The sequence below is a fragment of the Phacochoerus africanus genome, chromosome 13, assembly GCF_016906955.1.
Source record: "Phacochoerus africanus isolate WHEZ1 chromosome 13, ROS_Pafr_v1, whole genome shotgun sequence".
In the NCBI taxonomy this organism is placed as follows: domain Eukaryota; kingdom Metazoa; phylum Chordata; class Mammalia; order Artiodactyla; family Suidae; genus Phacochoerus; species Phacochoerus africanus.
Genome location: NC_062556.1, coordinates 47,768,156 through 48,056,513, shown reverse-complemented (window position 1 = coordinate 48,056,513; position 288,358 = coordinate 47,768,156). Strand labels below are relative to the sequence as shown.

The following is a 288,358-nucleotide window of genomic DNA, read 5'->3' as shown; positions in this document are numbered from 1 at the left end:
TTTGGCTCAAGTGGAAGCTAATGCAAATACCTCTAAGGTGGGCCAAGCTAAGCTCACGTTCACTAGCCCAGGTGTATTAAATGCATTTTCGACCTACATTTTCAACTTACCTTGGTTTTATCTGGATGTAACCCCCATCTTAAGTGGAGGAAGATCTGTGCTATAAATTCACCATTTAACCCTCCTAACAACTGAAGGCAGGAAATAAATTATTCCTTATTTTACCAATGAGTAGAGTATCAGAGAGGCAAAGTAACTTTCTCAAGGTCACACATTGAGTAAATAGGAAAATCAAGATTCATAGTCAGGCCATCTGGCCCCAGAGCCTCTGCATGATTATAGGAAGGAGTTAAACATAGAGGCTTTGCTGGGAGAAATTGCCTCTTTCAACGCCTTTGCAGGAAAATCAATGAGAGTCATAATAATATTAATATATTCAAGAAGCAAAGCCAAAGGAGTCTTAATTTCTGGGAAAACTTAATTCCAAAGACCTATGGCTTCGCTTAGATCTCAGTATTTGCAATTATTCGTTGAAGAAGAGGTATGCAGACACACTAGTGGGAGATAAGTATTTCTTGAGATTTAGACATAAATATGTCAAACTTTTCAGTCTATGTATGTGTATAATTTATTTTCAGATGAGATGGAAGATAAACTCGCTATGATTTTTTTTTTTTCTTTTTAGGGCCACGAGTGCGGCATGTGGAAGTTCCCAGGCAAGGGGTCCAACTGGAGCTGCATCTGCCGACCTGTGCCACAGCCATAGCAGTGCCAGATCTAAGTCGCATCTATAACCTGCAGTACAGCTTGTGGCAGCACTGGATCCTTAACCCACTGAGCAAGGCCAGGGATCAAACCCACATCCTCATGGATACTAGTCATGTTCTTAACCCACTGAGCCAGAGCAGGAACTCCCTAGACTTACAGATATAGACAAATAGTGAAGACATCCACTTGCAGGGAAAATTCTATTTATTCCTGATTTCCTTACAATCTAAGGTGGCCATGTCCAGTTTGGAGAAGGAAGGAGACTGTTGTGTGTTTTACTGACCACTCAACACCAGCACGTCTTCCTGTGAAAGAAGAAGGCATTCCCTGATGACTTTGCCTGTGGCAATTCTAACATGGAGTTTCCCAACATAGTCTTATCTCCACATGTTATAAATAATCAAACTAATAAATTTTAATGAGTATTCTATATAAATATGAATTTATATTAATACTCATTTAAATATATTATATAATAATAATTACATATTGAGATCCATAATCAAAACTCACACATAGGAACTCTCAATGAGCACAAGAAAGTCAAAAGTTTTGAGAAATTTAAAATGAATCATGTTTGTTCCTAGTCCCCCAAATTATGCACAGCTTTCCATCTAAGTCAACAGCTAATTCACTGAATGACCTGCAGCTAATTCTAATTAATGACTCTTAATTACCAAGAAGCACTTTAAAAACATGAAGAGCTGTATAAATGTTAAGGATATTATCTTCAAAAGTCTCTCTAGTGCTTTCTTACAGGCAGGGCAAATAGCTTTTCGCTCCCATATGCCATTGAGTTTCTTTTTGCTCACCATGAACAATTCATTCTTGCCTGTAATCTTACTTTCCTATTTTTGCAACTCAGAACTAATTCCATCTAGAACTAATTCTCCAGAAGGGGTATCTCCACACTACAGGGGACTGTTTTGACAGCTTACCAAAACCATTGATTGTGCTTTGAAAAAGTCACAGAACACACAATTCATTAGAGAGAGCAAGAGATTATCCACAAACGGTATTATCTGCCAACAGGTTATCAACCAGCTTAGCCCTCTTTGGGGGAGCTGTATGAGATACCACACAGAAAGGAAAAGATAAAATCATAAGCAAGGCAAAATAAAATAAACACTCTAAATATAAACTGCAGTACTCTAAATTATAAAATATGGAGGTTATTATTTAATCTAAATTATTGTCACACTTATCACTCTAGAATGCAGATGCTTCCTGACCCAGTGTATCCCCACCTTCAACCCAACTTTGACCCAAACACAGAAAGACATCTTCTCAAATTTCCTCAAAAGAATCCATTTATAGTCCCTAGTACCTCTTCACACCAGTCAGAATGGCCATCGTTAATAAGACTACAAATAACAAATGTTGGAGAGGGTGTGGAGAAAAAGAAACCCTACTACACTGTTGGTAGGAATGTAAATTTGTACAACCACTATGGAAAACAGAATGGAGGTTCCTCAGAAAACTAAAGAACTACCATATGCTCTAGCAGTCCCATTCTTGGGCATATATCCAGACAAAACTATAATTCAAAAAGATACATGCACCCCTATGTTCATTGCAGCATTATTCACAGTAGCCAAGGCATGGAAGCAACCTAAATGACCATAGACAGATAAATGGATTAAGAAGATGTTATACATATATACAATGGAATATTACGTGGCCATAAAAAAGAATGAAATAATGCCACTTGCAGCAACATGGATGCAACTAGAGATTCTCATACTAAATGAAGTCAGAAGGACAAATACCATATGATATCACTTATAGGTGGAATCTAAAATATGGTACAAATGAACCTATCTGCAAAACAGAAACAGACTGATAGACATAGAGAACAGACTTGTGGTTGCCAAGGGAGTAGGGTGTACTGAGAGTTTGGGGTTAGCAGATGCAAACAATTACATTTAGAATGGATTTACAATAAGCTCCTACTGTATAGCACAGGGAACTCTATCCAATCTCCTGGGATAGATCATGATAAAAAACAATATTAGAAAAAAGAATGTGTACATATAGCAGAAATCGGCATAACATCGTAAATCAACTATACTTTAATTTTAAAAATCTACTTATGCTCCCTAAAAAAGAGCAGAAATGTCCATTTCACTGAAGATTATTGTTGAGAGTCGAAGGGAAAAAGCTGAGAGGAGAAAGTTGGCAGAGCACAACTGAAAACCATCTTAAATGAAAATCTATATATACTGGCAAATATATAGTAACTATTGCACGAAGTTGAAATAAAATTTGAGTAGATATAGTACTATTGATATTGTAAAATTGTGTAAACTTTTCAAAAACAAGGTAATATGTGATGATACTCATAAAGACCTCACTCCATGGAGTTTATTGTATGGTTGCAATTCAATGGAATCCAAAATATTTAATGCATGCAAATGTTCATCAATGTACAGTCTATTGTTAAAAGGGAAGAAAAAAGACCAGACTCACTGGAGTGTACAATATTAATAAAATGGTGCACTGTAACATCAAAAAAAAAAATCACGGACTACATTTTTTCCCAAAAATTGCCTCCAGCTGTGCTGCCCCAGGAGCTCCCAGTTCTAGCTCTCCCCACCCCTGACCCCCATTTTGCAGACAAATTCCCTTTCTCAGTTACATGATGTGGTGAAGGGATCATTGTCTTCCTGGACCTGCCCTTCGAGTCTCACTCTCCATCCACAGCAATTCACTAAAAGTCCCGCAGCACACAGAGTGCTCTCCCCAAAAGAAATTCTGGCAAATTAACTTTTCTTCATCTTGTCACACTTTTGTTGTTGTTAAACCGAGACTATCTTGGGTACACTTCGACCTGTTTCCACGAGGCTGAAAAGAAGTTGGACCCCTATAATATTATTTCTAAAACAGGGATTATGTCTGCCTTGTGCAGCCCTCACTGCGCTCCCTCCTTCCATTTCCCAATCAGTGAAATGTGGGGAAAGAACCGCTATGGAAGAAAACCTAGGCAGCTTGGGTAAAGAGCAAGGGAAGTGGGTCCACTTCTACCCCTTGTCCTTGACGTCAGAAGAGCCTTATTTTAAGGACATGCTTTCCCCATGCGGACTTAAAGGAAGATTGCTGCACTGCTGGTTTCAGAGAATCATTACGGCAGAGTGTTACTACGAAGCAAATATCAGATATTATCAGTTTGTGATCCCAGCATTCCAGTGGGCAGGACAAATCACTTTCATTTGACAGTTATCAAAGCAGATGGGAAATTACCCATGAGTCTTTACTTCCACTTGTGCATCACTCCATTTAGCCTTCACAGTGAATCCACAACTGGCTCAAATGCACTTCAAACTACAGCCAGGCATTACACACACACACACACACACACACACACGGTGTAGGAGAGCCTCTCTCTGACTAGCTATGGGCAAGTTACTTAATCTTGCTGCTCCTTTTCCCTTCCACCTAATAGACATATTACTATTAAATTCATAAGGTTGTACTAGAGATATAAAATGTGATGCTGTACAAAAAACACTTAACAGTTGTCCCCCAAATATAGTGGTGGCTACTCAGTGAATACCAGGTGTTTTATTTTATTACCATTGCTATCAATTGACTCCTTCCAGTCTCAATTACAGAGTAAAAAAGGCCGTGGGAGAATTGTTCCACCAACTCTCCCCCAAAATCCTATCCCCTGAGAAACAGCAATGGCCCATCTATCCCAACCTGTCTTCCTCCATCTCCTTCCAGAAATGATCGCTAAGGTCTTAGCTCTGAAGAACTGCTATCCCTGCTATCAGTCATAAAGAATTGCAGACAAATAACATCTGAGCATTACAGAAATGCCTTGACGTTCCCCCCACCCACCCAGTTGTAAACCAAAAGGACCCACACAAAGTCAGAAAGAACCTGTTTCAAGACAAAGTTCTCTGTGGAAACCAGCTTACCTAGTTTCGCACACTCAGAACCTTGTAGGCACCAATGCAACTCAGATGTCTTTATTTGTAACAAAACCCAGAGATGTTTCTTTAGCTCTCAGATGTTCTTAGAGTTGACTTGAGAATGAGTCCACATCCCTGATAATGTGTATTTTACTACGTGTCATTATGAGACATGATTTTCAATAAGGCATAGAAAATTTGATATTAGTTAATACTTTCTCCTTATGATGAATTGAGATAATGTTTTTATTTTAAATCTACTTTAGCTTGAATTCTTTTTTTTAATTGAAATATAGTTGATTTACCATGTTGTGTTTAGTTTCAGGTATATAGCACAGTGATTCAGTTTATACATATATATTCTTTTTTAGATTATTTTCCCTTTATATGTTATTACAAAACATTGAGTCGAGTTCCCTGTGCTATATAATAGGTCCTCGTTGGTTATCTTTTTTTTTTTTTTTTTTGTCTTTTTAGGGCTGAACTCGCAGCATATGGAAGTTCTCAGGCTGGGGTGGAACCAGAGCTTCAGCTTCCAGCCTACGTACACCACAGCCGCAGCAACGCCAGATCCTTAACCCACTGAGCAAGAACCGGAGATCTAACCCACACCCTCATGGATACTAGTCGGGTTCCTTACTACTGAGCCACAACAGGAACTCCTGGTTATCTATTTTAAATACACTAGTGTGTATCTGCTAATCCCAACCATTCTTAATTAGGTCTCAGATGGTTCTTGTCCCATGCATCCATATTGGGACATGTTGTATCCAGTTCTGCTTCTGAATCTCAGACCCTTATTACTAAATAGCATCTTCATATAAGCCTTGACTCAGAGTACTGAGCTTATGAATTAATTTCTGCGTATAAAGGTATGAACTGCTGCAGAGAAGTGGTTATAAACATAAGGGCATATAACATATAACATATAAACATAAGGGCATCACAGCTATTAACAGCTCATGCCAAAGGTGGCTCAAGCCTCTTCTTATCAGCAAAGCTGGTATCTTCTTGGCATTGTCCCCTCCACTTGAGTAGACAAAGAACTCTAGGCAGTCAAAAGTGAGAGGTCAGCCTGACTTCTGCACACATATATGGAGAGTCAGAACATCAATGGGTTACTGCCACTGCTTCTCCCTGACACAAAGAGCCTGGTCCCCTTCTGACTTGGAAATCCATGAGGGTCATCAGAGGGTAATTCCACTGACGAGTTCCTTCCACAAATATTCATCGAGTGCCTCTAGGTAGGGGGGAAATAGTGGTGAAAAGGACAGCATCATCCTTGCCTCCCTGGTACTGACAGATGACAAGCAGAGCACACCCATGAGGCCCTGGTATCCAGACCTCAGTCACCAGGGCCAATACTTCTAGAAAAAGCCATCTTCGATCTCATGTCATCTCTCTTGATAGTCCTCTGGCACTTTTCCTAGATTGATTTTTATCATATTTTATTTAATTTTATTTATTCTCTTCTATTCTATTGTGGTAAGAACACATGAAATGTGCCCTCTCAAAGTTATAAGTGTGTGATACAGTATTGTTGACACAGTGTGGTATGGCAGATTTCTGGAGTTTATTCTTTTTTTCTTTTTTCAGGGCGACATCTGTGGCATATAGATGTTCCCAGGCTAGGTGTCTCCTCGGAGCTACAGCTGCTGGCTACGCCACAGCCAAACAAGCCCAGCCAAAGAAGCATCCTCACAGATACTAGTCAGATTCTTAACCCGCTGAGCCACAGCAGGAACTCTGGCATTTATTCATCTTGTCAGTTGGAACTTCATATTCTTTGATTAGCAACTTCCCCTTTCTCCCTCCCCCACCAGCTCCCCTCCCCCGCTCCCCCCCCCCACATCTCTCCCCCACCATTTCACTCTTTAATTCTATGGATTTGACTATTTTAGATACGTCATAAGAGAGGAATCTTGCAGTATCCATGGCCCTGACCACACCCAATCTCATCTGGTTCTTTTTTTTTTTTTTTTTAATTTACTTAATCTAGTTTTTGCACACACACCTGAGGTTTGTTTTTTTGTGTGTGTGTGTGTTTTTTTAATCACGACTATTGAAAAACAGGACACATCTGCCTCACCCAAGTTTACAATGCATTTTGCTGTCACTAAGAAAAGAACTATTGCCCACTGCAGAGAAGCATTTGGAAGCATTCAAGCCTAGCAGGTCACCGCTGGCCTCAGCTTATGAAGGTTTTCAGTTTCAGCCACGTGGCCTTCCTCTTTGTGGCTTATTCTACCCAGACTCAGCAAGAACACAGGAAGATCAATAGAATCTTGGTGGGTAGGAGTGGGACAGGGGCTGAGCTTCAGAGGTGGCAGGGATTCTCTGCAATCCCATGCCCCACTTAGAACATGATTTCATGCCCGTGTGGCTTTAAACTCAGAATCTGATCTCATCCAAAGAGCCAATGCCTCTTGCTCAACAGCGCAGGTGTATGAAGGGTAATTATACTGAAAGGCAGCAGCTCCCCCGGGCTCTGGAAGCCATGGTGGTTTTTAACTCATCTCACACCCACTGTCCTGGGAAGAACAGAGCAGCAGAGCCGGGGGGTTGTGGGGTCGGGGGGGTGGTGGGAGTGGTAACCAGCCTGCCCTCCATGGACCCTGGGAGCAGCACTGCACACTGTCTGCCCGCACCATTTGGGAAGCCAGCTGGGGAAGGGACCCTGAGGCTTTGCCTTGGCTGCTCTGGCCTTGCCCTTCCGCCAGGTTAGGTTCTGTGGGAGGCAAAGAGCCTTCCCTTCCCGGTAGAGAGCCGGCCTCAGGGATGCATCTGTTTCACCAGCCAGCTCAGTAGGGCAGCAGGACCGGAGAGAAATATATTGGCAAACAGGGTAACAGCTGCTGTTTCCACGTAGGGACACAGCAGTGCTTGAGCAACGAGAATACATTACGGGGACTTGGAAAATCAAGAGTCGTAATTGCAGAGGCTGGTGGTGTGAAGAGGGAGGGCCAGCCTGAGAGAGGTGAGCTCAAGAGCTCCCCTTTTCCAGTATTGAATAAGGGTCCCAGGAAGCTTTGAAGAGGCAGAGCCACAGGAAGGCCCAGGTCTTTTCTCTCTGCCCACAGCCAGACAGGATAGGCTGCCAGCAGGTGCCAGGGCTGCGGGCAGGGGCAGAGGAAGGGAATGAAAGGCCCTTCTCTCTGAATCCCAAAATAAGCCTTTACATGCATGTAGCGCTTAGGCAAGTTCATTTCTTCTGAACGTTTGCTTTCCATTTCAAGTCAACTCCCACATCCCTGCAGAAATGTGCAATCTCTCTTCAAAAGGCAGCGTTCACTCAGAAGGAAGCTTCCACATGGACAGATCAATACAGTAGGGTTTTCACCTCTGAAGCCAATTAAATAGACTGATGGAGTTCAGGGTGTACAACCTAAAAAAAGAAGTTGTGGGGTGTGTGTGTACGTAGGTACGTGAGTGTGTGTGCACACAAGTGCCTACATGCGCGTGGGTTCGCGAGTATACCCCTTCTCTTTGTATTGAAGCCAAAGAAATACTTAGCTATTCAGATCACTGATAAAGTATTGACACTCTCTTGTTGAGAGGGATGGCTGTTAATTTCATTCATTATAGATCCTGAGTTTCCAGCCTAAGTTTCAGAATGGAAAGTTCCAGAAGCCCTTCAGTCTGTCCAGTGCCCCCACAGAATGGCTTCCAAGCTGTTCCCCAGGATATTACAGGCTCCTTCCTTGGAAAGCTTCTTTTTGGAGGCTGATGACTTTTCTTTGGGAATTATAGTACAGTGGCCAGGGGCCCCTCTTGCAAACCCTCTACTCCTTTTGAACCACTCCTCTGGAAGGTTCATCACCTCTTGTCCCTTCCTTCTTCCTGAAATTTCACCTCATCAACAATTTACCTGACCTCTCCCGGCCTTGACTTGAAACACCAGGGAGGCTGGTTTGTCTCAGAAGTAGTTTTATTCACTGACACCTACCAGTTACAGTGAGATCTGTCACCTCTGCCATCGCTAATTCTCAGAATCAGACAGACAATAAAGAGGTTAAAAACACAGGCCTTAGAATCACTTTTCCCGGGTTCATAATCCCAATTTCTCTGTTAGCTATATGTGCAAATTGGTATATGTAACTTCATTTTATATGCCTCTGTTTATCTGTAAAATGGGAATAAAAACAGTACCTTCCTCATTAAAGTTAGGTGAAGATGCAATAAATTAACACAATGCAAGATGATTAGAAAGAGCCAGGCCCATAGTAAGTGTTCAAGAAACGTTACCTTTTATTATCCACCTGACAACTTTGCAAGGTGCGCATTATCTCCCCCCCACCCCACCGCCTCCTCGTTCTAAATGAGGAAGCTGAGCCTGGAGAAGTAAGGCCACACAGAGAGTAAATGGCAAAGCTCCATTTTAAAATCAGAATTATCATTCTCCAGAGCCTATGTTCTTACACACTACTCAGAGACTATGCTCTTGGACCTCAGCTCTGTGCACTCACAGCGGGAATTTGTTCTAAACCTTTTTTTGTTGCTGTTGTTCTTTTGGCTGCCACCTGCGGCATATGGAAGTTCCCAGGCTAGGGGTCCAATCAGAGCTACAGCTGCCAGCCTACACCACAGCCACAGCAATGCCAGATCCAAGCCGCATCCACTACCTATACCACAGCTTGCAGCAATGCTGGATCCTTAACCCACTGAGCAAGGCCAGGGATTGAACCCACATCCTCACAGAGATAACCTGATGAGCCACAAAAGGAACTCCTGTTGTAAGCCTCAATCAACTCCCAGTCATAGTTAAAAATAGGCAAAGTGGGGAGTTCCTTGGTGAATCAGAGGACTATTAAGGACCTGATATCATCTCTGCGAGGATGCGGGTTCAACCCCTGGACTCACTCAGTGGGTTAAGCATCCGGCATTGCCACAAGCTGTGGCATAGGTCGCAGATGCAGGGGGATATGGTGTTGCCATGGCTGTGGCGTAGGCCGGAGCTGCTGCTCTAATTCAGCCCTGGCCTGGGAATTTCCATATGCCAAAGGTGCAGAGACAAAAAAAAGGGGGGAGAGCAAAGTAGGAGTTCCTTGGCAGTTTAGTCGTTAAGGATCTGACATTGTCATTGCTGTATCTCAGGATGCTGCTGCATGCTGTGAGTGCAGCCAAAAAAAGGGAGGCAAAGTGATAATCAACAGTGGTTGACAGTAGTTATAGTTATAAAAGCCTGTGCTTCTCTGCTCCAGAGCCAGCACAATCCCCACCTCCCACCTCCACCACAAGTCTTTCCAAAAGAGAAAGGCATATTTTTCATGGTTTCTACATGCAAGACATACAAGAAAAGAAACAACAACAGCAACAACAAAAATGGGTAAAGAGACCATAAGAGCTTGTGGAGAAAGAAACTTCTCATTTTCTTAAGAGAAAAAGGGTCTTATATTTTATTCTTTTAAAAAAAATTCTTTCCCTATGTAGTCTATTTCTTCCACTTTGTTTTGTATCTGATTTCTTTTCTGAAAATTTGGAAGAGTTTTTTTTCCCCTAGTGTTAGCATTCATATTTGTAACAATACATAATACATTTAATCCTGTTTCTTTTGAAGAATAGAAATTTTAGAATTCTTATAGGTTATACATCATTCTCTTATGGTTTGTGCTACAGGATCCTTATTTAATAAATTCTTGCCTACTCAAAGTCTTGGGGGCATTCCGATTAACTCCACACTTTGACCAAAGAGAAATTAGCATACATATTTTGCTTTCTCTTCCCTTCCTTCAACTCTGCTGTCCCATTTAACTGATGATATCCTTTTAGCATTTGTCTTTGTAATGATAAATATAATTGGACCTTTATCCAGTGGATTACTAAGGATGAGTCTCTGGGAGCAGTTCATGCCACGTGCTAGCAATAAGGATGTGCGTTATTCTTTAGAAAATTTTAAAGCAATAATAAACCAACCACAAGTCAGTCTCATCATTATTACTAGAAGGCTCCAGGAATAAAATATCAGTGACAAACTATTCTTTCTCCTAAGAAGAAACTGTCCCACTGCCACCTACCCCCTTTTTATTCTCTATCAGTTGTTTTAACAGCTTCACTTAATATCTTTTAATATTTCACTGTAAAAAATGAAAAAATCAGGCCAATAATAATAAATCACTCTTCTCTCTCATTATCTCTTTCCAGTTACTTGTCAGGGTTTATAACATTTGCATCTTCTTCTATAGCCATATTCCCCATATTTGTTTTTGTACAGTTATATAGATTCAGTATGTAACACTTTTTTTCCTATAATTTACCACTCCTATCCTGATTGGCTGAAGTTTATCCTCAAGTGATTTTTTGAAATGATACATGGAATCAAAATTCCCTGTATTCTAACATGTTCAAAATGTTTATTGTCTTAATATTGGAATAATATTTTAGCTGGGTATTAAATTCTTAAGTGCTGCCCACTCTTTTCCATGAATCAGTCTAAACCTGGACGGTTGCTTGGTGTTTTTTTTTTTTTTAACCGAAATTTTTCTTTCAATTGTAGTTTGTATTTATCATTCTATGTCAAATGTTCCTGGGAAATAGCATGCCCTTTCAAACTGTAGATTCTTCTTTTATCCATAAAATATTCTAAATATTTTTCTGAATAGTTATCTCTATTTTTCCTCCTGAGGTCACCATTATGCATGTCACATTTGTCTACTATTTTTTCTCTAACTTTTAAAAATTCTTTGCTTCCATTTCCATATGCCCACTTTTTATCAGGCCCCTTATTGAGTTTTCATCAACGTCTAGTCTCTGTTGGGCTGCTAATAGTTTTGCCTTTAGCTCTAGAGTAGTTTGGTTTATATTCTAGTTCTTTTTTGCTTTGACTTTTTCCTGAACTCTGATAACTCGCAGTTTATCTCCTCATACCCTCTAACCACCTCTCCCTGACCTCATATTTCTGCTTTGTCTCTTTTCTAACACTGGAGCAATTGCCTTGTTTTGTTTATTTATTTTTAAGATATGGTGAAATATCTGGTTACAATTCCCAACTGCAATGTATTCTAGTGAGTATTCTTTTTTTTTTTAATGAGTTTTATTTTTTCCATTATAGCTAGTTTACACTGTTCTGTCACTTTTCTACTGTGACCCAATCACACATACATATGTACATTCTTTTTCTCTAGTGAGTATTCTTTACAGCAATTTGCTTCTCATTTCCTTTTCTTCTTTTTTTTAGTAATAATTTTACATATATATGCTGATTTTTTAAAATTTTTCATCATTTGAATGAGGTTAATTTTTCATGAGCAGATGATATGAATGAGGGTCACATGGGGTAGGAGCCAGGACATGGCTGCTAGTGTGTCACAGTAGTATGCATGAGCTCTTGGAGCACTTACTTTTCCCTAATTGTAGAGTCTGTCAGTAGTAAATATATTCACAATATAAAGATCCCTGCAGCTCCATCCACTACCACAAGGATGCAATGCTCCTTGCAAATTGTATTACTTATATAATTCCTCCCTTGTCCCTGCCCTTCATTTCAGAAAACAAAACCAAGCAGAGGGAAAATTTCCATGCCAGCCAGTGAAACTTCTTCCCAGTTTTCTGGCAAAGATCTTAATTTTGCACCTCTTCCTAAGGCCCCTGAGAAAAGCACACTGACTTCTGGGATCTACCTAGAGGGACTTCTAATTCTCCCATCTCTCTGTTTGATCACCACCATCATTACACAACTTCACTTACTCTCTCATTCTAAATTTATGCTATCGCCCACTTTTATTGAAGATAATGATTATGTTCTCATTTCTCAATCTTTTCTTGTTGCTTTTGGGTAAGTCAAAAGGAGAAAAGGGAAATGCCAACTTTAAATGGAAGTCACTGGATTTTCTTACAAGAGAACCAATTCTGAAACTAAAAATGACATTTGGATTAAGATGGCAGAATAGAAGGACTGGAGCTCAACTTCTCTCCTAAAAAACAACAAAATACACAACTAAAGACTGAGCACTCTTCACCCAAATGGACTGGAAACCTTAAAAAAGATATACTACTCCAGAAGAAAAAGAGGAGGACACATCAAGAGGTAGGAGGGGTGATTTCATGATATAAACAACCCCATACCTCCTGGGTGGGAAGCTCCACAGACTGGAAACTAACTGGTTCACAGAGACTCACCTACAGGAGTGAGAGTTCTGAGCCCCACATCAAACTCTCATGTGTGGGGATCTGGCACGGGGAGAAAGAGCCCCAGAGCATCTGGCATTGAAGGCCAGTGGGGCTTGTGCACAGGAGCTCCACTGGGCTGGGGGAAACGGAGACCCCATTCTTAAAAGGCGCACACGGACATTCATGTGCACTGGGTCCCAGGGCAAAGCAAAGACTCCATGGGAATCTGGATCAAACCTGACTGCAGTTCTTGGACGACATCCTGGGAAAACAGGGGTGAACATGGCTTGTTGTGAGGGAAGGACATTGAAAGCAAAGTTCTTGGGCAGCTGCCTTTCTCTGGAGGTGGCCATTTTGGGAAAATCTGGCCCCACCCATCAGTCAGCTGCTGAGAAGCCCCAGGGCAAACAACAACCCAGTTGGGATCACAGCCCTGCCCCTCAGTAAACAGGCTACCTAAAGACCCCTCAGGCACACAGCTGCCTCTAATCCCATCCAGAGACTAAGCCACACCCACCAGAGGGATTAGAATCGGCTCCACCTACCAGTGGGCAGGCATCAGCCCCTCCCATCAGGAAGCCTACAGCAAGCCCCTCATACCGACTTCAGCCACAGGGGGGCAGACACCAGAAGTAAGAGAGGCTACAACTCTATTACCTGTAAAAAGGTCACCACACCAAAATCCTATAAAAATGAAAAGACAGAGAACTATAACTCAGATGAGGGAGAAAGGAAAAACCCCAGAAAATCAGCTAAGCATGGAGGAGATTCTTAGCCTCCAGGAAAAAGACTTTAGATTGTTGATGCTGAAGATGATGCAATACATTGGAAATAAACTGGAGGCGAAGATGGATAACTTATAGAAAACACTGACCAAAGAGATACAAGATATAAAACTTAAACAAGAAGAGATGCAAAATACAATAACTGAAATAAAAAATTCGCTAGAAACAGCCAACAGCAGAATGCAGGAGGCAGAAGAACGAATAAGCGAGGTGGAGGACAGATTAGTGGAAATTACAGATGTGGAACAGAAAAGAGAAAAAAAACTGAAAAGAAATGAAGAGAGTCTCAGAGAACTCTGGGACAATGTGAAATGCACAAACATCTGTATTATAAGGGTGCCAGAAGGAGAAGAGAGAGAGAAGGGGAAAGAAAAAATATTCCAAGAGATGATAGCCAAAAACTTCCCTATCATGGGGATGGAATCACTCACTCAAATCCAGGAAGCACAATGAGTACCATATAAAATAAACCCAAGGAGGAGTACACCAAGACACATATTAATCAAACTGACCAAAATTAAAGACAAAGAGAAAATCTTGAAAGCAGCTAGGGAAAAGAAAGAAGTAACATACAAGGGAACCCCAAAAAGGTTATCGGCAGATTTTTCAGCAGAAACTCTGCAGGCCAGAAGGGAGTGGCATGATATATTTAACGTGATGAAAGGAAAAAAATCTCCAACCAAGATTACTCTACCCAGCAAGGCTCTCATTCAGATTTGAAGGAGAAATCAAAACCTTCATAGATAAGCAAAAACTGACAGAATTCAGGAACACTAAACCAGCCTTACAACAAATACTAAAGGAACTTCTATAGGCAGAAAAGAATAAGAGAAGAAGGAAAGAAAAAAGAGCAGCAAAAACAAATCCAAAGCAATTAATAAAATGGTAATAAGAACATACATATCAATAATTACCTTAAATGTTAATGGACTAAATGCCCCAACCAAAAGACACAGACTCGCTGAATGGATACAAAAACAAGATCCATATATATGCTGTCTTCAAGGGACCCACTTCACTTCTAGAGACACATACAAATTGAAAGTGAGAGGATGGAAGAAAATATTTCATGCAAACGAGGATCAAAAGAAAGCCAGAGTAGCAATACTCATATCAGACAAAATAGACTTTAAAACGAAGAATATTTTAAGGGACAAAGAAGGACATTACATAATGATCAAAGGATCAATCCAAGAAGATGATATAACAATTTCAAATACTATGCACCCAACACAGGTTCACCACAATATATAAGGCAACTGCTAACAACCTAAAAAGGAGAAATCGGCAACACAATCATAGTGGGGGACTTTAACACCCCACTTACAGCAATGGACAGATCAACCAGACAGAAAATCAATAAGGAAACACAGGCACTGAATGAAGCATTAAACCAGATGGACTTAATAGATATTGATAGGACATTTCATCCAAAAGCAACAGAATACACATTCTTCTCAAGTGCACATGGAACATTCTCTAAGATTGATCACATCCTGGGCTACAAATCCAACCTCAGTAACTTTAAGAAAATTGAAATCATAGCAAGCATGTTTTCTGACCACAACACTATATGACTGGAAATCAACAACAAGAAAAAAACTGCAAAAAACACAAACACATGGAGACTAAACAACATGCTACTAAATAACCAATGGATCACTGAAAAAATCAAAGAGGAAATTTAAAAATACCTAGAAGCAAATGACAATGAAGATACGACCCTCCAAAACCTACGGGATGCAGCAAAAGCCATTCTAAGAGGAAAGTTTATAGCAATACAAGCCCACCTCAGGAAACAAAAAAAAGCTCAAATAAACAAGCTAACTTTACATCTAAAGCAGCTCGAGAGAGAAGAACAGACAAGACCTAACGTTAGTAGAAGGAAAGAAATCATAAAGATCAGAGCAGAAATCAATGAAATAGAAACGAAGAAAAAAACATAGAAAAGATCAATGAAACAAAAAGCTGGTTCTTTGAAAAGATCAACAAAATTGATAAACCCCTAGCCAGACTTATCAAGCAAAAAAGAGAGAGGACTCAAATCAATAGAATTAGAAATGAAAAAGGAGAAGTAACAATGGACATCACAGAAATACAAAGGATCATAAGAGACTACTATATGCAACTATATGCCAATAAAATGTCAAACCTAGAAGAAATGGACAAATTCTTAGAAAAGCACAATCTTCTAAGACTAAACCAAGATGAAATAGAAAAGATGAATGGACCAATCACAAGAACTGAAAAATTGAAACTGTGATTAAGAAACTTCCAACAAACAAAAGTCCAGGACCAGATGGCTTCACAGGCGAATCCTATCAAACATTTAGAGAAGAGCTAACACCTATCCTTCTGAAACTATTTCAAAAAATTGCAGAGGAAGGGATACTCCCAAACTCATTCTGGGAGGCCACCATCACCCTGATACCAAAACCAGACAAAGATACCACAAAAAAAGAAAACTACAGGCCAATTTCACTGATGAACATCGATGCAAAAATCTTCAACAAAATACTAGCAAACCACATCCAACAATACATTCAAAGGATTGTACATCATGATCAAGTGGGATTTATCCCAGGGATGCAAGGGTTCTTCAATATCTGCAAATTCATCAGTGTGATACACCACATTAACAAACTGAAGAATAAAAACCATATGATCCTCTCAATAAATGCAGAAAAAGCCTTTGACAAAATCCAACACCCATTTCTGATAAAAACTCTTCAGAAAGTGGGCATAAGGGGAATCTACCTCAACACAATAAAGGCCATATACCACAAACCCACAGCAGACATCATTCTCTATGGTGAAAAGATGAAAGAATTCCTGCTGAGATCAGGAACAAGACAAGGATGTCCGCTCTCACCACTACTATTCAACATAGTTTTGGAAGTCCTAGCCACAGCATTCAGAGAAGAAAAAGAAACAAAAGGAATCCAAATTGGAAAGGAAGAAGTAAAACTATCTCTATTTGCAGATGACATGATACTATACCTAGAGAATCCTAAAGACTCTACCAGAAAACTGTTAGAGCTCATCCACGAATATGGCACAGTCGCAGGATACAAAATGAATACACAGAAATTGATGCCATTTCTATACACTAACAATGAAAGAGCAGAAAAAAAATTAGGGGAGCAATCCCATTTACCATCACATCCAAAAGATAACATACCTAGGAGTAAACCTACCTAAAGAGACAAAAGACCTGTAGTCTATAAACTATAAGACACTGGATGAAAGAAATCAAAGACGACACAAATAGATGGAGAGACATACCATGCTCTTGGATTGGAAGAGTCAATATTATCAAAATGACTATACTACCTAAGGCAATCTACAGATTCAGTGCAATCCCTATCAAGTTACCAAGGACATTTTTCACAGAACTCGAACAAAATATTTTAAAGTTTGTTTGGAAGCACAAAAGACCCAGAATAGCCAAAAACATCCTGAAAAAGAAAAATGGAGCTGGAGGCATCAGGCTCCCGCACTTCAGGCTATAGTACAAAGCAACAATCATCAAAAACTGGCACAAAGACGGAAATAACCATCAGTGGAACAGGATAGAAAGCCCAGAATTCAACCCATGCACCTACGGCCAACTAATCTATGACAAAGGAGGCAAAGATATACAATGGAGAAAGGACAGCTTGTTCAGTAAGTAGTGCTGGGAAAACTGGACAGCCACATGGAAAAGAATGAAATTAGAACACTCCCTAACACCATACACAAAAATAAACTCCAAATGGATTAAAGGCCTAGCTCTAAGACCAGACACTATAAAACTCTTAGAGGAAAATATAGGCCAAACACTCTCTGACATAAACGACAGCAACATCTTCTCAGATCCACCCCTTAGAGTATTGACAGTAAAAACAAAAATGAACAAATGGGACTTAATCAAACTTCAAAGTTTCTGCACAGCAAAGGAAACCCTAAACAACATGAAAAGACAACCCACAGAATGGGAGAAAATCTTCGCAAATGAATCAACTGACAAGGGATTCATCTCCGAAATTTATAAACACCTCCTACTGCTCAATACCAAAAAAACAAACAACCCCATCCAAAAATGGGCAGAAGATCTAAACGGACAGTTCTCCAAAGAAGACATATGGATGGCCAAAAAAACACATGAAAAGATGTTCAACATCACTCATTATTAGAGAAATGCAAATCAAAACCACGATGAGGGTACCACCTTACACCAGCCAGAATGGCCATCATCAAAAAGTCTACAAACAATAAGTGCTGGAGAGGGTGTGGAGAAAAAGGAACCCTAGTACACTGTTGGTGGGATTGTAAATTGGTGCAACCACTGTGGAAAGCAGTATGGAGATGCCTCAGAAAACTAAAAATAGAACTACCATTTGATCCAGCAATCCCACTCCTGGGCATCTACCCAGAGAAAACCACAACTTGCAAAGACACATGTACTCCGATGTTCATTGCAGCGCTGTTTACAATAGCCAAGACATGGAAACAACCTAAATGTCCATGGACAGAGGAGTGGAGCAAGAAGAGGTGGTACATATACACAATGGACTATTACTCAGCCATTAAAAAGAACAAAATACCAGCATTCTTAGCAACATGGATGGACCTAGAAACTATCATGCTAAGTGAAGTCAGCCATACAATGAGATACGAACATCCAATGCTTTCACTGACATGTGGAATCTGAAAAAAGGACAGACCGAACTTCTTTGCAGAACAGATGCTGACTCACAGACATTGAAAAACTTATGGTCTCTGGAGGAGACAGTTTGGGGAGTTGGGGGATGTGCTTGGGCTGTGGGATGGAAATCCTGTGAAATCAGATTGTTATTATCATTATACAACTACAGATATGATTAATTCATTTGAGTAATAAAAATAAATAAATAAATAAAAATGACATTTGGAAATCAATCAAAAGAAAAGGAGAAGGAAATTCAGCTTCGCGGTAGAAAATCTATTCTTCATCAGGAAAACCATAGTAATCCCTACACACACTCGGGTTCTGGTTCATTTGTCACGTGGTTACTATTTCTGTCAGGGAAATCCATGACCATATCATCTTGTTTTAACTTAACTTGTTAACAAGGAGGTCATGTTTCTTCTGTCGCAGATATTTGTTATTGCAACAGACATGGCAGATCCTATAGCAACTGACATAAGTTTTAACTCAGAAGCAGAGAATACAATGGTGGTTGCAGGGGATGGGGGCAAGGGGAAATGAGGCATGATTAGTTAACATGTATAGTTTTAGTTATGCAAAGTGAATAAGTTCTAGAGATCTGCTGTGCAGCAGTAGCACCTATAGTTAATTATATGGTGTTACCCATTGTTAAATATGAGGACAGATTTCCTGTTCTTACCACAAAATACCACAAACACACACAAGAACACAAGGACAATTTTGGAGGTGCCATGTTTAGTACCTTGGTTGTAATGATGGCACCACAGAAATATGCATATGTCCAAAGTCATCAAGATGTATACATCAAATGTGTGGATTTTTTGTGTATCAATCGTTCCTCAATAAATCTAAAAAACATAAAAATAAAGCTTTTTTTAAATATCAATGAATCTATGACCTATCCCATCATAGTATTAAATATGTTGATTTTTATTTAAAAGTAAAATTATAAAGTGAGAACATAGAACTATTCAACAGGACCCAAGAACTAGCTTCCACCCATTGGCAGTCAGCTATTTTTATTTGCGGGTGGCAGAAACGGTAGTGAGACAAGAGAATTTTCACCGCTGAGAGCATCGCTGAAATAGCTGTCACACTTGACATTCATGTTAATTGTGGACAAACTGAATCTTCTGACAGATTTTCTGCAGCCAATAATTTAGTAAAAGTGCTCTGCTTTGGAAAGCCAAGAATGTCAGCTAAAGGTCAGCTCCTAAGGCACTGAAAAGCCCCTTTCTGTAACAAGATGTTAAAATTGGCCTATTTCTGCCTCAGTCTAGAATTGGAGAAAGCAGACAATAGGTACTAAGTACCCCTACATTACAAAGTGCAGGGCAAGACCACCTCCGAGGAACTTGCAAAGCAAATGATAAGAAATCAGTCTTGCCAATGATTCACACATCAATCCTCTTGAGGGTAAAAAAGGATTAAAGTTTAGAGGAATTGCAAAATATCTGCAGCCAGTTCTGGAGGACTTAGACATTTTCTCTTCCCATCATAGAGGAGGGGAAGAGGGCAAGGAAGAGAAGGGTCCAGTGAATGGCTAAGAGCATTTGACCTTGACTACCCGGCACACGTGGGGGCCAAGACATGTCAGAACCATCCCTGAAAATGTCTGAGGCAATAAACTGAAGCCCGTGGCTAAAGAGTAAAACCCTAAGTAGAGAACAAACTGCAACTCTTGGTGGGACAAGGATTTGTGAGCATTTTAGGTGGTGAGATGTGTCCATTGGGCATAAATTTCCCTGGAGCTGCCTTAAACTTTGCTCCGGAGACCCCACCCCCCCACCCCTAGTGTACAATGGAAACTTAAAAAAGCTCTGCAGATTTTGTTTTTACAGTTAAGTCTATCCTCCAAATTGAACTCTTTTTTGTCTGGTGAGAAGTATGAACTGAAGTTATTTTTTTCCCCTTATCTCTATCCAGTTGTTTTTGTAGCACTTCTTGAAAAAATTCTCATTTGCCCATTGAATTATACAATTGTTTTTGCTGCATAACAAATTACCGTAGGAATTACTGGCTTCGAACAAGGCTTTTTGTTCTTTGGGGTTCAGGGACCTGAGAAAGGGTCTGCTGGAGTTTTTCATGTGGATACACTTAGACAGTTTCATGGGGCTGCAGAAATGTGAAAGCTCAGTTAGGCTCCGTGTCAGATATGGCTCACTCATGTGACTGGTATGCTGGCTGGTGCCAGAAGCTCAGCTGAGAGTGTCAATCAAAATGTCTACAGGTGACCTCTCCAGCATGGCAACCTTAAGGTAGGCAAACTTCTTACATAATGAGTGGTTTCCCACAAAAGAAATGCCCCAAAAGAACCTGAAAGAAGGTGCACTTTCTTTTGTGATTTACTTTCAGAAATTATACAGTGTCACTTCCATCATATTTTTTTGGTCAAGGCAGTCCTAGTCCCATCTAGATGCAAGAGAACCCCACATCCTGATGGGAGTTGTATCTAGAAATGTGTAGCCATCCTTAAAAAAATAACATCATACATGTGTGGGTCTATTTATGGACTATTTTCTTCCATCCCATTGATCTGTTTGTCTATAATAAGTGTCAATAATAATATTGACTATAATAATTTAATCAAATAACTTTCAAGGTAAATCTTGAAATCAAGTTCCTTATTTTTAAAATTGTGTTGGCTATTCTAAGTTCTTTGCATTTCCATATAAATCACCTCGATGGGTTCTATTTTTAAAGACCACTTGAAGCTCAGTTGGCATTGCAGGACTCTATTCAACAATTTGGAAAGAATTAATTTCTTAATAATAGATCTTGTGATCCATAAGTGGTATAGTTCTCAGTGTATTTAGGTGTTTTACTCCTTTTTGCAATTTTTTGGGTGTTTGGTATAGAGGTGTTACACTTCTTTCATTAAATTTATTCCTATGTATTTTATATTTTTGATACCATTGACAGTGGAATTGACCTTTAATTTCATTTTCCAATTGTTTCTTGCTTATATAGAGAGATGCAATTGTTTTTATATATTGATCTTGAATCCTACAGCCTTTCTAAATTCACTTATTAGTTCTAATACATCCAGTACATTGTTGAAAAGAAATTTTAAGACTGAACATCCTTGCCCTGTTCTAAAATTTAAAGAACAAATTTAAATTTTTTTACTAATGTATTTCATGCTTGATCTCCCGCCTCAATCTCACTCTTCCTTCTTCCAGGAACTCCAATTTACGCGTAAATTAGACTGATTAATATTACCCCACAGAGCTTCTAGACTGTTCCTTTTTTCAGGCTGTTCCTTTCATTCATTTAGATCATTTACTGATATTTTCTTCTAAAATGTTTAACCTCCTGTTAAGCTAATCCAGCGAATTTTTTATTTCATATTTTTAAAATCCAAATGTTTCCATTTGGTTCCTCTTTTATGCTCCAATTTATCAGTGGAGATTACCCATCTGTTCACTAAATTGACAATATTTTCCTTTAAGTCACAGAATATGTGTGTGTGTGTGTGTGTGTGTGTGTGTGGTAGCTCTTCAAGTTTTTTTCTGCTAATTCCAACATCTCTATCATCTCTGGGTCTGTTTCCACTGATTATTTGTTTCTACCACCATAAGGAACATTTTCCTGTTTCTTTCTCTAAGGCCAGAGCAGCCCAGCATCTGAGTTGTGGCTCTTCTGGGATTTCAACTGAATACCTGAGTTTCAAGATCTCTCGGCTTTGGTTGGCCAGACTGCTAATGCTGCCCTGAATTCTGTAATCTCCAAATCTCAGGTCAGCTCACCGTTCCCTAAGTAGTTGCTTGCTGTCAAGCCTGTACATGTAGCTTAGTATTTGGCAAAGAGTAAAGGAGACCCCATGCAGGTTTCTGACCAGCTTCCTCCTTTCAAATATCCATCCTTACGCGTTCCGGCCTCAGCAACCCCAAACTCTGGCTCCTCAGTTCAGTGAGACTATCATACGTTGCTAGGGGTTCCCATCCCTGTGCCATGATCTGAAAGTGCCTCCAGTCAAAAACCTGGGGTAGTCATGAGGCTCGTGTGCTTTCCTTCTCTCAAGGATCACCGTCCATCGCTGCCTATTGTCCGTCATCTGCAGGCAATTTCCCCACATGTATTTGTCTAGCTTTAGAGTTGCTTGTGTTACTAGGCAAGTACCAGTTACCCTCACAGCTCAAAAGTCAGTTGGTATTTTATCATCCCAAGACTGCCTGGAGACATCAGCATCTGGCTGAGATTTTATCCTAATTACAGAGATGAAATATCCACAATGTTTGAGATAATGAGATAAATTGGTTTTCTCCTTGCACCCTATAGCATTCAACTAATTCAGTATACCGGTCACATTACCATTTCGAATTTACATGTATAGAATAAGACATAGAGTGGAGCACCAGTACTGCACTTTCATTTGGGAATGGAGGAAATGGTGAGTGGTAAAACATTGACTGTGAAGGGATAAATCTGCAGTGGTTCAGGGCAGGGGAACACCCAAGTTTGGACTCATTCCCAGCTCTATTCCTTATTAGCATTATTGAGCAAGTCATTTAACCACTCAAAGTCCATGCTTACTCTCACTGCTGGATTATAATACTGGCCCCTCCATTTAGTCATGAGTAGCAGATATAAAATTGTTTGCAAACTCTCCATAAATGCTAGTGTTCATTGATAGAAATTTAATTTAGGATCCATTTGAAGTAGAAAAACAAAAAAAGCTGAGTCCTAGAATATGAATATAGCTTCTATTCCCAAATCTGTCTTCTCTCAGCCTATGTAATAATACTAATACCCCTGCCTCCTGACACACACACCCCTTTGTTCAGAGCCTACCACAGGCATAGCACTGTTCTGGAGATTTTACCTTATTTATTTTCTCCAACAAACTTGAATGACAGAGATTAACATCTTCATTTTGTAAATCAGGAAACTAAGACAAAGCAAAGTCAAGAAATTTGCTAAGTCAAATGGCAAGTCGAGAAATCAAACTCGGACTCTTGTGTCCACAAAGCCTGAGTTTTTACCACTAGACCACTTTGCCCATGAGCCATCATCATTTCTCTAGGCCCCTGAACTCTCTGTAAAGTGAGGATTTTCAGCCACATGGTAAGGATTACCCTCTCTTCTTATCTAAACATGTAAAATTGTAACATGATTTTCTAATCACATTAAACCTACAGAGTCAAGAAGCCTAATCTAATTCTCAGTTCACGTACTTGGAAATGTTGAATTCTAGGGGTTTGTTTGTTTTGATTTTAATACTTAGCTTCTGATCTGCTATCAATAAAGACCTCAGCCTTAACGATGATTTCCTTATTCTGATCAGTCACACGGGCTTTGGTGCTCAACTTTTGTTTCTTCTCTATGCTGGCCTTATACCCAGGGCCTTTCTAGCCATATCATCTGCTGTGGCTTGTCACGGAGGAAAATGTCTCCAGGGTGGGTGTATTTGAACAAGAGTCCCCCAGTTTATTCCGATTTGCCCTCCGTCCACTGAGATAATTTGAAAAATATCAGTATGTGTTTGTGCACAGCTCAGGTCATATTGCAAACATATATTATTTTACCTTATGCCCATTATCATTTATTTCTTTGTTTTCGTATCTATACAATCCATGGCAATAACGGCACTAGTTTGCAGAGCTGGCCTGAGAAGGGAGAAAAGGGCAAACCTTCATCTCGATCTCTGCTTTGACAGGATTTGAAATGAGTGGGAGGAAGAACACACTTCTGCCTCCTATGCAGAAACAGAGAGGTCAGCCTTTGAGACAAGAGGTCATTCCACAAGCATCAGTGGACAGAAAGCATATTTGAATAAGCACATCAAAACGCCCATCAAAGAGACATTTCCCCCCACCACCTCCTTGACAGTCGCCATCCCCAGTGACAGATGGTATTGTTGGATCTGCACTGTGTATGCGAAGACATTGAAGGAAAGAAAGCACTGAGCAATAAGACCAGTGAGATTGGTTGTATGACGGGTTCAGGGAGCGGAGGCAGGTGTTTCCAATATTTCTGCTACATGTAGGGAGGTGCAGAAGTCTCGTCACAGCAGACATTCTCCTGGAATAACCTGGAGACGCAATGGGGACTTAACCTCCCAGGTTTTTCTGGTCCAAACATTCCTTGATATTCTCTAGCCTTAGTCTCTAAAGATGATGAGAAACTGACCAGTAGTGATGCACTATCTGGGCAGTCATCTCCAAAGCAGTCATTTTTTTCTTTGAATATCAGCCACAAGGGTCACACATAAATCAAATCATCTGGCTGAAATGCAGGCTTTTAAGGTGCTCTCCCTCCTACAGAAATTCGGTTGATCTCTAGCTCCAAGCTGACCTCTTTCCCAATCTCTTGAATTTAAAATTAATGCCATATCACTGTTAGTACGTGATCGAAGATTCCAAACTCTGAAATGTAAGCATATGCAAAATGTTAGCAGGGCAAAGGATCAAGGACATGTATAAGACAATTTGACACATGCAGGGGCCAAGTCAAAAAGGCCAAGTCACAAAATAAATTGCAACTAGCAAGGGCATGAAAGAGCAGCAGAGCCATGCTCTATAAATACATTAGCAGTGTGGGCAAGGTGTAGACTCCTTAATTACTGTGGTGGGAAGAAAAATAGAGCAATAGAGCAATAGACAGCAGCAAAATGGTGGAGATAAGACCATCATAAGATATATATCAAATGCTTGGAAAGAATTCATATAACTTCAGTTTTGAGACTTCCCCGCCCCCTCCAAAAAAAAGCCTCCAACCATCAGAAGCCTAGTTCTTACCATCTTTGAAAGAAAAAGTCAGTCTGATTAGAAAGTACTTTATCAACTGCTTACTAGACACTTCTGGAGGTGTCAATGTCATTGAAACTCTACATATATAAAACGAAAGTCACCACATTTCCATTAAAAATTATTCTTCTCTTGGGATCTGGAACAACATGGTGGAGTAAGAAAATGCTGAGCGGAGTTCCCATCGTGGCTCAGTGGTTAACGAACCCGACTAGGAACCATGAGGTTGCAGGTTCGATCCCTGGCCTTGCTCAGTGGGTTAAGGATCCGGCATTGCCATGAGCTGTGGTGTAGGTTGCAGACGCAGCTTGGATCCCGCGTTGTTGTGGCTCTGGCGTAGGCCGGTGGCTACAGCTCCAATTCGATCCCTAGCCTGGGAACCTCCATATGCCATGGGAGCGGTCCTAGAAAAGGCAAAAAGACAAAAAAGGAAAGAAAATTCTGAGCTCACCTCCTCCCACAGACACACCAAAACTGCAACTGCTTACAGAGCAATGATCTTGAACAGTGACCTGAAGACCAGAAGAAAAGATTTTCTACAACTACAAATATACAGAAGGTGCAACAAGAAAATGAGTAGGAGATCCAGAAACTCGTTCTCAGGACCCACAGCCCCAACAAGGTCACCCACAATTGGGAGAAAAATCCTAATTGCAGAATTTTCCCAAAGGAGCCAGGAATCTGACTCCCTCATCGAGCTATCCAGCCCAGGGGGTTCTGTGCAGGGAAGATAAGGCCACAAGATTTCTGGCTCTGAAAACAAGCAGAGTTTAAATTTAAAAATTAATTACAAAATCAGCAGAGGACCTGAATATACATTTTCTAAAGAAAATATATACCAATAGACACATGAAGGACACATCATCACTAATCTTCAGGGAAATGCAAGTCAAAAGCACAACGAGACATTATCTCATTAACATTAACAAAAGACATAACGTTAACAGAAACAAAAGACAACAAAAATATCAATGAGGATGTAAAGAAAGGGGAGCCCTTATGCATTGGTATTGGGACAGTAAATTGGTTAGCCACAATGGAAAACATAAGGAGTTTTAATTTTTAAAAAAATTAAAAATAGAACTACCATACAATCCAGCAATACCACTCCTGGGTATTTCCCTGAAGAACACAAAAATGCCAATTCAAAAAGACATATGCCCCCTTGGAGTTCCTGTTGTGGCTCAGCGGAAATGAATCTGACTAGCATCCATGAGGACACTGGTTCAATCCCTGGCCTCCCTCAGTGGGTTAAGGATCCGGTCTTGCCATGATATGTGGTGTAGGTTGCAGATGTGGCTCATATCCCGGATTGCTGTGGCTGTGGCGTAGACCGGCTGCTATCGTTTCAATTGGACTCCTAGCCTGGGAACCTCCATGTGCTGCAGGTGTGGACCTAAAAAGACAAGAGGAGAAAAAAGATATATGCACCCCATGTGTTCATCGCAGCATTATTTACAATAGCCAAGATATGGAAGCAACATAAGTGTCCAATGACATACCAGTGGATACAGGAGATATGGTAAAGAGATATGATGGAATATTGCTCAGTCTTATCGACAAGAATGAAATCTTGCCATTTGGAACAACATGGATGGATCTAGAAATTATTATGCTATGCGAAATAAGTCAGACAGAGAGAGACAAATGCCATATGGTTTTACTTAGATGTGGAATCTAAAAAACCAACCAAACCAAATAGAAAAAGGGTTATAGATACAGAGAACAAATTGGTGGGTGCCAGAGGGAGTGGGGGAATGGACAGAATAGGTGAAGAGGATTAAGAAGTACAAACTTTCATTCAGGCAATAAATAAATCACAACAATGTAATGCACAGCATAAGGAGTACAGTCAACAACATTGTAGTAACATTGTGTGGTGACCGTCTGTCACCACAGGTACTGTGCAGATAATTTCGTAATGTATGGAAATATTGAAATACCTGAAACAAATACTTGTATGTCAACTAAATGTCAATTAAAAAATTGTGTCTCTCCCAGCCATAAAAAAGAACAAAATAAGGCCATTTGCAGCAACAATGGATGCAACTAGAGCCTCTCCTACTAAGTGAGTCAGAAAGAGAAAGACAAATACCATATATCACTTTTACACTGGAATCTAATATATGGCACAAATGAACCTTTCCACAGAAAAGAAACTCATGGACTTGGAGAACAGACTTGTGGTTGCCAAGGGGGAGGGGGAAGGAGTGGGATGGACTGGGAATTTGAGGTTAATAGTTGCAAACTATTGCATTTGGAGTGGATAAGCAATGAGATCCTGTTGTGTAGCACTTGGAACTATTATCCAGTCCCTTGTGATGGAGCATTATGGAAGATAATGTGAGAAAAATGTGTGTGTGTGTGTGTGTGTGTGTGTGTGTGTGTGTGTGTGTGTGTGTGTGTGACTGGGTCACTTCGCTATATGGTAGAAAATTGACAGAACGCTATATACCAACTACCATGGAAAAAATAAAAATCATTAAAAAAATTATGTCTCTCCCAAATATTTGCTGTCACGGCCAATGGCACTACCATTTATTTTCCCAAATCTTCAAGCATTGAAACATTTTGACTTCTCTCTCTCTCATCTTCAATGGTTATCACCGCCAACTTTTACTTCCTTCAAAGCATCTCTTCATCTATTCCCTCCTCTGCATTCACTGCTGTCTTTTGATCTGTCATCTTACAATTTAATTCTTACATTATCTAGGCTTGACTCTCAGGGTCCACTAATTTCATACATTATATTTATTATGACAGTTCTTCTTCAAAGCCACAAAAGTCCCCTCCTTTTTTTTCTCATCAATCCTTCACCCACCAGCATAGTTCAACACACGATGTGAAATCTTCTATGATGTGATTTGCCAGCTCAGTTCTCTCCTCTGTTCTCCAATCAATACCAAACCTCTCAGAATTTACAATCCTCTTTCCCATCAAAGGCATGCTGATCTTTTTTTTCAAGCACCCAAATAGATGCAAATGCTCAATATGAGCAGCGGTGCTGTGCCCTAGACTCAGGGAGCCTGTGCTTTAACTCTTGCTTCCGGTATCCAAGGTCTGATTATTGTTAGACACTTGGACACCTTTGAATTGTGGCATTGAAAGTAAAAGGAGAGAACAGGCAGAAAACCCAGCAGCAGCAGCCCTGATCTTCAAGCAGAATTTAGCTTGAGCCATAGTGCCTGCTTTTCTCGCAGAATAAATAACATCGGCTTTTGTAACCACAAGCCCACGTTCTCAGTGATTTAACTCAACAAAGGTTTATTTCTCCCTCCTGCCACAGTCCAGAATTAAGTCAGGGAGGCAGGAGGAGGAGTGGAGAGCAAGGAGCAGTGAATAATATGGGGACCTGGACCCCTTTATTCTTAAAGTGGAATTACTTTTCATGTGACTTCTAAGGATGTTGCAACGCAGGAAGAGAGAAGAAATGAAGGTCGTGTCTAAGAGCTTTTTAGGAGTCTGCCCCGGAAGTGACAGGCTTCACTTCACCCATATTTTATTTGTCAAAACTTGCTCAAATGGCCCTAAATTAACTACAAACGATCTGAGAAATGCAGCTCAGCTCCATGCCTGGGAAACAGAGGCAAATAATCCATCGATATTATTGAAGCTGTGCTCTTTCTACCCTGTCCAAGACTCTACTCATTAACAGCTGCCTAGAACCTATTCTTAGATTTGCTGTCAAATCCAGCTTAAATCACTCTTTCCTGTCAGGGAGCCAATCCTTTGAACCATTTTTATTCACTTTATTTGCTCACACATGTTTTATTATTCCATCTTCTGGAATTTGCCACCTCTGTTTAGTCTTAACTACTTTGGCTTTAGAGCTATACAATGACTGGCAAGTTTTTTTTTAGTTTTCATTTTGCTTTTTAGGGCTGCACCAGCGGCTTATGAAGGTTCCCAGGCTAGGGGTCTAATTAGAGCTGTAGCTGCCAGCCTACACCACAGCCACAGCAAAGCGGGACATGTCTGCAACCTGCACCACAGTTCACAGCAAAGCCGGATCCCCGACCCACTGAATGAGGCCAGGGATCGAACCCAGGACCTCATGGATACTAATCAGATTCATTTCCATAGTGCCCACAATGGGAACTCCATGACTGGTAAGTTCTACTCTGCTCTTATCCTGCTTCACACCATAGAATACTAGACCCAGATACCGGTGGCTGATTCCTCCTTCTCAAAAGGATAACCGTGATTTTAATTAGTCCAACATTTATATTGTAGTTACCCACATAGAGAGTTTAATAGCACAGACTTCACAATCAGTGAGACCAGAGTTCAAATCCTGCCCGGCTCTGCTACTATGTGATCTCATTAGGGTATTAACCTCCCTAAGCCTTAGCTGCCTTATCTGTAAAATGAAGATAGTACCATCTACGTTCAGAGTTGTTATGAGGACTAAATGAAATATCTGGTAGTCACTTAGCACAAAAGTTGTCACATTAGTCAGTTGAATGAAATGAGAAGGTCATTCGGGCATTGTCAAATGGGTGACAAATTCATAATAACACCAAGGACAGAATCAATAATATTACTTTAAGAATAGCTACAGGCTGGTGGACGAGATACCAGAAATTAGGGAGATTCTGTTATAAATCACATATCTGAAACTACTGTACTGAGAATAAGGAAAAAAATATCTGCTTTCATAAAACAAATATATAGCGCAATATTAGGTACTATAGACACCATGATCGCTTTGTATTGTGTCCATTTGGCTGGGCTGAACTACATTTCCCAGAATTCCATTTCTTGTGTCTTTCTTGGTTAGAGCGCAGGAAGGGTTATGGGAGATGTAGAGAGCAGAGGGAAACAGCAGCCTTTTTGTAGCTCACCCTCATCATTGCTGATCTGCTGAGTTACACCCTGGGTGTAGAGCAGGAGCTGAGACTACCTTTCTCCATCCTGCTGCTGCTTCTCAGTACCTGAGCCATTGACTCCCAGGCCAGGTGTGTGTGTTTAGATCCCTGACAAAGCACATTGGATTCTGAGAGACCCTTGGCAGCAAGACCAGAGGTGAAACAATATGTATAGGTTTTAATCCAACCTCATGGGGTTCCAGCTCATGTTGGTGGGTTCCCCCAAGCCCTGATATCCCCACTTCACTGCCATCCTCCCCTCCAGACCACCATCATGAATGCTAAGTTCCAGCAAGAGATGCAGATACCATTCATACACACACACACACACACACACACACACACACACACACACACACACACATAATTTCTGTGCTTAAACAATGACTCATACAGGGACTCTGATTTTTATAGGAAGAGGTTATTTTAGGCAAGGTACTCAGGTAAGTTTCTCTGAGAAAGTACCACATGAGTAGGACCTGAATGAGTCAGCAAATGAGTCCTGAAAATATGTGAAGGGAAATTAGCAAGCAAGTGCAAAGGCCGTGGGTTAGGAATAAGAGTCAGCATGTTGGAGGAACAAGAAGGCCAATATGTCTGGATCGGAGATGGAAACCCTCTGGCTACTGGGCAGAGAATATACTGGAGAGCGTTAGATGAGCTAGGAAGTCTGGACAGGGGTTGGGACTTTGTGGTGTTGGTAGAAGTGATAAGAAGTGTGCAGAATCAGTACATGAAAGTGAAGCTGATATGGGAATTTTGATGAGATGGATGTGAGTGTGAAGAAGGAGAAAAATCAAGAATGAAACTTGCTGTTTTTCATTGAAAAAACATATGCCAAGCCTAAGAGGATCTAAAAATAAGATGTTCACCATCCACCAGGAAGCAGTCTGTCGGGTTCCTTTCCCCGCCCAGAGCCCGTTCTCAGCATCTCTCCATCTCCAAACACGCCTCCCAACTCCTCATTTGAATAACTGTCTGTCTTCCATCTTCACTTAACTGTGTGCCATAGGAGCAGGGATTATTCTTTGTCTTTTTTGCCCCAGTCCACTTGGTGCAGCGATTTGTGGATAATAGGGTTTATTTAAATTTCTTTGTTTGTGTTGATTCTTCTTGAAAAAGATTTGAAACATACAATTGGTCATAAGCTTCCCTAATTCCTTCAAATCACATCACAAAGTGGCTTTTAGGGTTCCTTTTTTAGAGAGCCAATATGAGGATTTGCTTGCATGCCCTGATTTTTTTTTTTTTGGCAGATTTCAGGGATTCAATAATAGACCAGGAATCAAAGATTACAAAAGAGTAAATCCTTTTACTCCTGCCATTTACTTCACAAAAGAATTAGAATTTTCTTCCACAAAAAACATTCATATATTAGACAGATTTTAGGCAACTAAATTCTAATCGAGCCAACCAAAGCCAATTCAATATCTTACACATGTTGGATATTAATTAACACAGTTAATTAAAGCAATTTAAAATCTCCCCTTTCCCGATTCCATTAGCACTGGCTTTTCCAACTAATAAAGAACCTTTCTTAAGTATTATGAATTGATATGGAAATCACAAATTGCAGAGGCCTTGTGAAGGAGAAATAATTTATTCATTAATTACTAAAATTCACTGACCATAAATTTGTCACTGAAATAAAACTGTGGCATTTATGCCCAGATGCACTCATAAATAACTAAATAATTAAACTCACAGCTTCAGAACAAAAGCCGCACAATGGGCACAGTGAAATTCAAATAAGGATCTCACAGGACAAAAATAGAACATGGAATAAAAATTATGCTAATCTGCATATGACCCCTTCAGAGCGTTTATGCCAGCAGTTTCCAGAAATTCCACTTGACTTTCCACAATTTACTTTGTATTCACTGTTCCTTAAGAGTGACCAAGTATTCGGAGGCTGCCAGGGCAGATATTTTCCCTGTCAACACCATACGGGGTGTGACAATGAGAACTGTGATCTTCCACCTCCCAAAGCACATCTTCTCCTGTCATTGCATTTTATCAGCATGGCCCTGAGCCTCCTCACCCACTGGGCATGCACACAGGGGAAAGGAAGGAGGAGAGAGGCGAGCCAGCATTTACTGCACACCTACTATTCGGTAGCAAGTGCCTAACTCCTGTTCTAAAAGTCATTCACTTCTGTAGCCCCCGCAATAATTGTTTCCTGCATTTTCCAACAGCAGAATTGATAGTGAAGGTGGAATTCAATTGCCCTCATCACCCAAGACAAGATGTTTTGTACCCAACTCTTTGTGACTCTGAAAAGAGTTCATATGTTGCCACCTGCATTTGGTGTAAGGAAAGCACTTCTGGTTTCTGATGTGTCCCCATGCTCTGAGGCATCCTATGTGGACAGCTCCCACCCCCCACTCCAAGATCTACAGCTCTGTGTTAGATTCGCCTTGGGGAGACCAGCCTGCTCAGAAGACAACAGCCTGCTTTTGCATCAGGCTGCTTTCCTTGGCAACTTCTTGTCATTGGAGAGTCAATCGATGCATTGAAAGCAGCGCAGAGACTTCTGACACATCGCAAGCATGTTGACTACAGGATATTACCCACACGTACTGTGTTCTTTAACATAGTTTGGAAATATAGGGAAAAGACAATTCAAATCAGTGGAGGAAGCCTGCGATGCTGTGTTAGATCTGAGGAAAGTGGGTAAAACCCCAAGAAACCGCAATTTCTGTCTCTTCCTACTCGACTTGTTTTTTACAAAAATAACTGTCCTACAAAATTGGATTGTGATGATCATTGTACAACTATAAATGTAATAAATTCATTGAGTAATAAAAAATACACATTAAAAAAAATAAATAATAACTGGGCTTGGGTCCACAGAATGTCAATGTCTTATTCTTGCTTTCCAGGTACTAGGTATGTTACTTTGCCCAAGACTTTTATCTCATAGAGCCTGTCTCCTCGTTTGCAAAATGGTGTCAATAAAGTCAACTTTGAACAGTTACTAGGCACTCAAATGAGATTGTACGTATCTGAAAAGAAGTTAACAGGGGAAATGGAGCTCACGTGTATGTTTCATTTAACTAGCAGAGCAGTGTTGTAAAATGTGAATGTGAACTTAAGAGAGGGATGCATCTCCCCCTTGGCTACAGTCCCCACTGCGCCCTACTGCCTTCCAACAAGTAGCACCACGCATGGACACTCTCTGCCTGGCCCCTGAAGCATTTACCTTTGCATCTTATACATCTATATGTCCTCTGTGAACTCTTAGGAATTATATGAATATTGTAAATATTATGTGTTTCTTTGAAGGCACGAAATCATATCTCAATAGCCTCGGTGACCTGATAACATACCATAGTATGCCAGGCAGATAGTGAACTCTCAATAGAAGCTTCTAGAAATGAAATCATATTCGTGGTTTCTGGAAATGAGATCACCTTAGCGGTGTCTGGATAGAAGTTGGGGCGCTCTCTATAGAGGATTCACCCTCACAAACCCACTTACACGGCAGAACCCTGGTTTCCAGGGCCCAAGACACCAACCAGCCTTCCTGTTTCCTTCCAGAGAACACTCAGATTCTTTTAAAGAAAGCATCTTAAAGTGAGGCTTGGATGGAGAACATATATTTGTATTCTGCAGCAGTGGTTCAGGTCATGGACGTTTTACAAGGAAATCAAATAAGGAAATCAATAGTACAGAAACCGTTTACCCCAGGGCCCATCTGCTACCCTGTGGTTCATTGTAGTACTTAATATTGCCATGATTAGTGTTTATCCCTTGTGAATTCAAGGCATACGCCGTATTTTGAATGTTTGAAAAGCTATTATGTATTCCTCTAAACAATTTCCAAAGAATCTTTACACTCCCTTGAGTATTAGGCATTGCATGGCCCCAGGAGGGCAGGGGGCGGGGGTTCTGCCAGAACCTGAAGCATGAATTACAAGTCAGGTTATTACAGGGGAGGGAAAACAAGAATCGCTATTTCAGCCCCACTATTCCCAACTTTCTCTCGCAGGCTGGGTGCCTTTATTTTTATCTTCCAGTGAAAGAATGAAATATACATAAGAAAATTGTATGTTCTAAACGTCTTACCATTAATTTACATAAATGGAAAAAAACCCACAAGTTCACATCAGTGCTACTTCCTTATCCATAATTTGACCGTTTTCTCCAGTGGCTTAAATAATACCTTTCAGGCAAAGCTTTCAGTTTGTTCCTTCTTATTAACTTTATTCCTCTCGGTCCCCTATGAGCTGGGTTAATAACAGAAGCAGTGGAGCCTTTATGTTGCACATAAAAAAGGGAGTCAAAATGATTAACCCCAAGTCCCTACCCAGCACTAGAAACTGGACGCTCTCCTCTGGCTCTCTTTTCTTAGTCCCACATCCCACTGTTGAGACACAGAAAAAATTGCCAAGGATCGGAGTGGGCAAGATGGGCACCACCAGATGGAAATCAACACAGACACAGGTAGGAAAGGATACATTTCAGGAAGAGACTTACAAGACAATGCATCTTGGGGAGCGTTTAATAAGCCACCTACTATTCTTGGTTTCACTCTGCAAAGTAGCAATCCCCAACATGTGGGCCGTGGATTACCTGGAGATTTGGAGAGTTAATACAAAGAAAGGGGAAGTTAGCCAGACAGTGAAAGACAAACATTGTATGATATCACTTATAGGTGGAATCCTAAAAAAAAATTTACGAATGAATTTATTTGCAGAACAGAAACAGACTCACAGATGTTGAAAGTAAATTTATGGTTTCCAAAGGGGACAGGTGGGGAGGAAGGGTGGACTGGGGGATTGGGATTAGCATATGCACACTGTGGTATATCGAATTTCGGGCCAATAGGGACCTGCTAGATAGCACAGGGAACTCGACCCAATATTCTGTGATAACCTATATGTGAAAAGAGTTTGAAAAAGAATGGATGTGTATATATGCACAACTGAATTGCTTTGTTGTAAAGCAGAAATTATTACAACCTTGTAAATCAACCATACTTCAGTAAAACAAACAAAAAAAGAGGTGGAAGAATCTCTATTTTCAAAGCGTATATCCTCAAATATTATCTGTAGATTACATAAATGTATTGCACATACAGCTGCTACTGTTTTTAGTCCTATATAGTTTTTATGTGCTGCTCTGACTTATGAAATACCACTTATTTGAAGGGCTCTTAATTTAAGTGTGGTCTTGTAATTATGCATCGCCAGAAAGACTATATGATAAATGTGTAAATAGTACGGTGTTGAGTGTATTAGGGGAAAAAAGCAGTGGGGACATTTAAAAAGCTGGGATCCACTATCCTCAATGATGTACTCAAGTCTGTGTTATAAATACAATTAGAATTTTGAATAATGAATACCTTGAAGCAAACTTTCCACTATTTTTATTCTTCCTACATTTATTATTTCCATTCATACCTTCATATTCCCATTCTTTAAAAGTTTTGTTTCCCAAGAAACACCCATTAACTAATTTATTACTTGGTCTTTTCATTGTAGACATCTTTTTATTAGAATTTTTTTTTTTCCCCAAGAAACACCCATTAACTAATTTATTATTTGGTCTTTTCATAGTAGCCATCTTTTTATTAGAATTTTTTTATCAGAACCCTCTTTCCCCATTCATTATTTAGGTTAGAGATAGCTGATTGGGAATTGCAACTATGAATTTTTTAAATTGATTTTGAGTTTCTTTTTATAGGGATCACAGACTCTCCACCACTGCTTTCTCTGATTTGAGGTCTCTGATAAACACCATGGGTATCTAATCACCATGTTTATTTTTAACACTTTCTGACAATTAAGAACATTCTGCATCACTTGGTTTAGAAACAGCACTATAGCCAGCAAGGCAGTCCTTGGGGTCCGAACTGGCTCCAAGCCAGATAAGTATGATTGACTCTTCTGCAGAAAGAGTTCATTCCTGGAGTTTACTGAAGTAATCCCCCAAGAAAATGTACAGCCACAGTGCTGATTTTGGTATAGACTTCCCACTGTCCAATCTATTGACTCAAAACCTGCTGCCCTACATTAGAAAGCCCAAGAAAAGGGCAATTGTCGTGAAGGGAATTGTACTGGTCTTTTTCTATCATTTGGGAAGTCTGTGAGAGACTAAAAGCTAGGGAAGAGAAGAAATCATAATTCTCTTAACCCAGGGGAAAAAAAAAAAAAAACCTGTGGCTGATTGCGGGATTAGGCAAAAGGCTACCTACAACAACCATGAACTTGGCAGCAATGCACCATTGATGCTATAGAGATGGTTTACATGGATCATCATTTTTATTATAAGCATTATGATCTTACACATAAGGAAACCAAGTCTTAAAATATCACATTTTCATTGGGCTTAATTATAGACAAAAAGTCATGTTTCAAATGCATTATATCCACGCATACATATACACATAAGGATGCCATAAATCCTTCTGAATGCCCTGTGCACACATCACCTTGCTTAGATAACTGACTTTTGTAACCAGGAAAAGAGTCCTGGGTCTCAACCAGGAAAGGCAGGAGAAGTGCCAATGAAAAATGAAGAACAATAACGGTTCCTCCCAATAAGTTATTTCTCGAACTGATTGCCAAAAATCACCTGGGGAATTTTTAATTTATGACTATAGCCCTGCGGCTAAAAGTTCATTAGGCCTTAGGCAAAGCCCGGGATCTGTAATTTCTTTAACCCACAAATCATCGCCAGGTTTGGGTATCACTTCCCCGACCTTCAGTCTTGGGATGGCCACACATAATTTTATCACCCCCTAGTATTTTCCTAAACACCCACCAGAGTGGCCAAGGGTGGCAGCCAATCCCCGTCTTCTCTGCCACCTGAAGTCCAGGCATGAGGGACCTTCACCGCCTCTTCCTTGTTTGCTAGCAATCAGAGAAACAGAAAAGCAAATGCTTGCTTTGTAGTACAGCAGAAATTATCACAACCTTGTAAATCAACTATTTTTCAATAAAACTTTAAAAAATGAAAAAAAAGCAAATGCTTGGACTAACCATATCTCATATTTGACACTGTCTGTATGAGTTGTTCTATTTCAAGATTTTTTTTTATTCTAGTAGATTTACAATGTTCTGCCAATTTCTTCTGTACAGCAAAGTGACCCAGTTATACATATACACACATTTTTTTTCACATTATCCTCCATCATGTTCCATCGCAAGTGATCTGGATATAGTTCCCTGTGCTATGCAGAAGGATCTCATTGCTTATCCACTCCAAATGCAATAGTTTGCATCTACTAACCCCAAACTCCCACTCCCTCCCACTCCCTCCCCCTCCTCTTGGCAACCCTAAGTCTGTTCTCCACGTCCATGAGTTCGTTAATTATCATCTGTTCTAAGGTCATTGCCTGGACCAGTCTGGCAATGTTTTCAGTGTTAACACCAATGAGGAAGGGACTTGGGGCCATTTTGAGAGATGGGCTTGCTTTTCTGCACTAACTATAACAGAGGCAAAGAAACAAAAGAAAGAGTAAGGGAGCCTTTGCTTCTCTCCCTTCCCACCCGCACTCACCAGGTTGTCCCCCAGTGACCACGAAGGAGTGATGGATCATGCAGGTACTGATCCTCAGCTGGGAACTCGCTTTTCTCCGACACAGACAGGTTGAGTCACTTTAGTTCCAGGTGATACATGATTTTTGCTGTTTGTTTTGTTTTTGTTTTAGAGACTAGCAGCCAAAACAGTAACTTCTGTTTAGCAAGGTGCCCACTCCCGTTAGCGATCAATATAAAATCTGCATTCTCACCATGATGTCTGAATCTTGTCAAGCAACTTGGCCTCTTCCCAGGGTTGCTGGGAGAACGCTGGTCTCAGACCATTCGGGAGTTTCAGTAGAATTTATTCAAGATGTCTGAGGTCACAGAGAGAGTCACACTGCGGAATAAGAAGACGTCCACCAGCTACCCTGTTCCACTTGCCCCATTCTTCCCATCATCATCTGTCCTCCCTCCCACACCCCAGCTCTGAAACCTCAAGGTCAAACCGTACCAAAGTCTGGATATAAGGCAGATAGAGTCCTGGTTAAAGGCAAGAGTCCTGGACTCAGGCTGCCTGGATTCAAATCTCACTCCGGTCAGCACTCTGCCTCTGGACGAGACTACTGACCATTAGAGATGTCATTTGTTAACAAGGAAGGATACTGGTGTCTACCTTACTGGGGTTTTGAGTGAATGATACCAGACCATGCCTTAAAGCACAAAATACAGAATTGGGAACATAACAGGTGCTCCTAAAAATCCCCCACTGGGTGTCTTGAGGATCCCCTGAGCTGCTGAAATGATGAGGCCTAATCTGATCCCTGCCTCATAAAGGAGGACCAGTGAATATTTATTATAATTAACACTTGAATCCCAGGAAAAGTCAAATTCCAGTGATTTCAAGAAATTTACAATCCAGTTAGAAATATATTAGAAACACATGAAAGGGGAGATCTAAGAAGCAATATACACGGCGACAAAATTAATAGCACAGAAACGAAAAGCTAAGCAAAGGCATTTCAGAGTTGAGTAAATATTCAAGGAAAGCCTTTTAAAGAAGAGATTTTGAATTTGATATTAAAATGACAAAAAAAAAAAAACCTCCATCAATCCCACTCCTGGGCATATATCCAGACAAAACTTTCCTTGAGAAAGACACATGCACACACATGTTCATTGCAGCACTGTTCACAATAGCCAAGACATAGAAACAACCTAAATGCCCATGACAGATGATTGGATGAAGAAGAGGTGGTATATATATACAATGGAACACTACTCAGCCATAAAATAGAACAAAATAATGCCATATGCAGCAACATGGATAGAACTAGAGACTCTCATACTGAGTGAAGTAAGTCAGAAAGAGAAAGACAAATACCATATGATATCACTTATATCTGGAATCTAATATATGGCACAAATGAAGCTTTCCAAGGAAAAGAAAATCATGGACTTGGAGAATAGACTTGTGGTTGCCAAAGGGGAAGGGGAGGGAGAGGGATGGATGGGGAGCTTGGGGTTTATAGATGCAGACTATTGCCTTTGGAATGGATTAGCAATGCGATCCTGCTGTGTAGCACTGGGAACTTATGATGGAGCAGGATAATGTGAGAAAAAAGAATGTGTACATGTATGTGTAACTGGGTCACCCTGCTGTACAGCAGAAAATTGATGGAACACTGTAAACCAGCTATAATGGAAAAAAATAAAAATCATTATATATTAAAAAAAAATAAACTTACTTTGCAAGTAAGAGACATGCTATTTGAAATACTGGAGATTGTTGGGAAACACACACTGGTGTTTGTAGCCGGAAGGAGCAGGTCTAAGGAAGGAGCAGGTCTAAGCTAAGGCGAAATGGGGAAGAGTGATGGTTGATGGGAGATTGTGTGAGGAGCCCCACCCATTGGCAGCTGTAGGCTCCCTGCAGAGAGCATAAGAGGACAAGCTGTCACCTGCCCTTGGGCAACTCAGAGAGAGAACAGGAGAGGATCTGGAAAAGAAAGGCCTCCAGGAAGCAGCAGGCTGAGTGGGAATGTAGCACGGGGGCCCCAGAGCTCTGTGGAGCCCATGGAAGCAGAACAGGTGAATCCAGTGATGTTCTAGAAACAATGTCATGACTAAATATTTTCTATGGCTTTATGAAATCAGAATCACTCATGCGAAGAGAGAAATGTCTCCATGACATCATCATGCTTCTGGATAACTTGAGGATTGTGTGGCATGGACCACGTGGACACCCTCATGGGAATAAAAGCGGGGTGGGGCTGAGGGGCAATCAGACCTACGTTTGAATCTCAGTTTTGCCTGTTGCAGCTGGGTGAGCTTGGGTGAGCTTGGGCAAGCTACCTAATCTTTCTGAGTTTCAGGGTCCTTCTGGGTACAGCATGAATAATGCCCACCTTGCAAAGTTCACTGTGCGGATTTCAGGCAGCATGTTCAATACAGCAAGAAATGCTAGCCATTATTGCAAGGCACAATACAGGCGCCTGAACCCAAACCGCGTGAACGGTGTAACAGCTGAGCCTTCTCAAAGATACTCTGGAAAACCTGTATATTTTATTTATTTTATTTATAAAACTTCTAAAAATGTATTTGTATTAAAGCTTTTCATTGTTTCCTCGTGTGTAAGATGTCAGCACCTCAGGGTTGTATTTGTCTGCCCCCTAGTGGTAAGATAAGTGCACTTCCCCTACGAGGCAAAATATTTCTTACTAGGGACTAGAAACCAGAGGCTGGAGAGGTAGCATGACCTCCCCAAGATCACTACCTATTAAAAGGCAGAATTGGAATCCCAGGTCTCATCACTCCTCTCCGTGTTTTTTTCTTTCTATACACCGCAGGCTGGAAAAGGCTGAGGGAATTTAAGCTGGACATTTAATGCATACAAAATACTGGCAGAGTTCCCTTGTGACACAGTGGGTTAAGAATCTGGCATTGTCACGGCAGCAGCTTGCGTTGCTGCTGTGGTGCAGGTTCGATTCCTGGCATGGAAACATCCACATGCCATGGGTGCAGCCAAATAATAATAATAATAACAACAACAAACAAAATACTGGTCTCCCTTTGCTTCACGTCTCTCACATAATAAAATTATTTTTCCTTAGCCAAGCCCTGTGGCCACCTGGCTAACCCCCCATGGAGTCAGACACAATGGTTGTTGGGAAAAAAAATAAAGCCCATGATGCTTCAGATGGGGCTGGGCTCCTATGGGAAGAAGGAGCTGAGTTAGGGCATACGAAGAAAATCCTGATTTAAGAACCAAAACTGTTTCCTACAAGTGAACTGGCCAGGGTCGGACAGAAAGGAGGAAAGCCCTCTCATGTGTCTGTAGTGTGTCAAGGATGAAATGCTGGGCTCGTAGCCAGATGAACTGGCATTTGGACTGTGTCTCTTCTTGCTCTGTGGTCTTGAAGCCTAGTTTGAAACCCATAATTGGGGGCGGGAGGGAATACTATATGTGAGCACCACATGCCAAAATTTTCAAAAGCCAAGGAATTTCGCATCATAGAGCTTCATATAAATGCAAGTTGTTGACATTTTCACACGGTGCTTGGAGGGGGTGTAATCTACAACTATGTATCTAAGTCATTAGGGTTCTGAGGGGAGCGAGGCTCTTAACCTCTCTAAGGCTCACTTTATTCATCTTTAACCATCACTTTAGAGGTTAATAATGACGATGTCTGAATGGTTAGTGTTGATTGAATCTAAAATGAGAAGCACCAACAGTTGATTTTCCTGCTGCCATTGCCCCTCCCCCCCAACACACACACAAAAATACACAGAGCAGGTACCAGAGACGACTCAGGTCAGTCTCCTGGACAATTTGGTAGGAAGCTGCTTGGCACACAGAGGACAACTGGGGGGCTCTAGGTGAATTAACAGCCCTCAAGAAGCCTGGCCCCATTAACACGAGGCGTCATGGCTGTATTTAGAAAAATATCTGCCTTTTCTTTTGAGATTTAGGAAAGAGAGTTTGCTGATGTTTAGGCTTGCCAAGCTGGGTTCTATGAAACAATCAGGTTTGGAGGGTTCCCAGGACGCCGGAAGAGAGGCATCGTAACGTCTGGCAAACAGGTGAGCTTCCGTGCCCGCATCTCTGGTTCAACCTGAACAGCCACATTTTCTGTGACTTTATTTGGAGGGGCACGTTTCTGCTATAGGACAATATTTAAAAATACAAGCTGGCCAGACCATGGCTCTGATGAGGCGCTCACGAGGCCTGATGGCAGGTCCCACCCTGATTAGTTGGGCCTTCTGCCATGTTCCAGAGGCATCACAGCGAATGCCACTGATGGGTCTGTGAGGGTCGAGAAGGCAAAGGGAAGAGGCTGAGCAGGAATCTCCTGGAAATCAGTCAGGCCCCTGACAGGTGCTGATTACTTCGTGCCAAGCAATGACTAATGCCCCAGATTAATTCAGCTAACGTGTGTAACCACTGCATACATTTGGCGCCAAAAATCTCCACGCTCGTCCTCTGCGCTGCATTGCTTATCTGCACAAACAGATCGGGGGAAGAACCAAAACAATAGAAAAAACCAAACAAACCATCAGTTACAGCGTTGTCAGGAGTGTCACACTGGTAGACAAAGAATCACAGCCCACTGCAGATGGAACCTTTAGACTAAATACACATCCCTGAATCTCCTGCTGAGAAATCCCAAACTGTGAGAGGTCTCTGGTGCTGTTCCTACGGCGGGCCACCAAGGAAGACGTTTTCCCAAGAGCGTGTTTTTGCCAAAAAAAAAAATTCACATGCGATCTGCACACTTACTTTATAAATGGGATTTACAGATTTAAAAATTTTTCAAAATCAAAATGACAAGTGACAGCAGTGAAACAACTAAACCCCACCTCCCCTTCACCCTCCACCACCTATATCCAGTAGGTACCATCCCAGAAGCTGCTGGGTTCATCCCACGGTTTCATGTCACCCCTGCTGGTGACACACAACTGTGCAAGGTGGGAAATCTGTCTGCCGTGCCCTGTTGGGTATGTTTTGGAACTTGGTTATATTAAATTATTCTTCCAAACAAATCCCACCCTGTGGGATTTCCTCTCCCTCAAAGACCTAATGGTAGGGCAAGAATACCTTCTCATTCTGGAAGACATAGGTTTTCCATGGGAGTTTATGAAGCTTAAGGTTCAAGCCCCTTCCTTGCACAGCCATGTGGCAACACAGTCACGGTATTTTGTAAAGCTTGCAAAAGAAAAATAGTTTATCTATCTACAGAACAGAAACAAATGCATGGACATAGAGAACCAGACTTGTGGTTACCAAGGGGCGAGGGAGAGGGAGTGGGATGGACTAGGAGCTTGGGGTTAGTAGAGGCAAACTATTGCCTTTGGAGTGGATAAGCAATGAGGTCCTGCTGTACAGCACAGGGAACTATAGGCAGTCACTGTGATGGAGCATGATGGAGGATAATGTGAGAAAAAAGAATATATATATATATATATATATATATATATATATATATATGTATGGGTTACCTTGCTGTAGAGCAGAAATTGACAGAACATTGTAAATCAACTATAATAAAAATTTTAAACAACTTCTTAAAAGAGAAAGAGTTTAACCACAGTTAAGGCCTCTACCTTTTTCCAATCCTGTTTTCCCTCTGATCTATCTCCCCTCCTGTCAGAAGGCAGTGGCGTGGCCGTGGGCATTTTGGGGTCTGGCTAAGGGGGAGTAGATTCAAGGGTATGCTGTTTGTCTAAAGTGTATTTCTGTGGCTTGCAGTTACTTCAGCATGTGGTAGCTGTCGTGGTTCAGGCAGGGCTTCCAGGAAATGCCTGTCCCTTCCATGCTGGCTCACCCTACGATGTCATGATGTGAAGACAGAGGGGCAAAAGTCAAATGAGATACGAATGTGGTTCCGTGGTACCCAGTTTTAAAAGTATTCGGTAGCAGGAGGATAACAAGGTTTGGAAATGGACAAAACCAGAATTTTCTCTGTCAAAACTTAGAGTTCATATTTGGAAGAAAGTTTGGAGATTTTCGAATTTTGAGAATCTTGGAAATACACATGGCATCACCAAAAAAGTGTAAAACTGAAATTTATAAACTGTCAATATTTTGTTCAACCACGCCAAAGGAAAGACCAAACGAACTATTAGCTCTATAAAAGTTATTACACCGTCAGAGTTATACAAAGACGTGATCAAAGAGTGTGTAGTCAAAACTATCGGAAAAACTACAGAAGTGTTGGGAAGTTAATGAGTATAAATGTCTTTAGTGGACTGATACTCACACAATTTGTCAGCTCTTACCATTTTGTAATTTGGGGGGATTTTTAAAATTTTACATATTCACTTTTGTACCTAATTGTATATTCTCCTAAAGAGGGGGACTAATTTTCATGAGCTTTCATGAGCTTTAGACCCCATCCATCTGCATCTGCCCAATTATCTCAGTGCCTTCTCACACAACTTCCTCAGAGAATTTGTATCCCCTTCTTTCTGGAATATTCTTACCCTGGAAAGTGGTCCATTTCATGCCCTCATTTCATCCATGTCTTTGTCGGCTCAAGCTACTATCACAAACTCCTATAGGCTAGTGACTTATATAAACAACAGAAATTTGTTGCTCATAATCCTGGAAGCTGGAAGTCCAAGATCAAGACACCAGTCGATTTGGTGTCTGGTGGACCCTCTTACTTGTTCTTAGATGACCATGTTTTCATTGTGTCCTCACGTGGTGAAAGAGACAAGGGATCTCTGTAGAGTCTCTTTTATAAGGGCACTAATCTCATTCGTGGGGGCTCCACTCTCATGACCTAATTACCTCCCAAAGGCCCCATCTCCAAATGTCATCACATGGGGTATTAGGATGCAACATATGAACCTTGGGGAGAAAGGAAAAATCGATAGTAATGCAGGTGTCTGTTCTGACATTTCCATGCTCAGGAATCCTTTCCTGGCCACCCTATCTAAAAAAGAATCCCTGCAGTTCCTGCTTTGGCACAGTGGGATGGCAGCATCTCTACGGGCTGAAACACAGATTCCATCCCCAGCCCAGCACAGGATCTGGCATTGCCACATCTGTAGCATATGTCAAAACAGCATCTTGGGTTTAATTAGGTCCCAATGGTTTATTTTTCTTTTTCTTTTCATTATTCTAGGAGGTGGATCAAACAACCACTATGGAAAACAGCAAGGAAGTTCCTCAGAAAACTGAATATAGAACTACCATGTGATCCAGCAATCCCACTCCCTGGGCATATATCCGGATAAAACTACAATTCAAAAAGGTACATGCACTTCTATGTTCATTGCAGCACTATTCACAATAGCCAAGACATGGAGAAAAACTTTATTGTCCATAGACAGATGAATGGATTAAGAAGATCTGGTATATATTTACAATGGAATACTACTCAGCCATAAAAAAGAATGATATAATGTCATTTGCAGCAACATGGATGCAACTCGAGATTCTCAAACTAAGTGAAGTAAGAGAAAGACAACTAACATGATATCACTTATATTTGGAATTAAAATATAGCACAAATGAACCAACCTACAAAACACAGAGAGACTCATGGATGTAGAGAACAGACTTGTGGTTGCCAAGGGGGAGAGGGAGGCAGTGGGATGGGCTGGGAGTTTGGGGTTGGTAGATGCAAAGTATCACATTTAGAATGGACAAGCAACGAGGTCCTACTGTTTAACACAGGGCCCTCTCCAGCCTCCCGGCAGAGACCATGATAGAAGGTAGTATGAGAAAAAGAATGTATATGCATACATACATACATACATATATATATACACACACATATGACTGGGTCACTTTGCTGCACAGCAGAAATTGACACAACACTGTAAATCAACTATACTCTAATAAAATAGTAAAATAAAATATCAACAATACTCTAATACATAAAAAATAAAAAACAAACTGCTGCTCCATCTTATCCCTGGCCCGGGAGCTCCATAGGCCATGGAGTGGCCAAAAAAGAAAAAAAGAATCCCCTTCATTTCCCTTTACACCAGTTATTTCACAGCACTTACACCACCTGCCACATTTACACATACTATATAATACAAGTGCCATAAGAGGGATGACTTATGTGTTTTGGTCCTGCTTTTTCTGCATTGTTGATATTAGTGCTGTGGATGAAAAATGTCAACTGCCATATAAGGAAACAAAGGATGCTCCAGCCCTCAAGTAGCCACCTTAGCCACACCCAACCGAGTATCCTGAAGGGATGCAGGATGGAGAAAAGCAGGATAGTGGCCCTAGATAGCTGAGGTGCATATCAAAAGGAATGATTTCAGTGAGCCCAGGCTCATGCATCTTCCCATATATAGAAAAGCACGAAACACCTGAATTTGAGGTGCCTGGTTTTTCTTTAATAGTAACCTTTTTTTATCTTTTGTCTTTTTAGGGCCGCACCCCTCGGCATATAGAGGTTCTCGAATGGGAGCTGTAGCCATGGGCCTATGCTACAGCCACCGCAACGCCAGATCTGAGCTGCATCTCCAACCTATACCACAGCTCACAGCAATGCCAGATCTTTAACCCACTGAGTGAGGCCAGGCATCAAACCTGCATCTTCACAATTGCTAGGCAGATATGTGTCTGCTGAGCCACAAGGAGAACTCAATAGTTAATAGTAATCTTTTGGTCTTCCAACTGCTTGGTTTTTGTTGTTAACAACTCCTTTGTATCCTGGTTTCTCCCTTACCTCCTGGGTAATAGTGGCTCAGAGCTGCCTGTCTTCCGGGTTTAAGTCCTCAACTTTGCCTGCCAAATAAAATGTTAATTCTCAACTTTTAGGTTGCGTTTTTTTTGTTTGTTTTTTTGTTTTTTCCCCTGGTAGATAGTGCCTAGGTCATAGTGGGCACTCCAAACATATTTGTGAGTTGAATGAATAAAAATGTGTTGTGTGTGTGTTGTGTGTGTGTGTGTGTAGACGTAAAGACAAAGATAGATATATGCCCAAATCCCTTCAAGAGTTCATCTGGCAGATGGGGAACTCAATTTACATGGTGAAAATGTAATTCAAAGGAGGAGCAGGGGGTATTGTCATCGTTTTCTGTGGCCCCAGGGCTTTGCCCAGTTGTGGCAGCTGCATTTTTTAACAGGTGATCATCTACCTTCAGAAAAGCTCCAGGTAAAAAAAAAAAAAAAAAAAATCTTAGAACAATAAAAAATGTTTTTAACAACCCGGTAGTTTTAAAATCACAATCTGTCCTTCCTGGCAATTACTGACCTTGCCCACAAAGGGAATGGATTGTGGCTGCAGCAACCCCAGTCCAGAGAGCGGAGGTGGCTCATTAACTGAGGAAACGTGGAGACTGCTGAGACAGGACCGCCTCTCCAAGCTGGCAGCGCTCCGGGACCGTCACGGACACTCCAGGGCCCTGAGTTGTGAGCTAAAGTGTTCCTAAGCCTGTTCCTACAAAGGGGAAGAAAAAAAAAAAAAGCGCAGTAACCCAGAGCTTCTCCGCTTCTAACAGCCTGGATTGGGATTTGTGCTCATGAAGCAATGATCATTTGAATTTCCTGTTAATCCTTCAGCCCCTCTCCTGCAGGATTCAGCACTGGGCTGTGCCCAGACTACTAATACTGGGCTGATCGTTGATTCCAAAACTAACTAGAAAGTTATCAAACAGGAAGGGGAAAGGAGGACGAAAAAAAAAAAAAAACTCTGGGTGTTTTTTTTCCCCCAATATTGTGCCAACACTGCCCCCTAGTGTGTTAGAAATACATAAAAAGAATGCTATGCTACGAATAAATCTTTAACAGAAATAGGAACATAGTTGCATTCTGCTCTTTTATTGCTGATTTTTTTTTACCTGTGTCAATCCTGTACTATCTCAAGAACTGAAATAAAGTTTTTAGAAGATAGTTTGTTTATTCTTCCAACACTCATCATAAGCTGTTCAGCTAAAAGTTAACATGCGTTGTTTGTTTCTATTTGCCAACCACTTTTCTAAGCATTTTACATGAATTGCCTTGGGACTGTTCTTGGTCATAGAAGGCTCATAAGATATAGGCTATTAGGAATCCTTGTATCATTTTTGTTTTACATATAAGAAAACTGAGGCACAGAGAAGGAAAGTAAGTCACTCAAGGTTACACATATGACTCAGCACTGTTGTCCCAACTGTCACACCATCTGCCCCTCATTCTAAGTGCTAATTGCCAAGAAGATACAAAAAATTTAGAAAACTTGGATCCAACTATCAAGAAGCTGGGCATGGGGTCAAGGAGTGGGTGGATGGACAAATACAGCTCTTCATGGAAAAATGCAGAATTCAGGGTGAGATCAATTTCTTGCTCTCAGCTAAAAGCTCATCAGCTTTTCACATGGAGATCCGAGTCCCTGAAAGTTCAAGTTTCTACCCCCGATATATTATAACCATGTAAACAATAGAATGGGTCCTACTGCCAATGCTCCAATTCTCCAATGGATGTATATGTGTTTTAGGGCAACCTCCTTCACTTAAAGTAATTTTAAAAAGACATTTAAAGGGTATAAGATGGGAAAACCCCAAACAGGGCAAGACCTAAGTTCCAGTTCTGGTCTGAGACGCATTCATCAATTCACATTACTTCTTTGGGTTTCAGATGCCAGAACTGTAAACATTTTTAATTCCAACTTTTAAAATCACCTTATTTTAGGAAAGGATTAAAAGTAGACCACATAGCTCCCAATATTAATATTTAATAATAGATCATATATAAGCACTGTAATAGGTTGGGTACATTAAAATATGCTGAAAATGGAAGGTAAAAAAGAGGTAAATATCAAAACAGTATATGAAACTATTTATTTATCAGTATTAAAAAAAAAATCTTTCCTCCCTTGGAGTTCCCAATGTGGCTCAAAAGGTTAAGGACCTGAAGTTGTCTCTGTGAGGATGTAGGTTCCATCGCTGGTCTTTTTCAGTGGGTCAAGGGTGCAGAATTGTGGCAAGCTGCAGTGTAGTTTGCAGATACAGCTGGGACTCAGTGTTGCCGAGGCTCTGGCATAGGCCAGCAGCTGCAGCTCTGATTCAACCCCTAGGCCAGGAACGTCCATATGCCACAAGTGCGGCCATTTAAAAAAAAAAAAAAATCAAAAAACCAAACAAAGCAAAAAAATCCCAACAACAACAAAAACTTTCCTCCCTCAAAATATTTATTTTTCTAGGTATTTTGTGAATCACAATATGATTAACTCTTTTTATTTTTCTTTTTGGCTGCACCTGCTGCATGCAGAAGTTCCTGGGCCAGGGATTGAACCCATGCCACAGCAGTGATCCAAGCCACAGCAGTAATAGCACCACATCCCTAATCCACTGTGCCACAAGAGAACTCCTGAATACTCTGATTTTACAAAATGTCTTCGTGATAAAAAGACTGGAAGATTTGGTTGTGGACAAGTGTACCAGCCTCCTGGGTGTGCAAGGCTGGCCCAAAAAGGCAGGTGGAAGGAGTTTGTCCCTGGCAGGTTTACTGAGTCACCCTTAGTAACTTACTAAGTGACTACTCATTCCTAAATGTCTGCTACCATTTTGTTAAAGATGTGCTAGTTAATTCTCCATCCTACTACCTATCACTCACTGACTCTGCCTTTTGTTTATATATAAATGAACTGGTTCAAATTCTGCTAAAAATGTATCAATTCATTTCTAATGAGAATTTTTTATGTGTAAAATATTTACAAGGTTTTTTTAATTCAACAAAACCGATAACAATGGAAACTTTTTACATATTAATTTCTCATAGTATGTTTCCTGCAAAGGGGGACACATTTTCTTATTTATTTTTAAAGTTACCTTTATCATACAAGATAATTAAGCTTGTTTTTGTATTTTAAATATCTACTAGGAAAACGACAGGGCGCCACTTATCGGAAAAGGTCAGCACATTTGAAATTTTTCTTTTTCTTTTTTTTTTTTGCAAAGGAAAAAATGCAGACTATCTTCAACTACTGCCAAACAAAGTAATGAAAACAAAGCCATCAAACATTGTTGCCATCAAGTGTAGCAAAGCAGTATTTTGTGGTCATTCCCCATCTCATTACAAAATGTTATTTTGATCCAGTGAAGCTTTGGTTTTTAAAGAGTAGAAGAGTAGTTGCCTAGGGCCAGAGCTGAAGAAAATGGGGAGAGGTTAGTAAAAGGGTTATAAACTTTCAGCAAGATGAATAAGATCTGAGGATCTAACGGATAATATGGAGACTCTCATTGCCAACACTGCATTGTGTAATGGAAATTTGCTAAGAGAAAAGAACTTTAATGTCCTTATCAAAAAAAAAAAAGGATAACTGTGGGTGATATGGAGGGAATCTTTTCACAATGTATAGATGTAAGAAACCATCCCATTGTATACTTTAAATATCTGGCAATTTTGTCAATTACACCTCAAAGCTGAAAAAAGACCCTGTTCATATAAAATTAACCACATGTGCTAACTTCTGACTATAATTTCTGTAAGACTAAAACTTGCCATAAATGATGTAGTAAAAATAGTATATTAATAATAAAAATAAAAGACTAAATATATTCTGAAATCTCTTTATTCTAAAATAGCCCTTCCATCAATACAGAAATGTGCCGTTTTACCGTAAATTGTTGTTTTAAATAAAGAAGTAATTTCCTGTGGAGTATCTGTCTTTTAAAATATTTTTAATGACTCATTCTTTTTATTTCACTGAAACAGAATTTAGCAAATACCACAAGCTGAGACATGATGGAAACACCTGTTATTACATAGCAAACCTCTCACAGAATTATTTGTTCTCATTCTTGTTTCCTCTTAACTTCAGCGATGTTTTCTGTGCCTTATCCAGCAATATTCGCTGGAAAAAAAATATACTTCTGTGTTTCTACATTAGTTTCAGTATATTTTTGCAGCCATTTTAACCTCAGTAGGAAGAGGAAGGGGATTTGCCTTGATATGCATCTGTTACTGCTACTTGTAAGCATTGATTATCATATGTAGTGTATAAAAGGTTGATTAAATCTTACTTAACTTTAAACATCAGTGAAAAAATTGTAGAGGTTCTTCTTCATGCTTCTCATGCTTAGTTTTTAGAAATCTTGCTTGCAAAGTGATGCCGCAAGTAAACTGTAATACATGACAACGTGCCAACTGAGAACACCATTGTCCTCATTCAGCCGCCAGGACGCCCACATGCCACACTACAGGTTTTCTGCGCTACCTGTGACTAATGCAGCCACAAAGACAGACGTGTGTGTGTCAACCCTTCTATGAAATATTAGAAATGCTTACAACTTTTTCTTTTCAAGCATAAAAGCACATATCAAGAAATGTTCTAATATGTTCTTCTTACGACACAATGGATCATCTTACCCATCATTTTGGAGATGGCTCCCAAAGAAAGGAAACAAAATGGGCAATGCAGAAGTCACTGGCACCACCACTGTCCCACTGAAAATTAAGTCTACGGAGATGACAAATGCCATTGTATTATGTCTTTTAGTGATGAGTACACATTATTATAAATATGATTTGAGAAAAAAAAAAAAAGACCTTAGCATTTTTAGTCAGAATCATCCTAAGGAATTCTCTTTAAATAAACAGAGGCACAAGGGGGGAATAGTAATTCCTGGTTTTAGTGGGTAAATATCAACGTGATTGTGGTATGCCAGCGATGGCCCCATCCTAATCTCTGCAAGCTGTATGTTACTTTATATGAAAATGGGCCTTTGGAGTTCCCATCGTGGCTCAGTGGTTAATGAATCCAACTAGGAACCACGAGGCTGCGGCTTCGAACCTGGCCTTGCTCAGCGGGTTAAGCATCCGGCGTTGCCATGAGCTGTGGTGTAGGTCGCAGACGCGGCTCGGATCCAGAGTTGCTGTGGCTCTGGCGTAGGCCAGTGGCTACAGCTCCAATGAGACCCATAGCCTGGGAACCTCCATATGCCGTGGGAGCGGCTCTAGAAAGGACAAAAAGGAAGGAAGGAAGGAAGGAAGGAAGGAAGGAAGGAAGGAAGGAAGGAAGGAAGGAAGGAAGGAAAAGAAAGAAAGAAAGAAAGAAAGAAAGAAAGAAAGAAAGAAAGAAAGAAAGAAAGAAAGAAAGAAAGAAAGAAAGAAAGAAAGAAAGAAAGAAAGAAAATGGGCCTCTGCCGATGTGATTCAGGATCTAGGGGTAGTAAGGAACTTTGGCTGACAGAGCAGCCCTGTGACCTGAAGGAGGTGCCTGTTTGAGATGAAGGCTGATGCTGAATGCAAGGTAGGCTGTGCTGCTGCATGGACCTTCCAGCCATCAACCCCATGGGAAAGTGGACACCCCAGTGGATGCCCTCATGAAGTAGAAAGTGCAGACAGGACAACAGATGCTGCAGTGACCACTGGCATAGAAACCAGGGAGAATAAGGTTCTTCCACAGGCCCAGCATGGAGACACACTTCTTCACCACAGAAGCAAAGCCAAAGTGAGATGCCAACCATGGAAGAGAAGAGGGGATAGGGAAAATCCTGCTTTGGTTGGACTGCAATCTGAAAAAGATGGAGAGAAGCAACAGACAAGACTGGGTTTGGGTCTTCTGCTTTCAGACGGAATGGGGCTCTAAGCAAATATTATTGGTAAATTACTTATAAATAATTTTCATTATAAAAATGCTAATTTTCATAGCTGAACAGTTATTTTAGAGTATGAAGATGTCATGCTTGCTACTATGTCCCTAATAAACCCGCATAGTGAATACGCGATGAACACTTGTTCACGTGATCTCAGGTCCTGGGAGGGACTCTTTCCTGTCTTCTCTCTCCGTGTTCATCTGGCTTCCTGACACTTGAACTTAAATGTATTCAGGATGAAGGCAACATGGACATCCTAAATCTCATTATGCATCTGAACTTGAGAGTGACGCAAAGTCAGCATTTTACGACTAAGGGATCCCAGGAAACTGGTCTGATTTGGAGGGAGAAATGGCTTTAAGAACACACGGGACTTGCAAACTTGACCTGGGAGTTCTCTCGGCCCTCTTTGATGGATGTTTTCCTGCTCCCTGGAGCAGGTTGAAAGGGCAAATGAGCTTCTGACAGTAAGAGGAACTCTATTTAGCCTGAAATGGAAACAGGCAGATCAATGCCTCCCATTCAAGTCTGTGACATTGAATTCATTATAGATCTAATAAAGCACCTAGCTACCAAAAATAAAAAGTTTAGAAGTAATGGCAAGCAGCACACAAAAATAGGCAAGTTCAAAGCCTGAGTGAAACCTAGAAAGCACTGCTACGTTCTTTTCTTGATTCTGCTAATTCTTTCCTATGGAATTTTAAATAAATTCTATTTTTTTTTCTGGTCTAATTTTAGCAGCAAGGAAGTTTGATAATCTTTCACAGGATTGTTCTAAACTTTGTGATGAAAACTACTCTCCCTGAAGCACTTTGAGGGTCTTTACAGTGTAGGCATTAAAGAGCGTCACACAGGATCATCCAACAGAATCAACAAGGGTATCGCTGGGTCAACTAGAGATATTAAACAATATTATGAGATTACGGCACATAAAAGCCACAATCTAAAGTTTACTCAGAAGATGAGCAAATAACTCATGTTTCCCTTTCATTAATTTTTATATAAGAAACCAGAAAAAGCATGAGACTATTTTTCACACTTTATATTTGCCAAGTATTCACAGATTATCTAGGTTATCAGCTTTCACTTCATCACCGCCGTGAGCTGATCTTTTATATTTGCTTGAACAGACCAAGTTTTCTCCTGCGAGTTCTCCCTCACTGAAGCCCTGGTGGGATTACACTTGTCCCCTCTCCTGTTTTCTCTCCATTATTCCTTCGGTTTTCTTTTCAGGGCCGCACCTGTGGCAAATGTAAATTTCCAGGCTAGGGGTCGAACCGGAGCTGCAGCTGCCCACCCACACCACAGCCACAGCAATGCCAAATCCAAGGTGCATCTGTGACCTACACCACAGCTTGCCAGAACCTTAACCCACTGAGTGAGGCCAGGGATCAAACTTGCATCCATAGATCCTATGTTGGGTTCTTAACCCACTGAGCCACAACGGGAACTCCTGTTATTCTTTAAGAAGCTCGCCGACTTGCACTGTTTTAATTTTGAAAGACAGGGTCTCACATCAAGCAAGGACTCCATTTTTAAGAGAATTCATGAAACCAACTTTGGTGCATATCTTTTTTAGCTCCCCAGCATCTATTCCACCAAATTCCCATTAGTCCTCCATAGCATAATGGGGAAGTTGGGCTCCAACATGGGCAAATAACCCAAGCCTGGCCAATGAGAAGTGAGGGGTTTACTAAAGGCCTGTGGGAATGTTCCCCTATACACTTAGGAGCAACGAGAGGTCTGCATCTCTTCCAGTGACCATCAACAAAGAAGTGCGGAGGCTGTCTTAGAGCCGTGGTAGTAACCAGTCTTAGGATCAGCCAGCCTTGTCATAGCCAAACAGCCTGACATGAGTGATATGGGCCTTTGATGACATTATTGAACTGCTGGATGAACTGACCTTCTTGACTTTCTCTCAGGTGAGGAAAAACTTTTTAAATCATTTTGTGCATGTAAATGAACACACTTTTACTATTTTTTAGGGCCTCAACTGCGGCATATGGAAGTTCCCAGGCCAGGGGTCGAATCGGAGGTGCAGTTGCTAACCCACACCACAGTCACAGCAATGTGGGATCTGAGCTGCATCTGCGACCTACACCATAGCTCATGGCAACCCCCTATCCTTAACCCACTGAGCGAGGTCAGGGATTGAACCCGCATCCTTATGGATACCAGTCAGGTTCTCAACCCACTGAGCCACAGCGGAAAAACTCCTGAACACACTTTAAAGGAGGTCATCTCTTGCTATTTAATCCCAAACCTCTACTTCCAGCTACCTTCACCTACTTCTCCTTGTATGTCAACCCTGCATTATGTCCAAAACAGAGCTTATCTCCTCCCTCCAACAAGATCAGTCTCTAAACTACCCGGGCTTGGAGGCCACAGTTCGTCTTGATTTTCTTTAGGCCCTGTCACATTTTTGAGTCACTGTCTCTCATCCATGGACATATTCCTTTTCGCAGCCTCACCACCGTAGGTCAGATCTCCAGCACTTCATGGAGATGTGATCCTAAGGAGTGAATCTAGGGGTCAACCCATCCTCTGCAAAACAGGCCAGCCGTGTATGGTTTTAATGAAAATGCAAAGTAAGGAGGCATCGCTGGGGGGGGTTGATCCCAACTCAGAAATGATATTCTGTCCCTTCAGCATGCTCAATCTGCTAAGATTATATCTGCTCTTAAGGAGGCAGTTCAAACAGCAACTCGGCTGTGAAGTTGTTTCAGTTCCCTGAGTACAGATGTCTCTTGGATTCTCACACACTGAATTTCTCTCATAGCCCTGGGCTTTGCCACCAGGCACTGGAACCCTTTGGGTATGTGCCTTTCCCCTCAGTGAGAATAAGGATTGCTTTTTTTTTTTTTTTTTTGCTTTTATTTTAGGGCCACGTCCATGGCATATGGAGGTTCCAGGCCAGGGGTCAAAACATAGCTGCAGCCACTGGCCTACACCACAGCCACAGCAACGTGGGATCCAAGACGCTTTTATGACCTACACCACAGCTCAAGCCAATGGTGGATCCTTAACCACTAACAAGGCCAAGGATCGAACCTGCATCCACATGGTTACGAGTCAGGTTTGTAACCCACTGAGCCACAATGAGAACTCCCTCCAATCTACGGTTTGGTTTTGTTTTTCTCTTTTTTGGCCGCACCCGAGGCTGATGGAAGTTCCCAAGCCACGGACAGAATCTGAGCGGGAGCTGTGACTGAACCCCACATCTGTAGCAGTGCTGGATCCCTAACTCACTGGGCGGGACCAGCACTTCCGCTGAGACAAGCCAGATCATAAACCCACCCCCCACTGCAACCTATTGTCTAGGAGGTGGTCTGTAGTCCTTTGAAAATGTAAGTTGGTTCATTTCAATCCTCAGCTCAACTCTGCAATGTCTCTGTCCTGCTCAGAGTAAGGCCCTGGGCCCACCCTCCACGCCTCCTCGCTCACCTCATTCTCACTTGATGCATCCCAACCTCATAGCTGCTTCTTGAACACACCACATGTTGTCCTGCCTCAGGACTCATGAATTTACCGTTCTCTTTATCTGGAATGATTTCCCCTCAAATATCTGTAAGGTTTGCTCCTCCCTCACTCCTTCAGGCTTTGGCTCAAATGTCAGAGAGGTTCTAACAACCGCTATAAAAAAGCACCATGAAGGAGCTCCCGTCATGGCTCAGCGGAAACGAATCTAAGATCCATGAGGTTGCGGGTTCGATCCCTGGCCTCGCTCAGCAGATTAAGGATCCGGTGTTGAGCTGTGGTGTAGGTCACAGATGTGGATCAGATCCCGTGTTGCTGTGGCTCTGGTGTAGGCCGGCGGCTACAGCTCCGATTCAACCCCCAGCCAGAACCTCCATATGCCACAAGTGTGGCCCTAAAAAGAAAAAAGACCAAAAAAAAAAGCATCATGGAACTTCCATTTCCACCCTTCATGGAGTCTCCGGATCCTGCTCATTTGTCTCTCTCTCTTTTTTTTTTTTTTTTAGGGCCACACCTGTGGCATATGGAGGTTCCCAGGGTAGGGTTCTAATTGGAGCTACAGCTGCCGGCCTACGCCACAGCCACTCCAGATCTGAGCCGCGTCTGCAACCTACATCACAGCTCACAGCAAGGCCCAGATCCTTAACCTGCTGAGAGAGGCCAGGGGTCGAACCTGCAACCTCATGGTTGCTAATAGGATTCGTTTCCACTGCACCACGATGGGAATTCCCTGCTCATTCACTCTTCACTGCCCTTATCGCTATATTCATGTTACATGTTCTTGCATTTCTCTATCATTGCTTCTCCCCAAACTTGAAATCCAAGCCCAATCAGAGATAAAACTTTGTATTTCCTCACTGCTCTATCTCCAGTGCCTAAAACTGTGCCTGGCACATAAAGTTTGATTAAAAAAAAGGTTGAATGACTCGGTCTTTCCTGCTTCCTAGATGAAATAAGAAAGCCTCCTGGGCATGTGCAAAGGTGCTGTAAAACCTGTGTCTTAGAAGAAAATCTCTGAAAGCTGTTCTAACAACTTGCAGTAACAAAATGATCACATAGCAAGATAATATGAGAAATGAGGAAAAAACAGTCATAAGAACATGTTGAGAAGGGATGAAAAACAGGGTAAGACGACAAGATAAAAAGACAAAGGACTTCCATGAAAAGGAGTAACGATCAGAAAAGATGTTGGACAAGAAAACTAATAGGATGTAAGAATTCAAGCTTGTACCAGAGGCAGGAACAAGCAGCATTAACAAGACAGAGATCGAAGCAGTGGTGTATTAATTGATTCAGCTATTGCACAGTGAGGGCTACTACATGTCAGGCAGAGAATAAGGCAAAGGAAACTCATTTTCGTGACTATGCAGTGACATGGACAAGCCTGTGTGCTGTTAGTGGGAGTGGGAGTCTGAGCTGGTAGCATCCTCCTCGAAACCACTGTGGCAATATGTATCATGACAGCGTTAAGATGTATTATCTCTGAGCTGACAATCTCATATATGAAAATAATATAAAGAAGTAGAGGAGTTCCCGGCGTAGCACATCAGAAATGAATCCAACTAGGAACCATGAGGTTTTGGGTTCGATCCCTGGCCTTGCTCAGCGGGTTAAGGATTCGGTGTTGCTGTGATCTGTGGTATAGGTCGCACAGATCTGGTGTTGCTGTGTTGCAGGCCGGCAGCTGTAGCTCCGATTAGACCCCTAGCTTGGGAACCTCCATATATTGTGAGTGTGGCCCTAAAAAGCAAAAAAAAAAAAAAACAAAAGTAGATATGGTCATGGAGAGTCCATCATGGAATTTACATTGGAAATATATGTTTAAATAGAACCTATAACCATATGTTTGTGTGTATATATATATATAGATAGATAGATAGATAGATAGATTTTTTTTTTTTTTGCCCTTTTGCCTTTTTCTAGGGCCACTCCCGCGGCATATGGAGGTTCCCAGGCTAGGGGTCCAATCGGAGCCGCAGCCACCGGCCTACACCAGAGCCACAGCAACACGGGATCAGAGCCGCATCTGCGACCTACACCACAGCTCAAGGCAACGCTGGATCCTTAACCCACTGAGCAAGGCCAGGGATCGAACCTGCAACCTCATGGTTCCTAGTCGGATTCGTTAACCACTGAGCCATGACGGGAACTCCTATATGTTACATTTTAAAATGCTAAATATCAGAAATAGTTAAGATGTACACAGCAGAGGAATTACCAACTAAGTATTCACAGCATGAAACAATGGAGCATTATGCAACCAGTAATAAAAATAGAAATGATTTTAAGAACATGGAAAAATTCGCAATCCAATGTTAACTAGGAACACAGGATAAATAACTGTGTGTGGAATGAGTTCAAACATAAGCTCTTGTCTTGGGAGTAAGGAGTTGAAAACTGTAGTCCTTACACTTTAGGCACTTGATAAGTTTTTACCAAAAACATACTTTAATATCAGAAATAAAGAACAACAAACAAAGATAAAGACCAAAACTAAATTTTTAATTTTCTCCCACATTAGAGCTGCTTCTATATTTCTAACCTATCCCAGTACGGTTCTCATATCCTAGAATTATCCACTCCAGTTTCATTATTATAAAGGATTCAAGCAAGTTTACATTTTTGCTCAAAAGATGCTAAGGTTTTATATTCTTGCATGCTCACTTCAGATTTCTAAAGCATTTGTAGGTATATTTTTTACTCTAAAGGTTTTCTAAGTGGATAAGCAATGAGATCCTGCTGTATAGCATGAAATAATGTGAGAAAAAGAATATATACTTGTATCTGTGACTGGGTCACCTTGCTGCACAGCAAAAAATTGACAGAACTCTGTAAATCAGCTATGATGGAAAAAATAAATACCATTTAAAAATTAAAAAAAAAAAAGATTTTCTACACTTACCGTTATACTCTCCTTTTATCACTGAGGAGGCAAAAAAATATGTAAGGATTTTATGCAAATCATCTAACAAGTGATCATTCACTTCACCTCTTACATAAAAATGTATTGCATTCAAAAACAACGTTCCATCAAAGATAAAATTCCTTGTTAAAATACTTCAGGAAAAAGAGTATCATGATTGCAGTGATTATTTCACAGGTATACACATATGTCAAAATATGTCCAGGTACAGTTTAAATACATACAGTTTATTGCATGTAGATTTATACCTCAGTAGAGATGCTAAATAACACATAATACCAAGAAAAGTCGCACCCTGAGATGTGAGTAAAAGGCTTGGAAGGTTGACAAACGCAGATGCACACAGAAGAAAAAGAGCCGTTCCTTAAATGCATCAGCAAGTTTATTTACAAATGCAGTGGAACAGAAAGCCTTACTTCTGGCATGAAGATTTTCCATGAATGAAAAGAAGCAGCTTTCTACTGGGAATTGCTTAGGACAATTCTGGTGAAGAAAACAGAGCTCCCCACATCAAGCAAATAAAATGTTAACATAAGCTAAAAAAAAATTAATCATAATGTTACATAGATGAAAAGAAGGATACAGAAAGCAAACTTGGAGGTGGAGCTTAGTGGAATTTTCCATATGGTTCTGCATTAATTTAGCATACATTCCAATAAAGAGAGCAAATGCAATTACATATTTATATTAACTATTTCAAATAATGTTTCAGAACCTTAAAAAAAAAACCAATAAAATAACCCTCTTCAAAACACCACTAGAAAGTCAAACAAGATCATTATCAGCCTCAAAAAAAATATGCTGTTCTTATCTTTCTCTTGTGCTTTAACGATGCTGAATTTGAAAACGAGTAAAATACGGCACTTTCCCCCACGCGTAATTACCTTCTTATAAATAAACAACAAAAATACGTGTTCTACCAAGATTAGAATGCTCTGGTGTAATCTAAAGAGGCCAGGAAAAAAAGTGTTATTCTTTTTTAAAAAAGAGAGCGAAAAAGACATACAACATATATTTATAGATCTACATCTGCAGCAACCACCTCCTCTTCTATCTGCAACAGCGCTTTCGTGTGCAGGCTTAGGTCACATGGCGGTTGGCCGTCCAGCTGATCAGGCAAGAAGAGAACAAAGAAAAGCACTTAGATTCAGGAACACTTGAATATCGCCCCCTGGGGTACATAGCAGGAATCACTCCGAGAAGGACCCCAATGAGGTAGAAAGAGTCACTTTGTTACTCAGGATAAAGCGAGGCAAATCACAGCCTCTGGGTTCTAGAAGTCTTTATTTGAGGGAAAAAAAAAAAAAAGGAGTAAAAATGAACTGCTGATATAGAAACAAGTTACACTCAACTCTCTATTATTTGTACTGGAGGCGAGAAAAGGCATGGGCAATTTTTCCATGATGATTCCGAAAATCAGTTACGTTTGGCTTTGGAATTCTAATTAAAGAGAGAAAGCTCACACACATACACACGTTTCCACCCCAATTCCATGCCCAGCCTTGACGATCTCCAACCTCAGTGCTGGCATCCAGCAAAGGGCTGGACCAGTGGGGTCAGAAGGCTCAAAACACGGAGACAGATAAAAGAGAGTTGACTGGGCTTAAGCCATGTGCAAAACACTCGTCACATGAAGGCCATATAAATACCTCAGAGCTCAAAAGCATAGGGTTTTGCTGATACCACTTGCAACAAACACCCTTTCGTGGTAAGGAAGAAACACATGTTACCAGCATCGAGGCTCAAAATATAAAAAGGAATAATGGCTGTCTTTATGGAGCTATAAACAATATGCAATCTAATTGTGCTAAGGAGCTATAAACAATATGCAATCTAATTACGCTATGCTGTGTTTTACAACACACTTACAGGGGAAAAAAAAGCATGCTTAGCCACAAGATAGCGTTTGAAGTTTTTGAAAAACGCAATTTTTTCAAAAATGACACGTAAATAGGACGTAATGGGAATCAATGCTCTCCTTTTGAACATCTTGTATTCATTGATAGTATATGATTATGTAGCAACAACGCATTAACTGAGTACTCTTTATTACCTTTCTAGACCACAGTTTTAAGTTTCTCATATTCTAAACTGCATAATTAAAGCCCATTGGTAAATAATAGAAATCAGCTAAAATGCTGAGGGGGCCCAGCCTTAGCCAAGAAACCGATAAGCGTCTATACAGAAGATGCATTTTAATGGTCTGCCTTGGTTTATTTGTATCCTTGAGTCACTAGAAGTTTCTCCAGACTCTGAGCAGACCGCACCGCACACCATCCAGACTCGGGCAGGTGACCCTCTCCAGTTCCTCAGCCGCTCGCCCACCCTCGTATGGCTGGAATCCTGGGCACTGACCCTCTCTCGGGACCATCTCTGCAGGGGACACATTGACATTCCTAGAGCCTGGAGTCTTGGGCCAGGGAGCTTGAGGGGGAGGGGGTTGCAGGTTCAGGGAAATGCATGGGAACCCGCGGTCTCCGTAAAAGACTAGAGATTTTCTCCCTGATTTGCTCTCTTACATTTGAATCTGAGATAGCAGTCGTTGCAGTACAGTTGGTTGTTTCGGATTCTGACTTCGGCTCCTGAGGAAGAGCCTCCGAGGTCACGCTCACAGGACACACACTGCAAGACACACGGCAACAAAAACATGAAACATCCACCCTTAGCTGCAGAAAGCTCAGGGCTTCCCCAGCAAAAGAAAAAATTGAGCAAGATGCAGCTTCTAAGCTCTTAGATGCATTTCGGGGGGGGGGGGGGAGGAATGGCCAAAAGATAGCTTAAGATGAAGCCTGACAGACGAGATATTAAAGAATTCATAAAGCCAATTTTAAGAGCCAAGATACCATTCCCAAGATACCAAAAGAATAGAAGTGATGCATTGACTGGCTTAAAGAAACTGAGCCTTCCTTTCTCCCAGGGAAAGGGAGGGGCTCGGATGCCACAGGAAGGAACTGGCAAGGGGCAGCCAACTGGGTTTCTGGCTCTGCTGGGGGTATGGGTGGGAGTGGGGATCAGAGAGTGGGGGTTGGGGGTGGGGAGGACCACACCCCACATCCCTGCACCACCAATCCAGTGAGTGTTCACATGTGGTGCTTTCTCTTCGAGGCTGCGGATTTCGGTTCCATGTGCTCAAACACTAAGAATTTTGACTCATGCTGCTAAGCCTAGGAACAACCAGAGCCAGAGACATGCAAGCTTAAACAAGCTGAGCTCTGCAGGACTCCAGGATTGGATTCTCTCTCTGGCCCAACTCAAGTTCAAGAATCAAACAGATGCATCTCTAAAGACAGATACTGCAAAATACAGTAGCAATACAGCCTTCCTTCTTTTCTATGTGCCAGAACCCCTCAGGTGCCAGCAGGCTACATGACTGTAAAAATATTTACACTGCTTTCCCTTTCAACGCTCCCTATTCAAAGCTAGAGTTTTGGACACTGTTCTATCTGCACATCTCCATGCTGTTAATAGCCTTGGTAAACTACATATTAAATATGCCTACGACAGCATGTTAGAGACAGCATTTGAGCCCTGCAAATGTGACTTATAGAATCTTTGGCTGGTGATAGGAAGTACACCGTGCGTCCAGGTTTAATTTTTGAAGCCAGGGTCCGAGTTTGAGAATGCAGGAGCAGGAGCAGGCAATTTGTGATTCAAAGTGCAGCACAGACCGACAAAGGCAGCTCCTAGCTTGTTAGTGGCACATCCATACCCAGCGCTGAAAGCAGCCATGCGCTCTCCCAGCAAAGCGGTGCGGGCCTGCAGGCTGCGTGGCTCAGTCTCACCTTGAAACAATGTAAATGATAACAAAGACCCAGGGACTCGATGATCATGGCAGCTCCTTTGCCCAGAATGTTATTACAGTAGGAGCACACGCGCTTCCCACTGACCGACCTAGACGCAGAACGAGAATGGAAGGGAGGCTTTGATCCACGTAGCTCAAGGTTCTTATTTAAAAATCATGCTGTGGTATTAACATGAATAAGAATTTACAGGAGTCTGTATGTATCTGTGGAGAAAGCTGTCATTGGGCAAAGTGTGCCCTGATTAGACTGTACCTGGAAGGATCTCCCCGAGGCTCTGAAACACTTGAAACCTAGTCACATAAAGGGTCGATGTCCATGTACTTAGTCCATCCAGCACTTGATGACGATATTCCCCTGACACCCCATCTGTGCTCAGCAACAGTCTCCTCCTCTCTAATCCAGCCAACATCTTCTGGCCAGATAAACCCTCGGAAGCACAACCTGAATCACGTCATTCTGCCCCGCAGAGCATGAAAAGAGCAGCCCCAACCTCTTCCGAGAGGCATGGCGAGTCTCTTCAGACTACCATCTCCGGCTTATTCTCCCTTCCTCCCAACAGCCCTCTTTCTCCCTCCCCCAGTATTCAAGTTCAATGGAAGCATCCGTGCTTCCCGGGCTGTGCCGCTGGCTGACTCTGGGGAGAAGGACATGAAAACCGCCCGACAGCTGCCATCGAGACAGGTACGGCGAGTTCTCCTTTCCTTTGTTTACAAGTCTTATCTCCTCTCCCAGGCGGGAAGGTGAAGGCTGGGTCTTATCTCTGGCTCCCTCGGGACCGGCGGAGCATGTCAGGGATGCTGGAGAGGGCAGAGCTGTGGAGTGTCTCAGGAGAGAGCATTGCATGCTCTAGACAGACCCTGAAGAGGGCAGGAAAGCCCCCTCCCCTTTCTGCCTTCTGAGGGCGGGGTTCTCAGTAAGGAGACAGGTACTCTCTCCTCCGCCTTCCCCCCACTCTGTGGCCCTCATCTTCCCCCCAGATTTACCATCCATCCTCCTCCCTTCTCCCAGTTCAAACTCCCTGATACAAACATTATGAATCCTGGTACAAGTACCATGGGAGCTGGATATAAAATATCTTCTCTTGGATGGAGTTCCCGACATGGCTCAGTGGTTAACGAATCTGACTAGGAACCATGAGGTGGCAGGTTCGGTCCCTGCCCTTGCTCAGTAGGTTGAGGATCCGGCGTTGCCGTGAGCTGTGGTGTAGGTTGTAGACGCGGCTCGGATCCTGCGTTGCTGTGGCTGTGCAGTAGGCCGGCGGCTAGAGCTCTGATTCGACCCCTAGCCTGGGAACCTCCATATGCCGCGGGAGCGGCCCAAGAAATGGCAAAAAGACAAAATAAATAAATAAATAAATAAATAAATAAATAAATAAATAAATTAAATAAAATATCTTCTCTTAACAAAATCCCTCAGTTGCGAGCTTTAACAACATTCCCAGGGAGTTCCAGTTGGGGTGCAATGGAAACAAATCCAACTAGCTTCCACGAGGATGCAGGTTGTATCCCTGGCCCCGCTCAGTGGGATAAGGACCTGGTGTTGCCATGAGTTGTGAGGTAGGTGGCAGACGTGGCTAGTATCCCGCGTTGCCGTGGCTGCGGCGTAGGCCAGCCGCCGTAGCTCCAGTTAGACCCCTAGCCAGGGAACGTCCATATGCCGCAGGTACAGCCCTAAAAAGAAAAAAGAAAAAAAATTCCCAGTATTAATCATTGTGTTTCTGCTCGTTGATAGCTTTAAAAAAAAAAAAAATCCCAATACCAATCACTATGTTTCTACTTTTCAGTATCTCATTGGCGATGAAAACTAGTAGAAGCCAGTAGAAGTCCCTTCTGGTCTCAACAGAAATCCTGCTGTTTGTGGCCTCCTGAAACCCCACTGATCTGTGCAGAAGCCACCCAGACCTAAAACCCAACAGCTGTTGATATCTGAGCTTCAGCCCATATCAAAAGGCAAGTCGTCGAAACCCACCATTACGACCCTCACACCGTCCCACAGCAGATGGCCTGCAGAATTCGGTTCATGTAATCTGAGCAAGATGCTGACAAACCAGACAAGAGACAAGCCATAGTTCTGGAAATCAAAAACCCAAAGAGCAGTATCCAACTTAAGGTTTTTTGGTTGTTTGTTTTTAAATCCAGCTTGTTCAGACCATGCGGGCTTGGTTATCATACTTTTCCTTTACACTCAATTCCTATAAAAGGAGTTTATATTATAGTCTCATTAACACAGTCAAACATTTTACAATACTGCTTTTGCTCCTCAATTTGTCATGCCTTCATGAGCTGCCGTGTATTTTCCTGATTCAGCACTATTCACGCCCCCACTGTGTCTAAGACCCTGACCACAAACCCCTGCAAATGAGACAGTGGCCACAAAGTGAACGTTTTAAAGGCCTCCAAAGGCTTCAGAAGACATCTGTAAATGGTCTTGGGTTGGCCTGGGAAGGTTTAAGGAAGCCTTCTAAATTGATTTGGTAAAGGAACACCGAATATGATACATTCGAAAAGGTTCTTCTTTTTCAGTGGAAAGCTTGGACACGATCTTGGGCAATTTTTGACGCAGAAACACCCCCTGAGACTAAGGAAAGAAGAGGGAAACCGCAAAGGGCCTGACCTGCTGCGTGGCTGGGAGCCTGGCTGCGGAGGCGCGGGGGGATGGCCGCGTGGTGTAGGGGAGGGCGAGGTGGTCTTCACAGAACCGGCTGAAGGCGGGGGGATGCTGGAGGATGGGCTTCGCATGTAGGCTCGGTTTGACGTGGACAGCAGCTGAGGAGGGGGGCGACTGAAGTCTTGGACAGAGGAGGAAGCATAGACCCCGGAAGGCTGATTGAGCCAAGGGGACTGTCGCCAAGAATTGGTTCTTGGGGAATCCAGGTTATCTAGAGATTCGCCTCTGAAACAGAGAGGAGCCATCAAGTTCCATCGCACATCCAGCTAGAAATCCACTGAACACTGTTACAGCCACTGAAGTATCCATGTGACATATTTCACTGAAGCAGGTGTGAATCCAAGTCCAGCTACACATCGAATGACCCTGAATGACTAAACTCCCTTTTCATATTCAGTTACCTTTCATTTATTTTCATTTACTTGCTGCTCAGACTACAAGAATACCAAAGTGGAAAGGAAAATATTATAAAAAAATATTTTAAAAATAGAATGCTAAGGCAAAGGACACATACAGGCATCCTTTAAATCTTCAACTGCTTGGACCTATCAATCTTCACGTTTAAAACCCACAGAAAAAAACACCTTTTCATAGGCACTTACATATGTCAGGTATTAAGAGGAAACACTGACACAAAAATTAAGTTTACTTCATCTTCACAACACAAACCACAATTTTTTTTTTAGATCTCACAGAAGTTAACTTGTCCGTAGTAAGAAGAGGCTGATCAGTGGGGGAAATGCCTGCAAACCAAAGTCTCCCTGATTCTAAAGTCACCGGGTCATTCCCACCATGCAGCCCTCGTTCACTCAGCACCCAAAACTCTGAAACCAAACAACGGTCTAATGTCCGCAGTGGAGAAGCGTGTGCCAGCCACTTCTCTTCAATGGAATATGCGTTTAAAATAGGATTGGGCTCACTAACTGATTTAAATAAAACACTTGGAAAACCTCTCTTAAATGAAGTTATGGGCGCTCCCCTTGTGGCTCAGTGGTAACGAACCCAACTGGTATCCATGAGGACACAGATTTGACCCCCGGTCTGGCTCGGTGGGCTAAGGATCCAGCATTGCCTTGAGCTGGAGTGTAGGTCGCAAACACGGCTCAGATCTGGTGTTGCTGTGGCTATGGTGTAGGCTGGCAGTTGCAGCTCTGATTCTGACCCCTAGCCTGGGAACTTCCATATGCTGCAGGTGAGGCCCCAAAAAGACAAAAAAATAATAATAATAATGTAGTTAACATTAATTCTGACCTACAAAGACAGACTCCAGATTAAGAGAGTTTTCTTTCTGACCTTGTCAATTTTGATGTTATTACTTTTAAAACTTTCTCTCTTATCCCAAGTTTGAAATGGGCGGGGTTTTTTCAAATTAGAAAAGTACCACATCACCATAATGGGACAGACCTACGTCACAGAGCAGGACATGAGGGAAGAGTAAGGCTTCCCCTTCTTTCACTTCTAATTTACCTGCCCTAATTCCCAGAGGGGACCACTGCTAACTTGTGCATCCTTCTAGACTTTTTCTCACATAGGCAAGCACTTATTGACATATATATGCAAATGTATATATGTACCTATAGCCATGTTTATATACAGCTATAACATATGTTCATGCGTTTAACATGTGTTTAACAAATGGGATTATTCTATAACACATGTTCTTCCTAACTTGCTTTATATTCCATGTAATACCTATTTTCTCAGAACTTTCTTCATGTCAGTTAAGGTGACAGATAGTATTTTGGTGGCCCCTAGTGGATCACCTTCCTGGTATCCATACCTTTGCGTGGTCCCCTCCTACTGATTCTGAGCTTGGCTATGTGACCTGTTGGTCGATGGAACATTAGCAAAAGTGATACAGCTGGAGGTTAGATGAGCCTTTGCCCATTAGGGCTTATGCCTCTTGCAAGGTTTCCTCTCTGGATCCAGGTGCCGTGGCATGAGGCAGCCCATGCAGCCCTGTGGTGAGGGCTCTTTGGAGAAGAAAGAGCAGCTCCCAACCAACAGCTCCAGCTCAGCTCTCAGTGGAGGATCTACATCGGGGTCAGCCAGTTCCAGCCCACTACCAGGATAGGAATACTGCATGAGCTAAGGGTATTTTACATTGTCAAACGGTCATGAAAAACAACAGCCAAAAAATTCGTGATAGGGGTGTATGTGGCTCACAAAGCCTAAAGTATTTACCATCTGGTCCTGCATACAAAAACATGTGCCCACCCTAGCTCTAAATGACTCTAGTGGCCCCAAGTGCCACAACCAATACCATGCAAAGAACTGCCTAGCCAACCCTCAGAATTGTGAGTGTAATGAATTCCTTTAACCCACTAATGGTTGCGACGGTAACAGCAATGTCTCTTTAACGCTTTAATAGTTGTAGAGCATGCTATTTATCAGAGTGCCGCCTTTATTTAATGAGCGCTAAGTACACTCTTCTTAGGAGATACTCCATTTCCCTCTTTTGCTATTGCCAATACCATTTAAGCGTACATCCTTTAAGACAGTCTTTGCATACGTATCCAAATATACCCAGGAGATAAAATGCCATAAATGAAACTGCTCACAGGGTATAGGCAAAAACTTTTGCTTAATAAATCCTAAAAAAACCTGCCCATGCAGTTGGGAATAAGAATTCCTGTTGCCTTATACAACAGTCACTACTAGTCAACACTAGATTTAATTAGCCATTTAACTGTCAACAACACCCCCACGCAAGGTATACCACTGTTGTTTTAGGGGTAGTGTTGATCTGTTATATGCTTACTGACTTTGTTTTTTTCTCTACAAACTATCTGTTCATATCTCTTTTTTCGCTAAAGTTGTCAGGATGTATTTAGTGATTTACAAGAGCTATTTTTACATTGAGATAATTCGCTCTTTGTCATACGTTGCCAATAATTTTCCTCAGTTTGTCAGCTGTGGACATACTCAATAAAAGTAGCTTCTGTATTCACTTACCCAAGATACATCTGTTTCATTCATCCTCTCATCTCCAATCAACTTTTATCTCTATTTTTTTCCTTAAAATTACAAAAAGTAGGTTTCCACCTTTGTGAAATTTTCATGATTCCAATCTAACCACTATCTTATTACAAACTGAGATTTAATTTTTTTTTTAAGCTCAGCATCTAAGGGAGCACTCCGCTGCATAAATTATTGAAGTGCCTGCATCTCACATCAGAGTTCCATGTGCAGTCTGGCAACCTAGTAGCCATGTGTTTTGTCCAAGTGCATTCCTTGCTGGAGCCACAGCTTCTTTGCATGGAAAAACAGAACTGCTATCCCTGCCTCAAGACATTCCTCCCAGGTTAAGTGAGATGATGTAGACAAAGCGCCTGGCAGGGGCTGGCCACTAATCAGTGCTCCACGCCATGGGCCTGATGACACGTGCTCCCTCACCCCACTAAATCATGAGTAAGAAATGATGACACCTCTTCTGTCCAAAACATCGGCATGTCTAGAAATTCAGTAACTGCCTCACAGTGCAGAAGAGGAAATTATTCCAAAGATGTCTCGTACCTTCTCATAATCCCAGGCAGACAAATGGGCTCTTTATTTATGCTGGAACTGCGCTGTCGGATCCAGCTGTTGTCATCGTAAAGGGATGTTCTCTTCCTCATTTCCTGAAGGATTTGCTGTCTCTCCAGCTCCGCTCCCGACGGGGCTTGTTCCTTCTTGGAGCTCTTCTGTGACGAGCTATTGCTCCCAATTCTCTCTAAATATCTACTGCTTCCTAAATTAAAAACATCAAAAACTCCAGGATTAGCAATAAAAAAAGGGGTAGTGGATAAATCTCCAAATACAGTGAAGCAAAAAAAATGTGACATTGGGGGAGTTCCCTTGTGGTGCAGGAGGTTAAGGATCTGGCATTGTCAATGCTGTGACACTGCTTGGGCTGCTGCTGTGGCAGAGGCTTGGTCCCCGGCCTGGGAACTTCCACATGCCACAGGCATGGTCAAAAATAAAAATAAAAATGTGACATTGGGCACATATGTCAAACATTATCAATTCTTAATCAGACCGCTGCCTAGGACACAAAATAATCATCTCCTGTTTCTGGAAATTCCAGATGCACACCCAGAGGCATACCAGGGGATGCACTCAGGAAAACTAAGGAGGCTGCCTAAAAAGGAAACAACCAGCCTTGATTTCAGGGATATTAAATTACAAAATGCTCATCTAGAAATAGTTTCTCTTCCACTATTTCTTTCCTTCCTAAATTAAAATCAATTAAGCCCCTGTTCATTGAATGCTTGCTGTGACAGCTCTGCAAGGGAACAGGAAGCTCTATTCTTTCAAAAAATGTACACGCCTCCTGGGGGGAGAGTGAAGACATAAATGCATGCTTCCCTAGCTGACACAGCTCGAGTTTTCATGGTGTAAATCATGGAATAAGTCATGACCAAATCGTAGGAATGACAGCACAGGCAACCACCAAGATGGCTTTTGTGAAACTGAAAAACAGCCAAGTAAGCAAAATGATAATCAAGGAATGTTATCAGATTTGTATCTCCTCTAAGGAACTGACAGAGCTATAATTTGAAGGCTGAATTTAGGAACGACAATTAAGTCAGGTTTTATCTTGAAGGATCTGTCTCCCTGGGTCTGCTGATTAATTTCTGACTTGGGTAAAACATCCAGAACTTGGAAGTATCCTCCCCATCTTAATTTGGATTAGGAACTTTCCTCTAAGAGTTTTCTTTTTTTCTTTTCTTTTCTTTTTTTTTTTTTTTTTGCTCTCTAGATACACTGCTATTGCCATTCTTTCCAAATTCATCCTGCCTTAGTTTATCTTCCAGTAAGCAACAAACAAGGCCATCAAAAGTTTCTTCTACATACCTATGTTTACAATGATGTATACACACGGCTTATCAATTTGGTCAGATTTTCAATAAAATGTTCCCTATTTTTTAGATGCCTCACTAGCATAATCAAGTTTTCAACAAAATATTTAATAATGTCCACTGTCTGCTATTCAGGGGCTTACAGTCAGTCAAGTGGAGAAAACAGACATACAAAAAATAACCAGATTAATAGCACAAGCCACAAATCGTAACAAGACTATTTCAGAGAGCCACACTTGCTATTATTAACAGGTCATGTGTTCAAGTTCAAGAAAGAAGATGATCACTGCAGGTTAAAAATGTTTCATGGCAGACCGAAGTACTTTAAATTTTTTTTTTTTTCTTTTTATGGCCGCAACTGTGGCATACAGACGTTACCAGGCTACGGGTCCAATTGGAGCTGCAGTTGCCAGCCTACACCACAGCCACAGCAATGCCAGATCCGAGCTCACTGAGCAAGGCCAGATTGAACACGCATCCTCATAGACACTATGTCAGGTTCTTAATCCACTGAGCCAGCCAAATTTTAACGCTGGCTTAGGGACAAGTTCAGGGGAGAAGACACTGGAAATCCAAACAGCTAAGACCAGCAGGGACTAGATCACAGAGCTTCTGATAAATTGGAAACAGAGAGAGAACAATTTGGTTACAGTGAAGGGTTCCTAATGGGGGAAACAGCAAAATAGGGCTGAAAAGTTAAACCAGGACCAGATAATGGAAGGTCTTCTGTGTTAAGAGAAAAGGAATGATCATAGAACTAATTAGAAACTAAATTCTACAAGCTTTACCCAGAGGTTATAAACTAGCTGCCATCAGACCACTGGGGCCTATGGATATTGTTCAGCTCACAGAGAAAGGGTTGCAAAATTTTAAAAATTTCTGGTCAAACACTTAAAAGAGAACATAAAAATCCAGACCTTTTTAACTTCTATCTCACAACAGAAAGAGGTGCCAATCGTAGATTTGCCTCTTCCCACAGGGCCGTGACAGGCTGGAGCTGGGGTTGGGGGGTGCTGGCCATCTGCCAAGTTCACCCAATCCTCACCTGGACCTTCGTTCATCTATATAACCAACCAGCACCCTGCTTCCTCAAAGCCTGGTGTGCAAACCCTGCCTAAAATGGTATTTCGATTATTTTTTTCTTAGTTATATAACTTTAGTTACTTACGCTCCTAGAAACAGACTTTATACTAAAAAAAAAAAAAAAAAACCTATGATATCACCTATATCTGAAATTTAATATATGGCACAAATGAATCTGTCCATAGAAAAGAAATTCATGAATTGAAGAGGTCATAAAATCACTCCCTACAAATAAAAGTCCAGGACCAGATGGCTTCACAGGTGAATTTTATCAAACATATAAAGAGGAATTGGTGCCCATCCTCCTTAAACTCTTTCAAAAGGTTGAAGAAGAAATACTCCCAAAGACATTCTATGATGCCACCATCACCCTCATTCCAAAACCAGAGATACCACCAAAAAAGAAAACTATCGCCCAATATCATTGATGAATATAGATGCAAAAATTCTCAACAAAATCTTAGCCAACCGAATCCAACAACATACCAAAAAAATTATACACCATGACCAGGTTGGGTTCATCCCAGGTTCACAAGGACAGTTCAACATACACAAATCAATCAGCATCATACACCACATTAACCAAAAAAAAGTCAAAAATCATATGATCATCTCAATAGACGCTGAAAAAGCATTTGACAAAGTCCAACATCCATTCATGATCAAGACCCTCGCCAAACTGGGTATAGAGGGAACATTCCTGAATATAATCAAAGCCATTTATGAGAAACCCACAGCAAATATAATACTCAATGGGGAAAAACTGAAAGCCTTCTCACTCCAATCTGGAACAAGACAGGGATGCCCACTCTCACCACTGCTCCCCAACATAGTTGTGGAAGTCCTAGCCACAGCAATTAGGCAAACAAAAGAAATAAAAGGCATCCATATACGAAGAGAAGAGATCAAACTGTCACTGTATGCAGATGACATGATACTATACATAGAAAACCCTAAGGACTCAACCTCAAAACTACTTGAACTGATTCATAAAATCAGCAAAGTAGCAGGATAGAAGATTAACATTCAGAAGTCAGTTGCATTTCTGTATACCAGCAATGAAATATTAGAAAAGGAATACAAAAATATAATACCTTTTAAAATTACACCTCACAAAATCAAATACCTCGGCATACACCTGACCAAGGAGGTAAAGGACCTATATGCCGAGAACTACAAAACTTTAATCAAAGAAATCAAAGAAGATGTAAAGAAATGGAAAGATATTCCATGTTCCTGGATTGGGAAAATCAATATTGTAAAAATGGCCATACTACCCAAAGCAATCTACAGATTCAATGCAATCCCTATCAAATTACCCAGGACATTTTTCACAGAACTAGAACAAACAATCCAAACATTTATATGGAACAACAAAAGACCCAGAATCGCCAAAGCAATCCTGAGAAACAAAAACCAAGCAGGAGGCATAACTCTCCCAGACTTCAAGAAATACTACAAAGCCACAGTCATCAAAACAGTGTGGTACTGGTATCAAAACAGACAGACAGACCAATGGAACAGAATAGAGAATCCGGAAATAAACCCTGACACCTATGGTCAATTAATCTTTGACAAGGGAGGCAAGAACATCAAATGGGAAAAAGAAAGTCTATTCAGCAAGCATTGCTGGGAAACCTGGACAGCTGCACGCAAAGCAATGAAACTAGAACACACCCTCACACCATGCACAAAAATAAACTCAAAATGGCTGAAAGACTTAAATATACGACAGGACACCATCAAACTCCTAGAAGAAAACATAGGCAAAACACTCTCTGACATCAACATCATGAATATGTTCTCAGGTCAGTCCCCCAAAGCAACAGAAATTAGAGCAAAAATAAACCCATGGGACCTCATCAAACTGAAAAGCCTTTGCACAGCAAAGGAAACCCAAAAGAAAACAAAAAGACAACTTTCAGAATGGGAGAAAATAGTTTCAAATGCTGCAACTGACAAGGGCTTAATCTCTAGAATATATAAACAACTTATACAACCCAACAGCAAAAAAGCCAATCAATCAATGGAAAAATGGGCAAAAGACCTGAATAGACATTTCTTCAAAGAAGATATACAGATGGCCAACAAACACATGAAAAAATGCTCAACATCGCTGGTTATAAGAGAAATGCAAATCAAAACTACCATGAGATACCACCTCTCACCAGTCAGAATGGCCATCATTAATAAATCCACAAATAACAAGTGCTGGAGGGGCTGTGGAGAAAAGGGAACCCTCCTGCACTGTTGCTGGGAATGTAAACTGGTACAGCCACTATGGAGAACAGTTTGGAGATACCTTAGAAATCTATCCATAGAACTTCCATATGACCCCACAATCCCACTCTTGGGCATCTATCCGGACAAAACTCTACCTAAAAGAGACACGTGCACCCACATGTTCATTGCAGCACTATTCACAATAGCCAAGACATGGAAACAACCCAAATGTCCATCGACAGAGGATTGGATTCGGAAGATGTGGTATATATACACAATGGAACACTACTCAGCCATAAAAAAGAATGACATCATGCCATTTGCAGCAACATGGATGGAACTAGAGAATCTCATACTGAGTGAAATGAGCCAGAAAGACAAAGACAAGTACCATATGATATCACTCATAACTGGAATCTAATATCCAGCACAAATGAACATCTCCTCAGAAAAGAAAATCATGGACTTGGAGAAGAGACTTGTGGCTGCCTGATGGGAGGGGGAGGGGGAGGGAGTGGGAGGGATCAGGAGCTTGGGCTTATCAGACACAACTTAGAATAGACTTACAAGGAGATCCTGCTGAGTAGCATTGAGAACTTTGTCTAGATACTCATGTTGCAACAGAAGAAAGGGTGGGGGAAAAATGTAATTGTAATGTATACATGTAAGGATAACCTGACCCCCTTGCTGTACAGTGGGACAATAAAAAAAAAAATTATAAAAATTTAAAAAAATTAAAAAAAAAAGAAAAGAAATTCATGGACATGGAAAACAGACTTGTGGTTGCCAAGGGGAAGGGGGAGGGGGAGGGGGAGGGAGTGGGGTGGACTGGGAATCTCGGCTTAACAGAAGCAAACTACCACATTTGGAGTGAATAAGTAAGGAGAGTCTGCAGTCTGGCACAGGGAACTATACCTAGTCACTTGTGATGGAACATGATGGAGGATAATGTGAGAAAAAGTACATATACACATGTATGTATGACAAGTCACTTTGCTGTGGAGTAGAAATTGACAGAACACCATCAACCAACTATAATGGAAAAAATAAAAGTCCTTCAAAAATTAAAAAAAGAAAAAAGAAAAATGCCAGGTTCCAAACTATTTTTGCCAAGTTAGTGAAATCACTGTCATTTTGAATTTGACAATCTGTCATTTAAATGTACAATTTCAGGTTTATATGCAATTTCAGGTTTATGTACCATGTCCCTGGTACAGGAAAATTTTCCATCCAGATTCATTGGTGGCAAGATGAGATCTGCTGTACAAAATGGTATCAGCACCACTTTGCAAAAGTTCCACATATTTCCTTAGCTATTTATAACCACTTTAATCTCTTAGTACTCCCTCCATCTAAAGTAAAGCCAAAATAAGCACAAGATAATTGTGCTCTTATACCCAAATGCTAAAAATCCCTAGTATTTTAATTATGCAATCTTAATGAACCTGAAATATCTTGACCTTAAAATACCGATCCTAGGGTGTGATAACATAACTAAGTAATCATGCTGAAGAATTTTGAAAAAAAAATCCAATTACCATTTTTATTTGCAGGGTAATCATCCAGCTCAGTGGTCGATCTGGACTTATTCCTAAAACACAGAACACATCACATACATCTCATTAAGAACGTCCTTTTCATATCTGTGAAGAACACCAAAAAGATTACTTTTGAAAGCAGTTGATTGATTTCCCATGTCTGCTGAGAGCCATATTTACTTTCATACCAAGGACTTCTTCATCTTGCACAAACCAGCAGAGAACAGTGGCGTCTCTAAAAAGTGAAGCGCTTGATGCTAGAAACAAAAGTATGTCAAAATCCTCTCCAGTTTGTTAATGGTTAAAGCCTAGGATTTCTCACCAACCTGCATACTTTAACTCCCTCCTCTTCCAGATCTCAGTCTTACCAGGCGGAACAAAGCATCTGTCATCAGAACCACCTAACATCAGTCTGTCAACACTTCCATCATGCTGTCGAGGGCCAAGAAGTCAACTTTGGGGGCATGAGGGTATGACTCTGAAACACCAAATGCCATCCTAGCACACCAGAGAAGGCCGGGAGCACACGGGCGTAGGCGACTGCTGAAAAGGCCTGACTGTGTAAGTAAACCTTAGGTCTAAATATCAACACATGCTGGTCTCATTCTCGCTTTACTAGGCACGATAACGTCAAATACTAGGGATGATCATGAATAATAATAATAATATACATTATCATGCAGACAACATATATAATACACCAATACAACCTATAATTATGTTTTATACATATGTCACAACTGTTAGCAACACTCATGAATGGTTTCACTTGTCTGAACACAGAAGAAAATACGTTTAATGCATGATGTCTAGCTACACTCCTTAATGCCTCTAGGGCATGCTTTATCACAACTGCCTCACAGTGTTTTTCCAGGATTCCTTAAGTTTCCTTTCCTCAGGCATTCCTGTCATGGTGCAGCGGAAATGAACCTGACTAGAAACCATGAGGTTGTGGGTTGGATCCCTGACCTCGCTCAGTGGGTCAAGGATCTGGTGTTGCCGTGAGCTGTGGTGTAGGTCGCAGACACGGCTCGGATCTGGCATTGCTGTGGCTGTGGCTGTGGCTGGCAGCTGGAGCTCCAATTCGACCCCTAACCTGGGAACCTCTGTATGCTGCACGTGCGGCCCTAAAAAGCAAAAAAAAAAAAAAAAAAAGGGTTCCTTTCCTGGCAATCTATTTTCTCAAAGTAATGAGTTACATAAATAAAGCTTTTTTAAATATATAAATAAATGCATATCTTTAAAAAAGAGAGATGCACATTTCGATGATCTACAGTTACCCGGAAGCATTCATTATAAATAGGGTCATCCACTACTAGACATTTTTTCTAGCTTCATGTCAGCCCATTACTACCTTTCTGTCCACTCCTTTTCTTCTCCCCTTCTACTCTGAGCCCTATTCCATCATCCTGATTGCCTGTAGAGATGAGTCTTTCCTTATGTCTAAGGCAAACGTCCAAAACAAGAAATTTTAGCTGTGGAAACAAAAATTAATGGTCAAACACTGGATAGATACAGACAGACTCTGTTCGGAAGTCCTCGGTGATTTCAAGTGCAACACATTTTTAAATTAAACATTAAATTTAATGTTTGGGGAAATTTTAAGACATCATAAATTTTCAGGTATCTGAATATCTAGGCAAGCCCCCACATATCCCCCAAATATCCATCGGAAGCCAGTTACTCCAACCAAATTACAATTAAAGTTCTACATACCTGTCACTAGGAAGCAAACCTGAAGATTCTTCTTCTCTCTTTGGTATATCATAGGAATCAACAGGCCTAAAAAAATGGGAAAAGTTTGTGGTCAAAATATTAGATTTTAATGTCTTCCTGGAGCTTTAAGAAATGGATATTAGAAATTCCCATTGTGGCGCAGCGGAAACGAATCCAACTGGTAACCATGAGTTTGCAGGTTTGAGACCTGGTCTCGCTCAGTGGGTTGAAGATCTGGCGTTGCCATGAGTTGTGGTGTAGGTCACAGACAAGGCTCGGATCCCGTGTTGCCATGGCTGTGACATAGGCCAACAGCTGTAGCTCTGATTCAACCCCTAGCCTGGGAGCTTCCATATGCCAAGGGTGCAGCCCTCAAAAGCCAAAAAAAAAAAAAAAAAGAAAGATATAAAGGATATTAAAACATTGTTATTCTAGCCTCTTTTATGAGAAGATCTCTGGGTTGACAACTAAACAAAACAGAAGAATTTCAATCTATCCCCGCAGAAGACAAAATCACGACCACCAAGAGACATCTGCCATTCATTCATTCCACAGACGTACACTGAGCGCCTGCTATGTTCTAGTACTATTCCAGGGCTGGGCTACTGAAGTAAACAAGACAAAATTATTGCCTCATAATACATTTTAGTGGAACAGGCAGGCTAACAGACAAGCAAATAAATGCCAAAGGTACAGCAGGGAAGTGCATCCTGGAGAGAAGAGGTAGGGAATAAGCATGTATTTCAATTCAGACATTCTGGAAGGTTTGAGAAGGTGACATTCGAGCAGAGACTTAAAGAAAATGAGTTAGCCTTACAAACATGTGAGGGAAGACTTCGCCAGGTATAAGGGATTAGAAAATGCAAGAGTTTCAGGGCAGATGGAGTTGGACATTTTCAAGAAAGACAAAGACGCCCAGTGTAATTGAGTGACCAGGTGAGGGGAAGGGTGGTAGGAAGCTGGGTAGACCAGAAGGCAGAGACTCAGCTCATCCACACCATCAGGGTCATGGTAAGAACTCTGGATGGTGTTCTAATGTGACACAGAGCCCCACGGGACCTTTGAGCAAGGAAGGAAGGGGATGGGACCAGATGACAATGGCAAGGGTTTCGGTCTGCCTGTGTTCCCCTGTGTAGAGGGGGACAGTGGGGCGCTGGAGGACCAATGAAGTGTCTCTGAGGTGGGGAATGGATACAGCTAAGCCAAGCCAAATGAAAAAAAAAAAAAAAATCACATGTGCCCTTTAGGCATGGGGACCAACCTTCTGTACTGGTATATCTTGATGGATGTTTCCCTCTCTCTCTCCGCCTGGCGCATTTGCTCCTCAGCCTCCGCCTGGCGCTTCTGCTTCTCAGCTTCTGCCTGACGCTGCTTCTGCTCCTGCTCTTCCTGATCCTGCTGCTCCTTCAGCTTCCTCTCCCTCTCAAGGGCAAGCTGTTCCTGCAGCGTCTTTCCCTGGTCCTCGTTCGCTCCTTCCTCCTGCTGCTGCTGCCCCGTCTCTTCGGCGCGGGTTCCTTCCCTATCGCGGGACTTGGACTCCTCACCCCGGGTGGCAATGGCAGGCTCCCGTGCGGCCAGAGAAATGCTGTTTGAGTTTAGGACCATCAGTTCCTATGGGACCAGGGAGAAAAGAAATCCATCCAAATCTGTGTGTGCATTTCTTACCATTTGGTAAAGAATGTCGACAGTCAGTGTAAAACGATACTGATCAAAGTCGGCCCAGAGTTCCACTTGAAAACATCTTAAGAGTTTTATCACTACCAACATCTCACATGGGTGGTGGAGCTGTAACAAGAAGAGGAAGATGCCCTTAGGGCCGAGGGATAGAATTATTTAGTGATACGGGAGAGGAACTAGGAGAAAGGCTGAATCATCAAAGCGAAATTCGGACAAACCAGCTCCTGGTATGTTCAAAGAGCTACGAAGGTGAATGTAGGTGAAAGTGTGACAAAAACCAAAAGAAATGCGGTGCTTCCATGGTACAGAGAATTTCAACAACAAGGTAGAGAAGGAAGAAGAGGGCGCGGTCCAACACTACCTCGTTCAAGTACTTGGAATTCTCTCTCTCAGCCTCCTGCTTAGCCCTCTGCCACTCTTCCCTTAGTTTCTCCTGCTCCCGTTGATATTTCTCCTATAAGACGAGATGGCATATTAGTTAATTAATAGGTTAATGATGTTAAACAATCTCTCGTTCGCAGGTCGGCTCGCTCTACCCTTTACTTCCGTTTTTAAAAACAAGGATATTGGTTTAACCCGTCAGATCTGCATCCCTAAAGTAGAAAACAGCGCATCTTAGGCTAAAGGGCAGGCTTGGGAACTGGCAGACACTCAGAACTGAATCCACGTCCACCCTTTACCACAGCTGTAATTCACTGAAGCCCCTTGCTAACAGGAAGGGCCACTGAATATCTCTGCAAGGGACCAAGCATACAGCTGTGGTGGGTGGAGGCCCTTGCACATCTCTACACCCCTCATGCATAAGAAAAACCACAAAACCACAGTGCTGCGAACTCCCCGAAACGATACACGGGGGGCTAATACATAATTTGAAAACATTCAAAATGGAAAAGTCACTATTTCATACAAAAAGTGCAACATATCAAGAGATTTGTTAATTAGGGGTTATTGGCCGTTTTAATTATTTTTGTTTAGGTTGCTTCTCAATCTACTGAGCAGGAAAAGCGGTTAAAGGGGACCTAGTCCCCGCCGAGGTGCACTCCCCTGCTCTACCTGCAGCAGGCGGTCCTGCTCCTTCTGCCACCGCTCCTGCCGCTTCCGCTCCTCCTCCGGATCCCATGCCCAGCGACTCGGGGCACTGATGGTCGGGACCGGAAGCTGCCCAGTTAGAAGAGAAGAGGTGCAAACAAAGAACATGTTACTTCATTAAGTCACCTACTGAAGTGCTTTGCATAATAAATTATTCAAACCACCCTTGGCCCATGCTGCACGGAAGAAGAGGTGGCCTTATGTTTCAAAATAGGTCTCCTACGCAAATGAACTTATCTACGAAACCCTAACAAACTCAGAGAAGAGACTTGTGGTTGCCAAGGGGGAGGGGGCTGGAGATGGTTGGATGGGGAGTTTGGGGTCAGCAGACGCAAACTTTTATATATAGGATGGATTAATAACAAGGTCCTACTACATAGCACAAGGGTGTATGTGATAAACCATAATTGAAAAAAGTATGAAAAAGAATACACATATGTACAACTAAACCGCTTTGCTGTACATCAGAAACTAACACAACATTGTAAATGAACCATACTTCAAGTTAAAAAAATAGGTCTCTTCATCTTGGAAAGACACTCCTGGATAAACTCTTATGCAGCTTAAAATACATAGTAAGTGATACTACTGAGTGCTGATTCAGTCCCACCAAGGCTTCCCTGTTTATTCCAAAACTCAGTGAATACTACTTACATCAGGCACCACAGAATCGGAGCTTCCTATGTTGCAGTCCGTGGATAAGGAAAGAAAAAAAAAAAAAAGTACAATATAAGTCTTCGTTTCTATGAGATAATTCCTTTCAGGAAGTTGGATCGCTAGCTGTTTCTATGCCAGTATACTAAGTGACATCAGTTGGGTTTTTTTTTTTTTCCAAATAACAGATTTCTCTCTTCATGTGTGTGTTAGTCATCTTCCAATCTGAGTCAGTAAAAAGAAGAGCAACAGTGGATGTCAAAGCTACATCGCAGCTCTAGATGCTAGAGCTGAGCTGAGTCACTGGAGTGTTTCTAAAGGGTTTCAGGGGTCTTTTATTAACAGGGTGGGTAGTATTCTCATAGTTTGGCCTAATAGAGAAGAAAACTGAATTTTGAATGTTACACCACCTACCAAAACCAAATTTTTCACTTGCTGCTTATTCAGTTACGCTGTGACAGCTGCAAGTCACATTTTTCAGGTCTTACTGCTAATGGGCCACTTTTCTGAAAAAAGCCACCAACAAACATGTTCAAGAAACATTTCCCTTCCCTCTCCTAGCATGTGAAACACAGTTGCTCAGACTTCATGAGTAAACTTAGGGGCAGAGAGCTATTCTTTTTCTTCTTGGGGGGAGCTACATAATTCTGTGTGTCTGATTCCACAATGATTATAAACATGTAAGCAAGTTTCATAAAATATACTATCTTACTATTTTTTTTTTATTTTCCTGAAACCTCAGCTTTCAAATGACTCAAGTATACAATCATATTTTTAAGAAAAATGCTTTGAGATTTAGGAAAATATTCTTCCCTAAAATAGCCTGCTGAAGAAAAGTAAGTGAAACTTAGAATGGAGAAAGAAAAGGGAGTTGTTTTATTTTAGCCAGTTTGAGCTAAAAGTTCCATATGGTTGTGAGTAAATTGCCATAAAAAAAACAGGAGTGTAACAAAAAGCATTAAAAACACTAAGGATACTGACACAAGTAGGCCCCTTGTACATGCATAGCTGCTAAGCTCTTTCTATTTATGGTCAAAAAGAGATCTTAATTCACCAAAGGAAGACCTCTAGGAGACTAACACAAATGCACCAATCCATGAAGTATCATGTCATAAGGCAAGTTTGTAAAGATTTTTGATAATCTTAAAAGTAAGAAATAATAACATTTTAGACAACAACGTCACTCTGCCCACTGACTGTGCCGTTGCATCTCAAATGTTGGGTATTACTTTTAAGTTCTTGACCGCAAAACACAGAGTTCAAACTGCATTCAGGAGACAGATCATTAAACAAACGTGAAAGTGGAGGAAATGCCACGTGCACAGAGCGTTGTAAAGCAGCGCTGCCCAACTACACCAACATAGAGCATCTCCGAATGCACGCACTCACAGGTGCAACCAAAATTTACCCTTAATTTACTTCAACGTCCAGAGAGCAGTCCTATCAAGACTGCAAAGCCATCATCCCACTGGCAATCAACAGCTCTGCTCTTTATTAAGAGCATTTTTTATAACCCTCAATTTGATTCTTTAAAAGTTGGCCAACTGTATGTTGGTGTAATCTCATATTTTGCAATTTTTAGGAAGCAGTAAGGCATAAATGAAATTCCTCATTTCTTACTGTCACCCAGTGGCAAGAAGTGTGTGTTTAAACAGCATCTCAATGTTTTTTAATTAACCAAAAAAAAAAAAAAACTTCAGAGGTATACAAGGGACACGAAAAGACCCATTACCACAGAGGTAGACCCATGAACTGTAAGAAAAGCTGGATGACCCTAGGGAAAGAATGGAAATGGGTTATGTTGCTTGATCATACTGACAGCTGAACTGAAGAGGCTCCGTGCCCAGCACCACAGACCATCAGGAAAGAATGGAAAGTGTGAACAATTCCATGAAAGTACATGAATTGTTAGCTTGGTAGTTTACCTTGTTCAAAAAATTGTGATCGCCTTTTTAAGTTTTTCAAAGAAATAGGTTCAGAAGCTAGTTGAAAATACAAAAAAAAATAAAAATAAATAAATACATCAATAGCCATGTCATTCATTTTAATCTCTTACCACTGGAAAACTAAATGATACTTGATACAGCTTTCCAATCTGTAGCAATATTATTTTTTAAGTGACAAAACTGACAGCCGATAGGGATTATTTCAAGGCACGAAGACGGACACAGTTTTAGTAGCCTATACGACATTCATATTAGTAAAAGGAACTAATATTTTGATTAATGAATTTTAGCAAATAGCATCCTAGGTTCACAGAAGCAGAAGTACCATCTTCTGTGCTAGATCATATAGCTTTTGGGAAATGGAAATTAATTTTTTTTTTTTTTGCTTAGGTTAATCAATTCAAAATCTCTTCTAGTACTAGGAGAACTGTTTATAACTAAGAATGCTAAGTAAAAAAGGAACTAAAAGTAATGGGGAGGAGGACAAAATAAATAAATAGCACCAGAGGATTATGAATAAATTCTAAAATTAAAATGTTTTTCTAACTAGACTATTTTGTCCTAGTCTCTAAGATCTTAGAGCCACAAACTTTAAATAGAGCAAATAGATCAGGAATTTGAGATCATATACATGCCACTACATATAAAAACATAACCAACAAGGACCTACTATACAGCAGAGGGAAATATATACAATATTTTGTATCTGAAAAAGTGTGTGTGTATAACCGAATGTGCTATGTACTTGTAACTAACACAACATTGTTAATCAACTATACATCACTAAGAAAAATAATGGAGTTCCCATCATGGTGTAGCAGAAACGAATCCGACCAGGAACCATGAAGTTGCGGGTTTGATTCCTGGCCTCACTCAGTGGGTTAAGGATCTGGTGTTGCTGTCATCTGTGGTGTAGGTCACAGACGTGGCTTGGATCTGGCATTGCTGTGGCTGTGGTGTCGGCCAGCAGCTGTAGCTCTGATTAGACCCCTAGCCTGGGAACCTCCATGTGTTGTGGGTGCAGCCCTCAAAAAGCAAAAAATAAATTAATTAATTAAATAAAGCAAATAGAGTTCAATCAGATAATAAAAATATTCAGACTTCTACAGATCTGTCACAAGATTACGGTGAATGATTATTATATGTAAGTTTATTCATAAAATGTAAATGCATTATTATTTGATACTAGTTGGTATTTATCTAAAGAAAAATGCTCAAATTTGACAGGGGCTGCATATCACCCCACGGTCACTACAAAGTGCTCTGCTTGAGTCACTGACAGAACAGGACTTGCACATCTTAGATTAAAGCATCGTAAAGAAAAAAATGTCATGTTCACTTAAAACAAACTCTTTTGATAAAGAAAAAATGCAATATCAAATGTATCTAAAAAATGTAGTCACTTCTAACTATCAGAAATTAAATACAAAAATAAATAATAAAGGAAGGAAAATTCATAAACTTGGTTTGACTTTGACATAAGGTATTAGGAACTGGCAGATGCAGATTCAAAGCCACCAAATCTACTGAAAAAACCCAGCCCTGTGCGGGACAGTCTAGTTAGGTTAATGCTAAGAGAAGTTTCCTCTTCTTTGTATCTCTTTCCCTGTTGTGTGGACCAGATTGTTCTTATTTATTTTGTATGACTGGGCAACAGCACAGAGCATGTGGTAGCTAAATTATTTATAGACAGGAGGAGGAAGGGAGTGATAACTCCATAACACAAAATTTCTCTAGATGCTATGTCTCGTTTTTCATTACAAATGGGTCCTTTTGCTGATGACTGTTACTGTCATTGGTATTTCCCTATTACTAGCGGCTTCCAAGCTTGTCCCTTTCACAGCAATGGAGGGGGAAAGGAAACCACATTCCTTATTTCACCTTTTTTTTTTTTCCTTTTGCTTTTGCTTGTTAAGTCCACACCGGCGGCCTATGGAAGTTTCTGGGCTAGGGGTCAGAAGCAGAGCTGCAGCCAACAGGTACACCATGGCAACACTGGGTGCAAGTCACATCCATGACCTACGCTGCAGCTTGCGGCCACACCAGATCCTTTACCCACTGCGCAAGGCCAGGGATTGAAGCCGCATCCTCAAGGATACTATGTCAGGTTCTTAATCCGCTGAGCCACAACAGGAGCTCCCACTATTTCACGTTTAACTAAGATTCCCTTTGCCTGCACACTATAGCAAGCACGTTGCTGGCCTCAGAAAAACCAGTCTTTCTTATTTGGTTTATACACATGGGCACTCACAGCTCCTGGACATGCTGCCAAAGCTTTGTTTGCAGTTCCTGGACTATTCAACACTGGAACTGAAGACCCTTCCACCTGGCTGCAACTGGATCTGTGTGCTAACCTTTGAGTTTCAACTTGCAGTGGATCAGTTTTGAGTTCACTCACAGATAGTAGTTTTTATAACAGCAGAACTTGAGTGATGTTTTTAAACTGATACTGACGTTTCCTATATTTTGAAATTAAATTTCCTATATTTAAATTATAACGGCAATGTTTACCTTTTGACTCAAAAGTATTGCTTTCATCACGAATTCCATTGATTTCCCTGGATTCAGTATTCTGGAAAGGATAAAAATGCCAGTTAACAACATTCTCTCCAATTAGACTTAGGGCTTATAAAATGTATGTCTCGTTAAATTTCTTCTAAATGATGAGGTTTTTTTAGGACATTAATGTATTCCCTGCAGCCTTTTACATATGATAGGAACTTAATTTTTTCATTATTCTTTACTATTTGCAGGAGGATTAAGGACCAACTACAAGCACAGACGGCTTTAAGTTCAATCAGTCAATTAATTTTCCAAAAAAACATGATGGACCAAATAATCATTAGTCCACTTGGGTTATATTTATGAGTAAGAAACATAGTCATATAGGGTTCTCTAAAATTAAAACTTTTCTTACACAGGTAGCAGGATCTCCTTATTGGATAAAAGGGAGCATCTTAGCATTACAGCAATTATATCTGAGAGTCAACATAAACATAGTTACTTGAAAATTTAAATTACTTTGATACTTAAAAAAGTTCTACATTATAATTATGTTTAATCAACTAATGTAACTGAGTATCTCTTAACCATAGATGCAGGTCTACCCATCAAATTCACCCACATGAGACCCAAGACTCTTTCATGAGGTTTTAAATTGCACACAAGTACTATACTTATTTTAGCAGCAAAGACTAAGGAAAGCATAGAAAATTTATAGTGTATAATTTTACCTAATTACTACTTCACATTCACAAAGATCTGAGAGATGGGTGTGATGATGAAAGATTGATAAGAAACATCTGCAAAACAACACTAGGGGATCTCTTGATTTTTACCCTTATATAGCTCACTATGACTCTAAATTACTAATGAGCAATGCCTTATGACTTTCAAAAATATATTTTATTCTCAATACTGTAAATCACTTTATTCAATTATCTATGTTTTTAAAGTAACATCAAAATTGTTCAAACAAAATAAGCTCTTTTTTCCCCTCCCACACTTTCTGCAATTGCTTTGATCTACTACGCCCACTTCTCAAAATACTTACAGAATTCTGAAGGCTTTCTGAAAAATCAGTTGTTATTGATAGATTTGAAGATTTTTCTGAGCTGTAAATTCCGGAAGTTGTATCGATCCACTTTGTTTCAGGTGAACCTATAATTTTGGTAGCCATACTGGTGAGATTGAGGGTTTTATGCCGTGTAAATGGCAGGGAAGTCTGGTCTTTGCCCCAGTCTGATTGGCACATGAAGATCAAGAAATGAGCACACATAAAATGTTGAAGTGGAAAGAACAAAGTTACTGGATGAACATATACAAAATACACATACACAAGACACACAAATCAGACAGTGTGTGAGAGAAACGAAGAGTGTAAGCCTTTTACCAATAGATCACCTTCAAAGACACGAGGTTAGAGCATGTTAATAATGAAAAGACTGGCAAATTTGCTGAAACTTTCTGTAAACCAGGACCGGATATTATATGTTGATATCATAAATTCAAAGGTCTGGGGAACCTTAATATCCTTCTCCATCTAACTACAACGGAGAAACACAAAAATGAAATACACATGGAAAGTTCCTTGAGAAGGAACAACTGGAATATTGACTCCCGTGTCCTTTCTTACAGCAGATATAGTCTGATGCTGTAGAGACAGTGAAACCACAGTATAATTCTTAATATTCAACACTATATTGTATGACTCCCCAAAGCAGATAAAATTACAAGAGTCTTCAGCTGATATTTGCATTCACAGCCAGTCCAAAATATAAATCGGGCAACCAATAATGCAGAATTCAGTAAATTTGCTAGTGAAAGGTTTTTAGACAGAACATCCAAAGACGCATCATTCAAGATTTGTCTCAACAAAACCACGAACAGCTCTAAGCCAAAAAAAAAAAAAAAGAAAAAGTAGAATGAAGCGGGGGAAAAAATGTTATTGCAGCAAACTGTTACAACCGCTTGCCAAAGACCAGTTCCCAATGTAGAAAGCCAAACAGTGGTGTAGCCAACTCACCAGACTTTCCATAGCGCCTGATATCCATCACCAGGTTTCCGGTTTCCTGAGCATTAGCCATGGCTTCCTCCCACCGTTTTGTGTCCTTATAGGAAAACTTGGTGTTGTTGACAGCAATAATTTCATCATCTACCTGTAGCTGAGAAAATTCTGCTGGGCTCCCTAAATAAAACAAAATAAATTGAACCACCAATTAAAAAATAAAAACATGTTCTACTAGTCGCTGCTTATTTAAATTAAGGCAAAAACGACTTAATCTCAACTAATCATTTCTCATATTTTTTTCAGGGGCAGAAGAGTCACAAAATTTATTACCATTATCAAATATTTGAGTAGCTTTGATACTACAAAGCAACTGAAGGCATTTTTAAAAAATTCTATAGTATGTGTCTTCCTTAACATTTAAAGGAGAAAGGATAAACCCATCTGTTCAATAAAATTTCTTTGTTAACCTCCTAAGGAGGAATTTTTAATTATTTTAAATTAAAAATGTGAAATATACATTGCACTTTAGCTTAGCTTCCAAATCTAAATGCACTGTGGAATGAAGAAGAAAACAGGGCCACATAAAATGGCTTAAAATTACTATTTACCCTTATCTAATTAAAGCAGCCTTGAAATTTCAAAGATACAACCAGAGTAAACATGCATTTTTATATAGCTAAAATATGTAAATGAGGAACTCCTCATAAACACAAGAGCCTTCATTTCAGTTTTAGGCCTTGTACTATTTTGCTAAGACTTCCTGGGCTTGATTTGGTATAACTCTGGCTGGGGGAGGGGCAATCCTTTTGTAAAAGTCCCAAAGCATCCTCAGGACTCCATGGACAATAGACACATTAAGATGCTCAGAAAACATCGATTATATAGCACCTATGGATCCAGCACAAACACAGATGATCAGGGAAAAGTTCTTTCTGAATCTTCAATTAAGTATTGTTTGTTAATATTTCCAAATAGTAAGCCTAGAATTTTGATGAATGAATTCTTTAAAAGCCACAGAATTAAGACTCTTCAAAACTAAAATTAATTAGGCAAGGAGAACAAACAACATGTAATCTGTCACCCCAACTCGATCTCCTGGAAGAGGACACGTCTCTTCACTTTACTGCTGCATTTTTCACATGTGTGTTCTCCTCCTCCCTCAAATAAACTCATTTCTGTGGGGGGTTTTGGAACAGCACAGGATAAGAAAGGAGAAGAAACTTCAGCAGAGCTAAATCTATGGTTTACCTGCTTCAACTGATGCTACGAAGATCCCGGAAAAAGCCCATTTTACGGTAAACCCAAAGTCAAGACTGTTTCCAGGCGTCTGGTTTATGCTGATTCTCATATCACTGAACTGATCCTGAAAACAAACATGAAACGGTGGGATCAAGTGTCCTTGGCATCCACAGGGAGGAAAGTCTATCCGCGAAAGAAGGGAGGCTGCATGCAAGGTACACCTAAATTATTTCATGACCAACCAGAAGCTTCATTCTTTTTTCCTTGAGTTTATTCATTGGCTGCTAAAATAAGGGAAACCTTCATAGCCATGGATATTTTTCTTCACATGAACACGCTACATCAGTTGATTTATATTGATGAAGCCTAGGCTTTTGCCCACCATATAACTGGGTTTTGCAGACCCATTTGTTATGACTCAGTAGTGAAGTGGAAGGAGAAGATGTGGTGTATACACATGTTCACACAGTGGAATATTAATCAGCCATGGGGAAAGGGGACATCCTGCCATTTGTGACAACATGGATGGACCTCGAGCACATTATGCTAAGTGAGATAAGTGACAAAGACAAGCATGTAAGATCTCACTTATAGGTGGAATCCAAAAGCCAAACTCATAAAACGGAATAAAGTGGTAGTTACCAGGGGATTGGGGGGGGGGGTGAGGGGACAAGGGACAAGGCAGATGTTGTTTATGGGTTCACACTTGCAATGAACAATAAACAAGCTCTAGAGATCTGGGAATAGAAATAATACTTTATTATAATAGAACTTAAGAGACCAGAACTTCCATCCACTAGAAAGAAAGGATAATTATGTCATGTGAGAGAATGTTAATTATCACTACGATGGCAACCACACTGCAACATATAAATGTATCAAAGTACCATACTGCACGTTTTAAATTTACAGGTTATATTGCAACAAAACGGTATTTTGGAAAATGCAAAAAAGGATTTAAATAATTGATTTTTAAAATGCCAGCATACTTTAAAAATCCACTTTCAATGTTTAACATATTTAGCTGACTAATTTTGAGGGGTTCACAGACACAAAATTCAGCTACTAGATCCCTCATCTGGGCCTGGTACCAGCCCTGAATGGGCATCTGAAATCTGGCAAGGTGGTTTTGCTTGCCTTACTGCTACCTGAAGACTTGGTGGTAAAGGCAGAGCTGCTACATATGCTACAAAATGCAGAACGAGGTCACCCCTGAGGAAGCACAAGGAAGATACCGAGAGGGACCCTAACTGAGACACCGGGAGCTCCAAGCCACAGCTCCGTCAGGGGACATCAGCCCACAAGCACAGGATTTCCACCTCCCTCATCACCTGACACGGCAATAAATTCTCCGTTTCACAGAATTTTTAAAGCCATTTTCCCCAACAAACATTTTAAGTTTTACAGCATACTTACTATCTTCGTGAAAAATTTAATTATCTCCCATCATTTACATTTTTCTATTCTGGGTAAAACTGCAGACATAAATTTCAGCCTGTGTGTCCCAGACTAGCAGTTCTTGATAATTACTGATCGAAGTGACTTCACTGTTTAAAAAGAAAAATTCCTCCTAAAGCCACTTTAGTTTCTAGAAAAAGGCCTACCACTTCTCCACTTGAACTTGGCAGTTAAACTCAAAATTAGGACCAACTGGGCAATTCCTAAAGCCTTATACTTGGGTTTTTCTACCTCTAAAACAAGTCTGAAATCCAAGTGACTGTAATAAGAAAAAGTGTGCTATTACATAAGAGTTTGAAGGAAGACAAAGAGGGCAATGAATAAAGGATCAAGAATCGACTATGTTATATGGACCCAGGCAATAAGAGCTGCAACAATATTCACTTACTGATTTTTTATCATACACTTATTGTGCATCTATTCTATATAAAACATTTGGGAAACAAAGGTGAATCAGGTATGGTCTCCTCTCTCAAGAAATCATTCCTGACTCTTCAAGAGTGGGTATGGAGTTTAAGAAAAAACATTCGTAGTTAATAATACAGAGGTGTTTTCATCAGAAAGCATGTAAAGCAGCTGAAATATGGGAAGCCAGATGTAAGCAGTGAGAACACGCATTCATAATCAGCTTGATGGATACCAGTCTCCAGAATATAATAAAACTCTGCTATGAATAGAAAAAATTACTGGTTAGTTCCACTCCTTACCCCAAACTACCACACACTTAAATTAGAGATGACTCAGTGAAAATAAGCAATCATTTTCACCACTCTTAGGCCCCCCCAAAAATTCTGACCTAAAGCCAGTAAGAGTGCACAATCTACTGCTATATAAGGGCACAGAGACAAATGATGGGTTAGAACCCAAGTCACCAAGTGAGTTTTTTTTGTTTTTGTTTTTGTTTTTATCTTGAAAAATAAAAGACAGGATGGAGTTTTAACAAATAGTTCCAAACCACAATAAAGAAAACTGTGGGAGACAGGAGTTCCCTTCGTGGCGCAGTGGAAACGAATCCAACTAGGAACTGTGGTTGCGGGTTGGATTCCTGGCCTTGCTCAGTGGCTTAAGGATCCGGCGTTGCAGTGAGCTGCGGTGTAGGTTGCAGATGCAGCCTGGCTCCCACATTGTTGTGGCTGTGGTGTAGGTCTGTAGCTATCGCTCCAATTAGACCCCTAGCCTGGGAACCTCCCTATGCCACGGGTATGGCCCTGAAAAGACCAAAAAAAAAAAAGAAAAAAAGAGAAAACTTTGTGGGAGACAGGAAGTAAACATATCCTTTTCCATCAAACACAGGATAAAAGAGAAGAAGCTTAAGCCTTAGATGGAAGAGTCTCGAAATTGTATTAGACCAGCAGAACTATCCCCAACGGACCGCTCTTACCTTGGAGATAAATCCCCAGTTGAACATAATAAAGGGGCGGATAACCACTTCTCTGAAATAGTTATGAGAGGAAGTCAGCCTTCCTGTGGTAGAGCCTGGCAGCCAGTTCCATGGGTCCTGGGGATGCACCCAGGCGAAGGAGAGAGAACCATGTGAGCATCACACGTTGTTTCTGTCAACAGCCAGGTGGCCTCAGGCATGTTAGAGTCTGGCAGAGAATGCTCTCTCACGATGACATAAATTTACTGCATTTATTAATAGCCGATTTACAATGTTTCTTCAATTTCTGTTGCCCAGCAAAGCCACCGATCACACACAGGTCCAATGACATTAATTTTAAAGCTTTGCGTTTTGCAAAACCCTGTTTTCTTTCTTTTTTTTTTTTTTTTTGGTCTTTTTGCTATTTCTTTGGGCCGCTCTTGCGGCATATGGAGGTTCCCAGGCTAGGGGTTGAATCGGAGCTGGAGCCACTGGCCTACGCCAGAGCCACAGCAACGCGGGATCCGAGCCGCGTCTGCAACCTACACCACAGCTCATGCAACGCCGGATCGTTAACCCACTGAGCAAGGGCAGGGACCGAACCCGCAACTTCATGGTTCCTAGTCGGATTCGTTAACCACTGTGCCATGATGGGAACTCCCAAAACCCTGTTTTCAAAGGAAAACCTTCTGCAGACCCTCCTTCCCGAACCAACACACAGGAAGTGTTAAGACAGGTGGTGGCAGTTTTAGGGAAAAGGCCCCAGAGGCCCCACTTGCATGTATGGCCGTCCCCTATGACAGCCCCTCAGGCATCTCTGTGGAATCCTGAGTTCTTGAATTAGATTATCCTTTAGACTTTCTGCAGGTGCATATATCTATAATTACAGTCAAGCATCAACTATTCAACGATGATTCCCGTCAGGATTTCAACTTCCTTCTTTTTCTCTGCCAGATACATGCTATATGAGTATTTTACTCATGGAAAAGAATCCATGCTTTGGAAGATGATACTGTGGGAATTTCTTTTTGAACTGGATGGAACCAGGAATATAAATCATGGGGCAAGTGCAGATCCATGGTTATAGTTGCCTATTCTGGGAAAGAAGGTTATTACCAACATACCAGCATCTCAAATAAAAGTAACTTTCCTCGGAGCTCCCATTATGGCTCAGCAGTTAATGAACCCAACTAGCATCCGGAGGACTCTGGTTCGATCCCTGGCCTTGCTCAATGGGTTAAGGATCCGGCATTGCTGTGCACTGCGGTGTAGGTCGCAGATGCAGCTGAGATCTGGCCGACTGGACCCTTAGCCTCCATATGCTGTGGGTGCGGCCCTAAAAAAAGACAAAAAAACTTCCCTCAATTTTGGTACAATTTAAACACAAATATACACTTAAAGAGCTGAGATTTTTTAAACAAAAAAACATGGTGAGCTGGCATAGCAATGATCAGATTTATTTTTCTAAGATCTGATGAATTAAGATTCTCCAATCACCACAGATGGGAATTAATGAACAACAGGGTTCATGGAGTTCCCGTAGTGGCTCAGCAGAAATGAATCCGACTAGTAACCATGAGGTTGCAGGTTCAATCCCTGGCCTTGCTCAGTGGGTTAAGGATCCAGCATTGCCATGAGCTGTGGTGTACGTCACAGACATGGCTTAGATCTTGCCTAGGCCAGTGGCTGCAGCTCCCACTCAACTCCTAGCCTGGGAACTTCCATTATATAGTAGCAAGTCAGACAGTCTCAAACTTTTTTGATTAGATGATCGTGTTCACTTAAGGAAAGCCTACTTAAAATAACATGAAACATAGCTTTGGGCCATAAAGTCATGAATTACAGAGTAAATATATAATATTTGATTTTTGCACCCATGGATTTTTTTTTTTTTTTTTTTTGGTCTTTTTAGGCCTGCACCTGCAGCCTATGAAAGTTCCCTGGTTAGGGGCTGAATCAGATTCCGGGCCTACACCACAGCCACAGCAACACAGGATCTGAGCCTCATCTGTGACCTACGCCACAGCTCACTGCAACACCAGATCCTTAACCTAGTGAGGGAGGCCAGGGATTGAACTTGCATCCTTATAGGTACCAGTCGAGTTCCTTACCACTGAGCCACAATAGGAACTCCCGTACCTGTGGATCTTTTGTGTCTTTTTTTTGGGGGGGGGTCCTTATTGGAATGAGAAGAGAGTGAGTAGCCCTGAAATCATGGCGCTGCTCTGGCCTGGAAGTTACTCTCCTTCACCAAAGAACTTATACTTACCCCCTCCCCTTCTCCAGTATCCATTCCAAAGAAGCAGGTAGTGTTTCCAGCTCTACCACTGGACTCGACACATTCCTCAGCTTCTCTCTTACCTACCAAATCCATTTTTGGCCCCCAATCATCAAGCACTACTAATCTCGCTTTTGGGAAACAGGCTTCCAAGTCATCCCTTATTCCACTTTCTTTGGCCTTCTTCCTTCATCTCTCCCGCCACCTCGCAGTGTCATTAGTGTGTTCCTCTTATTTCTCTTGCCCTTTTGCTGTTGTTCTTCCCTAGTCCGTCTCCCCACTTTTTGAACACATGCTTTCCTGAGTAAATTCATGCATGGTCATTGACTACTATCCAAGCCCAACATTATCAAAATTAAATTCATTATTTTTCCCCCACCCCAAGCCTGCTCTTCTAACTCTTATTTTTTTTTTTTTTTCATATATTGGTCACGATTTAACCAGATGCTCAAGTTAGAAATACCAGGGTTTTTTTCTAGGCTTCTTCCTCCATTCCTCACCTAACTGCCCCCCACCCCCACCTATGTGCACTTAATAAAGGGCTAGCAAGTCCACAACCCATAAGTCCATCTTGATCCACCCCATCCTTCCATTTTCCTTCGGGTTCTCATCTTAATTCAGGTCATGGTTTCCCCTCTGAAAAGCTGTGGGTCACCTTCTAATTGGCTCTCTTGCCTCCAGCCTTTCACCACCTCCACCCCCGCCCCCTCTTCCACGTGGCTGCCAGAACTTTTGTTACAGAAAATGCCAATTATTAATATCACGCTCTGTTTTAAAGCTTGTTGGCAGCTCCTTATTGCCTCCTGGGTAGATTTCAATGTCTGCATTTCAGAATTCGATTCAGTTCTGCTGAGTTTCAATAAACATCTACCTTTCCTCCAAACACTTTTAAGAATGATTTTCTCTTTATGAACCAGAAAATATTTCAGTCCACACTGGCTCTAAAATTCTAAAGACATGGCAAAGTTAAAATAAGTCAACATTGGGTGTTTTAATTAGGTACAGGACAGTTCTCAAAATTAAGCATGTCATATTTCAAAAACGATATGGGTCACAGAAACAGCAATAGTGGCCTAACTAAGCATTTAACTTGCCTGGGGCATGTTACTTAACTCTCAAATCTCAAGTATTTCACAGGTAGAAGTAGGGATGATACCACTTACTCTGCTAGGTTACTGAGAGGATTAAATGAAACATTTAAGGTGCCAAGGCCCATGGTTGATGCCCAGTAATTATCTTCTTTTTCCCACAGACGCAGTGTTACACATGGAAATATATGCTCATCAAGCAGTTTCCAGATCAACAAAATAAAGTCCTACTTAACTCTCATAGGCCTCGCTCTAAAGCTGTGCTTCCATGGGTTAAGAACCCGACATCGCCCATGAGGGTGTGGGTTCGATCCCTGGCCTTGCTCAGTGGGTTAAGGATCTGGCATTGCCACAAGCTGCAGCATAGGTCAAACATGCAGCTTGGATCTGGCATTGCTGTGGCTGTGGTGTAGGCCGGCAGCTGCAGCTCAGATTCGACCCCTAGCCTGGGAATTTTCATATATCGCAGAAGAAAAAAAAATAATAATAAAGCCGACAGAACTGTGATAAAGTAAACCCTGCTACCATTTAACGCGGTGCTATCCTAAGCTTGGACTTTAGGGCACAGACATGTGGAAAAGCGTCCTTCCCTCTACAGGGATTATCCTACTTCTGGGTGCTGCTTTGAAAACCTGGGGCAAAGGTCTTGAAGGGTGGAGTTGGATGGGATGGAGAGCAGAGGGCTCTGACAAAACAGAGACAAATCCAAAACCCTGTAGGCAAGACCCATTTGAGGGGAAAAAAACAAAATTCGTGAGGCAGTTGGATTGGGCTGGAGGACTCTGGGAGTCACGTGGTCTGTCCCCTCTTGCCCAGGGTCACTCCCAGAATGGCCCTGGCAACCCAGATGGGCAAGGGAGGCAGAGAGAAGCAATACCCACGAGGGAAAGTATGGGGGGAAGGAAAGCAAGAGAAATGAAACTCCGGATCGACAATGGAGATGAGAAAGAAATGTCTGGGCAGATTTTAAGTGAAGTCATTTCAGTTCCTCCAATAAAGCTTTGCTTCTCTATGCCATTAACTCCCTTCCAACCACAATTCTGTGACAGGCTCCCAGCCCATCTCTGCCCCCAGATTTTACTTCCTTAACACAATTCTATACACCACCATAGTGCTTACACTCCTAAAACACCCCTTTATCTTAAAATTCCCACATTAAAGAACCTATAAGGACCTAGATTACCTGCTGGATCAAGTTCCTTTTTCAGTCTAGTAACCAAGGCCTTGAATATAATTCAGGTCAGTAAATACTTAAGTGCCAACTCCAGGTAAAGGCTATGGCAGGGGTCGGGGGTATAAAAAATACCAGTGAGGAAGAGGACTTCCTGTCATGGCTCAGCAGAAACAAATCTGACTAGTATCCATAAGGACGCAGGTTCGATCCCTGGCCTCGCTCAGTAGGTTAAGGATCCGGCGTTACCATGAGCTGTGGTGTAGGTCGCAGAGGCAGCTCAGATCCTGCATTGCTGTGGCTCTGGCATAGGCCGGCAGCTGCAGCTCTGATTTCGATCCCTGGCCTGGGAACCTCCATATGCTGCAGATGCAGCCCCCCCCCCCCAAAAAAAAAACCAGTGAGGGAGAAATGAACATATGGAACAAGGAAGAATTCAGTGAATGAAATTTTCAAGGGTAAAAAATTGAATCCCAATAGGAGGGAGGAGAAACCTTGGTTCCCAAAGGAAGTGACCCTCCTGGGCTTTGAAAAGGAAGCCATCAAACTACAGAGGAGGGTGACATGAACGTTTTAAAAAGAGGGCAACAATAAGAGCAAATACATATATGAAGTGTTCATGAAAGTATATAATATGTTCCAGAAGGAGCAGGCAGTCTTGTGTGGCTAAACATCACCCACTTCCCCTCTCTCACAGCACCGAGTGGTGTAGACAACCTGGAGTCAGACTGCCCGAGTTCAAACCCTGACTTCACCAATCGGTACCCTGCGTGGCCTTGGACAGGCCACGTGAACACTCCCTGCCTCGATCCCACAGCTAGGAAACAGCAATAAAAGGGTCACTATGAGAATTAAATAAAATAATGCCTTGTGAGGCCTGGTTGGCCCGGCCAGCACTCAATAAACATTAGCTGTGGCGGCACCACAAAGCTGCTTGGGACCAGTCGTGAGGGACCTGAGTGTGTTGAACTTCACCGAATAGACCACCGTGTGCCCCTGGGGGTGTGGATGCAGAGAAATCGCCGAGTCCAGCCCGGCATCATTTCATTTCATGCAAATGAAACTGGTGTCTGCCTTGTGTAGAAAGCTCGGGACGGGGGCCGGGTGCTGAGGGTGCCAACTTACAAAGCGTTTGCATGGGGATGGGAACGGGCCGGAAGTAGGGGGGCGGAAGCAGGGATAGAAAAGGGGTAACCGCATCCAGGGAGGTTCTGCAGGAAGAAGTGAAAGGACATTCCCAGCACAAGGGTGAGGTAAAGAGGGGGCCTGAAGAACTCTCTTACAAAGCTACCAAGACACTACCTGAAGCTAATATAATATTGTAGGTCAACTAAGCCTCAATTATAAGAGAACGACATCTAGCTGTTGAGCTACACAGCGTTTTTCGTATTTCCGGTCTCTGAACCAATAGAATTTGAGAGTTTGGGGGAGTGTTGCACACGCCGTTGCCGTACTGATCATGGGCTGTTCTGTGCACGCTCAGCCTTTTCCCAGCCAGTAAGCTCCTGTTAAATGACAAGGGCAGGGTGATGCTGCTGCACGAGCAACCTTCCTTGACCTGCAGAAGTGGTCCCACCACGCATCTCAGGGACAGGCGCGTCGCTGGATGCTATCCACATCTGTTCAAGAATTCCACCTAGGAAGCCTAATTTCGCCTGGTCCCATTCCATTTCAAGTCGGGTGATTGGTGAGCATAAATCCATTAATGATGAGAGCTGAAACCACGCCTTGTTAACTCAGGATCCTCTGAATTGCTCTAACCTGGAACAAATCCCCACCCACCCTTAGCCTCTTTCTCTTAATCCACGGATGCAGCTAGCCAGCTGCCACCCTGAGGGAGTTACCACCACGGAGCACACAGTACATTAATCAGGCTGTTTCATGGGATGTGCTAGTTAAAAAGGTGAAGGCAAACAGGTAAGCCCATAAAACAAAAGAGGCCTTGCTTCTCTTTTAATTTTTCATCCGCTGGAACATCATGTTCCCCAAGTACAACAGAGGCTATTGTTCTCATCCACTGAGACTTATGATGCTAATCATATATTTCCAATTCTTTAAAGTTGAAGTTTAAAAAAAAAATAATTTACAACGAATGATTTCAGCAACCTGAAGAAATTGTTTTTAGGTATGTTTGTAAATATGCATGGGAAAGCTGAAAGAAATAAACCTAACTGTTAAAGAGTCTCTCTAAATGAGAGGGTCACCAAGTGATTTTTACTGTGTATGTTTTCCTGCATGTCCAAATTTTCTCAGGCACAGAGTATTTTATAATCACAAAGGAAAAAGCTTACTCTAAACTTGTAAAGCTTTCCTGTACTAATAAAAACCAATTACACTAAGATGTGTTATATCGTATTTCACATAAAGGTATTTCACTAACATAACCTAGGCCAAGTTACATACTTGATGTTGTGCCTTGGGAAAAAAAAAAAATACACTCTAATAGGGTACCAGAGAATGTTAAACTAAGTCACAGGATCACAAAAGCAACTTCATGCTAAGGGGTTCATACAGCTATCCAACTGCTTAATGAAGATTTTTTTCTAAAAGAAAAGCTTTCTTTCTAGTCTCTCAACAACAAAAAACCCTGTGGCCTACACATAAAACACAATAAATGGACTTTCATTACCTAATAATTCTCTGAAAGTCATCTATGGGATTTTAAGTAGGAAAAACTACAAATGCCCCCAGTCATCCTTCATGTGATAGGATATTTTGTTTGGACTCGAAATGTTAAGGAACACAATTGCCATACTGTAACCAAGCCTCAATATGCCCCTAAAAGGCAAGGAAAGCTACAAAATTCTAGGTTTTCCAAAGTACAAAGGAACATTAAAAGTCTCTAGAAGTCTTCACATGGTAGAGAAACAAATTTGTTGTCTCTAAAAGCCAGCCCTTCTCGTGTGTACCAGTTCTCTCTTCCCTAAGAAGCGGCTTTTATTACCCATTTACCTATTAGACCTGCATCTAAAACCTCCTGAGTGACACCTGAACCCCGACTGCTGAGCACTAGCAGCGCAAGGTAACAGCTGATGAAACGGGAAGTAGAGAGAAAACCCAGCCAGATCCCAAAAGAGGCTGGTCCCAAAAGTCTCCATACCCCCATATCAAACAGGGGTCAGAGGAGAACTACTTTCTCCAAGATCTCATGATGCTATCTATACAGCAGATATCAATGCAACACTGTAAATCAACTATATTCTTAATTAAAAAAAAAATTTTAATGAATAAAATCAAAGCAGTATCATTTTCTACATTATCAGCCCAGACTGTAATGCCTAGTGGTTAGAAATATGGTTTCCAGATTTAAATACTTAGGTTTCGGAGCAGCAAGTGATAAAAATTCTTCCCAGACTCACCTGCGATCTTGAGACCTCTGTCTGTGGTGAGTGTCTCCCTTCACCAAGCTCAGACGTTAAATCTGGGCTAGACATTGAAGATAGCGTGTCTTTGGAAGTGGTGGCCTGGTCCTGAGAAGGAGCTGAGAAGGGGGGTGTAGGGGAGGGCCAGCTCAGCCCACTCTCTAGGGATGTTGCTGCCTCTCTTTTGCTGGATGGGCTGGACTCAAGCTGGCTCTTGTCAGGTTTTTGCACAGAGGTGCTGACCGAACTGTTTTGGGTTCTCTTAACGCTGTCCCCGTCTCCATTATACTTCCAAGCGTCATCCATCTAAATAAGGAAACATCATTTTAAACTTGGTGTCCTGTTAGATTTCTGTTAAAAAAGTGTACACATTATAGGAATATTTTAAAGTTAATCAAGTAACATATACCTCCCACAGCAAAGTAGTTACTACTTACTTAGGGCTTGGAGGGTGCTTTTTTTCCCCACACTAACAGATAGGCACATATGAAGTGGGAGTAGTACTTGTTTTTACAAAAGTGTCTATATTATAAACAGACCTTTGAAACTTGCCACATCATGCCAGGTCAGTAGATCAAAATCTACACTAAATTTAGTTGCGTCCTTCACAGTATGGCTATCTACAATTTATTTATTCATTTGATATGCATTTGATGTTGTTTAAAGTTTGACAAAAATATTGTACATATCTTTACAACCAGAAAGTTGATTTCCTTTTTTTTTTTTTTTTTTGCCTTTTAGGTCCACACCTGAAGCATATGGAGGTTCCCAGCCTAGAGGTCTAATCGGAGCTATAGCTGCCAACCACAGCCACAGCAAAGCCAGATCCTAGCTGCATCTGAGAACTACACCGCAGCTCACAGCAACACCGGATCCTCAACCCACTCAGCAAGGCTAGGGATTGAACCTGTGACCCCATGGTTACTAGTCGGATGTGTTTCCACTGAGCCACAATGGAAACTCCCAGAAAATTGATTTTTATAGCACAGATTACCCAAAAGTAGACTTGCTGAACCAAAGAATATTTTATATATATATATACTTATACCTTTAAAAAAATGAAGCAATGCACTCCCTAAAGTAATATCTATGAATGTCTGTGTCTGTGCATCCTTGGCAACACTAGAAATTGTGAATGTTTTAAATCTTTGTCAATCTGATGGGTGAAAAGTTGGACACCTCATTCTTGCTCTAATAAGAAAGAACATGCTTCTATGTGCTTTATTTTACCAACCATTTAAATTCCCTCTCCCTTGAACTGGCTCTTTATTTCTATCCACTTTTCTATTGCTTATCTTTTCCTTACCAATTATAAATTAAGGAGCATTTTAAATCTTAGAGATATTAACCCTACAAATAAAATACATTTTACTAAGATTTTTCAGAGGCTATATAAATTGTTTTTTGACTACATTAATGGTGTCTTTCATATAAATTTAATTTTATGTTCTCAAATATGTCTGCATTTATTTAATACAATGGTCAGGAGGTTTTTCTGGCTAGTTTAGGGAAGCTTCCCTCACTTTGAATTTTTTTAACCAATTTTCTTCTCTTTTAGATTTTTAGGATTCTACATTGGCAGAGGTAAAAGGAATTTAAACACAGATGTTCTCAAGATAATATTCTTTCCTTTTATACAATTCAAATAGATACTCTCACTTTCAGGTATGTGGTACTGCCTCATTCTCAGCGCAAATGATTCTATATTCTTTAACATCCTAATATAAATATATATTTTTGAACCATGAGATATGCCATAATAACTACATTCAAATATATGAAGTTCTAATGATGTAGGAAATCAGAAAAAAAAATGCACATAATCACCTGAAAATATTTAGGTTAAACCACATGCAGCTGCTTTTTTTGTAGGTCAAAAAGAACTAGCCATGTAGTACAACTTCATGTAGTACAACCTAATACTTTATAAAAGATACATTTGAGAAAAATGACACAAAAAATAAATGTACTGCCTTTGAATGTAGCTTATTTTTTCACATGTAGCAGCTCCACTTTCACTGAATTTAAAGCTTCATCAGTTCCGCATCGGTGCTATATTTTCAGCATTAAATGTCTAGTGAATATAAACTGGAGAAAATAAACTGGTTGTATCTACGAGTTACGTACATTTTACACACCGAGTATCTACAATTCAAACCTCTGCCCAAGTTCAGGGGTATTTCGCTCTGGAGAACAGAGTAAGGGAACTGGGAACTCAGTTACCGTGTAGGATCTCGGGAGGGATGAGATTCCCCTTGACTGTGAGCCAAAAGGTCTTGGTGTGACCACAGATGTTAACCTGGTCGTATCAGTTTTCTGGTAACTTCTGGGGAGAGAAGCTGAAACTGCAACAGACTCCGTTTGTGTATTCAGTGAATGCTGAGAAGACAAAGAGGCTGGGCGTTGTTCCTCCACAGGGCTTTTAGAAGGAAGCTGAGTTTCATCTCTGAGAGGAGCTTTCCTGTTTGCAAAAGCTGTGGAATTCTGCTTAGGCATGTCGGAAGGGTAAGCTGTTCCCTGCTCCTCTGCTCCCTCACTCTGGGAACTTGCTTCTGACGTCATCAGTGTCGAGGGAAGCTTTTCTTCATTCAATCCATCATCAGAAGAATACAGCCTCCTCTTCAATGTAACCGTAGATGTCTGATTTGGGGATTCCCTGAGCAGAAAGAAACACCATATCCACAAAGTTACACATCTGACACACAGAGGTAGAGATGTATTCTCGTCATTAACATAAAAGAACGAATGGGAATAAAAAGACTTCTAAATAATAATGCAGTATTAACAGCATTTGAGAAGAAATACACGTCAGTTGTTTAATGCCACACTGAGAAAGATTAAGAGCTTGACTTTTTTCCTAAAGAAACTTAAAAAAAAAAATCCTGAAGTATTTGCAATTGTAAAGGGATTTTAATAAGAAAATGTTAATAGAGGATGAGTCAAAGTTTCATCCGAAAGTTTGTAACTCTTCCAAAATTATCACACCAGGAATATAACTAATTGACAACCAATTTTAACTATCCAAAGGTGTGGATTTCTTAACAGGGTTGAGAGTTTTTCTATAACAATTTATATTAGTTTAATAAAAACAGAAGACCACAAAAGACTCAGACTTGGTTGGTATATGATTTCGTACAGCTTGATGGAATTTGCATGTACAATGATTGCAGATTAAAAGTCACCATTCATATTCGTAGAGAGGTTGATGAAACAGTCTCTTGGCCACCATTTAGTAAGGAGTACCTTTTAAGCCAACTGCATTGCATTTAAGTGAATGAAACTGTCTTTACCATTGGCTTCTAGGGCACAAAGGAGCTTTGTTTAATTTCACCTGACAGCACATTTCCTTTTTGACATTATCCTTAAAGCATATTTGCCTTCTCCCTGACCTGTAAGTATCTCAAGGTTTCACACATCAACTGCTCTGCAGGCAACTTTAAATTGGACCTTTCTCTGCTTATGCTGCAATGCAAAAAATAAAACCTCACACTGATGTTTATAGAGTTTTCCTTTAAAAATATGATTTTAATTGTCCCATGAAAAATAATTTTTTAGACCTTAAACAATTCAGTTAAGAGTGGAAGCTGGTTTTATTCAACCTTTCTATTCCTATATCTATTTTAAAAGGAGAAGAAGTTGTTTATTGTCTGCAAAATACAGCCCAAGCCAGCCAATTCTGCACGTGAATGTACAATGTGAAATGAAGAAATAATGTACATCGAATTTTAAGTATTCATTTCTTTCCTTAATCCAAGTCACTACATACTACAGCAATACTTTGCTTTTTCACTGCAGAGCAAAATACTCAGTTTCGTATGTACTTGATGACAGTTTAAGACTGATACACACATATATCTCATACGCTTACACAAAATATGCTTCCAACACTGGTCTTTCCAACCGTGAGATGCATTCAGCCTCATTACCTGTCCTGCAGCATTTCATTAAATGTCTTAGACCTTCTCTCCGACTTCTCAAGAGCCTGCTTCTCAATCTCTTCCCTCTCTTCTTTTTTCTTTTGCAGATCTGAAGTGTAGCTTTTTCGACGATCTTTCCATTTTGCAAGGTCCTGTCAGAAGAAAATCACATCAGCACAGGCACACCTGAATTTCTACACACCCTCTCCAGCAGCGAGAGCGCGCCAGAGGATCCGATTACATCGCTGAAACTATTCCCTCCAACTTGATGCCAAGGTGCCCTAATTTTGCTTTTTATAGCCAGCGTTTCTGTACCAAGCCTTTATCTCACGCTTCTAAAAACCCTGACCTAGTAAGATAGACCCCATTTTTTGTTTTCCCAGAAAGTGCCTGCCTCGTTGCCCATTTCACAAAGAATGCTAAATGCTTGTAATTAGAAGCCAGGTCACAAAGAGCAGGAACTGTTTCAAATTCATTTCCATCTCACTCCAATAATCTGGCTCTTAGGTGAAATGACACGTCTCACTAGTCAAACTGGGACAGAAACACGGTTGTAAAATGGCTACGTGGAGAGGCACACATTTAACAAATACTGAGTTCAATCCCGGCTTTGAGGCAAAGGGACCACAAACACACAGATGAAGTAGATGGGCTTCCCTTTAATGAATGCTCAGGCTGGAGGGGAAAGCATGATGGGAAAATCAAAGTCAACAATGAGGAGTGCCCATCGTGGCTCAGTGGTTAACGAACCCAGTTAGCATCCATCCATGAGGTTGTGGGTTCGATCCCTGGCCTTGCTCAGTGGGTTAAGGATCTGGCGTTGCCATGAGCTCTGGTGTAGGTTGCAGACCTCAGCGTGCTCAGATCCCATGTTGCTGTGGCTGTGGTGTAGGCTGGCGGCCACAGCTCTGATTCGACCCCTGGCCTGGGAACCTCCATATGCTGTGGGTGTGGCCCTAAAAGAAAAAAAAAAAAAAGAGTCAACAATGAGTGTGAATGGAAGGCATGAGAGAATGGGGGTCCTACAGAGAGAGTGATTAATGCTACCCCAGGCAGGGGAGGCTCAGGTCAGGAAAGGCTTTAATGGGGAAGCAGCCTCAAGTGTGAGATTTTAAAGAGGGCCAACTCCCCCTAAGGACAGGGAAATAAGGAAGACCACATAGGAATACCTGGACAGCTGTTTCCCATACACCCAGGAACTTAAGTCTCACCTAGCTGAGTGACCCCAAGACATCCTAATTCTCCTTTAAAATCGGTCCTAGCACCCTGAGCTGGTTATGACACCCAGGGGATTAAGACAGTATGGATGGCACCAACTTTTCTGTATCAGCAAAACAAGAGAAATTTCATGCTAAGAATTGCCAGTGGTACCTCACTGTAGGTTTGCTTTGAATTTCTCTAATAATTAGTGATGTTGAACATTTTTTTCATGTGCCTCTTGGCCATTGGTATGTCTTCTTTGGAGAAATGTCTATTTTTCAATTGGGCTATTTGTTTTTTTGCTGTTGAGTTGTGTGAATTGTTTGTATATTTGGAATTTACACCCGTCAGAATGGCCATCATTAGTAAGTCTACAAATAACAAATGCCGCAGAGGGTGTGGAGAAAAGGGAACCCTCCTGCACTGCTGGTGGGAATGTAAATTGGTACAACCACTATGGAAAGCAGTATGGAGATACCTCAGAAAACTAAAAATAGAATTACCGTATGATCTAGCAATCCCATTCCTAGGCATATATCCAGACAAAATTTACATCGAAAAAGATACATCTACCTTTATGTTCACTGCAGCACTCTCCACAATAGCCGAGATATGGAAACAACCTAAATGTCCATTGACAGATGAATGGATTAAGAAGATGCGGTACATATGTACAATGGAATACTTCTCAGCCATTAAAAGAACAAAATAATGCCATTTGCAGGAACATGGATGGAACTAGAGACTCTCATACTAAATGAACTAAGTCAGAAAGAGAAAGACAAATACCATATGATATCACTCATATCTGGAATCCAGTATAAGGCACAAATGACCTTATCTACAGAAAAGAAACAAACTCATGGACTTGAAGAACAGACTTGTGGTTGCCAAGGGGTCGGAGGAGAGAGTGTTAGCAGATGGGAGTTTGGGGTTAGTAGATGCAAATGACAGTATTTGGAGGGGATAAGCAATGAGATCCTGCTGCATAGCACAGGGAACTATATCCAGTCACTTGTGATAGAACATGATGGAGGATAATGCGAGAAACAGAATGTATATATAACTGGGTCACTCCACCGTACAGCAGAAATTGACAGAACATTGTGAATCAACTATAATTGAAAAAAATAAATGAAGGAAGGGAAAAAAAAAAAAAGAACTGCTAGTGGCACTGCAGCCCAAACAGAAGCCATTTGAGGTCTCAGACTAAAGTAACCTCACCCCCAAGGCACATAAAGTAGGTTTGGTTTATACCCCTTGGGAGCAGATAGGGCCTTTTCTGCTTAAAAACAAACAAACGAACAAAACCTGCCTGAAACCAATGTGAACCATTTCCATAAAGAACAAAAGCAGTGCACATCAGTCCTATAGGATAAGCAGCATGAACTTTCATCTGACTTAACCTCATGGGTAACCCCACAATACCTCTTATTTTCATATCCAGGTAGCATGTATTTTGGCAAACTGACATTAAATTCCTGTTTCTTGACAATTACATTGAGTTCCCAAGTAAAAGAAGCCCTGGAATTCAGAATCATAACCCAGGTCGGGGGTCGGGGAATCATCTTCATTTCTTGGTCTTTAATTGCTTTGAAAATTAATTTTGTTCACGCTACCACTCAAGTCTCTTCCCATAAAGTAGTCCTCAGACTGCTTTGGGTCTACTCTGTACAGTGTGTCTATTGTATTTCTTTACACTCCCTTGGTTTATAACAATTAACCCTTTTTGTAAAAGGCAGCTATGCTTCCTTCCGCCAGGGACGAAAGATTAATTCTTTATCCAAATAAACATCTGGCCATATGTCAGCTCTGTGAAAACACCTAATGTTGATTCACACTAGATAGATAACTGCTTCAGTGTTTCAACCCAAATATTACTGAGTTATAGTTCACATTTCTCTCCAACCCTCCTCTATTGACTCTAAGAACCCTTTCATCTCCCCCTGCTCATGCCCACACTCTGTGCTGGACCTCTGCTCCCCTGTTCCCCCTAAACCTTGAGCAATGTCTTTCCTTTGACAAGCATAACATTCCTATCCCAAATTCAACCACCAAAGCGAGCAGACAACTCACTTAAACTGCAAGGAAGCAGTTTCTCATTTTTGAGAGCGCACAGAAAATATGAGAAAAGAAAACATCCTCTGTTTTTCACGTTGGCCTTGAAGATATGCAACAGTAATAGACCAAAAAGGTTTGCAAATCTTTTGCAAAGGAAGGTGATCCCATTTTCTACAGACCTGAAATCTGGAATAGCAAGGAAAATCATCCCTGGAGTATACCGACCTTCTTTTAAGAGAGGTAAGGAAGAGGAGTTCCTGTTGCGGCTCAGTGGTTAATGGTCCCAATTAGTATCCATGAGGATACGGGTTCGATCCCTGGCCTTGCTCAGTGGGTTAAGGATCGGGCGTTGCCATGAGCTGTTGTGTAGCCGCAGACATAGCTCGGATCCTGCGTTGCTGTGGCTGTGGTGTGGGCCAGCAGCTTTAGCTTCGATTTGACCCCTCGGCTGGGAACCTCCATAGGCTGTAGGTGTGGCCCTAAAAAAAAGACAAAAAAAAAAGAGAGAGAGAGAGAGGTAAGGAAGAGTCACACAAATACATCCTCCCTGCCTCCCCATCTCCCAGTACAGAGAATACTCACATCCTGCCATTTCTGATCTTGTTCTTTTAACTGTGACTTGATTTTCTGCATCTCCTCATAACGCAGGTGACGCAAGTTCTGAACATCCTCGGCGCTGACATCGCTCAGGGACTTGCTCCTGCGACAAAAATACCCATGGTAACCAAGGTTCATGTGACCAGATTTAAGGTTAAAACTGGAAGGTTGGGCTTATATTTGGAAATTCCATCTAAATTGCTGCGGTACGACCTCAATGCTTTCGTGATACACGTCACAGAAAAAGAGCACTCCCGAGATAAATGGGGTTTTTCCAACATGTGGAAACAAGAGCCTAGCACGCAAGACGGGCGTGAATTCTTTCACAGAATGGCTACATGAACCCTGAACAAGTCTGAAAAAATAATCCAGTGCTCATATTTAGAGTGAAACGCATGAAAAGATAACTTGAGTCCCTAGAAACGCCTGTCTTTGTTTTTCTGTCTCCCCCAGAGGTAATCTTTTAAGGTTTGGCCGCCTTTTCTGAGCACTTATTAAATAATTTAATGATCACCTGATATTTTCTCCTCAAGTTCAATACCTTGAATAAAAGTGCGGCTGCTTCTCAAGGATTCTGTAAGATCTGCCGGACCTCGACACAGGGCTTGGCTTCAGAGGACCACAGGCAGTTTCTAATAGTTATAATATAACCTCTATCCCAGTCCTCTCTTATTAAGGCAGCTTTCATCCATATGTGCCCCCTGCCATGACGATGTCCTGGTTAGGTCTCAAAGAGCTCCAGCTAGAGCAGTTTGAGCAGAGTAGGGTGCTGGACAGGAGGCGTGCATGCAGTCAACACGCACATACAAGGGCGAGGTGAGCTACACCGGCGAAGAGGAGACTGAGGGAAGCCTCCTGGAAAGCGAGGAGTCACATCTGAATACTGAGGCGCAGGCAGGGGTGCGAGAAGAGACGTGGAGCTTTCGAATGCGGGGTGTCCAAAACGCTCTTTCCTCCCAACTTCTGCTTTTAGGGATGCACTTCTGCTTTTATCGCATGGTAACTGAGGCCCCCTTTAGTTATTTCAGTAACTCCACATCTCCTTCCTGGGCCCCTAAATTTTGCCTTCCCCAAGATTTTGCCAAAACCACATTTTTTAATAACATACTTGCCCTTGGCTAGCTCAGGAATTCAATTACAGTCTTTATGCAAATGACACCCAAATCCACAGCCTAAGACCAGTCTGACTCAATTCTATGTGCTTGTTAAATAAACATCTCTGCACAGAGAAGCCCCTAGGCACCTCCGTTGTAAAAGGATCAATGGAAATCATATCCAGCAAGGATTCTGTAAATGGCAACTGGCTAATTGAGTGAGTTGATGTAGCCAAACTCAATTTGGTCTCCAAACCCGCTTTTTCTCTCGTGAATGACGGGACCTGCCCTCCCATCATCCACTTTTGAAACCAAAGAACCATTTTTCACCTCTGTCTGTCCCTTCTCCCTATGTTCAATTTGTTACCAAGGCCTCTTATTCAGTGTCTTTTTCTTTCCATTTCTGTTGCCAACACCCTAGATCAGGGCTCAGTCAACCCTCACGCAGGCTTTTTAAAAAGCTTCTTAAATTATCACCCAGCCTCTAGATCCAGCGAAAGTCTTTCCTGAACTCTTCCCTCCAACTTAAAAGCCCTCCACCAGAATATATGCCTCTTTAAATGCCACTCATTCCTCAGGGACCCCACTAGACCCCAGAAGGTTCTCCATGGAAGTCTAATGGGCAAGTCACACTGAACTTGTCAGACCAAAAACACGATCGTTCACCCCCACAACCTGCTCATCTCCCATCCTCCTCATCCCAGTGAAAGTCAACTCTATCCTCCCAAATTATGGGCCCCAAATCTTAGAGTCATCCCAGAGTCCTCATGCTCTCATACATCATAACCGATCCCATCAGGAAATCCTCTTCCTCTACCTGCTAAAGACATCCAGGTGGCAACCACTTCTCACCACTTCTACCTGGATCCAAGCCATCCTCTCCTACCTCCTGCCTGGATTATGACAATCATCAGTCCCCTGGCTTCCACCTCTTCCTGCCCAACAATGTGTTCTCAGCACAGCAGCCAGAAGGATCTTTCCGAAACAGCACTCAGGTCGAGGGCTGCCTCCACTCAGCACCCACCAGTTTCTTCCCATCTCACCTGAGTTAAAAGCAGGTTCTTCCAGAGTTCCCGTCATGGCTCAGTGGGTAACGAATCCGACTAGGAACCATGAAGTTGCGGGTTCGATCCCTGGCCTCACTCAATGGGTTAAGGATCCCGCATCGCCGTGAGCCGTGGTGTAGGCTGCAGACACGGCTCGGATCCCGCGATGCTGTGGCTCTGACCTAGGCCGGTGGCTACAGCTCTGATTCAACCCCTAGCCTGGGAGCCTCCATATGCTGCAGGAGTAGCCCAAGAAATGGTAAAAAAGACAAAAAAAAAAAAAAGCGGGTTCTTCCAAGACCTACAAGGTGCCATATTACCTGGCACCTTGCTCACCTCCGCACTTGTCCTCCACCGAGCTCCCCTTCACACACTCTGTTCCAGTCACCTGCTTTCCCTGCTCAGGCCCAGCCTCTTGCTTCTCTCCCTGCTCTGCAATCTGCCTGGAGTGCTCATCACCCAGATACCCAGAGGACTTCTCTCTCACCTCCCATCAGCTGCTTAAATGTTACCTCGGGGTTTCCCTCCCTGACCGCCCTACAAGAAGAGCTAACGACCTTCTCCCCCAACTCACATCGTCCCCTCTTTTGCTCCAAGTCATTTGTCACCATCTGAAGTGTATGTTTATTTACACATCACCTGCCTTGCCCTGGGAGATTATAAAGCAGGAATTCCATCTGATTCCTTTGCTGCTACCTCACTTGTGTCTAAAAGAGTGCCCAGTCCCTGGCAGGTGCTCGTAAATGTCCTAATGATCTAAATAATATCCTCTTGCTTTGATAAAGTCTTCCTGCAAAAAGTGACACTTTAGCTATTACCTTTCGCGTAGTTATAACACTCAGCGTTAGGTTGTATGTAACATGTACATGTTCAGCTTCCCTCCCTCAGAGAGGAAAACACATTAACACAGCACAAGGCAAGCAGGACACACTCACTTAAATCTGTGGTAAGAATGAGGTGTGTTGTGTGTGTGTGTATGTGTGTGCTCAGCTGCACACTGCAGCATGTGCAAGTTCCTGGGCCAGGGATCAAACCTGAGCCACAGCTGTAACCAGAGCCACAGCAGTTGCAACGCAGGATCCTTAATTCACTGGTTTGTGAAGGAACTCTCAGAATGAGATATATTTTTATCATATTTACTCATGCAAAATCAACTAGCCATGAAATGGCTCAAATTTTGTAAGAAATTGTGGCTTCTCCCCAAAGTTTTAGAGAGACAGCTTTATCAGTTTTACTAAAAAAATATTAGGCGTTCCCGTCGTAGCTCAGTGGTTAACGAATCCGACTAGGAACCATGAGGTTGTGGGTTCAATCCCTGGCCTCGCTCAGTGGGTTAAGGATCCGGCGTTGCTGTGACCTGTGGTTTAGGTCGAAGATGTGGCTCAGATTCTTCATTGCTGTGGCTGTGGTGTAGGCTGGCAGCAACAGCTCCGATTAGACCCCTAGCCTGGGAACCTCCATAGGCTGTGGGTGTGGCCCTAGAAAAGACAAAAAAAAATAAATAAGGAATTACACATATGAGTATATATATGAAATTATATATTGAGCTGTCAATGGCATAGATGCTTAACTAGGTCTGACTACATAAAAAATTGACTTAGGAATATAAATTCACTGAAGACATAACTGCAAAGAATAAGGCTATAGGAACTAATACAATAACAGACTCACTAAAAAGAACATTTTTTTTCAGGACCAAAGTATGAGGGGACTTGGGATGCCCAACACATGAGGTTATATACATTCCAGGACAAAACTGGAAATGTTGGAGTTCCCGTCATGGCTCAGTGGTTAATGAATCTGACTAGGAACCATGAGGTTGCGGGTTCGATCCCTGACCTTGCCTAGTGGGTTGAGGATCCGGAGTTGCCGTGAGCTCTGGTGTAGGTTGCAGACGCGGCTCGGATTCTGAGTTGCTGTGGCTCGGGTGTAGGCCGGTGGCTACAGCTCTGATTCAACCCCTAGCCTGGGAACCTCCATATGCCCCGGAAGCAGCCCATGAAATGGCAAAGAAAAAAGACACACACAAAAAAAAAACCCCAAAACCGGAAATGTAAGTATTTTAAATAATCTTGTGGTCAGGAGAAGGCTGGACAGTCTCAACTAGCCCGAACTGTTTAGCCTTCACCCTCTTGCACAATGAAACATCTTTTGAGAAAAACATGGTCATCACAGGCCTCTGCTGCATCACCCTCCAGGGACCCACAGCACAGAGCCTGACACACAGGATGTCCCCCAAAAGGAATGACACAAGCCAAACACTGGCCAGAGTAGTCAAGTCCCTGCGTGAGGTAGGAACATGAGCCCCTTGTGCTCCCTGGGCTCTATAGTTACATCCAGAACGCCTGGCACATTCCACAGAGGCTCAGCCAGGCACCAGCATGAGACAGGAGGTGGGACCTGGCAGCGGCACCAACCTTCACCCCCACTGAACATCACTTCGCTGTTCTCGGCCCCAGTTCCTTGTCTGCTAAGCAAGGGAAGGGGCTGTTAGAAGTGGGTCAGATCAAAAAAAAAAAAAAAAAAAAAAAGGAGTTCCCGTCGTGGCGCAGTGGTTAACGAATCCGACTAGGAACCATGAGGTTGCGGGTTCGGTCCCTGCCCTTGCTCAGTGGGTTAACGATCCGGCATTGCCGTGAGCTGTGGTGTAGATTACAGACGCGGCTCAGATCCCGAGTTGCTGTGGCTCTGGCGTAGGCTGGCAGCTACAGCTCCGATTAGACCCCTGGCCTGGGAACCTCCATATGCCGCGGGAGTGGCTCACGTAAAGGCAAAAAGACAAAAAAAAAAAAAAAAAAAGAAGAAGTGGGTCAGGTTATGTTGACAGCATTTCAGTAACCATCGGGTGCCAGGTGCCAAATATCCTTATGAAGGCAAATAGGATCGTGTGGGATCTCCTGCCAATGAACTCCCAAAGCAGTTTGAAATCAGAGAAGTCACCCCAGGCCACAGAGACAAAATGCAGAAATTTCTGAGTGTGGGAGTCTCTCAGCCAGATCATGAAGAATTCTTTCCTTCCTTATCATAGTTAACAGCATAATGTAAAACTTCTGAGGGCTTACTGTGCGTCAACAACACTGCCAAGCTGTCTGCATGGATTATCTCCTTGCAGGAAAATGCCCTAGTCTGGTCCTACCAACTCAGAGACTGTAGGTCCTGGGGAAAGCTGCAGCATCTCTTTCTCTTTTTCCACGTCTCTAAAATGCACATAACACCTACCTGTCTACCTCACTGAACTGAGATACACAGCAAAGATACCCCAGGAAGACTGCTTGGGAAAGCCATCAAGCATTACTTGGTGCTGGTATGTTTTGTAGAATGAACTACTGGCAAATCACAATTCTCTTACAATTCATTTACTCACTACCTTTGTGTTTCCTTAGTTGGAAAGGCTCCAAGTTAGAACTGCATTTGGATGTTTTCCAAAAGATACAGGTCTATCGTGTTGCATTTTCAGTTGACTAGAATTTTTTTTAAAATAGTATTTAGGGTGAAGAGAGAAAGAAGAGGGAGTTTAGAAAAAAGGAATGGATTATAAAACAAAACCAATAAATATCTTATTCTCTTTTCCCACAGGGCTAGAGCTAGTATTATGATGAATATTTCTTTAGAACTCATCTGAGGAAATTTATAGGGGAATATCTAAGTTAGGGCCAACAGGTAGCAAAATGTCCTAAATACAAAATGACTGATAACCTTATATGGCAAATAGAAATTCCCTGATACTAAGTTTGGGGTCCCCAACTTTCGAGGGAGGATATGAATGTATCTACTTATGCACCTCAACCTATATTTCACAGTTAGGCGTTGTAGAAATTCTCTGAGGAATAATCAACACGAAAGCCTAGGTAAGAGGCTTTAGGATTACTATAAATTATAATGGTAAGACAACACCAGAGAATTTTCCTTTATAGGTTTACAGCCTGAATAAGGGTCATTTTGGGGCCAGAAAAGTATTTTTTGTAGGGGGAAGTCTTGCATATTATAGGACATTTAGCAGTCTCTGGCTATGAAATCACTAAATAGCAGTAGCTACGTCCCCCTCAACCCACCCAGGGTGACAATCAAAAAGGCCTATAGACACTGCTGACTGTCCCCTGGGGACAACATTCCTCAAAAAGCAACTCAGATCAACTTTGCTTTTCCTTCTCTTTTGTTGCCTTAGACGTCCTAATAGTTCTACAGAATTTGGGGGAGGGGGCCAAACTCACAAGTGAAATATACGTGTCTCCATTGTCTTTGATTACAACTTCGTCTTTAATAATGTTCATTTCCTGTTGATACTGGCAGTAGACTCATGGCTTAATGATATTACAAAATCAGAGCTACATACCATTACAAATTTCTGTCACTAACAGCTTCTGCCAAGAGGCATCATAACCAAATTTTCAAATGTCATGGAACCGTTACGACAATCCATGCAACACAAAAGCACACGTGAGAAAATGACTGCCACATACAAAGCATCTTACGAAAAATAAAGAGACACGTGTTAAATGCCAAATAAAAAGCAAGCCAGAAATTAACAATCTAAGGCTGCCAAAGGTAATGCACATGTGGTTCTTACCAAAAAGAAAGCATTCACGTTATAGATGGCTATTTTTCGGCCACAAGATGTTAAGCAACAGTCATTTTTCCAGGTAAGCATTCCCAGTTTGACAATATACATGGTGTCCAGAAAAAAATCAGCCAGAAATATCACTCACTTCATGTTTATAATCATTTTAAAACATGTTTATAAACATGAAACAAGTTCTAGACTAAAAGTCTCTACTCAATCCAACTTAAATTTATTTTTTGTTTTCATTGCAGATCAATCTCAGAAAAATGTTGGTAACTGACAGAATATTTTTTTTAATCTCAAATAATAGATTTTGATTGTAAGTGGCCTAAAACACACTTGAGTTTCCTGAAGACACATCTGTACTGCTTTTCATTATTTGACCAGTCATGCATTACAGTCTCAATTTACAGACACCCTCGCTTTATTTGGGTTACCTTGGCAGTGAACTGCATAGGGAACAGCCTTTAAGACAAAGAGGGTACTGGGCAAGCAGCAATCTTGAAACAGTCTACAAAAGCCATTTGCTGCTGCTGGCTCTAGCCCAGAAAAATCCTTAGCTCGCCAAGCTTTGGCATCTGGGTTTCTCTCTTCTTTTCTTAAGCCAGTCATACAACACGTCCCTACGGGGGAACATGTCCAGTCACTGAAACAGCTGTACAGGCTTACCTCTCCGTCAAGTACCTGTACTCAGCAGCATCTGTACCCCCCTTAAGAAAAACAACCTGCTTACATTAGGAAACCTTATTTCCCAATGAAAGTTCCTCTGACAGTTATTATTCAAAATGTGTGAAGCTGCAAAGATTTTTCATCAAGTTCAAACCGCTTTCCCATGATGAACTGAGATTAGCAGATGCTTCAGCGTCATGCTAAAAATTGCCTGGTTCACTCTCCCTGATGGAAACACTTTAAGCCCACATAAGGAACTGCACAGGAGATAACGCGCCTTTGCAAGGCACAAGGAAAGTATGTGAGGCGCCTGATTTTTAGAATCAGGGGCTGAGAAATATTTGCAATTAGTTGCCTGTTGCTCAGTGACATCTTTGACATCTAGAATGGCTATATTGCTCGAACAAATAGTTTTAGCAACTTCCAAGATCTCCCCACTACCACCAGGATCCAAAGCTATCAAATTAGAGAACCTTAGAGATGAACTAAATGCCCGTAGGGGGAAGATGCTTAGCTACTAAGCTTAGGCAGATTGAAATATTTGACATACTTAAATTTTCTTCGTGATAAAAAAATATTAGCAGTTAGATTGACAAAGTGACAGAAAGTTTGATATAAATATTGAGATATAGCCATCTGATTATTTTGCGCTAAGAATGAATGAGCGTACACAGTGTGTACTAAAATTAAAGATGCGTTTATCTGAACTATTATTCTAAGAAATGGAAAATATTTCCAGCAAGTTATTTTTATAATATTTTAGGTCTACCAGGTAACTAGAGTTAAACAACAGTACAGTCACCCCTCCCTATCCAAGGGGGATTGGTTCCTAGATCTGTATTCTGGGATACAGAGGAGCAACTGTAGATAAAAACTGGGAATTAGTCATAAATATAGTTCCTGAAGGACTCTTACAAACTATCAATATTTTCATTTTTTTGGAAGTCTGATTTGACTTTATAACATAGCCATGTTATAAATCTGAACCCTAATCATGAGTCTTAAAAATGTTTCCAAATCCTAAGTGACAATTAACGCCATTTACCAAAGCTCCCCTTGAGCCAAGAGTTTGCAGGTAATGCCAACTGCATGCATTGCAGTTATGCAGTGTTAATACTCTTCTAAAACACAGATCTTCTCAAACATAGTTGTTTGGGCTTCAACATCTAGAAACGAGAGGTTTGGTCTATGTAGCAATCAGATGCCAAAATAAATATACCTAATCTCAGGCAAGTGATTCTGTTGCTTTTAATCAACTTAAAAAAAAAAAAAAAGACCTGAATTTTCAACTTCTAATGAAATGAACTATTGCTATCATATAGTACTTCATGCACTGAGCACTCAAACAGAAATATGACCATTAGGTTGCAAATTAAGAAAAATTTCCCATTTTTAAAGTCTCATGCACAGCACAGAGCACCCCCCATTTAGTGACATGCCAAGACAGAAGTGCAGTGACATATTGCACAAAGGACAAACAATATGCAGATTTTTTTTAACTGTGAACCACAAAACTTACCCGTTCTCACCATAAATCTTTTGAAAGAGTCTAAGAAATCAGAAAACCAAAAATTAAGTCATTCTTTCTAGTTGTGTTAATTTCTAAATATTCAGCATCATTAAGTGTCTCATTAGAGATGGACAAATCTCAAAAGGTTGATTCTTCGGTCACATTCTTGATCATGTCTCATATTTTCATTGCTCTCATATCTCAAGGAATTCAGATTAAGATAAAGGATTTCCTGATTTCCCTTGAACCAACAAAACCGTTTTGTTGTTTTTTTTTTAAGTTTCCCGTTGCCAGGAACTAATAAGTTAGATTTAGATCTACTAATTTTATTTAACCTCTTATTTGTCCATCCCAAAGTTCAACAAACTGAACATTCATCAAAACGGCAAGCTGCATAACACATAAATGCAGATTCGCTGTCAAGATGAAATACATACATGTAAAGGGTAGCAGACAGCAAATGACATTCATGCATTTTAATAAGGTTTGCGCTGAAATTTAAACCATAAATTTAAACAGCCACACATCAATAGTCTAAGAAACCTGGGTCAAAAGCAAAAATCAAAATCAAGTTAAGTGAATCTTGCAATGCCATATTTTAAGGGAAATTTTTACACAAAAATCATAGACTGCGAACTATGAGAAACACAGAAAACCAAAGTACAACCGGACTGTTTTAGAAATGCCTGGACGTGAGACTAAAAGTCTGCAAACAGAATTGGAAACCCTTTTCAAGAAACTTCATACAGCAGAATGGTCATCATAGTCTTGCTTAAGGACAAAGGCAGAGAGTTTGGGCAAACACCTTCTTAAGCAGCTCTCGGAAAGGTGACTTAGACACGCGCAAATATGGAATTGCACTTTTTCCACACAATGACGAAAGGGTTCTCAAAGCAAAATAAATGTTTTTACAGGCTGCTTCAAAACGGCTCACGACATGCAGAGCTGGACGGCCAACGCTCTCACACCTACAAAGTCACACAAGACCATCCAGGACAAAGCACAATCCTTGCAGAAACACACTCTGACCTCTCGACCATCAGCCGCTTCTTGTGCCTAAGCCTGCTGGCCTCGCGGATGGCCTCCCACTTCTGTAAGTCTGCCTCACTGCAGGGACCGGGGGTGAAGCTGGGGGGAGGCAGCACGGGGGTCCCCAGCTGCCAAGACTGGATCTTACGAGCCAGCATGTCGTCTTTCTTCTGCCGGTTTGAAGGAACGAGCACTCTACAGCTACTGCTTTGTTCTTTGGGTGGGCACGTCCTTTCAAGAACACACAGAAATTTTGCTTGAATTTCCGGAGGCAGCGTCCAGGGTTCTGGGAAAGGGACTGGCTGGTATCTGTCTGGGGCTCCCGAGAGAGGCACCTCTTTCTTCTGTGCCGGAATGCGGCGAATGATCATGTCATCTTTTTCTAGGTCTGGAAGGACAAGTTCGCCTTCCCGACACTGCAGAATGATGTCGCGCTCCACGGGATCCTCATGCCCGGCAAGCCTTCTCAGGTCCTCGAAAGCCCGGAGGACCCCAGGGTTGGCATGGAAGGCCCCCGTCTTTCTGACAAAGAAGTCATCGTTCTCTAAGTCAGGATCCAGGGCTGCCGTCTCAAGGTCCTCTGGTCTATACCCTGGTGCGGAAGAGAGCTTCTTTCTGCGTGTTATGAGCCTGGGGCCGGCAGTGGGATCAATTTTGATACTGGTTTCAGAGGACAGGATGTCATCAGAATACGTCTGGAGGGCCTGAAGTAATAAGAACTGACTGAAGCATAGAAAAGAAAAAGGAAGGGAGAGTCTTGTTAAGTTTGGGGAGAAAGGGTAGTTAGGTAGCAGACTAACTGGCCGGTCACTGTGGGTGAATTCTCTTAGGGGGCCAAGGGAGGAACTCTTGCTGGGAAGAAAGACTAGCACTTAATGCCATCACCCCTGACTTCCCTGGGTACCATTTAAAGAAATAAGAGCAGAGGGTACTGCTCAGGCCAGGTGGCACCCTGGAGGCTAAGTGATGGGGCTGGAAAGGGAAGCGAGGAGACCTCTCTGACACACAGAGAGTTCCCTTTCACCCCTTCCCCATTCCATTGGCCCCAGGGACCTAACTCCCCTCCTGGAGAAGCAGCAATGATCGTGGCAAGTTGCAAGAGCGAATACTAAGCCCTCTATGTAATAGGCACATGTAGTCAGCAGACATTAAATAAAATGCTCCAACGCTTTCTAAAAACCTCTGATCGTCTCTTTGCTTCTTCCCACCAGGCCTGCCTGTCCCAGAGTCTGTCTGTAAGTTAGTTCCTTTCCCCCTAACTCCACACATAGCACAGCAGTAGAATTAGTCTCAACTTTCTAAAAAGCCTTTGCAAAATGGTTTTCCAAGAGAACTGACTGTGCCACATGGAACTATGCACTCTCTTGAACATGGCTGTGCTAAAGCGTACTTCATCATATGGATCTCCAAGCTCATGTGCTTACACAGAAAGCATGATGTTACACGTTATGCTCTTAAAACTAAACGTTAAGTAGAATAAGGGTTCATGATTCAGCGCATCATGGTAGGAGGTTAATGTCGCAGCAGAAGTGGGCACAGGTGCCACAGGCCAGACTCCAAGCAGGCGGGCTCATGCAGACAGGTCCACCTGGGCTCATCCGAAGCACCACTGGTTCTCCTGGCTGCATGGGTGTCCTGGGAGTTTCTGGCCCACTTGGTAGCCAGTTCCAGCAAGAGTGAATGCCTTTGGCGGCTGCTGTCTAGCCTATGATCTGCTTTTTGTCTTTTACTAAAAAGGGCAGAGCTTCTGTCAAAGCCTGAATCCTCATCGTCAGAGTCTGAATCCCTTCTACTGTGGAGTGACGCAGAGAAAGGAAAGAGAAAGAAGACAAAGAATTGGAGAACAATGTCACTAAAAATAATGTCAAGCTGTGGCTCTGTGGAGAAGAGGCTGTTTAAAGATCCAGATCCTAAAGCTTACATTTCAACAGCCTTTTTTTTTTTTTTTTTTTTTTTTTCAGTTACCGGTTCTATAGATGTTTGAGGGAAATGAGCCTCTCTCATAAAGAGCACAAAGAGAGTGCACCCAGCCAGGGCACTGAATGGACACTGGAATAAAAGAAGCATGCACGAAGACAAACCTGAATCCCTGAAATTCTTTATACCACGGTTTGTAAGTTTCCCTTTTTATTCGTTTCCAGTTCACATCTCCTGGGATCCAGCATTTGGGAAGAAACTGATCAAAAGCATTCCCTGGGCTTGGCATGATTGGGCTTAGCTTTCGCACGTAAAGATCATCCTTTACCGTGTTGGGTATGCTTGTCTTTTCTTCTTCCTCTTCCAAGTAACAAGAGGAGTCTGAGGTTTCTTGTGCTCTTGGCCAATGCTCCACATTGGTGCCCCAAGTTCTCCTCTCGTTACTGTGCAAAACATCCAACCGGTTAAGATACGGCGTGAGCAATTTGTGACACAGAACACAAGAGGCATGCTTTCTGTCTCACAAAGTTTACACCCCTGTGAACGCAGCCAATTAGTCCCCATTCTCATCATTCTCATCATTCCGGGTCCTACGACAAAGTTAGGGCATTAAGACATCATCTCATTTTAATTAGAGAAGAGCTTGATACAGAAGGGCCACAGACAACTACAAAATGTGTTAAAGAGAGAGACACACACATGGAAAACCATCTGGGGCTGTTACTTTATGTGTTAAACATCAACGGCACAGCAGACATTCCGATCCAGGAGGAGCTTTTCTGACCTCGTCAGTTTGTACAGCCCAGCGGCTAATGGGTCAGTGGGAGAAAAAAAACATGAACCAGACTTAGGAGAGGTGGTTTGCGAGATGACACCCTCGAGCCTCTTTTTCTTGTGGAATCTACGGTTGGCTAAGTCGTCCAAAACCACATCAGGCAACCTCCGGTCCTCCTCCGAGTCCGATCCACTTCCAGAACTGTACACCTCCTTCTGATAGGATGCTGGATTCGAAAAATCACACTCTGCTCTGCTGCTTTGATGGGAAAGGAAGGAATTCTTTTTGCATCCACTGAGCTCAATCAACCCGGGGTGGGGGGGGGGAAGGAGGGAGAAAATGGGAAGAAAGCAACACAGCAGAGCTCACAACAAACAATGTAAGTCATCCCAGAAGCTGAAAGACAACCAGTGAGCTAAAAAGCATGTGTCTAAAAAAAGAACCGGCAAATCATACGGTGACATTCTAAAATGGCAGAAATCTCGTCGAGATACGGAATACCGAAAGCACAGGTAAGACAAAGAACTCTTTCAGTAACGAAGTTTTCTGTTATCTACAAAATACATTTGAAGAACCATTCCTTTTCCCATATTTAACTCTCCCAGTAAACCCGCAAAGCATACTGAATTTAAATCTCAATCATCAGCTCACATCCCAGTACCTTGGAAATGTTCCATCTGCTTCCGTGTAGACCGGGCTTGCCCAGCTTCTTCTGTTATCTTCATTTTTGTCCAGCTTTTTCTTCCTCAAGGGTGCCGGTACATAGGATGGCTGCCTACTCTTGTTGGGTAAAAAGCGATTGAAGGGTAACGCAGACTTTGGTTCAATAGCCGAAATCCTTCGGTAGGACATATCATCTCTATTATGATCCTGCATCTTGAATGTAAATTCAGAATCTGTGTCACTTTCACAACCTATATAAAAATTAAAAAAAAAAAAAAGAGGCACAAGAATTTGCTTTACTCTCCCGATCACTCGTCTAACTGAAACCCACACAGCATGCCTGCTTTGTTTTTCCCTTGGAAACCCAGTGCTCGACTGCAAACTGCGGGGAATATTTTTAGAAATTTGTCATGAAGTTGTGATAAGATCCATTAGGAGGAACTGGCTTTGCCTATGGGAGGCTCAGGCAGTACATTCTTTCACTGGTGCACCTTCTCAGCAGAAAACGTCCAGGGTATGGCTGAACCCCTTTTCTTCCCCATCTTCTTGGCCCTCACGATCTTTCACAAAATGTGTTGAGAGAAGACAAATGAATGAAATCCAGCAGTCGAAGCAAAAATGCCTACAGTGCGATTGAAGTAATCTGAGGAAAACTCGGTCGTTGCACATAAAAACATGCAAGTCATCTAAAATTTCTGAGGCGAGAGATATGGAAAGAAAGAAGGAGAGGCAAAAAGCACAAGCTCACAAAGACATCTGAGTGATCCTCAAGGTCAGAGAGTTACAAACCCTAATCTGTTCTCAAAACTTAAAAAAAAAAAAGAGGGGCGGAGGGGGCATAAGTCAGTCTGTTCTTTTGAAGACAGGGGAAGAAATAAGGGCACAAAACATTACTACAGACACAAGCCAAGTCGTCTCCCTTTTCTGCCCTCACCACCCCCACCTTGTATTTGGGAAGAAAGTTTGCAAATGCAGCGTGCTTGCCACCAGAGCCCTCAGAGGCTGCCTGTGCACAGTACCTGAGTACCTGCGAGCGGTGCGCTCTCAGCAGAACACCTGCAGGGCTAACCTGAGTCAAAGGCAGTCTGGTCCCCTTCCTGCTGCTGCTGCAGCCTGGCAAGAATCTAGTGAATAACACTGAGTAGCCTACAGGAGGTAGTGGAAAGCACGGCTAGGAGACCTTGACACCTGAACAGGGAAAGGAGAGTCATGGCAAAAAGGGAGGACATATAAGCATCTATGAGTGGGAGGATTAAGAGTCAATAATCTGGTGCTTCGGTTTTACTGCCTCTTAAGTACATTTTTTGGAAGTAAGAGAGAAATGTCAACGATTCTTGCTAAAATTTTGTACATGTGAAGATCATCCTACTTTGGAATTTCTTTAGGTTAATTAAAGAAAAATGTTGGCATCTAGTACAGTATCACAGATATTCTTTTTTTTTTTTTTTTAAAGGGTGTCTGCAGCATATGGAAGTTCCAAGGCTAATCATTCACATTTTTTTTTTTTTTGCTTTTTAGGGCTGCACCCACAGCATACAGAGGTTCCCAGGCTAGGGGTCTAATTGGAGTTATAGCTGCTGGCCTACACCACAGCCACAGAAATGCAGGATTCTTAACCCACTGAGTGAGGCCAGGGATCAAACCCGCAACCTCATGGTTCCTAGTCAGGTTCATTTCCACTGCGCCGTAACAGGAATCCAGTCATTCACTTTTAGATGTTTAAATGCCTCTACTACTCGAAGAAAAGGTAAAAGAATTTGGGGTTTTGTTGTAATAATTTGTTGATTAATTTTACTTTTGAATTACAATTTCCTTGCTTTCATGTAAATTTACATTAAAAAACAGCAAATAGTGGCTCTGGCGTAGGCCGGTGGCTACAGCTCCAATTCAACCCCTAGCCTGGGAACCTCCATATGCCGTGGGAGCAGCCCAAGAAAGAGCAACAACAACAGCAACAAAAAAGACAAAAAGACAAAAAGACAAAAAAAAAAAAACAGCAAATAAAGGTTGAATCTTGGCTAATGATTGCATGCCAAAGCATTTCGGACAAGTGTAATATACTCTGAATGCCTCAAAAAATAAGATGGGTAATTAATACATAGGGTATGTGATAAAGCAAGCGATAATAAAATATAATGCTAGAACTAGGTGGCAGGTACATGGGTTTCACCTAAAATTCTTCCAACCTTGCTGATGTTTGAAATTTTTTATAACAAAAAAATTAGGAAAAACATTTAAAATGAAAAAACAATCAAAAGAAACAAAAAAGTAAAATCTCTAACACTACAGCACAAACTCACAACTTTTTCGTGGAAGGTGTTAGCACAGAAATAAGTTCATGACACTTCACTTGTGGTTTCAATCTAGTCAAATTTGAATTATGAGAAATAGACAGTGAGAAATTGCTGACACCACCCAATAGTCATGGGAAAAAAGACTTCCAGTTAAATAACGGATTTGACCACAATATTGAGATTTTAAGTTCCTTTTCATAACAGAATGACTTTCATTATCATGTTTCTTTCACACTTGTCTTGGGTTTACTTGAACCCTGAGAGAAGCAAAGATGCTTTCTATCACAATGCTCATGTTATTACTTAATCAAAGTTTAGCATGATATTCTATCATGACAGATATCAATCATTTCTTCTCTTGCGTAGAGATAATTATAAAAATAATTTTCCTGTTTTTTTCTTAGAAGTGTTCTATCTTTGGCAGAAAAGAAAAAGAAGGGAAGAAAGAAACTTAGGAACTAAAACAGACTTTTATCAAATCTTATTTACTTTCTTATGTTTAGATATATCAGTTATTAGGCCTCAGAGACAGAGATTATTAAACCTGAATCTGGAAAGAAAAGAATTAGGATAGATTATCACTGATGAAACAGGTCATAGTTGGAGTTCCCATTGTGGCCAGTGGATTAGGAACCTGACTAGGAACCATGAGGTTTCGAGTCTGATCCCTGGCCTCGCTCAGTGGGTTAAGGATCCGGCATTGCCACAAGATGTGGCATAGGTTGCAGATGTGGCTTGGATCTGGCATTGCTGTGGCTGTGGTATAGGCCTGCAGCTGCAAGTCTGATTCAATCCATAGCCTGGGAACTTCCGTGTGCCACGGGTGCAGCCCTAAAAAGAAAAAACAAAAAGACAAACAAAACACAGGTTATACTTAACTGTCTCCTCCCCAGACTTCCCTGAAAACTGAAGATTAAAAAAATGAAACAATCACCCCTCTAGTGGCAATATAGAGGGGAAGAAACAAGAGAGAAAGAGAGACAGAGAGACAGAGGGAGAGGGAGGGAAAGAGGGTGGGAGGTAGGAAGGGGGAAGGGGGAGGGAGGGAGGAAAGGAGCAAAGGAAGAAAGAAAAGACATTCCCGATTATATTCCAGTATCTATGAAAATCTACCTCTTGATGAAATTTTTGCCTCAAGAGTTTTCATCCTATTTTTCTACTCCCTCACTTTTTTTTTTTTTGGATTTTAGGGCTGACCCGGAGGCATACGGAGGTTCCCAGGCTAGCAATCTAATCAGAGCTACAGCTGCCAGCCTACGCCCCAGCCACAGCAACGCCAGGTCCAAGCCGTGTCTTTGACCTACACCGCAGCTCAAAGGCAACACCGGATCCTTAACCCACTGAGCAAGGCCAGGGATCAAACCTACAACCTCATGGTTCCTAGTTGGATTCATTTCCGCTGCGCCATGATGGGAACTCCTCTCCCTCGCATTCTTAATTTTCTCTCAATGTGCAAAGAAATAAAAATAAACTGACAATCCAAAATGCAACTCACCTTCACGTGCCCCCCTCAATGTGATATCAGAGGAGCAGCTTGTGAATGACCTGGACCCCAAAGAGTCCAAGCTTTCGAATGAATCTTCTCTATTATAGTTGCCTGGAGGAGCAGGAAATTCTCCTCGCTCAGCACACCAGATATCGCTGTAACCACTGTCCCTGCCACTCCTTTTCAGGCAGCTAGACTCTTCAAGTGCCTAAAGAAAAAATTTTGAAGCATAGTAAGTTAACATAAACTTCCAAAAATGTAATCAGTTACTGCTTGTTGGTTTGCACTGCTCAAGTTGTACTACATTTGACAGGTGAGGTAATGGGATTTCCCTGTTAAACATCAGAAAAAAGTCTTATCAAAATCAGAACACAAATCCATAAATGCTTTTCCCACAGCCACTACTTGGCACTTATGTGACAATGTGGAGGTGTTCAATATGATGTGATAAAGTAATATAGTCTATTTAATGATAAGGGGGAACATTTTAATAAAAGAAAAGCTGATAATTAGAATAACATTTCAATGCTAAATGCAATTACTATTTACAGTTTTCGGGCAATAAACATGCAAGGAGTCAAAGAGAAAAGCCAACCTTAATTCTGATATCCAAAAGGAGATAATAATATTATATTCAGACTACCCTCAAGAAATATTGGGGGGGGGTCATTGCTATTACACAAACAAAAAAGCTGTAACAAAGTTCTTTAACCCCCCACCAAAAAAAGTTTTAAAACAGAGAGGGGCAAGGATAACAGGTATAACTTCACAAATTAATTTATTTTCACTGATTGTGAAACCTAGATCTGGACCAAGGAAAGCAGACTTGTTTGTTGATATATAAAACATTTTCTCTGGGTCTAAATAAAATATTTGTTTGGTTCATCTAAGAGTTATATAGAAATATAGGAAATGCTATTAACCGTAAATTTGTAAATGATAGAAAACTTACTAAAGTATTTTTACCTAACACACCTCTAGGAAAATCAAAAGCAAAAAAACAACTGGACTTTTTAAAATCAGCATTTCATTTGGGAATGGCATATGCACACGATTGCATATGGAACGGATGGTCCACGGGGACCTGATACACAGCAGAAAATGCTGCTTAACAGTCTACAGTAAGCCATGCAGAAGAGCAATCTGAAGAAGAACGGATACATGCACATGTATAACTGAAACACTTTGGTCTACAGCAGAAATTAACACAACATTGTAAATCAACTATACTTCAATAAAAATTTTTAATGAAAAATAAATAAATAAGCACTTAAGTAAAATTTATAAAGTAAAATTTATAAAGCCTTTAGCATAATCCTAATACATGGTAATCAACGAACAGCTCTAATTTTACAATTTTTGTAATATGATGATGGTAATTTTGTATCTAGAGTAAAAATCAGAAATGTTACTTTCAGGTGATGATATTAATACAGAGGTAGGAACCCCTAGTTTTCTTTAACAACCAAATGTAACATGTGAACCTCCATTAAACCATTATTCTGATAAAAAGCTGTGAAAGTTGGAAGACAATTGGGAAGTTTTGAATATGGAGTGGATATTAGATAATGGGGAACCATCATGAATTGTCTTTCGTAGACTTTATAGCTACATGGAGGAATATTCGTACTGTTAAAAAAGGTATGCTGAGTATTTAGGGGTGGATTAGCTACAATTTACCTTGAAATGATTATGCAAAATCATAGATGGAGGGACACATAAATAAAGCCAATATGGGACAGGTTTAATAATTAAATTCAATGGAATACAGCTGGGTATTCATTGTACTATTCTTTCAACTTTTAATTATCAACATAGGAAAAAGCTGAAGGAAGAACATTTACAATGAATAATTTGCAGCTTCTCAGGCATACTTTTGACAAGTATTTTTCTCCCTTTTTTTTTTTTTTTTTTTGCTTTTTAGAGCTGCACCCACAGCATGCGGAAGTTCCCAGGCTAGGGGTCCAATCGGAGCTACAGCTGCCAGCCTACACCACAGCCACAGCAACACGGGATCTGAGTCTCGTCTTCAGCCTACACCACAGCTCACGGCAACGCCAGATCTCCAACTCACTGAATGAAGCCAGGGATCGAACCCACAACCTCATGGACACTAGTCAGATTCACATCTGCTGTGTCACAATGGGAACTCCCTGTTCAACAAATATTTAAGTGCCAATAAGGTCTAGTAGATTTATCTGAAATTTCATCTATTTTAGAGGTAACATGCACTCCAGAATTAGAGTTGACATCCTGTCATGAACATGCAAGTGTCTACCTTGCACTTGCAGATGGAAAAGTGGGACCTAGTGCTGGTACTGCCAAAATATTCCTCAAAAAATATAAAGATTTAAAATTCTAAGTAGGAGTTCCTGTCATGGTGCAGTGGAAACAAATTCGACTAGGAACCATGAGGTTGCGGGTTCAACCCTCGGCTTCACTCAATGGGTAGGGGATCTGGCGTTGCCGTGAGCTATGGTGTAGGTCGAAGACAAGGCTCAGATCCCGCGTTGCTGTGGCTGTGGTGTAGGCCAGCAGCTGTAGCTCTGATTTGACCCCTAGCCTGGGAACTTTCACATGCCACAGGTGTGGCTCTAAAAAGCAAAAATAAATAAATAAATAAATATTTTTAAAAAAATACTAAGTAAATCTTGAGCTTGATCAGGTCTCTAGACATATTTGTTGAAGCCTTAAAGTTCAACTCACAGGAGATGAGGTCTGACCTCATAAATGTGAAAGTTAATGATGATGTGTCACCAGTTATAAAAGACACTGAGCTTGGCCCTGTTGTCTGGTTCCTCCCCGCTCCCCTCACCACGGACTTCACTCCGCCAAGTTATCTGTCATGAAATCACCTACGACTTACAGGATGACTCAGGTTCAATGGCGTAACAGCAAGTATTTCTTAAATTCCTATTTTGGATTGGCCATTAAGCATTATCCAGTTATGGGAGAAAATTTCAATGAGCACAATGATTTTTATCTTAACAGAACAGATATAAAACAGACATTCACACACCTCTTATGGCCCTCCACACTCCATAATAATGGAATGGGACCACTGCTATCATTTTACCTGTCAGAAATTCTTTTCAGCCTACTCTGGTTTTCACGCTGGTGACGGGAAAGAGCTTTCAATAAAGCATTCCCATCAGAGACACTCTACTAGAATTCTTCGACCTGAGTCAGACTGCCATAAAAAGAACGAGAGGCTGTACAGAGAACACCAATGAAGGAGCCAAAGTCCCATGTTATTTTTAACTGGATGTTTTCTTAGCTGAAATAACTATAAGGCAAGGCTCTGCACCTGCTCAAGGCTCCACCACTTTCATCCTCGCCCTCTGCACTGACCTACCTGTTCATCTATCTCCATCAGACAATTGTTCTAGAAGAATGGGTCCTTTGCCTTGAGTGAATGTTTTCTCAACACCTAATACAACGCGTGTGCATGATATTATCTCAACTATTAACTGTTTTAAGGAATCTGACTACGACACTATTGTGAAGACAATTCAAAAATAAAAATTTAGAAGGGTATTCAAAAATAACCTTCTAGACTCTGTAATCCCATCTCTCTACATGTTATGTGGCTGGGCTCAGGCAAAACTATTTAAAAAGTAGGGTAGTTATAAGACAAAGTGATCATTTTCATCCTGGCCTAAAAGTTCTATCTTCCAATCATAATAACTAACATTTATCACATCTTTTTACAATGTGCAAAGACAAATGCTGAATGCCTGATTGGTACAGTAGCATTTAATCATCATAAAAACCTCTAAAGCAACTACTATTAATGAGATGGTGATATATTATCTTGATGATATATTTTCTTCTGAGCATCACAAATTCCCCTGCATAAATACCCCCATGGAGAAGTGAATTTTCCCATGTGAAATTTATGAATGAAGATTTGGCCAACTATGGTCAGCCCTGGCTCTTAGCTCTCATCAGCCTTTAAGCACTCAAAAGTTTCAACACTGATTCCAAGATATGAAGGATTAGAAATGTGGGTAACACAAAGGATTCTAACTTAAAAATCTTATCATGTTCCATATAACAGCAGTTACTACTCTTTAGGAAACAGAAATAGTGCAGTAGAATTGTGAGGATATTGGAGTACGAGCATTAGATGTAACGACCCACAACAAAACATTAAGACAAAGAAATGAAGTGGAGTTCCCGTTGTGGCCCAGTGGTAACGAACCTGATTGGTATCCATGAAGATGCCGGTTCGATCCCTGGCCTTGCTCAGTGGGTTAAGGATCTGATGTTGCCATGAGCAGTGGTGTAGGTCACAGATGTGGCTTGGATCTGGTGCCACTGTGGCTGTGTGTGGTGTGGGCTAGCAGCTATGGCTCCAATTTGACCACCAGCCTAATAACTTCCATATGCCGTACCTGCAGCCCTAAAAAGAGAAAGGAAGGAAGGAAAGAAGGAAGGAAGGAAGGAAGGAGGGAGGGAGGGAGGGAAGGAAGGAAGGAAGAAAGGAAAGAAGGAAGGAAGGAAGGAAGGAAGGAAGGAAGGAAGGAAGAAAGGAAGGAAGGAAGGAAGGAAGGAAAGGAAGGAAGGAAGGAAGGAAGGAAGGGGAGTTCCCGTCGTGGCACAGTGGTTAACGAATCCGAGTAGGAACCATGAGGTTGCGGGTTCGGTCCTTGCCCTTGCTCAGTGGGTTAACGATCCGGCGTTGCCGTGAGCTGTGGTATAGGTTGCAGACGCGGCTCGGATCCCGTGTTGCTGTGGCTCTGGCGTAGGCCGGTGGCTACAGCTCCGATTGGACCCCTAGCCTGGGAACCTCCATATGCCATGGGAGCGGCCCAAAGAAATAGCAAAAAAAGACAAAAAAAAAATTAAAAAAAAAAGAAACCAAGTGTGTCAAAAAAAAAAAAGAAAGAAAGAAAGAAAGAGAAAAATGGAATAACTTCCAAACATTTTAATAGCCCTGAAGCAGCTCTCTGCTACAGGTTGAGTTCATAATGACTCCAGAAACAAATCATATAAAGTGCCTGAGAAAGAAAATAAATGAGTATTTTGTTGTTACCTAAAATTAAGACATAAACACCTATACCTCTATCTCATATCCTGGCAACTGCTCAGAATTAGAGTCCCTCATTCCTTGGTGGTGGCTTACAAAGCCAGCAAACGAGTCAACAATCATCTCTGTTCTTCACAATTAGAGCCATGATATTTGGTATAGAGAGAAGAAAGCAGAGAACACGGGGGAAGGAGAGAAGAACAGGGAAGAGGAGAGGGGAAGCTAAGAAATATTAGTAGAGGGGCCATCTCGTGCAGATGAAGAGTTTCCTTACCTTAGTCAGAGCTTGTCCTAAAAGATTCTCAAAGGCTTTCAAATTAAGATGGGGACCATTATAGTAGGGGTTACTTTGTGCTTTTCTTCCCAGCCAGTACAAAGTTATCAAAACCTTAAAAAAAAAAAATTCCATGAAGCAAGATCAGTCTATTTATTAACTAATGGCAAGCTCAAATGCAAGTGAGCACTCTAGATCAAGGATAGGATATCTATCTATGGTTGAAAAGTAGATTTCCCTTTAAGTTGTGTGAAGAAGAAGGGTCATTAAAAATGTTATTCTTCTTAGATTTCTATCTCTGAGCACATTCTCAGACCAAAAGCCGAGACTCCCAACAGGTATTTGTCCCCTCTACTATACCAGTACCCACGAAGAAGGAAAAAATTGACCAGAGGAAAATGTAACAAACGTTTAAAGCAATGTGTTGACAACAAACCTACAGACTGTACACTTAAAAATCAATTATTCTCATCTTCCTTAATAAAGATACTGAGCTCTATGTTTTTTAATAAAACCATCACGTTTAGAAACTCTTCTAATACACAGAATATTACAGATGTAAGTCTATATTGGGCAATTAGCCAGAGTTCTTAAACATTTAGTGTTTTTCCTTAATGTCTGATTTGGTGGTTTCTGACTAACTCTCCTAAAAATCCTATGCCATGTTCATTTGCCTTCACCACATTACTAACATATAAAGACCCACCCCCTAGATTTAACCTACCTTTCTTATAGGTCAGAGGATATATGTTTCAACCATACTTAAACATACTTAGAGTTTGTTTCTGGCAAAAACTCCATTAGAAAAAGGACAGAGAATTTATCAGATAGTTAGTTCCCACTACCTTATTACAGAAAATGTAAGTAAAAAGCCATTTACAGTGAGCCGTTAAATATCTTACATTTTTCGCTCTCCTATCAGTCTCTTCTTGCCTGTAAAGAAAAAAGAAAATATCTATTAAGCATTATTATGAACTTTAAATTGTTAATTATTAATGAGAAAAAACTCATTTTTACTCTAAAGTTCTATGAATATTAATACCACCTGGAAGTTCAGAAACCTTAGATGGCACATTATCCATTATAAAGACTTCTCCATATTCATTGAGTTCATGAAATATAATGGTCAGTTTTCTATAAAAAGCAAGACCGTCTGTCTTTCATTATTTTTTAATTACAGATTGATTTTCAAAATGTTCTTTGCACTTTTTATTTTCATGTTAAACAATGTTTAGACTCAATCAAAAGGGGGGAAATAGCAATGCATGCTCACGGCAGAAAAAAAAGATCAGGAAACAGAAAAGGGAAAAAAAAGAAAAACTTAAAGAGAGAAAAGTAATTTTGCACTGAGTTTTCTTTTCCATTGTGCACAAGAGTTCTTCACTTAAGTTCCCCAGAGACCAAAATCCTGTAGATGTTGAAAGTGCAGCTTAAAAAATAGCCATAAATCTCTGCCTTAAGAGATTTTACTCTATCTCAAGAATCATGAGTCTTCTCCCCATGCCCCCATCTGTAAAAGGGCACGACATTTGTGGGAAAAGTTAGAGGTAGACATTATCACAAGGTTGAAGATGAGAAGGCATGAGTTAATTAACAAAGGGATGGGCCACCCTAAACGTCTGGTGCTTTCCATCAGAGACTTAAGCAAGATCTCTGCTAATTTAGAGATGCAAGAGCCTGGGCTAAAGGACCTCTAAGGTCACTTTCCAGACTAAGAGTCATGAGCAGTAAATTTATAAGAAAATATACAAATATGCATGCATCGTGTGTAAGGCATATAAACACACGCATGTAACATACATACATAGGGAGACAAAAGGGGGAGAGAATGAGCATAGAGAGACTTAGTTTGCAAAGAATCCATGAAGACAGCCATGACCATTTATTCCCATAAAACACACATGAATTGAAATGAATCAAAGAACAACATGCACCTTCTCCCAAAACAGCCTAACACAAATAAAACCCACAAGCTCTCCCACTACTGTGGAAATGTAAATTGGTACAATTACTATAATAAATGTGGTGGCATCTAGTCAAGCTGAATGTATATGCATATTCTATGACCTGGTAATTCCACTCTTAGATACATACCCAAGAGAAATGGTTCCAGACATTCACCAAAAGTCATATATGAGAATCTTTACAGAGGCACCATTCATAACACAATAAGCTGGAGCTACATACACCTGGGTCTTTTAACAGCAGAATGGATAAACTATGGAATATCTGCACAAGAAATATTCCACAGCAATGAGAACAAAAAACTTGCAACTATATGTTCAATCCCACAAACAATGGGAAGCAAAAGAAGCCTGATAGAGCACAGGCTGTATTATAAATTCAGGTCAAGTACAAAAACAGGGATAACAAAGATACGATGTTAGGAACCAGGAGAGTATTCACCCTTTGGGGGGAGGATGGAAATGATGAGAAAAAGGTGAGGGGCATCTAAGGTGCTGAAAATTTCTTATATTTTGATCTGGAAGCTGGCTACCTAAGTGTGTCCCATCTCTGAAGTTTATGAATTATACACTTATAACACACACATATAAAAAAGACACATGCTTTGAAAAAGTAAATAAATTTCTCAGCCCAAGTACTTAAAGCATAGCTTATTTCTTGAGTGAAAAGAAAATCATCATGTTAAAAAATAAAATCAACATTCTAGAAGGAGGGGGATTACTAGAAACTGATGATAAAAATAACAGTTATAGGAGTTCCCATTGTGGCACAGTGGTTAACGAATCCGACTAGGAACCGTGAGGTTTTGGGTTCGATCCCTGGCCTTGCTCAGTGGGTTAAGGATCTGGAGTTGCCGTGAGCTGTGGTGTAGGTTGCAGATGCGGCTCAGATCCTGCGTTGCTGTGGCTGTGGTGTAGGCCGGTGGCTACGGCTCCGATTAGACCCCTAGCCTGGGAATCTCCATATGCCGCGGGAGCAGCCCAGGAAATGGCAAAAAGACAAAAAAAAAAAAAGTTATAAAATACATAGCCTCCTTTTATATTAATGACCAATATACACACCTAGATATTAACCAAGACACAACGAACCATTAATACTCAATGCAAAGGATATACTAAGCTCAGTGAAAATCACCACACTATTAACATGCAATGCAAAGTATCCCACTTTTCCCATAAGCGCACTGAGGGCAGAGTGCCCTTGAACCCCTGACCTCCTTTCCATGGCCTTCTCTAAAGGTTTCTAGTCCAACACACTCATTTACTTTTTATTGCAATGAGGTAGGGACTATTCTGTATTAAACACTCGCAATAAGCGGTGACCTTGGCACTCTAACCTTTCCCTCATTTCACATTCCCTTCTGAGTGTGAGCCTTTATAACATGCTCTTGAACCCAGGGATACACAGGCCAGCCAAATTGCTGTTCTATCACAGCAATGCAATGCCAGGAATTCAAGTAGTCAATGATTTGCCGGAGTCAAAAGAGGCCAACTCCTGACACACAACAAACACAGCCCGATGCATGGAAGTCAGTCGCCAGGCAACGTTTCTGCCTGCTGTGGCCACAGGGCACAACCCCAAGGCCTTCAAAGACAAGCATGAGGGCGGAGCAAAAGCTCAGAATATCAGACTCCATGATACCGCCCAACCTATCAGAGCCAAAAATGAGACAGTCCTACCTACAAATAGGCAAATTCCCTTCTAACAAAAATTTCAAGAGCTGACGTGGTATATAATTCCATGCTCAACAGCATGGTCTTTGGGTCAGATGTAGGTCCCACAAGCTCTGCTCATCTCAACAATTTACTTAACTCTCAGCTTCAGGTTTGATTTCCTTTTGAAGAAATTGGAAATAATGGCCCCTATATGGGTACATCATGACAAAAGTACACAGGTACCTCGAGTCCTTAGTCTCATGGTGAGTGCCCATCAAGAAGCAGTTATCAGAGTTCCCGCTGTGGTGCAGTGGATTAAGAATAGGAGTGCAGTGGCTGAGGTGGCTGCAGAGGCACTGGTTTGATCCCCAGCCCAGTGCAGTGGGTTAAAGGATCCAGTGTTGCTGCAGTGATATTAGAAGTTGCACCTGCAGCTCGGATTCAATCCCTGGCCCAGAGAACTTCCATATGCATGGGTGTGGCCATTAAAAAGAAGAAGAAAAAGAAGCTGCTATCACTAGACTGTAAGCTATGATGAGGGCAGGGCCCATCATACTTACCAAGCTACCCACAAAGCCTTCCTATTGAAATCATGCTGGACCCCAGTACTTAAAACTGTAACCAGCCTGCCCAAAATCCCCATCTCTCATCCCTACTTTATTTTTGTATTTATAACCATCAAATGCATGCATTCATTATTTATCTCTTGATAATCCAAAAGGAATTTTTGTGACTTTGATTACTGCCATATCCCAAGTGTCTTAAGACAGGGTCTACTATCTGGTAAGCACATAAAAATATTTTATTAAACGTGCTTAAAACTAAGCATGGCACTCAGATGCTCTCCAATATCGGTGTGAATACATCTATTTTGCATACAGAAATATAAGTTAGCAAGAGAAAGCCTGAAACGATAAAAGCTCAGGAGATTCCTAATAAATATTTACAGGATATTTATATGATGTCAAAGAAAAGGTGAATTGCACTAGCTTACTTAAAACACACCCGATTTTGACTCAGATTGTATTGACAGTCACACTTGCACTTCTTTTTTAAGTTATTTCCTTTAAAACTGGAATAAAAAGGGATTCTTTATAATCATAGGTCAATAATCCCAAAAAGGCACAGATTCAAAAAACAAAGGCCAGCTTCAAAGTGCTGAGTGCACAGATTAAGGGCTGGTCCCTGTGATGAAAAAGCTTCCCAGCAGAGCTGGGAAAGAGAAACGTCAAAGAATCTAAACTTTCCCTGGAACCCAAATTTACCACAAAAAGGGACAGACATGAAACATTAACGGTTTGCAAAAAATGCCTGTGTTGAATATGCTGCCAGCCTTCTCTGTGTAGTCTACACTGATTTCGAAATTGTGTATAATATCCAGGAAACAGCAAATATGATATAGATATCATCTTCCTCTCTGTTAATGGAGTAGTTCTGGCAATTTCTTCACGAACTGACGAAGGGCCAGAAGATAGGTGCTCATCACAGAGCTCTGGCCTTTCTGCCAGAGGCCAGGAAGACGAGCGCCACCAACCCTCAAGTCAGCCCATCCATGAAAAAGACCCCTCTGTAATCACCTTATCCTAACTGCTGCCTGGTATACTCAGCACCAGGAAGCTCTGGGTCTGAACGTTTCTTTGGTCAAAGCGTTTTTAAAATACCAGTCCAAATAATCAGTCAAGAATTAGCAGCACAGGAGTTCCCACTGTGGCTCAGCGGTAACAAACCCAGCTAGTACCCATGAGGACAGAGGTTCGACCTCTGGCCTCATTCAGTGGGTTAAGGATTCGGTGTCGCCGTGAGCTGTGGTGCAGATCGCAGACGTGGCTCAGATCTGGCATTGCTGTGGCTCTGGTGTAGGCTGGCGGCTACAGCTCCAATTCAACCCCTAGCCTGGGAACTTTCATATGCTGCAGGTGTGGCCCTAGAAAAGAAAAAAGAAAAAAAAAAGCAAAAGCAAAAAAAAAAAAAAAAGCACCATCTCTAACCAAAGGACGAAGGAAATAAAATCTACATGGAGGCTCTGGCTCTCATTGGGAGATCCCAAGCCAGCTTCTTCCATGAGGCAGCAGCTGGGTGAAGAAGGTATAAACTTTAACTAGCTCCACTTTAACTAGCTGTCAGACACGGTCATGGTACTTCACTCGGTCTCCACAGTCTTGCTGAGAAACCACATACCCACCTCGTTGGGCTGAAAGCAAACATCCGCAAAGTACTAAACCCAAGCATATGCGTAAAGGAGACACGTCAAGACTGTCTCCAGCTCTCCATCCCAACCACGCGGTTGGGTGGAAGGGAAACGCCCAGAGGGCTCTCACGTTTCCCCACACGCAACGTCTTCCCCCTACAAGAGACATGTCTAGGAAGTAGAATTCAAGACACTCTTTCATATTCTGCTTTCCTTTCCCTCGTTCTCTGGGAGGCTCTGAATAAGAAATTATGCCAAGAGTAAGGTCAACCCAAGGATAAGGCAAACTATCACGGTATCTCTGCTGCTCGCCAAACATTCACAATGGCCTCCAGCCAGCCCTCCTCACCCCGCCTTCACCCACTAGGGACTGCCCTGGCCAATGCCCTTCAATTTTCCAAAATCTCAAAATCTGAGGGGAAAAAAAAAAAAAATGTGCCTACATGGACAAAATCTACCACCCTCATATCCGATAGCACAGTTTGGGAACAGAGTATTAAAGAATGAGATTCTAGTTTTACTACAGTTTGGGGCAGCCAGCTATGTCACAGGGCTCCATCAAAAAAAAATGCCTTCTGTTTATCCAAAGAGCTAACCCCGGGCCCACGTGTAAACATCCACCTCAGCTTTTCCTAGATTCTCTTCTGGAGGACTGCAACCACACCTGACTCACAACTGTACCCCTGAGGTCAACCAGAGGCCTGGCCAAGAGCCACTGAGCCTTCAAATGTTCATAGGTGCTACTCTGAGCCACTCACTGGGCCAGATCAAGGACAAAGAGATGGAGGAAATTTTCCCCCAAATCAGATACAACCTCATGGGAATGCCCTCTGGCTAATGGGTTGGGATCGGTGTTGTCACTGCTATGGGTTGGGTCTGATCCCTGGCCCAGGAACTTCCTTCCACATGCCACAGGTGAAGCCAAAAAGAAAATAAATAAATGACTGAATAAATAAATAAAATTTAAAAAAGAAAATAAATGCTAATCACAGAAAAAGATAAAGCTTCACAGAGTTTAAAATTGAATTCCAGGAGTTCCCGTCATGGCTCAGTAGAAATAAATCGGACTAGCATCCATGAAGACGCAGGTTCGATCCCTGGCCTCGCTCACTGGGGTTAAAGATCCAGCATTGCCGTGGGCTAGGTCACAGATGCGGCTCACATCTGGTGTTGCTGTGGCTGTGGTGTAGGCCAGCAGCAGCTGTAGCTATTCAGTTCAATCCCTAGCCTGGGAACCTCCACGTGGCACAGGTGTGGCCCTAAAAAAGACCAAAAAATAAAAAATGAAAATAATACCGAATCCCCACTTCTCTTTGAATGTTCTTCCTCCATATCTTGATGTCCCTTCTCTTCAAGGTGCCAACTTGGGCACTGGCAGCCCCGCACAACGAAGACTTCGCACGTTCTGCCCCGATATCACAATCCCCTAAGCACTGAATTTGCCCTGCTCCAAAATCATTTTCTCTCCCCAAATCCGAGCCCCCATGCTGCCCACGCCAACTTTGGGGAAGATCAAATACAGCTATCTTAGTGAAGCATCATACAAGGAAATGTGTGATTAAAAACTTAGGCTGGGATTTCTGATAGAACGGGAGTAGCTTTGCCCCAGGTCCCCCGGGGAAGACTTCCCTACATCCTAACAGGAAAGAGGAGAGGTCTGGCACCCCTGCCACCATCCCAAGCTTCTCCGGCTACAAGGAACCTAGAATTCAGTAAAAGTCTCCAATGGAACTTCCTCGCCCACGTGGTCTCCTCCCTGCTGCCACACACTCATCCTGCTTTTTGTCCGTAATCCTGCAGTCTCCGTCATCTCCTTTTCTTGGCCCCAAGTAAGCGTCCACCTTTGCTCCTCAGAACAACAGCGACTCACTGGGTGACTATGTCCCCAGGCATGCACTTCCTGAGGCTGCTTCCCAGAGGAAGGCGTGGACCCACCCCTCCCAGAGTCAGTTCTAGCCATGCCCTGCCCTGCCCTGCAAGGCACCAGCTGACCGGACACTGCGCTGCCGCTTGGGAAATGGGGTTGATGTTAGAGACGCTGGGCTCGCAAGACACTTGGTCTCTCTCCAAGCCACTAAGTAATCCCTGCCCTCCAGTTGCTGCTTATGAAGTCTAGCCACCTGTTCACAACTTTAAAAAAAAAAAAAAAAAAAAAGGCAAGAAATGAGGTCCTGAATCATGATTTCATAAGGCGTCACAAGCAGAAAAAGCATGTGGACTTTATCTGCCTTCAATCTGTCAGATGTATCTGGGGTTAGGGAGGACATATGTGTGTGGCCGGGGGAGGGGGGAACGACTGAGACAATTCAGAGCAGATGCTCTCCTCATGACAGCAGGGGCATCGTTTTTATTATAAGAAACAAGATGATCTGCCTCCAAATGGGAGGAAAGGAGGAACTATTGGGTTTGCTCAGGATACTGAGTAAAAAAAAATTTTTTTGGTTTTTTTTTGGGGGGGGCTGTACCCAAGGCATATGGAAGTTCCCAGGCTAGGGGTCTAAATGGAGCTGTTGCTGCCACAGCCACAGCAACACAGGATCCACGCCGCGTCTGCGACCTACACCACAGCTCAAGGCAACGCCAGATCCTTAACCCACTGAGCGAGGCCAGGGATTGAACCTGCATCCTCATGAATACTACTCGGGTTCCTTTCCACTGGCCACAATGGGAACTTCCTGAAATTTTAAGAAGCATAGTGAGAAAATTAATTTCTCACACTACTGCCTCTAAGGGAAGGCCCTGTTGTTATGCCAAATGCAGGAAGCAAAGAAGGAAGTTAGGAATCAGGCAGTGGCTCCTTTTGCTATTAACAGCCATTTTTATTCATGGAAGCTCATCCCGGCATTGCTTAAAATAGAGCGAATCTTTCTCTAATGACTGTGGAACAGAAAGCGGGAGAGATGTGTGGATGAAAGTTGAAGATGAATTCTCGGAATACTGCACTATTCTTGCCTTCTCTCCAAAACTTAGCTGCAGTTTAGAAAATGAAGTTGAAATTCTTCCTTTCCTCCCACTTCCATCCCTAAAAACGAAACTGTATTCCATTTGACAATCTGCCAGTAATGTCAGGCACATGTGACGCAGAGCTTTTAATCTGCCATTGCTACAAAATACAGCTCTACCTGCCTGTGGAAACTGTAAAAACGGCACTTGAGACAACAGCACTCTCTGGAGATAATTAGCAAGCACAAAGAGATAAGCCTGGTGATGCCTGTCCTTACCTAGGTGAGAAAAAACTTCGAAATTCAACAGTTTCTGCCCTGGCAACATAATGCTTATTCCAAACATGACAAATGAGTAAGGACCTCCTCATGAAAAATAATTTGTGATTAAATTTCACACCCCTCCCACACACTTCTAAGAATAGCTAAGTTTCACTTAAAGAGAAAGGGAAAAAAAAACCACAGGCATTCGAAGACACTGGCGCACAGTTCCACTTAAATAATGAAATTGAAGAGTGTTGCTACAGGAGCTGAAAGGTGGGTTTTGTTTCTAACTCATTCAGTGACAGACTCTTTATGTAATTCTTCTATTTCATGGAATATGTTTGCTGGTTTCACAACTGAGACTCCAGCATGCATGTGCCCCTGTTAGATTGGAACCCAGAAACAGACAATTCTTGATTTAGTAAAGAATTCAGCATCCATTATGTATGTTCTCTGTCCCGAATGGAGTTATGACCTTCAATTATATCAAATGAACTGAGAAGAGACCGGAGGGGGTGTCAATTACAGGCCTACCCTGTAGGTAACGATGCCAGGTGGCTTTGGATTTACTTATCTCCTTTTTAGGGTCACATGGGTGGCACATTTAACTTCCGTGGCTAGGGGGCAAATTGGAGCTGCAGCCAAGTCCTACGCCACAGCCATGGCACCATCAGATCCTAACTGCATCTGCAATCTACGCTGCAGCTTGCAGCAATACCAGATCCTTAACCCACTGAGAGAGGTCAGGGATGGAACCCACCTCCTCATTGATATTAGTCAGCTTCTTATTAACCCACTGAGCCACAACGGGAACTCCAGGGTTTTGGTTTTAGATGTAGGAAGTTTGAGACACTCAAGAGACAAAATAGAAATGTGAAGTAACTGGTAATTAAGACATACAGGTTGGATGACCAAGCTAAAAATCTAGGTTGGAGAGAGAATCTGGGGAGTCGTCAGCACAGAGATGAAGCGTAAAGTCATAAGACTACAATGAGATAGTAGCTGGAAAATTAGTGTAGCTAGAGAAGAGGTCTGGGGATTGAGGCCTGGAAAACCCAGAACATAAGGGCAAAGAAGTAGAGGAGAAACCAGCCAAGCAGACAGAAGGACCAGCCAGTGTGATGGGAGCAGCATGCCAGAGGCAAGGAGATCGAGGCAGAGGGAGCAGTCAAAATGCTGTTGGGTGGGGGAGGAGGAGGAGCGCTGAGGAATGACCATTCTTCTCTTTTCTTTTCTATTTTTTGTCTTTTGCCTTTTTTTTTTTTTTTTAGGGCCACACTCACGGCATATGGAGGTTCCCAGGCTAGGGGTCTAATCAAAACTGTAGCCAAACCGGCCTACACCACAGCCACAACAACGCCAGATCCAAGCCACATCTGTGACCTACACCGCAACTCACAGCAACATCAGATCCTTAACCCCCTAAGAGAGGCCAGGGATCAAACCTGGAACCTCATGGTTCTTAGTGGGATTTGTTTCCGCTTACTGCGACAGGAACTCATGACTATTATTTTCTTAACCCTTATAATATCTTATACACATACAGACAATGACTAAATGACTAACTACTCCTCCTCAAAGGAAGAAAAAAGAATCAACAAAAATTTCATCAAAACCACCAACGTTGCAAAAGAACACAATTTAGGAGAAGGCTGAGCTAGATGTCCCAGTGCCCTTCCAGACTTTGAGCCCACATTCAGCAAAGCTAATATGAAATTTGACTACAAGCATCAATCTTCTCGTCTTCAGCATCATGAGAGTGGAACAATAATGTGCCACGTGAAGAACTGTCCAAGTCAGGGTTTCTCAAACTACAACATGAAGCATGAGAAGCTGGCAGTTTGTCTCGAGATATTTTTAATTTCCCTTTTGATTTCCTCGTTGACCCATTGGTTTTTTGTTTTGTTTTGTTTTTTGTCTTTTTGCCTTTTCTGGGGCCACTCCCACGGCATATGGCCGTTCCCAGGCTAGGGGTCGAATTGGAGCTGTAGCCACCAGCCTACGCCAGAGCCACAGCAACGCGGGATCCGAGCCACATCTGCAACCTATGCCTCAGCTCACGGCAACACTGGATCCTTAACCCACTGAGCAAGGCCAGGGACTGAACCCACAACCTCATGGTTCCTAGTCAGATTCGTTAACCAGTGCGCCACAACAGGAACTCCTGACCCATCGGTTTTTTGGTAGCATGCTGTTTAGTCTCCATGTAGTCAGTTTTTTTAATCATTTTTTTTCCCTTGTTTGATTTCTAGTTTCATGCCATTGTGGTCAGAGAAGATACATGAAATAATTTCTATACTCTCAAATTTGTTGAGGCTAGCTTTGTGCCCCTGTTTGTGGTCAATCCTTGAGAATGTTCCATGTGCACTTGAAAAGAATATATGTTCTGATTTTTTTTGGATGTAATGTCCTGAAAATACCAATAAAGACTAACTTTTCTATTGTGTCATTTAGGATTTCTGTTGCCTTAATGATTTTCTGTCAAGAGGATCTGCCCATTGATGTGCGCGAAACTGGCAGTTTGAATGAGGCTTCAGGTCTAAACTTTTTGCAAATTGTTGTATATTTTCATCTTAAGTAAGTCCTGTAACAAGGGATCCATTTCACTTACACTTTGAAAAAGTCACTTTCTCATATTTTTTGGCACAACCATTACTGAAATCTTAAGGGGCGCTAGTGTTCAAGTGTGTACTGTGTTATGCTTAATTGTATCATGTATAGTAATAATAATTGCCTTTATTAAGTACTTTACATTAATCATTATGTTGACCATACTGCATTATTATCTCCTTTAATCCACACAACAATCTAATGATTTATACATCAGGGAATTGGGACTTCAAAGGCTTAAAATTTTTCCCAAGGTCACAAAACTATTAAGACTCATTGTGATCCATACTTTCCAAAGATTAAGAGCCATGGACTAAGACCCTGTTTTAGTATTAGTCACCTTTCTTACCTTAATATATTTTAATAGGTTACTTCTTTCTTAATCATGGAAAGCAACACTCTCTGTTATATTGTGAAATGTAAATCTCTCTCAATAGTCTCTCAAAGTGTTGGCTCAAAACCTCCCTATGGCAGCAATAATGTCCTGCCTATATCTGTCTCTCAGACAATGGCAGATCCCACTGTCTCCACTGCCACCTTTTCTAGCACAACTTAGAGATGTATTCTATCAACTTGAACACACAATCCATTATGGGAGTCCACAGATGGAAAATTGCCAGCGTACATTAGACTTATGTACTAAGTAAATAAGTACTTAGACTTTCTTCTAAGTAAATGAATATCACAATAATTCTCATCAGGAGAGAATTACAAAGCAGGGATTACCTGTACTTATCACTGCTGAACCTTTATGAGTATGGTTTCTATAAGACAAGTACCTATCAAATACAAATAATAACATTATAAATCAACCACAATCATGATTAAATGAGAAAATCTTCTGGTTAGTTTCCTGAAGGTATATTTTCTTATCTTAAATAAAGTTTTATCTACCTTTAGGTTTATGAAAATCAAACAAAATATATTTAAAGTGCCTAGCGTGTAAATACTCATTTTCTTTCTGATGAACATGAAAGTTCTCTGCAGGACGTAAGGTATAAATTATTAGTATAAGTGATCATATCATTACACCAATTCTTTAGCTGTAGTTTATATTAAGTGTGCTATGTGTGTCTAGTACCAATTCCATATTGACAAGGTAGTGAATACCAAATTATCAATTCATGCTACACATTCAAAAGTGTCCATATTGCTAATAAGTGCATTGTTCCCCCTTGCCTGTGAGACTTGTTTCAAAATTTTAATTTAGACCATGGGAAAAATCAGTACCACTTTTCCCTCAAAAATTCCCTATCCCAAGTTTATCATGAATCTCTCTTTTTTTTTTAAATGGCCACACCCATGGCACATGGAAGCTCCTGGGCCAGGGACTGAATCCGAGCTGCAGCTGTGATCTACACCACAGCTGTGACAACACCAGATCCTGAACCCACTGAGCCAGTCCAGGGATCGAACCCACACCTCCTCAGCAACCCAAGCTACTGCAGGCAGGTTCTTAATCCACTGCCCCAAAGTAGGACCTCCTAGCATAAATCATTTTAGTTCTAAACTTTGCCTGTTTAGATAAGCCTCTCTTATCTAGTATTTACGGAAGTGCTTCTGAGGTTTAATAAAAAATAAATATAAATTTTTCAGGATTTTATTTAACCCAAAGGATGGTAGATGCAATATAAATCTAGAACAGAGTTTCTTAATAATATTACCCTTTTGAACCTTAGAATTCTTTGTTGAGGGGGATTTTCCTGTGCACTATAGGAGGTGAAGGAGCATTCCTGGCCTTCTTCACCAGATGCCACTCTCCTCTACTTCATCAGAATCATCAGAAACATCCCCAGGCATTACCAAAGAGCCCCTTTGCGACCAACTTCCCACAGTTGAGAACTACTGCTTTGGAAGATCTGCAAATTTAGGTAATTCCTCTTCAAAAAGTATACTTGAGGTTCCATGGGCCTAAAATTAGCTGAAACCAAAACCGTTCTATCTCATGAGTAGACGTATATGAAATCTGAGGAACTAAATGTCCAAGAAAGCTAAAACACTAAATCAAAAACATAGTATGATTTAAGTAAGTGAAGTCAATCAGAAAGCGAAAGACAAATACCATATGATATCACTTATATCTGGAATCTTATATATGGCCCAAATGAACCTTTCCACAGAAAAGGAATTCACAGACTTGGAGAATAGATTTGTGGTTGCCAAGGGGAAGGGGGAGTGAGAGGGAAGGACTGGGAATTTGGGGTTAACAGATGCAAACTATTGCCTTTGGAATATATAAGCAATGAGATCCTGCTGTATAACTGGGAACTATATCTAGTCACTTATGATGGAGCATGATAATGTGAGAAAAAGCAATATATACATGTATGTGTGACTGGGTCACCTTGCTGTACAGTAGAAAACTGACGGAACACTGTAAACCAGCTATAATGGAAAAAATAAAAATCATTATAAAAAGAAAATATGGTATGATTTATATTCCTTGCAATTTGGATAAAGCTACCTGACTTTCACTAGAAAGTTAACGCCATGTATTATTTTAAATTTCCCATTTACAGATACTACCTTCAGTAGATGTGCCATTGCCTACTTAGCCTTCCACAGAATACTTCAAATTCAGAATATTATCAAAGTATCACCAATCACCCTGTATAAGTCATTGAGAAAGAGCGGACATGCTTCCATGGACTTTCAAATTCAGATTAATGTGAGCCTGCCTCCTTTGATTAACTTTCAAGTTCAGTACTTGTTCAATCCAGATGTCCTTTCAGAGTAGTTTACAGTTATTGCAATCAATTTCAATCTTCTTTATTTGCGAATACCTTTTGGAAACTTCAAGACTAATGAATCTAATGAGTTTCTTCTTCTCTCTCTCCTTCACCACATTTAGTCCAAACCAAATTCAACTAATACCTTCTAGGCAACTCTTCTCAGATATGCCCTTTATATTCCCCTCTATCATTATCCCAGCTCGGAATTTAATAAGCCTTCTTAAGTGCCTGCATCATCTAACCCCCAAGCCTCTTCATCCTTCCTTCCACATGCTCCACCCTAGTGAAAGGCCCCAAATTTCAGAGCCGGGAAGCTGAGGACTAAACTACGTCTCCCTCAAACTCTCACTTCCCAACCAACCAAGTCCAATCAATTCTAGCTCCTAAATCTCTCTGGAGTTCATCTGTTTTTTTCTCAGTTATATTGCCTACCTCCGGTCTTTCCCCACTGCTCCCCCTCCTCCCCAGGGACTCTAGAAAAATCTTTCTAAAAGAGAGTCCTCTTCATGTCACCTACCTTAAAATTCTTATTTCTTATGGTTCATTTCCCCCGAGTAAACTTCAAAACACAGCACTGACCTTCAGGATCTAGCCCCTCTCGGTGACCTTGTGTCTTGACCTTGCCCAGCATAAACCCAACACTCTTTCTCGAAACAGCCCCAGAATGCTGTTAACACCTCTGATCTCTCCCACTTCCACCTAAGAGACAACACAAGGCTTTCTCTTCCTAGAAGGCTCTTGACTGTTCTCCTCCTTCTTTTGAATAGTTCATCCTTTCAGATGAAACTCAAATGTCACCAGCCTCTGAAGCTTTCCTATCTTCTAGAAGGGGCCTCTCTCATGTGAGCCCATGAATACTCCACACAGAGTATGTTTCAAGCATCCCACTATATTATGATGTATCATGGACCTCCTCTCAGTCTCTCCCAACAAATTGTGAACTCCATGAATTCAGAGACAGAATGCTGTTCATCTCTGGCTAAGGACTTAAAATACAGGCACTAAAATATTACTAAATAGAAGAAATTAATCTTGAGTCTCTTCTAAAAAGCTATCCTACCAATCATCTACAATCATGCTGAAGGGGCCATTTTGACCACACCATTTACTCTCTCTCATTCCCACTAAATTTTAATGGGCTCCCCAGACATTAATCTTGAACATAATTTTAGTTACATCCCCACTTCCGTCTTTCAGCTATTTCCTGTTGTATCCCATTCTGTTCTGACTTTCGTCAAATAAGTCTAACACAACGGGACATTTTTCACGTACAGTTGACTCTTGAACAAAGCTGAACATGTAGAACTGTGGTATGTATTTAATGAAAAAAGTCCACATGTCAGTGGACCCTCACTGTTCAAACCTAGGTTATTCAAGGGTCAACATTGCTGGGAGGTTTTGTCGAAAAACGTATGTAAGATGAAGGAAAAAATATTCTTAGGATAATGTCACATACCTTCTCATTGAATAGTTCTTTTTGATTTATCCCCTAGAACAGAGGTTCTCCAACCATGGTCTCCAGACCACCAGTACCCACACACCACAGAACTTGTCAGAGAGAAAAATCCTCAGACCTACTCCACAGCTACTGAATCAGCAACCCTGGGGTTAAGAGTCCAGTCATCTGGGTCTTAGTGACTCCTCTAGGTGATTCTGACACATGCAAGCAATGAAGAGTCACTGCCCTAGAAATACACCAAAGTTAAAACTACAGCTTAACTGAAACGACAGCTTCAACTAGTTCAGCTACTTCTCTGGAAAAGGAAGTTAAGTTGAAACATAATTCCTCTAGCCTTACCCAACTAGCATTTAAAACAAACAATCAAAAGCACAAAGAAACTCACAGTTAAGTAAGAAGCCTGAAACTACTGCCAATGGTTTTCAAGTGTTGACTGAAAAACCTCAGTGTGCTCCACTGGGCTTAGGTGGGCTCAAGAGGGCACCACAGAAATGCACTTGATTTGTCACTGTCACTGCACGAAGCTGGCTCTTAGGACGTCTTGGTCCAGGATCTAAAGGATGGGGAAGGTCACTGAGTTCACTAATTATCACTCCATAAGCACCAACACTCACGGAATCCAGAAGAAAACACCTAAGCCAAAAATCACGCACCTGGTTCACAGAACAGCATGATTCAAGAAGCACAGAAGTGATTTCTTCTGTAAGGTTTCTGAAAAGTCACCTTGAAAGCCAGCTTTAAAGGCATGGATGCTCGTCCAAAGGTTAAAATAAGTTAACTTTGTTGCAGTCATCTTTAAATTTCATCATAATATCATGCATTCCTATTGTCTGAGTCTTGAAGAGGGATAACTGGGGAGAAACCCGCCTAGACTTATTTTTGTATTACCTAATCTCTAACTTGTTTTCCCCAGAGAAGAAGAAAGTCTGGACTAAGTAACAGTGGAATAATTCATCTAAAATGTGGTGAAAGATTAAATGAGCGTGAATCTAAGGCCATCTAATTAGAAAATCCTACCTACAAAATTGTAGTACTGACATAAAACAGTTGGATGTAAACAAAGTTGTAAGATACCAGTGAGAAACACCAGCACAGACTAACTTGGTGAAAACAGGTACAAAACATGAATAAAGACAAGTGGACAGTGGCTGCACAGATCAATTCAATTGCCATTGATAAACTTCCTTCTTTGTATTTAAAAAATGTGCATAATGTGAACATATTCTGGTCTGCTGATTAAAGCAGATGGTTGCCTTTGAAATTTAAGCCCAGCCCTTATTTCACTGAAGTTACTAAATCTGAAATAGAATAATACACTAAAGTGTAGATACAGTACCAACATGATAGACAGCCACTCATTGAAATAAGAAAAGGTTAAAGGTACGAAAAATTAAAGATTACTCTTGTTCAAGTCTTTTGCTGCTCTGGTTCAACTGGAGGGTGAGACAGAGGGAAAGTAACTACACCCAAATCAGGAGGTAGAGCTTAAGTCAGGATACCTGTCATGGCTCACCGAGTGGCCTTGGAATAGCACCCCCACCCCACCCTCGACCTCTTCTGGGCCACATTTCCCCTCTTCTGAGAAAGGACTGCATTGGATGAAATGGTCTCCTTAGTACCTTCTAGCTTTGACAGCCTGAATTTCACCTCTTATAAAAGAATATTCCCTCAAAGTATGTTTCTCAAATTAAATATTCCTACTAAAAATTTTAAGTTGATAAGAAAGGCAGCAGAGAGTCACCCTAGAGAGCTTTTCTTGTAAGTTCAAATGAACCAGTGACTACTCACAGCAACTGTATGACATGACTAAGCATTTCGAGCTCATATCAATAAATGCGCCACATGTTACCTGGATTACAATCTGGGACTTATGTGCTCCAGAGTTGAAAGCTGACAACTCTTTGAACACAGACTTTATCTCCTTATAACCATATGTCAATTTTTAAAAGACTTATGAAATTAAAAACTTTACTTTTTTTATTTTTACTTTTTTTTTGGTCTTTCCTAGGGCCGCACCCATGGCATATGGAGGTTCCCAGGCTAGGGGTCTAATCAGAGTTGTAGCTACCAGCCTACACCAGAGCCACAGCAACTCAGGATCGGAGCCACGTCTGTGACCTACACCTCAGCTCACAGCAACGCCAGATCCTTAACTCACTGAGCGAGGCCAGGGATCAAACACGCAACCTCGTGGTTCCTAGTCGGATTCATTAACCACTGAGCCAAGACGGGAACTGCTACTACAAACTTCTTGGTGAGATAATACCCTTCATGCTTCTATAGTTTTCTTTAATACAACTGTTACTAAAATTAAGAGGACCATCTGCCTATTTATAAGTCTTTAAGGAAATAGTAAAAACAATGACTCCTAATAATAAAAGATTAAGGCAAGAATAAGTTGTTTGTGGGCTATTCGATTGTTTTTGCTTTCATCTCTTTCATGCTGAGAACACTGCTGAATATCATCCCTTTATTTTAAAAAATCCAAATGCTTATGGTTGTTATCATTAGTAATCACAAATATCCAAGGATTATGGAGAGATCATTAGTTACCTTCCATGTCTTAAGATTAAGTTGGTGGATAGATACTTCTCCATTTACTCCAAACATCAAGGAACAACAACAACAACAACAAAAAAAAAAAAAAAAAAAAAAAAAAAAAACTACCCTTATGAAGACACACAAGGGTAAGAATATTTACAGGTCCTTCCTTTCCTATCACTGTATGTTGCATAGACTTGAGTCTATAGGGATGTCACCTGGTCACACCATTCTCTCCTGGCAAGGAAGTCACTCTGCGCCCTCTGCCACACCTTTCCTTCCTCCACACGTGCTGCTCTTTCTCCTTCCTCTACTTCCTCATATAGACAAACCCTTTATTCTCCCTTCAGCCTTATCATCCCAAGGATAAAATTATATTGCTTAGTTCATTCAAGCAACACACCCTTACAATCCTTTCTTAAGACCCACCTACAAATTTTAAACACAAAGGCATTGCTACCTGCATCTTTGTAAGTAAGATACTCCCAGGACTTGGAAACTAAGGTTTTAAACTAAGGAAAACATACAAAATTAATATGACTATGAGACTGAATGATATTGTACATGGTACATATATATCGCATTTTATTTTTTTTAAAGGAGGATTTTTTTTTTATTAAAGTCTAGTTGATTTACAATGCTGTGCCAATTTCTGCTATACAGCAAAGTGACCCAGTCATACATACATATACATTCCCTTTCTTATATTATCATCTATCATGGTCTATTCCCAAGAGACTGGATATAGTTCCCAATTCTATACGGTAGGACCTCATTGCTTATGCGTTCTAAAGGTAATAGTGTTCTTTTACTAACCCCAAATTCCCAGGCCATCTCACTCCCTTTCCCTTTCCCCTTGGCAACCACAAGTCTGTTCTCCATGTCTTGTGTGACATTTTCTTTATTTATTCACCCACCAGTGGACATTGAGGTTGTTGCCCTATCTTGGCTATTGTGAATAGTACTGCTGTGAACATATGATTGCAGAGCGCTCTCCAAGATCCTGATTTTAACTCTCGTGGATATATACCCAGAAGTGGAAATACTGCCATCTGCAACAACGTGGACTGAAATGGGCAAACACCATACTCAGTGAAATAAGCCAGTCACAGAAGGACAGATACTGCATGATTCTTCTTAAATGAGGAATCTAAACTAGTTGACAGAGAAACAGACATTAGAATGGTGGTTTCCAGGGACTAGGGGAAGGGAAGATGCGGAACTACTGTGCAGTAGGTATTCAGTGGCAGTTATAAAAGATGGGTATGTCTAGGGCATTCCCTTCGTGGTTCAGCGGTTAATGAACCCAACTAGGATCCATGAGGATGTGGGTTTGATCCCTGGCCTCACTCAGTGGGTTAAGGATCTGGTGTTGCCATGAGCTGTGGTATAGGTCACAGATGAGGCTCGGCTCCTACATTGCTGTGGCTGTGGTGTAGGCTGTAGCTGTAGCTCCAGTTTGACCCCTAGCCTGGGAAGCTGCCTGTGCCTTGGGTGCCACCCTAAAAAGCAAAAAAAAAAAAAAAAAAGATGGATATGTCTAGAGATCTGCTGGTACAATGTTATGTCTATAGTTAACACTGTATCGTGTGCTTAATGATTTGTCAAGAGGGTAGAGCTTATGTCAAGGGCTCCTACCACAATAAACAAGAGATTCATATAAGAAAAATCCCTAAGTTAACTCATATCTAAGAGAGTCAAGAAAAAGGCAGTAACTCAGCAGCACTTTCTCTCAGCACCTTGGGTCCATGCCCTCTCCTTCTGCATTTCCTGGGAGTAGACAAAAACCATCCCTAAGTGTTCTTTGCTCCCTCCACAGGGTTCCTGCCCTTATCCCATCACCAATCACCACATATTTTATAATTCAATCTAGCTCTGCACATACTAAGAGGTAGGAGTTTAAAAATCTACCATAAAGGTGAAGAAAAGGAAGTGGGAAATAAGAAAAAGGCTATCTTGTAGATGAGACAGACCACGATGTTCATAAAACAGACAATTGGCTACAATTTAAACGTCAAGTATCAACAGTCATTAACAGCTAACACACAAGGGGTATGTGCTAGGAGACGGGCGTCTAAGCTCTTTACGGGCCACAATTCATTGAATCCTCCCGAGGGGACTATAGGTACTGTCCCCCACTTTGCAGGTAAATAAATGGAAGGACTGAGAGTCTCTAAGGGGACTGGCCAAAGACCACAGTCAGCACTGGCTGACCTGAGACTAATAACCAGGCATCAGGCTTCTTCTCCTCATGAGGGTAGTCTTCCTGGATGAGGCAAGATGGAGCCTGGCCAGCAAGAATGCCTGTCTCGGGGAGAAAGCTGGCCTTACTGGCTGACAAAGCTTATAAAGAAGGGAAATTCAAATGCAGGTAAATAAGCAACATGTGATCAGACAACAGAACTTCATGAGAGTCTCAAGCATGCTTGGACCTGACCTGTGGGTAAGTGGGAGCCATGATGGGCTCAGGAGTGGGAATACATGGTTCAAGTATACACACGAAATCTGAGGCGAGTCATAGACAAAATATGAAATCTCTTTATGAAAATCAAGTCGAAATACCATAAACATGTAATCCTCTGATCAAAGCTAGTTCCTCGAATTCAAACCATATAAAATGTTAAAAACAATAACCGAACCTCAATTCATTTGTGAGGGTGAAATCTAGATCCAAAGACAGCTCTGGCAGCCAGCAGCCTTGCCAGGTGGGGGACAGGTGCAGGGGACAGGCAGTCTCATGGGTACATATTCAGACACACCCCAATCTTCAGACATGAATGGGCCTCCGTTCTGATGCTTCACCTTAAAATACATGGAAGCATCAAATCGGTGAACTTGTTTCAGGAGGTACGTCTGACAAAACTCTTTATGACTGTAATAGAATGTAACATTAATCCCAACAGCTAGTTTTATTAGGACCTTTAAAATCTCCTGAACATAGAATTTTATTTAAAAATATGCTTAAAATACCATATCAGAAAGAACCTTCCTTGAGCTCCCGCTGTGGTGCAGTAGATTAAGAGTCTGACAGCAGCAGCTCGGGACGGTGCAGAAGCATAGGTTCAATTCCAGCCTGGCACAGTGGGTTAAAGGGTCTGTCACTGCCAAGAGCTCAGATGCAATACCTGGTCTGTGAACTTTCATATGCTGCAGGTGCAGCCGTTAAAAACAAAACAAAACAAAAAAACTTTCCTAACATGCTCTCTCCACACCCTGATGTATTTTGTTCCATATACCTATCACCACCTCCCACTACCTTACATTATTATTCATTATTGTCCTCCCTATTGTAATCATGTCTAGAAATGGCAAGACTTGTCTTTTTCACCATGAAACTGGATCCCCAATCCCTAGAACGACGCCATGCACACAGGAAGAATTCCATAAATACTTGTTAAACTCATTCATTTACCCATCCATCCATTTATTGAAGCAAATTCCCTAGTGTTACCCATGCCCTAAAATACTGTTATTTTTTCAACCTTGATGAACAGAAGTGGAAGCAGTTCGAGGTTATAGAATTCGGTCAGGCTGAATCAGATGTTTTGCAGACTCCGTGGGTTTGTTTTTCAATGCTGTTGCTTGGAAGTAGGGTGCATGGGTGGGGGAAGAAACAGGAAATAAGTGCATTTTGTTGTATGAATCTGTATGCGATGTGCCTGAAATGGTCTATTCTATGGGGGGATTGTAGGCATTCTTGTCTGGAATAGCTGCTTACAAGAGATCCTGAGTTTAGATTTAAAAGATGTTGACAAGGAGATCCCATCATGGCGCAATGGAAACGAATCCGACTGGGAACCATGAGGTTGCGGGTTCAATCCCTGGCCTTGCTCAGTGGGTTAAGGATCCGGCGTTGCCGTGAGCTGTGGTGGAGGTTGCAGACACGGCTCAGATCTGGCATTGCTGTGGCTCTGGTGTAGGCCGGCAGCAACAGCTCCGATTAGACCCCTAGCCTGGGAACCTCCATATGCTGTGGGTGCAGCCCTCAAAAAAAGACAAAAAAAAAAACTAAAAATAAAAGATGTTGACAAGAAAGAAAAGCAAGGGACAATTTTTTGCTCATGTAGGAGAATGTACAAAGCAAGTGAGTGGGGTTAGGTATGGCCATTGCTGGCCTGGTTCACAGATCCCACACAGACAGAAGTATTCATGATTTAAGGACCCAAGGCTAGGACATCCAGGGATGCTGGACCGCTAAGCTGATGTGATCTCCAACTGGGTCCAGAGGCCAAGCCCGCAGCGTTTGCCATGAGGGCCTAACATTCTCACTGCCACTTTCTACTCCAAAGCCAAGAAGTTCCCAGGACAAGAAATCTGGCCTAACGTTTCCAGAAGGCCCTACAAAAAAAAAGATTTGGGACTTTAATAAAAATTTCCTTTTTGTTGGGATTTAAAAGGGGGAAAGACCACGATTTCTGATTAAATGCACTGATAGCTCCTACATTTCCCTTTCAAGGCTCTACTGTCATGTCCAATGCAATGCATTAAAACCTCATTTCCATCTTGCCCCCGAAGTAGCTGCCGTTTCTGCTTCTGCTAATAGTTGCACAAGCTCCAAAGCGAGTCCTTGCTCTTTCACTCTAATCAATCCCCATTACGTCTGCTTCAAATGCCTTGTCCTCATTTATATGTTCACTGCTTTCAGCAGTTGGCATCCTTCTCAAAATACCAGTGAACTGCAACAATTTCCTAACATCTCTCCCAGCCTCTAAGCTAGTTAGTTCTCGAGTCAATCTATTTTACAGACTACTTCATGACCCCACCTTTCTAAATCTCTGCTTTTACCATTGCAACCGTCTGTGCCAAGCATTGGGAAATAATCCCACTACCTAAGCGATAGTTCAAACTCCTCCAGCGAGGTACCACTTGAGCTGGTCCCAAGTTACCCATGAGCCTGCCTCCAATCTGCCAATCTAGACTAGAAATTGCACGCCTTTTGCTCCCCTCAAACATGTATAGGCCTCCAAACATGGAGTGGAGATCTTATTGAACTTTGCACTAAATGACTGATTAGAACGTCTTATCTCTGTGCCTTTGGATGTTCCAGTCTTCCTGCAGTATTCTCCCACCTCACTCCTCCAAATCCACACACACCTTGCATCTCCCCTAATAGTTTACTAAATCTTCACACACATCAGTATGTGAGCATTAGCATTAATTGCCTAAATCCTTGTTCTGCAGAGTGTAGGCCTCTTCGGGATGGCCCGGGAGCTTGCTAGAAATAGAGAATCCCAGCCCTGACCAGATCTAATGAATCAGAATCTGCCCTTGGGAGTTCTCATCGTGGCTCAGGGGTAACAAACCCAACTAGACTACATGAGGATGTGGGTTTGATCCCTGGCCTTGCTCAGTGGGTTAAGGATCCGGCATTGCCAAGAGCTGTGGTGTGGGTCACAGATGCAGCTCAGATCCTGCGTTGCTGTGGCTCTGGTCGGCAGATGCAGCTCCAATTCAACCCTTAGCCTGGGAACTTCCATATGCTGCAAGTACAGCCCTAAAAAGTGAAAAAAACAAAAAAACAAACAAAAAAAAGACTTTGCCTTCGAACCAGACGCCAAGGTGTTTTATATGCACACTGGAGTGTGAGAAGCGTTTGTTTAAAGCACTATAATTCTCAGTAAAGTCTGGGTATTTTTCTCACCCAGAACTTCGAAAAATTACAAATTCCTCTGCATCTCCAGAACTTCCTTCTAATCCAACCAACTAATCCGACAGTCTAATCCAGTGGAGCCCCTATCTGACAGATACACATTAACAGGTCAAAATATCCTTTGTTTGGTCTTCCTGTCTTTTGTTAGGACACACTTAGAGCCAGGATTGGTGTAATGGAAAGAGCTGGGTTTAGAGTCATCATGAGGGTTCCCACTTGTGCTAATAAGCCTGTGACCTTGAGCGAGCCACCCAACTTCTCAGTTTCTATATCTGTAAACTCAGGCAACCACCCTTTCTTATAGAGGTTAAAAGATTTTATACAAGGCATCAAGCAAAGCATTCAAGTATTTTCTTTCCACTGTCCTCCACTCCCTCTCTCGAAAGCAGTATTTTACCTCCTTTTGCTATTTAATAGCCTTAAAACAGGGGTTTTCTACTATTGCACCTAAACTCATCCTACTAGTTATTTAAAAGGCAATTTTTCCTTTGTTTATGTTCTTCTCCTATATCCATATCTTGGGCTACTATTGGGTTCATCTATCCTTGGCTCTCTAAAACGTCACATTCACAACATAAAAAAGTAATAAATATTTCTTCCTACAAATGAAAGATTTACATTTAACAACTAGCAACAAATGGCTGGGTAGAAGAAGTGATCACTCCATTTGTTGTAAGTCTTCATAAACTTTGAATTCTTGAAGTGTCTCTGTGCTTGGGTCACTTCTTGGACATTGCTTTTCTAAGTCACTATCTGATCCCCAAGGAGTTTCATCTTACTGGAATTAGACAGTGCTATTTATTTTTACACTTGGTAATCTGTGTTTACCACCTGTTTCAAACCCTCCAATAGCTATACTGATGGCAGGACTTTGGGTGATGTACTCAAGTAATTTTTCTTCTTTAATTCAATAGGCTGGTAATACGATTATACGTTATCCTTTTGCTTATAGTTTGGGCTTCTAAACAGGACTTCAAATTATCAATCATTAAGGTTTTTGTATAAGATTCAGCAAACAATGACCTAACTGAAAATTAAAATATTATATATATAATATGTAACATTTATATATAAATATTATATTTATTTTGTAATATATATTTGAAGTATATCATATATTATATAATTATATGTTATATTGTACCACATATATATTAAATATATATTTATATTATATTTATGTATTAAATATATATTTATTCTGTAATAAATATATTATATATTTAATATATTAAATTATCTATTTTATGTATAATATTTATATTATATACTATTTATATATATTATATAATACAGTTATTTTGTAACAAATATTTACATTGCATAAATATATAAATAATTTGTAAGCACTTACTCCCAGTCAAGGATGTTTGGAGGAGGTAGTCATAATTCAGTGTGATTTTTAACAAGTCAAATAAAGTATCAAAAACTGGTAAATAAATAATTAGAATAGTTAACTTCCTACCAGCTCTATTTCAAAGCTAGGTTCCATGCCAGTGCTATAAAGGGCAAAGTGTGGCAGCATGATCCAGAGCAATTGAGATTAGTAAAGTTTTACAATCCACGGCCTTTAACAGGAATGTTCCATTATCATGGAAAATACAATCGAACATTCATAAATATCTGTGTGGCAATCATAAAACCCATAAGGGCATTCATGTGAGCCATCAATAAAATCCAATTACTCTATAATAGCTCCACCAGCCAGGGTGAAAAGACCACCCATGCAGCACATTTCTTCTATCCTAAGGCACACGTGTCCATTTAACATTCCTAAAATTAGAAGATCTTATAATCACTGATCTTAGATTTGATGGCATATTGTAATATGACATCGATTTGAAGTTACTTAGCTCACAAACTACGAACAAAATTAATTACAACAGAAAGCTATTTGCATGTATCAAGTGAGGTAATATCAACCACACAATACAGATCCACTTTGGGTATAGCTGCCCTGGTTAAAGTGTAACTCATACAAAGATTTTAGTCCCATAGCACTAGCCTAGGGCTGTTGAGAACATCACGTTTTTAAAGGCTGTTCGAGTCTGTTTAGACAATACAATGGAAGCAGCCCCGGCTTTGTAGGTTAAGACATCCCCTGAATTTAAATCCAAGCTCTGTTATTTGCCCAAGGTCATACAGCTAAGCAAGTTACTCTTCTCTCTGACTCCCTTCACTTCATGTGTCAGAAACAAAATGAGAATAACTGGCCGGACTGTTACCAGGTTAGAAATAACTAATGTAAAACAGCTGACAGAGAGGGCTTATCTTCCAGTTTGTCTAAATTTGTTTGAGTATTTCCGAAATACGCTGGACACTCTACTACTATGATGTCCTTGCCTTGTGCCATTCATCCCTCCAAATCCATTATTCCCTTGGAGTTGTAAACTAAAAAAATCTTTGCAATGCTGCTTAAGACCCAAAAGCAAACATTAAGACTGAAGAATGCTTTTTCATCTACACTTAGGGTTTTAAGATCAAGGTAGACAAGGAGTAGGTCTTATTTCTCTGCCACCCACCCAAGAGTCAGGGTCTCTACACAGTGCATTAACTATCCAATAGAGGCAGGTGACAAGTCTCAAGATAAAAGGTCTACAGATGAGAGAACTCAACAAGCCCTAGGCTACACCTCACATACCTGTCCACCCACCCTCTGCAGTCCATCCAAACTGTGCTGCCTCCAGCCGCCCGAGCAGCAGTCAGCTCTGGCCTGGGCAGCTCAAGGCTTACATTAATTGATGTCAACCTTTAAGGGATTTTTTTCCCCTGCCTTTTTCTTGTACGCAGAATGAACAAAGAGAATGGAAATATGAGAAAGGACAGAGAGCTCTATTTCTTAATCTGGGGTCAGCATGCTCTGACCACCTGTATTTAATCATTACAGTATTCCTATTTCTCTTCCAAGATAGGGACTAAGCCCCTCTGGTAAAGTGAATTCTTTACCAAAATAAACAAGGATCTAGGGAGATTCTCAGAATCTCATGCCTCACCCCTTGAAGCCTTTTATAAATTTTCACATCTGTTCTTAGTGTGCATGCATATGTATGATTTATTGGAATTTTTTTTAGAGCCGCATTTGGTGGCATATGGTGCCAGGGATCAAATCAGAGCTGCAGCTGCAGCCTACGCCACAGCTGCAGCCACAGCAATGCAGCTCCGAGACACATCTGTGATCTACGCCATAGCTTGCAGCAATGCTGGATCTTTGACCCGCTGAGCAAGGCCAGGAATCAAACCCTCATCCTCATGGATACTAGTCAGGTTCTTAACCTACTGAGCCACAACAGGAACTCCTATTGCAAAACATTTTTGAGGTGAATACACATTATAAAATGAAATAAAACTTGAGTTACCTACCTAGTACAGAATTTTCCTTCTCACTATTAAGTCAGAGGAATTCTAGTAACATGTCAGCCAAATTGTCTACCCAGACATAGATTCTTCTGAAGATTATTTCCATGTCTCAGTAAATGTAAAAGAAAAAATACAGAACAAAAACATTTCAACAAGTCTAGCAGCCATCAATGTTATTAAAATGAAATGAAACAGTGAAATGTAATAACAGTGATACTTGATATTCAGGGATTTCTTCCCAAATTGCTCAAAATACACAGAGCAAACCCTCGTTAAATTGATAGTGGTTAATGCAAACAGAGCTTAATTCAAAGCAGATACTTCTCTCAGGCCGCCAAGATCCTCCACTTTTTCCTTTTTTAACTTAAGAAAAAGTGGCTTACCTGAAATGTGTTCATTCAAGACATATTTGCCATCTACTTCTTTTTGAATGGAATTTCATTACACTATCACATACATTTAATGTGGCCAGTGTACTTAAATGTATGGGGCAAGTGTACTCTGTTTGCTTAAAATTTTCTCAATAACAGTTTTGGAACATGTTTTCTTAAGTTTACTGTGGATATTTGGTCAGCAGTGTCTGAAGCAATGGTATCAAGTTCTTAAGAAAAAGTGATGACCCATCACCCTGCCTCCCAGGTCAGGAAGGATGCTCAGAAGGTGCGTCTCTGAAGAATGGAGATGGAGTCCATCAGCAGCCAAACCCAGCTGGGGCAGCTGCTCAGCATGACCAGCGCAGTGACCCCTAAACTACAACTACTCCATCAACCTAAACTCTTAAAGATAACCAATAAATGGTCAATATCCAACTTTTATGCCTTTTCAACACTGGATAGCAAGGCTCTACATTTTTAAAAAAACATCGAGTCAGAACATTAACATGAAAGTATACCTAAGTTTTTTGACTTTTTTCACTGTGTACAATTAGAAGTAAATAATAAGCAGGGCTTATGTCCTCACAAACAGTGCCCATTGCTATTTATGATTTTTAGTGTTCAAGGTTAAAACCACAAATATTTTAGCTAATATGATCAAGACTTTTGATGCTATTAGCATCGTAGCCTTTTGATGGACAACACAGATGGGAGACGTCCAGAGGAGCAGCTGTTTTCTGTCCAATGGAAAACAGGGCTGCAGTGTGTTTTTTTGTTCTGTAAAGATTATGAACAACTATTCCCCCCAAAAAAAATCCATAGACCCTACAAAAAAGCCTTTTGGAGGACAGTGTCTGATCTTGCCTATCCAAAGGATAACCACCTCTCCTCATGACCAAAATGACAAGAATTTTCACAGAAATGAAGGAAAAAAAATGGGTTGACAGAAAGAAACCAATAAACACAGTAAAGTTTTGGATTTGGATTTGTGTTGTAGACTGCTTGGGCCCATATGGAATTTCTTTCTTTTTTTTTTTTTTTTGCTTTTTTAAATATGGAAACAAAAACTTTTTAAGGAAACAAATCCAAATCAAACTAAAATATTTATATTATTTCATAAAATTGAGGACTCAAAAATTTCATAAAATTATACTGGTCCCACATATAAAGGGGCAAGAGCAGGTGAATTAGCTATTTGTTTTCTGGTTTCTAGCCTTGCTAGTCGAACAAAATAGATAAACTGCAAAATGTCGACTAAACATAAATTTCAGAACGACATCTGTTTTAATATCTGCTCCTAACTGAAAGAAGAGATAAGTCTAAAATGGCCAAAATGCTCATTAAAAAACAAAGAGCCTCTAGCTAATCATCACAATTTAAGTAGCCAAGGGGCCAGATTTTGTTCCTCCAGGTTCTTCTTTAAGGCACATGCATCTTCAGAGGGTCAAGAATTAGGAAAATGATCATAATTAATCACTGAATACCATTTTGAGCACTACTATACGGCAAGCATTATACACCTTACATACATGATTTTATGTAAATTATTACAATGTCCTTTGGGGGTATTACAATACCCCCAAATGGTATTGTTTGCTAGGCTCTAAGACAGCAGCAATTCCACCTGTCTTATTTGCTGATCACAGAGAGGAAAAGTAACATGTCTACAATCATTCAGCCACTAAGTGACTGAATGGGATAGGATTAAACCCACATCAGGGAACGCCTAAATCTCTGCTCTCGTCTAAAAGGATCACCTCTTCATGACAACTGATGCACACTAACTGAACTCCTGTTCCATCTGGGGTGAAGATGACCAAGAAATTCAGCCTGGGGTGCACTAGAAGCAGTTCAAATGAACATTTCTATATGCCCTTATTCTTCAAATGATTCTTTGTTGTTGTTTTGTCTTTTTAGAGCCACACACTTGGCATATGGAGGTTCCCAGGCTAGGGGTCAAAACAGAGCTGCACCTCCTGGCCTACACCACAGCCACAATGCCAGATCCGAGCCCCATCTGCGACCTATACCACAGCTCATGGCAACGTCAGGTCCTTAACCCACTGAGCAAGGCCAGGGATGGAACCTTCGTCCTCATGGATGCTAGTCAGATTCGTTTCCACTGAGCCACGACAGAAACTCCTTCAAATGGTTTTTTACCATGTCAAACTCAATCTACAATTTTTTAAAAATTGGTTTGGTGTTTAATGCTGGGCAAAGCTAAGAAGTGCCAAGGCAGATGGCTTGACTTTGGAAGAAGCAAGGCTTACTGTAAACTCGCTGGTAATACTTCTTACTAAAGTAACTTTAATGACTTCTCATAAGCTACCTCCACTACCGGTTCCTGCTTTTAAAAACTTCTATTCCTTGCTCTTGAACTTCTACAAGATATTTCATCTATCTATATTACTACTACATTTTTCCACTCAGCATTTATTTAGATTGATGATGATAAGAAAACATTAAAATGTTTCTAAAACTTCTTATCAACATAAGCATAGACATCCCTCGAATGTCAGCTAAAACAATAGTAACATGTATTATTTGCATATCAGCATAAGGACTTAAACTCTCCCCTACTACCTTGAAACGCACATGGTCCCAAATTCCAATTTTAATTTTACTCACAGAACTGAGAGGAAACACAGATCCTCCTTTTAAACTATATAAATTTTAGATTGTGTTTTAATATTCCAGAATGGTAAGTAAAAAACCAATTCAAACCAAAAGAGTGTCTGCTCTGCTAGATCTGTTTTTCAATTTTTAAAAAAATTTTATTGGAGTATAGTTGACTTGACAATGCTGTGTTGTTAGTTTTAAGTGTACAGAAAAGTGAATCAGTCATACATATAAATACATCCATTCTTTTTCCCACATAGGTTATGACAAACTATTGAGTAGATTTTCCTGTGCTATAGAGTAGGTTCTCCATAATCATCTTTTTTATACAGTAGTATGTATGTGTTATTCCCACCCTCCCAATTCTTCCCTCTCCCCAATGGCTTCACCTACGGTAACCCTAAGATTGGTTCTCAAATCTGTGAGTTTGTTTCTGTTTTCAAAATAAGTTTTTTGGAATCTTTTTTTTTTATTAGATGCTTTTCAATTTTGAAAGATGAGGAAGAAAAAGAGGAAGATGTGGCAAAGAAAAATCTGTTCCCACCTTCAAAGCCTCATTTTAAGATTACCTGGAGGTCTGCATCATTAAAATCTAACTTTCAAATAAGCACTTAATACCTAAGGTGTGAGGAACTAAGGAGAGAAAAGGAGTAAGAAATACATTAGCCCTGCCCTCAAACAGTTTCAAGTCTAAGCAAGAATTAGATACAAGTGAAAACAAGAAATGCTTTGAAAGCCTAGAGGAGAAACCAAGGTCACCTCCAATGAGAAGTGTTTTCCTGACTAAAGAGCTGAAATGACTATTCGTCTCTATGCTCCCAGAGAACCCTGTGCATTTAACACAATGGATTCTAACTGAACTCATGAGGACATTTCCTCAGTTATAATGTGGACCCCACTAAGGGCAGAACCCCATCTTATTTCTATGTGTATAAGTACCAGCCACAGAGAAGATGCTCAATCAATGCTTTTTGCGTGACTGGCAAGTGAATGCAGCCCAAACGTCCCCTTACTGGATTAAATGCCACTTGCTACCCTGTTGTTCTAGAAATAAATGTAAGCACACACACCTCACAAGTATACCCTTCACTCAAACACTCAGTTAAATCCAAGCAGAAGAGAGCCTGAAACTCCAAGAAAAACAATGCTTAACACCTCGAGTTACTGCTGAAGCTCTCATTTTCAAAAATCACTGACAGGACTACAATAAGATATTAAAGGGCATATAATTGTAAATGTTTGATCAATTCAACATAGGCAGCCCTGCAGCTAATTATGGGAAAGAAGAATGTCTTCAACAAAAATCTCTCTCTTTAATTTAACCTTTCGAAGGGCTTTGCTATAAAACAAATGCTAGCTGATCAGGGAAGCAAATTCTACCACCCTCCCAGGAACTGACTCAGGACAACTGTTTATCAGATGAGCCACCCAGTAAGATGCTTTGGAGTAATGAATTTCAGATGGGTTACTTGTGGAAAATAAAGATCCTGGCCATAAAAATCTATAACGTGAATTTGGAGCGGATAAGCAATGAGATCCTGTTGTACAGCACAGGGAACTCTATCTAGTCCCTGGTGATGGAACATGAGGGAGGATAATGTGAGAAAAAGAATGTTCTGTATAGCAGAAATTGACAGAACATTGTAAAGCAACTAAAATAGAAAAAATAAAAAGCTTTAAAAAAAAAAAAGTCTGTAACATGAAGTCTCACCCAGGAAGCCACGATAGAATCAGGCCCCATGGTTCTTTGAGTTTGAGGAAGTAGGGAGCTGAGGAAGGAGGGATGGTACTTAGAAACTTGTCGCTCTGTCAAAGAAAGAAATTAAGAACTGGAAATGGAGAGAGAGAAAGAGTAGAGAAAACTTCAGTTATCCTCTTTGTGTGTACCGGCAAACTCACATTCCACCACTTTTCTCTGCAGCTAAGAAGGCTCTTAGGTATTCAACCTTGGCCATTAAAGGACATTTGAAAATGTGACCAAATCTTTGCTGCTGGCCTTAAACAGGGCTTTGGCGAAATAATTAAGGTTCCCCTTTCAGTAACTATCCAACACCAGAGAATGAATGAACGGGACAGAGGTGTGTGTGGCATAGTAAGCTTCCTTTCTACTTGATTCTCTTCTAATTACTTGGAAGGAAGAGAGGGGACATTTTTAAATAGTAACATGAATTGACAGGTGGAAGTCCCCATGTTCAAGTTACAGATCCAAGTTTAGATACCATTAAGTTTGCTTGCTTGTTTTTTTTTTTTTTTTAACAGATTCAGCTATTGAGAAACGCATTATCTGAAAAAAGAAGTAGTAAAACCAGGTTTAACTCAGAAATAACTGAAAATTATATAACTCAAAGTAGGCATATTTTTACCTCCATGAATAAAAACCTTAAATAAATACACATACACATTCATATCCCCAGTCCAATGTGGCAGAGCGTGAAAGAGTGCCATCTGGAAACTTGACTCCTAAGACGTGACGTTACAGTACTGCAGCAAAATCAAGCACCCTTTTGAAGTTTTAGAGAACAGTTAAATCCTTGAAATATCCTTTCGAGCTTCCTTTATTTTCAGGAGGGAAACATGTTAACGCTAATTTTGCCTCCAGCTACTGTTCCTTTGGCAACCAGCACGTGTAAAATGGATTCTTGATTTCTCTACCCTCCCCTTGATAAATAGAGCTTTTCTAAAAGCCTCAGTTTTAAAACTTTTTAAGAAACATTTTGAGTCCATTTTAGACCTAAAATAGTACTATCTCAAATAACCAAAGGGTAAGTGTGTACAATAAAAATAGTTTTTCGTTGCATGACTGAAATGTTGTGTTCAGAGGCACCGCCGTCCTGTAACTGTAGCATGAACAGAATGTACCTTAGGAAGTGCGAAAAAACTGGATTGAGATGGGAAGGGGGCGGAAAGAAAAAAACATGTTTATAATCTGTTCAAGTTCTCAGCTTCAAAATTTCAATATATCATGTGGGGAGAGCAGTGGTTCCAATGTGGGACTTAGTCAAACTGCTCAACATAGAATTAAAACCATTCGTGTTCAACCCTACCTTTCTGCCAAGGTCAGTTCCTCCAAGACAGGACGTCTGGGCTACTCTGTTGAGTTGCTTTCAATGAGTGATGGTTCTGCGCCTCTTAGTGACCAGATGCCACCACAAAGACCAGGACACTTGCTCTAGGAGTGCTCCAGCGTGCTGTGACACGGCCTTGCCGTCACCACACTTGCTCTCCTACAGGCCTTTTATAGTAAGTATGCAGAGACGGCTCGGTGGAGTCACACCCTCTCTTCTCTGCAGACTGTGGGTGTTTCTAAGTCCAGGATGGGTATCTGGCAAAGGGTTAATAACCATACGATGCAGGTCATCTCCGGCACAGAAGCTAAATTTCATGGCCTCGGTAAACATCTCAGGGAGGACTGGCTCCACCCCAATCTACCATTCATGGAGGCTAAGTCACCAATTTGCTTACTACCCATTGGGGAAGAAAAGGAGTCAAGATATACCCTCTTCATTAAAGTCAGGCATGTCAACGTGAAAAGTATCAACTGACTTCTGCATATACATAGTCCCAAAATAAGTGGTGTAATTCAAGCATATCTGGAAAAATTCAAGCTATCACTTCCTGCAAATAAAAGAATTCAGCTACAAAATTCATGTATAATTACAGAAACATCAAGGGTGCCCTAGCTCTGTGTGACTGGTGAAAGTTATTAGAAAGTAAATGGTCCATCGCAGAGTATGGGAAAACAAAGCTTGTAGTTCGGGTCTGGCTTATTGAAGCAATTCAACAGCCATGGCTTTAAATGCTTCTGTTCATGCTGTTCATTCTCACCACACACAACTCTCCTAGGCTCTGTGTGCCATCCGTGCTTTTAATCACGGCTGTGCCCTTACCAAAAAACAAACAAACAAAACAAAAAACCTCACATTTGTCAACATACAGGGTATGGCCCATCCTTTCCTATTTGTTCTCAATAAGTCCTGCAAGCATGTATCTTACAGCACATTTGCAGCAAGACCAACAACAGGTCTGTGAACCGTTGATGTGGTCTTAGGGAGTGAGTTTTGACAGGGCATTTGAAATAAGAAATACTGGGCAACATTTTTGCTAATTTTACTGTACATGGATGGGAAAATAAGGTCAAAGTAGTCACACCTTACTGAACACTCCAATTACAATGGGTCTTTCCATTAAATGAACAAATAACTTAACAGAGAAATACATAAGTTATTATACTAATAAGTAAAAAGTTGCATTTTAGCCAGCAGAATATGAAAGTTTACGTGTTGGTCAGTATCCTCCCAAGCACGTGACTCTCTTGCTGGCAGAGTGGAAAATCTAAAAATTCTGAGTCCGGGCCTCTCAGTCTCAGTACTATTGATATTTGGGGTCAGGAATGCTTTGTTATAGAGGCGGCCCTGATATTTAAAGGATACTTAGCAGCATCCCTGACCCCCTAGATGGCAGTAGCAAATCCGCACCCCCACACACACACCAGCTAGAGCAACCAAAATATCTCCAGACATTGCCAAATGCCCTCTGGTTAAGGATCCCCAGTCTAATCAACATCAAGTCCTTTCAGCTATGAAAAAGGAGAGGACAAGTTCTTGGACCTGTAGGAGCCTCCGCATTACAGAAGAACAGAAACTAAAGAGAAATGTATTACTATTTCTTAAGCAATCATTTGCTTTCCTTCACACCTACTTCTTTTTACAAAAATGCTCTCTCAGGGCATAAGAGCTTGGACCAACAGGTTTCAATGAGCCGTTGGCCAGCTTCCGTTGCAGCAGCCCAGGGTCCACCCCTGTGCTTTCTGGTCCACCAAGACGGAACTGGCAGGGGCGATGCTTTGAAGAGAGTCAAGGTTCTCACGGAGGCATTCTTGCTACTACTACTTGGACTCCTCTGGCTTTTACAGACTTGTGGTTTCCACTGAAACGAGTTGTTCTGCATACTTCCTACTCCGGCTGTAACTACGTGACCTCCCAGTTTCAGTTTGTTGGTAATTTCATTTCATTGAAGGCTGAGCCCAGATACGGATTTTTCCTAAACACTTTAGACTCCATGTCTCACGAAACAAGCTCCAGGCAAGTTTTGCTTAAGACACCCTTGGAATTAGAAGCCAACAGACACGTTCTACTTAGCCTGTAGCCTACTCGGACATCAGAGTTTCAAAACAGAACGATGTGGGGCGGGGAAAGGACTTTTCTTCTTGAGAGACAGCAACAACTTAAGAAAAACATGTTCAACCTCAAAAATTTCTTTGCCCATCAGATAGGTCTTATGAGAGAATGCTGATGAGGAAAAAAATGAAACAAATTCATCTATAAAGTTATTTTTCATGGAAATTAAACATGACCTCAAACACTGCACAAGTAAACATGCCATTTTGGTGATGAAACCTAGGATCTCTCAAATATCATCTAATTCATCAGAAATGCTGACAGACCCAGCCCTGCTATGCACATATCACTGCTGTGTAGTTTAGAAATGCTTATTCAATAGGACTAGAAGCAAAGAGGTTCAAAATGGCTTGTTCATTAAAAAATATGGAGTTGCTTTTAAAAGAATTCTACCCAGGCTTTTAGGTTGTACTGCTAAAAGACAATGTATACTAGCAAAGATATTTATAAACAGACAGGGTTATTCTTAGAAAAAAAAAAGATTAGCCATATTTAAGACTTACAGTCATTTTTTATTAACTACAACATTCACCGTGCAGACTTAGTCTTCAAATTGGTAAAAGTTCATTTTTCTACTTCTATCATTTCTATAGATAGACAGCATAAGGTGTTTATTTTTTTCCCCTTGGAAAAATGCTCATTAGCTTTAAGAGCCACAATAAGGAGGAAGTCATTATGACAAAATTAAAACATTTTCCTGTCCCATTTACCTGGTAGCATGAGTTTATTCTGATCCACTGAAAGCAAATTAGATTTATAAGAAAAAACAAATTCTCACAAGACTTAAAAACCAGATTTCCTCTGAAACCTCACTCACGAACACCATTTTCCATCTAAAACACAAACACCTGTGCACATGTTGGTGCCCCCCCCCCCAACACACACACACACACTTTCACTTTCTCATTCATTACTATTAAAAGAGTAAAAAACAGTTCCTTTTGAGAAATCAGCCACAACCGACAAAAATCATTAGTGTTACGTGTTGGTCTCAGGCACTGCTGCCTTCCCAATGTTACATCTCTTCGGTCACTGTCCCGATCTCATTTTTATGCTAGCAATTATGACTTAATCTCAAATAATTCCTTTTACTCAAGCTAGAACCTCTCCATTAGCTTCATGAATACAATGAGCCTGGTCACCATGAGCAACCCAACACTGCCCTGCCGGACAAGCATTAAAATATAAGCAACCATTTCAGTTAGTAGAGAGATTTAAAATACTATCATGGTCTCGATTAGACAGCTTCACACTCCTGAGCCATTTCTTAAATGGTCTGTTCTGGAATGTGAACAGAGGAAGACAGAGGGACAATTTTTCCAGGAACCATGAGTGCTCCGGAATTCTTTACGCTTAAGCCACAAGCCCGAAGTTTAAAAAATAAAATAAAATAACAAACCAGTGAGACTTACTTGACAGTGACTCGATTCGATAAATCCTGTAGATCCCCAGGATGGAAAAGCTGGGCTTCTTTCAATCCAATCTGTTCACAAGCTTTCAAAAAAACATTTATATTATCCTGTGAAAAGAAGTGGAAAGTGATTGCTTAGCCGAGCTGTCTCTCAGACAAAGGTTACCAATTTTTTATGATAGAACTTCCAAGCTTCAAAGTCCAATTACAGCCAGTGAAAAAAGGAGGCAGCAAGACCAATGCATTCACATATTTAAAAATAAAAAAAAAAAAAACAATAATACATGGGCATGGAGAGCCTTGCGATCTTCCTCCGGAGCATAAATGGCAGTGCTCTCTTATGCCAGGCATATGCTGTTTCTGTGATCTTTGTGACTGGCACGTTAAACATTACCTGTTATAGGACAAGTGCCTGGCCACTGAGCAGTAATCTACACTTTGATGTCAGCTCTGCTCTGCAAACAAACGCCCTCTTCCCAGCTTTGCACGACAAGCCTCACCTCTCCTCTTTAAAAATAACTCCAGCTACTGACAGTCACCCACCCAGAAACTGTTGGCAGGGAAGAAATAAGAGGAGGAACATTCTGTTTCTATGATTACAAATTACAGGACGACGGTGGAATACCACACCTGGAATCTGGGTTTGGTTGCTGAGCCGGCTCTTGACAGACGGGGTGACCGCGCTGGAGGACCCAGGAGGAGCCCGAGCTGCCTGGCTGACTCGCGGAGCTGAGGTGTGGCATGTTACCCACACCCTGCACCTGCCTCGGGAACTGCCTCTGCGGCGTGAAAATCCAGGCTGCCCTCCTATCTAATTTCAAACCAAAATCCTCCCTTCACGAGCCAATGCTTCTCATTCACGTAAACGGCTATACAAACGCTGACCACAATAGAGACACACATTGGGTGAGCAGAGTTAGCTGGAGCGCCTATCTTTACTCTGCGTCAAAGAAAAAAGAAAACCCTCCATGGGGTTGGGCTTGGGCAGAGCCATGCCACCCTTCACCTTCACTTTGTGAGGTTCTCGGGCAAGCAAGGGAAAGGTCTCCTTGTGTGCCAGCACCTTGTGTGCTCACATCTGCTGGCACCGCCCCCTCTGTGGGGGGAGTCTCTGGGACCCCCTGAAACCTCACCTCCCTCCCTAACAGCCGGCTGTGAGGGTCCAGGAGACGAATGGCCACTTGGAGAGAGGCAGCTACTCTTGTCCCATATTGGGAAGCCCATCCCCACGGGAAGAAAAAGCGGAGTGGGATGGCAGGGGTGGGAGGGGACGACAGGAAGGGAAACAGAGGAAGGGGAAGAGGCTGAATTCAGCAGCTTGGACCCTTGGTGGGGGCGGTTAGGGAAAGGGGAAAGCAAATGCATGGCAGAGAAAAGCAATACTGCTAGGGAATGCAGGGACATTAAAAAAAGAAACCCATTTGTAATGGCAGGAAGTTATTCTAGTGTACTATCAGTAAAAGGCAGCGTGAACTACCTAGCTGAAAAGTGCAATCCATGATTCATTTTAAATAAGAGGTCAAAGATTAAAGGAACTTAAGTCAAAAGTTGAACAGCTCAATGGAAGGCATGCAATCTGACTTTGTGGAGGAAAAAAAGGGAAGTAGAATTGTACTGGCAAGCTTCCAGGCAGGGCAAAAGTGATCATCTTGTTAGGCTCACATACTTCCTTTTTTTTGGGGGGGGGGTCTTTTTGCCATTTCTTGGGCTGCTCCCACGGCATATGGAGGTCGAATGGAGCTGTAGCCGCTGGCCTATGCTAGAGCCACAGCAACTCGGGATCCGAACCACGTCTGTAACCTACACCACAGCTCACGGCAACGCTGGATCCTTAACCCACTGAGCAAGGGCAGGGATCGAACCCACGACTTCATGATTCCTAGTCGGATTCATTAACCACTGCGCCACGACAGGAACTCCTCACATACTTTCTTAATACCTGTACTATTTACCAAATGATTCACATTAATGGTTCTAAAACTGCCCCTCAGAGAAGCAGACAAGAACAAATGATTCAGCCTATCAGTACCCCAAATCCTCCGGGAAGTAAATCTCATTTCAAAAAAGGAAAAATAATTGATTAGGCGTCTTCCCACAGATTCAATTTGGTTCTGAATGTTTAGAATGTTATAAAACATAAGTTAAATTAAAAGTAAACCTACTGAGTTGACAGCCAAAATAATTCTTCACATGCTTTGTAAAAACATAACAGCATTCATCCAGTTGACAAATATGTACAGATTGATAAGGAAAAAGCCACACACACCTCAAAACCCATTCGCATATTTAGAAAGAAGCCACTTAAAATCTGGAGTATAGTTCATTGGAGACAAAGAAAAACACAGAATAAATATGATTAAATTCTAGTTTCGAATAAAGCCTTTTCATTACAACGCAGAATCTTTATAAAGAATTCAGTGCTACTCCACTTTAAAAATGGACCAACTTGGAGTTCCCGTCGTGGTGCAGTGGTTAATGAATCCGACTAGGAACCATGAGGTTGCAGGTTCAATCCCTGCCCTTGCTCAGTGGGTTAAGGATCCAGCGTTGCCGTGAGCTGTGGTGTAGGTCGCAGACGTGGCTCGGATCCCACGTTGCTGTGGCTGTGGCAAAGGCCAGCGGCTACAGCTCCAATTTGACCCCTAGCCTGGGAACCTCCATATGCCGTGGGAGCGGCCCAAAAAATGGCAAAAAGACAAAAAAAAAAGGACCAACTTTATGAACAAAGTCACACATGGCCTACACCACAGGAACAGGTTGTACTAAGACCAGAATTGTAACCTACATCATGCTTGCTGGACTTGAGCCCACTGGTAGTTTATTTTCTGTAATTTCAAAGGACAGAGGCAGAGAATTACCTAAGGGGATAGACAAAATTATTAAATAAAATTTTCATGTCTGCTGAAACATCAAGAAGCCACACCCAGCTCCAAGTATTAAAAGGGGAGCATTTAGTCCTCATTGAGTGGAGTCATTTTCACTTGAAACTAGTAAACATAAATTAAAGTGAAAACAAAAGGCAAACCTAAAACAAATCTCATCTCATTGGTCTGGTAGCCAGGACTCCACGTAAGCTGTGCCAATTAAGTGGCTTTGGAAACATTAGTCAACCTTTCTGGTCCCATCTGCCTCATGTGTGAAATGAGGGGTTTGTGGACCTGTAACCCATTACCAAGGACAAACACCTCTCTGTAAGGGGAGGAAGGCCCAGCCCTCCCAGGCCCAAACCTGCATAAAAATATTTCACAGCCCAACTTACATCAAGATCTTCAGATCAAAAACCTGCACTGAACAACTGCGATCCCTACACTCTGAGAACCCAAAGTAAAACAAAAACAAAAACAAAAACAAAAAACAAAAAACAGATACTTGAAGAACTGCAACAGCTCCTTTTAGTTTCGAATTTTTCTGTAACATGAATAAAACCAGACACTATAGAAACAGAAAAGCTTGTTTTCTGAAGACATTCATACTCTCCAATCCCCTCTCCATCTGAGTCAACTCTAAGGGCAGTCACAACAGGTGTGGGGTGGAGGCGGCCAGGGTATATGAGAGATGAGTGCCTCTGGAACTGTGCTTGCTAACTAAGGAGGAAGCCACAAACATTTACCAAGATTCCCAGGTCTCTATTAGTCCCCGGAGTAACCTCTATTGGTTCTCTACAGCTTCGCAGCAAGTGATCCCCAAACTTAGCAGCTTGAAGCAATAGACATTGACGATGTCCCACCAGCTGTGAAGATCAGGAATTTGGGAAGGGCCCAAGGAGGAGGGCTCTGCCTTAGAGGCCTCTCAGCAGGGGGTAGATGAGATGGTCAAATGGGGCATCCGTCCTCTCAAGATATTCAGGAGTTTGCAGGAGCCTCTTCCACGGTGGCTCACTCACAGCTGGCCAGTCAGGGCTGGCTGTTAGCAGCAAGTCTCAGTTCTTCACCAAATGAACATCTCCCCCGGGTTGGTTGACAGAACAGGTGATTCAAGAGAAAGCAAGATGGAGGCTGCGGTGTCTCATGACCTAGCTTTTCAAGTTACAGTTCATTCTCTCCTCAGTCTCCTGGGGTTTCATAGGTCAGCCCTATCGACGTAGGAAAGACCACACAAGGGCATAAACCGCAGATGGTGAGGCTCTTTGCAGACCGTGTTGCGGATGTGCCAACATGGTTCACTCTCTGGCCAAAAGGATTCATGACCATCCCCCATGTGAATACACCAACCCCCCCGCTCAAGGCCCTGAAAACCCTCATCTCTTTGCAAGGTGAGCTCCAAGCCCAGAATCTCTTCATCTATATCAGATCCAGGTATGCAGGAGGCGCCTCAGGTGTAATTCCTTAAGGACAGCCCTTGATGAGAGGCACTCTCAACTTGAATGCCAGTGAACTAAAGCAACAAGTTACCTGCCCCCGGCGAACCCAACACATAGCGTGAACAGGTGCAGGGCAACCACTAGACACAGTTCAGTTCAATGAAGGGAGAAATGAAAGGCACACTGTTTCAGAGACATTCTGAAACCCTGCAAAGCAAAGATGGGCAGGCCCTTTGTTAGGATTCAAGACCAGGGGATACTTCCTTCATGGGTTTTTGCTTCATGCCCTGAACACTTGGTCCCACCTTAAAAATCATCTTTCTCTAGTTCCCATTATGGCACAGTGGAAACAAACCCGACTGGTATTCATGAGGATGTAGGTTCAATCCCTGGCCCCACTCAGTGGGTCAAGGATCAAGCATTGCTGTTGAGCTATGGTATAGGTCACCAACAGGGCTCAGACTACACATGGCTATGGCTGTGGCACAGGCTGTCAGCTCCAATTCAACCTCTAGCCTAGGAACTTCCATAGGGCAGGTGCGGCCCTAAAAAACAACAACAACAAAAAATCACCCTTCCATTTCCTTGAAAAGTAGCTTGTGTCAGGAAGTGTCTGGTGCTTGCAACACACTGTGGATGTACTAAATGCCACTGAACTGTTCACCTTAAAATGGCTAATTTTCAGTTATGTGAATTTCACCTTCGTAAGTCACTTCTAAAAGGTGTTTCCTCTAACATGCTTTAAAATGGGCCTATTAAAGTGTTGATTTATTTATATCATCTAATTTACACAAGTGGCATTACTGTCCACCTTTTTTTCTCTCACACACTGAACCATTCTGTTCCACAAAAGTCCAAAGCTTCATGAAAGCATATACCCCATCTCCCTAGGCTCTCACCCTGCCCAAAGCCACTTCTCATTTTTACTTGAAGGATTTTTTTTTTTTAAGTATCTTTAATGATAAAATTTCACAAGTGGTGACTTTCAGCATGTGGAGAGAACACGCTGTATCCGGGAACCTTAATGCCACACCAGATGGGCAATGGTCCGCTCCCAAGATCAAACCAGTTAGACCCACTTCTGCAGAAACTTCCCGAGTGTACAAGGGTCCAGGGCTGTCATGAACTAAAGTGGGCTCTTGAACTAAAGACAAGACAATAAAGAGTGTTATTACAGAAGCTCTGAATAAGATCAAAATCCTAATTAACTCTGAATGAGAGTGGAGCTGTACTCAGGGCTGTGACCTCAGAGACACGCAGGCAACACCTTAAACAAAAGCTCCCACAGCAGCATGATTTGGAAGCGCTTCCCATCAATGAGCCAAGCACTCTTCCCATGCTCATTTTAACCCCTTCTTCCCAGTATGGTTCTATGCCTACTTTAAGCAAGATTTTTCGATTCAAAAAAAAAAGCCCGTTATCCATTTCCCCCAAAACTGCACACATCATTGTGCAGATCAATTTATCCTAAGGTCAAAAGACTTGGAGACCTCAAGTCTTAAGTTGTGTTTTTGGTTTCTTTTTCTTTCTTTTTTTTTTTTTCTTTTTAGAGCCACTCCTGCGGCACATGGAGAGGTTCCCAGGCTAGGGGTCCAATCAGAGCTACAGCTGCCAGACCACACCAGAGCCACAGCCACGCAGGATCCAGGCCACATCTGTGGCCTACACCACATCTCACGGCAACACCAGATCCTTAACCCACTGAGCAAGGCCAGGGATCAAACCCGCAACCTCATGGTTTCTAGTTGGATTTGTTTCTGCTGCGCCACGACGGGAACGCCACGCCTGTAATTTATGACTGTAATCTGCTGGCAAACACAGAGAGCTCCAACTTCCACAGTTATTTGTGAATAAAATAAGCAGCTACTCTTTACACTGTCCTTGGGTCCTTATTTCTCTACCAAGAAAAAGACTCTCGGTCACTTCCTGATAAGAAAGGAATTGAGGACAAGGAGAGCAGTAGCGTTCTGTCAAGTGCGAAAATAGGAACAGGAATCAACCAGAAATGCTTAAGAGGAATCGCCAAGTGACACTCAGGGCCTGGGGGATTATACATGATAACTACGCCAGCCGCTTGGTGATTTGATTTTTCTCCAGCACTGCTTGGCAGAGCAGGAACCAAACTAGACGAAGACACAGAGAATGGAGACTTGGCAAGTGAGGGCAGCAGGTCAGAGGAATGAGGGGCTGAGTGCTCGGGTAAAAGGTTAGTTATTGAAATGCTTAATCAATCAAAAAAAAAAAAAAGGAGTTCCCATCGTGGCTCAGTGATTAACAAATCCAACTAGGAACCATGAGATTGTGGGTTCGATCCCTGGCCTTGCTCAGTGGGTTAAGGATCTGACGTTGCTGTGAGCTGTGGTGTAGGTTGAAGACGCAACTCGGATCCCGAGTTGCTGTGGCTCTGGCGTAGGCCGGCAGCTAGAGCTCCGATTCAACCCTTAGCCTGGGAACCTCCATTTGCTGCAGGAGCGGCCCAAGAAATGGCAAAAAGACAAAAAAAAAGAAAGAAAGAAATGCTTTATCAACTCCAGTTACAATTAACTACACAAGAGCAGTAACAGGCTTTGTCTAACTGTAGCATGAATTAAGGTACAGGCACGCATATTATTCCAATTAAACTTTACATCAAAAAGGAATTAATTCTAGGGGTTCCCTTGGGGTGCAGTAGACTAAGGACCTGGCACAACTGCAGTGGCTCAGGTCACAGCTATGGCCCAGGTTCAATCCCTGCCTGGCCCGGGAACTTCCATATGCTGTGGGCGGGCCAAAGATAAATGAAGTAATTGTAATACTTACGGGTTGGTTGGCTGCCAGAGGTGGAAGCTGGGGGCACAAAATGGGAATAAAAGAAAACAAAGTTCTGGGAGTTCCCAGTGAGGCGCAGCAGAAACGAACCCAACAAGAGGATGTAGGTTCCATCCCTGGTCTCACTCAGTGGGTTAAGGAGCCGGCGTTGCCATGAGCTGTGATGTAAGTCACAGATGCAGCTCAGATCTGGTGTTGCTGTGGCTGTGGTGTAGGCTGGCAGCTGTGGCTCCAATTTGACCCTTAGCCTGGGAATTTCCACATGCCACAGGCTCGGTCCTAAAAAAAAAAAAAGTTCTGACCTCAAATTACCCATATTACATGTTCCAAAACAAGTAACTGCTTAAAGAAATACCATAATGATGCTAAAAATGCATATTTCATGAATTGAGAAAGCATGTTTAATGAAGGAAAACTACCTACTATCTAGGAAAACTCTAGAGGTTGCTGAGAATTTGCGTTCCTTCAGTGTAGCCACTCCACACCTCACAGAGACTCATTTACACGGGATGTGCATGGACCATTAGCCTTTGTTTAAGCCTATCCAGCCCCAGAGACGCCCTGCTTTATGAGGCTGGCTCACTTTTAGTCATTTCAACATCAAAAATGTCCAACGACTCACTCACGGTAATCTTAAAATATTGATCCTCTCTCTGCTTAATGTGAAATAAACCTCACCTTTCTCCCAGATAAAAGCCCCTGAGCTCTCCTGCCTCCTACGCTCCATGTGTCCCCCAGCCTCACATCTTCTCGTTAAATATCCCTGGTTTTCTCAGCATCCTTGGTCCCTCATGTGACATGTTTCAGTTCTCATGTTATCCCAACTGGCCCTTCACAGAAGAGCCAATTTTCCTAAGAACTTCAACTTCTCATGAAAAGAAGCTTATAAAGTCTTATCATGCCCATCTCGTGCCTACAAAAACTGAGACTTTAGAGGTGTGTGACTTGCCCTAAGGTCATCAACCAAGCAGTTCAACTCAAGTCCATGCTCTTATCCACTGTATTAATTTCCCACTGCTGCTCTAACAAATTACCATGACTTAGTGGCTTCAAATAAGCTAAGTTTATGATTTTACAGTTCTGGAGGTTAAAAGTTCAAAATCGGTCTCGCTAGGCTAAAATCAAGGTGTTGGCAGGGCTGCGCTCCTCCTGGAGGCTCTGAGAGAAAAATCCATTTCCTTTTCCTCTCCAAGGCCCCCCCTTCCTCCATCTTCAAAACCAGCAGCATCCGACAAGTCTCTCTCTGACTCTCATTTATCTGCTCTCGCTCCCTCTCCCACTTATCAGGAGCCTTGGGGTTATACTGGCTCCCCTGGCTAATCCAGGCTCCTCTCCTGCAACCCTAATTCCACCTGCACCCTCATCCTGCCTCGCCTTGGCACACAGTCACAGGTTCAATGGATGAAAGTGCAAACATCTTTGGGAGCCCTCTGCCTCCAAGTACCATCCCGCCTTAAAGACAGGTTCCTGAGGGCTGTGTCCTCCCCTCTCACGGTGAAGCATCTGTAACCCAAACAGGACTCCAGGGGGGTTTAACTATCACAAACAGCCATCACTTCAGTGATGACTAACAACAGTCATCTTATAAAATGAGGCTAACGCGACATGGATGCAGCTGGAGAGACTCATACTAAGTGAGGTCAGAAAGACAAACACATATGATATCACTTATTTCTGCTATATAATATATGGCACAAAGGAACCTTTCCACAGAAAAGAAAACTCATGGACTTGGAAAACAGACTTGTGGCTGCCAAGGGGGAGAGGAAGGGAGTGGGATGGACTGGGAATCTGAAGTTAACAGATGCAAACTATCGCATTTGGAGTGGATAAGCAATGAGATCCTGCTGTATAGCACTGGGAACTCTGTCTAGTCACTTATGATGGAGCATGAGAATGGGAGAAAAAGAATGTATATACATACATGTGACTGGGTCACTTTGCTGTATAGTAGAAAGTTGACAGAACACTGTAAACCAACTACAACATAAAAAATAAAAATTATAATAAGTAAATAAAAATTTAAAACGCATTTTAAAAAGATGAGGCTAACAGAGTGACTGTGAGGACTAAGGCACGAGATATGTGAGTGGCACCATTTCTAGCATAGAGTTAAGTGATCAGTAAATGGAGAGAATGTACCCAACTTCTCTTGTTACAGGCCAGGGGTACTTGACATTGTAGCATCTATGTTATACTGTCGGCTGAGATCACATACAGTGGCAAAAGCCAGTGGACAAAGCCATTACAGTTCACTGGAGGATGAAACAGACCAACAGGCTAGTCGATTTTAGAATTTTTTTAAAAAAGTTCAACATAAAGAGTCTGAATTGAAAATCATGTGATCCTATTAGTGAGCTGTCATGGATAAAGGCATAAAATGCATATTCCATTTGTGGGTAATATAAAATCAGTGGATTCATGTGTGATTGATTTTTTTCAACTAAAAAATACAGTTAAGATGTATTCCTGATAAATACCCTTTTGGACTGAGGCCTAATCAGACCATTTTTTAGTTTCAGATTTTGATATTCCATACATGAGCTATGCCTCATGTGTTAAGAGTACCAAGATTTATAAACTAAATAAATTTTGCATGTTTTCATCCCATCTTTTTTCTTTTAAATAAAAATAGGTCAAGTATAAGCCCTAAGGCAAAGTGCCAGAAACCTCTCTCCAAGTGTATGTGGATTTACATTCTGGTCCTTAATACTGAGCATATTTTTACAACTATTTAAGATTTCGTCTACATACATTGTTGTCTCCTCTTCCATCTCAACTATACCAAGGCCACAACAACAGACGTTTTACAGGAATGAAGAGAGGTGCCTAAAAGGAGATGGTTGGTAATATGAATAAATAAAATATGAATGAATAAAATGGGCAAAATGTCAAGTGGATGACAAAAGAGCCCAAGAAAAGCAGAGACTCCCATCCTGCCTAAGGGATGCCCCATATACTGGTTGCCTTGGGGGAATGCAGGCCTGTGGTTACCAGATTTATTGGAAACTCCAGAGATGAGGATTTTTATCTAAAATCTGAGGGTATGAGTTCCCGTCATGGCACAGCGGAAACAATCCGACTAGGAACCATGTGGTTGCGGACTGGATCCCTGGGTTAAGGGTCTGGTATTGGTGTGGCTGTGGTGTAGGCCGGCGGCTGCAGCTCCGATTCAACCCCTAGCCTGGGAACTTTCATATGCTGCAGGTGTGGCCCTAAAAAGACAAACGACAAAAAGAAAGAAAGAAAAGAAAAGAAAAGAAAAGAAAATCTGGGGGTATGTAAATGTTGGTTTAAAATTTTAAATAAGCAAAAATTGTCAGTCCAACAAAACCTATTGCGGGCCATTTTGTGACCTCTAGCCGACCTTCAGGGCCCTCCACGGGACCAGCCCAATGATCTGTTGCTTTAGAGTACTGTTTGTGGTGGACAGGGCTGGCTTCTAGTGATTATTTTCCTTCTTCTTAAATAATCGTAGACCCCCAAAAAAGGGAGTTCCTGTCGTGGCTCAGTGGTTAACCAACTCAACTGGGATCCATGAGGATGCGGGTTCGGTCCCTGGCCTAGCTCAGTGGGTTAAATAAAGATCAGGTCTTGCCATGAGCTGTGGTGTAGGTCACAGACACGGCTCAGATGTGGCATGGCTGTGGCTGTGGCGTAGGCTGGCAGCTACAGGTCTGATTGGACCCCTAGCCTGGGAACCTCCATATGCTGTGGGTGCCCCCCTTAATAAAAATCATCATCATCATCAGAGACCATCCCTTTAATTATCTTTTCCATGATAGGGAAACATCTAAAATGAACAGTGATCACTTTTTTGGACATTCACAAATGTGCCAACTTAGGCAAACTGCCTTTTCCTCCACAGGGTGTTTTTTTTTTTTTGTCCTTTTTGCCACTTCTTGGGCCACTCCTGTGGCATATGGAGGTTCCCAGGCTAGGGGTCGAATCAGAGCTGTAGCCGCCAGCCTATGCCAGAGCCACAGCAACTCGGGATCCCAGCCGCATCTGCGACCTACACCACAGCTCACGGCAACGCCGGATCCTTAACCCACTGAGCAAGGGCAGGGATCGAACCCACAACCTCATGGTTCCTAGTCGGATTCATTAACCACTGTGCCACGACGGGAACTCCCACAGGGTCTCTCTTGATTCTCTGCTTCCCTTCCGCCAACCCTCTATTCCACATGTATGACATCGATAAACTGCCAATAGGAAAACCCCTGCTTCTCTGCCAACCCATAAGTAAGTCCAATACAGTCTTTCCATCAAAATATTTGGAAACTCTGACCACTTCTCACTATTTCCAATACTGCCACCATCCTCTCTAGCCCAGACTACTGCATTCTTCAAAGCTCTCCAGAAAAACAGAACCAACAGGATACATATATAGAAAAAGAGATTTATGAGAAGGAATTGGCCCACATGATTGCGGAGGCCGAGAAGACCCATGATCTGCCCATCTACACACTAGGCACTCAGGAGAGCTGACCGGTGTAGTTCCAGTCCATGGACAGAGGCCTGAGAACCAGGAGGGCCAACAGGATGGAGTAACTGCCAGTTCAAAAGCCAGCAGGCTTGAAACCCAAGAAGAGCCGATGTTTCAACTCAAGTCCCTCTGAAGGCAGGGAAAGATCAAGGTCCTAGCGCATGCACTCAGGCAAGAGTAGCTTCCTGTTAGTCACAGGAGGATTGGGCTTTTAGTTGTAGGCGGGCCTTCGACTGATTAGGTGAGGCCCACCCACATTCGGGAGGACAATCTGCTTTACTCCGTCTACCAATTCAAATCTCAATCTCATCCAAAAAGATACACCCACAATGATGTAATAATGTATGGCCAAATATCTCGACATCCTATGGTCCAGTCAGGTTGACACACAAAATTAATCATCACAATTACGAGAATTGTTCTTTACCTGGCTTTTCTTCTTAATTTCCTTCAGCCTATTCTTCACCCACCAACCTGTGATCTTTTTAAAGTTGCATGGAGACATAACTCACATACTATACCATTCACCCTAAGTGTACAATTCAATGGGTTTTAGTGTATCAACAAATAAGTGCATCTTTATCACAGCCAGCCAAAGATGGTTAACAACAAATTAAAGAAGCCTCAGTGGCTTTTCACCCTGCTTAGGGTAAAATGCAGTCTACTCACCAAAGCCCACAAAGCCTTATACAACCTTGCTGGTCTACCTCTTCATCTCACTCAGTTCCAGACCAGCTGGAATGGTCCAGCTTGATTGATCCTGCCTTGATCCCCCTTCCTCATTTCCCAGAAAACTCCCTCCCATCCCCACGTCTTTCCACCCCCTCACTTTATTCAGCTCCCTAATCAAATGTCAGCCGCTGAAATAAGATGCCCCTGAGCATCTTCTCTGAAATACTCCTCACACATGCGCTCAATCATTCGCTACCCATTCACCTTATTTTTTTGCAATGTAATTATGGTAATTGACAAGGTATTACCGAGTCTTCATGGTAATTACTGGCACCTAACAGGTTATTATTGACTTATTAACCATGCTCCATTAGGGAGCAACTCTCTCTGCCTTATTTGTGCCTGTGTCCCAAGTTGCTAGAACAGTAGCTGACACAGGTTGGGTGTTCAGTCAGCAATTTTAGGCAAGGAGAGATAGTTGTGGGCCTAAACCCTTCAGTGACCAAGGCCCTGATCCCAGTCCTACACCTGGGTTCTATTTCTCATTAACCTCATTTGCTCTTCCCTTTCCAATTTCTACATTAAAAAGATGCCTAAAGCGAGCTGTTCCAAGTGTTTTTGTACCTGCATAAAACTGTCATGTATGACATAATCTTACTCTGAATCAATTTTTTTTTTTAACTCTACCAGCTAATTATAGTATGGCTTTAGGAATTCTAATTCATGGATGTTTTGAAAAAAAGTTGCCCTCCAGGCTGACAGTTGGCCTATAAATGTTCTTCTTAGATTTAAAAACAAGTAAGTTTTGGAACTCCAGGGAAGTGTTCTAAACTTGTGCCAACGCCATGACTAGGAGATTATGGCTAGAAATAAAACAGGAATTTCCAGATTTACAGCACTGCCTTATTATGAGGGCACTGGAAGCAACTTCAATGTTGACACCAAGTTTCTAAGTTTCTACTCATGGAGATACTTATCTTTAACTGGGAATTGGGGAGAGGAAGGGCGGCAAGGAGGAAATCTCCTAAAAATACTTTATGTTGTTAATATTTTTCTTTTTTTCATATTTTCATGAGGCAATTCCCTAAAAATTCATTCAGTCTATTTCCTCAGATTTGGTGATTGGATAACCCCCAAAACATTTCAAAATACAGATGGTGATCCTCAGAAATTCCCATAAAATATACATTAGAAAAAAGTTATTTAAATTAAAATCCAATCACGGACAATGCCATTTTCAATGCATAAAGTGATCTTAATCTTGGTTAATAATTTATTTTTTTCTTTTCTCTCTTTTTTTTTTTAGGGCTGCACCTAAGGCATATGGAAGTTTTCAGGCCAGGGGTCAAATCAGAGCTACAGCTGGTGGCCTACATCACAGCCACAGCCACAGGGAATCCGAGTACATCTGCAACCTACACCACAGTTCATGGCAGCGCCAGATCCTTAACCCACTGAGCAAGGCCAGGGATCGAACCGCATCCTCATGGTTCCTAGTCGGGTTAGTTAACCATTGAGCCACAAAGGGAACTCCCAATTAGTAACTAAATTTTATGCTCCAATTTCTTCCACTAGTGTGAATAATACATTAAAAATGGCAACACTGGAGTTCCTGCTATGGCAGAGTGGGTTACGAATCCTACTGCTCAGGTGGCTGCAGATGGCTGCAGAGGTGCAGGTTCAATCCCTATCTGGGCACATTAGGTTAAAGGATCCAGTACGGCCGCACACAGCTGTGGTATAGGTCACAGCTGTGGCTTGGATTCAAGCCCTGGACCAGAAACTTGCATATGACATAGGTGCAGCTGTGTTAAAAAAAAAAAAAAAAAAAATGGCAACACTATGGTATGCTCCTATGTCTTTATTAAGAAGTAAGAAAAAGTACTCCATGTTTTTGTTAGTTTTTTTTTTTTTTTCAGAGAAAATAACGGATTGGCAAAATAGTAAAATAAGAATAGTTTAAATTTTTGTGCCTGAGGTATAATTACACAGCTTGTAGCAGTGGCTCACACTTCCTTTGAAATAAAAACATTTCTTTAATGTAGTCTTAATCTTGAGAGCATAACTGAGAAGTTTTAATCAAGTTTATTGATATAATTTAACCTCAACTGTCTCTGTTAGGAAATGAAAGAAAAGAAAAAAATCTTTAACTCAATGAAACCCCAAGGCCTGATCCAACCTCTACGAAATGGTTCCAATAGAGTAATAGGTGAGCAATAGCAAGCTATAGAAATATCTATCTATCCTTCATTATTTATCAAGTATGAGGACATCAAGAATATGAAAACTAAGCATTGAGGCAAGAGGAGGGTAATGGGAGGAGACCTCAGTGTTGACCCCCATTCCTTGAAAGGTGGGGACAGCGGCAGCCAGAATCAGTGCAGTATGAAGGCTGCTCTTATTGGCTAAATCATCAAAATGGCCAGGATGAGTGAATCACAAAGAATTTGCTTGGCAGAAAATCTCCTTCAACACACCTACCAAATCAGCAATAAAATTCCAGACCAGAAAACAGACTCTATTGATCCTCCCACGAAAGGGTTACCTTAAAGGAGCTCTCCAATTCCATCTTCCCCCTCTTCCCATGCTGTCGCCAGTTATCTGTGCTTCGCCTATGTCAGCATCCAAATATGTCTATAAATCGATCTTGCTTATTATCAGTGGGAATGATATTCTCTGCGAGACACACATTGGGGTGACCCAGCACAGAGCAACTCTCAGTCAAGGCATGTGTTGATATTGGCTCCTCATCCAATATTGTTTATATTGGCTACTCATCCAACAGTCTAATAGTCCCTGAGTATTTTCTCTTCAACCATACCAAATTTATGGCTGCCTCCTACCCAGAAAAGGGCCATCTTTGAATGTAGTAATTACATTTGCTCTTGTTATATTACTTCAACGTGGATGAGAAAGGAAAGGCAACAGAAGTAGGCTTTTTTCCCCTGAAAACATTCTGTCCTGAGGTCTCATGTATTGTTTTTATTTGTAGAGAGCTCACAAACCTCCCCTCTTCTAATCCCTTTGTTCCCCTAACCCTGGGGTTTATTTTACTATAGTTTTTGTTTTGTTTTGTTTTTGGTCTTCTTGCCTTTTCTAGCACCGCACCCGCGGCATATGGGAGGTTCCCAGGCTAGGGGTCGAATCAGAGCTGTAACCACCAGCTTATGCCAGGGCCACAGCAACGCAGGATCCGAGCCGCGTCTGCGACCTACACCACAGCTCACGGCAACGCCAGATCCTTAACCCACTGAGCAAGGCCAGGGATCGAACCCGCAACCTCATGGTTCCTAGTTGGATTCATTACCCACTGCACCACGACGGGAACTCCACTAAAGATTTTTTTTTAATGGTATAAAGAAAGTCACTGCTTGAGATTGGTTTTTAGAAAAGTACATGATACAACCTGAATGAGAATATTTAAATTTTATAGCTGATTTCTCTAGGGAGTTTTCTATTACAATTAGAAGGAACAACTTTTTCAGCAGTGACCTTGGCATAGACTAGGCTGCACTCCTGTGTTGACATCCAAGTGTATAGGTGAGTGAGGATGAACCAGAAATAATTTTACATAGGTTATGAGAACATGGACCTCAATATCCTTCTGAAAAACAGCAGTAAAAACGGACCCATAGCTTTATTTCTTGAAATAACCATTATGAAGGCAGGGAACAATGACACATCTAACAGCTTTGGCTAGCCAGCATCTTTGCCCATTTCCTGCCTTCGGCAGCATTCCTAAATGAGAAAACAACCTTCCCAGCCTCTACAGTCACACCTTACACATTCTATTCTTGAAGAAATCTGAAAGAAGAACCCTTTAGAGAAAAGATGTTCAAATTCAGCCCATATTTTAAGCCAGTGTGGATAGGCTGAAGATTTCTCTACTGAGCTCACTGAAAGACACAAACATTCACACAAACGAATAACTCAAACTAAATTTTCTGAACTATCATTGCTTTCCAAAGGCAAATTGCCACTGAAATGGCAAAGCATGAGAAGATCAATCACATCTTTCGTCACTGAGCAAACGAGCCCATGGAAAAGGGTAGTGTTTACTTTCTTGATTCTTCAACTCAGTGTTCTTGGCCAGGTATGATTTAACCCCGTGGGGTCACTGGCAATGTCAGGGGACATTTTTAGTCGGCCCAAGTGGGGGATGGAGGGCATGGTGCTACTGGCAACTGGTGAGTAGATGCCAGGGAAGCTGCTTAACACTCTACAATGCACAGAACAGACTCTCACAAGAAAAAACAAGCCAGCACAAAATGTCAATTGTCAATAGTGCCAAGGTTGAGAAACCCTACTTTAGAAAATACAAATAAATCATTAGGCGTCCAAGATGACTATAAGTTTTAGCGTTAATGACTTCCTTAATGTTTTCTACACATATTGTATCTCATGCACGCTAATACATCGGACGGTAAATATTATTCTAGTTCGAGGGCTCTTTTCACCATCAGAATATCTTGCCTGTTTCTCAGGGTTTTGTTTTGAGGTTAAGTTTTTCCACTCCCAAATAAAGGTTGGGGTTTGATCATTTGAACATGCCCACGTTTAAGAGCACCTAATGTTTCAGATGACTCAAACTCTTGGGTTAGAATTTTTTTTTTTTTTTAAGCATGGCTTTGTAAGGAAAAAAGAGAATTTCTGAAAGACAGGGGAAAACGTATTTCTTTATAAAACTCAGTCAAGCGAGGAAAGCCGTATCTCTAGAAGATCTGGAAACATGATTATTAACTTCCTAAGGAAAAAATAATCAGATAAGCATATGAATGTTTCAAGCAAAATATTCAGCATATTTCTAAACCATCTAAATATGTCTCTCTGTGCTGTCACTGCTCAAGAGATATTCCATGTGTTTCACCCAGGGCCATCTGCCACGGGTAAATCCACTGCCTAGGTTTCAAAGCTAAATGCACATGGTAGCAGTAAGCGGACATGAAATGGACAAAAGTCACAGCTGACAGAAAGTAAGACAGAAGTAATGGAAGAGGAGCCTTGGAGCACTATACTCACATAGCCTTTTTTTTTTTTTTGTCTTTTTTGCCATTTCTTGGGCCGCTCCCACAGCATATGGAGGTTCCCAGGCTAGAGGTCGAATCACAGCTATAGCTGCCAGCCTACGCCAGAGCCACAGCAATGGGGGATCCGAGCCACGTCTGCAACCCGCACCACAGCTCACAGCAACGCTGGATCCTTAACCCACTAAGCAAGGCCAGGGATCGAACCGGCAACCTCATGGTTCCTAGTCGAATTCGTTAACCACTGAGCCACGACGGGAACTCCTATACTCACATAGCTTAACAAACCCTTACACAGAAATTGCACACTTATTCCTGTATTTGACTTAATTTGGTCTATCTACCCCACACAAACCTCATTCATGGAAACCACTTGAACCTACTAGACCCCTGAATTGAACAAGCCAAAGAGAATGAATACACCTGACCACAGCCTAATTTAGCCAAGACCACTCCCTCCCTCCAGGAACTCATCTACCAGCTCATCACTGACATATTATATCTGTAGCCTGGAAAGAAAAGGTAATCTGATCCATTCAGGTTCCTCTCTTGGGAAACTCAACTAAGGGACACCAGGTCCTGTTAGAAATGGCACAGAAAAAAAGCAATTATATGGAATGCTGCTGCCATGTTTATGCCTGAGCACAAGATTAATGAGAGTCCTCTGGGAAATCCTTACATTAAAACTCTCTTCATCTCACCTAGCTTGAAAGCCTCTTTGCTCTTTGTTACCAAAAAAAAAAGCATGAACTGCATATAAAACTGGTGAATCTGATGAGGCTTTGAATGTACCAAATGTGAATTCCTGTTTTTGTTTGTTTGTTTTGCTTTTTAGGGTGGCACCCACCACATATGGAAGTTCCCAGGCTAGGGGTCAAATCGGAGTTGCAGCTGCCGGCCACAGCCGCAGCAGCAGCAATGCGGGATCCAAGCCGGGTCAGCAACCTACACCACAGCTCACAGCAACACCGGATCTTTAACCCACTGAGTAAGGCCAGGGATCAAACCCACATCCTCATGGATCCAGGTACGGTTCATTAACTGCTGAGCCACGAAGGGAACCCCTGAATTCCTGGTTTTAATACTGTACCAGAGTTAGGCAAGACGTTACCATGGGGGAAACAACGAAAGGCACAGAGGACTTCCCTGTACTTTTTTTTTTTTTTTTTGCAACCTCCTCTTGAATTTACATTTCAAAATAAAAAGTTTTTTAAAAAGCAAGGGCTAACTAAAGCATTTACCTATCTGCACGGGTTCCCTACGACTGCCATAACAAAGTACCATAAACTGAATGGCTTCAAATAAGAGAGATCTATCGGTTCACAGTTCTGGAGACAAGAAATCTAAAATCAAAGTGCTCACCAAGCCATACTCCCATGAAACCCTAAAGGAATGCTCCCTTATCTCTCTAGCTTCCGGTGGCTTGCTGGCAACCTTTGGTCTTCCCTGGCCTGTAGATGTATCACTTCAAAGCTCAGCTGTTACGCGGCTTTCTTCCTGTGTATATCTGCCTTCGCATGCCCATCTTCATGTAAGGATGCCAGTCATATCAGATTAGGGTGCCTACCCTAACTCGATTATGACCTCCCTTCCCATACTCTGAGTGACAACCCTATTCCCAAATAAGGTCACATTCTGAGGGACTGCAGTTTAGGACCTCAATATGCAGGCACACCTTAGAGACACTGCAGGTGACTATCACAATAAAGCAAGTCATATGAATTTTTTTTGTTTGTTTCCCAGTGCATATAAAAGCTATGTTTAGCAAAGAAACTCATGGACTTGGAGAACTGACTTGTGGTTGCCAAGGGGGAGGGAGAGGGAGGGGGATGGACTGGGAGTCTGGGTTAATAGATGCAAAACTAGGCGTCCCCGTCGTGGCGCAGAGGAAACGAACCCAACTAGGAACCGTGAGGTTGTGGGTTCGATCTCTGGCCTCACTCAGTGGGTTGGGAATCCAGTGTCACCATAAGCTGTGGTGTAGGTCCCAGACGCAGCTCGGATCCTGCATTGCTGTGGCTGTGGCGTAGGCCGGTGGCTGTAGCTCTGATTCAGCCCCTGGCCTGTGAACCTCCATATGCCAGGAGTGCACCCGCCCACCCGCCCCCACCCCCCCACCCCCGCAAAAAAAAGATGCAACACTACTGCCTTTGGAATGGATAAGCAATGAGGTCCTGATGTATAGCACTTGGAACTATATCTAGTCACTTATGATGGAACATAATGGAAGATAATGTGAGAAAAAGAATGTATATATGTGTGTGTGACCGGGTCACTACGCTGTACAGTAGAAATTAACAGAACATTGTAAACCAACTAAAATGAAGAAAATAAAAATCCTTTAAAAATTTTAAGTTATGCTTACAATATCCTGTTGTCTATTAAATGTCCAACAGCATTATGTCTAATAAAACAAAATACATGCTTTAATTAACAAATGCTATATTGCCAAAACATACTAACCCTCATCTGAGCCTTCAGAGAGTCATAGGGTAACATCAGAGATCACTGATTACGGATCACCAGAATATAACAATAATGAAAAAGTGTGAAATTCTACAAGAATTACCCAAATATGACTGAGATGTGGGTGAACAAGTACTGTTTTTTTAAAAAAAAAAATGGAGCTGATAACATTTGTTCAAAGTAGGGTTACCATAAACCTTCAATTTGCTTTAAAAAAAAAAAAAAAAAAGCAGTATCTGCAAAGTGCAGTAAAGCCAAACACAATAAAATGTGATGTGTATATTGTATTTTGTGGGGGACACAATTCAACCTATAACACTATCCTATCAAAGACCTAATTTTCTAGAGCCTATTATTTCTCAGAATGGAAACCTTGTTCATTTTGGAGTTCCTGCTGTGCACAGTGGAAACAAATCTCACTAGTATCCATGAGGATTTGGGTTCAATTCCTAGCCCTGCTCAGTGGGTCGGGGATTCAGCCTTGCTGTGAGCTGTGGTGTAGGTCGCAGGCACAGCTCAGATCCCGAGTTGCTGCAGCTATGGTGTAGGCTGGCAGCTGTAGTAGCTCTGATTCAGCCCCTAGCCTGGGAACTTCCCTATGCTGCAGGTGTGGCCCTAAAAGGCAAAAAAAAAAAAAAAAAAAAGAAAGAAAGAAAAGAAATCTTGTTCATTTCATTCATTCAAAAGAACTGGCGACCTCCTGTATGTACCAGTCACTACGTTCAACTCTGTGAATGAAAAAAATGACTAGTAAGTAGAGTCTGGCTCAAATTTAATATCTCTCTTCTATAAGTATCCACAACTAAGGCTTCTGACACACTGCTTTTGTGAAATTCTTAGAGGTCAACCTTCATGGTCTAACTGCAACTGCTCACGGGTGTGCAACGAAAGTCAGTCTACAGTAATTCTCTGTAGCACATTCACCATCTGGTGCTTTCTTGTTCATTTGTTAATTTATTTGCCCAATCCCCCCCTGCCCCTCCCCCACCAGTAGAAGGTAAGCTTTTTGAGTGTAAAGCCCCTATCTGTCTTTGTCCTCTAATATATCGCTATAAACTCCAAACATTCTTGACCTAGTAGGCACTCAACTATGTGTTAAAAGAATGAATGTGTGGCATTCCCGTCGTGGCTCAGCGGAAACAAATCTGCCTAGGATCCATGAGGACGCAGGTTCGATCCCTGACTTCACTCAGTGGCTTAAGGACCTGGAGTTGCCATGAGCTGTGGTATAGGTCGCAGATGAGGCTCAGATCTGGCATTGCTGTGGCTGTGGTGCAGGCTGGCAGCTATAGCTTGGATTCAGCCCCTAGCCTGGGAACCTCCATATGCCTCAGGTGTGGCCCCAAAAAGCCAAAAAAAAAGATAAATAAAATTAAAAAGACACATGTGTGAAAAAATGTTAAAAAAAAAATGAATATGATACCAAAGGACATTCATAGAACATCCAGACTATGACTATATCATCTGTTCCCGTGCTCCTAACAGCACTACTAGGTAGATGCAGGAATTCTAATTTGCACTTGAAATTGAGGCTTTAAGAAGTTTTGATAGGAGTTCCCGTTGTGGCGCAGTGGTTAACGAATCCGACTAGGAACCATGAGGTTGCGGGTTCGGTCCCTGCCCTTGCTCAGTGGGTTAACGATCCGGCGTTGCCGTGAGCTGTGGTGTAGGTTGCAGACGCGGCTCAGATCCCGCATTGCTGTGGCTCTGGCGTAGGCTGGCAGCTACAGCTCCGATTCGACCCCTAGCCTGGGAACCTCCATATGCCGCGGGAGCGGCCCAAGAAATAGCAACAACAACAACAAAAAGGCAAAAAAAAAAAAAGTTTTGATAGAAAAACTCTCCTGACACACAAGCATGAGAAGGAAGAATCAAATGACACATAAAAACGACGTCAAACTAAATGCACATAGCCCAGTTCTGTGCCTCTGGTCACTTTGGCTCTTACGTCCAAGTGGAAGTCCTCCCTGTCTGTTATTTGGGAAATTATTCTATTTAATAGACCAGGAAGTACATTTCATTTTAGTTTCCAGAGATAAAATCCAAACTAGATGGAATTTTTTTAATGTTTTAATTGGCCACACCTGCAGCATACGCAAGTTCCCGGGCCAGGGATCAAATCCAAATCAGAGCTGCAACCCATACCACAGCTTTGGTAATACCAGACCCTTAACCCACGGCTCCAGGCCAGGGATCGAACCCGTGCCTCAGCAATGACCCAAACCTCTGCAGTCAGGTCCTTAACTCCCTACACCACAGCAGGATAGAATTTCTGATACTTGAAATAGAAACACTTGGAGAGACCTTTGGATTTAAATATAAAATACACTGGTGCTTTCATCTAATCATAGAATCAGAAGACGGAATAAAATCTGGAGTGGCCAACCATAATAAACCGCAACAGCTGAAGCGTCCCAAATATGCAGGGTGCTTGGAGTCAAAGGCTAATTTTATTTAAAAGGCATGTAATTGACCCAAGAAATGACAATTTAAAATCTGAACATTAAACTATCTGAGACTAACTCAAGCCATTTGAAAAGACAGAGTACTTGCAATACAATTTATACACTGAATTTTCACAGTAGTTATTTCATAAAAGTTATTTTCATATACAACATATTTTATTAAATGGAATGTTTCTTCCTAGAAAGACCTCAGAAACCAAACATCTTGCATTTTACTCCTTAAATAATACCTTCTGACTTGCTATATTACTAGAAGTAATTGATGTTTATGTATACACACACACACACACACACACACACACACACACACACACACACATGAAAGTTTTTACCTAACCAAATTTGAAACCAGTAAAAATATATCAGCTGCTTGGTCATAGAAATAGAAGTGATTTGGTAAGAAGGAAGGAATTAATATTTGAGCCCAACTGCTCTGGGAACTTTATATATAGACAGTTGATCCTTGAATAAAACAGGTTCAAACTGCACAGGTCCATTAACACATGGAGTTTTTTCAAGAAATACACTGGAAAAAAATTTTGGAGCTTTGTGAAAAAAACTCACAGATGAACCATGTAGCCTAGAAATATTTTTAAAAATTAAGGAAGAGTGTATATATCTGTCTGACTGGGTCACTTGGCTGTACAGCAGAAATTGACAGAACACTGTCAACCAACTATAAGAAAAAAATTTTTAAAGAAAAAAATTAAGGAAAAGGTATATCATGAATGCACAAAGTATATGTAGATAGTCTCCTTAGGTATAAAGTGAGGGATATTTAATATAAATTAATAATGTATTTGTTTTCTGTTTTATAACTTTGCTTTTAAGGAATTACATTAGAGTACACTAAGCCTCTTTCTCATAATTGGAGAAATGGCACATCAGCCTGTTATCGCAGGTAAGTGGGGGGTTTTTTTTATGTAATAATGTTTCTAATACTGTATTATGAGTGACTGTAATATTGTATGCCATAAAAATTGTATAATGATTCACTCATTAGTGTATCATAGTCTAGGCCATCATGAACTAATCATATTGCTGTTTGTCATCAACCCATGAATTATTATACCTGTACATAAATATGAATTTTTTTTCATATCTTTTCAATTTGATTTCTAGTGTTAGCAATATGTATAACATCTGTAGTGTTTGTATCATAAGACAATATTGACATAAGTACTGACAGACGGATGTATATCTGATAAACAGAGGATGCAAACTTATGGTATCCATACATACAGTATAGTGCTGTAAATGCATTTTTTTCTTCCTTATATTCTTAATATTTCTTTAAGTTATTTTATTGTAAGAATACAGTACATAATACATACGACATACAAAATATGTGTTAATTAACTATTTATGTTATCAATAAGGCTTCTGGTCAACAGTATTAGAGTTAAGTTTTGGGCAAGTCAAAGGTTAGACACAGATTTTTAACTCCTCAGGAGATCAGCACTCCTAACTCTTGCACTGCTTAAGGATCAATCGCATTCTATTTATTTTATTTTTTTATTAAAGTATAGTTAATTTACAATTTCTGTGCCAACTTCTGCTGTATAGCAATAGTGACCCAATCCTATCTACATACATCCCTTTTCTTATGCTACCTTCCAAAATGGTCTAACTCAAGAGATTGGACATAGTGCCCTATGCTATACAGTAGGACCTCACTGCTTATTCCTTCTAAATGCAATAGTTTGCACCTACTAATCCCAAATTCCCAGTCCATCCTATTCCTCCCACCTCCTTCTTGACAACCACAAGTCTGTTCTCCATGTTTGTTTCTGTTTTTTAGATACATTCATTTGCACCATATTTTCGACTCCACATATAAGTGATATTTGTCTTTCTCTTTCTGACTTACTTCACATAGTATGATAATCTCTCGTTGCATCCATATTGCCACAAATGTCATTATTTCATTCTCTTTTCCTTTTTTCTTAAGGCCACACCTGTAGCCTATGGAATTTCCCAGGATAGGGACTGAATCAGAGCCACAGCTGTGGTCTACAGCACAACCACAGCAACACCAGATCCACGCAGTATCTGAAACCTATGCTGCAGCTCGCAACAGTGATGGATCCTTGACCCACTGAGCAAGGCCAGGGATTGAACCTGCATCCTCAAAGACACCATGTCAGGTTCTTAACCTGCTGAGCCACAACAGGAACTTCCTATTTCATTCTTTTTCACGGCTAAGTAGTACTCCATCATGTATATGTACCACATTTCAAAAGAAAATGGCAATTTTCTGATATTTTAAAGAAAAATAAAAGGACAGAAACTGTAAAAACTCCTTCTTGCCTAAACAGATATTTTCTAATAATAAACACTCTGCCACCAGCTTATTCTTGTCAAAACTTTGATGAGATCTTAATTCCAAGTGCAAACTGAGAAATTTTAGTACCTACACCTTTAAGCCACCACACCTTTAACATCTGCAAACACACAGATGACCAAAGAGGGGGTTCATGAATGTATTACATGCAGCCTGACCATGTCAAAGATAACATACACTTTACTTACATTCCAGTTATAAGCTGTATTAAACGTGAGTGTTCTGTTTAAAAAAAAAAAATTCTTTTTGTCTTTTTAGGGCTGTATTTGTGGCATATTAAGTTCCCAGGCTAGTGGTCGAATCAAAGCTGTAGCTGCCAGCCTACCTCACATCCATAGCAAAGCAGGATCCAAACCACATCTTCGATCTACACTGCAACTCATGGCAATGCCGGATCCTTAACCCACTGAGCGAGGTCAGGGATCGAACCTGCATCCTCATGGATCCTAGCTGGGTTCATTAACCAATGAGCCACAATGGGAACTCCTGTAAAATAAATCTTTTAACTGATTCCTATCATCAGCCTTGATTCTTAGGGATTGCTAACATTTTTTAAATGATCCATCATTTGTACCCAACTATAAATTATTTATTTCCAAAGATATAGTCCCACATTATTATTGGTTTCTCAAGGGTCTGGACCCACCAGAGTACCTACATAAGGACAGTGGTGGGATATTTTTCATACACCAAAGTCAGAATTTAAAGCTAAAAGGAATCTAAAGACTCACCCATGGTCATCTTATGGATATTATTGTGGCAAAATGGAAGACAGTGACTTGCTCAGCATCACACAGGGTGTTGGTAGGAGACCAAAAAGGACTAACTGAGCTTAAGTATGTTGCAAATACATCCCAAGATCTGCATGGATAATGCAAAAACATGAAGCACCAGAAACAACTCGTAAACCTTGGGCAGTTTTTAAACTGTGGTCAACCAGCCATGTATGCAGAGCTGAGCTTCAGAAAGAACGTGATCCTAAATAAATGCAATCTGTGGCAGAAATAGGCAAGAAAGGTGATACACGAAGTTCAAGGGCACAAAAAGCAAAACAAACAAAAAATTTAAATCAATAGAATAAAAGCCTCCAGGCAGAAAGGAAACAGAAAGAGGAACTAAAGATATGAGGAGGAAATCACTAAAAATATTTTGCTTGAGCAGAAGATCCCAAACCGAATTCAATGATAATTCCAGATAAGAGAACCTATTTACGCCCAACTTTTCACATTTCATTAATGAAGAAATCTACTTTGGAAGATAATGTATTACTTACCAAACCTGCTATTGGTGTGGACAGTCTATTGATCTTCTTAATGATACCAGGTTTAAGCTTGTTAATCAAACTGAAAGTAAATAAAGAAATAACGTGTGCAGTTACAAAAATGCCAATATCAGTTTAGCATTCTTTTTAACATTCTCAAAAATCATATGTGTCCCTCATCCATCCCCAATATTTTCTTCAGGTCCAAGAGCCCAACAGAAAGCAAACAACCAAGAAAATAAGTCAAAAAAAAAAAGGAAAAAGAAAAGCACTACAAACAGTGGTGAATGGGCCTCTTAGAACATCCAGAAACATTTCTACATTCAAAGCCATGTCCTTAAAAATAGTTCCACAATAATATTTGATTCTGTTTCAACAGTCAGTTTAACAATCTCTTTCATGGACTTCCCGTTGTGACTCAGTGGTAATGAACCTAACTAGTACCCATGAGGATGCGGGTTTGATCCCTGACTTCACTGAATGGGTTAAGGATCTGGCGCTGTGGTGTAAATCACAGACATGGCTCAGATCTGGCATTGCTGTGGCTGTGGCATAGGCTGGCAGCTACAGCTCCGACTCTAGCCCGGGAACTTCTATACACCAGAGGTGTGCCCCCCTCCCAAAAAAAAAGACCCTCTTTCATCACAATTTAGTTATCTTGGACCTAGGAACACTTTTTTCTATTAATCATTTTCACTGATTTTCTCAAACGGATCCATGTTTTAAAAGGTAACCGTATTTTTTGCCAGCTTCCAAGGGTACAGTGGAACTCATCCACGTAATTAACTAGTCCCCATGGGTAACTCACTCAAGTCTGTGATCGACTGCTTTGTCATTACCCCAGAATGACTGGGTAAAAATTAAATGCACCCGAACTCCCCCAAAGGGGCCAGTAGTTACCTCAGAATCTAACACTGAACACATGTATGCTGCTGTTACAGAATCTGCAAAGATATCTGTAAGTCTCAAGACTCGAAAACACTTTTAGAACCCAGCTTTGACACGTGAAACTTAAGAGGACAATTTTTGGTTCTAAATCTAGATTACTGTGAATTCTATTCTTTTTGCTGTGGTGCTGGTTGCTGTGCCCGATAAGAGTACCCATCCAAGCGTAATACTAAACGCTTTTCTATTAATGCTGGCTTGGTGAATTCATCATGAATCACTGCCGGAAGACAATAATCTGAAACTGGTTTTCCTATTCAGGAAGGCTTCCACAAAAACAATTCTTCATTCTCTAGCAGAGCTCCAAATGGAAAGCAAACAGAGGAGGAAGAATCAAACATTCTTAATTTACTGGCCTCTCCTTCACAATGGACAACAGGAAGAAAAAAAAAAAAAAATATATATATATATATATATATATATATATCTGACACTTGTGGAATGTCACTCCTTCAACATTCCAGAGATTTATATATACACTTGAGTATGCTAAAAATAAAAAAGACAAAAGTCTCCATTTAATAACCTTCAGAATGTGGTTCAACGGGATTCAAAACTACAAAACAGTGGCTTATGAAGATTTAGTCTGGGGAACAAAAGCTGTTTTTCTGTTTTCAGAGTTTCTTCACACCAATATCTTCAGACAACTTCACACGGATGAGAGAACCGCCCCTGAACTTCACGTATTTCCCAGAACTGTTACTTCTTGACTCCTCATTTCTTAGTGGTGCATTGAAAAGCACCTACAAAAGAAGGCTTTCTCTTTTCATAGCCACAGTCCTGTTCTTTCATGACTAGCTGAGGAGCCAGAGAAGAACTGAGCAGGTTTATAGGAAATGACAGTTCAGAAATTCCCATTGTGGCGCAGCGGTTAACAAATCCGACTAGGGACCATGAGGTTGCGGTTCGTTACATCACTGGCCTTGCTCAGTGGGTTAAGGATCCGGCGTTGCCATGAGCTGTGGTGTAGGTCGCAGACACAGTTCGGATTCAGCGTTGCTGTGGCTCTGGCATAGGCTGGCAGCTGCAGCTCCGATTCGATCCCTAGCCTGGGAACCTCCATATGCCGCAGGAGCGGCCCAAGAAATAATAAAACAAAACAAACTCTTAAAAAAAAAAAAAGAAATGACAGTTCCAATTTAATTCCAGTGGTTCCCGATTAAAAGTATTTCTTGAATTCTGTTATCGGTGGCCTTCTTGCAGCACACAGTACGAATAACTGAAACATGACTTAACAGAAACCAAGTTCTAGCCTAGTGTAAAGCAAGAAACTCACAGCAGTTGGTAGCATCTTTCCTAAAGGAGTTTGGATCTTAAAATGTCATCTTTCTGTGACATAAAAAGTTGGACACCACTTAGCGCTGGGGCACCATATCAAACGTCAGAGAAGTCTGACATTAGTCGTCCTTGTTAAGGGAACGGTGTCGTAAATTCCTCCTCCACCCATTTGAGTCACTGGTGACTTGAGCCATGTCATTCAATTCACCTGTTTACTTCCCTTACAATTTTTGTATTACAGTGTTAGTAATGTCAAGAGAATTGCTTTTAAATACAGTTTCTGGAATGGCTAATAACAGAGACTACTCTCAATTAAGTCAGCTGAAGGAAGTCAGGGACAGAGGTAAAGGAAACAGCACAGATCAATGCTGCCTCCCAATAATGAGTTAATGGTCTCCTTTCTCATCAGAAAGTGCCAGAGCGATTACTGAGAAGCAACAGACACACAGTGGATCAGTGTCCTCCGCTCCTGAGCCTCCCCATCCATGTACAAACATGGAAACAAGCACAAGGAAAAACGGCACTCTGGGTAACATGCAAAGGACCCTCTAAAAAGCGGTGTCACTAGAGGGAAACACTGTTTCATTTTGGCAATTGTTAAAATGGTGTCATTTCCAAGCACCAGAATATGGACTCACAGTTTTGGCAAAGAGTGAACATCCAATGTGATTATGAATCACGAGTAAATTATTTTCATCCGAAATTAGAGGAAGAACTTTTAGGATATTTCTTCTAGGGAGAAAAATTAAGTTTTATAAAACTTTTACTTTAGTGAAATTTAAGTCTCCTAAAGGAATAGGCGCATAGGCTTAGATCAAATAAAATATAAGTGACACATGTAAAAGATACTACTCTCTTTTACAAATGGAACTTGTTTGCGTAGGAAGCATTCTTACATTTGTACAATTCCTAAAGGCAACACTGACTTCAGGTCACTGGCTCTATTCAAGAACTATCAGGGAGTTCCCGTCATGGCTCCACAGAAATGAATCTGACCAGCATCCATTAGGATGCAGGTTCGATCCCTGGCCTTGCTCAGTGGGTTAAGGATCCAGCGTTGTCATGAGCTATGGTGTAGGTTGCAGACGTGGCTTGGATCTGCCACTGCTGTGGCTGTGGTGTAGGCCAGCAGCTATAGCTCCAATTTGACCCCTAGCCTGGGAACCTCCATATGCCACAGATGCAGCCCTTAAAAGACAAAGAAAAAAAATATATCATATACCATGATAACTGTCCAGACTCCTCTGTGCACAGGGAACTAGAGGCAGCCCAGGGACCACTGTATCTGCCTGCATCCCATGCCCCACCCTTCTAATCCTATATAGGATTTACCCCAACTCCCCGAAGCTTTTCCTCAGGCCATGGTATAAACCTGGCTCTGTGCTCTCCTCGCACATCACATCGGAGGTTGCTCTCTTGGTAAGCTGAAAAGCAGAACAGGAAACACCTACCTAGTCTCTAGCTACCTCCCATGGTAGGGAACTCCCTCAACAAGGCCCGCTGCCCCTCTCCTTCAGCTCATCCTCCAGTTCCCTACTTACTTTTCGCTTTGTCCCCAACATGTATTGTCCCCTCCCTCCAAGGGAGCTGATTTATATAAATGCTAGAAAGCTGCCTCTGTTCAGAAAGCTCATCATGAGTGAATGTGACCTGACCTTAAACATAAGTCAGAGGGGATTCTCCAGGGAAACTGCCCACCAAACTCAATACGACATCTGGCTCAGGTATAGAAGGCTTTAATGAGAACTGGACCGTGATGCTCTCTCTTGGTCTCTGGGAACAAGTTCCAAATGCCAAAGCTCATTTCCCTTTTATCAGAAAGCTCTTCAGCAAAGGGAGAAAACGGAAAGAGATCTTTCGACTTTCTACTCCCGAAGATTTTTCCAAATATACCAGAAAGACTGACATCAAAGAGTAGATCAATGCAGTGAGAGTCAACTTTTTAAGCTACGAAGTATTTGGTTAGTTAGTCACACATATGTATTTCTAATATCTTTTGATTGACTCCATTTTTTTAAATATAGATGCCCACATTAGTCAAACTGTCCCTATCAGTAAATATTTACTTTAAAAAAAATAATAAAGATATGACACCTTTCTTTAAAAATGAAAGGGCAATGCCTTGTTTTATGTCATTTGACACGTAATCATTTGCCTAGGTTTCTTCTAGATGCAGACTCTGCATCTATTAAAGACAGAGCCCTGTGCTGGAATGAGCCACAGAGCAACCAGGCAGTAACAGTGCTAAGTGTAAGGAAGTCTCTCCTTCCAAACACATCTCCCAGCACTTACCGAAGGGCCTGGCATGTCAAATATTTCATAAAATCCACTAACTTTTTTTTTTTTTTCTTTTTAGGGCCACAGCCGCGGCATATGGAGGTTCCCAGGCTAGGGGTCTAATCGGACCTGTAACCGCCGGCCTACACCACAGCCACAGCAACTCGGGATCCAAGCCGTGTCTGCAACCTGCACCACAGCTCACAGCAACGCCAGATCCTTAACCCATGGAGCGAGGCCAGGGATCGAACCCACAACCTCATGGTTCCTAGTCAGGTTCGCTGACTGCTGAGCCACAACGGGAACTCCTCCACTATCTAACTTTGAATGTAGAAATTTTTCTGTAACTAATTCAAAACTTCAATCTTCTCTACAGAAATAAATTTAGAAATTTAGTTTCACTCAAATGCTAGAGATGATTTTGTGCTTCTCCCAAAGAGGACACCTCCCCTCTGTTATTTTTCGTTGCCAGACAAGTTTCACTTTAATGGTCTCTCCTCATGGGCAAATGCTGATCAAGAGGGTAAGCTTCCTATGAGATAGATTAATTTGGACTGGTTCTCTTAAGTAAATTCTTCCCTAAATTTTTAACTATCTCTAGCTACATTATAAGTTGTAATATTTTAAAACTAAAAATCACATGGAATAGTGATCACATGTCCATGGCTATAAAAGCATATGTCATTTAAAACTTCTGGACTGGAAGAACGGACCTGTGGTTGCCAGTGGGGAGGGGGAGGGCGTGGGATGGACTAGGAGTCTGGGGTTAATTGATGCAAACTATTGCTTCTGGAGTGGATAGAACACAGGGAACTATATCTAGTCACTTGTGATGGAACATGATGGAGGATTCATGTGAGAAAAAGAATATGTGTATGTGTGACTGGGTCATTTTGCTGTACAGTAGAAATTGACAGAACACTGTCCATCAACTATAATGGAAAAAATTAAAATCATTAAAAAAAATAAAGCTCCAAAGCATTCAGTACAAATATGACCACTTTAATCTTTTCAAACACTGGTAGTAAAATTAATATAAGCTTCATTTCCAGAATTCCTGTGGTAGTTATTTTGAATATTGCTGAATTAGGGTACACCACCACTATGGTTAACAATACACGCTAAGAAGGGCAAGTACATGGAATAGTAACAAGCCAGTACCAGCGCAACTGACAGTCATCCTTTCATGATGACCAGGACTTTCTTCTTCACCTCACTGTTACGCCTGAAGCATCCTGAACTGGATCGAGCAAAGTCTGAGCAGCCTGACTGCAGATGCCTCTTATTCTAGGCAACCTGAACAATTATAGCACTAATGGATCTTGCTGAGTAATAGGACATTCCCCAGTGCTACATCAAGAGCACAAGGTGTCTAGCAAACGGACTCTGGGTTCCTGTCCTGGTTCTCCTCTTCACTACTAAGTCACATCGCCAAATTCTGTCCCCATCCCTTTATGTGAATGAGAGGATTCTCATAACCCAATTTGGGTCTTTCCAACTTTTGCTACTGTAAAACTGTTTGGATACATGTCTATAGGTATATCTCTGTCCGTGTTCCTTACTGTTTCTTAAAATCTATTTCTAGAAATAAAATCATCAGCGTCAAGCTCTTGGGACCTGTCTGAAAAGGAATTTGATGATATGGATCAATCTACTTTTGCACCAGCAGACAGCATTCCTGTGCCCTACGACAGCGACACTGTTTCCCTCTGCATGTCAGCCACTCACTGCACGATTCCCCCACCCCTGTGCTGCTGCTGCCTTGATAAGCACCACTCTTAAGGGATGTAAAAATTTTACCAGGGTCTTATTATGTATCACATTTTAGACACGGAAATTGGTTTTTAATATTTTCTCCTAGGAAGAGGCTTCATGCACATCTCTTCCTAAATCAGTAGTCTTTTCTTAGATGCCAAAAAAAACCCACAATTATTGGGAAAGTCTTTCACTTTTTTTGATAAATTTGCTTCCATAGCTTGGCTATTGTAAGAAATGCTACAGTGAACATGGGAGTACATACATCTTTTTGAATTAGTGCTTTTGTTTTCTCGGAGAAAAAAAAAAAAAACAGAAGTGGAATTCCTAGATTATACTGTAGTCCTATTCTTAATTTTCTGAAGAATTGCCATACTGTGTTCCACAGCAGCTGTACCAATGTACATTCCCACCGCCTGTGCACAAGCGTCCCATTTTCTTTCTTTTTTTTTTTGTCTTTTGTCTTTTGTCTTTTTTGTTGTTGCTGTTGTTGTTGTTGTTGCTATTTCTTGGGCCGCTCCCGTGGCATATGGAGGTTCCCAGGCTAGGGGTTGAATCGGAGCTGTAGCCACCGGCCTACGCCAGAGCCACAGCAACGCAGGATCCGAGCTGCGTCTGCAACCTACACCACAGCTCACGGCAACGCCGGATCCTTAACCCACTGAGCAAGGGTAGGGACCGAACCCGCAACCTCATGGTTCCTAGTTGGATTCGTTAACCACTGCGCCACGACGGGAACTCCCCATTTTCTTTATATTCTCACGAGTACTTGTTACTTAAGGTCTTCTTGATGATCGCCATTCTGACAGGTGTGAGGTGGTAGCTCACCTGGGTTCTGATTTGCGTTGTCCTGACATTGAGTGATGTGGAACATCTTTTCATCGGTCTGTTGGTCATCTGCTATGTTGTCTTTGGAAAAATGTCGCTTAGGTCCTCTGTCTATTTTTTAATCGGGTGGCTTGTTTTTATGATGTTGAGTCGTGGTATATGGTGAGTTTGTAAATTAAGTCTTAGCCAATTATTTACCCTAAAACTATTCATCGAGTGACTCATCTCTTCTCCATTCTCTCATAGCTCCTTCATGCATAAGAATGTATTTTGGACCTTGCAATTACATTCATATGTACACTTATAAAGCAATCCACATTTTAAATTGCTGTGCTTTTTCAAGTTTGTCATTTGTTCTAACATTGGAAGAGGCTCAGGAATTTTTCCTTTTAGAACCTTTCCTTACCTGTTTATCTTCCATATGAATGTTAATATTCTATTTATTCTAAGAAAACTCTCACTAGATTTAACATGGTTATTGACTTAAAGTTATAAATTAATTGACATCTATTACCCTCTATGGAAATAGAGTTTACCATGCCTTTTTTTTTTTTTTTTTGGTCTTTTCAGAGCCACACCCACAGCATATGCATGTTCCCAGGCTAGGGGTCGAATAGGAGCTACGGCTGCTGGCATACACCACAGTCACAGCAACGCAGGGTCCAAGCCATGTCTGCAAACTACACCACAGCTCTCGGCAACGCCAGATCCTTAACTCACTGAGTGAGGCCAGGGATCAAACCTGCATCCCCATGGATACTAGCTGGGTTCATCACTGCTGATCCACAAAGGAAACTCCCCCATTTCTTAAATTATATTGTTTACCATTACATTTTTAACATACAAAATAAAAATACCACACACTCCTCTAAAGCAAAGAGTAGACAGTGTTCTAAGCTTTGTCACTATTGCTTTTTTCCCTTAGAGCTCACATGACTTTCTACAGTTGTTGGTCAGAATCTATAAAAATCTATAAAAATTCTAATGACTAAGTCTCTCAAATAAGGCAATTACTCTACTTTTAATTGCTGTTGATACCATTATATATTTGGTCTTTTTTTTATCTTTTTTTTTTTGTCCCTTTAGGGCTGCACCCACTAGAGATGGAGGTTCCCAGGCTAGGGGTCCAATTGGAGCTGTAGCTGCCAGCCTACGCCACAGCAACGCCAGATCAGATCCGTGTCTGCGACCTATACCACAGCTCACAGGTAACGCCAGATCCTTAACCCACTGAGTGAGGCCAGGGATCAAACCAAAACCTCATGGTTCCTAGTCGGGTTCATTTCTGCTGCGCCACGATAGGAACTCCCATATTTGGTCTTTTGCAATATGCATTTCCTTTTTAATGCTTCTCATTGCACAAACCATAATTTCTCTACATTCACCATTTCCTGACATACCAAAATATTGTTTTCATGTAACTACCTAAGAGCCTTCATTATTACATTAAAAGTCTACTTCAGGAGTTCCTGTCGTGGCTCAGTGGAAAAGAATCTCGCTAGCATCCATGAGGACACAGGTTCAATCCCCGGCTTCGCTCAGTAGGTTAAGGATGTGGCACTACAGTGGGAGCCATGGTGTAGGTCACAGATGCAGCTCCGATCCCCAGTTACTGTGGCTGTGGTGTCCACCGGCGGCTGCAGCTCTGATTCAACCCCTGGCCTAGGAACCTCCATATGCTCCAGGTGTGGCCTTAAAAAGACCAAAATAATAAAATGTTTCAATAATAACCTCTTTCTGATCAATTTTAATATGGACTATTTATATCACCTTCATTGGCACACAAGCACCCTCATTTATTTTTAGTAGATCATCATTCTCATTTATTTCTTAGAGAACCTATCACCGAAATATTGTGTGCCCGCCTCTTAAGTCATTTATATTTAGGATGAAAAAGCACTGTAGATGGTACCTGTAGGTTTATGAAACAAGACTGAAGCTTTCTACTTTCAAGTGTGAGGCACGATATTACAAATATCTGCAGAATTTGCAATGAGCATATACAACATGACCATCACTACAGAAGTGAAATTTTTAAACGGATGTTTGCCAAGCTGACCTTCACCTTGCTAATTTTTTTTTAAAAAAAGTGATATTTTGCTATATGTGGATATAAAATTAGAGGAAAAAATTGACTGTGAAGCTTAAAAAGAGAGCATACAGTTAGCAACCATAAAACACTGCCATGAAGAAAAAGCAGTTTAAGAAATTTTAATTATCTTGATGTTCCCTTCCTGCTTCAGTGGTTAATGAACCAATTAGCATCCATGAGAATGCAGGTTTGATCCCTGGCCTCGCTCAGTGGGTTAAGGATCCAGCGTTGCCCTGAGCTGTGGTGTAGACTGCAGACTCGGCTCGGATCCCATGTTGCTGTGGCTGTGGTGTAGGCCGGTGGCTACAGCTCCGATTTGACCTCTAGCCTGGGAACCTCCATGTGCGGTGAGTGCGGCCCTGAAAAGACAAAAAAAAAAAAATTGTCTTTATAAACTTAAACACTTGCAATCATTATTCACTTGCTACTGGGTTATCAAATAATATGTTTGAAGTTTATGTTAGTTTAAATGAAGAACACTGGAGTTCCCGTCATGGCGCAGTGGTTAACGAATCCGACTAGGAACCATGAGGTTGCAGGTTCAATCCCTGGCCTTGCTCAGTGGGTTAAAGATCTGGTGTTGCCATGAGCTGTGGTGTGGGTTGCAGATGCAGCTCAGATCCCGAGTAGCTGTGGCTCTGGCCTAGGCCAGTAGCTACAGCTCCGATTAGACCTCTAGCCTGGGAACCTCCATATGCCACAGGAGTAGCTCAAGAAATAAATAAATAAATAAATAAATAAATAAATAAATAAATAAATAAAAAGGAATAAATGAAGAACACTAATTATTATCACAAATTTCAAACGGCTATAATATGAACAGGGTTGATAGGGAGTGCTGGCAAGCTGGAGAGTTATATGAATGTCTTCCTCAAGAGACTGCAAACCAGAAAGAGCCCGAAGAAAAAGCCTTCACTATTAGAGAAGGGCCTCTGGGCTTTACATGGTGCCCCGGCTAGAAGTCCCAAGAACCCAGTGACGTCACTGTCCCCTATTGTGTGAGAATCCCCAGCTCTAACAAAGGACAGAGCCCTCTTGCATAAATGAGAAGTGGTGAGGTTCTCTATTCTGTCCCATGTCTTAAAACAATCACTGAATATCCCACTGTAAATTAACAAGAGGTTTTTTTTTGTTTGTTTGTTTTGGCCGCCCCAGGGCAGAGGGAGTTTCCAGGGCAGAGATCAGATCCAAGCTACACTTGCAATGACCTATGTTGCAGCTGCAGTAACACCAGATCCTTTAACCCACTGTGCCAGCCAGGCCAGGAATTGAACCTGCGTCCCAATGCTGCAGAGATGCCACCGATGCTGTTGCACCATGGCAGGAACTCCAACAGGAGTGGTGGTTTTTTAATAATTTTTTTCTTCTTTTGAATGCATCTTTAACAAAATATTGACATAAAGATATAAATAGAAACCGAATTTCTCAAACCAATAGGTGAACATTTATTTGCTACACTCTTTCTAAGCTGCAAGCCATGGAAAGGAAGGCCTGGTGACAGGGTGATAAGAGTTTCCTCAATAACATCAGCCATGAGTTCAAAATGACATAAGCTTCAGATGCATGGCTGACTAGAGGCAGACCAAAGACTCGGCATTACTCCAGGGATGAGAAGTAGAGACTGACTAATCAGAGACACAGCCAATAAGATTACCTTCAAATACATCTTCTTACCTCATAAGGGTAATAAAGAATGTTTTCACTTGCATATTTCCAAGATTGCTAACTTAAGATGAGTATCTGTGAAATTACTAACTCATATCACTAGCTAGATATGTCCCAACTAAATATGTTTAGAGAAATAATTTTGTAGAACCACAGAGCAAGAGAGGACTGTGGATATGTATATGGTGGCAAATTTCTAATTTTTTTAAAATAGTAAGGCAATACTCATGAAAACTAACAAATACTGAAGAGAGCCAGAGGAATGAATATATTAGTAAAATTCACAGAAAATTATAATGAGGAGCTGAAATCACCTTACAGACTTCTGTCAATTCTTTTACTAATTAGAAAACCCCGCAGATTTAAAAACAAAAAGACAATCTATGGAATCCTAGAAAATAGTTTCGAACAATGTAACTGACAAGGTTTAATTTCCAAAATATACAAACAACTCATACAACAGCAAAAAAATCAACAACCCAATTGAAAAATGGGCAGAAGACCTGAATATACATTTCCCCAAAGAAGACATACAGATGGCCAAGAGGCACATGAAAAAATGTTCAACATCACTAATTATCAGAGAAATGCAAATAAAAACTACCACTTCACACCCGTCAGAATGGCAACCATAACTTAGTCTACACTGGGAGTTCCCATCATGGCTTAGTGGTTAACGAATCCGATTAGGAACCATGAGGTTGCAGGCTCGATCCCTGGCCTTGCTCAGTGGGTTGAGGATCCAGCGTTGCCATGAGCTGTGGTGTAGGTCACAGACACCACTCGGATCTGGCGTTACTGTGGCTGTGGCATAGGCTGGCAGCTACAGCTCTGATTCAACCCCTAGCCTGGGAACCTCCATATGCCATGAGTGCAGCCCTAAAAAAGAGAAAAAGACAAAAATAAAAAATAAAAAAGTCTACAAACAACAAATGCTGGAGAGGGTGTGGAGAAAGGGAACCCTCCTACCCTATTGGTGGGAATGTAAATACAACCACTATGGAAAACAGCATGGAGGTACCTCAGAAAACCAAATATAGAACTAACATATGACCCAGCAATCCTATTCCTGGGCATCTATCGAGACAAAATTCTCCTTGAAAAAGGTACATGCACCCCTATGTTAACTGCAGCACTATTCACAATAACCAAGACAGGCAAACAACCTAAATGTCCATTGACAGGTGAGTAGATTAAGATGTGGTATATATACACACAATGAAATACTACTCAGCCATAAAAAAGAACAAAATAATGCCATTTGTAGCAGCATGGATGGAACTAGAGACTCATACTGAATGAAGTCAGTCGGAAAGATAGAGACAAATGCCATATAACATCACTTATATCTGGGATCTAATATACAGCACAAACGAACCTATTTACAGAAAAGAAACAAACTCACGGACATGGGGAACAGACTTGTGGTTGCCAAGGGAGAGAGGCAGGGAACGGGATGGACTGGGAGTTTGGAGTTAGTAGATGCAAACTATTGCATTTGAAGAAAAAGCAATGAGATCCTGCTGTATAGCACAGGGAACTGTATCTAATCACTTGTGATGGAACATGATGGAAGATAATGTGAGAAAAAGAATGTGTATATATATGTATAACTGGGTCACTCTGCTGGAGAGCAGAAATTGACGGAACACTGTCAGTCAACTATAATAAAAAAAAATTTTTTTTAAAAAAGCAAAACCTGCAGCTCCTGTTGTGGCACCGCAGAAACAATCCGACTAGGAACCATGAGGTTGCAGGTTCCATCTCTGGCCTCGCTCAGTGGGTTAAGGATCTGGCGCTGCCTTGAGCTGCGTCCAGCAGCTATAGCTCCAATTCAACCCCTAGCCTGGGAACCTCCGTGTGCTATGGGTGCAGCCCTAAAAAGAAAAAAAAAATAGGCAAAACCCCCAGATTAGATTTTGTTCATTTCACTGCTTAATAAAGTTAAGACAGATTACATGTCTAAGGTATACAGTAAAATAATTGTAACAATAGACTTTAACCAGGGGTGTATGCTTTAGCCTTCAATTCATTGGATCGCACACTCACTCAAACTAAATGATATGGAAATGATTTACAGAGGATACTAACTTCAACAGTCAATCAGATTAAAAGGCAATAAATGCATGTAACTACTCTCATTACTCAGGTGTGTATCTTGTCTGAAACCTCAGTGCAGATTTTATACCCAATTTAAATTACCCAAAATGTCAGTACACTGCCAGCTGGGAAAAGCTAAAATGACCCCTTTCCTCCAACTCTTGACTTTGATATTCCAAAATGCTGGTTCAAAAAGGATAAACTACTACTAATGCATAGAAGACTGCTGAAATTACTACATGAAATAATAACAAAATTCTTTATGGTGACAATGAACTAGGATGTCTAGAGGTTTTTAAAAGACAACAAACCAACCCTATTTCACAAGAATTGGTAATTTTTCTGTAAGAGAACAAAACAGAAGTTAGCTTTTTCCTATAAGAAAATGAATTGAGATTTTTTTTAAATCCTAATCATATTTCAGCTAAAACTTGAGATCTCAGAAGGATAAAATATTCTCAAAGACAGACAGCTTACTCTCTTTACATTTAATTTAAAAATCAGGACTCGGGGGTTCCCGTCGTGGCTCAGTGGTAAATGAATCTGACTAGTATCCATGAGGACGCAGGTTCAATCCCTGGCCTCACTCAGTGGGTTAAGGATCCGGCGTTGCTGTGAGCTGTGGTGTAGGTGGCAGACGCGGCTCGGATCCTGCATTGCCATGGCTGTGGTGAAGGCTGGCTGCTACAACTCCAGTTTGACCATAGCCTGGGAACCTCCAATATGCAGTGGGCGCAGCCCTAAAAGAAAAGCAAAAAATTAAAAAAAAAATTTACATAAATAAAAGTCAGGGCTTATAAAAAACAATAAATGAAAGTCCAGGCTTCTGAACAGCAGATTTTGCTTTCCTCTTAGACACTGTAACTATTCAAGCAGATGTGATTAAACAATGATATTTAATCATTCTGTAGACTAATCAGCTAGCTTTTCTTCAGTTATAAATTTATACAGGATAGAATTACCTGGACTTTTTTTGTTCCCAACACTGCATCTACTAGATTAAAATGCCTTCATTAACCAGCAGCTACGAACAATGTGATTCACCACTAAGAGAAAGATTTTTTTAATACAAACATCATGCAGTACTTGGGAAATCCCATCATAAACTGCAATTGTTGATTACCAGCTTAATATTTACTTATACTACTTTGGGAAACATTCATTTAAAGAATACTGGGTACTATATAGATTGATCAGACTTGCCTGATAATGCACAAAACCCCAAACTGGTGGCATTTCAATTAGGTAACAATCTAAGAATGAGCTTTTGGAAGTTGTGAAATTAAATTACTTTTTTCAAAAAGCCAACATATCTCTAAACGTGCATCCAAATGCTTCCTGTGATCACCAGAGTAGAACTTACATATTTAATCTAACAGTACTGCTTGTGATCAAAACAATTTTCTTTCTTTCTTTCTTTCTTTCTTTCTTTATTTTGGTCTTTTGTCTTTTTACGGCTGCACCCACAGCATCTGGAGGTTCCCAGGCTACGGGTCAAATTGGAGCTGCAGCTACAGGGCTGTACCACAGCCACTGCCACAGCCATGCCACATCTATGACCTATACCACACCTCAACACCGGATCCTTAACCCACTGAGTGAGGCCAGGGATCAAGCCCACATCCTCGTGGATACTAGTCGGATCTGTTAACCACTGAGCCACGACAGGAACTCCAATTTTCTATCAACTTTGACTATCCTCACTGGTAGCAATATGCTCATCCTTTCAGGTTGGATACAGTTTTTGGAAATCACTTCAAGTCATGCAAAGCCCAGGCTGCTTCATAAACCGCATTTTAAATAAAACACCAAGGGTCACTACCAAGTGTGTTTAATGACCTGGTTATGGAGGCAAATCCCCCCAAAAGGGGGAATCCCTAACCATGCTTTAAGTAGTAGTTCATCACTGGAACTATGTAACTACAAAGTGGCTTCTTTGAAAAGATTGCCTATTAGCATTGTACGTTCTCGTATGTCTAACAACACCCTGTCCCACAGTCCTGCTTCCTACATAAACACACCCAACTCCTACCCTGACTTATGGGGCTGACAACTGACATCAAAGTTATTTTGCAGCAAACCTCTAAATAGTCTATATTTATAGCTAAGGTCGTTTTCAGATCCCATGTGTTTAACACTTTTTTTCTTTTCTTTTTTTTTTGCAGCCACACCTGCGGCACATGGAAGTTCCCAGGCCAGGGGTCAAATCAGAGCCACAGCTGCTGGCCTACGCCACAGCCATACCAATACTGGATCTGAGTCACATCTGTGACCTTACACCACAGCCTGAGACAATGCCACATCCTTAACCCACTGAGCGAGGCCCGGGATCGAGCCCTCATCCTCATGGATACTATGTCGGGTTCTTAACTTGATGAGCCACAACAGAAACTCCATCTTCTGTATACCTTAGAATGTACAAAATTATACAGTTTATGAACCATGGTAGAGTAATTTCCTACCCGTGACCAACTCAACTGACCACACGGCCTACTAAGATTAGTTTAAACACCATCTGGCAACAACCACTCCAAATGTGGCATCAGAAAAAGACAAGAAACATTCCTTAAACTTTACTTGTGGCCCTTATTTATATGCCTGTCCTACCACATAACAGACAGAATCACATGAAACTAACATTTCTTCAGGTCATAGATGGCTGAATATCAATACTTCATATGGTTCAACATAGTAACACTGCTCTAAGACAAAGAAGTCTGAACGCCTCCCAAGAGAGCTAATGAAATAGACTATTAGCTTCATGGCCATCTTCCAGCAACAACTTCTATTTATACAATGTTTCATAGCTTACAGAAACTTTTAATATATGTATTACGGAACTTTGCAACTTTGTGAATTAGGCAGATTGGAAAACCTGTCTGATCCCCACTTTACAGATGAGAAAAGAAGGCTCAGATGTTAAGTCATTTGCTCAAATGTCCAAAAGTAATGGAGCAAGGATCAGACGTGGGCCCTCTGACTCTTGATCTTTGCTGCAAACACCCTTCCTTTCAAAGGATAACCAAAATCATCTAACCATGAGCACATACGCTCCCTGTGCCTGCCTGTGGGCAGATTCCTTAAATACTTACGTGATAAGTGTCTAGATTAGAATACTTAAATGCTTTCCCGAGTGTGGGTACATACTTAAGTACATTCTTAAAATGCATTTGCTCACGTATGCCAGCGGCACCCTCACCCGGGACTTCATCCTTCCATTCCTCAGCCTGTCTGCCCCTCACCCCAAAAGTCACCACCCGGCTAACTGTACTCTGCAGCCCCTGAGGAGCAAAACATACACTAAACATACACTGTGGACCTCACACCATCCGTCATGACCTCAGCCGATCTGACTTACGCTAACCCAAGGCTGGGGTGTGATTCCCAACAACATATTAGTTGAATAAACAGCTGGCCCATGACTCAAACTGATGGTAGTAATGTAAGGACGCCACTTAAATCTTAAAAGAAAAATGGGCTACAGCCAAATTTTGTCCTACAATCGTGACTACTTATTGATGAAGGGGAAAAAGGTTTATACTAACTTCTAAACCAGGTAATTCCACACAGGAGAATATTCACAGCAAGTGACAGCGGATGCAGTGTGGTAAGGCATCCTCGTCCGCCCACCCCTACTGGCCCATCAAGCAATAATGGAGTCTTTCCTGTTTACTAATTTAAAATAATACATACTCCACCAGTGCTATCTTTAGATATAGACATTGATAACCTTTTCCTCCTGTCAGGTCCTGTAGGGGTGTCAGTTTGCAGGGATCAAATCTCACTTGTTACCAAGAAAACCTGTCTGTGATTATGGTGGCCATGGAGAGGGGCATGAAGACACCTCATAACAGTTTACACACACACACACACACACACACACACACACACACACAAACACCCCTTTGCTTTTAAATTATTTTTAAATGTTTTAAATACTTACTCACACAACAGAACACCATTCTCTAGAGAGGCTCGAAAATCCTTTGTTTCAAAATTCTTCTCTGTTACTGCCTGAAAGACAGAATTGGGTATTAATTTTCTCCTAATCAAGGATAATACACAAGTCAAATTCAGTATTAGATTAATTAATAGGCATCTAATGCCGTACATGAAGAATGTGCATAGGTCACCAAAGTTGCTTCATATAAGGAATCTTAGGTGCAGTTCTATGTTATGAAGAGAGAAGTTTACCATTTTAGCGTGAATAAACAGAAACAAACAAACGCGATGAGTGTTTTCTACAATGTAACCATTTTACGGCTGATAAAAGTTATAAGCTTAATTTACAGCATATTTTCTATATTAAAAAAACTTATGGGCAATCTACTCTACTAAGAGTAAATAAAACCAGATTAAGACATAAACTTGAAATACCAACTATATACACACATCATTAATTTCAATTCCATCCTTAAATTCCTCAGGTTTCATTACAGAACTAAACAGCAGAGGCCATGACTCTTCTTGAATGTATTCATGAAACGGCTGTGATTTGTGTAAGAGCTTTCCTGAAACATCCTAGGGAGAAAACCATTCAATCCTGACATAGAGACAAAAGACAGAGACAGAAGATCGGACATACTTGAAAGAGACAATTCCCCACATAAGGTTCTTACATACAAACAGGCCACCTACGATTACCACGACCGGTGTTCTTCGTGAAACTGCTGGGAAAAAATCTACCAATTCTGCCTTTCTCTGCCTTTCAGGGGTAGAGTGATTGGAAGGAAAGGCAATTCCATGGGAAAAGAGTAGCAGAGAAACTGGAGGCCATGATAGGGAAAAGCTGTGCCAAGAACTTCCTTGGGAGTTTCCATGGTGGCTTAGCGGCAACAGACCCAACTAGTATCTATGAGGACTCAGGTTTGATCCCTGGCCTCAGTCAGTGGGTTAAGGATCCGGCATTGTCATGAGCTATAGTGCAGGTCACAGATGCCACTCGGATCTGGCATTGCTGTGGCTGTGTCTGTGGCCAGCAGCTGCAGCTCCGATTCAACCCCTAGCCTAGGAACTTCTACATGCTGCAGGTGCAGCCATAAAGAGACAAAAAAAAGAAAAAAAAGAACTTCCTGGGAAGGGGTCCAAGCCAAATATGTGAGCAGATGCAGAGAGACAGCGGCCACCCTAGAGATGGACCCAGCACCTGCAAGCAGGGTCCTTGTTTCACCTGCCACTTAGGGAGAAATCTGATCTCAGAAACCTGATTGAGAAGCCATGCATCTTAAATCCTAGGTAAGCTGCAGAGCTCCTGCTGTCTCTACTCACTGCTGTGAACTTTACAGTCCACCTAGGGTCCCTGTGTACCTTCTTTACCTTTTCTACAATGCCCAGCAGTGCCATAGCTACATATAAGAACAGGTAACTGACAAAACACTGTGGTTTTAGAACTAAAGGTAAGCTTCTCATAAGCTGGTCCTATAAATATGGGCAAGAGCCTGGGCTGGGAGGGGACACACTCAAATGCAGGAAGAAGTAGCAGCTCCTTCCCTACATAGGGCATTAATCTATAGAAGGGCGGACAGCTGCATGACCCAAACATCTCTGCTGAGTGTCTCTGTTACATGCACCTGCCGGATACTGGGTGGGGAATCTTAAAAAGATGTGAGTAGCTCACAACCACATAAGTAAACCACAAAGTTTAAAGGTGCAAGAAAACATATCCACATGGGATAGCACATTCCTTCAGGCATAACCTTGACTGGCTCATGGATTACCCCAGGTAAGCTTGAATTTTTCCCAAATAGATCCCAAAGTCAAGGTGCGCACTCATCTCAGCTGGTGAAAACAAAGAACATCTCATTTCTCTGGGAACGCCAACCCAAGCTAAAGCCATGAGGGAGGGAGGGGAACCCAGGAACATCCAAAAAAAAAAGTCCAAGTCCATTCTCTCGAGTCATAGGAAAGCCCCTCAGAGGACTCATTATTCCCAACTGAAACAGTCTAGAGATTACGCTCCTGCATCAAGGTGGAGCAGATGCAGACACACGGAGAGCAGTGAAGTGATGTCAGCAGCACTCGATGGGCCAGGCAAGAGGTCAGTGTAGCAAGTGACGAAATGGAAAGAGAAAGGGCTCAAGGCAGACTGAAGCACATTCAAATGCTGCTTTCATTATCTAAATAGCTGCATGATCTTAAGCAAGTTCAATAACCTTCGTGAACCGCAATCGGCCCATCTGAAACAGGGTAACTATCGTGTACTTATCCTTGCAACGGCCAAGATGCTGTGCAATCAAGTACCTGAGGGTGGCTCACAGGCATATATGCTTAACCTCATTACATGCATTGACCTTTCAGAGACACCCTGGCAGCACACTGCCATCATTACACACCACGCAGACAAAGCTTAGATTCAGAATATTAATTAATAAAGTAGAAACAGTAGAATATAGAGAGAGATTCAGGAAGCCCAACTATCCAGAATGGTTCATTTTTTCCCAAAGGACTACAGAAAGGCAAAATCATAGCATGTAGCGGATTTCAGACAACCTCTCTCCATATGTCAAAAGATGAATGTACATACACACTTAGCAAAACCTAAATAATGGTGACCTAAGACCAGAATCCATCCACACTGTGTTTACAAAGACAGAATGTAAAAATTAAACAGATTCTTAAATAATACCCTATTTTTTAAGGACATGGGATTCTGGCATGCTCTGCACACTACTTAAGATAATAAAAAATGACACCACCATTCCAGAAGGATGTATGTCTGAAGTTTTAAACACACATACCAGGGAGTTTCCATTGTGGCGCAGCAGAAACAAATCTGACTAGTATCCATGAGGATGTGTGTTCCACCCCTGGCCTTACTCAGCGGGTCGGGGATTCAGGGTTGCCCTGAGCTGTGGTGTAGGTCACAGATGGGGCTCAGATCCCATGTTGCTGTGGCTGTGGCCTAGGCCGGCAGGTGTAGCCCCAATTCAACCCCTAGCCTGGGAACTTCCATATGCCAAGGATGTGGCCCTAGAAAGGAAAAAAAAGAAAGGAAGGAAGGAAGAAAAAGAGAGTTCCCATAGTGGCTCAGCCGTAAGGAATCCAACTAGTACTCATGAGGATGTAGGTTGATCCCTGGCCTTGCTCAATGGGTTAGGGATCCGGCATTGCTGTGAGCTGTGGTGTAGGTCACAGATGCGGCTCAGATCCCATGTTGCTGTGGCTGTAGTGTAGGTGTGGTGTGGTGCAGCTCCAATTCGACCCCTAGCCTGGGAACTTTCATGCATGGCAGATGCAGCCTAAAAATAAATAAATAAAAGAAAAAGAAAAAAAACGCATACTCTTGGGCACACTACATGCAGATCCTGGAGTTTATACTAAGGCCACAGGACAATACACAGAGATATCAGTAGAAGAACCACTTCACAGCATTATGTATAATAGCAACAACTATCAGTATCTTGAATGCCCAACAAGAAAATGGATAAACTGTGATGTAACCATAAAACAGAAAAGTACACGAAATTTGGGAGTTCCCTGGTGGTGCCGTAGGTTAAGGATCTGGCATCTTCTCCACAGCGTTTCTGGTCTCTGCTGTAGCACAGGTTGAATCCATGGCCCAGGAATTTCCATACACCATGGGCACGGCCAAAACAAAAGTCTCTCCAAGAGTTTTATTTTTTTGTTTGTTTGTTTGTTTTGTCTTTTTGCTATTTCTTGGGCCACTCCCGCGGCATATGAAGGTTCCCAGGCTAGGGGTCGAATCGGAGCTGTAGCCACTGGCCTACGCCAGAGCCACAGCAACGCGGGATCCGAGCCGCGTCTGCGACCTACACCACAGCTCACGGCAACGCCGGATCGTTAACCCGCTGAGCAAGGGCAGGGATCGAACCCACAACCTCATGGTTCCTAGTCGTATTCGTTAACCACTGCGCCACGACGGGAACTCCCTCTCCAAGAGTTTTAAGCTAAAAAGAAAGCATACATTCATACCACAGCTTTTCCGTCTATAGCAGCAGCCTGGGCCACAGGTTTTAAGAAACACACAGCATGGCATCTATCACAGCCAGGTGGGGCTCAGGGGCCCGTGAGTCTATGGCCCATTTCCCACCTATAACCTTGGACAGGGGGCTTATCCTCTTCCTTTTCACACAGGTTCACTGGGGACAGAGAATTAATAAGGGTAAGGAATATGAAGCTCTGAGCACTTGCCTGATTCAGGAGGGACATTCCCAAACATTAGCTAGTACAATTCACTTTTTTGTTTCTCTTTTCTTTTTAGAGACGCACTTGCAGCATACAGAAGTTCCCTAGCCACAGCCAAGCCAGATCCAAGCCGCATCTGGAATTTACACCACAGCTTGTGGCAACACCAGATCCCTAACCCATGGAGTGAGGCCAGGGATCAAATCCACATCCTCACGGATACTAGTCAGGTTCTCAACCTGATGAGCCACAATGGGAACTCCCCAATTCACTATTACTACCCATCTGTAAAATGAAGATTAAAAGTTTCATCCTAGCAAAGAAAGAGAAAGTCCATGTTAGCAGAAGTAATGGCCTTTACTTAAAAGGAAGAAACTGAGTTACCATGTTACAAACCTCCATTAGACTACCTCCTCTATCTTGGAAATTACAAAACAAAAATTATGAAGATCTGAAAAGGACCTCAAAACCCAGGGAAGGCAACTTGTTCCAAAAAACGAAATCATACTTCAAAATGTGAACCCATCCACATCTGAAGCATTCAATACTCTACAAAAACCTCCAGAATTTGTGAAAGAACGTTTGTCTAGTAGTAGGTCTAGTCTAACAATTACTCATTGCATTTTTCCATCGTTTTGAACCACACTCATTAGCAAGCTATTTGAGGTGTGATACACTTTACGTAACGAGGTTGTGATTCACAGGAACTAAATGGGGAGACCACGTGTTTCCCAGTGAGTTATCAAAAGTCAACACAACCAGGAGTAATCGCCATGTCGTCAAATAGCCACACCTTGCCTTCTCTCAAAACTTGTTTTCTTCCCTCTTCCTTGTCCCTTTCCACATCTAATGAAGTAAAATAAAATCATTACCACCTGAAATAACTTAAGCCCTACGTCAGATTATACTGGGGGTTTAATCCTGGACCCAACTCACTCTACACACTTCTAGTAAGACACTGCTCAGTTCCCTGATTTTCTTTTTGGAGATTTTATTTTTTTAACTCAATGAATTGTATTATATGTATAATTGTACAACTGTCATCACAACCCAGTTTTACAGCACTTCCATCCCAAACCCCCAGCCCATCCCCCCCCACCCCAACCTGTCTCCTTTGGTAAATCACGAGCTCTTCAAAGTCTGTGAGTCAATTTCTGTTCTATAACTAAGATCATTGTATCCTTTTTTAAGATTCCACATATAAGTGATAGCATATGATGTTGTTATCTCACTCTCTGACTTCACTTAGCATGATAATTTCCAGGTCCACCCATGTTGCTGCAAATGCCACTATTTCATTCCTTTTTGTGGCTGAGTAATAGTCCATTGTGTATATATACATCATCTTTATCCACTCCTCTGTCCATGGGCATTTAGGTTGCCTCCATTCCTTGGCTATTGTATAAAGTGCTGCAAAGTCCCCTGATTTTTCAAAGGGAAAGGAGTATTTGCCATATCTAGTTCACGACACATAAAGGATGTGTGAAAACATTTGACTCCTCAAAAAAAAAAAAAAAAAAAAACCTACACATTATCATCAAGGCCAGTGCTTCCAGCTGTTGTGTCCCCATGTGCGGAGCAGCCATCCTGTTGAAGAGCAGCTAAGAGACTGGCCAAGTGTGGGGCTCTCAGGCAACATACTTCCTGGGAAGGTATTAGAATCACTCTCCCTGAGCATGTTCAAGGTGGAGCAGCGAGCCAGAAACGCTCTGCACAAACACGGCTGCCAAACCTGTCTTACCACCTGAAGCCTCCAAAGAAAGCCCTTGATAGGAAGTTTTTAAAGGGCATGTGTTGTGGAAGAAAATACCTACCAGCCTAACACACCCGCAGTAAGTGACAAGTTCACAGATTCCCCCCCCCCCAAAAAAAAAAAGCCATTGCTTTTGCTGTGAAATGTATTAATTTAATAAACCGATGGGAATTATCTTCACACATGTTACTGTTTTGCTTGCAGTTTTGTTTTCATCCTCTCGCTGGATGAGATTTCCTGCCAATATATGCAACAAATTTCTCTAAAACTTCACCTCTCGGTTCCAATTCTGACCACATAATCCACATGACTTAAATCCCAAACATTCTGGGAGCTTCTCAAAAAACTCTTCATATCAGACTGAGTATCAGCAAAACACTAATGCAAGCAGGCATCCACCTCATTTAAATTTCTCAAATCCCTTTGAGCAGCCATTTCAAAGAAACCCCAAAGCACGGTCTAACATATTTTTGTGTGAATCTCAATGCAAAAATGCAGTGTTCATTTGAGCTTGTTTAAAAGAGGGGAAAGGGAGTTCACATCATGGCTCAGTGGTTAACGAACCCAACTAGTATCCATGAGGATGCAGGTTCAATCCCTGGCCTCACTCAGTGGGTTAAGGATCTGGCGTTGCCATGAGCTGTGGTGTGCGTGGCAGACACGGCTCGAATCCTGTGTTGCTGTGGCTGTGGTGCGGGCCGGCAGCTACAGCTCCAATTCAACCCTTAGCCTGGGAACCTCCATGTGCCACAGGTGCGGCCCAAAAAAATATAAATAAATAAATAAATAAAGGAGGGGAAGGGATCTTTGCTGACAGAAACTAGGCGATGAGCTTCAATCGGGCTCATAGCTGATTCCAAATTAAGTTGCTTACCAATTGAGTGATGAGCTACTATCCCAGAATATTTAAGATACACAGTACGATCATCACCATGCCAATAACTTCAACGTAAGTCATGCCAAAAAGAAAATAATAACACAAGGTACACTGAACATCAGAAACCACTATGGAACATAGGAACCACATAATGAAACAATTCTTTAAATAACAGGTCTGCCTTAATTTTTCCATTCAGGAACATAACCTAGTGTCCACCTTCCTATGAGAGAGCCGTTGCAGGGTGTGGTTTCCACAGAGAGAAGCCCCACGCTGTCACACATCAAGAAGCTACCATGTTTTCAGTCAGCCTCTAAAAAGCTGTCAAAGGAGTTCCCTTGTGGCTCAGTGGGTTAAGGACCTGGTCTTGTCACTGCTCCATAGTCAATTTTTTTAATTACTTAATGAATTTTACTACATTTATAGGTGTACAACAATCATCACAACACCATCAAATGGTTACTGCAGTGGTGCAGGCTCAATCCCTGGCCAGGGAACTTTCAGATGCTATGGCCAAGAAAATAAATAAAAAAATAAATAAGCAAGTAAGCTGCCAAAGAATTTAAAAGACCCTTCTCTCTTCCATTAAACTTCATTTTTGAAGCAATCATTATACAATCCCCATGACGCCACAAAACAGGTCCAATTTTTATAATGAATTCCATGAAATGTACACATTATCTACGATTCAATCATTTTGACAGATCCCACTGGTCACACATGCTAAAATCCTAGAAATGCAACGATTTTGATACCCAGTCAAGACAATTAGGTAAAAACTAAATATAATTTACATAGAAGAAAATGTCGCCCTCCTAGCTCTTTCCAGATCAAAATTATTGAAAAGGTAATTCACAGTTTTAGAGAAGCCAGCTATCCTGATAAAAACTGGGGGTCAGAGAAGCTGAATGGGGGCCTGAGACACCTTTGCACAATGAGGGTTAAGTCTTCTAATTCCCCCAGGCTTCGGTCTCCTCAGCCATCAAAGAGGCCCCAGGATTATGACAACCAACACTCACGGTTTCCTTCGGGCACCATCTCCCTGCATCTCCACAGCATCCCTATGCGGTAGATGCTCTTACTCCATTCTGACGCGAGGAAACTGAGTTACAACACAGCCGCTTGCGTTAAGACTGAGGTCAGTCCCTACCTAACAGGCAGGGAACATCCAATGAGAAAGTCAATGAAAACACTGCGTGACCTTTACGACGTAATTCAGAACCTCCCCGCTCCATCCCAGCCTACTCTGCCTACTCTCCAGGGCAGGACTGCCTTACCCAACTTCTCATTGGCTGAGATACAGCATACACATACTCATCTTTTATGTTAAATCTAATTACTCTTCCTATGAATATCAGCACCACAAACATTTTAAGCAAGGAAGAACAAGACCAGAAAAATAAAACAAAATAAAAAGGCAAAACCGATGGCTAAATTTCATGGGTATGGGAGGAGTGGGGATTTGTTGTGTCTCCGAGGAAGAGCCTGCCTCTAATCCCCAAATCACCGACCCTAGTTTTGTCAACAGCCCAAGAACAAACACATACGGGGGAGTCCACGGAAACATGTCACTCCAGAGATGCAGCTCGTCAAGAGGGAATATTCTCAGATGAAAACCTCAGGGTGGAGAGCTTTTCATACTGATTTGTTATGTCGATTTCTTCCAGACTAAGGAATATATTAGAATTCAACTTTCCTTTTCAATTATCTTTCCTTGGTTACCAAAGGGGAAAGGGGCGGGGAGAGATACATTAGGAGGTTTGTATGAATAAACATACACTACTATACATAAAACAGCCAACAAAGACCTTCTGTATAGCATAAGAAACTCAGCTTAAGATTCTGTAATAGGAGTTCCCGTTGTGGCGCAGTGGTTAACAAATCTGATTAGGAACCATGAGGTTGCGGGTTCGATCTCTGGCCTCGCTCAGTGGGTTGAGGATCTGGCACTGCCATGAGCTGTGGTGTAGGTCGCAGATTTGGCTCAGATCTGGCATTACTGTGGCTCTGGCATAGGCCAGCAGCTACAGCTCCAATCAGACCCCTACCCTGGGAACCTCCATATGCCACAGGTGCAGCCCTGAAAAGACAAAAAAATAAAAAAATTTTTAAAATTAAATAAAATAAAAAAGATTCTGCAATAACCTATATGGGTAAAGAATGTGAATAAGAATGGATGTAAATACACGTATAACTGAAATTACTGTACACATGAAACTAACACAACCTTGTATATCAACTATACTCCAATAAAAAATATTTTTTTAAATAATGAATAAAATAAATTATCTTTATTACTCTTAACTAAGATACTAAGAAAGTATTAAGTTACTCATTCATTTAAGAAATCATGTGGGAGTTCCTGTAGTGGCTCAGCGGAAAAAAATCTGACTAGTATCCATGACGACGCAGGTTCGATCCTCAGCCTCACTAAGTGAGTTAAGGATCCAGCATTGCCGTGAGCTGTGGTATAGCTCACAAACATGGCTAGGATCCCGAGCTGCTGTGGTGTAGGCCAGCAGCTACAGCTCCAATTTGACCCCTAGTCTGGGAACCCCCATTTGCCGAGGTATTTCCCTAAAAAGACAAATAAATAAATAATTTAAAATTTTTTAATTTAAAAAAATAAAAAAATCATGTAATGACAACTGCTATGTGCGTACCTGACACGATGCCGGCACTAGGAATGTAAAAGTAAGATGAAGCAATTCTTGGAAATTCCACTTAAAAAGTCCAACCCTGTTTTGAAATTTGTGGTCAAAATGGCATTTTGAGCCTAGGCATCTCTCTAAAATGCGGCTCACCCTTTGAATTTCAGCATGTTCTTGTTTAACTTGTATATTCAGCAAAATAACACTGCCTCAAGCAGTGTAATTTCCAAGTCACCAGCCCCTCTTAAGATCTGGCTTTGGACTATATAATATCCCCAGCGTATACCAGGACAATTTTTGCCAATGCTAACATCATCTGATAGCAAAACCAAAGCCAACTCACAGTCTTCCAAGAGTGGTATCAGAATTGCACAGATCACTGAATTCTGAATGGAATCCAACATCTCATAGTGGTCAAAAATCTAAACATTTTCTGCCCTGCTGCCCACGACAAGCCCTGGGTCTCAGTGGCGAGTGCAAATTACTCCTCCCACCTCATCTCCTAGGAAGGGCCCCGTGGCTTCACACAGCCAGGAAGGAGAGACAGATAGAAAAGCACACAGCTCCTGGATAATTAAAAGCCAACTGTCTTCATAAACACTCCAAATTCTCACTCCATCATCATTAGGCCAAATGCCAGGTACACTTAGATGCGGGGGGCGGGGGGGGGGGGGGCAGTGGCTGCAAAAAAAAAAAATGAGTTTCAACATGATTTCTGGTCCAGGAGAAGCAGCCACATCCTGATACCATTACCAACTCTTAGCTTACAGTCTCCAGTTATTTTTGCTAAACCACAACCACTAATAAGCCACCAATGGAAAACAACTGGAAAGAACTAAATAAAACCAAGGGAAGAAAGGAAGATTTGCTCCAGGGCTGACAATTTTATGTGCCAGGTTTCATCCAGATACAAGATCTAAGACAACCTGAGCCCCATTAGCAGCTAGTTAAATTCACCAAAAACATCACACACAAAAATGCTCTCAGGTTTACAGCTATCCTTTGTTCTGCTAACAATCACAAAAATGACTTCGAAAGAATAAAGTATAAATACATTTTGTCCATAAATACTGGTTCACACTCCAAATTTGTGCTGTTGCAAACAATAAGGAAAATACTGCAAGGGGAAAAAAGTCCACCCAACACCTAGTCTAGTGCATACCTTTTTTTCTCCTAGATCAAGGAGCTTTTAAATAAACAAAACACAAGGCGCATGTAGCTGTGAATATCCATTATCAGGATATTTCAAATAGAGTTCAAATGCTTAATATAATCATGGGTTCTCAAGAGTCAGGAGACATCATTGTTTGGTGCAGAAATGTCTCCCACACACATTAGCAAGTCTCAACAATTACCTGCTTATCTCCCAGTGAATTACCATGAGAGTCATCACTGTGGGAAGCATTCATTTTGGGAAACTGTGTGTCTGTATCTCAGGTGAGAGTCACCACTTATTTTATAGGAACTTCAAATTGATAGTTTCACCCCTGGGACTTAGGGTATGCTTTACTCCCCAGTGTAAGTTCAGTATTAAGGGATGGAGTTGAAGCGACCCGTGATACTGGACTGCCTAAATGATTCTTGATGGATCCCTGCTGCAAGCTGACAATGTCATCCTTCTGGTACCCATTCATTCGTCAGCCTTCCTTCCACTTGACAACACATTTCTAGGAAACAAAGAGATAGTTACAGGAGTTCCCGCTGTGGCTCAGTGGTTAACGAATCCGACTAGGAACCATGAGGTTGCGGGTTCAGTCCCTGGCCTCGCTCAGTGGATTAAGGATCCGGTGTTGCCATGAGCTGTGGTGTGGGTCGCAGACATGCCTTGGATCCCGTGTTGCTGTGGCTCTGGCGTAGGCCGGTGGCTACAGCTTCGATTTGACCCCTAGCCTGGGAACCTCCATATGCCGCGGAAGCAGCCCAAGAAATGGCAAAAAAAGAAAAAAGAAAAAAAAACCAATGAGATAGTTACAGTTTATTCTAGGTATGTACCCAAGAGAAATAAAAACACATAGACATGAGTTCCCATTGTAGCTGAGCGGAAACAAATCTGACTAGTATCCATGAAGATGCAGGTTCAATCCCTGCCTTGCTCAGTGGGTTAAGGATCCGGCGTTGCAGTGAGCTGTGGTGTAGGTTGCAACTCAGCTTGGTTCTGGTGCTGCTGTGGCTGCGGTGAAGGCCAACGGCTACAGCTTCAATTCGACCCCTAGCCTGGGAATCTCCATGTACTTCGAGCGCAGCCCTAAAAAGCCAAAAAAAAAAAAAAAGATGACTTTTAAAAAGACCTTCAATACCATCTTATAATCTATATACAAAAGAAGTTCAATATAAATTAAGCTACTGGAGTTCCCTTGGTGGCGTAATGGTTAACCAATCCGACTAGGAACCATGATGTTGTGGGTTCGGTCCCTGGCCTCACTCAGTGGGTTAAGGATCCGGCGTTGCCATAAGCTGTGGTGTAGGTTGCAGATGTGGCTTGGATCCAACGTTACTGTGGCTCTGGTGTAGGGTGGCGGCTACAGCTCCGATTAGACCCCTAGGCTGGGAACCTCCATATGCCACGGGTGTGGCCCTAGAAAAGACAAAAAAATAAATGAATATGAATAAATAAATTAAGCTACTAACGTAATCTGCACGATCTCCCTAAATCCCTATCTCCCCTAAAGGTTACATATAATTTCATAGGCCTAAGTCTAAATTTGCGAAGTGAAATTTTTAGCCCACTACCTCACTTACAGAAATGTTCTAATTATGATACTTCCTTTTATGTATTTGCATCTATCTTTCTATTTTTAAATGTGTCATCTTTGCATTATAGCTAAACAATTCCATGACCCTAAGTTTTCTTAAGTGTACTTATGGCCTTTTTAAAATAAACTTTACTCACATGGTTTCAAAACAGAAAACGCATGTAAGGTGTGACAAAGAGAGCCATAGAAAACAGCTTATATACAGAGCCTCCACCTTAGCCTCTGCTGTCAATTAATTATCATCCCCACAACAGAAGGATTAAGAAATCGGTTTTCCTCCAACAACTTGTAAGAACAAAGTTTCTCCTAGGGCCTTAATAGATCAACAAAGTTCCAGATTATCTCAAAAGTAGATATTGCTGGAGTTCCCTTTATGGATCAGTGGTAATATGGGATATGGATTTGATCCCTGGCCTCGCTCAGTGGGTCAAGGATCCAGCGTTGCCATGAGCAGTGGTGTAGGTTGCAGACACACAGACACAGCTCGGATTCCGAGTTGCTGCAACTATGGCCAAGGCCAGCAGCTGTAGCTCTGATTAGACCCCTAGCCTGGGAACCTCTGTATGCTGCGGGTACGGCCCTAAAAAAGACAAAAAAAAAGTAGATATTGCTGAGGGCTTCATAACATGTCTAATCTTAGTTTAAAATATCCTTGGCTGGGTAATAATTTTACCTCTTCTTATTGGAATGATTTTTTTCAAGACTATAAAATTTGAAGCATTAATAATTTTTTTTTTTCTTTTTGTCTTTTTAGGGCCTCATATGGAAGTTCCCAGGCTAGGGGTCAAATTAGACCTGCAGCTGCCAGACTGCACCACAGCCGAAGCAACTGGGGATCTGAGCTGTGTCTGCAACCTACCCCACAGCTCACAGCAACGCTGGATCCTTAACCCACTGAGCAAGGCCAGGGCTTGAAACTGAGTCCTCATGGATTATCAGCTTCTCTTTTAAAAAGAAAGCGTCTGGCAGTGCTGGGCATGCATTCCCTCAGAGCCACGACTGGCTGCCCAGAGTTAAGGACAGGCGGCCCCGGAGAGAACACACTCTCCAGATGGCGACAGACCCTTCACTCGCATGTGCCACCCCCACCCTTCCCAGCTCCAGGTCACCACCGGGTTGGCCCCACAGGCATGTCACTTTGAAGCTACAAGAGATTTTTTTCACTCTATCCCCAAGGCCCTGTATGACTCCTGCCCCGTAGGAAGGACTCTCACTCGTTGACTCAGAATTCAGCACATTGTAGAATCACTTGTGGTGCTTGTGATACACGACAGCTCCCAGGCCCTTCTCTAAGTGATCCTGATTCAAACAGGACGCCTGGAAGTCCAACTTTCCCAGAAGTGCCCATACAGAGTCTGGCCAAGAACTGATAACTATTTATCAGAATGGTTTCTGATAAAGAGTGCTTTAGGTATCTTTAGGTATCTAGAGCTCTCATGAGTCTTGATTTCCTTCTAAGAAAAAAATTTGGACTAAATCATCACTAGAGCCGACAACTCTATATGCTTCCTTTGGTTCTTTATTGGAAATCAAAGGAAACCATGCAGGAAATCAGTTACTGTTCTCTGCTACCACCTGCTGGCAAGTTCCTGGTACTGCAGAAGTATAAACTGCAGCGGGAGATCACTGTCCTGTATTTTTATTTTTTTATTTGTCTTTCTAGGGCTGCACCCGCGGCATATGGAGGTTCCCAGGCTAGGGGTCAAATTGGAGCTGTAGTCACCAGCCTATACCACAGCCACAGCAACACCAGATCCGAGCTGTATCTGCGACCTACACCGAGCGAGGCCAGGGATCGAACCCTCAAACTCATAGCTCCTGGTCAGATTTGTTTCCGCTGCACCATGACGGAAACTCCTGTCCTCTATTTTTAATGGCTAGATCCAAGAACAATTTTTTTAAAATCCACAAAATAGCTTAAAAACACAACATCAAGCTACATTTGGTGAAAACAAAAAGATAAATATCTTACGATTTTATTTGTCAATTATACCTCAATACAGCTGAAGAAAAATTTTTTAAGTAACAGAACACCATTAATTTGTCTCCTTTATTAATTCTCTAAGAGCTTGATGTGTTTTCAAATTTGATTTGGGAACATACAATAGATTTTGAGACTTGCTGCAGAAAAATTTCCACATTAAAGTACACCATCTGTTTAACTGTATACTTGGGACCCACTACATGGAACAACTTTCCACCATAATAAATGGCCCCAAAATGGAATGACCTGCATTTTTGCAGAAAGTAAACTCCTGATGTAGAAAATGTACGGAGACCAAAATATGAGTGAGACTTTCTAAGATTCCTCTCAATACTGTGGATGATTTCTCTCTCCTCCATTAGAGCACCAGGGAGCTCACGGATTCGGATTCTGTGAGGCTCAGGTTATACATGGATCCTGCCTGCCAAGCCTAGAACTCCACTTCAAAAGGGAAATAATATGGGCAGACCACCAAGCATAACAAACTGAAGGCTTGCCTGAAGTTCTGGCAAAACCAGATGCCTGGATGTTTAGGCAAAACCGAGAAGGATCCACAGCAGAGGGCAGCTGGGTGGGACAGAAAGTGCCAAAGGGAGGAGGGTTTGGGTGCATCTAGAAAAAGTCTCCAGGGTGATGATTTCACCCTCCTCGAAACTGTGAAGCTTGACCCGCCAACCACTCCCTCCAAATTCTTCAGGTCGCCTGCTCCCTGCTCCTGCTGCACCTTCCAAACTGCTCATTCAAGGACCACCCCAAGCAGGAAGCCTGAGGCTGACGACCTGGTCCTTCCCCTGAGGCGCCCCTGCAGCCAGGCAAGCGTTTCCTCTTGAGTGACCTTACATGACCACAAAGTGCGCCCGGAAAACAGACCTCACCCTCTCACCCAAGACTGAATGGCCGCGCCTCGATTCTCCAGGAAAATCATGATACCAGCACTCGCCCTGCCACCCAGACCCAACATGAGCCTGAGCCTTCCGGTCCCTCCACATCCACGCCGTGCTCCCCACCCTGGTTCTCAGCTTCTCCTCTGGCAGATGCAACATCTCAACCACCTCCTCAGTGCCCTGCCTTCGCCCCTCCTCATCCACTCTGTACTCCGAGGGCTGCCTACCCGTCTTCAAAAATCAAAAAGGGCTTTGTCACTCACACTCACACACACACACACACACACAAGCTGCTTAAAATCTTCCAAAGGCCCATTTGGCCTAGAGACTACGGCCTTCCTACCCACCTTCATGTCTTTCACCCCTGGATTCTCACACATGAATCCTTGATTCCATATAAACGCCAGAACTCTGTGGCCTCCAGTACCTTCATCCCTCCACCTTACTCAGAGTTTACCTCCGCACTGTCTTCCCCAAACACCACTGCCCCCAAAAGCTTCCTTCACCCTCTGCATCTTCTGTGAGGCCCCACTGCTGAGCTAGAAATTTTGTAGTTACCCCTCCGGCGGTATGTCACCATCATGACGTGCTCTGCTCTTTTGTCCTAGACTGAGACATCGTGGAGGTCAGAAAGCCCCATCAAAGCCTCCTCCTGCCCTCTGCCACTGGGTTTCCTGCACAGCAAATATGTGTAAGAAAAGAAATGCCTGAAGTCACTCCTCCTAAGGGCGAAAAGGTGAAAAGACAAGAGAAAGGGAGGGATACAGAGATGGTTTAATTCAGATTTGGAGACTAAAAGAACACAGCTCAGGGAAAAGATTTGGGACCTCCCTAAAAACAACTACATGGAGTTCCCGTTGTGGCTCAGTGGTTAACGAACCCAACTAGCATCCATGAGGACGCAGGTTCAATCCCTGGCCTTGCTCAGTGGGTTAAGGATCCGGTGTTGCCGTGAGCTGTGGTGTAGGTCGCAGACGAGGCTCAGATCTGGTGTTGCTGTGGCTGTGGTGTAGGCCGGTAGCTACAGCTCCAATTCGACCCCTTGCCTGGGAACCTCCATATGCTGCGGGTGCGGCCCTAAAATGACAAAAAGGCAAAAACAAAAAACAAAAACAAAAACAAAAACCTGCAACATAGGCATGATGAGACAGAGAAAGATGAACAGCCACAGATAGCAGCCACACAAAGTGGGAAGAGATGGGAGACAAACCAGCCTCCCTGCCTCTCAGGCCACGGTCCAAAAACAAGAGTCCCGCATCATACAGGGGGCACCTATGCGGGGGAAAAAACACCTGAGAGCTTCTGGAAGCCGGTGAGAGCCCTGACTGAGGTCTTGAGGGCAGAAGGTGAAGCTGAACACCAGTATTAGCTGATTATTTTCCTCCCCAGACAGAGAGGAGTGAAAGCCATCCTACATCCTGGAAGAGAGAATGAAGTCAGAAGATGGAAAAGCTGCAGGAGAAGGAAAACAGATTCGGTCCTGGCAGGGGAGGGGGCCAGGAGTGTCACATGAAATAATTATCACCCCAGCCTCACGCAGAGCCAGATGGCAGCCACGGACAATGGAGACCCACGCAGGCAATATGAAATTTTGATGAATTCCTTAATGACCAGACCATGAAAGCCCATATTCCAGAAAGAGGCTAATAATAGAATAAATGTCAGTATGGAACAAAAAGGACACACCATCGCCTGTGTTATTTACTCATCTATGTGTGGACGTTTTTCACAGGGTGGTTGTTTAATGAGTACTCTCACTGATGAGAATGATCACAGTGGATGTTGCAAATACTGGGGGGGGTTTTTTAAACCCTAAGCTGGAGTTCCCGTGGTGGCGCAGTGGTTAACGAATCCGACTAGGAACCATGAGGTTGCGGGTTCGGTCCCTGGCCTTGCTCAGTGGGTTAAGGATCCGGCGTTGCCGTGAACTGTGGTGTAGGTTGCAGACGCAGCTCAGATCCCACATTGCTGTGACTCTGGTGTAGGCCGGTGGCTACAGCTCCAATTGGACCCCCAGCCTGGGAACCTCCATATGCCACGGGAGCAGCCCTAGAAAAGGCAAAAAGACAAAAAAAAAAAAAAAAAAACCCTAAACTGCTGCTCCTGGTCACTGTGTGAACTGTATTATCACAAAAAGAGGGGTCAGACAGCTCCCCACGTACTTGACTTGCCCCGCAATGACAGCAGCAGTCATGGCTCAGGGAGTCCCACACACTTCCATGCCACTTCCGGGCACCTCGAGGGAGAAATCAAGCAAAGTTGGAGCTTCTCTAATAACATACTCACAGCCCTCAAAAGGAGCAGACTAATTTACACAAGCGTGTGCAGAGTACCTCACAAACTCTGGCTTGTCTAAGCAAAGCAGGATGCTTCTGAATAGCATCCAAAGTCTGACGTCCACATAAGACTGAAGGTCACTGGTCTTACCTGCTTCCTAGAAAAGCTTTGATGAAATGAGTTAAAGCTCCTAGAGAGGTTACCCTCTGGAAAGACGTTGCCAGAAGAAGACAGCCATTTGATAACTGGTATGCAGTGAAGCTCCAGGTTCAAAGAGCTAAAACTTGACTGGGTAACTCAGAAGGAACATTAGGAGCCGGACGCGTGGGGGGCAAGAGCCTAAGGTAACAAAAAAAGAATGGAAAGAACTGCAGCCCTCCTGCAGGTCATAGGTAAATAACCCCTTCATTAAGACACTGAGTGGACTAATGATCCTGAGACGAGGCGAGTTCGTGCAGGTCACTACCAGACGGACCATCAACCATTGTGTTTTCCCCAGTAGATGTGAGAAGACATCTGAAGACACTGTCAAGAAAGTGGCTTAGAATTACACCAGCAGAGCATGGCAGTAGAGACAGGCAGCTGGTAGGATGGCAGAAAGTAAAGGGGTTTTGACCGAGCAGGTTTAATTGAAGCTGTGAGCTAAGAGGCTGGGATTTAATCAGGCCAAAGTGAAGCCCTCCCAGGAAATAACTAAACCCAAGATTAGGACGTCAAAGAAAAGTAGCTGGAGTAGAAATGGAAGTGGTGGGGTGGGAAGTGAGAGAACTTGCTGGGCGCTCCCAGTCTACACCGTGTTACCAGGACGAGAGCAGGGTTAAGGCCAGAGGAAAGGATGCGTCAGGTGCTCACATCGTCAGTGAAGAGAAAGGAGCAAAGTGAGAGGTCAGAGGTCAGCCAACAAGAGGGAGGAACACAGGACAGTCTGACCCACAGGTGGCAGGCACGGCTATTTCTGAGGGAGCATTTCAGGCTAACTCTCTGGAAGGGGCCACTTCGTCCAGCCCTGAGGCAGGCAGGGTGGGAGACCTAAGGCCACTGGGGCGGGGGGGGGGGGCTGCACGAGAAAAGGAAAACGGGGCTTCTCTTACAGCAAGGAGGTGAAGGGAAGGCTTAGGAAGAGGGCGATGTTGGGGTGTTCACCACAAAAGCGTTCTGAGAGGAGTAGGGCGCGGGGCCAAGACGCCAAGCGCCGGGCGCCATGTTGGAGAGCGCGAGGGCTGACGGGAAGGACGCGGGGCGGGAGCTGGCTGCAGGGGCAACCTCCGCGTGAAATTAAACATTTCTGTAGGACCTTGAACAGGAAGTCGCCTGGGACACTAAATCAGGCCAAGACCATACCAATCCTGCAATTTCTGTCTTATGATAAACCATCCTGCGTTTTGAAACTGCGCTGAACAAACATCCTCTCAACACACGCCCAGGAGATGGATGGGATGAATAATACTTCAAACAGGAAGACACTGGTCTATAAACAGAGAGATAGTCTGATGAGAGTCACGTTACCTGAAGCAAAACTAATTTTTTAAAGCTTTTTAAAAACATTCTTCTCAGTCGCAGTTTGGCTCAGAAAAACCTTCCAGTTTTACTTTAAGGGGACACTCCAAATGAGCTTAACAAAACTCTTCATTTACTAAAATGAACATCTCCAGGTTTTCACTCTAAATTAAATTGTAATTTACAAATACAACATATAGACAATCCCTTACATGGTCTCTGAAAACTTCAGTGAAGCATTAGCAGAAAAGGGAGTTATAACTATGATTCAGCCATTGGAAACTATCATTCATCATTAAACAAAGTGCATTCAAAATAAGTCAACAAAATCCATGTCTATTCTATTCTATCAAAACAACATGGGAGACAAAACAAATTATTAACCTAATTTATTGAAAGCCACGTTTTAAAACCAGGGGTGGGCAAACTAGGGCCTGCCAGGCAAACCAGGGCCCATCACCTGTTTTTATAAATGAAGTTTTATTGGAACACAGACTCCATTTGATTACAATGAGATTTCTCACTATGATGAGCAGAGAGTGTTGAGTAGTCCTCACAGAGAGCCATGGTCCATAAAGGCTAACACAAAAAAGCTTGGCTCCTGGTGACAGTTCCAAAGGGCCTGCCAGGAAGCCCAGCACGTGCACATTGGGCCAGAGAAGACCCCAGCCAGACACATACTTTCCTTAGAAAGGGCAGTTCAGGGCCTTCCTAGCTCTTTGGTGGGAAGGGGTTTCTCTGTCCTACGGAAATAAGGGGTGAAGATGCTCCAATAAACAAAATGGACTATGTTTATAATCACTAAATCCTGGAAGACACCTACAGTTCATGGAAATGCCACAAAGATAGAAATCCTACCTGGGACCTGACCACTGAGGGCTGTGCCCCGGGGGTGGGGGTGGGGGGGTCATTCCTCTCACAACTGGGATTAGACAGATGCTCTGCCCACCCTCCTGCCCCAGAGCCCAGAGACTTCTGGGTATGCAGCAGGCAGGAGGGATTCCTTTCTAGAGCTTTACCCCTAAAGACTTGAACTCTAAGAAAAGATGAGGAAGTGGCCCATCTGCTTCCTCCAAGCCTAAGGATGCCACACTGAACTCTGAAGATGAACCCTGAACTCAGAGAAAGATCAGATAATTAATCAGAAAAACAAAGCTCAAAGTTCTCTTCAGATGGACCCAAACTGAAAACAGAGGCACATGTAAATGCATGTCAGGCGTGCCCTTCTGGAATTTCCTTAAATATGTGGAATTAACTTCAAGAATTGCAGAAAACACATTCCCAACATAACACCCCGACCTCAAAATTGGGAAGGGCAAGGGGCATGGAGAGACATTCTCCAGAAAAAAAGAAAAACAGAAAAAAACTGAAGAATGAAGGGGCCTCTTGTAGGAAACAATCTTCAGATAAAGCCCAGTGGGAGGAACGTATTCAATATTTTGGAGTCAGTGACAGGTTTGAAAAAGAAGAAAAAAAAAGAATAAGTCAGGCTTCTAGGAACATAGATCAGGCTGTGGACAACTGGACTCTGGAGAATGGCTACCAAAGAGCTCCGTGTACAACTGTCTTAGCCGGTGCCAGCCATAACTTTGTAAAAGCTAAAAAGCAGGCTGAAAATTCACAGGCTGTTTGAGAAAAGAATAAACTTGTACGGAAGCTCCCATCATAGCTCAATGGTAGTGAACCAGACTAGAATCTATGAGGATACGGGTTCGATCCCAGGCCTCACTCAGTGGGTTAAGGATCCGACATAGCTGTGAGCTGTGGTGTAGGTCGCAGATGTAGCTCGCATCCCAAATTGCTGTGGCTGTGGTGTTGGCCGGCAGCTGCAGCTCTGGATTGGACTTCTAGCCTGGGAATTTCCATATGACACAGGTACAGCCCTAAAATAAAATAAAAATTAAATTAAAACAAGGGTAAACTTGTATGGAGATGGGAAGCAAAGAGTAGATGCGAACCCGAAACAATATGAGCTGTATGTCACTCGGCCAGTATCTTTACAACCTGTGTGAGCTCCACCTGCTCACTTTATTGAAAAGCTTTCCCTGCTTGCATTAAATGTGTCAGGAAACTGAAAGAAGTAGAAAAAAAATAAGCCTATAATTTGGGAGCTAATTATGGACGCTTTCCAGTCGTTTTCCTGAGGAGGGCATGATTGAAAAGAATGAAATGAAGCTTTCTGTTATTTGTATAAGAAGTTTAAGCAGACTTACGGAGGAAGCGATAGGACTTTAACACTTAGATTTTCCCATAGTGTAAAATCCATCTTAGTTTTCATCCATTTGGCCTAGCAGAGCCAGTGAGCTTCCTACACTTTAGTTCAGTTCAACAGTACTTATTCTGAAACTTTGTTTTTAGATTGCATTTGTGTACAATGGATTAGCCTAAACCCCTCTGCACATATTCCATTAGTCTGTCCTAATTAGATGAGTCTCAATTGACACTGTCTCTATAAAGGACTTTAATTACTTTAATGTTATAGGCATAATAATTAAATCTTTATTGGGAAGGTGGAGTTGATATGCCTAATAAATGCAATTCACTTTTAGGTTCCTTCAAATAAAATATTTCCATAAAAAAAGAAAAATATAAGAAGTGTGACAGAGATATGTACTGAATGCTGTGGACAAACTCTGCCTGGAGAGAAAGAAAAAGATGGAGAGATTTAAAAATGACATTTTAGTGGAGTTATCCAGGTTAGAGAAATGGTAAGTGGCACAGTGAGGGGGGGACCAAATATAAAATCAGTACAAAGCTTTTTTTTTTGGCCTTTTGCCTTTTCTAGGGCCACTCCTGCGGCAAATGGAGGTTTCCAGGCAGAGCTGTAGCCACCGGCCTATGCCACAGCCATGCCAGATCCAGGCCCCAGCAACTCGGGATCCAAGCCGCGCCTGTGGCCTACACCACAGCTCACAGCAACGCCGGATCCTTAACCCACTGAGCGACGTCAGGGATCAAACCCACAACCTCACGGTTCCTAGTTGGATTCGTTAACTACTGAGCCACAAAGGGAATTCCAGTACAAAACTGTCTTCACTCCTGAGGCTGCTCCCCTGTCCCACAGTTCTCATGTTTGTTGAATGAATACTGCCCTCTGGTGGCCCAGAAGTACTATCTTCTATCAGGGCTTTCTACCAAATGACTCAAATTGTATTGTGGTCTAGAACCTTCCCAAGGCCTTTCCTCTCAAAACGTACCCATCCTTTATCTTCCACTCACTTCAGACTTGGACCTCACATGACACTGAATATTTCTGACAAAACACATCCTAGTACAGCCAAGTTTTAGCACTCCCCTACAAACAGGAGTCACTTTATAGAAACATATCCTGGAAAGAAACTGCTAGTATGTCCAGAATGGGAAGAAGGGCCTTCGTGCAGGCAGAACCTGGAGTGTGTCCCTTATTCCACACAGGAAGACCAACTGCACTGGTGTTTCCCCAGACCATTCACCATAAGGATTCATTTTCCCATACGATTTCCACAAACTTCGCCTAAACCCCTCTGCACATATCCATTAGTCTGTCATATTTAAACCCCCTCCCGCCAAGTCAGATTCAACATATTTTATTCCTGACAGGGGTTAAAAAAAAAAAAAAAAAAAAAGGAAGAGGTTCTGGTTTGCCAGAACCTCCTTTCTCAGTGAACTGATAGACCTGGGGAGCTACTCTCGCCCTACTTATATAATTACAGCTAACACAGTTAATTCCTACATCAGGACCCACAAAACGGAGGCCACCCCGGTGGCCCAGTCCATGTTACAAACCTAAACTGAAATCACCCTGCACTTATAGGAAACCCTGCCAAGGACACCAAATATACACCCATCACAATCCTCCAACTCAGCTTGAGTGAGCTCACCTCCCCCTAGAAAACAGGACCCGCCAGGTTTCCCAGGAAATCCCTGGCCTCCTGGTCCATCAAGACATTTTCCATGTTGCTGCCTCGAAGGCTCTGGAAAGTTCAGCTTGGCCCAAATCCCTTGGGATCAGTGCTCCACTCCTCATAAGGCACTGGACTCACTCAACCCATGGATTATCTTCCCCTGGATAAACAACATCAAGCTCATGACTAAATTCTACTATTTTCTGTCATTTGACACGCCCCGCAGATACTTCCTCTATGTCCAGGTTATTGAACGCTTCCCAACTTCTCTCGTTCTTCAGTGTTTGGGCCTGTCAGTCACCACTCAGAGCCTCAGAGAGCTAGGTATTCAAAGGTGAGCCAGAAAGCAGGGCTGGAAAGCATGGCTTTCACATTCACATGTTCTTCATGAGCCCCCCCCCCTTTTTTTTTTTTTGCTTTTTAGGGCCACACGCACAGCATCTCAAGTTTCCCAGTCTAGGGGTTAAATTGGAGCTACAGCTGCCACCCTATGCCACACCCACAGCCATGCCAGATGGAAGCCGCATCTACAACCTATACTACAGCTCATGTCAATGCCGGATCCTTAACCCACTGAGCAAAGGCCAGGGATCGAACCTGAGTCCTCACAGATGCTAGTCAGATTAGTTCCCGCTGAGCCATGAGGGACACTCCACTCATGAGCCCTTTTGGTACAAACCATAAATGGCTGAGCAGGGAGTCAGTTTCCTGAGGACAAATCCATGCAAATACACCACAGGTTCTGCTGCTTCCTCTCCTGGATGGAGCCTTGGGGCCTAGAGGCCAACCGAACAGGCAGATAAGAAGATTTAAAATGCTTTGCCAGGCTTTTACCATTTAGCTGGTCTCGTTCTTTGGCATTCTTTTGGAAGACAATAGTGTGGGATGAGGCTTTTGTTTCCTTCCACTTTCCGCAAACAAGAGTCAACTCTGGCTGGAAGGGGGAAAGCACCCTCAAATCTGTGGCCTGGCAGCCTGGTTCCCAGTGGCCAGTAGGGCTCACAGAAACTCCAGACCCAGGTTACTCCAAGTTCAAGTCTGCCTCTTACAGGATGTTTACAAAGTCTATGCAAAATGAAATGGAGGCAGATTCCATGGAAAATCTAAACCTGAGAATAACTGGAGGCAAAACCTTTTCTCATAATCTAACAAGCTCCGGTAAAATTGGGGGGTAAAGGATTGGAAAATTACAGAAAACATGCTTAAAATTTCCAGTATCTCTGCTATTACACAATAATTTACAAAGAGCTGAAGACAGTTGGAATTTACCAGAATCAATCCAATAAATAAAACAAAATCAGGAGTTCCCGTCGTGGCTGAGTGGTTAACGAATCCGACTAGGAACCATGAGGTTGCAGGTTTGATCCCTGTCCTTGCTCAGTGGGTTAAGGATCCAGCATTGCCGGGAGCTGTGGTGTAGGTTGCAGATGAAGCTCGGATCCCGCGTTGCTGTGGCTGTGGCGTAGGCCGGCGGCTGCAGCTCCAATTGGACCCCTAGCCTGGGAACCTCCATATGCCACGGGAAGCAGCCCAAGAAATGGCAAAAAAGACAAAAAAATAAAATAAATAAAATAAAATAAAATCACAATGCCATAGATGATCAAACCTTGAAGAGGCCTCTAAGATTACCTAACAGGTAACAACCAAAGCTCTTTGTAAACTACAAATCACTATATATAAGATGAAAAAACTAGGGCTCTTCACTGAAAGAGACAAAGTAAAATGGTTAATGGCCAATGGACAGTATGCAGTAACAAGCACAAACTTTGGGTCAGACATCTGCCATCTATTTCAGGCTCTGCCACTCTCTAACTAGGTTATAGACTTGCTAAGCCTCTATCTCTTATGAACTAAACTTTCACCAGAAGGTTGTCCAACTCCCATGCCCTTCCCATAAGACTTTCTGCCTTCAGGAGTTCCTGTTGTGGCACAGCAGAAATGAATCCGACCAGGAACCATGAGGTTACAGGTTCGATCCCTGGCCTCACTCAGTGGGTTAAGGATCCAGCGTTGCCGTGAACTATGGTGTAGGTCCCATAGTTGGCTTGGATCCTCCATTGCTGTGGCTGTGGTGTAGGCTGGCAGCTGCAGCTCTGATTGGACCCTTAGCCTGGGAACCTCCATATGCTGTGGGTACAGCCCTAAAAAGCAAAGAAAAAATTTAGAAAAAAATAAAAAGACTTTCTGCCTTTCATGATAAAAATTTTAAAAAGAAAAGAAAAATGACTGAAATTTCCAAGTGACGAAATGTGGATACACAGAAAATACTCTTTCCCACTACTCCATACTGCCAATCCAGATATACTTGATACTGCTTGTGGGTTTAAAAGTGCTGGAGAAGAGTGCACAGCTGAACAGGAATCTTTTAAGAGAAACAGAAATATATGATTGCATTAGATAAGGATGACAATAATGAGTGCTGGGACATAAATTCTACTCTTTGAAAGATACTGAAAAAAATCACCAAACCACTGGAAGAATTTTTTCAAAACATAATGATAAAGGACTTGTATCTAGAATTACAGGACTCTAAAAAATAAATAATCCAGCTTAAAAGATGGGTAAGCAATCTGAACAAACATTTCATCAAAGAAGATATATGGATGGCAACTAAGCCCACCAAAAGTGCTCAATATCGTTAGTGTAATAAAGAGAAGGACTCAATGTGGGAAATACTTTGTCAATTTCTGATAAAGTTAAACATAAACGTATAGGAAGACCCATGAATCCCATTCCTCGGCATGTATTCAAATGAAATAAATGTTCACAGTGGCTGCATAATTGCCAAAAACTAGCCACAACTCCAATGTCCTTCAAATGGGAATCAGTAAACTGCAGTATTTCCATTCTAGGAATACTACTCAGATATGAAAAGGAATGAAGCTCTGATGCAAACACCACCAATGAGTCTCAAATGCATTATGCTAAGTGAGAAAAGCCAGACTCAGAAGGCTACAAATAGTATAATTCCATCTATATGACATTCTCAAAATGACAAAACCACAAAGACCTATAAGGATAGAAAACAGACCAGTGGTGGCCAGGGACAAGGAGTCAAGGGGGAAGGATCAGCTACGAAAGGTACATAAGGAGATGTGGAGGGTGATGAAACTGCTGTATTTTGATTGAGGTGGCAGTCACACAACTGTGTGTTTGTCCAAACTGAATTCACTAAAAAGAGTGAATTTCACTGTAAATTCTACCTCCATTAAAAAAAAAAAAAAAAAAAAAAAAGAGGAGTTCCTGTCATGGCTCAGTGGTTAACAAATCTGACTAGGAACCACAAGGTTTCGAGTTCGATCCCTGGCCTCGCTCATTGGGTTAAGGATCCGGCGTTGCCGTGAGTTGTGGTGTAGGTCACAGACACAGCTTGGATCCCTCATTGCTGTGGCTCTGGCGTAGGCTGGCAGCTGCAGCTCCAATTGGACCCCTAGCCTGGGAACCTCCATATGCCGTGGGAGCGGCCCTAGAAAAAGGCAAAAAAAACACCAACAAAAAACAACAAAAAAGAAGGTAAGAGGCAATGATGTAAAACAGCTATCAGAAATGTTGCATTTGTTCAGAAGGCCTAAATAGATACACAAATGACCAAGAAGCACGTGAAAAGATGCTCAAGATTGCTAACGATTAGACAAATTCAAATCAAAACTACTATGAGGTATCACTTCACACCAGTCAGAATAGCCATTATCAAAAAATCTACAAATAACAGATGCTAGAGAGGGTATGAAGGAAAGAGTAGCTTTCCGCACTGCTGGTGGGAATGCAAATTGTAAATTGGTGCAGCCTCTATGGAAAACAGTATAAAGGTTTCTTAAAAAACGAGAAATAGAGTTGCCATAATATTCTAGTCCTGGGTATATATCCAGAGAAAAATATAACTCAAAAAGATACATGCACCCCAATATTTATTGCAGCATTATTTACAATGGTCAAGACATGGAAGCAACACCTAAAAGTTCATTAACAGGTAAATGGATAAATAAGATGTGGATTACACACACTTACACAATTGGAATATTACTCTGCCATAAGAAGGAATGAAATAATGCCATTTGCAGCAACATGGATGGACCTAGAGATTATCATACCAAACCAGAAAGAGAAAGACAAGATACATGATATCACTCACATGTGGAATCCAAAATACTATACAAATTAACTTAGCTACAAAGCAGAAACAGGCTCACAGACACAGAAAACAAATTCATAGTTACCGAAGGGGAAAGGAGATGGGGGAGGGGTAAGATAGGAGTTTTGCGACTAGCATACACGAACTGCTATATATCTAATAAACAACAGGAGTTCTCGCTGTGGCTCAGCAGGTTTAGAAACCCAACAGAGCATCCATGAGAACGTAGGTTTGACCCCTGGCCTCACTCAGTGGGTTAAGGATCTGGTGTTGCTGCACACTGCAGCATAGGTTGCAGATGCAGCTTGCATCTGATGTTGCCATGGCTGTGGCATAGGCCTGCAGCTGCAGCTCTGATTCAACCCCTAGCCTGGGAACTTCCAGATGCCACAGGTGTGGCTGTAAAAAAATAAATAAACAACAAAATCCTACCTATAGCACAGGGAACTATATTCAATATCCTATGATAAACCATAATGGAAAAGAATATGAAGAAGAAAAGCTTTATAAATACATGTATAACTCAATCACTTTGCTGTAGACCAGAAACTAACACAACATTGTAAATCAACTATTCTTCAATTAAAGAAAGCAATGTTACCATTATCTCAGCTGCTATTAGAAGAGGTTTAAGACCGTGCTTCTTCAATTTGAGGCAGTGGGTCCAGGATGGAGGCTGGAAATCTGCAGCTTTTAAAGATTATTTTGATGCAGATGGTCTAAAAACTACACTTCGAGGTAGTTAGCTAGCATGATCATGGTTAAAACCTGATACAAATACCCTCCCACCATTTCTTCCTATGAAAACGTCTTGCTCCTTTACAGGGCTCAGCAACTCCAGCTGCTTTAGGCAAAACCAAGTTTGTGACAAAGGCAGAAACAGCTGTGAAGAGAGGGAAGCAAGGTTTTATCACGGGAGGGAGTGAGCAGAATAAACATGGTCAGATGCCAGATGCTCTAGAAGGTCTTTTCCAAACTTTCGTCTAAGAGAACTATGGATTTCAGTGTCCTCAACAGTTTTACCAAGTTGGAAAGACAAGAAAGAACTTAAATTCACAGATGCACAGACAGTAACACGATGACAAGGGTTAATTAGAACATCTACACCACCGTGTCTAAGGCAAATTTCAAACAGAAAATAATAATAATAATTCTCCATTTGCTAACACTCATCCTTGCCATCTATGACCTAAAGTAGAACATTTCTTTTGAAAGAAATACTACGCTGTGCTCCCACATGTAAACCTATAAGAGTGGAGTAGAGCTGGTGCATTTCAAAAGGGGCAGGGTGGGGGCAGAAGATTCTGAACATCACTGAAAATCCATATACTCTGTAAATCCCTTCCCCACCCCATCTTCCAAGGGTCATCACGGAGAACTCTGCTCCATGGGAGCCCCATTAGAAAATATTTAAAAAAAAAAAAAAAAGTAGTTCCCGTGGTGGCTCAGCAGTTAATGAACGTGACTAGGATCCATGAGGACGTGGGTTCAATCCCTGGCCTAGACCAGTGAGCTAAGGACCTGGCATATCCACGAGCTGTGGTGTAGGTGGCAGATGTAGCTGGGATCCCGCATTGCTTTGGCTGTGGCCAGCAGCTACAGCTCCGATATGACCCCTAGCCTGGGGATCTCCATATGCCGAGGGTGCGGTACTAAAAAGCAAAAAATTTAAAAATTTTAAAAATTAAATAAATAAATAAAGGTTGCAGGGGTAAATGCAGAGCCTTCTAGCAGGACACACAAGAAATCTAGCTAATTTCCACTCTAAGAATTTCAGCAAACTCAGTAAATTTGGCTGAATTGTGTAATCAACTGAACACTTCCCCACCCCATCTTCTTAGTTATTCTGTGTGTTTGTCTGGTTTCCTCACTAATATGTCCCAAACACCTACAAAAGTCATTGGCCCATGGTGGGTACTTATACTGATTGAATGTATGATATCTAAACTTAAAGTAGCTCACAAACATCAATACAAAATACATGCCCAGGGTAGTCAAAATCTGATTGCAAATACCGGTAAAACTGAATGAAAATGATTAATTCTTGGAGTTCCTGTTGTGGCTCAGTGGTTATTGAATCCAACTGGGAACCACGAGGTTGCGGGTTCGATCCCTGGCCTTGCTCAGTGGGTTGGGGAACCGGTGTTGCCATGAGCTGTGCTGTAGGTCACAGGTGCAGTTCAGATCCCTCGTTGCTGTGTCTCTGGCGTAGGCTGGCAGCTACAGCACCGATTAGACCCCTAGCCTGGGAACCTCCAAATACCGCAGGAGCAGCCCTAGAAAAGGCAAAGAGACAAAACAAAAAAGAAAAAAAAGAAAAAAAAAATGGTTGATTCTCCCAGAAAATAACTGCAATTTCAAAAAACCATTAGGCAAATGAATCTTTAATTAATCAAAAGTATTACAGTAGATTTTTGTAGAGAGGACCCACCCACCAGCAGCCATGCCATCAATCCAAATAGGCCAGGTCTTGATTATAGTTTAATGTATATATGATTAGCTATGTCACTGCTGAATTAAATGAAAAACCACTGGGGCGGGATGGGGGTTGATATTGGGCTCCCTCTGTACAATAAACAAGACCTTAAAGGCCATTTCTGAAACAGAAATATAAATTGCTCTAACCTTGGGCACAAAAATAAAAGCTGAACTACCAGGATTTGATTCAAAAGTAAAATTTCATAGATTTCATATTAAAAGCCTCAATTATAGACTTGAAGTCCAACTTACCATTTTAAACATTTAATAGGCAAAAGGCCCTTTTAAAAGGCCTTTGGGGAAATCATCAAAGAATTGCCACCTTATTACAAAAAAAGAATCACCCCCTGAATAGCTGTTTTTGTCTTAAAAACAATGGAGTGGGAGGGGTTGTCCTCGGCTTAGGTGCCTCACACCCTTCTTAATGGCTAAAAGCTTTGCTAATGCAATGTCTCCATCTTTGTGAGCTAGTGAAACAAGGTTTAAATTTCACATTCAACTGGTAGCTGCTGTGGAATGCATTAAATAAGGAATGTTTTATCCAGAGCAGAACAAACCTAATCTTCAGGTGCAGAATGATACAAAGAGAGGGACATTCACTGAATTCAAAAGAGAATCAACACCTCACAAATTCTTGCTCCCCGCCCCGGTGTTACCTTACCAGCTACGCGGCCTCCAAGATTCATTCCCTCCACTGCAGTCAAAGACACGGAGAAGGTATTCACAGCAATGTAAAGCAGCCGGCTTCCAGGGCTTGGCTTCTCTGGATAATTTAGACCCCGTAGGGCAAGCTCTGAAGAATCTGGTTCTGATAACTCTAATTTCATTAGCAATCACAGCAATCAATGAGTAGCGATGGTCACTGTGCCATCAAGTCAGTCAAATATTCAAAGGAAGTCACATACTTAAAATTAAGATACTGTACTCAACAACATAATTTTATTCATCCATTCCATTAACATTTATTTGATGGTCTACCCTGCGCTAGGTAGGATGCTAAGGATACCTATAACAAGAATGTGATCCATAATGGCGAAGTGTGTGTGTGTGTGTGTGTGTGTGTGTGTGTGTGTGTGTGTGTGTGTGTGTTCTTTTAGGGCTGTACCCTCAGCATAGGGAGGTTCCCAGGCTAGGGGCTGAAGCAGCGCTGCAGCCGCTGGCCTACACCACAGCTCACGGCAATGCCGGATCCTTAACCCACTGATCAAGGCCAGGGATTGAACCTTCATCCTCATGAATAGTCGTCAGATTCGTTTCTGCTGAGCCACGATGGGAACTCCTGGCAAAGAATATTTTTAAAAAAGAATCTGTGTGTGTGTGTGTGTGTATAACTGAATCACTTTGCTGTACAGCACAAATTAACACACAGTGTAACTCAACTATACATCAATAAAATTAAAAAAAAAACAAGATGTGAGCGTATCTAACAGTGCCTACATCTTTAATGCTAACTTGATTTTGTACCTGCAATCTATGAATCTTCTAACGTGCTGTTTTAGGGAAAACTTTCTAAATTTCCCCATGCATTTTAATTATTATTTTATTTCCTCCAAGAAGCACTGTTGTAAATGACATTCCAGTGTGTGTGTGTGTGTGTGTGTTTTATAGGGAGGATAAATTTACCAGTGGGGAGGGCAGTTTATAAAATGTTCTTCAATTTTCCATGTTATAAGCATCGTGTCTCACGGACCCTCTTCCTCGACTAAGTGAATAACTCATTCTTTGTTTAGAGAATAGCATTCCAGCAATGAATGGCTGGGTAACATTTAACTACAGAGCTCGCTCTCAGAAAGCTCACCCACCACCTCCGGAGCCTGCCTCCAGCAACAAAGATGTCTCTGGATTTGTTTCATTTCAGACACCCATCAACACCACCGTGGAGAGAATGGATTCTAAAAGAGTACGTGTAAATTTATTTTTGGAACTTAAAAAATGCTAAGATTAGGAGGGGGGGGAAGGGTATATCAACCAGAAAAAAAAAAAAATCAAGCCCAATTTCCTTAACAAGTGTATTTAAATATTGTTTCATGAAAATATTTGTTTTACAATCATGGGACATAACTTAAACCTGGTTTACAAAAGACTTTAACTGAAAGGAAATACAGGGTACAAATATGCTTAAACATTCTTCTGTTATAACCTAACGTGAAGATAAAATTAAAAATAGCGGAGATCAGGAGTTGAAATCGCCTCTGAATCAGACAGTCACCACAACTATTTGCTGTTACTGGCAGATTCAGTCCAGTAATTTCAATAAATTATTACTTGTACTTCCTTTATAATTCAATCTCTATTTTTTTTTAAGATTGGATACTATTTTATTCATTAATCAGGACAGTGTCTGTGAGCTAAAACCAAAAGGATTAGTTCCCTTGAGTAGGTTTTCTCTGCCTTTCAAAAATTAGGCTCGGCATTCCCATTGTGGATCAGCAGTTAATGACCCCAACTAGTATCCATGAGGACCTGGGTTCGAGCCCTGGCCTCGCTTAGAGGGTTAAGGATCAGGCGTTGCCATGAGCTGTGGTGTAGGTTGCAGATGTGGCTCGGATCTGGCGTTGCTGTGGCTACAGCTCCGATTGGACCCCTAGCCTGGGGACCTCCATATGCCAAGGGAGCAGCCCTAAAAAGACCAAAAAAATGAGGCTAAAGCCTAACCGACCTATTTGGTTTGAGAGGCCTTCATATTTCAGTCAAGTTTGGCTCACACCCCAACTCTCATGTGCAGTTTGGGGAAGGCTAACATATTAGGAATAAAACAGAATCAGTCCTGCTTAGCTGCCTTCTTCCATTGCATCTCACCCTCCACTTTGAGTTTGCCAACTTACACACGCACAGAAGCACTATGACCTCTGCTGCCAGAGATTGGGAATTTTTTTCCCCAAGTGTTTTATTTCAGTTACATTTTCCTGTCAAGTTCACAGTATCCATTGCAATGTTCCTCAAAGTACAGACCACAATAGTTCCCCTGATGGCCCACAAACGCCGGACAGCTGCCCTTAGACCCTCATCCAGGCAGGAGAGGGAAAGGATAAAACCAAAGGGTTATGCTATCAGTCTGCCCTCTGTGCCACCAAGGCAAAAGCCCTCCCAGACGCTCCTCCCCACAGTCGTCTGTGACACATGGCCACACGCAGCACACGGGTGCCCGAGAAGACAAATCTTTTCATCTGGATATATATACTAACATTCTCGTAAATGTCAGGGTTCAAAGAGTGATGAAAGAAGAATGGATACCAGATAGACAACTTCTGCCACAAGGAGATCACATTTAAAGAAAAAAAAAAAAAAAAAGAATTCACCTGGGTAGCCATTTGAGAGGAAAAGAAAGTTAGATCCATCACTCACGCCTTAGAGAAAGTTAATTCTGGCGTTGCCATGGCTGTGGTGTAGGCTGGCAGCTGCAGCTCCGATCTGACTCCTGGCCTGGAACTTCCATATGGCACAGATGCAGTCACATAAAGGAAAAAAAAAAATAGGCATAAAAGATGAATCTACAAAATAGCCTAAAGAAACAAGGAGTTATTTTGTACTCTAGGAATGAGAAGGGTCTCTAGAATACAAAACCCAGAAGCAAAAAAGTTGCATAAACTCAACTACATACAAATATAGTTTCATCACAGGAAAACAAACCTAGTCAAAATACCCATACACACAAAGACACTTGCAGGCCAATAACCAATTTCCTTAATAGATAAATAACTCTTCCAAAAAGGTAAGAATGAAACTCATTAACATAAAAGACACAAATTGCCCTTAACCATATTAAGACATGATCAATCTCGTTTATCAAATGAACACAAAATCAAAATTACAAGATACCATCTTCACCTTTCAGATAGACAAAGAATAAAAATAGGGCTACCAGATCCACTCCTACATTGTTGGTGGGAGTATACACTGGAGACCTTCTTAAAAGGAAAACCAATAATTCTGCTTCTGGGAATCATTCTGTAGTTATAACCAGACACATACAAAATGCTGTACCCCCAACGTAACTCACTGAAACACAGCTTCTAATCAGAAAAATCAGAAAACATTTAATTATCTGTCAAAAGGAGACAGGTTAAATAAATTCCAGTTTGTCTATTCAATGAAATACAATGATTACAAATATCAGAATGTGTGACTCTCAAAAAAATTTTAGAGGCCTTTATGTGCCAATAGGACCATCAAGCTATATTGTTAAGTACCAAAATCAAGGAACACAATAATGTGTAAACTATGTTTCCAAGTGTACTTTTAAAAAGGAATCAGAGTGTGAAATGGGCAGATTAGCAAAGCATTCAGGCTTCTCAGCAGCCGTGTGAATATTTCTCCCACTTACCATGTGCAGCTGACCTGCACTTTCCAACCAGGCACTGACAATTCAAGGGGATGCACAGCTTTCACAAGGTGAGGAAGGCAGTGAGCTGCTCTAGAACTGGGACTTCTAAGTTAATTTGACATATTTCACTCCTTGGCTAAGAGTCTGAGAAGGGTAGGCTCTCAAATGTTTTTACTGCAAGTTTACCCAACTATAGATTCTTTTTTTTTTTTTTTAAATTTCATTTTGTCTTTTTTAGGGCCACACCTGCAGCAATATGGAAGTTCCCAGGCTAGGGCTAGAACTGATTCTGTAGCTGCCGGCCTACACCACAGCACATTGCAATGCTGGATCCTTAACCCACTGAGCAGGGCCAGGGATCAAACCCAGATCCTTTGGATACTAGTCATTCATTTCCGCTGAGCCATGATGGGAACTCCTAGACTCATTTCTTATCAAGTTTCTAGGATAAGAATTGGATGTTGGTGGAGAATTAGCTTTCATTTAATCTTTTTTTTGTATGTGTGTGTTTTGTCTTTTTAGGGCCACACCCATGGCATATGGAGGTTCCAATCGGAGCTACAGTTGCTGGCCTATACCACAGCCACAGCAACGCCAGATCCGAGCTCCATCTGTGACCTACACCCACAGCTCATGGCAATGCCAGATCCTCAACTCACCGAGTAAGGCCAGGGATCAAACCCACAACCTCATGGTTCCTAGTTGGGTTCGCTTCCGCTGTGCCACAATGGGAACTCCCTCATTTAATCTTTGATCGAAGATTTTACCATTATCTGATATTAGAAGCACAGTGACACTTGACAGCTTCATTAGGACTGGAAGGAACAAGAAGAATTTGTGTTCAGGCAGCTGACTTGGGTGAGGAGGGAACATTGGGAGGCAGGAAAATATTCCACTTCTCAGTGACAGAAAATTAAAAAAGCAATAGGACTAGGCCAGGAGTTCCCGTTGCTATGGCTGTGGTGTAGGCCAGCGGCTACAGCTCCGACTGCACCTCTAGCCTGGGAACCTCCGTATGCTGCAGGTACAGCCCTAAAAGACAAAAAAAAAAAAAAAAAGAGAGAGAGAAAATTAGGACTGGGCCACAATAGCTATTCTTTCACTCTACTTCCTTTTACTTGAAGGACATCAGGATGGGTTCAGAAAGTTACAAAATCTCATTTCCATACTTGAGCCTACTTTTCTGATTCCCATAGTGGTTCAGCCTATTCACCTGGCTTCTCAGAGACCCAAATGTTTTCAGCCTCGTGTTTTTCCCTTCTAGTCACACATCTCTAGAGAGTTCCCATTGTGACTCAGTGGGTTAAGGACCCAACGTTGTCTCCATGAGGATGCCCATTCCATCCCTGGCCTTACTCAGTGGGTTAAGGATCCGGCATTGCCGTGAACTGTGGTGTTTGTCACAGACACAGCTCAGATCCTGTGTGGCTGTGGCGTGGACTGGCAGCTGCAGCTCCGATTAGACTCCTAGCCTGGGAACCTCCATGTGTCACAGGGGCAGCCCAGGAGAAGAGAGGAGAGCAAAGGAAAAAGAAAAGAAGTCCAAGGGTGGGGGAACGTGGGCAGAGGGTACACAGTCCATGACCACGTACTTACTTCTGGACCCCGTTTTGAAGACCTTTCCCTAAGGGCTTGCAAAGGGGAAACCCTAGACGACAAGCCTAGAGTGCTCAGCAACCTGCGATCCCCCCAGGGACCCAAGAGCCTCCGGAGAGAGCTGTAAGGGAAACCTCGCACCAGAGGTGTTCTCGACACCCTTGGCACTGGGACCGCTGTTTCCACCGGATCGTGGCACTATCCCATATCCTGAAACTGCCGCCGCCGGTGACATCGAGCCTTTACCAGACGCTGGGTATAATAAAAGGTGCTCTAGGGAACGAACAGCCAAACCAAAGACGAAAATGAATCCTCGCCGTCATGGAGCTCCTAACCTCTTTGGGATCAAAAGCGGTGACTGCCTGCATGCCAGCCCACATACGCAGCCTCCAGAGTTTGACAGAGAGCAGTTTTTACAAACTAAAACTCTCAGGACACGAGCACAACAGGGACAGTGTGGCCGGAGGCCAGTGACAGATGAGGACAGGCGGGACACTGCTCTGCCTTTCTTAATCTTACTGCCCTCTATCAGGTGATCTCGCCTCGCTTTATCACCCAGACCTCCTGCAGGAGAATTCTAGACTCCCTGTCCTTACCTCTGCATCTCCATCTCTGATCTGCTTCTCAGTGAACTCCAGTTTGTCTTCCACCTTCACTCTGAAATACCTCTAAGCAACATGCAGATTAAATAAATACCCTTCGGTCACTTCTCTGAACTTTAATTTGATATTGTTTATTTCAGTATTTAACTATCTGTAGGTTACAAACCTTCCTGGATCTGATGAATGCCCTGAGTCCTCTCTCCAGAAAAATCATATACATGCACACACTGCAGAGAGTTCAGAAACCCCCCTGAAACTTAACCTTGGACCAACTGGGTCAAGAGATCCTGGGTTATGAACAGCTGATCACTCACTTGAATTCTGCAACAAATTTTCCTTACAAATTCCAGTTGACTTTTGAACAACAGCAGGGGTCAGGGGTTGCCCTCCATGCAGGTGAAAATCTCTATATCCATGTTTTCACATCCATGGAGTCGACCAATAGCAGATCACACAGTACTGTAGTGCAAGTTTAATGGGGAAAAAAAAAATCCCTGTATAGTGGACCCATGCAATTCAAACCCATATTGTATAAGGGCCCACTGTATTCCAGTTACATTTTGAATCTCCTTCCTGGGTTCCTCTTCCTATTCCTACTTCTTAGACTGTTCTCCTGGGTTATGAATTCAGGTCAATTCTCTCATTCAAAAATTCCTCCCTTTGGAGTTCCCATCATGGCTCAGTGGTTAACAAATCCGACTAGGAACCATGAGGTTGTGGGTTCGATCCCTGGCCTCATTCACTGGGTTAAGGATCTGGCGTTGTCGTGAGTTGTGGTGTCGGTCGCAGAAATGGCTTGGATTCTGAGTTGCTGTGGCTCTGACGTAGGCCAGCGGCTACAGCTTCGATTAAACCCCTAGCCTGGGAACCTCCATATGCCATGGGTGTGGCCCTAGAAAAGACAAAAAGACAAAAAAAAAAATTCCGGAGTTCCCGTCGTGGCGCAGTGGTTAACGAATCCGACTAGGAACCATGAGGTTGCGGGTTCGGTCCCTGCCCTTGCTCAGTGGGTTAACTATCCGGGGTTGTCGTGAGCTGTGGTGTAGGTCGCAGACGCGGCTCGGATCCTGCGTTGCTGTGGCTCTGGCGTAGGCCGGTGGCTACAGCTCCGATTCGACCCCTAGCCTGGGAACCTCCATATGCCGCGGGAGCGGCCCAAAGAAATAGCAAAAAGACAAAAAAAAAAAATTCCTCCCTTCTTCACTCTCACAATCTCCATCATCTCTGGCATGTTTAGAAGTCCTGCATCTGTATCCCCAGTCCAAATCATACCACTAAAACTCACACTTCCATGACCACTTCTTGGTGGATTAACTCTGCTTTCGTGAACCTCATTCCCAACATGACCAGAATCAAAATTCATCCTCCTCCTCTCATCCGCCCCTGCTCCACCACCGCCTCCTATGTAATTAGGCTGTCTTTCTATAATCTCTTTTTCTCAGTTAGGAATACCAGTACAATATCAGAATTCTACTTGTGGGATGGCCAAGTAGCCTCTATCAGACCAACTCTCTCACATCTGAGAACTATAAACCTAGGACTAATATATTTTAAAAAAAAAATGTATGAAGTCTCTGGAGGAGAAATGAAAGCAGGTAATTACAGGAGGTGAGTTGACATGTGAAATATGAAGACAGGCCCCAGGCTGTGCTGTGCAAGTGGCTAACATTCTGGTAGAAAGCCCACAGTCTCACTGGGCTTCAAAACTTAAGAACAGAGTCCAAGACAACCACAGTCAGTAGAAGATGAAAAGGAAATCCCAGGATAAAGAAAACTGGAGAAAGGAAGCATAAAACTCCTCCTCAATCTCTGAAGGTCCCTGAACCCAGATGTGCAGGCAGACTCCAAGCATCCAGCCTAAGGGATAAAGAGATGAACTAAGCTATCACCACTATACAAAAAACAGAATTTGCCGTTTGAGTCCAGCCAAATGAAGTACTTACTTTAAGCAAAAAAAAGAAAAAAGAAAAATACCACTTTTTGGTAAAATATAACAGAATTTTAAGTTTCCACAACTTATTTATAATGTCCAGGATACTGCCCAAATTAGCTGACATAAAAGAACCAAGAAAGCGGATCTCATTTCCCAAAGCAAGAGACTGTGAAGGGACACTTTCAGATGTTCCAATTAGCAAGCAAGTATTTTAGGTACAATACTCAGGTATAGAGAGGAAAAATGCTAGTAATAATGATAGACAATCTTGTCAGAGAAATGTAAATTATAAAGCAGAATGACAATGACAACAAACGAACAAAATGCAAATTCAAGAGATGAAAAATAAAATTTCTGCAATAAAAATTTTACTGGACAGGATTAAGAGTAGAAAGAAGAAGACAAGTAAAGAGTCAGGGAACTTTCTGAAGATATTAAAGATATGCAGAAGAGGGAGTTCCCACCATGGCGCAGTGGTTAACGAATACCAACTAGGAACCACGAGGTTGCGGGTTCGATCCCTGGCCTTGATCAGCAGGTTAAGGATCCAGCATTGCCGTGGGCTGTGGTGTAGGTCTCAGACACAGCTCGGATCCCGAGTTGCTGTGCCTCTGGCGTAGGCCAGTGGCTACAGCTTCAATTCAACCCCTAGCCTGGGAACCTCCATATGCCACAAGAGAGGCCCAAGAAATCTCAAAAAGACAAAATAAATAAATAAATAAATAAAGATATGCAGAAGAGAGATCAATATAAACTATTCAATATGAAAAGCAGAAAGGTAAAAATTGGGGAGAAAAAGTGCATCTTAGGGATCCAAGGGACACTATTAAAATGTCCAACATAATTGCATAACAATTGTAACTAATGTTCCAGGGGGAAAAAAAGAGAGAGAAAGAATGGGGCAGAAAAAAATAAAATATTTGCTAAATTAATGGCCAAAATTTCCTCAAAAATTGGAAAATGCATTTAATGATTTTTAAGAGAAGCAAATACCAAGCAGGATTAAATATAAAGAAAACAATACCTTGGCACATCAGAATCAAACTGCTAAAAACTAAGTATAACCAGAAAATCCTGAAAGCAAGCTAAGTGATACTTTGCTTACAGAAGCACAATGATTTGAATTACAGCTGACTTCTTATCAGAGACAACAGAAGCTAGAAAACAGTGGAACATACCTATAGAGAGCTGTAAGAAAAAAACCTGTCCACTGGGTTTATAACACCACTGGCTGCCAGCATCCACATCAAAAAGCTGGGAGTGACTGGACTTCCTCCTCAGCCCAGGCCCTCCCAGGACCACTGATTCTACCTCCTTTAAAATCTCTCCATTTGCACCACCATTTCTATCATACCAAAAGTAGCTTGAGTCCTCGTGTCTAGCAGTCTCTCTGCCCTAGGCTGGCCCCTATGCACTTGGTGTTTCTATCAGCACCTATGCACTCCAAGAATACTGAACATGTCAGCTACTTGCACAAGTCACTCGTGACTCCCTGTTGCACTCCAGATACAATCCGAACTATTTAGAGGAGCATTCACAGACATTTGGGTCTCAGGACCCCTTTACCCCCTTAAAAATTATTGAAGGCCCCAAAGAACTTGGATTTATGTGGGCTTATCTATCAACATTTACTGTTTTAGAAATTTAAAGTGAGAAATTTTTAAAACACAAGAATCTACAAGCACACATCCTATTAAACATGAGAATAATACCATCATACACAGTGTAGCATCTAGAAAATTCTTAGCATGCTCTTGTAAGAATTACAGTAAAGGGGAAAAAATAAAATCTTAGTATTGTTTTATAAATAGGTTTTTTTTGCTTGTTTTTAATTTATTTTTAGGGCCGTACCTGCAACATATGGGAGTTCCCAAACTAGGGGTCAAATCAGAGCTACAGCTGCCAGCCTAGGGCTCAAACCTGCATCCTCATGGATACTAGTCAGATTTGTTTCCACTGTGCCACAACGGGAACTCCAGGAAGCATTCCCGATTGTGGAAAAACAACTTTCAAAATACCTTGTAACCATGTTGGGTCAGCAGGAAAAAAATTCTAAGATCATAGGTAAGAGATAAGATGGCTTAGCTCTCAAAGAGAAATGAAAAGGCACTCTGGGAGTCCTTGCTGTGGCACAGTGGGTTAAGGATCCGACATTGCCACAGCTGTGCCATAGGCTGTAGCTGTGGCTCAGATTCAATCCCTGGCCCGGGAAATTCCATGTGCTGTGGGTGCAGTCAAAAAAAAGAAAGAAAGAAAGAAAAAAAGGCATTCTGATTGTCTATGTTTTCCACACAAAGTTTACAAAATAAACAACAAGAAATGCTGAAGAAGGAAGAAAATGGGAGTGACTGACCAACAGCAGAGACACAGGTAGAGTCAGCCCTCCACCCACTGCTGTGGAACCAGCCGACCACACAAGGCCACTTTATACAAGGGACTTTGAGCATGTGAAGATTTGGGTATCCAGGGGCACCCTGAGACCAATCTGTATCACACACTTGCTTGTCAAGAAGGGCAGCTACAAACAGCTACATCCCCAGGTGTAAATTAAATGGCCTCCATCTAAGTGTTCTCGTAACAGCTTGGGACTGACTATTCAGGGATTCATATCCACTGCTGAATGGCTATGGCTATAAAGAGAGAATGAAAGGGCCGGTATTCTGCCTGTCCATCTCTGCAGGAAGGCTGGCATGGCCTTAGAAACACAGATCCCAGGATGGCAGCAACACTGCACCATTCTAGGTGATCAAGGATATTGAATGCCTCATCCTAGAACAAAAGGAGCAGAAATGAGAACGCTTTAGGAAGATCTCTAGTTTTTAAGGTTTCTAAATCGTGACGCATATAAAGAATTAAGACATTGAAGAGTTCCCCTTGTGAAGCAGCAGAAACGAATCCGACTAGGAACCATGAGGTTGCAGGTTCGATCCCTGGCCTTGCTGTGAGCTGTGCTGTAGGTCGAGACCTGGCTCAGATCTTGCGTTGCTGTGGCTGTGGTGTAGGCTGGCAGCTATAGCTCTGATTCGATCCCTAGCCTGGGAACCTCCATATGCTGAGGGTGCGTCCCTAAAAAGCTTAAAAAAAAAAAAAAGAGAGAGAGAGAGAAGAAGAAGAAGAATTAAGACACTGAGAAATCTCACTTTCAAAAAATGATTACAGTTTCAAATTTAAACAGTCACAGTAATATCCATCTTCCAAACAGAAGCTGGGTTATTGTCAATTTTTAAGATGCATTTCAGTTTAAGTTGTAAGCTTGGTTTGTAGCAATATAAATAACTAAAAATAATTACCAAATTTAAAAAATTAAGTTTTCTTTGACTCCAACTGAAATGAGAAATATATTAGAATATCCTTACACCAAAAATTATTGGGGAAAAAAATCCTAATACTTCACGATAGTTCATCTAACATCCTCTCATAATTTTTTTCCACAGTTTACTTTTCATAACTCAGAAAATAGAATCTTAAATAGAAAATATACATTGAGTTCAGTAACTACCAAGCCTTGTAGAAGTCTCTACCATATTACCTATATTAGCCTCAAACCCTGAATAGTTACAGAACATATAAAACATAGGACAAGTAGATACAAATTACCCCTGAATTAGAATACAGTTAATTACTCCACTCAGACTACAATTTCATTGATTTACAAAATAAGAACCCAAAAGTAACAATGCCAAGGGGTAGAGGGTCAGAGTGGGACAGACTGGAGTCTGGAGGTAATAGATGTAAACTATTGCATTTGGAGTGGATAAGCAATGAAGTTCTGCTGTACAGCACAGGGAACAATATCCAATCACTTGTGACAAAACATGATAAAATATGAGAAAAAGAATGTGTGTGTATATGTACACAAAGAATGTGTGGAGTTCCCATCATGGCGCAGTGGTTAACGAATCCGACTAGGAACCATGAGGTTGCGGGTTCGATCCCCAGCCTTGCTCAGTGGGTTAAGGATCCGGCGCTGCCCTGAACTGTGGTGTAGGTCGCAGACGCGGCTCGGGTCTGACGTTGCTGTGGCTCTGGCGTAGGCCAGTGGCTACAGCTCCGATTGGACCCCTAGCCTGGGAACCTCCATATGCCACAGGAGCGGCCCAAGAAATGGCAAAAAGACAAAAATAAACAAATAAATAAATAAGAATGTGTGTGTGTATATATATTTATATATATGAATGACTGGGTCACTTTGCTATACAGCAGAAATTGACACAACATTGTAAATCAACTATACTTTAATTAAAAAAAAATTTTTTTTTGTCTCTTGTCTTTTGTCCTTTTAGGGCCACACCCATGGCACATGGAGGTTCCCAGGCTAGAGGTCCAATCAGAGCTGTAGCTGCCAGCCTACACCACAGCCACAGCAACGCCAGATCCGAGCCGTGTCTGTGACGTAAACCACAGTTCACAGCAACACCAGATCCTAACCCACTGTGCGAGGCCAGGCATCAAACCTGCAACCTCAAGGTTCCTAGTTGGATTCATTTCCTCTGTGCCACGATGGGAACTCCCAATTAAAAAAAAAAAAATTAAGGAAAACTGATCTCTTCCCATAAAAAGTTTATAATATATCTAAATGATTACTTCTAAATATACAGAATATATAAATAACAATTACTATACTATGGGGAAAAGGAGACTATTAGAGCATACTTGTTTCTGAACACTTACTGCTTCTAAAATTTACCTCTATCAAAAAAATCTGAAAGTTTTCTGAAAGCTTGAAATTTCTAAAGAAATTACTAAAAAAATCTAATAGAGTATTCCACCTAAGGATAAAAGTATGAAAGAAAATTGTAAACTACTAGAAAGCATTTAGCATAATTCAGAGTAGCCATTTTATTTCCTTAAAAATAAATAATACTAAAAAAAATTTTTATTCCATACACATATCTGACCCTCCTGCCGTTGCTAATTTAAACTAGATAACCGAAAATGCATTTCTACCAACTTTAGAGCCCCAAGGAATGCTCCTGTAAATAAGACTTACCACACTGGCTACAAGAATACGATCTTATACTGAGTTAGCACTATGAATGCAGAATGTATAAAAAATGGGGATGGTAACATCAAGAAAAACATAATCTACGTAACATTTCTAAATGTTTGGATACACATAAAAGTGGAATTAAAGGGCTAGAAAACACTTTGTGTGTGTGTGTGTGTAGTGTGTGTATGGTTTTTAGGGCCGCACCTGCAACATATGGAGGTTCCCAGGCTAGGGATCAAATCAGAGCTACATCTGATGGCCTACAACAGAGCCACAGCAATGTGGGATCCGAGCCATGTCAGTGACCTACACCACACCTCACGACAATGCCTGATCCTTAACCCACTGAGCAAGGCCAGGGATCAAACCCGCAACCTCATGGTTCCTAGTTGGATTCGTTTCCGCTGCACCACGACAGGAACTCCGAAGAAAACATTTTTTCTAGCTCTACAGTGAGCAAGAAACCCAGCTTGAGAAGAGGTCACATTCCTATGTTCTCTTAGCCAACCTGAATAGTAAAATTTAAATCACAGCAACTTTTCAGATTAAAAGGCAGTATTTAAGAATTCGACAGATTTCTTACATTCAGCTTTTTCTATCCCAAAATTCCACTTATCAAATATAAAAACCAAAAATAGGAGTTCCCGTCGTGGCGCAGTGGTTAACGAATCCGACTAGGAACCATGAGGTTGCCGGTTCGGTCCCTGCCCTTGCTCAGTGGGTTAAGGATCCGGCGTTGCTGTGAGCTGTGGTGTAGGTTGCAGACGCGGCTCGGATCCCGCATTGCTGTGCTGTGGCTCTGGCGTAGGCCGGTGGCTACAGCTCCGATTCAACCCCTAGCCTGGGAACCTCCATATGCCCTGGGAGCGGCCCAAGAAATAGCAACAACAACAACAACAACAAAAACAAAAAAAAAATCAGAAGCACCTCTGGAGAGCAGAGAGAAAATATTACAGAAAAAAAAGCACTGAAAAAATAATCTTGGCACAGGGAAGAATAACAAGGGAATTTCTAGAACGAAGACTAGCTTTAAAAATGTTTAGGAAAGGGGAGTGCCTGTTGTGGCTCAGAGGAAATGAACCCAACTAGTATTCATGAGGACGTAGGTTCAATCCCTGGCCTCACTCAGTGGGTCAAAAATCCGCGTTGCCGTGAGCTGTGGTGTAGGTCACAGATGCAGCTTGGATCTCGCATTGCTTCAGCTGTAGCTCCAATTTGATCCCTAGCCTGGGAAATTCCATATGCTGCAGGTGCAGCCCTAAAAAAAGAGAGAAACATTTCCTATGTTTAGGAAATAGTCAACACTAAGGAATATATATTTTCAAAATAGATAAACCACATTTTATTCTATCAGTGTGACTAATTCAACAAGAATTAAGTCATAAACTACTTTTAGATTTTTTTTTTTTTTTTGTCTTTTCCGGAGCCGCTCCCGAGGCATGTGGAGGTTCCCAGGCTAGGGGTCAAATTGGAGCTGTAGCCACCAGCCTACGCCAGAGCCACAGCAACGCAGGATGTGAGCTGTGTCTGCAGTCTACACCACAGCTCATGGCAACATGGGATCCTTAGCCCACTGAGCAAGGCCAGGGATCAAACCCACAACCTCATCGTTCCTAGTCAGATTCATTAACCACTGCACCACAACGGGAACTTCTACTTTTAGATTTTTATACTTACTAAACACAAATGAGGGACATGAATGCTTTTTCTAATTGAAAACACTATTTTTCAGTGATCAGTGTCAACCATGAAACATACATTTTTTTCCCAAAAAAAACTATGAGCAGACACACATACATCAATTGGTGCCTTACAAAGATATTTAGAAATATCTTTCAAGGACCAGAAGTTATCTAAATTAAAATCAACTTTGTCATTGAATTGCACGTGTACCATGCAGAGCTTGCAAAAAGAACATCAAAGTTTCCACTTGGTAAACGTTAAGTTCTAGAAGGAACACATGAAGACAAAGATATTAACGTTTCCCTAATCATTAATACTTGATTTATTTTAAATTGTAAAAATCCTATGCATGTAAATGTTTCTAATTTTATGAGAGGTGACAGCAGTGTTTCCTATCTTAAACACCTAACACAAAGACCAGAAGCGGACCCCAAACTAAAACAAACCAGTGTTCACTGATGCGTCATTAGTACTGATGCTCCCCAAGATTTTGAAACTTAAAAAAAAGGTTTGTATTTAAACATTTGAAAGTCCTATTTTGATCCTTAAAAACAAAAGCAGTAATTAAAATTGTAGTACAATAAATTTTACATCACTTTTTTTTTTCATTACAACCCATTTTGCTGCTGTTGTTTTTACCTTTCTCTCTCTCTCTCTCTCTCTCTCTCTCTCTCTCTCTCTCTCTCTCTCTCTTTTTTTTAGGGCCTCACCTGCGGCATATGGAAGTTCCCAGGCTAGGGGGCAAATTGGAGCTGTAGCCACCGGCCACAGCCACGGCCACGCCAGATCTGAGCCACGTCTGCAACCTTCACCACAGCTCCTGGCAACGCCAGATCCTTAACCCACTGAGCGAGGCCAGGGATCGAACCCGCAACCCCATGGTTGCTAGTCGGATGCATTTCCACTACGCCACGATGGGAACTTCTATCTTTACCTTTCAAGAGAATGCAATGTATTTATCCTGTGTTTCTCAGCCTAACAATGTGTAAATGATTAGCTTAAAGACAATTAAAGGTAAATCTAAACCCATTTTACCTTACAGTTAGCCTTTGACCCCAACCATGCTAAAACTGGTAGGACTCACCCCATCAAAACATTAACCAAGGCAGATTAATAAAAATACCAGCACTTCATTTCGGTAACTTCAGTATTATTATGTACACTGCTTTAAATTCATTTCTCTTAAACTGACAGTTTTCAACATATTAAAGCTACAAATTTTTTTTGTCTTTTTAGGGCCGCACCCGCAGCATATGGAAATTCCCAGGCTAGGGGTCCAATCGGAGCTGCTGGCCTACACCACAGCTCACAGCAATGCTAGAGTGAGACCAGGGATTGAAGCCACATCCTCATGAATACTAGTCAAGTTCATTACAGTGCATGACCAGAGGACTTCCTAAAACTACAAAATGTTACTTCAAAACTCTATTTAAAATTATTTTGGACTAAAGAAGCATGTAATAAGAAAAGGAATAAAAACTACACCTGAACTTTGCGGGGGGAAAGTAGAACTACATATTTTACAAATCTGAATTTAAAATACAGATATCTCAGAGGAAACCCTTAGATATGGAAGTCTTAGCAATAAAAAGATTTATTCCATTTGCTATGATCACGAAAACTATATACACAGTCATGAGGGACATTTCAAAAGCTCATCAGTCATCATCAATATTCTTGTTCCTACATTAACAAGTCATCTTGGTTATCATCAGTATAAAACAAATGGAAAACTTGGTGTGTTGTTCCCTTGAAAGATATTATTTAGCTTAAGGATGCTGCAAGTGCTCCTTTAAACTCGCAGCATTAATCAAAGTCAGAAAATGTCCAAAAGGGGAAAAGAAAATGTTGGTGGGATAATTAAAGGGCATTAATAAGAGGTCGCCTCCCCCATGAACAGAGTCAGGGCTTAGATTTACTCCCCAAGGCCAGCTGGTTTCCTCACAGGAATCTATTTGTCTTCTTCTCTTAGGCACAGACCAGAAAATGCACAACATTCTCTGAGTTAAAATTGAATATTTAAAAACTTTACTACTCCTTTTAATGAACAGCTAGAATAACCCATAGGAAAATACATTCAATTCACAAACCACATTAGGATTAAAGGCAGAGGCCCTCAGCACCACCAGTTGGAAGCTGTGTATAAACTTTTTTTTTTGGGCGGGGGGGGGGGGGAGGGGGGTTGGCCTTTTAGGGCCACGCCGCGGCATATGGAGGTTCCCAGGCTAGGGGTCTAATCGGAGCTGTAGTCGCCGGGCCTACATCACAGCCACAGCAATGCCAGATCCGAGCTGTGTTTTCGACCTACACCCCAGCTCACAGCAGCACCAGATCCTTAACCCAATGAGCGAGGCCAGGGATTGAACCCGCAACCTCAGGGTTCCTAGTCAGATTCATTTCCATTGCGCCACGAAGGGAACGCCGCTGTGTATAAATTCTTAAGTGGGCTTCAGCTTCCTCATCTGTAAAGCAGAACTTCGTGTGCCATTCCAACAGAGATGGGTTCTGGAAGGATCAGATGAGAACGCACAGGAAAGTACCCTGTAAGCCTCAAAGCATCAGTATGAGAGACACTTCCTCCGGGACCTTCCGTCAACATCTTGGCTCACACAGCCCTCGTTCAAGGGTTAATCATTATCTCCTGGGGGTAATTGTTAAAAAACGGTCTAATACTTCAAGAATGTACAGGTAAATGAGAAAGCCAAAAAGCAGCTGAAAATTACAGTCCTTGTGAAATGATCAGTTTCTAAAAATTCCATGAGTACCACAGAGGAGAACTTTGGGGCATTAAGAAATTTACTTTAACGCATGATTAAGGGTGAGTCAAGGTCAGGCTTGAGTAACCATTCGGTCAAACTGCGTAGCTCTTTACTTAACATTACATTGGCAAGTGAAAAAGAATTTGAAAACCCAAAGAAGAAGATTTAAACTGGCAGGTAAACAAGAACCTGAAGTTAAAAGTTCCATGTACAAAACATTTGGAACTGACAATTCCTAGCAGCAGTAAAGCACACACATTTAAAAAGACAGAGGGAGAGATGGTTCAGCTATCACAGTACCCTCTGTAATGATGACAACGTCACGGGATGGGAAGATGCTTTGGAATGTCTCATAAAACACAGGGTTTTATGGGATGTAAGTTATACCTCCACAAAATTGCTACAATATAAATAAAATAAAAACAAAGCATAGAAGGAGACAGGGCACAGCTGCCCTGTGAATGTGACTGCACTGGCACAGGGACATCTTTCATGCCTCCTGTGATCTGCCAGCAAGCGGAGGAAGAGAAACTAGAAGCAGGTGGCAGTGGCTGCAAGTCCGTCTGGTTTCGAGTCACTGTTTATTCCTTTGTGCACTCCCAGTGTCTTAGTTACCTTTTCTGGAATTTGGCCCTTTTCCTTACTTCTGGTGTCCACATCTTCTGCATTCCTTCCTTGTTCCAGCTGAAACAGCTTTCTACTTGCGTCATCTCATCTTCCAAACGCCATGAAGCAGGTTTTACTACCATTTTGCAATAAGAAAATTAAAGTGCAGAGAAGTTCAGCCACTTGCTCCTGGAGTCTCCCTTAGAAGTTTGCAAAACACTTGTAAAATTCATAAATGTAAATTTTATTCTTGGCCATCCAATGTCAGGAAGCTACCTTTTCTACAAATACCATATGACATCACGTATATCTGGAATCTACTATACAGCACACATGAACCTTTCCACAGAAAAGAAACCCATGGACTTGGGAGAACAGGCTTGGGGTTGCCAAGGGGGAGGGAGTGGGACGGACTGGGAGTCTGGGGTTAATAGATGCCTTTGGAATGCATAAGCAATGAGATCCTGCTGTATAGCACTGGGAACTGTATGTAGTCACTTGTGATGGAACATGATGGAGGATAATGTGAGAAAAAGAATGTGTGTATATATATATACATATATATATATGTGTGTGTGTGACTGGGTCTCTTTGCCGTACTATAGAAAATTCACAGAACACTGTAAATCAGCCATAATGGACAAAATAAAACTCATTTTAAAAAGTAAACAAAAAAGAAGCTACCTTTTCTGTCTACAATGAGTGTGTGACAATTTAATTTCATACATCCCATCCTTTGGGGGGCATATACTATACATATATGTGTATAATATATGTATACACACACACACACACACACAGAGTACTAAGGAAAACAGAGAGATGAAAAAAAACAGGGTCTGGCCCTTCAAGTGTTCCCACATTAGGATAGGAGAGGAAGACAAGCAATAATCACTATTTTTTCGGACCATACCCCATGGCATGTGGAAGTTCCCAGGCCAAGGGATCAAAGCTGCACCATAGCAGTGACAACAAGAAATTAGGTGTCTCTTCTTACTACTCAGGAGGGGGACTCAAAATTCCAAAAACTCCAGGGAATGGGTTGCTAAGGGTAGAACCCATGTCAAACTAAGGGACCAACATTTAGGAAACAAAGGTACCCCAGGGCACAGCAGGTAACCAACTCTACAACCTCAGGGAAACCAGGATGCCCCTCCCCACTGGCAAGCAGAGGGCTCTGAACAAAAGCAAACGTTGTAAAGGCAAGACCCCAAGACTAGAGAAGGGTTAAGAGGCATTGGGTCTTCCAGGGCAGTGACTGTAGGTGCCCCAGGAGCTGGCAATTTCAGAAGCTGGAAAAAGCAAGAGCAAATGCCAAGAAACAAGAAGGAAGATTGATATTAAAGAGAAGGGCAGAGACAGTGATGTGGAAATCCCATTCCCTGCACGCATACCAAAAATGGAAGTAAATAAAATCAAAATGGGTTCTTTGAAATGATCAGTAAGATACACGTACGTCTGGATCGTGTTATGGGATTTAAATCTTTTTTCCAAAGGATAAACTACAATAAGCCAAACACAGACTGAAATGGAGCAATACACAAAAATCTAATATAATGTAGGTGGTTGTTATTTTTTATCTCCCCCACCAAAATGGAAGTAACCCCACGAGGCTAGAAACTCATACCTACTTGTTTGTTGCTGTGTCCCATTAATTACATCATCTGGAAGATAGTAAGTGCTCCATCAACATTTTTTTGTGAATATGCCAAATTTTTTTTATAAAAATGTTATAAACTATTAACTACAATTTGAAAAATCTAAAGAGAACGGATAGATTCCTGGGATCTTATGAAATGCCAAAAGAAAACGCAAGAAGAAATGGATTTTTAATCAGTCCCTCCCTTAAATGTGCCCATTTTTAAATGGTCCAAAATAAAAGGACAGGAAAATGTACTAAAGGAAAAAAATACAATGACCATGAAAAATTTAAGACAAACCTGAAGCTCACTAAAGCTTATTTTTAAATGACACAAGAATCAAGGTTGCTTGTGGGTGACAAAAACTTGAGCAATAATTTTGATCCCCAAACAATGATGAGCTCCTATGAACTGGATACTATTTTAACTTTTTTTTTTTTAATACAAAAGTATACCTGCTTACCAATTTTTTTTTTTTTTTTTGGCTTTATAGGGCCACACTCAGCATACACAAGTTCCCAGGCTAGGGGTCAAATCAGGGCTATAACTGCTGGCCTACAGCACAGCTCATGGCAACGCCGGATCCTTAACCCACTGAGCAAGGCCAGGGATCAAAACCCGCATCCTCACGGATCCTAGTCAGGTTCATTACCACTGAGCCACAACAGGAACTCCCATTTACCAATACTACTTGAAATCACTAGACGTCGAGTTTGTTTTTCTCTCGAAAGGTGATAGAACGATATCAAATCTCCCTCATACATTTCTTTGGTATAATAGGCATATCACCCACTCACATTTCCCCATCCTGATAACCCATATTAACCTGACCAGAAGAGCTGCTGGGTGATCAATAGTGAAATGGGTTTATACAAGAAGACTAATGGGTTTATACTAAGGAATCCAGCAAGATTCTAAAGGTGAGCCAGTGTCACTCTTTTTCTTTGACTCTTAGAGAATATTTCCAGATAATGATGATATTAAAAACTGTATTGTATGATTCAGATACATTGTATCACCTCATTTCCTTAATTAACCCTTTTTTGTCTGTTTTTCATTTTAGGGCCATACACATGGCATATGGAAGTTCCCAGGATAGGGGTCAAATCGGAGCTAGAGCTGCTGGCCTACACCACAGCCACAGCAAGGCCAGGTCCAAGTGGTGTCTGCAACCTACACCATAGCTCATGTTAACCCACTGAGCAGGACCAGGGATCAAACCCGCATCCTCTTGGATATTAGTTGGGTTCAGAACCCACTGAGCGCCACAAGGAGAACTTTCCCTTAATTAATCCTTTGAAGTAGGCTACCCCCTCTTCATTCCCCCAGTAGCTCCTTGATCATCAAGCTGCCCTCTGTATGCCTTACTCAATTTGTGATAATGCTATCACAACTCTAACTTTCAAACATACTCCTCTCTGCAGGAAAAGAAACAAGAAAAATCACAGCAAGTATAACTTTTCAAGAAGTAAGCGTAATTATAATTTTTAAAAATTACACTGTGCCAAAAAAAAAAAAAACCATTGGGGGAAAAGGCTAGACTCCAGAACCGGCTTTCTTAACTTCCACGCTGTCAGCATTTGGGGCCAGATAAATCTTTGGTAGGGGGCTGACTTGCGCGTAATAGGGTGGTTAGCTGCATCCCTAACCTCTACCGACCAGAAGTCAGTGGCACCACCTCAGTTGTGACAACTGAAACTGTCACCAGACATTCCCAAATATCACCTGGTGGGCAAAATCACCCCCGGTGGAAAACCAATACTCGGGGACACTAAGATTATCAACTTGGTCCAAAGTGTACAAAAAGCAGTGTAATATTAAACAGGTACCCGGCTCCTCTTTGACTCTTCACTCAAGAAGGGAAGAGAAAAGGGTTACCCTAAAGACTAATCTTCTTCACAGGGCAGTCTTTAGAGAGGCTGCCAATGTGCCAGTCCTGCACTCAGCTTTTTCATAGCCAAGAGAATTAATGTAGCCCTTCCAAGAGCCACACGCTCTACATCCAACTGAAACTTGTTGGCTACAATTTCTCTCCACTGGCTCTAACTATAAACGTTCTATAGTCTACTAACCACAGGCTAAACATGGCATCTCTGAAACCATAGCTATGACAACCGCTTAGTGTACAAAATCTGCCTTTTACTCCAAAGGCATAATTTAAGAGAAAATCTTACAGTCCAGCTTTTGAAATGCAAAAACATCTTTATGCACTCAAAAATGCTGAAGTTAAAAACCTTTTGAACATATTGCAAAGGTGAAGAACCACTCTGAATTGTTGAATAGATGGACACAAACATGATAAATATTAATAGTGCATCTACAAAAAGCCTAACTTTTTTAATATAATGGAGGTGATAGCATATTAAATGCAGCCTTTTTTCCTTCCCTACCTCTAAATCCAAGCCATAGATCTCCCCTGGTTCCACAGTTCCAGGCAAGATATCAGGCTCCCAAAGAGTAAGTAGGAGCTGTTACAAGACTATCGCCCCTTCAGCGGAAAGAAATGGGGAACCAACAGCGGAAGAGTCCCAGGATAAAGCTCTGATCAGAGTGGCCCTGAGGGAGAAGTGACCAACAGACAAACCTGGATGCCTAAGGGAACACCAGCAGTTTCCATGGGCCCCAGGATGAAAGCGGATAGGTGTGTTCCCATCAGACAAGGGCAGAAGAACATGAAGAAAGACACCTAAGAACACAGAAGTTTCCTACTGGTGTCTCAAGAAGGAACAAGTACCCACCAACAGATTCACTACCCACCGCATGGAGAGAAATCACCAAGCCTTCCATTCACAGGGTGGCCCAGAAGCTGGACCTGAACTGCAATGAGGAGACCAGGCAAAATAACTACATGTCTATGGGGGTGTAGCAGCCAAAGGAAGAACAGAGAAGAAAATTCTTCCCAACTCCTAATGAAAAAGAGCTCCTGGAGGACTCAGGTGACAACTTGAGCAAAAACAAGCACTTCAGGAAATTCAAGTCAACATCAAAAATCAATAAGCATCATTTTGTAACCTCAAAAATGTACAATCCATGAACTAAAAAGAATCAGCAGATGAATCGAAGCAATCAGCACTACCAAGATAAGCGGCTTCAAAGAGATATCAACCATGGTGCAAAACCACAAACAGAGATCATGAGAAGGTTTTGGGGGGAGCTATTAGAAACCTAAATACCAACAAAATGAAGTGCATAAAGATTGGAACAATAATTAAACAAAACAAAATTTCACTGAGTGCAATAAAACCTATTATTTTCTGATCAAAATATTACATGAAAAAATATAACAAGCTTCTGGAGAAAAGGAACTAGTGACAACAGACTTCTCACCAACAACACTGGACATGAGCAGACTGTGGAACATCTCTACAAACTTCTGAGGGGCAAAGTCTACAATCTAAAACTCTAGCCAGACAAGCAATCATTCATCAGGTAACAAAGATACTTCCAGATATGCAAAGATTCAGAAAGGTTTTTTTTTTTTTTTTACTGAAAATAAGATCTAAGGAAAATATCTGAAGAATAAGTATATCAAAGCATATATCAGAGATCTTGAGTCAAAAAGAAGGAACAATAGTAGACCAAGATCCTAAGTAATGAGACCAGGATACATAATAATGTTAAATAAGGACCCTTAGGTCAAAATCCTACAAAGAAAATCCTCAGTCCAGACTTAAAGTTGGGCTGCAAGAAAAGAGAGAGGGAGGAATGAATGCGTCTTCTGCTGGTCAGTTTGTTTGCTTGCACCCTCACCTCAGTATTTTCTCGGTTCCCCCTAGATCTAATTACATCCTCTTGCCTGTCCCCCTGCGAACTACATCATCTTGGCTATTTAGCCAATTAGCCTCTGGTAGGACTTGTCCAATGGGATGTGTCAGATGAAGGTGACAAAGAGTAACAGAAGGATCAGGATTTTTTTCTTTCTATTCCCGCTCACTGCCTCACCAGAAACTTCACAACTAAAACTCAAATCTGCCTGCCCTCTTCAATAACCTCAAATTTGTTCTGATTTTTGGCAACAGTATTTCCTTCTCTAACCTTCTCAGTCACTGGGAAGATGCCTTCCCACTACTGCTAGTGCCTTGACAGTTCTTGCTGGTTTCTCTTCCTACACACGTTAAGAGTTTGCCTTCTTCATTTGAATCCTTTGAGTTTCCTACTAGAATCCTGTTACACATTCTAAATTTCTTATTGGAGGAAAGGGTTGAGGAAAGCATAATAATGAAAATGAGAAGTGGGTATTTTTCATATGGAAAAAAACAGAGATCCAGTGTTGTCTTATGATTCCATCACATTCTCCATAGGGAGAGCCACCACAGTTGCAAAGAAAAGGTACAAAATGAATTTTAAGTATTTATTTGCTAACTTTAAGATCACTACACCTTATGTGATTAGCAAGATCTAACTTAAGTTCACATTTGAGTATTATATAAACATCGCTAATATTGCTAATGTCAAGTTGTGAGATATTTATTGACTACTGATGCCAAGATTACAGGTCTACATTCACTAGAATAACCAAAAACTATTTATTGGGCTCTGTCATCAGAGACTTGAGTATACTCCTTCTAACCACAAATACCAGCACCATTACACACTGTTTCCAGTTGTACTGATGGCTTTTGGTCTCTTACTCAGCATTTCTTTCCTCCAGAAGTTACATGTCTAAGTCATTAAGTCTCAGGTCCTGGTCAGTGAGAATTTATAGTACCAGTATGATGGACAAGGTACTAAATTCCAAATTTAGATTCACTAAATTCACTTATTTAGATGCTAGATTCACTAAAAAGTTCCACGCTTTTTCTTTCAAGAAAATTCTACTGAGCCATCATTTAGTGTCCAGACATTGTGCTTTCTCCCAGGTGGCTTGGTAACTCCTCTCACGAAGCTTAGAGCATAGCGCACAGCATCATGACTATAATTAATAGCACTGTATCATATATTTGAAAGTTGCTAAGACAGTAGATCTTCAAAATTCTCCTCACATGAAAAAAAAAAAAACCTGTGGAGTTCCCATCATGGCGCAGTGGTTAACGAATCTGACTAGGAACCATGAGGTTGCAAGTTCGATCCCTGGCCTTGCTCGGTGGGTTAAGGATCCCGCATTGCCATGAGCTGGGGTGTGGGTCACAGATGCAGCTCGGATCCCGAGTTGCTGTGGCTGTGGTGTAGGTTGGAGGCTACAGTTCCGATTAGGCCCCTTGCCTGGGAATCTCCTTATGCCACGGGTGCAGTCCTAAAAGAGACATAAAGACCAAAAGAAAAAAAAAAAAAACCATGTAACTATGGGAGATGATGGATGTTAATGAAACTTATTGTGGTGATGATTTCATAAAATATACATATACCAAAACATTTTGTTGTACACTTTAATACAAAGTTAGGTGTTAATTATATCTTAATAAACCTGAGAAGAAATAAATATTAAATCTTTTTTTTTATTAAAGTAAAACCAATGTTGTCAGTTTCTGCTGTATAACAAAGTGACCCAGTCAAACATATATATACATTCTTTTTCTCATATTATCTTCTATCATGTTCTATCCCAAGAGACTGGTTATAGTGTCCTGAGCTATACAGTAGGACCTCACTGCTGATCCTTTCTCAAAGTAATAGTTGGTGTCTACTAACCCCAAATTCCCAGTCCATCCTGCTCCCTCCCCCTCCTCCCTCAACAACCATAAGTCTGTTTTCCATGTCTTCGAGTCTATTTCTGCTCTGTAGATATGTTCGTTTGTGCCCCATTTTATTTATTTATTTATTTTATTTTATTTTTGTCTTTTGTCTTTTTTTAGGGCCATACCCGTGGCATAAGGAGGTTTTCTGGCCAGGGGTCTAATCGGAGCTGTAGCTTCCGGCCTACACCACAAGTCACACCAGATCCAAGTCACGTCTGCGACCTACACCACAGCTCAAGGCAACGCCAGATCCTCAACCCACTGAGCGAGGCCAAAAATCGAACCCGCAACCTCATGGTTCCTAGTCAGTTTCGTTTCCACTGTGCCACAACGGGAACTCCCTTTTTTTGTGTGTGTGCTCCATTTTAGATTCCACATATAAGTGATATCGTGTCGTATTTGGCTTTCTCTTTCTGACTTAAATCTTCATTAACAAAAAAGGAAGATTATAGCAAAGACAGACAACTAATTATAGCAGGTGAAGTGCCATCCTCAGCAAAAGAAACACTCACAGAACAGGTCTCACTAGAATCAACTGTGATGTCAAGAAAAGGACAGCAGGATGCAAGCAAGCATCTAGGAGACAGCTTGCTCTTCCTCGGGTGGGTTACCCAGGCTCTCTGACCTTCAGGTCTCTTACTTGTAGAATGCAGTTGTTTGAAGTGACTGGAACCTAGGTACTCAACCCATGTCAACTTCCCTTTTTCCCTTAAAGGGCCGAGTGTTTTCAGAGGTTTAAGAAAAGAAACTCTCACAATGGAGTAGTACTCAGCCATTAAAAGGAAAGAAATAACAGCATTTGCAGCAACACGGATGGACCAAGAAATTATTATGCTAAGTGAAGTTGGTCAGACAATGTGACACCAACATCAATGCTGTCACTTGCATGTGGAATCTGAAAAAAGGACACAACGAACTTCTTTGCAGAACAGATACTGACTCACAGCCTTTGAAAAACTTATGGCTTCCAAAGGAGAGAGGCTGGGGGTAGGGGGATGGGCTGGGGGTTTGGGATGGAAAAGCTACAAAATTGGGTTGTGGTGATCATTGCACAACTATACATGTAATAAAATTCATTGAGCAATAATAAAAAAAAAAAGAAACTCTCATTTACTATTACTATCTATTACTTGCTAGGCACTGTCCATTTTCTTCCCCTATATACTCCCTCCAGGTGAATGAAAGAGTGTGCCTAAAAGCCGGGCTGTGAAAGGCGTAGATGGGGCTGTGATTCGGCCTCTGAACTGACTGCTAGAAAGATAATAACCCATTACATATGGCAAAAGCTGCAGCTCATCTGTAGCTTTAGTTTATCTTTCTTATGCTCATTTTCTGCTTGTCCTGCATTAACCATCCCTTTATTTGTGATTTAAATTTTGGCTCATTACAGCATATGGTTTTAAGATTTATCCAAGCCTTCTCAATTCAATTTTACAAGAAGATGGGATTTTTTTTTAATTTAAATGAGATGGCACTTATTTTACTAGCATGAAATTCACCTAAGCAATAATTATAACCTTCACTCAATCCATGTTTTTCTACTCTTATTCTATGATACACACACACACACAAACATTCACACCCTGGACTTATGGTTGAACACAATGAACTGACTGCATAGTCCTCTCCGTTTCTCTCCACTGCCTCCCCAAATCTCACCAAAATGACAACATGGAAAATTAAGGCATTTACCCACAAAGATAGAATCCAGAAAGAGGTAAGTGTAGAAGAAAATTCTGAATAGACATTTGGGCATGGAAAGGAGATGGACAAGTAGTAACAGACCAAACAGAACAGAGAAATTTCAACTTTGGGAAATACAAGGGCTGCAGAACCAAAGCAGACAGGCTGCAAGACTTTTTGCCCCAAGAAAAAGACTCAGAGTCTGCGGGCAACAGGCCCTTCAAGTAGGGAGGGTGGTGAGGGACATGGCTCCATATACGGAAATTGACAGAAAGTCTAGAGTGCAATTGGACAATGACTACTGGAGGTTTAAGAGAAACTTCCCATTTAAAAGAGACCAAAGCCAAAAGGGAAAAAGCGTACTTGGAAGAAACAGACAATGCAAGGAGTAAAGGGCGGGGGGGGGGGGGGGGGGGGGGGGGAGAAGAGGCGCTACAATACCCTCAGAGAGCTAAGACACTAGATTGCAACCATATTAAGGCAAAATGTTACCAGAAAGGAAAAAAATCAGAAAATAAGTGTGGCAGAGACATCCTTGTCAACCCAATACTTGGTCAAAGAACCCCTGCATTGGTGGAAGCAGTGATGTGTCCAGCTAAAAACATTTTCACACTCTTGCAAATAAGGGTGACTGATAAAAAGTTAAGTAGAAATATTTAGGTGGGCTTCCAAGAAGGTACTCCTAGCAAAGAATTCCCGTGAGCCTTCAACTTGATCTCCTTAAGGCATATCATAAGCTTATGCCCCAAAATGACTCAGCCCAATGCAATGTTACCCCAAAATATTTCAGTCGTGCAAGAGATGTTTACAGCATGTTGGCCATTACAAGCACAGAGAGGGTGGCTGTAATTAAACTGAATAATGACACCTTAATTTTAAATGACTTAGTATTAATCAAGGAGCCAAAAACTCATCTGGCATATATTAAACCAAGAAGATTCATTTCCTTACCCAAGAAGGATTACTGTAATTTGCAGTGTGGCTGTCAACCACATTCTTTTAACCGAACTCAGGCCAACTTTCAAAAGTATCAGCTATTTGGCAAGTTGTACCTTTCAGAACTTACAAGCATTTTCCAAGTCTAAAAATGTTTGCAAATTGGCTTAAAAACAAGAAACTGTATAGTATTATCCTTTGAATAAAACACCTAAAAATGTATTTCCTTTCTTCATGGAAACTATAAAAGCTACTCTTTTCAAAAATAGCTCATTAGGTTCATTTTTTAGGAAGACACCATAAAACGTCCTTCTTGGAAAGATCTTAAAATTGTCTCTTCCAACTGAATACAGCAGAAAAGTGAAAATAATAATATGACTCAAAGACACACACACAAAAAACATGAAAAGTAACTTAAAGGATAAAAGAAATGCATAAAGAACAAAGAATAACTGAAATAACAGGACATAGAGTGACTTGAAAAAATAATTTATAAGAAGCTTAGTGCATAGAATAACTGAAATAACAGTAATATATAGAGACTTGAAATAACAAATTTATATGAAATGAAGCTTAAGGCAGTTAATCTGCATACCCTATTGTCTGATCTGAAACTTCAAATATTAGCTGAACAGAAGGCAGCAGTGAGGACAGAACATATGGTAAGTATTTCCAACAGTGCAATAAATACGGAATTCTCTTCCTCCAGCGTAAAAGGTCTCAGGAAAGTTGACTACCCTTAGATTTATATCGTAAGGGAGTTCCCACTGTGATACAGTGGGTTAAGGATCCGACTGCAGCAGCTCGGGTTGCTGCAGAGAAACGGGTTCATCCCCCGCCTGGAACTGTGGGTTAAAAATCCAGCATTGCTGGAGTTCCCGTCGTGGCTCAGTGGTTAACGAATCCAACTAGGAACCATGAGGAGGTGGGTTCGATCCCCGGCCTTGCTCAGTGGGTTAAGGATCCGGCGTTGCCGTGAGCTGTGGTGTAGGTCACAGACACAGCTCGGATCCCGAGTTGCTGTGGCTGTGGCGCAGGCCGGCGGCTACAGCTCCAATTCGACCCCTGGCCTGGGAACCTCCATATGCCACAGAAGTGGCCCAAGAAAATGGCAAAAAGACCAAAAAAAAAAAAAAGATCCAGCATTGCTGCAGCTGTGGCACAGGTCACAACTACAGCTCAGATTCAGTTCCTGGCCCAAGAACTTCCATGTGCCATGGATGTGGCCAACCAAGAAAAAAAAAAAAAAGATTCTTCCTTGTATGTCCACTAATAGGAAAGAATCAACAGCAAAGAAGTGCTAAAATGAACTTGAAGTCCCTAGAAAGAAGATGATACAAGTACCATCAAGAAACAGAATTCGTTACTCATAAGGATTTCATTCTAACGTCAAGTTCTTATAAATGAAAAGATTTTTATCACAGTCTAAGAACAACCTAGAAGGGACTTAATAAAGACCCATATTTGAAAATCAGAGGTTAGAATAAATAGCAAGTTATCTAAGTGCATTGTGGGATTCACACACAGGCACGCATGCTTGCGCGCGCACACACACACACACACACACACACACACACACACACACCTGCAAAAATCAGCCATTCTAGGAAAGACCAAAAAATTCATCAGTCATTTTCTGACTATATGCAGATGCAAGTAGAATAATAACATGGGCACTTACCATTTGGTAAGTACTACACATATTCTATCTTTTTTTTTTCTTTTTTCTCCCTAAATTTTATCACCACCTTGTAATCCTCATTTTAATTTAGGCTTAGCTACATTACATGTCTTGTCTATGGTCACACATTTTACTCTGGGACCTGCCACATACGAGCTATGCCTATGCAGTAGAACCCCAAACACTTGCCACTACACCATGCTAGAACACAGAAAAGAAACAGACGCGACACGCCAAAACTGCACACTTCCATGGCAACAATGTATATCTATATTTAAAAGTTAGAAAAGTTTCCTTTCCTTTATTACCATCTGTTTTCCGATAGGACATGAAGCTTCTTGAAGTCATTAAATCAAAACTATTAAGATATATTTATTCTAAATACTGTCAACAGCATCCTCACCAAATTATTATCAGCTAAAAAGCCTGGGGACAAGAGAGCCATTTCCCCTGCTTAGGAAAGAGGAAATAAATTCACAAGAAGATGAAAATGGCTTTCAGATGATCCTTAGCACATCAGGGCCACAAATTTCTAAGAGAGAAGACTGTCCTCCAACGTCAGTTCTATGTAGAGACCACAATGATGCCTTCAGACCTGTTCATCCTAGCGTGTATTTCCTTCTGTACGAAGGGTTTACACTCTAGCATGTTCAGGCTGCGGGTAGGAGATGGTTTTGTTAACGCAAAGAAAATGCAGATTTCTTGGGTACCTCTTCCCACCTCTTCTCTCCTGGCATGCCGGCCCCCACACTACGACTTTCCAGAAGATTTCATAAAGCTTCATTTGGCTCCCACATGAACCTGCCAAAGCTCTATTTTCAACAAGTGAGAGACTTCTCTTGCCAAATTCAATGGCCTAGTTCCATTTTATTTTTTTAATGGTTTTTATTTTTTCCTTTATAGTTGATTTACAGTGTCCTGTCGATATTCTACTGTACAGCAAAGTGACCCAGTCTCTCTCATACACACACACATTCTTTTTCTCACTTAATCCTCCATCGTGCTCCATCACAAGTGACTAGATATAGTTCCCAGTGCTATACAGCAGGATCTCATTGCTTATCCACTCCAAATGCCATTTTCTTTTCCCTTCATCACTTCTTTTAGTCCTGAATACTGTTGAGAATCCTTTTCTTTTCTATCTTTCATGGAATCCACACTTCCCTTAAGATTCCTAACACACTCCTGGTTTTCTGCCTAGATTTTTTTTTTTTTTTTTTTTAGTGGTGCCCACAGCCTGCAGAAATTCCAAAGCCAGGGATGAAACCCACACCACAGCAGTGACCAGTACCACAGCAGTGATAACATGGGATCCTTAACCACTAGGCATCCAGGGAACTCCAGCTGCCTGGCTTTTTGACCATAACTTCTCTTTCCTCTTCCCAGAAGACGTTTACGCCCAAGGCACAGGCTGTGACCTTCTGTGACATGGACTTTCCCCTCCGCTGTTCCATTCCATCCCATGGGTTCCAACATCACCTGATGTGACAGTTTCCAGAAAAAACAATTAAGGTCTTTATCCACAATTTGGGCTTGAAATTCTCACTACCTTCAAAAAAGCACCCTGCAGGCTAAGCAGACTCCTAGCTTCATTGTCCTGCAAAGAGAACAACCTCAGGGCCCTGGCACATGCCAGCACCGCCCCTACCTAACTCAAATGCCCTGCACATTGCATCCCAACTATTGTCTTTCTGGTCCAGCTCAAGGAGGACCTTCTCTAAGAGTTTCCAAATGCTGTTACCAGCTCCCTGGAGATACGCCGTCCGACATGCTCACACTTATCCCCATGTTCCCCTGGGACGGTCCCTCCTCTGTCGGGGAGGGCCCCCAGGAAGGAAGCCAGTGCTCCCACCCTCCCCTTCCTCAGCCTCCCCCCCCCAGTGCCCCCACCCTCCCCTTCCTCAGCCTCCCCCCCACCCCCGCAACATACACACACAGGCTGTTTCTAAGCCCATCACATCCCAACAGCAGGAAGTTATTCAACCATATCGACTTACATTTCAGTGAGTCTTTACACTACGTTCAAATTAAGCCTAAGCATTTTCTCATACTTTTTAATTGGGAAATGGGGAAAAAATGAGCGAGACGGAGGCAGACATATGAAACAGGAAGAGTGTGTCTGTGCCAAAATAGCAGGTACAACTTAGAAGAGGGAGAGAAACGGGAGAGTGAATGACATGGTCGAGAGCTTGAGCTTTTCTGTTAGAAATATCTCACTTCAAACACAGGTTCTATCGGTAAGAGCAGTGTTAGGAAAAGAAACTTAACTTCTCTGAGCCATTCTCTACTCATCTGCAAAAAAATTATATTTAATGGATAGCAACTAGATTTGTGATGATCACCTTGCAATATAAATAAATGTCAATTTTTTTTTTTGGTCTTTTTGTCTTTTCTAGGGCCACACCCACGGCATATGAAGGTTCCCAGTCTAGGGGTCTAATTGGAGCTATAGCCGCTGGCCTACACCAGAGCCACAGCAATGCGGGATCCAGCTGCATCTGCAACCTCCACCACAGCTCACGGCAACACCAGATCCTTAACCCACTGAGCAAGGCCAGGAATCGAACCCGAAACCTCATTAACCACTGAGCCACAACGGGAAATCCCCAGATGTCAAATTATAATGCTGTCCACCTAAAGGTCACATAATAAAAATTACATAATTCCTAAGACAGTGAACAGGAATAACTGCTTAGAAAACCCATGAAGAGAAAGTCAGTTTGCACTATATAGACAAAAAGTTTCAGCTTCTTCTTTTCCCTCATTTCCGAATGAAGCTCTTATGGAAGCCTGCACACCTCAGTTTTACGTGCCATTTCAGTACAGCACATAAAACTACAGAATGATTCCTGGTATAAAGTGCAGCACTTGGAAAGCATGAAGTAGATGCTGAGGTTTGAGATGGGGCAGAAAGGAGAAGTGTTCTTGGTGTCAAATTTTTAATTATTTCCTTTTGCTTCTATACAAGGTGAAGCTATTTTCTGCTTCTCTGTCTCTAGTTAGTTCTCAGGGACGGTCCATGCTCAAGCTGGCAGACACCTGTCAGGGGGCTCAAAGATCTTTTTCATGATGAATCCTCAGAATTTTGTGATGAGGCGTTGTCCCCAGTGCAGATATTCAGCTAAGGAGGCTCATTTTCAGATTTCCTGGGATGTTTATTACCTTCTGATACTTGCTTACCTTTGGACATCTTTACATGAGCAAAGTCAATCTCTCATGGTCTAAACTTGCTTTTTTAAAACCATGCTTTGAACTTGCTCAAGCCAGAAATGAAGTTGAAGAAGAAAAACAAAACACAACAAAACCCCATAAGAGAACCAACCTGTCTTGCTCAGTGAAACACAGCCAGAAAGTCAGTTATAGCAGTTAGAAAGATATCAAGCATAAAGAATTAAAAGTTGGGAGTTCCCGTAGTGGCGCAGTGGTTAACGAATCCAACTAGGAACCATGAGGTTGCGGGTTTGGTCCCTGCCCTTGCTCAGTGGGTTAACGATCTGGCGTTGCCGTGAGCTGTGGTGTAGGTTGCAGACGTGGCTCGGATCCCGCGTTGCCGTGGCTCTGGCGTAGGCCGGTGGCTGCAGCTCCGATTCGACCCCTAGCCTGGGAACCTCCATATGCCGCAGGAGCGGCCCAAGAAATAACAAAATAAATAAATAAATAAATAAATAAATAAATAAAAATAAAAGTCATTTGTACATTCATCCATTTATTTATCCAACGGATATTTATTGAGTACCTACTAAATACCTGGCACTATTCAAGGCTTGAAAAAAAATCAAGTGTTTTAAACCTGCACATGAAACACTCATATTCTTGGGGGAGTAACAGCCAAACCAAAAACATGTATCCTACAACAGCAAGTGATGACAAGTGCTATGAAGTATAAGGGCATGGATTCACCAGGGCGGTTACTTTACAGAGAGGGAGACAGGGAGGAGGAGCTTCACTTAAGCTGAGAGCTGGATAGGTGAGGGAAATGTAGTCATACAAAGGGACAGCAACACGAATGCCCTAAAATGAAAAGGGTCTTTGTGCATTTGAGGAATCGCAGGAAGCCAGTATGACAGAGCACAGCAAGCGAGATGAAGAGTGGGAGCAGAGATGAGATTGGCAAGCAGGGAATAGATTGTGTGGGGCCTTGTAGGCCATGGGTTAAAAATTCAGATTTTAGGGGTTCCCATCATGGCTCAGCGGTCAGCGAACCTGACTCACATCCATGAGGACTCAGGTTCGATCCCTGGCCTTGCTCAGTGGGTTAAGGATCCTGTGTGCTATGGCTGTGGTGTAGGCCAGCAGCTGTAGTTCTGATTGGAACCCTAGCCTGGGAACTTCCATATGCCACAGGTGCGGCCCTAAAAAGACAAAAAAAAAAAACCATAAAATTTAAAAATTCAGATTTTATTCTCAACGCAATGGTGGCCATCGTGCAGGGAGGAAAGGTGAATGACCATCTCTGGTTCACATTTTTAAAGAGGAACCTGGCTGTTACTTTGGAAGTAGAGAGGTGATGATAGATACAGCAGGAGGTAGTCAGATTCTGGATGTATTTCAAGATATGGCCACTTGGATTTCTGGACAGACTAGATGTGAGTGTGATTTTAAAAAATGAAAAAAACAAGGGTCAACGATGACTTCAAAGTTGGGAACCTGAGCAAGTGGATGAACAGTGGTGTCATTTTCTAAAATGAAAAACCTGGGGGGATCAGGAGGTAGGTGGTAGGAAGAGAGAGGAACTAAGAGTTTCATTCTGAACAAAGTGTGATGTGCCAATGTGACATACAATTGGAAATCTTGAACATGTGTGTGTGTGTATGCGTGTGTATACACATAAATATACAGAGGGGCGTTAAAGACAATGGCAGGGTCGGGTATATAAATATGGAAGTTATCAGCACACAAGAGGTGTACAAAGCTATGGATTTGAAGATACCTGATACCTGCAAGGAAGAGGCTGTGGACAAGCACTGATGATGTGGGGAGATGAATGAACCCTGGGACAGCTCATATTTACTCATCAATACAATTAGGATTCAGCACAGGAGAGTCAGAAATATTACGTAAAATGAGAGGAAAAATTCAGAGGGCAATTGAAGGAAATATTTCAAGAAGGAAAGTATGACCAACTATGCCCGATGCCACTGGGAGATGTACCATATTTTCTGTGAGCAATAAGATAAAATTCCAAATTGACTAGACACCACTGCAGAAGACCAAACACTTGTTTATTTTCTCCTTCCTTGGGTAGAATGAAAGACTTTCAACTCTAATGAAAAAGAATTCCAGAATCAAAGTTTATCATAAGGTTGGTAATGACAGCCCTTCCTTTGAATTTTTTTTTTTTGTCTTTTTTGCCATTTCTTGGGCCGCTCCCACAGCATATGGAGGTTCCCAGGCTAGGGGTCCAATCAGAGCTGTAGCCATCAGCCTACGCCAGAGCCACAGCAACTCGGGATCCGAGCGACCCACACCACAGCCCATGGCAACACCGGATCCTTAACCCACTGAGCAAGGCCGAACCCACAACCGAACCCACAACTGAACCCACAACCTCATGGTTCCTAGTCAGATTCGTTAACCACTGCGCCACGACGGGAACTCCCCTTCCTTTGAACATTATAATGGTGGTACATGAATCAGATCTTTCTTTCCCAGATCCATCTAGTCAAGAAGGCAAAATGCTTTTTTTTCTTTTTTTGCTTTTTTTTTTTTTTTGCTTTTTAGGGCCACGTTCAGGACGTATGGAAGAAAAAAAAAATCTGCCCACGTCCCCAGCCCTAGACGCGCTGTCTAGGACTAGGAACTATCATCTAAATGTACCGAAGCACCAAAGTGAGCATCCTGTGCTGCGCAATCAGAAGCAGTCTCTTGAGAATCCTACCAGGGAGGATTCTACCAACTTTGAAAGGGCTGTTTACAGTGCTGTGTGGCGATTTACCTGTAAAATGTGCTAAAGCCCATCTCCTTAGAGCAAAGTGGCAGAGTGAGTGTGTTAAATGCCTGTCCTCCAAGCCATGCGTCTATGACAGCTATTATCTGTATTAAGAGCTTTGAGAACATCAAACGCGCTTTTAAAGAAACATACCCAACAATTACCTTCAGAAAGAGTAAACACAGGTACACATAATTTATCATTTCCTCGGGCTCGAATACATTTTTGACGGGTAATGGGTTTAAGGAGATCTAGAGACAGCCATTAAATCAGCCAACTTTTTGATTGGACCCAAACATTCGTTTGCTCAACAAACCCTTGAGAACTTCCTGTTGGGGGCTGCAGGACCCAGGAACAACACAGACAATTCAACCTGCAGATGGTAACAGATGAAAGAGTTCACCTACAGTCTATTTTCTCCAAACTAAAAAAGTCGGGTAAATGTATTGATGCTGGGTTTTTTGGGGGGTTTTTTTGCTTTCATATGTGCACCTGCAGCATATGAAAGTTCCCAGGCTATAGCAGTCAAATCAGACCCGTAGCTGCTGGCCTTCACCATAGCTACAGCAACGTGGGATCCCAGGCGTGTCTGCGACCTACACCACAGCTCACGGCAACACCAGATCCTTAACCCACTGAGCAAGGCCAGGGATCGAACCTGAGTCATGGATACTAGTCAGATTCATTACCCATGAGCCACAACAGGAACTCCCTGCTTTGTTTTTCAAACTAGTGAAACTAGTTTTCAAACTTTGTTTTTCAAACAAAAGCAAAAGGAAGCAAAAGGAGCCAATGAGTCTCAAAAGAAATCCCTGACCAGGAGTTCCTGTCATGGCGCAGTGGTTAAGGAATCCGACTAGGAACCATGAGGTTGTGGGTTCGGTGTCTGGCCTTGCTCGGATCGGATCCCAAATTGCTGTGGCTGTGGTATAGGCCAGCAGCAACAGCTCTGATTGGACCCCTAGCCTGGGAACCTCCATATGCCATAGGTGCGGCCCTAGAAAAGGCAAAAAGAAAAAAAAAGAGAAAGAGAGAAATCCCTGAACACTTGAGGCTCTCGTGACATCCAGAGACAGAGAGCACTGCCCAGGACAAGAACGGAATGGCTTGAGTGCATCATGCCCTCCCTGTGGCCCAGCAGGACAGCACTCCTCTCTCAGCCTTGGGGAAGCTTTAAGGGTTTCTGTGCTTTACAAATGGCCAAAGCACCATCAAGGTGCTCTACTTCCTTAAAACAGACAATTGTTCTCTTCTTCATCTCATAACTGTGTTGAGAACTCAACAGCTCTGTCTCCAAACAACTCCAAAGCAAACCAAGACAACTCAGGAGACACTTCCTCAATGGCCCTACCATGCCCGTGACCTTGGTGACTCACCTCACCAGGTCAGGGGCCTTCTGAATCTTCGGTGACCTCTTTTAGAGGAGACAGAACCCTCTCTGTTTCAGCTTCATCCTTCCTCATTGGAGGAAACCCAAGGAGCCACCTGCTAGATAAATGTTTAACATCATTCATGATCTGTGAAAAAGCAGAATGTCCATCTTTTATGCATCTATTTAAAGGGAAAATGCAAATGACAATTTTTGATTCTGGCCAGAATAGGGAGAGGCTGGGGTCTGCAAGCCTGTTCATGGCTACAAATGAGCACAAAGCTTTCAGAGGTAACCCAGTGAGGTGTATCAAGACCCAAAGAATTAGGGAGTTCCCATCCTGGCGCAGCGGAAACAAATCTGACTAGGAACCATGAGACTATGGGTTCGATCCCTGGCCTTGATCAGTGGGTTAAAGATCTGGTGTTACTTAGAGCTGTGGTGTAGGTCGCAGATGCGGCTCGGATCTGGTGTTGCTGTGGCTGGGGCGTAGGCCAGCAGCTGTAGCTCCGATTGGACCCCTAGCCTGGGAACCTCCACATGCCGCAGGTGTGGCCCTAAAAAAGCTTAAAAAAAAACCCAAAGAATTGTTCATCTTCTTTGGCCCAGGGAGGTATTTCTCTAGCTGGTTCAAGGACACTGGATGTCATGAAAGGTACAAGTTCCTGGTATTTTCGCCCACTTTAAGAAAAGGTCCATTTCTAGCGTTCAGTGTACCAGTAAATTGGAAGGATCCAGCATGACTGACACTGCTAGAATCCTCCCAGTTCCTCAGGAAATACCTCACCCTATCTGTTTACGCTTCCTGGAGTCAAGCTATTCTAATAGCATCTCTGCCCTGGTTCCTATTTGTGTGAATCAGTTCCTTCCCAAGAAATCTGTGAACGCCCTCATCTCTCACCACCCCTCCTGTCCTCGGAGACTTTCCTAATTGCTAAATAAAGACGATGTGTTCAAGACATAGTAAAATGTTGCATTAAAAAGAAAAGAAACAAATTGACATCAAGACACTCCTTGGCTGCTCACCACTGCCCTGAGAAATCTTAAGGTGCTAGAATTGGAGTTCCCATCGTGGCACAGTGGTTAACGAATCCGACTAGGAACCATGAGGTTGCGGGTTCAGTCTCTGCCCTTGCTCAGTGGGTTAACGATCCGGCGTTGCCGTGAGCTGTGGTGTAAGTTGCAGACGCGGCTCGGATCCCGCGTTGCTGTGGCTCTGGCGTAGGCCGGTGGCTACAGCTCCGATTCGACCCCTAGCCTGGGAACCTCCATATGCTGCAGGAGAGGCCCAAAGAAATAGCAAAAAGACAAAGAAAAAAAAAAGATGCTAGAATTCACAAGATGGGAGAGAGAAAGACTGATGTGTCCTTCTGGAAGGAAACTTTCTTAAGTGATGAAAAATATTCAATGCCTTAGTTGGGGTGATGGATACATGGGTCTATACATTTGGCAAAAGTATATCCTGCAACTGTACACTTAAAATCTATGCATTTTGGAGTTCCCATTGTGGCTTAGTGGGTCACGGACCCAACATTGTCTCTGGGAGGAGGCAGGTTCAATCCCTCAATGGGTTAAGAATCCGTTGTAGGTCACAGATGTGGCTTGGATCCAGTGTTGCCATCGCTATGCCACAGGCCTCAGCTGCAGCTCTGATTCGACCCTAGACTAGGAACTTCCTTATGCTACCGGCATGGCTGTAAAAAGTTTTTAAAAATCTATGAATTTCATCGTATATAAACATTTCCTAAACAACAACAACAAAAAAAACTAGTCTGAGCAACTCCTGAAAGCTGTGCTGTATGTAACTCCAAGATCTCGTGACAAATTACAAAGCCCAAGAGGCAAACACTCCACTCCTGCCTCCACTCAAAGGCTTCTCCTCTGTGGTCTGAAGGTGTCTCCTAAACGCCACCACTACGCCCTGCAGAATTCCATCACAGCAATTATCTCATGGCGCTGCAGGATCTGTCTGCACGTCTGTTCCTCATGCAGTTTGCTTTGTCTGGAGGCTCTAAAAAGAGACTAGGAATTTGGCAATTGAATCAACAAGCCCAGCAAGTGCCTGGTACAGAACAGACACACCCCTGGCATTTTGGGGATGAGAAAATGACTGAATGTAAGTCCCCATGAGGGATGTAACAGAAGGCAGGAGTAGATGACATCACTCGGGAACAGGGCTGGGGCAGCAGAGGAAATACTGAGTAAACAGGCAGGTACACACTGGGCCCCAGGTCTTCACATCTTGCCCTCGGTCCCAACCAACCGCCAAAGTAACAAGCTCAGCTTTGGACACTGGTACACATTTCCACTGGGAAAAGGAATGAGTCCTGATTCTTAGGTTTTATGGTACCTACAGCCTTAAGATTTTACTTTCAGGGAGTTCCCACTGTGGCTCAGTGGAAATGAACCCGACTGGCATCCATGAAGATTTGGGTTCAATCCCTGGCCCCACTCAGTGGGTTAAGAATCCCGCATTGCCATGAGCTGTGGTGTAGGTCACAGATGTGGCTTGGCTGCGGTGTAGGCTGGCTGCTGCAGCTCCAATTGGACTCCTGGCCTGGGAACTTCCATATGCCGTGGGTGTGGTCATAAAAAAAAAAATTGTACTTTCACTCAATAAGCATTTACCTGGCACTGTCCAAATTCTGGGGCAAAAGATAAGATACTATTCCTGCCTTCAGTTAGCTTCTAGTCTAAGGGGGAAATGGATGCAATTATACCACCGAGTGCAGAAAGGGAAACCCATACAAGCAACGGAGGAGAAGAAGCAATGGGTAGGGTGCAGAAAAGGTCTCACAGAACGTTGACTGCAGATCCCAAGTGCAGAGGAATGAAAAGGAGTAACAGGTATTAAGTAAACAGGGAATAACCAGTATTCCAAGCCCAACAGCCTGGAGGTGAGAAAACAGGACCGGTTGGTGGTGAAACACAAGCAAGGATTAGGGAGCACCAACTGCTCTGCAGTCAACATCTCATTCAGCTGCCCAAGCACCAAAGAAGGTTCAAAGAAGGAAAGGATAGTTCCCTTCGTGGCTCAGCAGTTAACGAATCCGACTAGCATCCATGAGGATGCAGGTTCAACCCCTGGCCTCACTCAGTGGGTTAAGGGTCCAGCATTGCCATGAGCTCTGCTGTAGGTCACAGACACAGCTCAGATCCTGCGTTGCTGTAGCTGTGGTGTGGGTTGGCAGCTACAGCTCCATTGGACCCCTAGCCTGGGAACCTCCACATGCTGCAGGTGTGGCCCTAAGAAGACCAAAAAAAAAAAAGAATAGGAAACAGAGGCTCACAGCATTTAAGTAGCTAAGCCGGGACTTGAACAATGATTTGATTCCAAAACTGTGCTCTTTTTTTCTTTTTGGTTTTATTGAGATTTCCTTGACATAGAGCTTTGTATAAGTTGAAGGCGTACCACCGAATGACTGGACATGTGTGGTAAAATGATGGCCACAGTAATATCCATCTTTTCATATAGTTACCAAAAAAAATTTATTTTTTCCTGTGATGAGAACTTGTTAAAACTACTCTCTTAGCAACTTTCACATATACTGTGCAACAGTGTTAACTACAGGCATCATGATTTGGATGAAGGTGTCAAAGGTACAAACTTCCAGTTATAAGATAAATAAGTCCTGGGGATGTCATATACGAAACTGTGGTCTTAACCTCTATGCTATCTGGCAACTATGCCAACAGTAAGGGAGAAAATGATCAAAAATATAGAGATACAGACAGAGACCAGATGGTAAAGAGCTGTTACAATGATGCTTCACAGCTTAATGTAAATGTGGGCTTTAAAAATCTTCCTGGGAGTTCCCGTTGTGGCTCGCTGGTCAACAAATCCAGCTAGGAACCATGAGGTTTCAGGTTCGATCCCTGGCCTTGCTCCTTGGGTTAAGGATCCGGTGTTGCCGTGAGCTGTGGTGTAGGTCGCAGATGTGGCTCGGATCTGGCATTGCTGTGGCTGGGGTGTAGGCCGGTGGCTACAGCTCCAATTAGACCCCTAGCCTGGGAATCTCCATATGCCACGGGAGTGCCCCTAGAAAAGACAACAATAAAAATAAAAAATAAATAAAAATAAAAATCATTTCCTGACTCCTTAGGAAACAAAATCAGGTTTATATTTTGAAAACCTATTTTTTTTTTTGCTTTTTTTTATAGGGCCGCACCCACGGCATATGGAGGTTCCATGGCTAGGGATCAAATTGGAGCTGGAGCTGCCGGCCTACACCACAGCCACAGGAACACAGGATCCGGCCCATGTCTGTAACCTCCACCACAGCTCACAGCAATGCCAGATCCTTAACCCACGGAGCAAGGCCAGGGATGGAACCTGCGTCCTCATGGATACTAGTCACTGAACCACGAAGGGAACGCCAATATTTTGAAAAACTAATTTTAATTACAACAGCTAGTGTAAGAATTGCTTTCTAATATACAAAATCTTAAATAAAATTTTGCCATCAGTCTTTTCATGTTTAATATCTGTTCATTGAAATTATATATAATTACCAGAAATGCTCCTGGGAATACAGAAACATTTTCGATGCATGTTTACCTTGCTCTACCTACATCTGAAAAGCAACAGTACAAATCTTTGAGACCTTTATTTAATCTACAGACAACACTGATATATATGCGCTGAAGATTCTAGGGCACCCAGCAAACCCTTTCAAATCAGACCTCAGGCTGGAAACCACCAATGAAAGGGACGAGGTTTACAAAGAAACAGGGAAAACATTTAGGGGGATTTTGCAAGTATCAGTGGAGGACCCCCAGAGTGCAATTTTTTAAAAACTTAGCACTAAAGACAAGTGAAAGTGGTGACCAGCACACATCCCCAAAGGATAAAATGAGGCAGGTGGAGAAACAGGCCAGTTGGAAGTAAAGGGGGAAGGGTACCTATTCTGGTGCCAGGCTCGGCCATGAGCTCAAGCTGGCATCCCTTTGGTCCTTCTACGGGGCGACAGTGATATTGAAAACACTGAACACAGAGATAACAGGAAGGTGAGCAGGAAGGTAATGAATTAAGTGAGCCTGTTCTGCCCCAGTCATAAAAATTACTGCTGTGTTTAAACCTCAGCCTAGATGGGAGCAGAAACTCACCGGCTGGAAATGGGTGACCAACCAATGCAAGGGCAACACACCTACTTTCCAGTCTCATTGGTATTTTGTCTGTTTATCACAAGGCTTTTAAATGCCCCCAGATAGACAGTGGCTACTATTAGGCACAGAAAATTAAAAGGTGCTACAGAGAAGGACTAAAATTAGAGGGTCCAGGCTGCATTTTCTACCACTTCATCTCCCACTCTATGACCTTGCTGGAATCAAGCTTCCCCTCTGCCTTTGCCTTCAAACCATTACATTATTTGGCTTTAAACCAGTGTTTAATCATAAACCAGCTCACTACAGTATTAATATTCTAGACCGCATTACCAACCAGATAATAATCCAATATCATTATGTCGAAATTACCTTAAAAGGTCACATTCCTACATACGTTTTGACTTCAAATATGAAACTAACCAAGTGTGTGTGTGTATACACACACTTTTAGATCTCAAAGCAAAATTTGAAATAAACAAAAGAGTCATAAAAGGACAACTGACTGGCAAAACAAGCACTAGCCTTCACTTACCCTTTCTCCTCCTCCTTCCAAAATAAAACAAATCAGACTTTAACTTTGCAGAATAAAGCTGCTCAAAATTGCCGGTGGAAACATGGAAATGGAAAGGACATACTGTTATGGGCTCTGGTCATCTTTCAAAGTTTTATAAGGTTACTGGAGTCTTTTGACCTTGAGCTAGTCAATGCTGCAGCTCAGAATAAAGGTAGATTGTATTAGATATATATAACATATAATACATATATATTAATGCATGTGTTTATGTGTATTATATGTATATACATACATTTTTGAATGTTATAATGATACATGTTTATATATGTGTATTGCATATATATTATATATATGCGAATGAATGACCCACTTATGCCTTAATATATAGAGAGGAAAGCCTGACAGAAATGGAAAAACAAGAAAGACTATTAGTAAGCAGGAGAAATTTTACACTATAATCTTCCTTGCTTTCCAAAACACTTTATAAAATACACTTTGGAATCAATGTTTTATCTTCAAATTAGGGGTTCTCAAAATTAAGAGGTTGTGGCAATGAGACAGTCATTCATTCAGCTTCTTTTGGCAAGAACGGTATTTTAAAATATGTGCTTTGGTTGTACAGGCCAAGCTAAGGAGACAGATAAATTTGGACACTAACTGGAGAAATAAACCTAATAGCGAACACAATGCTTTCACTTCAATGTCCCAAATATACCAAAAGTATATGTGAATATGTAAATCATTCACCTATCTTCAATGAATGTACTGCCTTGCTCCCTGTGGCTCTAGAAAAAAAAAAATCACTTAAATTTCATTTCGGAAGTGTTAACCTATGTAAATGATATGGCCAAGCCTTCAGAAAAATCTGGCTTTCTGCTCATGATGAACAAAACAGTTTACAAAGCTGCCAAATCACTCCCAATAAACACTTTTAGATGGAGTAGAATGGGAGTGAGAAGCTGAGTGCATTTACCATGCACTATGGTATCTTTTTATCATAATACACTTCCCCGAAGTTTATTAGATACAAATTTCTCACAGAAATTTTATCCAATTATAAGCAAGCTACCACAAACAAGGAAAGTTTAGATTTCCAAAAACTGTGTACTATGAAAGAAAAGGATGTGAAATCATCCATATTTACAGATTCCTTGAAGCAAATACAGAACTTGCAGATACAAACTCCACACAGGAGCCATGTTTGACCAAGAAAGCGTTCCCAAATTTCTTCCCTTCTCCCTCTCTCCATCCCCAAATACAGAAGAGCAAGTTTCATTTCTTTTCTAAAATCATGCAGAACACAGACTGCTAATGGAAAATTACCTTTGGAAGCCTTGACTTTTCAAAGTTTATGAATGGGGGAAGTTATTTCTCTTAACTACATTGCTGGAATTTTTCCACTCTCATTTCCATGCAGAATACAGTGTCCATCCTTCTTCCAACCTCCTCACCCCGCCCCTCACACCTTTCTAAGTCACCTTCAAACCAGCTCAAAATTTCAGTACAAAAAGACACCAAAGCTAATTTCTTAGATTCCCCCCAACGCACTATTTAGGGGGCAATGATACTCATTTTCCTTTACTGTGAAAAGCGTAACATTTGAAATTTATTGGGTTTTTTCCAGTACACACATTTATTTAAGGAGAAATGAATTATCTTAAAATATTGTTTTGATATTCTTAAATATGTTGTTCTTCCCATGGACTCATCTTTAATCCTAACTTGAATTTTTAAACACGCTGAATAAACCAGCACTTGGTATCAAGAACCCCTAAGTGACCGCAAAGCTGGTAAAGGCAACACTTTTCTAACAAGCAATGGTTCCTGACTCACATCTGCTCGAAGACGTCTTTCGCTTCATTTAAAAAGTCTTCATTCTCATTCACTAGAATAATGGCTAGAAATCCTGGTGTTAACGTTTTACAGATAAACCTAACACTAAGGAGTTGATGAGGAGTTCCCGTCGTGGCGCAGTGGTTAACGAATCCGACTAGGAACCATGAGGTTGCGGGTTCGATCCCTGCCCTTGATCAGTGGGTTAAGGATCCGGCGTTGCCGTGAGCTGTGGGGTAGGTTGCAACGCGGCTCGGATCCCGCGATGTTGTGGCTACACCTCTGATTAGAAGACCCCTAGCCTGGGAACCTCCATATGCCGCGGGAGCGGCCCGAGAAATGGCAAAAAGACCAAAAAAAAAAAAAAAAAAGGAGTTGATGAAAAAACTTCCCTGTTAAAAAGACCTTTCTGGAGTTCCCGTCGTGGCGCAGTGGTTAACGAATCCGACTAGGAACCATGAGGTTGCGGGTTCGGTCCCTGCCCTTGCTCAGTGGGTTAACGATCCAGCGTTGCCGTGAGCTGTGGGGTAGGTTGCAGACGCGGCTCAGATCCCGCGTTGCTGTGGCTCTGGTGTAGGCTGGCAGCTACAGCTCCGATTGGACCCCTAGCCTGGGAATCTCCATATGCCGCGGGAGCGGCCCAAGAAATAGCAAAAATGACAAAAGAAAAAAAAAAAAAAGACCTTTCTTTTTAACAGGGAAGAGGCAATGGAAGATCTCCTCCCTGGGGCACAGCTGAGAAAGTTACAACACTTGCGTGAGTTGATTTCAGGATATCTTAAGTGTTATCAATGCCGACTTCGGAAAAAGCACGCGCCCTAACTCCGACACCCTAGTCTTCCGAAACTGCCACGGAGAAAGCATCGCTCCAGGTGCGCCACAGGTGTCTAAACTCCTCCATCGGCCCTCCCACACAACACGCTGCCCAAGCAAGTATGCGTCAGGCATCTCCATTTATAGCCACCCCAAGGAAACGCACCCGAGGACGCTGAGCCGTCTCTGCTTTGCAGAGACATCCCCAGCGTCCTGGCGCAGACGCGGTCTGATCCACAAGGATGCGCGGTCCTCAAACTCAGGGAGTCAAGCTCCTGATTTTGCCTTGGTGCAGGAACTCTGGGGAAGCCAGGGAGACTGACGAGGTTGGGGAGGTTGAGGAGGGCAGCGCCAAATTTCTCTAGACTCTAAATGATAGGAGACGCAGTACTTGCCGAGTCCCCCAAACTGCGCGCGCACACCAGCCAGACGCTCCGCGCCCGCGAGGTCCGGAGAGGCTACAGAAAGCAGAGTGGTGGGAACCGGTCCAAGGCCGCCAACTCGTGCGTAAAGAAGTAAAGGCACTCACCTCCACCCATCTCTGGGCCTCGGCGAACGCTAGGGCGCAGTCGATCTCCGCCTCCTCCATCCCCTCCAGAGCTAGGGAAAGAGCAGGAAAGAAAAACCTGGTGGACGCGCGAGAAGGCTGGGATCCCGCGCGTCCGGCCGGCCGCCTGGGCCTCTCTTCGTCGGCAAGAAGCCGGGGCTCTCCTTCCCTTTGTTGCGCTCTGCAGTTCGATAAAGTTTCGAACCCACAAGAATTTGAAGACGTGGCTTTCTCTAAACGCCTGCAAACGCCCCCGGATCCGCGAGAACCAGGGCAGCCCGGCAGAGTTCGGGAGGCGGAGAAGGGCGACCAGAGGCGCACGCTGCACCACCCCGGGGACTGTTTGGACTTCAAAAGTCGCAGCGCGGCCGCCGCCCTCCCGGAATGCCCCGCCCCGGCCCACCCCCGCCGCTCACCCCGGGCCGCCCAGTCGCCGCTTCCGTCCCCCACCCCACCTCCCGCCGCGCCCCGGGGTTCCCGGCCGCAGCCGCCTTTGTGGTCAGACAGTCTGAGCCAGGGGATGGCACCCTCCGCCAAAAGGCCGTGGCCCGAGCCACGCTCTTGCTCCCCTGCTGCCCGCCCGGACCGCGGCCGGCCCCCAGAGAATGCGTCCCCGCGCCCGCATCCTGCCCGCATTCTCCCCCCTTTGCCCGCCTGGCCGCCTTCCCTCTCCCGGGGCCCCGGGAAGCGGCGCCCCCACGGCTCGCGGCCCCTTGGCCGGCCTGACATACCAGGAATAGCTGCAACAATTGCACCTTTCCCGGCCAAGAACCGTCCCCCGCGGGGGAGCGCGGCTCGGCCCGCCGTCCTCACCTGCGACCAGACCCCACGGCGCGCAGCTGCGGCTCGGGTGGAGCCCACCAGCCCGCTCCGCGCGCGCCCGCCCGCCGCCAGGTGCGGCCGCCCCACCCCCAGCTCTCCGCCCCCGGCCGCGGCCCCGCCCTCCTGGTGGCAGGTGAGGGCAGCGGCCTTGGCACGTGCCGCCCATTTCCCCCAGCCCCGGCCGCTCCGCTCCGCCCCCCTTCTAGGTGGGTCAGGTGGAAGGTATCTACCCTTCCAGCCCAGTCCCTCTGGAAAGTGTCCCAGCCGAGGGGAACCTCGCATTCTCCCGCCCTCACCCTGAGCGTCAAACCCGCCACCCTGCGTGGTTTGGAAACACTCTGGGAGGCAGTAAGATGACTGGTTAATCACCATCCTCAGGGGCCCTGCGCTGGGCCGGAGGGTCGGAAGCTCAAAGGCTGGGTTCTTTTCACACACAAATCAGATTTTACGGAAAGAAACCTGTCCATCTGCCCAGGCTCCCCGGAACCTCGCTTGATGCTCCTGAAGCCCTATCCCGGCCACATGTTGATAGCGTCATCGTTAGGGGAAGAAGATAAAGACGGGTTCTTACTCTAGAAAAGGAAGCAATCCCCTTATTTCCTTTATTGATTGTTTACTCTTTGTGGTGAAAAACGACATCGAACATATAGCAGAGAGACTAGTATAATGACAAGCTAAAGCTTAATTTTGTCTTATTCACTTCATCACCTTTTCTGCTGAAAAGATACATATTTCCTACTTAAAGATAGATATTGTGGGAGTTCCTGTAGTGGCACAGCGGAAACGAATCCGACTAGGAACTGTGAGATTGCGGGTTCGATCCCCGGCCTCACTCAGCGGGTTAAGGATCCGGCTTTGCCGTGAACTGTGGTGTAGGTCGCAGAGGTGGCTGGAATCTGGCGTTTCTGTGTGGGCTCTGGCTTAGGCCGGCGGCAACAGCTCTAATTGGACCCCTAGCCTGGTAACCTCCGTATGCTGAGGATGCAGCCCTAAAAAGACAAAATAAATAAATAAATAAATAAGGATCGTCATTGTATTTCACCTCTAAACATAACATACATCTGTTTCATTAAAGAATACTTTCCAACATAACCATATTACAGTTTCCACACCTAACTAAACTTAACCATAATTATTAAAATTAATTTGTGCTGAGTCCAGACTCAGATTCCTCCAATGGATTTCAAAATGGCTTTAACAGCTGACTGACATAGACCAGAAGCCAAACAATAACCACAGAATGCATTTGATTACTTCTTTTTTCAGCCAAGAACGGCCCCTCCTCTCCCCACTCCGCCCCTTTTTTAGAATGCCAGTGTCTTGTTAAGGAAACCAGGCAGCCTTCTAGATTTGTCTTATGGCTACTTTGTGGTATCTTCAACATATTTCTCTCCCCTCAGTATTTCCTGTTACTTAGAAGTTAGATCTAAAGGCTGGATTAAACTCATGTATGCTTCTTAATAAAGATTAAGATCTTTATTTATCTTAATGAAGATTTCACCAGCATCCTTCCAGATGGGGGTGAATTCTAGAGGATGGTGTTTGTTATATTTATTTTCATTCAACCCCTGTTTCATGGGCATTGGCTCTTTAGAAGAGCTCACAATTATTCCTGGTAAAGTGGGAAACCACTGACTGGATCATCTCCTGGCTGCACAATGATTAGGACAAACCCAAAAAGGGAATGGAAAGATAAAAGAGACTAGGAGGAAATTTCTTTCTGGCTATTCAACACTTGTTCTATTAAATATTTAGTGAGCGTCTTAGGTGTGTAATTACAAGTGATCCAAAATTTTTTTAATTTTAGACAATGAATCCTTTGGACTTCCAAACCAGTAGAAGACCAGTCATTCTGCAAGCTTCATGAGAGCTACTGTTACTATGAATACTATACTGTTTAAAGCTACTGCTATGCAACTCAGACTTAAATCTTCGGGGACAGTCCAGGCTTGGGAATCTATGTAACTAAGTTACCAAGTTACCAAATTCTCTGAGCTTCAGTTTCCTCATCTGAAAATGTGGTGATCATAACTACTTCAAAGGGTTCTTGTGAGAATTAGATATGATGGTGTATATAAAATCCCAGGGCAGGAGTTCCTGTTGTGGCACAGCTGAAACGAATCCGACTAGTAACCATGAGGTTGAAGGTTTGATCCCTAGCCTCGCTCAGTGGGTTAAGGATCCGGTGTTGCCATGAGCTGTGATATAGGTCGCAGACGTGGCTCAGATCCTGCGTTGCTGTGGCTGTGTCATGGCTGTGGTATAGCCTGGCAGTTATAGCTCCGATTCGACCCCTAGCCTGGGAACCTCCATGTGCAGTGGGTGAGGCCCTAAAAAGCAAAAAAAAAAAAAAAAAAAAAAAATCCCAGGGCATTGCTTGGCATGGAAGCACTTAATAAATGGTGGTTATTTCCCATTAGTCTCTCTCTAGCAGCAGTGTGTCAAATATATATTTTTTCAATAAATGGGAAATTTATTTATTTGCTCAAATACTCACATGGAAAGAACTGTAGGCTATTGCAAATTCTGCTTCAACTCATCTCAGGCACCAGCCGTTTCTGTCTCTTTAATGCTGTAAATTTGCAAATCAGAAGATCCAAATCCAATTCTTTGCCTCCAATCATCATTCATGAGAATGTTTTATCCTTCCGTAAAGATTTATACAGCTCTGTAGAGAAAGGTAACCTGCCTTCGGAGTTTAAAATGAAATTTACAATGACAAAATATGAGTATTATTTGTTTTCAGGAGAATTTGAGGTACCTTTCAATATTTAACAACATGAAAGAGTACAATTGTCCTATTCTTATATATTAGTTTTGAAATGAACTGTTGGTAGGAGAAAGTGGCACAACCTTTCTGGAAGGTAATTTGGCAATAAATATTAAAAGTTTTTAAAATTCCCATGCTCTGCTGCAGCGGTTCTGCTTCTGGGAATTTATCCTAAGGATACGAGTAAAGACATATGCACAAAGTGAGAATCTGTGGTGGACATAGCAAGGCACTGGCCAAATCTCCATTTAGAAGATTTAGAACTCTCTAGAGTTCCCATCATGGCTTAGTGGTGACAGACCCAAATAGTGTCCATGAGGACTCAGGTTTGATCCCTGGCCTTGCTCAGTGAGTTAAAGGATCTGGCGTTGCCTTGAGTTGTGATGTAGGTTGCAGACGCGGCTGAGATCTGGTGCTACAGTGGCTGTGGCGTAGGTCAGCAGCTACAGCTCCAATTCAGGCCCTAGCCTGCGAACTTCCATATGCTGCATGTGCAGCCCTAAAAAGACCCCAAAAAAAGTCTGTCTCACCTGAGGTGAACAGCCTCACCTGAGGTCCTTCCCCTGGCAGAGCAGCCTTGGTCTGGTGACTGAGTGATATGAGGTTATAAAAACCCAGTCATTTCCACCCAATGGAGGACAACCCTAATAGGCCTTTTTCTGCATGAGGTCTGTTGAAGCTGTCAGCCTGTGTCATGGTTCAACCTCTCCCTTGCCCATTCCTAATCCTTCCCTCTTCACTCCACAGGGGTCAATCTCTAATAAATATGCTTCAAATGGCAATCCTGTCAGCTTCTGGAGAACCCAACCTGTGATGGCATTAAGCATGGTTTGTTACAAATGATGATCTCAAAGCAATCTAAACAATAGCAACAGTGTGGAATAAATTATAATCCTTCTATAGAGTGAGATATCATGCCGTCATTAAAAACGTAAAAGGATATTCAGTGACACAGAGAGATGTTTATAACTATATTAAAGACAAAGTTCCCATCATGGCTCAGTGGAAACAAATCTGACTAGTATCCATGAGGACGCAGGTTCAATCCACGGCCTTGTTCAGTGGGTTAAGGATCCAGCTTTGCCATGAGCTGTGGTGTAGGTCACAGATGAGGCTCAGATCCTGCGTTGCTGTGGCTGTGGCGTAAGCTAGCAGCTACAGCTCCAATTCGATCCTATCCTGGGAATCTCCATATGCTGTAGGTGCAGCCCTAAAAAGATGTACATATGGTTATTTCCCATTAGTCTCTCTCTAGCAGCAATTTTTCCCATTATTCTCTCTCTAGCAGCAAATACATACGGCAATTTGAAAAAAAAATAAGTCTATAAGGAATCCAAATTTGTGATTAAATTTTCATAATTTTCCCACAGAGAACAAACCAGAAAAAAACTCCACAAA

At 41.9% G+C, this 288,358-nt stretch overlaps 1 protein-coding gene across 14 annotated transcripts; it reads right to left on the bottom strand.

Moving 5' to 3' along the window:
- Positions 1 to 58,657: 58,657 nt before the first annotated feature.
- Positions 58,658 to 283,698, bottom strand: LMO7 (LIM domain 7). Of its 14 annotated transcripts, XM_047755673.1 has the most exons (34): positions 283,351 to 283,698; positions 207,778 to 207,848; positions 190,907 to 190,976; positions 165,067 to 165,173; positions 129,024 to 129,054; positions 128,122 to 128,235; positions 122,825 to 123,023; positions 119,034 to 119,286; positions 118,382 to 118,630; positions 117,762 to 118,040; positions 117,269 to 117,472; positions 115,681 to 116,403; positions 114,661 to 114,690; positions 105,757 to 105,874; positions 101,923 to 102,065; positions 100,220 to 100,652; positions 97,994 to 98,302; positions 87,289 to 87,403; positions 86,056 to 86,217; positions 85,084 to 85,271; positions 84,042 to 84,102; positions 81,510 to 81,566; positions 81,317 to 81,358; positions 79,585 to 79,610; positions 78,895 to 78,999; positions 78,203 to 78,295; positions 77,426 to 77,775; positions 76,165 to 76,230; positions 74,449 to 74,501; positions 68,280 to 68,493; positions 64,710 to 64,988; positions 62,076 to 62,184; positions 60,813 to 60,915; positions 58,658 to 59,401 (listed from the first exon to the last, which is right to left on the bottom strand). In XM_047755673.1, the coding sequence occupies exons 1-34, from the start codon at positions 283,408 to 283,410 to the stop codon at positions 59,379 to 59,381; spliced, it is 5,439 nt and encodes a 1,812-aa protein (XP_047611629.1). In that variant the 5' UTR covers positions 283,411 to 283,698; the 3' UTR covers positions 58,658 to 59,378. The 14 variants fall into 14 exon arrangements, with proteins under 14 accessions (XP_047611629.1, XP_047611625.1, XP_047611628.1 ...); XM_047755669.1 differs by lacking the exon at positions 81,317 to 81,358 and having other exon boundaries at positions 283,351 to 283,543; XM_047755672.1 differs by lacking the exon at positions 81,317 to 81,358 and having other exon boundaries at positions 85,084 to 85,190; positions 283,351 to 283,543.
- Between the last annotated feature and the right edge of the window lie 4,660 nt (positions 283,699 to 288,358).

Bases quoted from the DNA above. Each gene is read 5' to 3' on its own strand.
- LMO7 (XM_047755673.1), bottom strand. From the start codon at position 283,410: ATGGAGGAGGCGGAGATCGACTGCGCCCTAGCGTTCGCCGAGGCCCAG. The intron at 118,631-119,033 runs GTACTGGGATGT...TTCCCATCAAAG, and splicing joins GCAGATGGAACATTTCCAAG to CAGCAGAGCAGAGTGTGATT. The intron at 116,404-117,268 runs GTGGACCTGTCT...TCTATGCTTCAG, and splicing joins GGTGCTTCGGATGAGCCCAG to TCAGTTCTTATTACTTCAGG.